Raw genomic sequence first — 205864 nt, forward strand, 5'->3', positions numbered from 1 at the left:
ACGCCCACCAGGGGGCGATGCTCTGCCCATGGGGGGGGGGGTCGCTCTGTCACAACCAGAGTCATTCTAGTGCCTGAGGTAAAGGCCACAGAGCCATCCTCAGCGCCCTGGCTAACTTTGCTCCAATGGAGCCTTGGCTGCGGGAGGGGAAGAGAGAGACAGAGAGGAAGGAGAGGGGGAGGGGTGGAGAAGCAGATGGGCGCGTGTAAAGCCAGGGCCACCATCACAGCAGCCCGGCCCATGCAGGTTCACATTGGATTCGGACAGTCGGTAAAGAAACAACGGAGCCACAAACTGGTGGGCCATAGTCTTTAATCCTAGCTTGCACCCGGCGGGCAAGTAAAAACACACACACTGGGCTCCAAAACCCACTCACATTCAGTGCTCACAAAGCTACTGACTTATCCGAGTTTCCTAGAATCAAAGGTTTCTAGCTCACCAGCCTTATTCTCCTCAGTTCCCCATCTCCTTCCTTATCCCAGATACAAACTCTGCACAAACTGGCATCTCACTCAGCACTCCGCCATCTTGGCTGCTTCTCCTGGCCACATGGCCTCTTTCTGCTCTCTGCTCTGCTCCCTCTGCTCTCTCATGCTAATCATCCCAGGTACGGTACCAAGAGAGTAAACTCTTGTTCTGCCCCCATTTTATAGTGTAGCTTCACAACCTTTAATCCAATATACAAAATAGGGAAGTCTCTAATACAAAGTCACTTCTCTGAGGCATGAATGGATTGTACCACCCCACATCAAAAAGGGTGGGAAAGGTTTAATCCCAAAACCAAGCCCCATACCCACAGAGACACACATTAATATCACCTGGGCAACGGCCTCCACGTGGGCAGTGCCACTTTAACAAAGTGAGCATAATACATTTTATCTGCCCAAAAGCACTCCTCCTGTGTGCCCTGACCGAGAATCGAACCCGGGACTCCTGCACGCCAGGCCGATGCTCTACCACTGAGCCAACCGGCCAGGGCTACGACAAAGAATTGATGCTTCTCATCATTCTCCCTATTTGTCCTCTGTCTCTATCCCCCCAAAAAAACCCATTAGTGAACCTGTAGGCCTTTTTGTATTTTTTTGTGTATGTAATCCCTCATGAAATTTTTTTTTTTTTTTTTTTTTGTATTTTTCTGAAGTTAGAAACGGGGAGGCAGTCAGACAGACTCCCACATGCACCTGACTGGCATCCACCCGGCATGCCCACCAGGGGGCGATGCTCTGCCCATCTGAGGCATTGCTCTGATGCAACCAGAGCCATTCTAGCACCTGGGGCAGAGGCCACAGAGCCATCCTCAGCACCCGGGCCAACCTTGCTCCAATGGAGCCTTGGCTGCGGGAGGGGAAGAGAGAGACAGAGAGAAAGGAGATGGGGAGGGATGGAGAAGCAGATGGGCGCTTCTCCTGTGTGCCCTGGCCGGGAATTGAACCCGGGACTCCTGCACGCCAGGCTGACATTCTACCACTGAGCCAACCGGCCAGGGCCAATTTTTTTATTTTTTATTAGTTTTTAACTTATTGTTTACATGGATTCAAGTGTCCCACTGAACATAACATTTTAACCCCACACCCCTGTATTCCTTTTTATACCTCCTTTGCTCCCTTCTCCCCCAACTCCCTCCCGCCTTTTATCTAGGACTTGCTGTCCTGCTACGTATATCTGTGTTATGTATATATAGTTTCACTAAGGCCTTTTTGTATTAATGGGGAGAAGAACTGCCATATTCTCAGTTGCCATGGAGCTGCTCAGCCCATCTCCAAGAAATCTGGCCATGGGGCACATTTCCTGCCCCATGGTGGAACTCTCCTCCACCTTCTGTCCCCATCTCATTAGTGACAGCAATCACAAAACTTTAAAAATATTCCCAGGGAGATGGGCAGGACAAGGAGACCCAGGGCAGAGCCAGGATGGAGACCGAGCTCCACCCCGTGTAGGGTCCTCAGTAGTGGGCCTGGAGCCGCAAGTACATTCCCATCTCTAAACTATAACTCTGTTGGTCAAATAGGTTTGTACATATGATATATATGTTTGCTCACTTATAGTTTGCATTGGGTGTGGGGGACAGGCTGTAAGCAGGCAGGGTCATTATAGCCTAACGCTTAGTTTTAAGACTAAGCTTTTCCCCACACCCTTGACTGATTGCATGATGTGGGTAGTGCACTCTCAGGAATCTCATCGTGCCTCAGATAAGTGACTTTGTACCAGAGACTTCCTTGTTTGTATATTGGATTAAAGGTTTTGATTTCTACACTATAAAGTGGGGCAGACCGGGAGCTTCCTCTCTCTCTCTCAATCTCTCTTCCTGAGGTTAGCATTAGAGGAGAGAGCAGAGAAAGGAGAGCAGATAAAGGCCACGTGGAGGAGAGGAGAAGCAGCCAAGATGACGGAGTATTGAAGGAGAAGCCAGTTTGTGCAGAGAGGAGAAGATGGGGAACAGAGGTGAATAAGGCTGGTGAGCTAGAAACCTTTGATCCTAGGAAACTCGGATAAGTCAGTAGCTTTGTGAGCACTGAAGGAGTGGGTTTTGGAGCCCAGTGTGTGTTTTTACTTGCCCACCAGGTGCAAGCTAGGATTAAAGGTAATGGCCCACCAGTTCTTGGCTCCACTGTTTCATTACTGTCTGTCCGAATCAAATGCGAACCTGCATGGGCCAGGCGGCTGTGATGTTGGCCGTGGCTACTGGCTTTACATTTGGCACAGTCTGTGGCAGGATTCAATACAGATAGGCAAGGAGCCACCACCACCTTTGAGTGGTGGAGTAGAGGACTGGCTGCTGTTATGGTTCTCCATGTCTGTCCTTTTGGGGGCTGTAGGCTGGCTGACTTTTACAGCCATGCGTGAGGAAACCGAGAGCTCTGTGGAAGAGGCTGCCTGGGACCTGAAAACCAAGCAGTGGGAGGAGCTGGAGCAAATGTGGGAGAAAGAGATGCCGACCCTGGAGCTGGAGCAAGCATCGAAGAAGGAGGCCGACCAGCTTCATGAGATTTGCTTAGAAATGGAGCAGCCGCTGGAGAAGGAATCACAGGTTTGTGAGTTACAGCTTGCCCTGGACATTGTGGAGAGCCAGCAGCGGCGAGAGGCTGGGGCTGAGGCTGGAGCTGGGCTGCAAGGCCCGCAGAGCAGAAGGTGGTGGCCCGGGGCTCAAGCCCGGCAGCGGGAGCTGGTGTTTTCAGTTCCTCTTTGGAGGATGAGGAGAATCAGTCTGGAGTTGCAATCTGCAGTCTCCAGAAGACGAGAGCCCAGCAGCAAGGAGTACCTACTACACCCCTGGTAGGTCTGCGATTTTTGAGACATAGGGGTGAATGCCATCATGCTCTCTGGAGTAGAGATGGAAATGCTGACTCTCATTGCCATGTGCTCCTCCTTGGGACAGTGTAAGACCTGCCAGGATTGCAGGAATGAGGGGGATGGCTGAGGCCCCACGTGCTTGGACTGATTCCTGGACTACAACCAGAGTGGGCTCCTTTGTTGGATAGACTTACGGATTTTGGACCATGTGAAATACTCTGATGGGGGTGGGGGGCGGCTTTGCTAGAGGCCCTTCCCCTGCCCTGGGAAGATTTTCAAACGGCTAGTGTAAAGCCAGTTGCCACGGCCACCATCACAGCTGCCTGGCCCGTGCAGGTTCGCATTGGATTCAGACAGTCGGTAAAGAAACAACGGAGCCAAAAACTGGTGGGCCATCATCTTTAATCCTAGCTTGCACCCGGCGGGCAAGTAAAACACACACTGGGCTCCAAAACCCACTCATTCAGTGCTCACAAAGCTACTGACTTATCCGAGTTTCCTAGAATCAAAGGTTTCTAGCTCACCAGACTTATTCACCTCTGTTCCCCATCTCCTTCCTTCTCCCTGCACAAACTCTGCACAAACTGGCTTCTCACTCAACACTCTGCCATCTTGGCTGCTTCTCCTGGCCTCCACGTGGCCTTTCTCTGCTCTCTCCTCTAATGATAATCTCAGGAACTAAGAGAGCAAGCTCTCGTTCTGCTCCCATTTTATAGTGTAGAAATCCAAACCTTTAATCCAATATACAAAATAGAGAAGTGTCTAATATCATACAAAGTCACTTATCTGGGGCATGATGGGATTGTACCACCCCACATCAAAAAGGGTGGGGAAGGCTTAGTCCTAAAACCAAGCCCCAGGCTACAAGGATCCTGCCTGCCTTCAGCCCACCCCCAACACACATTAATATCACCTGGGTGACAACTTCCATGTGGGCAGCGCCATCTTTAACAAAATATATTTTATCTGCCCAACAGCTAGAAAGAAGGCCAAGGACATTTTGTGCTTTTGGCAAAGTGCTCAGAGACTGGTGAAATGTACCTTTGTAATTGTTGAAACTGTATGATTTGTGCTGTTGTTGTAATTTGTGTAATGTGCCTAATTTCCTTGTGCAGGAATAAGGGGTGGAATGTTGGTCAAATAAGTTTGTACATATGATATATATGTTTGCTCACTTATAGTTTGCAGTGAGTGTGGGGGACAGGCTGTAAGCAGGCAGGGTCGTTATAGCCTAAGGCTTAGTTTTAAGATTAAGCTTTTCCCCACACCCTTGACTGATTGCATGATGTGGGGTGGTGCACTCTTATAAGGAATCCCATTATGCCTCAGATTAGTGACTTTGTACCAGAGACTTCCTTGTTTGTATATTGGATTAAAGGTTTTGATTTCTGCACTATAAAATGAGGCAGACCAGAAGCTTGCTCTCTCTTGGTTCCTGAGATTAGCATTAGAGGAGAGAGCAGAGAAAGGAGAGAAGATAAAGGCCACGTAGAGGAGAGGAGAAGCAGCCAAGATGGTGGAGTGTTGAAGGAGAAGCCAGTTTGTGCAGAGAGAAGGAGATGGGAAACAGAGGTGAATAAGGCTGGTGAGCTAGAAACCTTTGATCCTAAGAAACTTGGATGAGTCAGTAAACTGTGTGAGTACTGAAGAGTGGATTTTGGAGCCCAGTGTGTGTTTTTACTTGCCTGCCCTGTGCAAACTAGGATTAAAGGTAATGGCCCACCAGTTCTTGGCTCCATTGTTTCATTACGGTCTGTCCGAATTTAATGCGAACCTGCATGGGCCAGGAGGCTGTAACGGTGGCCATGGTTACTGGCTTTACAAACACCCATTGTAGAAAGCAAGAACCCATCCTGACTCCATTATCGAAGGGAGGGGAAGTAACTAACTTGGGGGAGTGGCCCTGGCCCATAGTAAGTCAGTGCAAAGTTAGAAGACACTTTGTGCTCCTGTCTACCTGTTAGGTTTAGGTTCAGGGCTCTTTTAAATCCAAAGCCTCTTTAAACTGAAATTTCCCTCACCCAACCTCCCCCTCCCCTTAAGCAACTTTCCCCATCATGGGAAGGTTCTGGGAAATGTCCTTGAGACAAGGCCATTGGAGGGACCTGAGGGTTTGGAAAGGGAGACAGTCTATGTCCAAAGGCAAAAAACCAAGATATGCTAATCTGGGCAAGTCCAGGTGCACCCAATCCCCTGCCAGCAAGTGCCTGCAGCGATCCCTATATCTAAGGCTCCCTCCCACAGCTTGGGCTGACACCCTCTGTTGATCTCAGTCTGCCTGCAACCAGGAACTTTTAAAATAAATTTTCCTTTCGGAACACTCTAGCCTTGTATTTTCGGTTTGGCTCACAGTTTCTAACTCTTACTACCCTATGCCTAAGGCATGTACCTCTATGCTGTGCCACCCCTGGCCCTCTGTCCTTGTCCCTCTAGCCACCAACTTTTATATTTGCTCCTCTCTCCCCTTGTGCACCACAGCCTGTGTCTTTACCCTCTCTGATAAGCCACCCAAAGCAATGCTCCTAAATTCTGCCCAACAGCACTGCCCCAGACTCCAGAGTCTTGGTCACCCATGGGCTCACTAGGGCTCACCCCCTCCACCCTCACTGCCACCAGCAGCAAGAAGGGTTTATGAACCTGGGTTTTATTCTAAAAATACATTTTCAATTAAAGCTGAGAGGTATGAAAGAATGCTGCCTCTGGCAAGCAGCCCCTCTGAAGCTTTCTTTCAAACAGATGGTTTGTAGCATTTTTTAATTAATGAGAGATGTGCAGATGGGGGCCCTTAATAGCTTGCAGCAAAATCTAGGGGCTGGGAAGGGTTGGAGCAGGCCGGGCCCTGTGCAGGCTCTGGGCCAGGAGAGGCTGCCTGAGCTGGAGAAGGGAGTCCTTGAACCCCGTCTCCTCCGTGGCCAGACTGACGGGCAGCACTTGGACCAGCCCTGAGGATGAGATAGCTTGTACCTGGATTCTGAACCCTGTGTCCCCATGCAGAAAGGAGTGTGGAAGAGCCAGCCACTCTGTGCAAATCTGATGGGCTGAAGAGCTTTTGTAGATCTTGCTTTCGGATATTTTCTGAGTCTCATCCAAATGTCCCTTTCCCCAGATGTCCACCTTGAGCAAGTCTTTCAATGTGTCTGAGCCTTAGTATTCTCGTGGGGAAGATAAGGATTGAAAAATCATAAACCTCTAGGCTTGAAAGGATCATAAAGTCCATGTAATTCAACCACCAGGGCTTGAAAACCTACCAACACTTTCCCACCAACAGGTGGCCTGGTCTCCTACCTTCTGGAACCACAAAGTGGCCAGTTTTAACTGCACTCAACTCTGCTAGAGTTAGAATAAAGTGAACTTTGCCTCCCTGAATTATGATCACTGAAAAATTAAGGAGACAAGTATATGAAGTTGCTTTGTAAACTGACTGTAACTATCTTTGATTACGTGAGCAGATGACCCAGGGCCAGGAGAGGAGAGAGTAGGGATCATTCAAGACAGGGTCCTAGAACAGCATCTCAAAGCCTTGCTGTTGAAGGCCACCAGGTGACAACCAGCCTCTCCTACCCCAACCCACCCAACCCCACCCCAGAAGTCACAAGAGAAAACAGTCAGAGAAAGTGTCCCAAGGTGGGCATTAACCAGCATTCACTCAATCAACAAAAGCTCTTATCATGAGCCAGGAACTGCTGTAGACATGGATGACTCAGCTGGGGACAGAAACCCACCATCCTCCATTTTAGTTCAGGGGAGATGAACGATGAACAAATCAGAATTTTACTTTTTAAATCTCAGGTGGTGATAAGCAGTCCAAAGTAAAAGAAAGCAGAGGATATAAAACAGGGTAATTTTTAAAAAGGAAAATGTAGGCCCTGGCCGGTTGGCTCAGCGGTAGAGAGTCGGCCTGGCGTGCGGGGGACCCGGGTTCGATTCCCGGCCAGGGCACATAGGAGAAGCGCCCATTTGCTTCTCCACCCCCCCCCCTTCCTCTCTGTCTCTCTCTTCCCCTCCTGCAGCCGAGGCTCCACTGGAGCAAAGATGGCCCGGGCGCTGGGGATGGCTCCTTGGCCTCTGCCCCAGGCGCTAGAGTGGCTCTGGTCACAGCAGAGCGACGCCCCGGAGGGGCAGAGCATCGCCCCCTGGTGGGCGTGCCGGGTGGATCCCGGTCGGGCGCATGCGGGAGTCTGTCTGACTGTCTCTCCCCGTTTCCAGCTTCAGAAAAATACAAAAATAAACCAATAAAAATAAAAAGGAAAATGTAAATTAAGTGAGCAAGTAAATCATGCAAGGATTTGGGGACAGTATTCCAGGCTGAGAGAAAAGCAAAGTCCCCACAACAGAACCAGCCGGACAAGAGGAACAGTAGGGAGGCCGATGTGGCTGGAGTGAAGAGGGCGGGCTGTAACGGAGAGCCTCTTAGGCCACTGCAGGGGGTGGGGCCAGACAGACAGGAGACCCCTCTGACAAGAGTATCCTCCTGTGCCCACCGCAGCAGCAGCCCCACTCCCAGGCCCATGCTCTGCTGCTGCTTAAGGGTCTATAAGGACAAGAAGGGGGTAGCAAACTATTTGTCATCCACGGGGACATCACCAAAGAGAAGTGGGATGGTGAGGGAGACTGACTAGAAGGCTGCAGGGACTGAGGAAGGGCTGCTGCATTGTTCATGAGAGACAAGAGGACTTGAATTTCAATGGGGAAGAAGACAAGAACAGAAAATGCAGACAAAGGAAGCAGCGAGGAGAATGCCATATAATAACAGCAGCAAACACCATGTTCCAGGCGCTGTTCTGAAAACTTTATGTTAAGTCTCTTCATCTTCCCAATAACCCTATGAGGTGGGTACTATTATGATCCCCATTTTATAGATGAAGAAACGGAAGCATAGGGCAGGTAGATAACTTACTCAAAGAGTCAGCCAGTTAAGTGACAGAGCTGAGACTCGACCCAGGCAGGCTGGCTTCAGAACCCATGCTCATAGCCACATGGGATGCTGGGGACAGGAACCTGGTCAAAGATGGCTTGAAGAGAAGCAGACTGAGCAAGGGGGTGGGAAGCTCAGGGGACAGTTTGCCTCCCATACTATTTTTCTCTCCATACAATTCAGTGGTGATGTTATCCATTCAGTACAAAGTGCTTTCCTATTTGATCCTCTTAATGACTATAAAGTAGGTACTATCATCATCCCTAATTTTTTTTTTTTTTTTTTTTTTGTATTTTTCCGAAGCTGGAAACGGGGAGAGACAGTCAGACAGACTCCCGCCTGCGCCCGACTGGGATCCACCCGGCACACCCACCAGGGGCGACGCTCTGCCCACCAGGGGATGATGCTCTGCCCCTCCTGGGTGTCGCTCTGCCGCGACCAGAGCCACTCTAGCGCCTGGGGCAGAGGCCAAGGAGCCATCCCCAGCGCCCGGGCCATCTTTGCTCCAATGGAGCCTTGGCTGCGGGAGGGGAAGAGAGAGACAGAGAGGAAGGAGGGGGGGTGGAGAACAAATGGGCGCTTCTCCTATGTGCCCCGTCCGGGAATCGAACCCGGGTCCCCCGCACGCCAGGCCAACGCTCTACAGCTGAGCCAACCAGCCAGGGCCTCATCATCCCTAATTTATTAACCACTGAGAATCAAGCAGTTAAGGGATTACTAGAATGAGACAAAGACAAGATTCAAATACAAGGTTTGCCTGACTCCAAATGCCATGATTTTTCATTCATCCAAAAACATTAATGGGCACCTATGAAGCTGCAAGCGCTGAACCAAGCATTCAGTCATGGGAAAGACACTAGCCTTGGAAGGGTCCCTTGGTTAGCACCCCCATCACATACACCCTGCACTCAGCCCCATAAGGGATATTCATCTTACTCCTGATTAAAGCACGTGAGAGAGCTTAAGAGAGGGGTGGGGAAGGACACTACTGAGATCCTGCTCCCTGCTTGGGGTTTTCATGCCTTGCATCACGGAGCCCTTCCATCGGCTCAGCGGGGGAATGTGGCTGAGAGTGCTTTGCCTATCCAGTGTCACAATTCCCTCCCTCCACAGCATGAGAAACTGGGTTTTATCTCAAGTGCCAATGTGTCTAACGAAAGACTACATTGAAAGCCTCTATTGCAATTAGGTATAGCCATCAGACTAAGCTGTGGCTAACAAAATGTAGAGGAAGTCATCGTGTGGGACTTCTGGAAAAGCTGCATCAAAGGAAAAGACTCCTGAGGTGGGCCCTTTGGCCCTTTCTTCCTTTGTTCTGCTCAGAACTCAGATATAATGGTTGAAGTTCCAGCAAACATCACCGATCATAAAGGGAATTCTGAGGATGAAAATCGTGTGCTAAAATAGTGGAACAAAAAAATTGGGGTCCTGGTTCCCAGATGATACGGAGGAAGCCTGGTCTCCCTGTCTCTGAACGTGAGGAAGAAATAAACTTCTATACTGCTTAACTTATCACTATTCCTGATCTTGGTCTCTAGCAGTAAAATGCACGTCGTAACAGAGATGGTAATTATTAACACCATCTCCATTGCACACTGAGGCTAACAGGATGCCCCAAACCCGAGAGCTAAGTAAGGGAAAGAAGCAGGATTCAAACTTGAATATAACTCCAATATTCCTGCTCCTCCCATCCCTTTGCCTTGTTTACTCTCAATAATTCATGAGAAGGCACAAGCATTAGGGTTCAAAACAGCCAACATCTACACCCCCTGTTCTTATCTTAGGGATGCACATCAGAGCTAATTGTCTTCCTCCTTACTTATGCACTCTAGTAGATAAATTAACCACATACCAGGCAGCAGACAAATTTTTATTTCCCATTTAATATCTCCACAGTCCAAGTCCCAAGGGGCCCGGCTTCCTCAGGGCTCCCAGAAAAAAGTCTCTGAAACTCATTCTCATGCAAACTTCACAATGTACTCTTCTCTAGGGAAAACTGTGTTTATTAATCCCTTAGAATTTTCTAGGTACTAGATAATGGTGTTTGTAAATAAAGACAGTTTTACTTCTTTCTTTCTAATATGGGTACTGTCTATCTCCTTCCTCGTCTGACAGCACTAGCTAACGCTTCTAGTAGTACTATGCTGATGAAAAAGCTAGCAGTGAACATCCTTCTTTGTTCCTGATTTACGTGGAAAACATTCAGGCTTTCACCATTAACTATGATACTTCCTGTGGGGTTTTTGTAGATGTCTTTTATCAGGTTAAGGAAGCTTCCTTCTAGTCTAAGTTTACTGAACTGTATCATGAATTTTGTAAGTGATTTTTGTGTTTTTATTGAGATGATTATGTGGGTTTTGTTCTTAATTATATTGATATAGTACATTATATTAATTGAATTTTGGATGTTAAAACAACCTTTCATTTCTAAAATAAATCCTCCTTGTTATAATGTATAATCTGTTTTCTATGATGTTGGATTCAGCTAGCTAGTATTTTATTGAAGATTTTTGCTTAGATATTGTTCTGTAGTTTTCTCAAGATGTCAAGAATATTATTGTAATCTGACCAGTGGTGGCACAGTGGATAGTCAACCTGGGACGCTGAGAAACCAGGTTTGAAACCCCGAAGTCACTGGCTTGAGCACAGGCTCATCTGGCTTGAGCATAGGCTTACCAGCTTGAGCAAGGAGTTGCCGATTTGAGTGTGGGATCATCGACATGATCCCATCGTTGCTGGTTTGAGCCCAAAGGTCACTGGCTTGAGCCCAAGATCATTAGCTTGAGCAAGGAGACACTGGCTTGGCTGGAGCCCCACAGTTAAGGCACATATGAGAAGCAATCAGTGAACAACTAAAGTGATGCAACTATGAGTTGATGCTTCTCCTCTCTCTCTCCCTTCCTCTCTCTTTCTCTTAAAAAAATGAAAAGAATATTATTGTGTTGGAGGTCCCCAAGACCATCCCCAAGTTCAATGATTCACTAAGAAGTCTCAAAGGACTCAGCATACAGTCATACTCATGGTAATAATTTACACAGAGAGAAGATACAAAGCAAAATCAGCAATGGGAAAGGTGCATGAGATTAAGTCCAGAAGAAACCAAGTGCAGGTTTTCAAGAGTCCTCTCTCAGTGGAGTCAGACAGGATGCTCTTAATTTCCTCAGCAACAAATTGTGACAACAGGTGTAAAATGTTACCAAACAGAGAAGTTCATTAGAACTCCAGTGCCCAGGGTTTTTTTGTTTGTTTTGTTTTTGTTTTGTTTTGTTTTGTTTTTTGGCAGAGACAGAGAGAGTCAGAGAGGGGACAGATAGGGACAGACAGACAGGAACGGAGAGAGATGAGAAACATCAATTCTTCGTTGCAGTTCCTTAGTTGTTCATTGATTGATTTCTCAGATGTGCCTTGGGGGGGGGGCAGGACTATAGCAGACTGAGTGACCCCTTGCTCGAGCCAGCAACCTTGGGCTCAAGCTGGTGAGCCTTGCTCAAACCAGTTGAGCCCGCACTCAAGCTGGTGACCTCGGGGTCTCGACCCTGGGTCCTCCACATCCCAGTCCGATGCTCTATTCACTGTGCCACCGCCTGGTCAGGCTGCCCAGGATTTTTTTTGAGAGGCAAGTCATGTAGGCACCTGATGCATGACATGTACCCAAATTCCATGTTCCCAAAATGAAAGCAAATATTTAGCATAAAGCTGTATTGTTAACAACTTAGCTCAGGCATGGTGAGCCACTTTTATCAGCTAGGGTAGTGGGAACACTCCAGAACTCCAAGTTACCAGATGCCACCAAGAACCAAGTTTGAAATTAGGCCTTTCAAAGGATAGGAGTCAGGCCTTCTATGTTGACATTTTTCTGCACACTTGCATTTAAAACAAAACCTCAGAAAGTAAATAATGCTTATTACCAAAAAAAAAAAAGTAAATGCTAATATTAGAATTTTAGCCACAGGAGGGAGGAAGGATCGAGTGTCAGGATAGTCTCAGTGCCCTGAAACCACACTCCTTTAGCTTACCTATGTGTATATGTAAGGCAAGCCTGCATCTCTAGAGGGTTTAATTTGGAGTGACAGCAAAGGCCTTTCAGTTCATGTCATTGCAGCGCTTAAGCAGAAGTATCTTCTCTGAACTGTGGGCAAAATGGCTTACAAGCCTTGCGGCTTTTCAGCAGCATTAGTCCCCTCACCCTATTAAAACTGCTCAAGTTTCATCAGTCACAGTCTTGAGTAAGGATTGAGAGTATATTACAGGGGTCCTCGGGTTACGACACAGTTCTGTTCCTACTACAGTGATGTGACCTGAATTTGGGTGTAAATCCAAACATACCCTAGCCTAGCCTAAGTCACTTACCTATCCTAACACAGTTGTAAAATGCTAATCTAGAACATAAAAACACGGCCCTGGCCGGTTGGCTCAGCGGTAGAGCGTCGGCCTGGCGTGCGGTGGACCCGGGTTCGATTCCCGGCCAGGGCACATAGGAGAAGCACCCATTTGCTTCTCCACCCCCACCCCCTCCTTCCTCTCTGTCTCTCTCTTCCCCTCCCGCAGCCAAGGCTCCATTGGAGCAAAGATGGCCCGGGCGCTGGGGATGGCTCCTTGGCCTCTGCCCCAGGCGCTAGAGTGGCTCTGGTCACGGCAGAGCGACGCCCCGGAGGGGCAGAGCATCGCCCCCTGGTGGGCAGAGCGTCACCCCTGGTGGGCGTTCCGGGTGGATCCCGGTCCGGCGCATGCGGCAATCTGTCTGACTGTCTCTCCCCGTTTCCAGCTTCAGAAAAAATACAAAAAAAAAAAAACACAACTAAGCCAAAAATGGCATAGGTAAGCGTATTGAGGGACGCCAACTCCCTCACTCATATACCACACGCAACCAAACTACTTTGCCCAAGTAGTTTGTAAGTACAATGCTAACGGCATAAGTCGAAATACTCACTTCTCAGTTTTTTTTAAGTTTTTATGGGAGTGAGTGTAGCAAATTCGAAACGTCATATGTCGTGACTGTCATAACCCAAGAACCCCCTGTATGTCAAAAGAGGGTACAGAAAATCACACAGTCATTGAGTACAGACTCAAGCACCAATCTGCCTCCAGGCAGCAAAATCCTGGTTTCACAATCAAAGCAATGATAACACTTCTTTAGCTCCCAGGGTAGACCCAGAAGCTGGCAGGGTTCTTGTCACTAGTTGATTTTACTCAACTTATGTCACAGACTGCACCACTAACCTCTCATGTGTACCATTGATGGTAATATAAATGCTTGTTAAGCACAAAGTATGGGCCCAAATGTGTGAAGCAATTTCACATACTAACTTATCCTCCCAACAGTCCTATCAGATAGGCTGGCCCCAGGTCACACAGCTAATAAATGGCAGAGATGGAATATGATCCCATGCACTATGGCTCCAGAGCCAGCACAATCCCACTTCACAAAGACAACTCCATAACAGAAGGGGTTTCCCTTCCCACAGGAGAGTCCATCAAATTCTCTGACCTGGACTAGGGGTAAGGTAGGGTAGAATACTTCTTGAGGCTGAAGTTTTGTAAAGACAAAGAGCCAGGTAATACAACAATAATATACAAATGGGTAGATTGCTGAACAAAGCTACCTTCAGTGGTACATCCAAAGGACATCTCAAAATGCAGCAGTATTCCTGGCTGTCACAAGGAATGAGGCTATACTGGCCTTTAGTACAGAACGCGAGGAATATTAAATATCCTACAATGGATGGAACAATCTACACCAATGGTTTTTAATCGCCAGTCCACAGAGCAGTACCAGTCCACTGGAAATTTCATGCTGGTCCTTGAAAGAATTAACCACCCTGATGTTGTATAATTATAAATTCTCTATAAAACTACCGGTCTACACAATGAATGATGCCTCGCTATGCCAACAGCACACCCAGGGACAAACACTACATAAAAACTGGCCCTTGTGTTTATTTTTTCTTTCCACCCCCAGTTCCCTCCTCCTTTTCCCCCTCCCATTAAGTTCTACCCCGCTTTCCCTCTGGCTATTGCTACCCTATTGTCTGTATATATGTGCTATGTATATATGATTTTACAAACTGGCCCTTGTGTATAGTTTCAGGGCTACAGGAGTAAGAGGCAGTAGGAAAGATCACTTTAATCACACTGCTTTCAAGCCTTATGCTATGAATCTTGAGCTATTGTGAAGCACCTGCCAGGCAAGCATATGGCCCAAACCTGTTCCTCAACCTCCACATCTAGATTAATCTACAAGGCATGGACGAGAGCCAGATTCAGGCCCACAGGCTATTTGTCCAACAAGACACTTGGCTCCATCCTGGCCCAGGCAATGAGCAGACATAGGGCTATGCCAGCTGATTCTTGGACTAAGCGATTGAGAAATGTTGTGAAAGTCTCAGAACAGAGAAGACTGTGGTCATCACTCATTGTAACTGTCATCAGCTCAGTCCTGTAGTGTCAAGGACTCTACTGAGCATGAAGACATGGCAAGTCAAGTCACAGAAAACCATTCATACCATCTGTGGGCTCTAGGGAAATACCGCGCTCTGATACTTCCCTTCTCTGTCCTCAAATATATGACCCCCAGTAAAGGCTCCAACTCAGGTGCCCAAGTCTCCTTTCTAAAAAAAAAGGCTAATATTTATGAAATAACTAAAGAGCAGTATTATCAAGAATCAACAATCAAGTCTATGTTGCATGGCAACCTTTACAAATTGCTTGGCAGCATATGTTTGCTTCTCACTAAAGCATTAATCTACTGTTTTGTTTTGTTTTTTTCTTTTGAGAGTGAGAGAATGAGAGGGGCAGATAAGGACAGGCAGGGACAGACGGACAGGAAGGGAGAGAGATAAGAAGCATCAATTCTTTGTTGTGGTCCTTTAGTTGTTCATTGATTGCTTTTTCATATGTCCCTTGACTGGGGGGTTCCAGCAGAACGAGTGCTCACACTAGCAACTCTGGACTCAAGGCAGCAACCTTGGGCTCAAACCAGCGCCCATGGGGTCATGTCTATGAACCCATGCTCAAGCTAGCAACCCACATTCAAACTGGTAACCTTGGGGTTTCGAACCTGGGTCCTCAGCATCCCAGGCCGATGCTATATCCACTGCGCCACCCAGTCAGGTACTAAACCACTGTTCTTTTAAACACTAAAACATTCATCTTTCAGTTTCCCCTCTCTGTCTCTTTCCTATATAGCTTAAACATCTGGTCAGGAAAGGCATGATTGAGGATAAAACCTAATTAATGAGGCACTTGATTTCCTCGTTGATAAACTTAAAGACCTCAATATAGAACAGGATAAAGAAAGCAAGACTATTTATAGAGTCAGTGGTAATGTCCTTAATGAGTGTATCCTTGTTCCCCTAGATCTCTTTGACAATTACATAGACAGCTGTAAAGGAAGAGTGAATGGATTGTTACAAGGCCTTAATACTTAGAGATATTAAACTGAATTATGTTAAAGAGCCAAAACCCTGGGACGGTAGTGGTGGTGTGGGAGGCTAGAAGGGTAGTAATGTATGACTATCAATCAGGATCAAAAGAAAATGATAGTAATGGCACCAATAAAGTGATCTCAAAAAAATAGTTATTGTTCTAAAAAGGGCTGTAAAAAAGACAAGTAAGAAACAAACTGTTAGGAAAATGACAGACAGGGGGATAACGATTCCTGGCCCACAATATTTTAACCGAAACTGAGGGATTTAGAAAACAAACTTAAGATAAAGTCTTTTTTCATTTCTAAGAGAGCTGTCATGAAGTTTTTACAAATGAGAAAATTAGTTAAACAATTTACATTAAAAATAGATAGGTCTGCCTGACCAGGCAGTGGCGCAGGGGATAGAGCGTTGGATTGGGATGCGGAAGGACCCAGGTTCGAGACCCCAAGGTCGCCAGCTTGAGTGCGGGCTCATCTGGTTTGGGCAAAGCTCACCAGCTTGAGCCCAAGGTTGCTGGCTCGAGCAAGGGGTTACTTGATCTGCTGAAGGCCCGCGGTCAAGGCACATATGAGAAAGCAATCAATGAACAACTAAGGTGTCGCAACGCGCAACAAAAAACTAATGATTGATGCTTCTCATCTTTCCGTTCCTGTCTGTCTGTCCCTATCTATCCCTCTCTCTGACTCTCTCTCTGTCTCTGTAAAAAAAAAAAAAAAAAGATATGTCTGACAGTTATAACACATGGCAGGTTTAGCTAATGCGGACAAACTTCCACCTCACACTCAATTCACAAACAGGAAAATACCAGATAAAATGCAGCATGTTTGAAACTACATGGCTCATTCTGAGATACTACTTCATACTCGTTTGGATAGCTATTATCAAAAACATAGAAAAGAAGTGTTGGTAAGGATGCAGAGAAATTAGAACCCTTCTGCACTGCCAGTAGATATGTAAAATGTATGGTGGTTCCTTAAAAATTTAAACACAGATTACCATATGATCCAACAATCCCAATTCTGGGTACATACTGAAAAATGTGAAAGCAGGGATGTAAATAGACATTTATACACACATACTGATAGCAGCATTACTCACTATTGCCAAACAGTAGAAGCCATCCAAATGCCCATCAACAGATGGATAGAGAGATAAAATGTGGTATAAACATACAATGGAATATATCCAGTCTTAAAGAGAAAATTCAAACACTTGCCACATGGATGAACATGGATGAACGTTGAAGGCATTATGCTAAGTCAAATAAGCCAGTGACAAACACTATGTGATTCTACTCAATAGTCAAACTCATAGAAACAGAAAGTGGAATGTCATTTGACAGAAGATGGGAGAGGAGAATGGGGCATTAAAGTTTAATGGGTAAAAAGTTTTAGTTTTGAAAGAAAAAAAGTTCTTGAGCCTTGGCCGGTTGGCTCAGTGATAGAGCGTCGGCCTGGCGTGCAGGAGTCCTGAGTTTGATTCCCAGCCAGGGCACATAGGAGAGGCGTCCTTCTGCTTCTCCACCCCTCCCCCTCTCCTTCCTCTCTGTCTCTCTCTTCCCCTCCCGCAGCCGAGGCTCCATTGGAGCAAAAAAGATGGCCCGGGCACTGGGGATGACTCCTTGGCCTCTGCCTCAGGCGCTAGAGTGGCTCTGGTCGTGACGGAGTGACACCCCAGATGGGCAGAGCATCGCCCCCTGGTGGGCTTGCCGGGTGGATCCCGGTCGGGCACATGCGGGAGTCTGTCTGACTGCCTCCCCGTTTCCAGCTTCAGAAAAATACAAAAAAAAAAAAAGTTCTCAAGATGAACAGTGGTAATGGTTGCACATCAACGTGCATATACCTAATTCTACTACACAGTACATACTTTCAATGGTTAAAAAGGTAAATTTTATGTTCTGTATATTTTATACAATTTTTAAAAATCAATAAATTGCCAAAAACAAAACAAAAAAAAACCAAATGGCTGAAGTTAAATTAGAGAAAGATTTTTCTCAAGAGGAAAAAAACAAAACGCAGTGGTAAACTCTACAGGTGAACTGTAGAAGACTGGAAAAATAAGAAAACTAGATATAAAATCTAGTCTAGGTGTTAAGCTTTTAATGCCCACACAGAAACAGCCACACTCGAGGGAAGGCCCTCACACAGGGGCCCTAGAAAAGCCACCTTTCCATGTGGCGAGACAAACTCGACCCACCTGCCAAGTGAAATATCGGTAGTAAGGAAACTTGCTCTTTCAGAGCTCCTACACGAAACCGAAGCCCCAGGCTGCATAGGGCTCAGATGCGGATCAATAATGTATACTACCTGAGTTTTTAAAAAGGTAAAAATGGGTCCCATGCTCTATAAATTGCTTATGAGAGTGCAAACTGGTATACCCTCCCCCATGGAGGGGAATTTGGCAATGCTACCGTATTATAAGTCATATACAACAGCAGAAAACAACGGAATAATATTTTCAAAGTACTGAGAGAAAATAACTGTTAACTCAGATTCACCACCTAGCTAAATGACCACCCAGGAGAGGGCAATTAAGACTTTCTGGGGGAAGCAAAATGAGAATAGCTACGCACCAGGACTACAGATATACTTGAGAAAGAAAGAACGTGAGCCCAGTGGAAAGAAGACAGTTAAAAGAAAGAATGGTGAACAAATGGATAAATATGTGAAAAATGTAAAAAAAAACAAACCTAGCTATATATAACAAAAAAAATTATTATAACTAATTTAGGGGATGTAAAAGATAAAATGAAAGTAATATATTGAAGGAAACGTGAAACAAAAGGGAATGATTATATTAAACTGTTTTGGTTTTTTTAAGCGAGAAAGGGGGAGGACAAACAGGAAGGGAGAGGGAGATGAGAAGCATCAACTCATAGTTGCGGCACCTTAGCTGTTCACTGATTGCTTTCTCATAAGTGCCTTGACAGGGGTGGAGAGGACTACAGCCAAGCCAGTGACTGGAGCTTCAAGCCAGCAGCCTTTGGGCTTAAATCAGCGACCATGGGGTCGTGTCTATAATCCCACACTCAAACCGGCGACCCCGAGCTCAAGCTGGTGAGCCCTCACTCAAACTAGATGAGTCAGGGCTCAAGCCAGCAACCTCAGGGTTTCGAACCTAGGTCCTCAGCGTCCCAGGCCAATGCTCCATTCACTGCACCATCACCTCACCCAGTCAGGGTATATTAAACTGTTTTTAAACTTTGTATTATTAGGTAGAAGCAGAGAATAATTACCATATTAACTATGTAAGTTAAAATTCTTGAAGTAGGCCTTGGCTAGTTGGCTCAGTGGACAGAGCTTCGGCCCAGTGTGTTGATGTCCTGGGTTTGACTTCCGGTGAGGGCATACAAGAGAAGTGACCATCTGCTTCTCTGCCCTTCTCACTTCCCATTTCTCTCACTCTTCCCCCCACATAGCCAGTGGCCTGATTGGTTCGAGCATTGGCCTCAGGAGCTGAGGATAGCTCAGTCGATTTGAGACTCGGCCCCAGATGGAGGTTTCTGGATGGATCCGGGTCAGGGTGCATGCAAGAGGCTATTTCTCCTCCTCTCATTTAAAAAAAAACACACAAAATTCTTGTTAAAGTGAAAATAAGAGATACTATTTCCAAACTAGGAGAGGAAAAAGAGAAGTAATGGATTAAATTTTAAAATTGGATCAATTCAATAAAAGATAGTAAAAGGAGAAAAAGCATAAAAAAGAGGAGTAAGCATTCCCTGACCAGTATATACAAAGGTTGCCCAGGGCACATTCAGAAACGAACCAATGTTTCCCTCTCTCTCTCCCCACTTCCTCACTCTCTAAAATCAATAAATAAAAAATTTAAAAAAAGAAGTACTATTGATAGATAGTCACAGGGATATAAAGTACAGTATAGGGAATATAATAAAAAAAGAGGGGTAAGCAGAAAGTATCAAAATTATACAGTAAAAATAAATTCAATATATCAAGAATCATTAAAAAATTAATTAAACTTGGAGGCCCTGGCTGGTTGGCTCAGCGGTAGAGCATGGTCCCCATCGTGTGGATGTCCTGGGTTTGATTCCCGTCGGGGCACACAGGAGAAGTGACCATTTGCTTCTCCACCCCTCCCCCTCCCCCTTCTCTCTTCTCTCTCTTTCTCTCTCCCTCTCTTCCCCTCATGCAGTCAGTCACTCAATTGGTTCCAGTGCATTGGACCCAGGCACTGAGGAGGGCTCCATGGAGCCTCTGCTTTAGGCACTAAAAATAGCTGGGTTGTAAGCATGGCCCCAGACAAGGGTTACCAGGTGGATCCCGGTCAGGATGCATGCAGGAGTCTGTATATCTCCCTTCTTCTCACTTGGAAAAGAAGAAGAAAAAATGTTTAACTGGATTTTTAAAACTAATAAATAAATATCTAGTATTGACTTTTTAGAGGCATACTTAAAACCTAAAAACAAACATAAGAGGATATGAAAAGATATACTAGAAAAATATTATCCTCTCTCAACTGCCAACCCTACAGCCCCCCATACCAAAAAGAGTGAGTACCACTAGAGCAGTGGTAGTCAACCTGGTCCCTACCACCCACTAGTGGGCGTTCCAGCTTTCATGGTGGGTGGTAGCAGAGCAACCAAAGTATAAATAAAAAGATAGATTTAAGCCCTGGTCGGTTGGCTCAGCGGTAGAGCGTCGGCTTAGCGTGCGGAGGACCCGGGTTCGATTCCCGGCCAGGGCACACAGAAGAAGCGCCCATTTGCTTCTCCACCCCTCCGCCGCGCCTTCCTCTCTGTCTCTCTCTTCCCCTCCCGCAGCCAAGGCTCCATTGGAGCAAAGATGGCCCGGGCGCTGGGGATGGCTCTGTGGCCTCTGCCTCAGGTGCTAGAGTGGCTCTGGTCACAACATGGCGACGCCCATGATGGGCAGAGCATCGCCCCCTGGTGGGCGTGCTGGGTGGATCCCGATCAGGTGCATGTGGGAGTCTGTCTGACTGTCTCTCCCTGTTTCCAGCTTCAGAAAAATGCAAAAAAAAAAAAAAAATAGATTTAACTACAATAAGTTGTTTTATAAAGATTTATTCTGCCAAACGTAGCAAAAATCCGACATAAAGTACTTGGTAAGTAATTATTATTATATGCTTTAACTTGCTGTAACTCTGCTCTGTAAATTTTAAAAAGTAAAGTTACTTCCCTACTTTATAAATTACCATTACTGGGGAACCAGTAGGCAGTTAGAAAATTTTACTACTAACAGCGATACAAAAGTGGGCAGTAGGTATAAAAAGGTTGACTACCCCTGCACTAGAGTAATACAAAACTTTGACTTTAAGAAAAAAAAAGCAGTATTTTGTAGAGGGCTTCTAGAAAAATATAAATGATCAAAACAGACCCAAAAGGGAATAAATAGAAAACTCAAGATCTAAGCAATAAGAAAACTGAATCAGTAGTCAAAAATCTAGCCCTCCCATTTAAAAACATTGCTAGACCAAGACATAGCTGTCAAGTAAAATTTAACACTCATCTTACACAAACTATTCCAAAGAAAAGAAAAAGAGGATGCCCTGGCAGGATAGCTCTGTTGGTTAGAACATCAGCCTGAAGCACTAAGGTTGCTGGTTCAATCCCCAATCAGCGCACATACAGGAACAGATGTTCCTCCCTCTCTCCTTCTCTTTCTCTCTCCCCCTTTCTCTCTGGCTAAAATCAATAAATACAAAATTTAAAGAAAAAAGAAAAGAAAAAGAGGATTAACTCCCCAATTCATTCTATAAGGCCAGAGCAGGGGTCAGGAACCTATGGCTCTCGAGCCAGATGTGGCTCTTTTGATGGCTGCATCTGGCTCACAGACAAATCTTTAATAAAAAAAATAATAACATTAAAAATATAAAACATTCTCATGTATTACAATCCATTCATTTCCTACTGCTCATATTCATGGTTGCGGGTGGCTGGAGCCAATCACAGTTGTCCTCTGTGACAACACCAAATTTTTATTGGCTAATGTGTAATGTACACAGGTCATTGTATGGCTCTCACAGAATTACATTTTAAAATATGTGGCGTTCATGGCTCTCTCAGCCAAAAAGGTTCCCGACCCCTGGGCTAGAGTATCACTGATAGAAAAATTACGTAAGGATAGAACAAGTAATATTGTAAGACCAATTCCATTTATGAACACATACAAAAAAAGAGAAATATTAGCATCCTCCAGCAAGTATAAAAATACACTACAGTTAGTGCTCAACTTACAACCACGATTGGTTCCGACAGGCCAGTCGTAACACGATTTGTTCGTAAGTTGAGTAGGCTATACATACACTATACATACAGTACTGTGAAATGATGTTATAAAAATCTTTAAGTCATATTTTATCATAATTTTCTTTCATTATTGTTATATATCATAATTTTCTTCGTTCATTTTATGCCATTTGTATCATCTCTACACCATTTTGTTTCTTATTTTTACATTCGTCAGGTTTAAGTAAAACACTGCATTACCAATACAACTGGTTTAATATTTGCAAAGACAATTTCCTCTTGGTAGACATCTTGGGAGGGGTTTGATGAAAAATATCCAAGACACAAAACACAAATTGCTGTACCGAGTCTGGGATAACAGTTGAAATGGTGCACGTGGAGATGGTAGTGCTGCCGGAAGCTGGTCCGCACTGTCGTATGCCCAGCTGGGCAACGCTTGCGCTGCCAGACACGGAGCAGTCGTGGCTAGTGCTTGTGGTCGTAAAGTTGAATGGTCGTAAGTTGCATAGGTCTTAAGATGATCAATATTTGTATTTCATCAAATTGAAAATGTCACTGATTATAAGACACTATTACTTTATATACTGAGAAAGAAAAATGCTATCACTTCAACCATAACATAATGCTTTTGTATCATTCATACATTTTTAAAAAAATTTTATTTCTTGTGAGAAAGAGAGAGAGAGACATCGATTTGTTGTTCCATTTATTTATACATTCATTGGTTGATTCTTGTCTGTGCTCTAACCTACGGGATCAAACCTGCAAACTTGGCATGTCAATTACATTCTAACCAAATGAGCTACCAGGCCAGGACCTTATCATTTATAGGTTTTGTGTTTTGTTTTGTTTTTCAAGTGAAAGGAGGGGAGAGAGTGAAATAAACTCCTGCATGCACCCCACCCACCAACCTCTGTCTGGGGCTGATGCTGAATCAACCAAGCTATCCTCAGCGCCCAAGGCCAACGCTTGAACCAATCAGGCCACTGGCTATAGGAGGGGAAGAGGGAGAGAAAGGGGAGATGGAGGGGAAGAGAAGCAGATGGTCGCTTCTCTTATGTGCCCTGATAGGGGGAATTGAACCCAGGATGTCGAAGTCCATATGCCAGGCTGATGTTCTATCCACTTAGCCAACTGGACAGGGCTCATACATTTTATTTTATTTTTTATTTTATTTTATAGTTACTGAAGAAGGTTTTTAGGCTTATTTATACAGGCTGTTATCAACTATCATTCTTTTTTTGTGTGTGTGTATGTGTATTTTTCTGAAGCTGGAAACGGGGAGGCAGTCAGACAGACTCCCACATGCGCCCAACTGGGATCCACCCATCACGCCCACCAGGGGGCAATGCTCTGCCCATCTGGGGCGTTGCTCTGCTGCAACCAGAGCCACTCTAGCGCCTGGGGTAGAGGCCATGGAGCCATCCCCAGCGCCCGGGCCATCCTTTGCTCCAACGGAGCTTGGCTGCGGGAGGGGAAGAGAGAGACAGAGAGGAAAGAGAGGGGGAGGGTGGAGAAGCAGATGGGCGCTTCTCCTGTATGCCATGGCCAGGAATCGAACCCGGGACTTCTGCACGCCAGGCCGACGCTCTACCACTGAGCCAACCGGCCAGGGCCTCAACTATCATTCTTATACATTCATAACAAGAAAAACATAAACATAATTAGGCATGATCTTCACATTTACAGTCTTAACTCTTCTGAATCACTTTACAACTCAGAGTTTTTGATATTCCTTCACACTATCAAGAGGTAATAGTATAACAGTTCATAATAGAGTTTCAACCATTCTCTCTGGCATTTTCCTCTAAGTCACTGAGGCACATTCTGAAAGTTTTGATGCTGAATTTTTCTTAAACTTACTAGAAGATAGCACCTAAACATTTTCAGGCACCAATCAAGATTTATAGCCCTTCTTTAAATGGTCCTCAAATGGTTGTAAACCAAAACACTAAGGAATTTCAGGTGACCAAATTAAAACAAGAGCAATTAGGAGATGTCACTGACTATAAAACATATTCCAATTCCACAAAGGAAAATTTGCATCTCAAAATCAAATATAGTATGTCACAATCAAATAGGGTTTAGCTCAGGAAGGCAAGAATGATTTAACATTAGAAAATCTATTAAAGTAGGTCACCGCATTAACAAACTAAAAAAAAAAAAAAAAAACCTCAATGTATGCAGAAAAGCATTTGAGAAAATTCAAGTCATAACTTTTTTTAAAACCTCTTAGCAAAACAGAAATAAAAAGGGACAACCTTATGTAGCTAACTGCTAACATTTCACAGTGAAAAACAAACAAACAGTAAAATACTAGAAACATTCTCTTTAAAGGAAAGAACAGAATAAAGATGACTGCCATGATTGCTTCTACTCAATATTATAAAAGTCTTAGCTAACTCAGTAAGACGGGAAAATGGTAGAGGTGGTACAAAACCTGGAAAGGAAAAAAGAACTAAACTATTATCAATACATAACACTCCACAGAGCATCTATAGTACAGCAAGCAATATTTTGAAAATTTAAGTTATGTTTTTAAAAATCCTATTCATAATAGCTTCTAAATCAGAATAAACATAACAAAAGATATAATGCATTCTTATAGGAAATGTTTAAAGCTTTATTGAAAACAAAACATGGACTAATAAAAAGAAACTGAGGTACTTAGTAAGATATAAATGAAGTGATATAAAATATTTATGAGTGGGAGGAATAAATATATATATAAATATGTATGTGTATACATAGTCATTTCTAGCTGAAATAATCGAAGAAATCACGGAACAGATTGGCCTGGAAGAGAGAGGCAGTGGGAGTACCAGTGACCTGGGAGAGGTCCCCATCCATGCCACCCCTAGGGAACCCTGCTCTGGATGGGGACCACTCAGCTCTGCACCGGAGATTGTACACAAGGCCTAGCAGACGGACTCTGATGGGGAAAGTGACCAGGTTTCAGCCACATCCTCAAATCAGGTGCAGTCACCAGTCAGGGCGCACATGCGCAACAATCCCCCATACAAGATCTCCACTTAGGAGAGCAACAAGCACCTGTCGCAACCAGCTGACATCCGGCTGCCGGAGGGCTACTTTGAGAATCTGACCTTCAATAGCCCCATCTTTGACAAGCCCCTCAGTCACCACTTCCACCATGTCAGCCTGTTCAAGATTGGCTTTGGGAAACTGGAGACCTACATCACACTGGACAAGCTGGGCAAGAGTACTTATGCCACCATTTACAAGGACAAAGGCAAGTTCAGAGACAACCTTGGGGCACTCCGGGAGAGCAGACTGGAACATGAAGAGTGGGCACCCTGCACCATCATTCAGGAAGTATTCCTGCTCAGGGACCTCAAACACGCCAATCAGGGCATGCACTATTCACACAGTCCTTTACACTTGTCTTTGAGTACTTGGACAAGAACCTGAAGTAATAAGAAAGATGACTATGGGGAACATCATTAACATGCACAATATGAAATTGTTCCTGCACAAGCTGGTCCATGGCCTGGCCTACTGCCACTGGCAGAAGATGCTGTGCCAGGACCTCCAGCCCCAGAACTTGCTCATCAACAAGAAAAGAGAGGCCTTGGCCAGACAGCTCAGTTGGTTAGAACATCATCCTGATATGCCAAGGTTGCAGGTTCAATGCCTAATCAGGACACATATAAGAATCAACCAATGAATGCATAAATAAGTAGAAAATAAGTCAAGGCCCTGGCCAGTTGGCTCAGTGGTAGAGCGTCGGCCTGGCGTGCAGGAGTCCCGGGTTTGATTCCTGACCAGGGCACACAGGAGAAGCGCCCTTCTGCTTCTCCACCTCCCCCCTCTCCTTTCTCTCTGTCTCTCTCTTCCCCTCCCACAGCCAAGGGTCCATTGGAGCAAAGTTTGCCCAGGCGCTGAGAATGGCTCTGTGGCCTCTGCCTCAGGCACTACTAGAATGGCTCTGATTGCGGCAGAGCGACGCCCCAAGATGGGCATGCCGGGTGGATCCCGGTCGGGTGCATGTGGGAGTCTGTCTGACTGCCTCCCCGTTTCCAACTTTGGAAAAATACAAAAAATACAAAAAAAAAAAAGAAAAGAAAAGAAGTCAATATTTCTCTCCCCCCCCCCTCCTCTCTCTCTCTCTCTCTCAAATCAATCAATAAATTTTTTTAAAAGAGAAACAGGGAGAGAGAGGAGAGCTCAAGCTGGCCAACTTTGGCCTGGCCCAGGCCAAGTCAATTCCAACAAAGACCCTACTCCAATGAGGTGGTGACACTGTTGTACCAGCCCCTCAACATCCTGCTCAGGTCAACAATCTACTCCACTCAGATTGACACGTGGGCTGTGGATTGCATTTTCTATGTGAGTCTCTTCCTGGGCTCCATATTGGAGGAACAGCTACACTTCATCTTCTGTATCTTAGGAATCCCAACAGAAAAAATGGCCAGGCATCCTGCTCAATGAAGAGTTCAAGACATACAACTACCCCAAGTACCATGCCAAGGCACTTTTGAGCCACGCATCCTAACTTGATAGCAATGGGACTGATCTCCTCACCAAACTGCTGCAGTCTAAAGGTCGCTATTGGGTCTGGGAAGAGAATGTTATGAAATACCCATTCTTCTACAGTCAGGGGGAGCAGACACACAAACTTCCTGCAATACTTCCCTATTTGCACTAAAGGAGATCCAGCTACAAGAGGAGGCCAGCCTTCACTCTTTGTCAATGCCTGACTCAGGCAAGACAGCTTTCCATGTGGTATACACCAAGTTCTAAGCCACAGAACAAGACCCCAGCAGGCAGTGGCTGGAGGGATGCCACACCCCTCAAAGGACAGCCCTCAACTGCATCCTCCCTGCTTCCTGCCTGCCTACCTGATTCATGCCCACATGCTCCCTGATGCCTGTCCAAAAATCTGACCATTGGCCTGTCTACTGGGTTCTAACAAAGCTCTCATCACACCTTCAAAAAACAAACAAAAAAGAAGCCACAGGTTAAAGACAAAGAGAGAATCTTAAAAACATCAAGAAAAAAGGAGTTAGTTGTTAACAAGGGAGCACCCAAAAGACTGTCGTCAACTGATTCCTTAACAGAAACTTCACAGGCCAAAAGGGATTGGCAAGTAATAGTCAAAAGTGACGAAAAGCAAGGACCTACAACCAAGATGACTCTACCCAGCAGAGCTATCATTTAGAACCTAAGGACAAATAAAGAGCTTCCCAGAAAGGAAAAAGCTAACGAAGTTCATTACCACCAAACCAGTATTAAAGAAATATGAAAGGGTCTTCTTTAAGAAGAAGAAAAAATAAAAAATAAAATAATAAGATGGCAATAAATACAAATCTATGAACAATTACTTTAAATGATAAAATCTTGTCATCTGCAACAACGTGGATGGACCTTGAAGGTACTGGGCTGAGTGAAATAAGTCAGACAGAGGAAGACAAATGCCCATGATTCACTTATATGTGGACTCTACAAAAACAAACAAGCACAACAGAACCAGATTCATAAATAAAGAGAACAGCCTGACCAGGCGGTGGTGCAGTGGATAGAGCGTCGGACTGGGATGCGGAGGACCCAGGTTCAAGACTCCAAGGTCGCCAGTTTAAGCGCAGGTTCATCTGGCTTGAGTAAAAAGTTCACCAGCTTGTACCCAAGGTCACAGGCTCAAGCAAAATGGGTTGCTTGGTCTGCTGAAGGCCCATGGTCAAGGCACATGAGAGAGCAATCAATGAACAACTAAGGTGTCGCAACGAAAAACTGATGATTGATGCTCTCATCTCTCATCTCTCTCTGTTCCTGTCTGTCTCTATCTATCCCTCTCTCTATGTCTCTGGAAAAAAAACACAATAACAACAACAAAAAAACAACAATAAATAAAGAGAACATTTTGACAGCTGCCAAATGGGAGGTTGCGTTGGGAAGATGGGTGAAAAAGATGAAGGGATTAAGTACAAATTGGTAGTTACAGAATGATCACGGGGATGAAAAGTACACATAGGTACAATAGTATGGTAATAACTATGTATGGTGTTAGATGGGTACTAGATTTATCAAAGTAATCAGTAAGTTATGTAATGTCTAATCATGGTTCGTACACCTGAAACTAATATATTGTATGTCAACTATAATTGAAAAATAGAAATTATTTGAAGCTAAAATAAATAAGTTAATTAATTAATGTAAAATGAATAACCAAAAGACCTATCAATGGATAAATATAGTACATATAGAAATATACTGGAGTACTTTAAAAACAGCTAAAATGAATGAATGGCAAGTCTCAAAACTGTATGTTAAAAGGAAAATAAAAGCAGTAAGGTTATGTACTTTTTTTACATTTTAAAAACCCAAAAAGAATAAATATTACAGTGTTATAGGAATATGCATATATACTAAAAGTTTTTTTAAGTGTAAGTGGATGATACATATCTGAGACCAAAGACTACTAGGGAGAAAGGTGAGAAAATACTATGATGGGGAAGGATGAGGGGGGTGGAAATTTAACATCTGTACTCTTGAATTTCTTTAGAGAAAATCTGAAACAAACATGACAAAATGTCACCATTCGTTTAAGCTAGGTGGAGGGTACAAAGGTGTTTCTGTCCTTTTGTTAGGTAGCTAGTTAGGCATGAGTTGGGATAGGCAAAGGGCAGGGAAGGGATGAACTGTCCCCATGCATTCCTGTCTGTCTGCAGGATCTAGGTGAATCTTTAAGTCGGAACAGGCCTCACCAACCCATGTTCCCTGAAATGGTATCAGCCAAACAGCAGTACGATGAAGATAGATAAACAAGATGGGGAAGCAGGAAAGGGAAAAAAGAAAATGAAAAAAGAAAAAAACAGGAATGGGAAAGTTCAAGAAGAAAAAGTCCGTTAAGTACCTAAATTCTGTAAATGATTAGGGTACTCATTCTTGCAAGTTAGTTGCTCACTCAGGCCTTTCTGAGTGTATTCCTGCACAGCCAACAAACCCTTGCTTTGCTTGCTATACTTTGTCTCTTGATCGAATTCTTTTCCTCAAGCAAGACAAGAATCGAGGTTTTGCTGTTTCACCAGTAACACTTTCAGTATATTGAAAATGTTTCAGCCCTAGCTGGTGGCTCAGGGGAAAAAGCATCAGCCCAGCATATGGACGTCTCATGTTCGATTCCTAGTCAGGGCACACAGGAGAAGTAACCATCTGCTTCCCCCCCCCCACCCTTTCCTTTTTTCTTCCTTTTCCCCTCTCACAGCCAGTGGCTAGATTGGTTCAAGCATGGCCCCAGTTGCTAATGATAGCTCCCTTGGAACACATCAGCCTGATGCACTAAAAATAGCTTGGTACTTGAGCATCAGCCCCTAGATGGGGTTGCTGGGTGGTTCCTGGTCAGGGAGCATTCAGGAGTCTGCCTCACTATCTCCCCTCCTCTCACCTAAAAAAAAATGTTCATAATTTAAACATTTCACATAGAAAAGGTCTGGCAATATGCATAATATGCCTGTTTTAAAAGGCTTATCCTATAAAATAATGATAGAGACTAAAAAAAGGAAATGTTTGTTTATAATGAAAAAAGTTGAAAATAGAATTAAATAAATAGCAAAATAGCCATATACTGTAATGAAGTGTCATGTAATCATTAAAAAATTATAGTTTAGAAGCATGATTATTAACTTGGAAAGATGATGACAACATATTATGTGGAGGAAAAAAGGCTATAAAATTATAGGCTTTCAACTAAGGCATTAAATGGTTAAATAAACCTCCTATCTGTACTAAACAGATAGGCTGAGGTTCCAATAATGCCCCTGCCATACTTTAATCTCTTATCAACCTGCATCCATGGAGAGAGGTTAACTACAAGCAGCCTAATAATAATAATAATAAGTACAAGATTAATTCTAGTGTTTCAAACAAAAAAAAATATCGTTAAAATTGTAAGAATGAGACAGCACTCGAACACCAGGTATGCAGGCTTTATTAGAGGAGAAAGGCCTACCAGGGTGTTAGATTCAGGGAGGTGTGCTGTGGCTGCCAGAATGTAACTATTGAAGGAGCAGGAACAGAGAGTGCTGATAGGGCCCCTGTGAGGCTGAGAACAAAGAAGGTCAGAGACCCTTATCAGAAGTTTATGTTTGAAATTCGCCAATGTTTAATTAAGCTAAACCTGGCCCCTGTTGCTATGCTGACCCCTGTTGCTATGCTGCGTGCAACCTCCCTAGCGAATAGCTAACTGCCACATCTGCTTCTGTAAAATGCTTGCTCACTTAGGATATATAAGGACCTAGCTGTAAGCACCAGGCGCGACTCTCATTTGCAGCTCCTTGTGGGTACGGTGTCTCCGGACACCTTGAGAGCTCGCCCCTGCGTAGGTTAAACTGGCCAATAAAGTAACATCTAAACTCCTGAAAGTCTCCGACGTTTGTTCTCGTACCCGGTGGATGCAACATTTTGGGGGCTCGCCCGGGATTCTCCTTTGGCGGAGTTTTGTGTCGGAGACCAGAGGGACAGCTCGAGCTGAGTAAGTATTCACTGAGGATCCTCATTTGGTTTGGCTTTTGGACTCCGGAGCACACAATCCTGAGGCAGTAGATGGGATGCTGCCGGTAACCTACCCAGGGTTTTCAGAAGCGGGACGCCGCTCTCTGAAATTTGGATATTTGGATTTGTTAACTTTAGGAGTGACCGGTCACATTAGGAATCCTTTTCACGCCGCGCTGCGCTGCGTTTTGTCTGAGCTCGAATGACTGAGTTGAGTGTGAGAGAGACAAGTGTGTTCCTTGTGTTAATAGTGTGTGTTGCCTGTAACCTACCCTTTCTCATTATTCCTGAGTCATCCAGGATGGGACAACAGGAGTCTGTGCCAGGATCCCCGCTCAAGTGCCTGTTGAAGAATTTTTCTGATTTCCAGAAGAGGGCTCAGGGGTATGGAGGTCCACAGCTGAGTCCAGGTTTCCTCCGAACCTTGAGCCAGCTGGAATGGCCTACATTAATGTGGGATGGCCCACAGAGGGCACTTTTGACCTTTTCCGGGAGGCGCAGCCATTTTGCCTCCTTCTCCGGGAGGCGCCACCGGCACCAGATGCTGGCCCACGGGCACCTCCTCACCTCATCTATGTGCCTTTTTCCACTAGTGATTTATACAATTGGAAACATTAGAATCCCCCATTTTCCAAGAAACCTCGGGGACTAATATCTCTCCTTGAGACCATTTTTAGGACCCATCAGCCCACATGGGATGATTGTCAGCAGATTTTACAAACCCTCTTCACTTCTGAAGAAAGGGATAGAATAATGAGAGAAGCTGATAAGGCAGTATTAGGAGAAGAAAGGGAAACTCGGGAAGGAGGAAGGGAAATAGAAGATGTTCTCCCATCTCAATCTCCTACCTGGGACCCTAATACCGCTGGGGGAAGGGACACGCTCCTCCAGTATCACTGGGCTCTGTTGAGGGGGCGCAAGGCAGCAGCTAGAAAGACAACCAACTTTAGCAAGGTAAGTGAAGTCATCCAGGGAAGAGAGAAATCCCCAGCAGCCTTTCTAGAAAGACTCATAGAGGCTTATAGAGTATATACCCCTCTAGACCCTGAGGCAGAAGAGAACAGGAGACTAGTAAATATAGCCTTTGTGACTCAGGCTGCTTCAGATATTAGGAAAAAGCTTCAGAAGATAGAGGGATTTAAAGGAGAAAATAGGAGTAAGCTATTAGAAATAGCCCAGAAAGTATTTATTAACAGGGATGATCCGGAGGTTGGCAGAGCAAAGGAGGTAGCCAAGATCCTGATTGCTGCTCAGAAACCTCCCCCCAAAGGAAAAGGGGGACAGAGGAAGGGCCAAGGATGGCGAATAGACAAAGATCAATGTGCCTATTGTATGGAGAAAGGGCACTGGAAAAGAGAGTGTCCAAGGTTGAAGGCCGATAGCCAAGGGCCAAGGCAGGGCCAAGAGGTCTTGCTCCAAACCTTAGACTGACGGGGCCAGGGCTCCATTCCTGTCAGCTCCCAGGAGCCCATGGTCACCTTAACAGTCGAAGGAAAGCCAATAGACTTCCTAGTCAACACGGGAGCCACTTAGTCCTAAAGAAACCACAGAGCCAGATGCAGAAGGCAACTACTAAGATAATAGGGGCAACGGGCAAAGCAGAAGCCTACCCATGGGCCACCGCAAGAATTACTGACTTAGGTCGAGGCACCATCACCCACTCGTTCCTAGTCATTCCAGACTGCCCTGACCCACTGCCTGGAAGGGACTTATTGTAGAAACTTCAGGCCACCATAACCTTCCGACGGGAGGAAAGCCCTATGGGGAACAAAGAGGCAGAGGTCAGCATGGAAGTAACTGTCCCACTGTCTGAAGAACACTTACTTGCCACCGTCCTAGAAGGTAAGGAGACCAAGGAAGGGGTTCCAGATGCCCTGCATGCCCGGGTACCTGAGGTTTGGGCGGAAACCAAGCCCCCAGGTTTGGCCGCTCACCAACCGCCTGTCCTGGTGCAACTGCTTAGCACTGCTAGACCAGTTAGGATCAGGCAATACCCGGTCCCAGCCCGAGCTAGACAGGGAATCGCCCGGCATTTGCAACGCCTGCTGGAGGCAAGCATCCTTCGAAGGTGCCAATCGGCCTGGAACACCCCACTGCTTCCCGTCCAGAAATCAGGGAGCCAAGACTATCATCCGGTCCAGGACTTGTGGGAGGTGAATGCGCAGGTAGAGACTATTCATCCCACAGTGCCCAACCTGTATACCTTACTGAGCTCATTGCCCCCAACCCATACCTATTATTCTGTCCTGGATTTGAAGGATGCCTTCTTTTGTATTCCCCTGGCGCCTCAGAGCCAAGAGATCTTTGCCTTTGAATGGAATGACCCAGATAATAGACTGGTGGGGCAGTTCACTTGGACCAGACTACCACAAGGGTTTAAGAGTTCCCCCACCATTTTTAATGAAGCCCTCCGCAAAGATCTGCAGGCTTTCGCTCCTCCCATTCATCGATCGTACTGCTCCAGTATGTGGATGACATCCTCATAGCTGCCAAGGACGAAGGAGAGTGTGAGGAAGCTACCTCGGACCTGCTTCAAGATCTTGGGCGAATGGGGTATCAAGTCTCCACCAAGAAGGCCCAGATTGTGACACAACCTGTAAGTTATTTGGGGTATAACTTACAGGGAGGGCAAAGGACATTGTCCAGCCAGCAAATTCAGACGGTCTTGCAGATCCCCGAGCCTACTAAGAGGCAGGTACGAGAATTCCTGGGTGCAGTAGGATACTGCCGACTGTAGATATTGGGCTTTGCAGAACTAGCTAAACCCCTACACGAACTAACCAGGGGTAAGGAAGAGCAATTCACATAGACGGATAGGGAGAAGCAAGCGTTCCAAGCGCTTAAAGAGGCCCTAGTGACTGCCCCAGCTTTGGCCCTGCCAGATCTGGCCAAACCCTTTCAGCTATTTATAGCAGAAAAGGGAGGGGTAGCTTTAGGAGTACTGAGCCAGGAACTTGGGCCGTAGAAGAGGCCTGTCACCTGTCTGTCCAAGAAACTTGATCCTGTAGCCTCGGGATGGCCAACATGTCTGAGGGCGCTTGCTGTCACCTCCATACTAGTCAAGGAGGCTAGTAAATTGACTTTAGGGCAGAACATCAAAGTCATTAGGGAACACTATGTAGAGCAAGTGCTGCGAGCATCTCCTGACAGGTGGCTATCTAATGTGTGGCTAACGCAGTATCAGGCTCAGATGCTGAACCCTCCATCTGTTCAGTTCCTCAAAACTGCTGCCCTGAACCCAGCAACCCTGTTGCCAATACCAGACTCCACTTTGGACCACAGTTGCAAACAAATCCTTGACACAGTAACTGGCTCCCGCCCGGACTTAAGGGATCAAGCATACGAGAAGGCAGACCTGACCCTCTTTACTGATGGGAGCAGTTTTATTAAGGATGGACAGCGACATGCAGGGGCAGCAGTGACCACGGAAAATAAGGTCCTGTGGCAGAAAGCACTGCCCACAGGAACATCTGCACAAAGGGCAGAGCTAATAGGACTAACCCGAGCCTTACAGATAGCAGAGGGAAAAGTTGCCAATATCTACACTGGCAGCCGGTATGCATTCGCCACTGCCCATGTCCACGAAGCCATATACAAGGAGAGAGGCTTACTGACAGCAGGGGGAAAAGACATTAAAAATCGCAATGAAATTCTTGCCCTCCTAAATGCCATTTGGCTACCTACCAAAGTTGCCATCATCCACTGCAAAGGACACCAGAGAGGGGACTCGCCTATTGTAAAGGGTAACAACCTAGCAGACTCAGCTGCAAGAGAGGCAGCCACTGGGCCACAGGAAAACTTTCTGCCATTACTGCCTAAGCCAACGGTACCTCCGGATCCTAGAAATTCCCCAGAAGAAGAGCAGGAAGGGATGTAGTTGAAAGGGAAGAAAAATCAGCAGGGATAGATAGAGCTTCCTGACTCCTGGCTCTATTTACCCCAGGGAATAGTAAAAGAAATAGTAGGAGATATTCATACTAGTACCCATCTAGGACAAAACAAGCTAGAACAACTTATCAGGAAGTATTATGTAGGGCCCAACATCAGGGATATTGTCCACTCCATTGTCTCAAGGTGCAGCATCTGTGCCAGAGTAAATGCACAGAATAAGAAGCTACCTCCCTTTGTGAGGTATCGGGGGAAAGCTCCGGGAGAACTATAGGAAATAGATTTCACAGAGATGACCCCTAGGAAGTCAGGTTATAAGTATCTATTAGTATTAATAGACACCTTCTCAGGATAGGTAGAAGCATTCCCCACGCGAGGAGAGGCTGCTTCCACAGTTTGCAAAATCTTATTAAGGGAAATCATACCTAGATATAGCATTCCCCTAGCCCTAGGATCAGACAATGGACCTGCATTTATATCCAGGATATCCCAAGAATTAGCCACTAAGTTAGGTATTAATTGGAAATTGCATTGCATTTATAGGCCCCAAAGTTCAGGACAGGTAGAAAGAATGAACAGGACTCTGAAGGAAACTATAATTAAGCTGAGAGGGGAGACCGGCGAAAACTAGGTTGAGCTCCTCCTTTTTGCCCTTTTTAGAACCAGATGTACCCCCTATCTCAATAAATGGACCCCTTATGAAATCTTATTTGGGCAACCTGTGTCCCTTGTACCTCAATTGACCAGAGGGGAACTAGAGATTTCTAATCATAATTTCCTCAAGTCCTTTCAGGCCCTGCAACACATCAGAAGTGAGGTGCAGGCCCCCCAGAGATCAGCCCAATCGAATGCGAAACACAGCTCCTGACTACCGGAGCCACCAGAGCCTGGACAGTAGGTGTGGATTCTCAACCACAGACGAGGCAACCTAGAGCCGCGGTGGAATAGACCGTTCCAGGTGATCCTGAATACACCCACAGCTATTAAGGTAGCTGAAAAGCCCTACTAGATCCACCTCTCCCACGTGAAGCCGGCCCAACCACCCGACGAAGGATCTCAGAGATAGCAAGTCAAGCGGACCCCTGGAGAGCCTCTAAAGTTCACCTTCTCCTCCACTTAGAACTAATGACTTTTTATTGTTTACCCAGTAAGGGACTAGAGTTGCAGGAATAGGTTTTAATCAGGACAGTAGATAGCACAGTTATAGCACAGAATAACACCTGGGAAAGGAACCTGCTACCTCCTGGCAAATTTCACCTTAGGTAATTCCAATTACAGTGACTATTGCCTTAACCAAGAAACCCTACCTGCCACCCTAGAGGGCCCAAAAGTAACGAAGGCACCTGAAGGACTATGGTTTGTGTGCACTCAAGGTATCTTCAAGTGTATAGTCCCCACTCATCCTGAACTTTGTATAAGTGCTTATATTATTCCACAGGTATATCTGTATAGGGGAAACCCTGAATTCCTTGTTGCTCCCCCGAGGCGGGCAAAACGAGCTCCACTCCTTATCCCTATCATAGCTACCATAGGAATTGTAGAGTCAGCAGTAGTAAGGACAGCATCCCTCATTCAAGGGGAACTTACCCTCAGACAGCTATCCAAGACATTCTCCAAAGATATTGCGCTTCTCCAAAACCAGGTAATATATCTCGAGAAGCAAATAAACTCCCTAGCCAAGGTAGCCCTTCAGAATAGGAGAGGGCTAGACCTCCTCCTCCTTGAGCAAGGACTGTGTGCTGCTTTAAGAGAAGAATGTTGTTTTCACGCTAACCACTCTGGAGTAATTAGAGAGAATATCAAGATACTTGCAAACAGATTAAAGAATAAGAACCTAGAAGAAGTCAGCCCTAGCTGGTATGCCTCTATGTTCAAGACTTCTCCTTAGTTAACTACCCTCATATCCGCAATTGCTAGACCCCTTCTATTATTATTATTGGCTCTTACCTTTGGACCAATAATCCTTAATAAGCTCCTTGCGTTCGTAAAGGAGAGGGTAAAGTTAATAGTTCTGTCCCAACCTTACACCAGTCTCCCCACTGATGAAGAATCAAGGGTTTGATTTATGCCCAAAAGAGATGGGGGAATGTTAGATTCAGGGAGGTGTGCTGTGGCTGCCAGAATGTAACTATTGAAGGAGCAGGAACAGAGAGTGCTGATGGGCCCCTGTGAGGCTGAGAACAAAGAAGGTCAGAGACTCAGAGACCCTTATCAGAAGTTTATGTTTGAAATTCGCCACTAAGCTAAACCTGGCCCCTGTTGCTATGCTGACCCCTGTTGCTATGCTGCGTGCGACCTCCCTAGCGAATAGCTAACTGCCACATCTGCTTCTGTAAAATGCTTGCTCACTTAGGATATATAAGGACCTAGCTGTAAGCGCCAGGCGCGACTCTTATTTGCAGCTCCTTGTGGGTACGGTGTCTCCAGACACCTTGAGAGCTCTCCCCTGCGCAGGTTAAACTGGCCAATAAATAAAGTAACATCTAAACTCCTGAAAGTCTCCGACGTTTGTTCTCGTACCCGATGGATGCAACAGGGGCACTCCTCCGGGAAAAGTGCACCGAAACAGACTCTGAGGCAAACATTTATTAAGGTGGGGAGAGCTTTGAGCAAGTGTGCATTGAGTCAGCAACTCTGTTATGCTCCCTTCTGCAGTCCTACAATTTCGGCTTCCTGGAACGCTTCTCCTCGGGGCAGCTGACCAGCTTCCTAGAACTTTTCTGCTTCAGGGCTTCAGGGGTGATAGTAAGTAAGCAAGGGTGGGGTCAGATAGACAAGTGGAACAGCAAAAGGGCAGTTTGGAAGTTTTGGTAAATTCATGTATCTATCAAAAATCTGATGCAGAACAGCTGCATGTGAAACCAAAAACACTTCCCAGTGTTGGTGTCAACAATCCCCACCTTTCCAGATCTGACCTGTTCTATCTAACCACCCAGTAAGAGAGCTACCAGAGCTAGCACAGTAGCAAAAGTTCAGTGGTGGGATTCAGTCGGTTTGCGCCGGTTCGCACTGGTTCGGCAGAACCAATACCTAATTTTTTGTTGAGTTCAGGGAACCGGTTGTTACAATGGCACTTGTCATCAGGGTCTAAGGTGGTTGCCTGAATAGTTGTCAATGTGGAAATCACAAGTTTACATTCCTTACTCCTTTTTAATGTTCATCTGTACAACAGCGTATTCTCAGTGCCCATAGTAATGTTCATTCCGTCCATAGGTGAAAAAAATTTCAAGTGAGGATGCCAATCAAGAAGCAATATAAAAATATCTTAAATAACAATTTTGTTTCTTGTCAGTTATTATTTATTATTTCTTCATTAATATTTTAAAACTTTCTTATAATCTAATTTTGTGTACCTCTTTTATTGTTCTTAAGTATTAAATGCATGAAGTAATAAGCTACCTTTCAGTATATATATATATATATATTTTTTTTTTTTTTTTTTTGTATTTTTCTGAAGCTAGAAACAGGGAGGCAGTCAGACAGACTCCCGCATGCACCCAACCGGGATCCACCCGGCACGCCCACCAGGGGGAAATGCTCTGCCCATCCGGGGCATCGCTCTGCTGCAACCAGAGCCACTCTAGCGCCTGGGGCAGAGGCCACGGAGCCATCCCCAGCGCCCGGGCCATCCTTTGCTCCAAGGGAGCCTCAGCTGCGGAAGGGGGAGAGACAGAGAGGAAGGAGAGGGGTAGGGGTGGAGAAGCAAATGGGCGCCTCTCCTGTGTGCCCTGGCCGGGAATCGAACCAGGGACTTCCGTATGTCAGGCCGACGCTCTACCACTGAGCCAACCGGCCAGGGCCAGTATATCATTTTTTTAATACTTAAAATGGTTATTAGGGTAGAGAACCAGTTGTTAAATTACTTGAATCCCACCACTGCATAAGTTGCTGATCATATAAAACCAAGAGCCAGGCCTGACCTGTGGTGGCACAGTGGATAAAGCGTCGACCTGGAATGCTGAGGTTGCCAGTTCAAAACCCTGGGCCTGCCCGGTCAAGGCACATATGGGAGTTGATGCTTCCTGCCCCTCCCCCCTTCTCTCTCTCTCTTCTCTAAAATGAATAAAAATTTAAAAAAATAAATTAAAAAAAGAAGAAATCTTACCATTAAAAAAAAAACAAGAGCCAGCTAAAATATAATAAACTATATATAAAATAGTCAGGTACCCATGGAACCCAAATATGTACTCACAAAGTGATGTCATATTTACAAAGAAAAAATGACAGCAGGAAGGTACTGAAGGAATTCTGAGAGAACAAGACATTTTGTCCTGTTACATTTATACCCTCTGATAAATGAGAAATTGACTTGGGTGCTCTAAAACCTGTGCTCCTAATGAACCTATTTTGTTCATTAAATTGTCCAAAACATCTAAGAATCATAACATTCTACTTAATGTAACCTTCAATAGCAGACTAAAGGAAGACTCTCTCCTACTCACACTTCTGACATTAAAGGTGTGGGGTTTCCCCATACCAACTCATCAAATACCAGCTGGCTGTCCCACAATTCAATTCTGATGCTAACTACCTGGAGTTAGTGCAGACCCCACAGATGAAGGGCTCAACCCACAGACTGGCATCCACTTCAGACAACAGTTGAAAGGCCCCATGTTACTCATACCTCTATCCAACTTGGCTACCAATCAGGTTCCCATGACCCCTTCCCTCAGGTTCGATAATTTGTTATAACATCACAGAATTCAGGGTAACACTTAACTTACACTTACCAGTTTATTATAATGGATATTATACAGAATGATGATGAAAAGACAGATGAAGAGGTCCACAGAAGGAAGTCCAGAAGGGCCGAGCACGCCCCACTGACACAGGGATTGCTCAGCAGCCTGGAAGCTCTCTGAACACTCCCATTTAGGAATTCTTTTGGAGGCTTCATCATGTAGGCGTGATTGATTATAACTAAATCTCCAGTCCCTCTCCCTTCCCTGGAGAAAGGCTGAAGAGTTCTCACCTTCTAATCCACCTTGGTTCCTCTGGCAACCAGCCCCCTCCCTGAAGCTATCTAGGGGTCCAGCAAAGTCACCTTATTATCATACAAAAAGACACTGTTATTAATTCCAGAGATTCCAGGGTCTTAGAAGCTCTTATGTCAGGAATTGAGAACTAAAGCTATTACAACAAAAAATGTTGTAATATCACCTCCTATCACCCCAATTGTAACAGAGTGAAAAGCTTCTTCTCTCTGATGGCCTCAGGCTAATATCCTGCTATAGATATGCTAACTAACTAGAGAAATTCTGCTTGAGAGTTGAGCAGCCCCCTTGTTGGCAAAGAAGCACGAAGTAATGACTGTATTTCAAAGGTTCACAGGAGTCTCCATAATGGACTCAGATCAGGGGGATTCAATGGACCAACAGAGAACAAAGAGACTAAGAAATTTCACACTCTTTCTGAGATCCCTTTAGCTGCCTACTTGTCTACAGCGTGCATCCACCCCCCTTGCCTCACCCCTTCTCCCTTCCCTTAACAATAAAAGATGCCTGAATCCACTCTCTTAAGATGGATTTGAGAACTGGTTCTCCTATATTTTTGAGCTAAGCCTTCTTGATCAATAAATATTTCCTTACTCCAAAACTCTTATCTATTGAATAATGATGGGCTTTCTTTTGAAGCATCGGGCACACAAACCTTGTACCTATAACACTACTGCTCAGAAAATTACAAAGATTTTAGAAGCTCTTGTGTCAGGAACTGGATGAAGACCAAATACGTATCTTATATTGTAGTGGTGTAAGGTACCAAAAAGCTGAAAACTGATATTGATATTCTGGGAGGAAAGGTCAGGCTTTCCTATCAGACAGACTTTCCTGTCCCGTTCCTCCTTTAGGGAGGGGAGGGAGAAGAATGTAGAAGTTTCTGGCTTGGAAGAACTATGGGTCATTCTGTTTTAAATCTAAAATAAAGTTTAACCTAGAAACTTCTTCTCTTTCAATAGGAAGCAGAATTTACATACCACCTTGCACTGATTGTAGTTCCTCCCCCTTCCTGGAATCTTGAGGGTAAAATACCTCTAGGCTAGTGAGGGAAGATGAACCCTGAAAGATTTGTAAATGTCTTTGATTGTGTTACCTTAAAAGTCTCAATGTTTCTGTGTATCCTCTAAACCAGGGGTCCCCAAACTACGGCCTGCGGGCCACATGCGGCCCCCTGAGGCCATTTATCTGCCCCGCCCCCCGCCGCACTTCCGGAAGGGGCACCTCTTTCATTGGTGGTCAGTGAGAGTAGCACATTGACCATCTCATTAGCCAAAAGCAGGCCCATAGTTCCCATTGAAATACTGGTCAGTTTGTTGATTTAAATTTACTTGTTCTTCATTTTAAATATTGTATTTGTTCCCGTTTTGTTTTTTTTACTTTAAAATAAGATATGTGCAGTGTGCATAGGGATTTGTTCATAGTTTTTTTTATAGTCCGGCCCTCCAACGGTCTGAGGGACAGTGAACTGGCCCCCTGTGTAAAAAGTTTGGGGACCCCTGTTCTAAACAAATGTTGCCAGTTCCTACCATGATGTCATGCTCTCCCCCGCCCATGTGTGATCAAGAGTATACAAGCAGCCCCAAACTATTTTTGGGACTGCATGATTTGGGTCTGATGCCCCTGTCAGCCATATGCGGCCTGCATATTTAATAAATCTCCTACTCTAATAAAACTCTTCCAAATTTATCTGGACTGGGTGTTTCTACATGAACTCAATGAAGTGAGGTACAGTGCCTTTCAGAATCTGGGGTGCGGTACTTTATAACAGTAGTATCACACAAACACAACAAAGAGTGGGGAGTTAGAACTCTCGGGGGAAAACATTTTCATTATTATTCCTTTACTGAAGAAATATTTCTTGTGTTCTTTAAACCTTTTTTTTTTTTTAAGCAAAAGACAGAGACAGAGAGAGGGACAGATAGGAACGGAAAGATAGGAAGGGAGAGAGATGAGAAGCATCAATTCTTTGTGGCAGTACCTAGTTGTTCATTGATTGCTTTCTCGTATGTGCCTTGATGGGGGGGCTTCAGCCAAGCCAGTGACCCCTTGCTCAAGCCAGTGACTTTGGAGTCACATCTATGATCCCACGCTCAAGCCAACGACCCATGCTCAAGCTGGCAAGCCAGCACTCAAGTCAGATGAGCCTGTGCTCAAGCCGGCAACCTCGTGGTTTCAAACCTGGGTCCTCTGCATCCCAGATGTTGGGCAGATAAAATATATTATGCTCACTTTGTTAAAGATGGCGCTGCCCACATGGAAGTCCGTCACCCAGGTGATATTAATGTGTGTTGGGGGTGGGCTGTGGGCTGGCAGGATCCTTGTAGCCTGGAGCTTGGTTTTAGGACTAAGCCTTTCCCACCCTTTTTGATGTGGGGTGGACTTTATATCAGAGACTTCCCTATTTTGTATATTGAATTAAAGGTTTTGATTTCTGCACTATAAAGTGGGGCAGACCGGGAGCTTGCTCTCTCGGTTCCTGAGATTAGAATTAGAGGAGAGAGCAGAGAGGAGAGCAGAGAGAGGCCACATAGAGGAGGCCAGGAGAAGCAGCCAAGATGGCGGAGTGTTGAAGGAGAAGCCAGTTAATACAGAGTTTGTGCAGAGAGAAGGAGATGGGGAACAGAGGTGAAGAAGTCTGGTGAGCTAGAAACCTTTGATTCTAGGAAACTCGGATAAGTCAGTAGCTTTGTGAGCACTGAATGAGTGGGTTTTGGAGCCCAGTGTGTGTTTTACTTGCCCGCCGGGTACAAGCTAGGATTAAAGATGATGACCCACCAGTTTTGGGCTCTGTTGTTTCTTTACCGACTGTCCGAATCCAATGAGAACCTGCATGGGCCAAGCGGCTATGATAGTGGCCATGGATACTGGCTTCACACCAGACCAACGCTTTATCCACTGCACCACCACCTGGTCAGTCTGTGTTCTTTAAACCTTGATGAAATATTTTTGAGACTGCTAAGACCAACAAATATAAATTGCATTTATTGTGTAAAAATTAAGAATGGCTTAGGCTATACAATAGTAATTGGATGTAAAGATGTGCTAATCTCAGCTTCTAGAAGAGTTGATTTTGAACTTAATCACCCTTTGAGAGAAGACATACCAGCTCGCATGATTTCATCAATCAGAAGAAGGTTTTGAGCAATCACTGTGCTGAAGAAAAAGATGACAAGGTAAGTAAAAGCTCCCAATTCACTCTTATCTTTTCCCATTAGCAATCTTCAGCTACTAAAGGTACTTTGTTTTTCAATGATGTTGGTGTGAGATTTTACAAGACAAAACTATTATAAATGCAAACTTCACCCTTGTGTTATCATCTCAATTCCTTTGCTGATCGAGTAGAAGCCTGATTATATTTTCCAGCAAAACTGACCTCACTTTTAGCACATCATTTGATTTTTCCCACTATGCATGTAGTACTACTTCAGCAAAGTCCTTTCTTCCCCTTCCCCCTCAGATAAACAGTGAGGTTAACATTTCCTCTAACAGTGCTAGAACTAAAATGTTAAAAGGACTGTAAAATGACAGACGCCAGTCTTAACCCTTTGAGTAGTACAAATGTTCATGTACATCCTCACTCAAAGGGTTAACAAAAAACTCACTACTCAAAGGGCATGGTACTTTCATACATTTAATCATTTTTCCACTGTAGGGTGCCAAAAAATAATAGAAAAATTTAACATCAATTACATTTCCCAAATCTTTCTTTTTATACAAACTTACCAAGAGTAAAGAAGTTGTTTTTTCACACAATAATTATCCCAAACTCCTGCATCTGCAGCTACCATTGGCTCACCTGCAAAGTAAACAAACTATTTTAATACTTCAATCATAATATATTGCTAATATTTGCTGTATATCCTAACAATATTTAATATATCACCAAAACTACTACTGTCACTGTCACCAGTGACCTCCATGGTGTCAAACCCAACAGGCAAGTGCCAGGTCTCATCTATCAGCATCATTTAACGTACGTGATCCCACCTTCCTGACTATTCTTCCTTCACTCGTCCTTCAGGACAGCACACTTGCCTGGTTCTTTCTTTTGTACTAGGGGCCCTTTCTGTCTGCTTTGCCGGTTCTTCCTCTTCCTCCCCGAGCTCTTACTGCTGGAGTACCTAAGCACTCCATCCTGGATTCTTCCCTTCTCTCCACACTCACTAGGCGATCTCAACTATTCTCCTGACAGAGGCGGATTTAACGGCAGGCGCACCGGGCGCACACCCTGGGCCCCGACTCCTGAAGGGTCCCTTAAAACCCTAACTTGACATTTTTTTCTAATGACACCAAGTTTGGTTTCATATATGCAATTTTAACATTAATAGTAATATTTTTTATTTAAAAATATGGTTAACATGTATTTTGATTTTCCCTCTCTCTTTTTTTTAAGGGGCCCAATATTTTCCTCTGCACCCAGGGCCTCAATCGACCTTAATCCGCCTCTTCTCCTGGACTTAACTCATATACACTTGAGATGACTCTCAAGTTTTCATCTCCACCCAGACCTCTTTCTGGAGCTCCAGACTCATATATCCAACTGTCTATTTTACTTGAAAGTCTACAGATACTTTACACTTAACTTTGCCAAAGTTCAGTGCTGATCATATCCCACACACACACTATAACCTGCTCTGCCCACTGTCTTCTCCAATGGCAATTCCAGCCTTCCAGTAAATGCCTCTGCCAGAGTAGCGAGTTATCCTCTAAACATAATTAGACCATGTCACACCTCTGCTCAGAATTACTCCCTATTCCACTACAGTAAAAGTTAAAGTCCCAAAACTGGCCCATAAGCCCCTACATAATCATACCTTCTACTACCTCCCTCACTGTCTTCCTTCCTCCTCAAAAGTAGCAGACAGTGACTTTTCCACTGGCCGGACATTCCGTCTGCCTAGGATACTCTGTTCCCAGTGCCCCACATGGCTAACTTCCTCACTTCTTTTTTTCAATAGACATAGTCTCAATGAGGCCTACCCTGACCATCCTTTTTAAATTGATACTAGCACTCAATCATCCTTATACTGTTTATTTTTTCATAGAATTTATAACTTTTAAAAATGCTAAAAATAATTATTTATTTAGAGAGAGAAGAAAGCATCAATTCATTGCTCCACTTAGTTGTACAATGGTTGCTTCTCAAACATTCCTTGACCAGGGATCAGACCAGCGACCTACAACTCAAGCTGGGCAGCAACCCCTTGCTCAAGCCAGCAACCTCGGGATCATGTAGATGACTCCTTGCTCAGGCTGGCAACCTTGGGCTCAAGTTGACAACATCAGGATCATGTAGACGAGCCCTTGCTCAAGCCAGCAACGTCAACATTGTGGGTCAATGCTCTAGCTACTGTGCCACCATAGGTTAGGCAAAATAACTTATTTATTAAGGTTATATTTTACTGTCTGCCCTTCCCCACTACAATATAAGCTCACAAGGCAGGAATTTTTGTCTTCTGTGTGAATCTCAAGAGTCAAATAAGAAGCACTCAATGACTATTACTTACATAAGTGAATACTTTAATAAGTTCAAAAGTAAACTAAAAGGAACCCAAAATTTAAATATTTATATCACCCAAACTTCTACCCCCTTACTATAAATTCTGGGTCACTATAGTATAACCTCTTTTTTTATTAAGCAACTTTTTTTTTTTCACTTTCTTACCTGTATTCAAATTGATGCCAACAGGTTGTTTTGATTCTAAATGCTCAGCCTGAACTTTTACTAGTGTTTCCTGCAGGTCATAACCAGAATTCTGAGCAAGAACCTTTATAAAGAAAAATAATAATAAATATATATAATGGAATACCTTCATATATACTGTATATCTGAATATCAAATATAAAAAAATAAGGCACTACTCTCTAGTTGTGTGTTAACATATTCATAATATAGAAATCATCTCCTGGCCTGACCTGTGGTGGCGCAGTGGATCAAGCGTCGACCTGGAAGGCTGAGGTCGCTGGTTTAAAACCCTGGGCTTGCCCCGTCAAGGCACATATGGATGTTGATGCTTCCTGCTCCTCCCCCCTTCTCTCTCTCTCTATCTCTCTATCTTTCTCTCTCTTCTCTAAAATGAATAAATAAATAAAAATAATTTTTTTTTAAAAAATCATCTTTCAAAGACTTTCATTCTTAATATAAATCAAATTATTATTTTGTATATCTAGCATTTTTCATATTTAGTCAAACATCTTTCTTATGTACGTCACACTAAATTCTGAAGAAGACATTAGTGTTCCACTATCCCCACCCCACTAAATTAATTTCCCTCCTTGCAAAAGATTTTAAAAGCAAAAAACATGAAAGGAAATAGAATAGTAGTATCCTTATTTCCTCTAGTGCCTCTAGTCACGTCTTCCGATCTTTCCTGGGCACTTGCAGAAGGAAACTTGCATATTTGTAGCATCAACATAAGAAGAAGAGTCATGACCTGCGGCAATAGGAACGGAAATACCTGCACTCCAAACCAGGTTGACCTGCAGTGGTCCCAAAGCAACAGCTGATGAGAACATATGACCAGTGTACACTAGGTTTACCAGTCTGTGTCAACAATAGCAGTGTTTTTTCAACAACAGGTCTGTGGACTGGTCCACTAGAAATTTCACGTATGCTCAGGGTGACTTCTACCTTAGCCATCCCCAAGATAATTCTACTTTCACTGGTCCCCAAGTATAAAAAGGTTGTAAACCACTGAACTATAAAATCATTATTTGCTGATTTTGCTGCTGTGGGGAAAAAAAGAAATAGATTTCTGATTCACAATGATTCCACAAATTATGAATAATTTAAAAGCAATTATCAAAGAGACTTTGCTAGCATTATTACTAAGGTTTTAATTCATGGTTATAGCATATCTAAAACTGTTTTTCTGTGCATCTAAGTGGTTTACAACCAGATAAGGCAAAGAAAAAAGAATAGTAGTTCTCTGTCCTTCTGCTGATATATGAAAAAATCTGGTTTAGCTCCTTTTCTAGGAATTATAATAACAATGGACTGCAGCCTGACCAGGCGGTGGCGCAGTGGATAGAGCATCAGACTGGGACACCGAGGATCCAGGTTCAAGACCCTGAGGTCACCAGCTTGAGCGCGGGTTCATCTGGTTTGAGTGAAAGCTCAGCAGCTTGGACCCAAGGTCGCTGGCTCGAGCAAGGGGTTACTTGGTCTGCTGAAGGCCCACGGTCAAGGCACATATGAGAAAGCAATCAATGAACAACTAAGGTGCTGCAACAAAAAACTGATGATTAATGCTTCTCATCTTTTTCCATTCCTGTCTGTCTGTCCCTATCTATCCGTCTCGCTGACTCTCTCTCTGTATCTGTTAAAAAAAATGATAAAACAACAACAACAACAATGAACTGCAAGCTAGTATTTGGAGTGCTAAACAGACTGAAGTTCTCACTTTGCACAATTTAAAGTGACACTTTGGACACCACCAACAAAACAAAGGTCTACTCTAAAATCTAATTAAGTCCTTACAGATGATGTGTTCTGAAATTGTGCACCTTAATCTATATAGTGTACTTTTGTTAACCAGTGTCACCCCAATAAATTCAATAAAAAGAAAATAAAACATTTAAAAAATTTTTAATCTAATTAAATCTTAAATTCTAAACTTCTTCATTATGGTTAGTTAATCAAGGAGCATTTTGAAGGGAATTTTTGGAGTTACTTCAACTTTTGGAATTCAAAGAATAGATCAAGGGGGTAATGTGGCTATTTTATTAAGCTCCTATAAGGATTCTGAGCTGTTATTCTAAAAGTTTCTTTGCTTTAACAGTAAAATATCTTAGAGAAAACTGTGTGAGGAAGTGCAAATAAATATGACTCCTACCCTGCTAATTATTGGACAATATGACAATTTATAATTAAACACCTTTTGTCTAACCAGTTGTTCTTTAGCCATTAGGATAGTTGTACCTTAGGAATAATGAGTACGGCATCAGCAAAAGCTTGGACTCCGAGACGGGCTCTTCCCTTTATACTGTGCTTGTATGTACTAAGAGCTTCAGCGATGGCCACTTCAACTGCACCTGCTCCTGGAACCAAACAACCTATTGGAGAGGGGGAAAAATGATTGACAAGACATGCCATCCAGAAAAACCAGAGAAAAAAGCAACTAACTATTCAAGTGTGTTCTATTATCTTGTCTACATCTAAAATATATTTAAATGAATACAGAAGTAAACTAAGTTGCACAGCTCAGTGATTACTCAGACGTCTTGTGAAGCATCCTGAAGTAATGCAGCATTAAATAATTAAGCACGGTCCAGACAACTGCCTACAAAGAGCTTATTTCATTGTTTATCCTCTGACAAATTTCTTCCACTTCCACCTTACTCCTTTATCACTACATTTAAAATGTAGTTACTGTACTTATAACTTATACTGGCAGGTAAGTAAATGTAATATCTGATTTGAAAATTTTTTAGGACAAGACCAGTTTCGGTAGGGATTTCTTGGGACTCAATGAAGTACAGTATTTATTTTCTATACTGGAGCAGAACTCAAACTGCTCCCTGAGAACTACCAGCTTTTAGGATACATCCTTAAAGGCTCCAACGCCCCAAAGGGGTCTCATAGGTTCAATAGTGGAAAGGAAGGTCATTGAGCTAAAGCCTGCCAGACTTACATGCCTCTGCTGTGAGGAAACAGGGACACTGGAAGGTAGGCTTCACCCTCACTCCCCTAAGGGAGGGTTCAGGCTCTTCCAGCCCTGCTCCAGCCACCTATGACCTAACCTTGCCCAGAAAGCTGGGGTTTGCCACTGAAAGCTGAAGGTGCCCAGGGCCGTCAGCCCCATCTACAACACTGTGGACGAGCCTAGGGTATTTCTTCCAAGAAGCAGGTAAACTGATCTCATTTGCACAAGGGCCACTTAACTATATTTTGCCTGAATAGTCAGGTTTTTTATTCTTCCCTCGAAGATCTCTGTTGTGGGTGTTGATAGTCCTATTTTCTGCTGCTTTGTTTAATATATAGTATTTCCTTTATTCCTCCTACCTTAATGCCCCACTCATATTTCAGGCTGGGACCTACTCCTAATTTAGAGCTCTCTTTCCCCCTTTTGCCAACTTCTATTATGAATCTACCTTTGCCACCCAGCTTAGTGTATCCCAAGGTTCTCTTTACCAAGCCACAGAGCTCCAGGGAAAAGCAACCTGGTCTCAACTCTCCAGGCAGAGGAGAACAGAAGCTTCATCTCCACACATGCTGCAGACGGCTTTTCCAGTCTACCTGAATCACTACCAGCTAGAAGCAGCAGTCACTGGGACTTGGACGTGAGCTGCAAAGTATAGAATTGTGACAACAATTCCAGTGCCAGGCGGCTTTTCCTGGATGTGGACTTTGCCTGGACTCCTGCTCCTTGTGACAGCTCCTAACAGACTGAACTGGGGTTGGGTTGCATTTTTCAGGGATTTGGCATGGTGTTGGTGCCAACTTGCACTTGGTGAACATGTTAAGGACACTACTCTTTTATGGATTCTTGCTGTATTGGCCAAGAGTTTGCTTAAAGGCTTTTTTTTTTTTTTCTGCATCTTTCCGAAGCCAGAAACGGGGAGAGACAGACAGACTCCCACATGCGCCCAACCGGGATCCAACCGGCACGCCCACCAGGGGGCGACGCTCTGCCCACCAGGGGGCGATGCTCTGCCCCTCCGGGGCATCGCTCTGTTGCGACCAGAGCCACTCTAGCACCTGGGGCAGAGGCCGAGGAGCCATCCCCAGCGCCCGGGCCATCCTTGCTCCAGCGGAGCCTCGGCTGCGGGAGGGGAAGAGAGAGACAGAGAGGAAGGAGAGGGGGAGGGGTGGAGAAGCAGATGGGCGCCTCCCCTGTGTGCCCTGGCTGGGAATTGAACCCGGGACTTCCGCACGCCAGGCCGACGCTCCACCACCGAGCCAACCGGCCAGGGCCTTAAAGGCTTTAATCACTGTAAAAAAAAATAGAAGACTGGATAAAGAAGATGTGGCACATATACACCATGGTATACTATTCAGCCATAAGAAATGATGACATTGGATCACTTACAACAAAATGGTGGGATCTTGATAACATTATACAGAGTGAAATAAGTAAATCAGAAAAAAAAACAAGAACTGCAGGATTCCATACATTGGTGGGACATAAAAACGAGACTAAGAGACATGGACAAGAGTGTGGTGGTTATGGGGGGCAGGGGGAGGGAAGGAGAGAGGGGGAGGGGGAGGGGCACAAAGAAAACTAGATAGAAGGTGATGGAGGACAATCTGACCTTGGGTGATGGGTATGCAACAGAATTGAATGACAAGATAACCTGGACATGTTTTCTTTGAATATATGTACCCTGATTTATTGATGTCACCCCATTAAAATTAATAAAAATTTATTTATTAAAAAAAACTGCTCCCTGAAGGGAAAAAAAAACTAGCTGTTCTCATTATTCTAAGGCAAAAGCTCTGGTTAAACACATTATTTTCATATCAGGATATGACATTTATATCTGTTTATATGGTTTTATAAAGTTCATAACTCTTCTTTTTTTAAAACTTGCTTTGGAATCATCCATCTTTAAAACACAAAAAGAATCTCTTCTTTTATCCCACATCGTTTTTTAGTTACTACCCCCTTCTCTGCTTCACTGTACAACATAACTGCTCAAAAGAGTTGTCTAACCACAGATGATTACATCCTCACCTTCCACTGACACTTTTTTAAAGTTCCTTGTTAAATAGTGAATACACACAAAATATTTATATGTGTAAGGTATAAAGAAGAAATGCACAAATAAATATACCTAGGTTAAAAAATAAGAAAACTTTGAAAATTTCCCTGACCCCATTCTCCTGTGAGAGCAACATTTGAAAATGTGTGAGATGCTACTAAAGCAGTACCTAAAGAGAACTTGGTACTAACAGTGGTAAATAAAAAGGGCCTCAAAGCAATGACCTCAGCTTCCACCTTACGAAACTAGAAAAAGAAGGGCAAATTAAACCTAGTGTAAGAAGAAAGAAAACAGTAAAGATCAGAGTGGAAATCAAAAAACTAAAAATGACCAATGTCAGAAATGAAAAAGGTAATATTACCACAGATTCTACAGATATTAAAGGAATAATAAGAGAATATTATGGGCAACTTTATAATATGAAATTTGAAAACTTAGATCAGGGATTGGCAAACTTTCTGAAAAAGGCTGGATAATATTTTAGGCTCTATGAGCCATGCCATCTCTTTTGTAACTATTCAACTCTACCATCACAGCACAAAAAAATAGCTGCTGACAAACATAAATAAATGGGGATAGCTGTGTTTCAATAAAACTCTAGTTACCAAAAATGTCAGTGTAAGGTCGGTGGATAATGGGGGATGGTCACTTGGGAAACTCAGACCCGTGAACTTTGGCTAGGACCGGCCACAACCAAGCATGCCAAAGGACGCTTCACAGGAACCGTTTGCAAAAATGCGACCGTCTACCAGCCAGTGGGATTTCACCACGTCATGTTAGCTCGACTTCCCTAGAGGGACCCTTTAAATATCTCCCATGCAGTTTAATCTTTGCAACTTCCCTGGCCTCCATCTGGCCTCCATCTTTCTTTCCTCGGGGAACCTTGCTGGGCGGGATGCGCGCTTTGTACTCAATAAAGCCGTTTACTATTCCACACTTTGTGGCTTCGAGCCCTCTTATTTCCTTCTCAGCGGGGAAAAATACCTTACAGTCAGCAAATCAGATATAGCTCAAATCAGTAGCTTAATGATCCTAACTTATATGAAGTGAACAAATTTCTAGAAGGACACAAACTATTAAAGCCCACTCAAAATAAAATTGATAACCTGGCTCTGGCTGGTTGGCTCAGTGGTAGTGTGTCAACCCAGAGTGTGGATGTCCTGGGTTCAATTCCCAGTCAGGTCACACAGGGGAAGCGACCATCTGCTTCTCTACCCCTCTGTTTCTTAACCTGGGTACATTTATTTGTGCATTTATTCTTTATACCTTCTCTCTCTCCTCTCTTTTCCTCCTGTAGCCATAGCTCAATTGGTTCGAGCGCATCAGTCTCAGGCACTGAGGATGGCTCTGTGGAGCCTCTGCCTCAGATGCTAAAAATAACTTGGTTGTGAGCATGGTCCCTGACGGGCAGAGCATCAGCCCCAGACAGGAGTTGCCAGGTGGATCCCGATCTGGGAACATATGAGAGTCTGTCACTCTATCTCCCCTTCCCTCACTTGGAAAAGAATAAAAAAGAATTGATGACCTGAATAGCCCTGTATCTATTAAAAAGATTGAATTTATGGTTTAAAATCTTACCATATAGAAAACCCCAGTCCCAGATGACTTTACAGATGAATTCTGCCAAATATTTAATTAAGGAAGAAATAATGCCAATTCTACATAAGAATTCAACACTCAAAAAACTGAGGAGAGAATACTTTTTAACTCATTTTGTAGATAACATTATTCTAACAACAAAAAGATAAAGCCATTATAAGAAAAAATATATAGAGACCAATACCCCTTATACTGTAGATGTAAAAATTCTTAACAGAATTTTAGCAAATCAAATCCAGCAACATATAAAAAGGATAATACACATAACAGCACTGTTCATAATAGCCAAAAGGTAAAGCAACCCTAGCTTCTATCAGCAAATGAATTGATAGATAAAATGTGGCATAGCCTGACCAGGCAGTGGTACAGCGAATAGAGCATTGGCCTGGGACACAGAGGACTCAGGTTCAAAACCCTGAGGTTGCTTGCTTGAGCACAGGCTCATTCAGCTTGAGCGTGGGGTCGCTGTCTTGTGTGTGGGATCATAGCCATGACTCCATGGTCACTGGCTTGTCCTCAAAGATTGCTGGCTTGAAGCCCAAGGTCGCTAGTTTGAGCCCAAGATCACTGGCTTGACCAAGGGGTTACTGGCTTGGCTGTAGTGCCCCAGTTAAGGCACATATGAGAAAGCAATCAATGAACAACTAAGCTGCCTCAATGAAGAACTGATGCTTCTCATCTCTCTCCTTTCCTGTCTGTCTGCCCCTGTCTGTCCTCTGTCCCTCTGTGTCTGTCTCTCTCTCTCAAACAATAAAATGGAGGTTCATATTCATCACAAAAAAGAACTCACCATCTTCAATAGCATTCTTGATAGCACGAAGTCCATCCCTTACAGCATCCTTGATTTGTATGAGAGTATGCTTATTTGGTCCCTTAATCAACAAAGTGACAGAGTGAGGGTTAACACATTCCTCAATAAAAGTGAACTTTTCTTCACCCTAAAGGATCACACAAGAAAATATAACTTTAATATGTAATATTATTATGCAGTCAAGACCTTTAGTTTATAATATACATTAGAATCCAATCTTCATGTGAATTTTTCTTGTCAAGCATAACTAAATATATGTTAACAGCAGTTTAGTTATATTTGAACTCCTTTTTTTTTTCTTTTTTTACAGAGACAGAGAGAGAGTCAGAGAGAGGGATAGATAGGGACAGACAGGAATGGAGAGAGATGAGAAGCATCAATCATTTGTTTTTCATTGTGACACCTTAGTTCAGCGGTTCTCAACCTGTGGGTCGCGACTCCAGCGGGGTCGCCTAAAGCCATCGGAAAATATATAATGCATATCAGGTATTTACATTCCAAATCATAACTGTAGCAAAATCACAGTTATGAAGTGGCCACCAAAATTATTTTTTGGTTTGGGGTCACCGCAACATGAGGAACTGTATTGCGGGGTCACGGCATTAGAAAGGTTGAGAACCACTGCCTTAGATGTTCATTGATTGCTTTCTCATATGTGCCTTGACCGGGGGGCTACAGCAGACCAAGAGACCCCTTGCTCAAGCCAGCAACCCTGGGTCCAAGCTGGTGAGCTTTGCTCAAACCAGATGAGCCCACGCTCAAGCTGGCGACCTCAGGGTCTTAAACCTGGGTCCTCTGCATCCCAGTCCGATGCTCTATCCACTGCGTCACCGTCTGGTCAGGCTATATTTGAACTCTTAACAAACATTTAGGTAAATAAATTGTACAATCTATCCTGTGGATTATTCAGACCTCAAAATGTAAAACCTGAATTAAAAGATTTAGTATTTTAAAAGAGGTTTGTTATTCACTTTATAACCCCTGCCCCCAGAAATACTCACTAATGTATGTTCATATACAAGACCAGCATATCCCAAGCAATCCATATTGAGGTCTTCAAGAGAATTCACAGCTATTCCACCACAAGCAAGAGAGAGTCTGAAATTACATATATATCAACATAGCTTTAGTTATGGGAAAACAGAAAGAATAATTTCTTAAAGGTGAAAAGATATCTAACACAGAAGACTCTACTGTCAATGCATTATATTGTTTTTAAAATCTGTTTTAAGAAGATGAAAACCATCCTTGCATTTCAACAAAATTCTAAGGTAGGTAAATCTTGATTTTTGACAGTTATGTTATTTACTGAAATTAAAAACAAAATTTGAAATATAGATGCTACTATTTTGCTCAACAATGTTTACATGTAAGCTAAAAGGAATACACATGGGGTAATTTCAACTTAATAAGTTAATAAACTTAGAACACATAATTATCTGGAAGCTTACCTTTCCATATTTCTTCTTTTTGCTCTGCGGAGAGCTACTATACCATGTTTTGCAAGTGCATCTAAGGAAAATGGATCAATTCCCTATTGTAAAATTGCACAGAAGTTACAATAAGCAAATATTTTAAAAAGAAACCATTTATGTTAACATAACATTTTAAATGAAAATTTACTATCGTTTCCTAAACAAACAAATACAGTGAGAGTAATGGCACTGTTTTACATTTCTGCAAATCACTTTAAAAATATCTGTCTTAATAGAAGACAGCTGGATTTTCATATCTGCTTCTGTATTCAATTTGGTGCAACATGTTTCGGCTAAAGTATAAGAAGAAAACCTGGCCTCACAGAGACATGTATCGAAAAAGGGGCCCTGGCAGGTTGACTCAGCAGTACAGCATCAGCCCTGCATGTGGAAACTGGGTTGACTCCCAGTCAGGGCACACAAAAGAAGCGACCATCTGCTTCTCCACCCCTCCCTCTTTTACTTCTCTCTCTCTTCTCCTCCTGCAGCCATGGCTGGAATGATTCGAGCCATTTTGCCCCAGGTGCTGACAATGGTTCCATGGCCTCGCCTCACGCACCGAAACGGCTCAGTAGAGAAATGGAATAGCAGCCCCAGACTGGCAGAGCATCACCCCCTAGTAGGCTTGCCAGGCGGATCTCAGGCAGGGCGCATGCGGGAGTCTGAGTCTCTCTGCCTCCCTGCCTCCCTGTCTCTCATTAATTAAAAAGAAAAAAGAATATTTTAATAGCCTTTTAGTGGAATTCTTCTTTGATGCTATACCAAAACTCAACAAGTGGTTAGTTTCAAGGTGGATCCATACTGTCTCACATTAAATTCTATTTGTCTGTCTCACAGTTTGAATTATTTATTTGTGCATCATTTTGTCAAATCATGCATATTTTTAAGCATTAAGAAAATAATCGTTCACTAAGTTAGGCAGAGCTTCCAAATGTTGACACATTTCATGGTTATACAACCAGAAAACTATCACCTTTGCTAATATCATCACTAATATTAGCAGACGTCTTTTAAATATTAGAAAGTGATCAAGTTCACAGTGGTAGATACAAGTTTTCCAAAATTTTAATTTTTGTTTGAAGGCTCAAATGTTATCATTGGCTACAAATACTGTCAGTTGTTTTTCCCTTAGTGACAGGATTGCTGCATTCAAATAAAAATGGCACTGCATGAAAAAAGTGGCTAGTTTAGCTTGAAACTCAATTACACAAGAGTTTTCTTTCAAGACAACCATATTTTGATATGCTACAAAAGCATTTTGTGCATACTTCATATTTTGTCAAACAGAATTATTTAAGGATCAACATTTAATAAAATCAATAAGTTTTACCATTTCATAAAGACATTCTTTTTTTTTCAGAGACAGAGAGAGTCAGAGAGAGGGATAGATAGGGACAGACAGACAGGAACGGAGAGAGATGAGAAACATCAATCATTTGTTTTTCGTGGCGACACCTTAGTTGTTCATTGATTGCTTTCTCGTATGTGCCTTGACCGCGGGCCTTCAGCAGACCGAGTAACCCCTTGCTCAAGCCAGCGACCTTGGGTCCAAGCTGGTAAGCTTTGCTCAAACCAGATGAACCCGTGCTCAAGCTGGCAACCTCAGGGTCTTGAACCTGGGTCCTCCGCATCCCAGTCTGATGCTCTATCCACTGCGCCACCGCCTGGTCAGGCTCATAAAGACATTCTTAAATGAAACTGCCTTTTCCCCTTAAACTGCCAAGGTGTGGCAGTGTGGAAATAAAGAGTATAATGACTATGACCTGACCTGTGGTGGCGCAGTGGAACCTGGAACGCTGAGGTCGCCAGTTCGAAACCCTGGGTGTGCCTGGTGAAGGCACATATGGGAGTTGATGCTTCCTGCTCCTCTCCCCCCTTTCTCTCTCCCTTTTCTTTCTCTCTCCTTTCTAAAATGAACAAATAAAATCTTAAAAAAAAAAAAGTATGATGACTACCAGTATAGTTCGGTGCTACTGCTTTGATTTGTGCTACCATTCCTTTTGCATCATCATTGAAAATGTCAACATAATATAAGAAGCATCGTTGCTAATATTAGGAAAATAGTTTGGCCACATGTACTGATATGGTCTTAGGAACTCATAGGGGTCCATAGACCACACTTTGAGAAACAATGAAAAACATTTACAAATAGTTAAAATCTAATTTTTTCTTACCTTTTGATTAATGACAACAAACCCTCTGTGGGACTGAGCACAGACTTTGTCTTTCAGGTCTATGATTTTCTGTACTCTATCATCAATAAATTTTCTTTCAGCTTTTACAAATTGCTCTTTTTCTTCTTCAGTCTTATAAAAGAAACCAGAGCTCACCTCTCTAAAAGATGAATAAAAACAAGCTAGTAAAGGCAGTGGGGGGAAGAAGAAATGGTAGGAGTTTACACTAAGCATTTGGAAGGGAAGAAAGAGATTATTTAAAACACTTTTAGAGCCCTGGCCGGTTGGCTCAGCGGTAGAGCGTCGGCCTAGCGTGCAGAGGACCCGGGTTCGATTCCCGGCCAGGGCACACAGGAGAAGCGCCCATTTGCTTCTCCACCCCTCCGCCGTGCTTTCCTCTCTCTCTCTTCCCCTCCTGCAGCCAAGGCTCCATTGGAGCAAAGATGGCCCAGGCGCTGGGGATGGCTCTGTGGCCTCTGCCTCAGGCGCTAGAGAGGCTCTGGTCGCAACATGGCGACGCCCAGGATGGGCAGAGCGTCGCCCCATGGTGGGCGTGCCGGGTGGATCCCGGTCGGGCGCGTGCGGGAGTCTGTCTGACTGTCTCTCCCTGTTTCCAGCTTCAGAAAAATGAAAAAAAAAAAACACTTTTAGAAAAAACTTTCAAAAGTTACAAAGAATGAATGACATACATACGTTCTTTGATATTCTAGTGATACATTGCAAATAAGGATAAATGCCTCTTCTACTTGTTTCTTCATTTCTGGATGACGGGCACCATGATCCAAAACTAACCCTCTGATCAACCTATTAAAAATATGTAATGTTTCTTTGAACATACACTCTAAAATTTGGTATAAAATTAGAATTATACTTTTAAAATTGTAATAGAACTGCCAAGGCACACAATGGTTCCTTGTGCCAAATTTAATCTTAACACATAAACAGTAAAATCAGAAAAGATCATCTACGTTAACACACTGTGACTTTTAAGTAACAATGAAATCAACCCAGAATTATCTTTTAAATTACATGGGTCAAATGACATAGCTGATGAAAGGTAGGCACACAATGAGTTTCTTAGGAACACTTACTGTAAATAATTACATGGAATAACTAAAAATTGTTAACCTAAATGTCCAACAATAGAGCAATGTTCAGCAAAAAATGGCCCAACTCCTTCACAGTTCATGAAAACTATGTAATAACAAAGTGGGATCTCTTATCATGAAGTCATTTGACTATTCAGGCAAATCTGAACTTTGGTTTCAGTGACTTCATAATGAGAAGGGGACAGAGTTAAAAGTTCAGAGTTCATACAAGGTACAGAAGGCCTTCTTTACATTAAGTGGAAACTCCAATGGGCTATATACGCAGGGTATAAACCAGAAGGATGAACTAGAAGCAAGCAGCCCTCACATAGACTTGTAGTTAGAATTCACAATTGGATATTCCCAAAAAGCCTCAGCTGTGATTTAATTTAAAATAGTCTCTAGGCTCCTTGCAGCAGCAAATTCAAATCCTCTGTGTAAAAAGAGCACCTCATCCCAAGTCACAAATTATTTGTACAAATATATTTTCAAACACAATGAATGGCACATATAGAAACAAAGTTTGATGAGAAACAAAAAAATACAATAAATACCTTAAATAAACAAGCCAGACTTTAAATATTATAATTATCAGACATGAACTAGATATTTAAAGGAATAAAATATAAGTTTGGGAAGATATGCAGAATAACAGGAAACCATAAATAGAGACATGGCAAATTTAAGAAAGAACCAAATAGAACTTCTATAAATTAGTAAAAGTATATACATACATAATAAAAATGCATTTACTGATGAAATATTGTTATCTGGATTGGCTTCAAAATACAGGGGGTCCTTGGGTTACGACAGTCTAGACATACAACCTTTTGAGTTTATAGCACTCACTCCCATTAAACCTTAAAAAATTGAGACAGGAGTGTTTCGGCTTACGCCATTAGCATGCTACTTAAAGATTACGAGAGCGAACTCCTTCGGTTGTGTGCAGCAGAACACGCAGAAACGCGGAATGTGAGGGAGGGAGTTGGTGTCCCCCAGCATGCATACCTACGCCATTCTGGACTGTTAAAAGCACAAGTGTTCCGTTTGTGTAAGGCTAGGGTGTGTTTCAACTTACACCAAAATTCGGGTTACGCCACTGTTGTCGGAACAGAACTGTGCCGTAACCCAAGGACACTCTGTAATCCAAGTTTGGAGTGGGGGAAAAGAAAATGGAGTATATAAGAGGAAATAAGATTAGCAATATAATGAAAATGGATAAAGATGAGAGACAGGTATGTAGGAGTTCACTATTCTATTCTCTTTACTTTAATATATGTTCAGAATTTTTTCATGATACAAAGTTTAAAGAGTTAATCCAAATCAACTGGATTCTACCTACTCTGAGTACATACATATTTAGGCAGTGTTGATTGCATGGCCCCTCTTACCTCTCTGACCCCACCAGTTCCTACGACCTGCTCTGGGCACAGTGAACACCCCAGCACATTTCTGCCTTATGGCCTTTTCAACTATTATTCCTTCTGCCTAGAACATTCTTCTTCTATATATTCTCATGGTTACCTCACTTATTTCTTCAGAGACCTCCTCAGTCCTCTAGTTTAGTTTTGTGTTGCTCTAAACTCATACACATGTTCACACACACTGTTACTTTATCTCTTCATAGCATTTATTAGCACTTATTTTTTTTACTATCTTTAACTAGAAATGTAAGCTTGTTGGAGAAGCACCTAAAACAGTGACTGGCTCTGGTTAGTACACAATTAACATATGTCTAATGAATAACCACTGAAATTCAGGAAAGAATGAAGATAATCAAATATTCTAAAACCCATGTACTGCCAAAGTCTATGTCATTTACTTTGTATCTGTTTCTGATTTGTGCTTCATCTCAATGATTTCTATCATGAAAAGATCAATAGGATAACCCGGTCGTCTAATAGCCAAAACAGAATCCACCACAGCCTGAAAGAGAAGTAAATGAAAACAGTAAATTATTTGGTCTAATAAAAAAAAAGCCACTGGCTCAAGTAATCTATCACCAGTCTAAGAAAATAAAGAGCGTCAGGCTCTAAAACATAGGGCAAGGCCAAAAAGTGCCATTTGGTCATGGACACTAATAATTAGTGCCTAAAGGACTTCAGAGATCCTCATGTTCAAACCATTTATTTTACAGATAAGAAAACTAAGACTTTAAGAAGTAATGGTAGCTCTGGAGGTTGGCTTAGTGGTAGAGGGTTGGGCCGGCTTGTGGAAGTCCCAGGTTCAATTTCTGGTCAGAGCACACAGGAGAAGCAATCATCTGCTTCTCCACCCTTCCCCACCCCTTCTCTCTCTCTCTCTCTCTCTCTCTCTCTCTCTCTCTCTTCCCTTCTGGCAGCCATGGCTCAAATGGTTTGATCAAGTTGGCCCCAGGTGCTGAGGGTGGCTCTATGGCCTGGCCTCAGGTGCCAAAATAGCTCAGTTGCTGAGCAATGGAGCAACAGCCCCAGATGGGCAGAGCTTGCCAGGTGGCTCCTGGTTGGGGCACATGTGGGAGTGTCTCTCTGCCTCGCCGCCTCTCAATAATAAAAAAAAAGTAATGGTGCCCTGGCAGATTTGTTCAGTGGATAGAGTGTTGGCCCAGTGTATGGACATTCCAGGTTTGATTCCCAGTCAGGGCACATAAGAGAAGTGACCATTTGCTTCTCTCCGCCCCCCTCTCCCTTTTCTCCTTCTCCTCCCATAGCCAGTGGCTCAACTGATTTGAGTGTTGGCCCTGGGCACTGAGGACAGCTCAGTTGGTCCCAGCGTCAGCTTGGTTGAACATCGGCCTCGGACAAGGGTCACTGGGTGTATCTTGGTCAGGGCACATGCGAGAGTCTGCCTCACTATCTCCCCTTCTCTCACTTAAAAAATAAAAAAGAAAAGGTAATGGTCTTAAAACAAGGTCTAAACAGTAGTAGCAGGGCCAGGACTAGAATTCAGGTCTCTGGAAGTGCCAAGCCACTGCTCTTCCAACTATCCCAACACTGCTCAAACCACAGGACACCTTAATATAAAAGAAGGAAATGTAATATAAGGTAGAGCTCAAATTTGCCAGTTACAACAATATGAAATTTTTAAGTCTTGTATTTTATCGTGAAAACTTTCCATGTCATGCCATTATATATACATGTTTGTTTTAACATGAAAATACTGCTTTTCCCCAAAATCATAAAGTAAAATTGACACTCCAGAAAGATGTGTCTCATTTATTCTACCAAATATTCCCAGGGATATGCAATTTAAGAAGCACAGCACAATACTATTGCTTAGCTCAGGAAGTAATAAAAAATGACTATAGAAATTAAGTACTACAGTATAACCATCTTAAAATATAAATAAAGCAAAAAATTTTTTTCTTAGAAAAGTTTACTTGATGTAACGTAACACGAAGAGTGAGAGTGAGAGTATCCACGTTACTATAACTCTGAAAGAGTTAACCTAACCAGAGAGCATGAAGATTCTGAGCCAGTTCATATATATATATTAACAGCAGAAAATACAGCAGTCTTTATTTGAACTCAGCTCAGTAAGAAATTGTCTGATTTTAGTCTGATTTCCAAACTAGGTTTTCCTACTGGTAAGGAGAATTGACCAGAAACAACTCAGGTGTTTCAGTCCCATTTGATATTATATTTCTCAAAGTAAATGAGTATGATAGCATTCTGATACATTAATATATTCGATTTTCAGAAACTGTAAAGCTAAAGAACAATGATCTCACCAAACTATAGCCCCCGATAAAAGGCTTCCCAAATACCTAATCTTGTCCTTATATTTTATACATTTTACCCTTAGAAGTAATCAAAACAAATTATGCATTTGCCAGATGTGAGCATTGTCAGGTCACTCATGCTTCATAAAAGCGGTAACCTTAACTACAAAGCACACTGCCAAAACGACTTCCCCATTTCTCACCTCACATAATAAACACAGACTTCTAGACTTAACAGACCACTACATCACCCCAATGGCTTCCACAGGGGATGAGCTATAGGCAGCCGAGGACCTCCTAACTTTCAAGTTAATTTAAAAGAAGGTTTAATATAATCTTTTGAAAAATATATACATACTGTTCTGATCAGTCAAATCTAGTCATTAAGCAAGCCTATCAATGTTTATCTTCCATATTTTATTTTACATTCGATAATGTAAAATATGCAATAGTTGATTACCTTATAGGGAAAAAAAGAGTATCACCCTGGCTATACTTTCTGAATGCAAAAACTTAATCACATACCTCTGTTAACACATAAGCCAGTTTATCATGAACTTTAGTTTGTAGAGATGTTCTAGCCACATCTAAGAGGATGTCTCTTTTCATTTCTTTTTTAACTTTAATTTCTTCCAAAACTTTAAGTGCTTTTTCCTTTGCAGCTTCAAAACCTTCAGCTATTATTCTAGGGTGCAGGCCCTATTAAAATAACATAAAAGTATAAATTATAAAGTAAATCATCCAAAGTAAAAGCAACCATTCTCCTACCAATAGGTATGTCTAAAAAAAGTAATATTACCTCAATGCCACTATATATAAATGTATGCATATAATTTATAAAAGTGATTCACATTTAAAACAATCTCAAACTTACAGAAAAATTCTAAGTCTGATACAAAAAACTACAAAAGTCTGTTTTATTTTTATTAATTAATTAATTTATTTTTAGTGAGAGAGAAACAGTGTCAGGCAGGCAGGGAGAGAAATGAGAAGCACCAACTCACAGTTGCGGCACCTTAGTTGTCCATCCACTGTTTTCTCATGTGTCCTGATGGTAGGGGGGGCAGAGGGGAGCGGGCGGGGGGCTACAGCCGAGCCAGTAACCCATTGCTCAAACCAGTGGCCTTGGGCTCAAGCCACCAACCATGGGGTCATGTTTATGATCTCACGCTCAAACTGGCGACCCTGTGCTCAAGCTGGTGAACCTGCACTCAAGCCAGAGGAGCCCGCACTCAAGCTGGCAACCTCGAGGTCTTGAACCTGGGTTCTCAACATCCCAGGCCAATGCTCTAGCCTCTGTGCCACTACTTGGTCAGGCAGTCCTTTTTATTCCTAAAAATTATGATACATTGTTACCATGTGATGCCCTTCTGAATGGGCACAAAAGCAAGCCTTTTAATGCAGAGGAAAAGAATCAGCACTGAGTTGGAGAAAGGTGGCACACAGACATCATCTTCATTAAATGTTCAAAGTTGTGCCCTGGCCCGTTGGCTCAGCGGTAGAGCGTCGGCCTGGCGTGCGGGGGACCCGGGTTCGATTCCCAGACAGGGCACATAGGAGAAGCGCCCATCTACTTCTCCACCGCCCCCCTCCTTCCTCTCTGTCTCTCTCTTCCCCTCCCTCAGCCAAGGCTCCATTGGAGCAAAGATGGCCCGGGCACTGGGGATGGCTCCTTGGCCTCTGCCCCAAGCGCTAGAGTGGCTCTGGTCTCGGCAGAGCGACCCCCCCCCCAGGGGCAGAGCATCGCCCCCTGGTGTGCAGAGCATAGCCCCTGGTGGGCGTGCCGGGTGGATCCCGGTCGGGCGCATGCAGGAGTCTGTCTGACTGTCTCTCCCCGTTTCCAGCTTCAGAAAAATACAAAAAAAAAAAATTTTTTAAAAATGTTCAAAGTTGCTCTGGCCAAATTGCTCATTTGGTTACAGCATCATCCTGATATGCAAAGGTTGTGGGTTTGATCCCAGGTGAGGGCACATACAGGAACAGATCAATGTTCCTGTACTTCTATCTCCCTCCCATCCTCTCTCTCTCTCAAATCAATAAATAATATTTATTTAAAAAAGAAACCTTAGATGTTCAAAGTTAACATCACAGTAACGGCACAAATAGACATCATGTGCCTCACATGATGTATTAAGAACCCTACAGAACTTCTATGGTATTCCTTCCAAAAGTTTATAGCCTGAGTCTAATCCAAGAAAACAGACAAATGCAAATTAAGAAACTTTCAACAAAACAATTGGCCTGTACTCTAAAAATAACACATGAACCACAAATGATGACTCAAGAACTATTCCATCTTAAAGGAGACTAAAGAGACTTGACATTGAGCTGAATGTAATGCATGAACATATACTTTCTTCAGCTGTAAAGGACACTAGACACTATTGGGACAAGTGATGAAATCTGAATAAAATCTGTATCAATGTGTCAGTGTTAACATTTCCTATTTTTGATTACTATACTGGATTATAAAAGAGAATTACCTGGTTTGACCTGTAGTGGTGCAGTGGATAAAGCATCGACCTGGAACGCTGAGATCACCGGTTTGAAACCCTGGGCTTGCCTGGTCAAGGCACATATGGGAGTTGATGTTTCCTGCTCCTCTCCCTCTTCTCTCTCTCTCTCTCTTTCATGTGCACTCCCTCTCTCCCCTCTCTAAAATGAATAAATAAAATCTTACAGGCCCTGGCCGGTTGGCTCAGTGGTAGAGCGTCAGCCTGGCGTACAGAGGTCCCCGGTTCAATTCCCGGCCAGGGCACACAGGAGAAGCACCCATCTGCTTCTCCACCCCTCCCCCTCTCTTTCCTCTCTGTCTCTCTCTTCCCCTCCAACAGCCAAGGCTCCATTGGAGCAAAGATGGCCCGGGCGCTGGGGATGGCTCCTTGGCCACTGCCCCAGGCGCTAGAATGGCTCTGGTCGCAACAGAGCGACGCCCTGGAGGGGCAGAGCATCGCCCCCTGGTGGGCAGAGCGTCGCCCCTGCTGGGCGTGCCGGGTGGATCCCGGTTGGGTGCATGCAGGAGTCTGTCTGACTGTCTCTCCCCATTTCCAGCTTCAGAAAAATACAAAAAAAAAAAAATCTTACAAAAAATTTAAAAAAGAGAATTCCGATTTTAAGAAATATACATTTACATATATAATTTTTAATTTTTTCCATTGATTTGAGACAGAGAGAGAGAGAGAAACAAAGGAAGAAAGGAAGAGAAAGAGAGAAGCATCAACTTGCCATTCCACTTAGTTGTTCCATTTAGTTTTGTACTCACTGATTGCTTCTCCTACGTGCCCTTACTGGGGATTGAACCCACAACCTCAGCATGCCAGTATGATACTTTATCCATTGAGCCACCCAGCTAGGGATACACTTCAATATTTAGATCATCATACCTGCAACATATTCTTACACCATTTAGAAAAAATATATGTACATTACTACATGCATACACACACATATATACATTTAGCTGAGAGAGAAAAATATTATTCTTTGTAATATTCTTGCAACTTTTCTATAGGTTTGACATTATAACAAAAAAACTTTTTTTTTAAAGCAGTTTACTCTGAAAATACACAAAACTTATTGAAGCTGGAACTAGGTCTAATTTATTCTCTTCCTCCATTCCTTTACATCAGTCCTTTAACAATTTCTAAAAGTTGACATTTATTGAACATTTGTGTCAGGCGCTATTCTAAAAAGTTTTATGTGTATTATTTAATTTAGTCCTCTCAACATTATGAACTGGGAGTTGTTATTCCTGTTTCACAAATGAGTAAATTAAGGTTTAAAGGGATAATGTAATTTGCCTTAGATCACTTAGCAAATCAGAGGTGAAACCAGGATTTAAACCCACAGGACTGATTCCAGAGCCTGCTATTAACCATTTTTAAAACATTTCCTCTGGCGGTGGCACAATGGATAGAGCATTGGCCTGGGATGCAGAGGACCCAGGTTCGAAACCCCAAGGTCACTGCCTTAAGTGTGGGCTCATCTGGCTTAAGCATGGGCTCACCAGCTTGAGTCTGTCTCTGGCTTGAGTATGGGATCATCAACATGACCCCATGGTCGCTGGCTGGAGCCCAAAGGTCGCTGGTTTGAGCCCAAGGTCACTGGCTTGAGCAAGTGGTTACTGGCTCAGCTGGAGCTCCACCCCACCCCAATCAAAGCACATATGAGAAAGCAGTCAATGAACAACTAAGGGGCCACAACAAAAAATTGATGCTTCTCATCTTTCTCCCTTCTTGCCTGTCTGTCCCTATCTGTTGTTAAAAAAAAAAAATTCCTGTTTAGGATCTCACAATTCTTCAGCTAGACTACTTTGAAAACTTACAGTCTTGAATCCCTTAAAACTGTCCCCCAAATATTTTATTTTTTTTTAATTTTTATTTATTTATTCATTTTAGAGAGGAGAGAGAGAGGGAGAGAGAGACAGAGAGAGAGAGAGAGAGGAGAGAGAGACAGGGGGGAGGAGCTAGAAGCATCAACTCCCGTATGTGCCTTGACCAGGTAAGCCCAGGGTTTCGAACCGGCGACCTCAGCATTTCCAGGTAGATGCTTTATCCACTGCGCCACCACAGGTCAGGCTCCCCCAAATATTTTAAATAGCCTCTCAGTATGTTATTATGAATAGTATTCTTTTCAGTAGATTATATGTCTTCCATGGTCTGGCTCCCACCTACTCCTCCAGCGTATTACTATTGTCCACATCTCTTTAAAGTTCACCAACAACAAACTTCTTGTAGCTCTACACACATATTGTGTTGCTTCCCTTCTCTGTGCCTTTGTTCTTGTTGTTCCTTCTGCCTAGAATGCCATTCTCCTTACCTCTCACTCTTTCATCTGACTTACTCTTTCTCATCCTAAAGATTTAGCCCAGGCCTTATTTCCTCCAGAAAGTACTGCCTGACTACCTCAGGCTAGTTTAGGGTATCTTTCCCTCAGTGTATGTATGTATGTGTGTGTGTATATATATATAAACACATACACACACTTTTTTTTAAATTAAGTGAAAGCAGGGGAGGCAGAGGGACAGACTCCCACATGTGCTCTGACCGGGATCCACCTGGCAAGGCCCCTATGGGGCAATGCTCTGCCTATCTGGGGCACTGCTCCAAAAGAGCTATTTTTAATGCCTCAGCTGGAGGCCACAGGAGCCATCCTCAGCGCCCATCCTCAGCGCCCATCCTCAGCACCTGGGGCCAACTCACTGGAACCAATCAAGTCATGGCTGCAGGACAGGGAGAAGGGGGGGGGGAGGTAGAGAAGCAGATGGTTGCTTCTCCTGTGTGTCCTGACCAGGAATGGACCCTGCACATCCACATGCCAGCTGACGCTCTGCCACTGAGCCAATGGGCCCGGACCTCAGTTGATATTACACCCTGTGCTTAGTTCTATCATTGTATTGCCACACAGTTTCATAATTGTGTCAATTCTATCAGTATCTCCCCCATCCCAAACTTATTTCTTCCTAAGCCAACACTAATCTTGTTTAGGTATCGCTCTTCCTCCAGTGCTTCAGAGGAATCTGGCCTGATCCCTAATTCAAGGGGTGGTTCATGATTAGATTAAGTCGATTCCCTTAAAAACTGTTACTGGTTTGTAATGACATAAGACCAAAGTTGGCCCAACCACAGAGAGGAAGGACTTATATTCTATAGTTGGGTGAGTGGTATTCTCTTGTCCTTTCCTGCTGAGTGTTACCAAGGGAAGCAGGTAGCCTGATTTCCTCTGACAGTTTTACAGTCAGGATGAAAACAGCCTTATGATGAACCAGCATTGTAAGCAGAAGAGCTAAGAGACAGAGAGGACTTGGGTACTTGATAACTGACTGAATTTTTTAATCAAGTACCCTGGAAGCCTGCCTTATCTATGTTCTGTTATGCGAGATAACTTCTTTATTGTTTGTGACTTTTAGTCAAGTGTCTACTGCTAACAGACAAGAGCATCCTTACTAAAATAAGTTGTAGCTACTGAGTTAATAAACAATTCCTCATACTAAACGAAACACAAAGAAGTAATCATTTTAGCACTGTGACCAGGTTATGCTTTGCTGAAATGGTCCTTGAAAGAGAGGAAATTCAAATACTTAATTACAGAAGACAGATAAGTAGTGGCAGGAAAGAATATCATTGAACAAAGGCACAGAGGGAGAAATGTCTGTAATGAATTCAGAGGCTAGTGAATGGAGGAGTCTGGCTAGAGTAGACAAGTTTATAAAGGGAAATAATACAAAAAAGGCAGGCAAATTAACAACGTGAAAAGCCTTCAATATTTCTCCAAAAGTAAAGCCTCTTCAATAAATGGTGCTGGGAAAACTGGAAAGAATGAAACTAGACTGCTATTTGACATCACACATAAAAATTAACTTGAAATGGATTAAACATTTAAATATAAGATCTAAAACAACAAAAAAAGAACACAGCGCTCTACCACTAACTGGTTGGCTCAGCAGTAGAGCGTCGGCCCGGAATGTGGAAGTTCCGGGTTTGATTCCCAGCCAGGGCACACAGGACAAGTGTTCATCTGCTTCTCCATCCTTCCCCCTCTCCTTCCTCTCTATCTCTCTCTTCCCCTCCCACAGCCAAGGCCCCACTGGAGCAAAGTTGTCCCCAGAGCTGAGGATGGCTCCATGGCCTCTGCCTCATGCACTAGAATGGCTCCCATTGCAACACCCCAGTTGGGCAAAGCATCGCCCCCTGGTGGGCATGCCTGGTGGATCCAGTCAGGTGCATGCAAGAGTCTGTCTGTTTGCCTCCCTGCTTCTCACTTCAGAAAAATACAAAAAATAAATAAATAAATAACACATGAAGAAAACAAAGGTATTAAACTTATAGATCTTGGGATCAGAGAGGCTTCTATGATCCTGACCCCAAAGGCAAGGGAAATAAAAACAAAAATAAATACATGGGACTACATCAAACTAACTGCACAGGAAAAGAAACCATCAACAAAACAGAAAGACAACCAGCCAAGTGGGAGAAGATATTTGTAAACAATACCTCCGATAACCTTTGGGCTAACATTCAAAATATACAAAGAACTCATATAACTCAACAACAACAAAAACCCACCATCCAATTAAAAAAGGGTAGAGGACCTGAACAGACACTTTCCCCAAGAAGATATACAAATGGCCAACAGATGTATGAAAAGATGCTCAACTACACTAGCTATAAGGGAAATGCAAATCAAAACCATAGTAAGAGCCTGACCAGGCGGTGGCACAGTGGATAGAGCGTCGGACTGGGATACAGAGGACCCAGGTTCGAGACCCCAATGGCTCCAGTTTGAGCGCGGCTCTCATCTGGTTTGAGCAAAATCCCACCAGCTTGAGCCCAAGGTCACTGACTCCAGCAAGGGGTTACTCGGTCTGCTGAAGGCCCGCGGTCAAGGCACATATGAGAAAGCAATCAATGAACAACTAAGGTGTTGCAACGTGCAATGAAAAACTAATGATTGATGCTTCTCATCTCTCTCTGTTCCTGTCTGTCTGTCCCTGTCTATCCCTCTCTCTGACTCACTGACTCTGTAAAAATAAATAAATAAAATAAATAAAAATAAACCCACAGTAAGATACTATCTCACAATTATTAGAATGGCTATTATCAATAGGACAAGAAATAACAAATGTTGGAAGAGATGTGGAGAAAAAGGAACTCTTATTTACTGGTGGTGAGAATGTCAAGTGGTATGGCCATTATGGAAAAACAATATGGATGTTCCTAAAAAAATTAGGAATAGATCTACCATATGACCAGCAATCCATCTTCTATGTATATACCCAAAACTTTGAAAATATTTATTCATAAAGCTATATGTACCCATATGTTCACTACAGCATTATTCACAGTAGCCAAGACATGAAAACAACCTAAAAGTGTCCTTCGATGAACGATTGGATAAAGAAGATGAGGTACATACATACAATGGAATACTACTTAGCCATAAGAAAGGATAAAATACTGCCATTTGCAACAACATGGATGGACTGTGAGAGTATCATGCTAAGCACAGTAAGTCAGACAGAAAAGGACAAGAACTATATGATTTCACTCCTAGGTGGGATACAAATCAGAAAGCAACAAACGAACTAACAAAACAAACAAACTCAGACCCAGACACAGTATGGCGGTTACCAGAGGGGAAGGCAGGTGGGGAGAGGATGAAGAGGGTAGAGGGGGCCAAATATATGGTGACAGAGACTAGATTTTGGGTAGACAATAAAACAGACAGATGGTGTATTAAAGACTTGTATACTTAACACATTTAATGTATTAACCAATATTACCTCAATAAATAAATTTAATTTTTAAAATAACAATTTTTCTTCAGTTATTTTATTTATTTATTTTAGAAAGGAGAGAAACATTGATTCATTGTTCCACTCATCTATGCATTCATTGGTTGTTTATTTTATGTGCCCTGACCCAGGATCAAACCCACAACCTTAGCATATCAGGACGACACTCTAACCAGCTGAACTGCCAGGCCAGGGTCTCCAGTTACTTTTTATCGATTTTAGATAGAGAGGAAGGGCAAGAGAGAGAGAAACATCAATCTGTTCCTGTACGTGCCCTGACCAGTGAACGAACCCAGCACCCCAGTGTACTGGGACAATGCTCTAACCAACTGAGCTATCTGGTCAGAGCTCTCCAGTTATTCTCTAAAACTGCAATTTGGCTTTTAACTTTATCAGTGATATTTTCTTTCTTAGGTCATTAAGAATGGGTACATGGTTTATTTTTTACCTTTTTAAATATCTTAAATTTTTTTATTTTAAAAAGAGGTATACAGCCCTGGCTGGCTGGCTCAGTGGTAGAGCACCAACCCAGCATGTGGAGGTCCTGGGTTCAATTTCCAGTCAGGACACACAGGAGAAGTGACCATTTGCTTCTATGTCCCCCCCCCACACACACACACATTTCTCTTTCTCTCTCTCCCCCACCCGCAGCCATGGCTCAAATGGTTCGAGCAAAGCTGGCCCCAAATGCTGAGGATGGCTCCATAGCCTACCCTCAGGAGCTAAAATAGCTCGGTTGCTGAGCAATGGAGCAGTGGCCCTAGAAAGCAGAGCATTGCCCAGTAGGGGGCTTGCTGGGTCAATCCCGTTTGTGGCCATGTGGAAGTCTGTCTCTGCCTCCCTTAATTTAAAAAAAAAAAAAAAAAAAAAAAAAAAAGGAGGTATACAATTCCAATAATACGCACCATTTTGGCAAGGAAATTCTTCATTATTATTTTCATTTATAATTGCCAAAAAGTACCTCTATAAATATTAACCTCTGTCCTCTAAAATTACGAATGTAAAAAAAAAAAACACTTTCCATCAAAATAAGTACACATAAATGTGAGTTCTATGAAATTCTAATACCTCAGAAATGTAAATATTAGCTTGTTTTAGTAACTCCCCAATAATCAGAACATTTGAAGTAGTACCATCTCCTGTAATATCATCCTGGGCTGCAGCTACTTTTGCTATCATGGAAGCTGTTGGGTGTTGAATTTGCTGGAAAAAGCAAGCAACAGATTTAAAATGAGAGAGAATGAAATAAACAGTCCACCAAAAAGAAGATAATTCTAAGGGTCAATAGTAAAATTAAGAAATGAAATAAACTTCATTCTATAAGTTCACAGGTTTTGTATTATCACCAAAAGTTAAAAGTTGAGAACTGAGATTTGAATATTTTATAAAAGAATCTTTGCTTCAGAATGCAATGACATTTCCAAAATTAGATTAAATCCTTCAATCTCAAAGATTGAATATATTTACTAAAATTGCAAAGGATTATTTTCCTTTTCCATGATTACAGAGGGAAAAAATGCAGTACCTTTAAAAGATGCAACTAATTTGAAAGTATCCTTAAGCTATTACTTGGACTACACAAAGATTTGAAAACAGCCAAAAAAAAATTTATTTACTGAGCTTTAATCCAACAATTCTTATTATTGCAATATTTAGCTGAAGGCCTTGGTTTAAAGATATGCAAATTCTATTATGCTCTCAATTAAAACTTATTTTTATCCAAGTCAGTAGTCTCAGCTCACCATCTCCTGAAGCAGCACATTGCCGTCTTTGGTGAGTTTGACATCACCTGAACCAGAAACAAGCCTGTTCAGAAGACAGTGATGTTACTAACTTCATATGGCAAGAGTCAAGACGCTCATGTTGCTTCCCACTCCACTATCCATAATACAGGGAACTGGTCTTGGAAAACTTCCATCATACCATGGGCGATACCCCAATACCACTATTTGCAGCCCACAGAATCCTTTTTCCCCAGATGGACTGCTATGGCAATTTCACGCCAAATGGAGCATTTACAAGTTTAAGGATAAGTGTAGTTGGTGATTTATGACAGTAGTTTGGCCAAGAGTACTTGGAAGTCTACAAGCCACAAATTTGTGAATTTCCTGCAAGTTTTTTATTTTGGTGAAATGTCACTATCCATTCATTCAATTTAGTTCCTTCTCTCAGCCCACACATTTATTAGATCATCAAATTCTGTCAATTCTACAACCCAAAAGCATCTTCATGCTACTCCTTCCTCTCCATTTCCACTGTCATCATCATCTGTAGTCTGAACTACTTAGCATCCAGGTATCTCTGACTTTGAATCTACCCTCCATTTATCTTCATAAAAGGCAGTATGGGTCAGTTCCCTGATCAAAAATCCTTCAATGGTCTCCATGTTCCCCATTACTTTCAAGGTAAAATCCAAACTATTTAGCGATGACATAGTTATTCTTTCCCAATCTGGCTTATATCTATTTTAAATGCATCATCTACCAAATGAAATCTTGTGGGTAAATCATGTGGTTCCCTTAATACATCACGTCTGTTGTTTCTGTTGGAATTACACCAAGTGGCTTTCTTCTTCTGAAGTAGCTTTCTAGAAGACCTCACTTCTCCAACTGATGAACTCTAACTCACCTTTCAAGACTCATCAAAATCATGTTATTTGAGGGTCTTTTCCTTCTCACTCTCCCATCAATAACTCATCCCTTCCCTAAGTATAATCATATTGTGATGAAAAACATGATGCAAGCCACACATTTTTATATAATATATATTATAAAGTGTATAGATCACATTTATTTCTACCAAATCTCCTTGAGGAACTGAAACTTTATCTTGGTCATCTGTGTGTTCTCAGCATCCCTCTTTTACTGTTCATTTATTTTGCTCATTCCTGAGACTGTAGCTCTCCTAATACCTTTGTGCCCTCACTAGTCTCTTTCCCTAACTCTGTCCTAAAGAAAATGGTGCTAAATAAATATACGCTGGCCTGACCTGTGGTGGCGCAGTGGATAATGCATCGACCTGGAAATGCTGAGGTCGCCGGTTCAAAACCCTGGGCTTGCCTGGTCAAGGCACATATGGGAGTTGATGCTTCCAGCTCCTCCCGCCTTCTCCCTCTCTCTCTCCCTCTCTCTCTCCTCTTTAAAAATGAATAAAGAAAAAAAGAAAAAATAAATAAATAAATATACGCTGAATAACAGGATGAACAGATACGAAGAACCTTAGGCACAGAGTCCAAGTAACTTGCCTAAGGACTCACAGCTAGAGGGGGAATCGGATTTGAACCCACGCCTGCCAGGCTCCAAAGCCCGTGCCCTCGCCACAACACACTGCCAAACAAAACCAAAACGAAAAGCAGACAGGAATACAGTCGTAAAAATCAGGTGAGTTAGTTGGCTTGTTTCATGTGAAACACTAAATTAACTTTCAAACTGCATATGACCCTTGACGAAAAGTTGGTGGGGCGGGATGGGACAGGAAAGGGAATCACAGCTTCACTCGCGGGGTCCTTTCCTCGGGGGATGTTCTCCTCCTCCCCCACCTGACTAGTTATGACCTCAGGAGAGAAATGAGAATGGGGGAACCCAGGCCCACAAGTGTATCCACATGGCTCCAATCTCCACGGAACGTTCGCCTTACAGCGCGTCCTGACACAAAACAAACCCCCGACAGCCTAACCGCCGCTCCAACCGCCGTCTCACATTTTCATGGTGCCCTTAGGACCCAAGTTGGTCCGCAGCAGATCCTGCAGCCCTCGGGCGGCACATACATTGACCGCCAAGGCAGCCTGGGCCCGCGCCACCTCAGCCTTGGAGTTCACAACCTTTATTGCAGCCATAACAGGAGGATAAAGAAAGCACCGCTCCGCAAAAACAGCCGAAGCCGCGATTCTGATGTAAAGCCCCGCGCCAATATTCGCATTCGGAGCCTCAGCCAATCCTCTCACCGAAGGGGAGTGACGTCATCAGGCATCGCCGAGACGGAAGCCAGAATCGCCTTGGGTCGAGTCGCAAAGATGGCGTCCTCCCCCTCGGCTCGGCCTTCGGCCGGGAAGCGAGTGGTGAGTCAAGATGAACTGCGGCGCTTGATGAAGGAGAAACAGCGTCAGAACACCAACAGGCGACGCATTGAATCTCCATTTGCGAAGTACAACCGGTTGGGGCATCTGAGTTGTGCCCTGTGTAACACCGCAGTTAAGAGCGAGCTCCTGTGGCAGACCCACGTCCTGGGAAAGCAGCACCGAGAGAAAGTGGCCGAGCTGAAAGGTGCGAAGGAAGCCACCCAGGGGCCGTCCGCCAGCGCAGTGCCTCCGGCCGTCAAGAGGAGGGCGCAGGACACAGACAGCCACGATGCCAAAAGAGCGAAGGCCTCCCAGGTGCCCCAGGTCCAGCCCTCCACGTCCGCTTTGTCCACCAGCGTTGACAAAGCAGGAAAGGAGTCCACGAGAGCTACCCTCGGTAAGGCATCGGGACTTGGTTTACTCCCTGATTACGAAGACGAGGAGGAGGAGGAAGGAGAGGAGGAGGGAGGAGAAAGACAAGAGGGGGCCTCCAGCAAACAGCCGCCCGACGCGCAGGGCAAGGAAAACTCCCTTTCGTCCTCACGGGAGGCAACAAGTAGTATGCTGCCAAGCGGTTTCTCGAATACAAACCCTCCGAAGGCCCCTTTAATTCCTCATTCAGGGTCAATTGAGAAAGCAGAAATACATGAAAAAGTAGTGGAAAGGCGAGAAAACACTGCAGAAGCATTACCGGAAGGTTTTTTTGACGACCCTGAGATAGATGCGAGGGTACGAAAGGTTGATGCGCCGAAGGATCAGATGGACAAGGAGTGGGACGAATTTCAGAAAGCCATGAGACAGGTCAACACTATATCCGAAGCCATAGTTGCTGAAGAGGATGAGGAGGGACGGCTGGACCGGCAGATTGGGGAAATCGATGAGCAGATAGAGTGTTACCGTCGGGTAGAAAAACTACGGAATCGCCAGGATGAAATAAAAAATAAGCTTAAAGAGGTCCTGACTATAAAAGAACTGCAGAAAAAGGAAGAGGAGAATGTTGACAGCGACGATGAGGGAGAACTACAGGATTTGTTGTCTCAGGATTGGAGGGTGAAGGGGGCTTTGTTGTAAGGTTTCAAGGACCCAGTATTTCTAACACTCTGCAATTGTATAAAAAGTTGTCTCTCCATATGATGTCGGTTACTCCATACCTGGGAGTTTGATAACCTGACTAGGCTACCTAGAGGTTTGATAGCCCGACTAGGTTGTTGCGGTACAATATGACCTTGTGAAAACAGCACTTTGGAAAATTGGTGTAAAGTATTTTTGAGGTCAAGTTGTTTTGAAATTTTTTAAGTATTATATGCTAAAATGCCAGCTTTTTCACATGTTTACGAATTCAAATGTATAATTTGCAGTTGGAAAGTCTGTAAGCTGTAAATATTGTACATAGTTAAATATATTTACTTAAGTAATTATGTTTTGAAATTTATTAATAGAAATAAGACTAACAGACAAGCTTTTAGATGAATACCATGTGTATTGGGATGTATATGCCTTTTTCTTTTTTGTATTATTTATTCATTTTGAGAGAGGAACATCAAGCTGCTCCTATATGTGCCCTGATGGGAGAATTGAATCAGCAGCCGCCGTGCTCTGAGATCACGCTCCAACCAACCGAGCTATCCCTCCAAGATTTAATTTTCTTAGAGGAAGGGAGGGGGGAGGGAAGCATTTATTGTTTCACTCAGCCATGCTCTCACTGGTTGCTGCCCATATGTGCCCTCACTGGAGATCAACCCACAAGCTTGCTGTTTCGGAGGACTTTTTTACCTAAGTGAGCTAACTGGCCAGGGCACCTTTTTCTTTTCTGACCCCATAGATCAAGCTCAAGAGGGAGGAGGAGTTTGGGTTTTTGTTTTTAAGAATACTACTCATTGCCTGACAAGGTGGTGGCGCAGTGGATAGAGCATGGGACGGGAATGTGGAGGACCCAGGTTCGAGACCCGAGGTCACCAGCTTGATTGCGGGCTCATCTGGTTTGAGCAAAGCTCATCAGCTTGGACCCAAGGTCGCTGGCTTGAGCAAGGGGTTACTCGGTCTGCTGAAGGCCCACGGTCAAGGTACATATGAGAAAGCAATCAATGAACAACTAAGGTGTCGCAATGGAAAACTAATGATTGATGCTTCTCATCTCTCTCTGTTCCTGTCTGACTCTCTCTGTCTCTAAAAAAAAAAAACAACACTACTTATAGATTAATAAGTCATTCAGAGCTTATCAGTTCTCTGTATTCTCTTTCTGTTTCAAAAACTTGGTATAGGAGAACGTGGTGGAAAATATATGCCAAACATGACCAGCCTCCCTAACCCAAACTTTCCCACGATTAAATCAAAGATTCTTAGACGTAAGTGCACATGAAATGTCAACAAAGCTTTTAAAATAGTGTCCATGAATCAACTAGGACGTTTTTTAAAAATTCGTGTGCCCTTACACTACTAGTAGAGAGAGTCAATAAATCTGGAGTGGGGCCCAAGCATCTGAATTCATTTTGAAAGCTTCCCAGTTTATTCTAACAACACCAAAGTTGGAGAGCTCCTGTAAATCCAGAACCCATTTATGTTTTTCAAGCTTTTTTTCTTAACATGTTCCATAAATTTACTATTATAAAAAATATTTTATTTATGTTCCCTCTGATCTGAAATTTTATTACATTTTGTGGCAAATTAGGATTCAGTTACTGGTTCTGTTTATTGTAGGAAGAATATTCAGGAAGTCCTCACTTAACATCATTGATAGGCTCTTAGAACAGCAAAATTACTGTAGTTGATATAAACGAGTTGTGTAAATACCTGTGCCATTTCATTAACATTATAATGAAAGGATGTTGAACAAAAAACGTTATTCGAGCACCTGCTGAATACTTTTTTTCCAGGACTAACAACAATTGGCTTGTGCTATTCATTGTTAGCTTAAATTATTCCTTCTCCCTTTGGAGATAGAGGTATTCAAATAGGGGAAAGGAATTAGCAGTGCTTTGGAGATAGAAATGCATACAGCATATTCAAATAAAAGTGAGTAGTGATAATAGCCAAGACTTACATATCAATAGTTCTTAAATATAGGTGAGGTAGGATACTAAGTGCTTTACATAAACTCTGTCTAGTTTCCCGAAAGCCCAGATTTTATGGAGGAGAGTACCAAGAGATAAAGGTGTGAAAGAGCATTGAATGCTAGATGCAAGGATTCTGTAGACGGTGTGAGAAAAGGGGAAGCTTTTGAGCAAAAAAATTTATCTGCTAAAAAAATATGGAAGATGACTTTAGTTGCAGTATATATCATACTATTCTATATAGTATGGAATATATATTCTATGTAAAATGTACTTCACATGGATTGGGGGAAAGGAAGTTCGTAGACTAGTTGGAAACTAGATTTTTAAAAGCAGGGTAACAGTCTACAGCAATATCACCCTGAAGGCGCAAGATCTCTTCTAAAAGAGTGACTGAGACTGATTAGATATGGATTGAGAGAAAAGGAATCGACCCACAGGAAGACCTAACATTTTTGTGACTAGAAGTGGAAGAAAAACAGATAAAGATGGAATTGGCCCTGGCCGGTTGGCTCAGCGGTAGAGCGTCGGCCTAGCGTGCGGAGGACCCGGGTTCGATTCCCGGCCAGGGCACACAGGAGAAGCGCCCATTTGCTTCTCCACCCCTCCGCTGCGCTTTCCTCTCTGTCTCTCTCTTCCCCTCCCACAGCCAAGGCTCCATTGGAGCAGAGATGGCCCGGGCGCTGGGGATGGCTCTGTGGCCTCTGCCTCAGGCGCTAGAGTGGCTCTGATCGCAATATGGCGACGCCCAGGATGGGCAGAGCATCGCCCCCTGGTGGGCAGAGCGTTGCCCCTGGTGGGCGTGCCGGGTGGATCCCGGTCGGGCGCATGCGGGAGTCTGTCTGTCTCTCCCCGTTTCCAGCTTCAGAAAAATGAAAAAATGAAAAAAAAAAAAAAAGATGGAATTGAAGGGTTTGGGATTTTTTTTTTTGGTGTGGATGCCTAAAAGAAGTTATCTAACACTTGAGAATTAAATTATCTGCTGCCTTTGGCAGAAAGTCTGCTTCCTTGAGCTGATTGGTGATTGCAACTTCAGTTTGATAACATAAAGAGGGCATGCCCACCTCAACTGTGTGGAAGAACCTCATTTACCCAGTTTTCTATCATTCATTGCTTTATTATTTCAGAGGATGAAAAGGTACAGTACAAAGATGGGCTTGAATGGTAGGTCCAGTTCTGTGTTGGCTTAAGCGTCTAGGCTTACGAGCAAGAGGAGCACTGTCCACTTAAAAATATAAGGCAAGCCTGACCTGTGGTGGCGCAGTGGATAAAGCGTCGACCTGGAATGCTGAGGTCGCTGGTTTGAAACCTGCACTTGTCTGGTCATGGCACATATGGGAGTTGATGCTTCCTGCTCCTCCCTTCTCTCTCTCTCTCTCTCTCTCTTCTCTAAAGTGAATCAATAAAAAAATAAAACAAATTTTTAAAAATATAAGGCAAGCCACATATAAATTTTAAATTTTCTGGCAGCCACGTGAAAAAGAAGAAATGTGAAATTATTTTTAATGAATTTAATCCAATATATCCATAATATTAATGTTTGAATATATAATCAATATTCAAATATTAGTGAAATATTTTATATTTGGGTGTTTCTATATTTTTGAAATCTGGGTGTACCTAACAGCACATCTCAGTTCAAGACTGGCCACATTTCAAGTGCCCTTAGCCATATGTGACTAATGGCTACCATAGGGACAGGGCAAATTTAAACAGAAAGGTATATAGGTGGAAAAATAAACACGCTCAGAAGGTAGTGGGCAGAACAATTTAAGTAGAGCAGTGTTCACTCCTGACAACGGGAGTTATTGGAAAAGTATCATAGATTATGAACCATTGTGGAGGGCCTTGACTGCCATGCTCTAGAGTTGGAACTTCCTCTGAGTTAACAATTGCATATCCTTGAGGTTGAGTCCTCAATTGTAAAACAAAGTATTTGCCAGGTATGTTACTACACACATAAACCCCATTGAGTTTTTAGAAGTCCAAAAAGCTCTGCTTGGAACCTGATTTCAAATAGCATGGCAGCCTTGTCATTCATTTCTTAGCCCTAATGTCCTTTTCTCAGGGGACATAAATGCCATCTTCCCATCTTCTGTCACTCTCACATTATTCTATCAATTCATTAAACTTATCACTATCTTAAATTAGCTTGTACGTTTTCCATAAATTATGTTTCTCCCCACCAGAATGTTAACTCCACAAGGGCAGGGAGCTTGTATGTCTTGTTCACAACTTAAAATAATGCCAGGCACATAACAGCTCAATATCTGCTGAATGAATAATATCCACATTGCAGAAAGTTGCTTGGAAAAGTGGTAAAAAGTCCAGTCTAACTCTTGGAAGTCAGAACCAACACAAAAGTTAGTTTGCCGGGGTCCAGCCCCGGGGGAAAGGATCCAGGGGTCCCACAGGAAGAGACGGCGTCGGCACGAATCGAGTGAGAGAGCCGAATTCTTTTCTTACTCTTTATTCTCCAATTAGCATTTACTGCCAGGCATCTCTCTCAAATGCTGGTCTAGCTTTCCTTTTATGCACACACACTAAGTTACAATCACATGGTATTCAGAATACATTGATTAATCATTGTTTTTGTTTCACTATGGTTACATTTCCTAGGTAACAGTTAATTCATTTCTATAAACTATAAATCATTCAAAGTACAATTATACAATAACTTGAACAGCAATAACAATGTTGGTACAAACTTCTAAAAGGTCAATACTGAATAACAACTCTACCTTACCTATGATGCTATTGTCTAATCAAATTTTATTTATTACTATATTCATACTCTAGTTAAGTTCTAACTCTATTTTTCTCAGAGTGTTCCACCACCTGCAGGTCAGGTATGCAAGAAGAAAGGAAAGTTTCTTTACTACATGAAAAGGCTCAGGGAGGTAAAGTGATGAATTAAGTGAAGGCTGAAAAGTACTCTGTGTATAGTTACTGTTTCCTACCTATTCATAAGTCACAATCTATTCTTTCTAACATGATTAATAAGAAGAAGTTCTCCTACCAACTTAACCCTTTATGAGAGATATCATAGCCAGCCTCTTATGTCTATGAGCCCAGTTCAAGGGGCTTACAGGCTTTTCTGTGGAACTCACACCCTCTGTCTCATTTCCAAAGATATTACTACGAATCTACAGGGAAAGTACGGTACTATTATCCCTGTGCCATAAATGATAGCACACACCCAGATAAGGGGGGATATAAGGCCAGATTAATTCAAAAAGGTCAAAAGGGGGAAGTATCGTTGTGCCTCTCCTCTGCGGTGACTTTGTCAACCCGCAGCTGTTAGTCTTCACTGCAGTGACTTTATTAACCAGCAGCCATTGGTCTTCTTCTGCTGTGACTTTGTCAACCAGCAGTTGTGGATCTTCTTCTGCTGTGACCTTGTTAGCCAGCACTAGTGGATCGGCTCCCGACATTAGTTGAATAGCTTAAAGGGTTAAGAAATAGTTTCCTGCCTGTTTCTCTTTTCTGGCACAGGAAGCCCTTACCTGTTCTGAGGGAAGTGGCCCAGGAGGCATACACAACAAGTATAATGGGCCGCCTCTGCATCTAGCAGCTAATAAGAATTCTTCATGACACCAAACAAAGAGGGATGTCCATATTGTCCATATGTCAGGAGATAGGGGCAGTCTTGATCGCCTAGAGGCCACATAAGTGGAGAAAGGGAGGACTAAATCAGCGGCAGGGTAAGATCAGAGAGCAAGTACATATTGCCTCCAAACTGTTCTGTCCTCTGGCCCCTCTTTGCCATCACCAGTTTTGTTTAGCTCAAACCTGTCACTTGGCAGTCAAAGCTCTTTCAGAGTGAGTCTTTGCACTCAGCCATCCTTCACTGAAAGCACACCCAGTCTCAGGAGGAAAGGAGTTCCATCTGGCTGCACCTGCACTGTACTAACAGCATTTGGCAGACGACAAGCACACTGGGAGCCTTCGGGAGAGTTCCGAGGACCACACTGATTGGGTGGTTGGTGGGGGTGGTGATTGTTTTCATTGAGTGTATTTTGTTGCTCTTCCAAGTGTGGTTATAAGAGAGCATCGACCAAATCAGGTTGTCACGTTATTAATGATAGTTACCATTTACTGGACTCCTACATGTGTCTGGCCATAAGCTAGGGCTTAACACACCATCTCTGATCCTCACAGCAACCTTGTAAGATATATAGCATCTTCATTTTACAGGTGAGGAAACATACTCAGAAGTGAAGAAACTTGTTCAAGGCAAAACTCCCAAAGCCCTATCACCCTACATCATTATTACTCAACATAACATATATTTTCAAGTCTCAACCTTATATTTTCAAGATAGGTAAACCAGTTCTCACCTCCATTTTAGACATCTTGTCCGAGATCATTCAGCAAGTTCATTGCTAAAGTAGGACTAAGATGTAACTTATTCCCAGTCCAATATTCTCTCTATTATTTAATAGTAAAATGTGGAAAATGGGAGAGATTCCCCAAAACAGGAAGAATTCAGATTACAGAAGTTGACTGTCAAGTTTAAGGGTACTCTTCAGGCTATGGTTGGGAAGCCATATTTTTTGAACTTTATCAGACTCTTTGCACTCTGCCCTGCCTTCCCCGCATTTCAACAGCAATAAATTTTACTCTCTGGCAGTCTCTGATGGAAGCAAGAATAATGACTTCAATTCCCAGACATTCCAACTAAGAAACAAATCTGAGTCTCTCACTCCATACCTGTGACCTCAACCCTGCCCTAGAAGCCCCTGACTGTGCCATAGATCAGCTATTCCCAAAAGCACACTTGACTCAACTCTTTGCCCTCTCCTACCTCAGCCTGGCAGCTGCAGCGCAAAGATATTAAGAGACTAAGAAACCCCTCTGGTTAAGAACCCGCCTCCACAGCCTTTATTAAGAATGCCATGGACTGATTTGAATTATTACTTCTTCCTACAGCTGTTCCCTTTTAAATATTTATCCTGGCAAACACCATTACGGTTTTTTACAACTTATTTTAATTGTGTGACTATTAAGCAAACCAAACCATAAAATCAGCTCTCAGGGCTGAGATTTACATGATTCATAGACAAGAGCTTATTAAAAAAAAGAATCCACAGAGTGTAAACTAGCATCACGAGTGCCCTACATCATCTCTCTGAAGGTGTAGAGCCTTTTCCCCATTCCTGCCTCTGGTTGCCGAGCTTCCATAAAAAATAAACTTAATCTATCCATTTTCCTGTGACTTTTTTTTCTTAACAATCCTGATGAGTCTAAACTGGCAGAAGCTCTGAGAGGCTCACAAACAGGATCAGCGCCCTGGAGGATTTGGGATTGAGGTCTGAGGAAAGGATGTAACCACCTGGGGACTTTGATTAAATAAGGTTTGGCAGGAGGTAGCTTGCTTATTTCCCACCAAGGGAGTGCCTGATTTGGATCATGAGGCTCTATCCAATAAAACTCTCCCTTCAAAAATGCACTCACACACAAATACTTATATAAAGATTCCAGAGGTTCAAGGACACCCCAGAGCCCATCTACAGATCCCTAGGGGGTCCACGAGCCTCAGGTAATTTCTTGCTACTTTGACTGTTAGCACCCAAGTGGCCCTTATTTCTCCCCTACATCTTTACACTAGCCAGTAACTCACTTCCAGTTTCTCTACACAGCAGCCAGAGTGATACCAATTCTGTTAAAACCTGTCAGCTCATGCTACTTCTCTGTTCAGTATAATCCAATAGCTTCCCATTTCACCTGCAATAAAAGCCAACATCTTTACAGTAGTTTACCGGACCCTACAGGATCTGTCTAGAGATACCCTGCTGACCTCATCTCCAGATCCTTTCACCCTTGACCCCTGCCGCTCTAGCCACACCATCTCCTTGCCCTTTCAACATGATTGACACATCTTGGCCTCTACTTGCTGCTCCCTCTACCCTGGAACACACACAGCTCTCTCCTTCATTTCTTCCAGTCTTTATTCAAGGTCACTTTGTGAGACCTTCCTGACCACTGTATTTAACACTGCAACCCCACTCTGACCTGCCTGGGACCTCCTACTTTCTTTTTCTTTTTTTCCAAAGCACCCATCAATCACCTTACATACTATACATTTTACATAGTTTATTAATTTATTTCCTATACTAACTTGTTAGCTCCACGAGGGTAGGGACTTTGGTGTTTTGTTTCATTGCTGTTCCTGTTATAGTGCCTCACACAGAGTAGGCATTCAATAAACACTTGACTGATTGATGACCAACTGAATGATTACACTCTGAAATGGTATGAATATATCCAGGCTGGGGAGTAAAAGAGAGTATACATTTACTGAAATATATCCAAGTGCCAGGAAGTTTGCAAGTTAATATGAGTTATCTCATTTAATTGTCACACACAATCCTAAGAGATTTTCATCCCCATTTCACCATGAAAATGGAAGCCCAGAGAAGTTAAAAACAACACAACAACAGATGAAGGTTACACAGCCAATGGGGGGTCATAATTCAAACCTAAGTCTGTGTGATTCCAAGTCTTGCTATTCCCACCACACATTAGCTCATCCTCCTTGGTAGCAGTTCCCAGTTCTCTAAGGAAATACAACTGCCAGCTAGTTATGTTTTGCAGCTGGGGCCTGAGTAAAAGATCATTCATTAGGGTTCCTTGGAGTTCTAATCAAGCAAAACAAACATTTAGAATCTGAGCCTTTTGTTTTTTTTTAAAGAACCTGAATCTTTTAGGACATTTATATCAAACAATCAAAGACACAACGTAATGGGCATCCTTCTAAGGGAGCTTAGCACTTTCAGAGCTTTATTTATTCATTCCATTCACTCATGGATTTCATTGATTTATTCATAGACATTTGCTAAGTGCTTACTATGGGCCCAGCTCTGTTCTAGACACTGAGAACGAAAAGATGCATAAGACACAGATGTCACTCTCCACGGCAGGTTTGAAGTCTAGGGCAGTGCTGTCCAACAGAAGTGTAATGTCAGCTAAGTATGCAGTTTTATATTTTCTAGTCATCACATTTTCAAAAAGGTAAAAATAAAGTTGAAATTAAATATAATATTTTTATTTAACCCAAATATACAAAATAATCACTTCAACATGTAATCAATATATATATATAAATACATTATTGAGCTATTTTGCAGTCTTTGGTACATCTTTGAAATCAGTGTGTACTTTACACTTATAGCACATCTCAACTCTGACTAGCCACATTTCAAGGGCTCAAGAGCCACATGTGGCTAGTGATGACAGCATTTGACAACACAGGGCTAGGGAAAAAGATACAGTCATGGGTATTTTCAAAACAACACAGTAAATGCAGTGATAGAGATATGTTCAGGTTCACTCAAGTGCCAGAGTTAGGACTTGAGTGTCCAGTGACCTTCCAGTCCCAAAGACCTTGCTCATTCTGTGACACATCAGAGACTCTATGCCACTTCCAATCAATGGGATTGTGGTTGACTTCAAGCAAGCAAGCTTAATACATCCTAAATAAAATTCATTCTTTCACCTGAAATGTCTCCTCCTCCCCCTCTCATTTCCTGTTTCAATTGATGGCACCATTATCTACCTGCTTACTCAAGTCATCCTCACTTGATCTTTAGGTAAGTGAGCACTTTGTCTAGAAGATACGTGATCTAAATGTTTATCAAAAAATGCACCTTTCTCTCCACCCCAACTAACTGAGCTTGTTCAGGCCACCTTCATCTGTCACAAGAACCTTTCCCCCCCCAGTTCTATTGAAATATAATTGATATACATCAGTGTATAAGTTTAAGGTGTACAGCATAATGGTTTCACTTACATAATTATGAAATGATTACCACAAGTTTACTTAGCATCCATCATCTCATATACAATAGATACAATAAAAGGATTTTTTTTCCTTAAAATTATGGACCACTTCATGAATTTGCAGGTCATCCTTGGACAGAAGCCTGTGTATCCTTCCAATTTTAGTGTAGGTATTGCCAAAGCCCACACGAAGAACTTGGTAATTAGTTCCCTGACCTCAGTCACTCGCCTACCCAGCTTCAACAGTAGTTACTACTTCATAAAGCCCTACATGGCTATCCATTCCCTACACCAGGGGTCCCCAAACTACTGCCCGCTAGCCGCATGCAGCCCCCTGAGGCCATTTATCCAGCTCCTGCCGCACCTCTTTCATTGGTGGTCAGTGAGAGGAGCACAGGATGCGGATCTGGAGTACTGTATGTGGCGGTGCCGCAAAGCACTGCGTGGCTCACGTACAGTACTACTTCCGGTGACACGGGACTCATGCTTCACGCTCGGGAAGCGCGTCATATCACTTGTGATGGCTAGCAGTGACAAATATGGAACCAGACACTGACCATCTCATTAGCCAAAAGCAGGCCCATCGTTCCCATTGAAATACTGGTCAGTTTGTTGATTTAAATTTACTTGTTCCTTATTTTAAATATTGTATTTGTCCCGTTTTGTTTTTTTACTTTATAAAATATGTATAGTGTGTATAGAGATTTTGGTCATAGTTTTTTTTATAGTCCGGCCCTCCAACGGTCTGAGGGACAGTGAACTGGCCCCCTGTGTAAAAAGTTTTGGGATCCCTGCCCTACACAATAAAGGCCAGGCTCTTTTTCACATAGCACGGAACTCTCTAGGATTTCACCTTGGCTTACTTCTCTAACAATGCCAGTAGTTTGCCATTTCTGGACCCTGAGCAAGTTCACTTAACCTCCTCTGAGCCTGCTTCTCTTCTGTAAAAACAGGCATCGTAATTTCTCAAAAAGTTGACTTGTCGGTCCTGGCCGGGTGGGTCAGTAGGTTGGAGCTTTGCCCAAGATGCGCGTGGGTTGCAGATTTGATCCCGGGTGGGGCCTCATGCAAGAGTCAACCAATGAGTGCCTCAGTAGGTAGAACAGACGGGTCGATGTTTCTCTCTCTCCGTCTTATATTAATGAATGAAAAACTTTTTAAAGGTGACCTGAGGTTTAAAAGAGATAATACACTTAAGCCATACACAATCGGGATTACTCTCCCTATCATTCCTTTACACGTTACATCTGTCTCTAGTCCATCTTTTCAGTTCAATAATATCTGTAGAATACTATGTGGTAGGCACTATGTGGAAACAAGACAGAAAAGTAGGTTGGATGACGCCATCGTTGCCTTCATCAATCTCATTACAAGATCGTTTCCCAACCAGTCTCTTTAAGGACTTGATCAGTTCTAAATTTATCAGCAAATCTGGAAGTCCTCCGAGGTTCAGACCCGGCAGCTCCCCGGGCGCCACCACGTCCCCGAACTCCGGTTTTCCCCAGCCCGCAATCACAAATTGGGAACCCCCAGCATAAAACCCAGGACCTAATTCTTCCGAACCTTACCATAACCCACGTGGCGGCCAGGGGGCGGGGACGCGTGGCGCAGCGTGGGCCAGGACCGTTGCGCCTGCGCACTGTGGCCGGCTCAAGGACCCGGATTTAAAGAGACAGGCGCTCCAAATGCTGTGGCTGAATTCGGCCTGTGGGCGCGGGATCCCAGGCCTGTGGTGTGCTCCGGAGCCGGGAAGGCAGGTGAGAAGCAGCGCGGCGGGTCCAGACAGTGGGGAGGAAGGCAACCCGGGGCCCGGGAGCCAGCCCCCTCGGCTCCTCCCCTGCCCTTCCGCGGAGCCCCAGGGCACACCCTCCGTGACGTGGCGGCCCCCCGGGAGTCCGTGGGGTTTGGTCGCGGCTCTCCCGGACCCCCACGGCTCCACACAGAGAAGGGTCCCCTCGCGGGGGCTGCTCTGACCCCGGTTGGGCCTGCCCACTGGACCCCTTCTCTTCCCACCGCGTCCCTTTGCCCAGCCCAGGCTGTGTCTTCACTCGGACGGCCTCGCTTCCCCGCCTCCCCGGGCGTCCGCACCCCGCTGGTGCCCCTGCCCACTGCCCCGAAAGCATCGCGGGAAGGTCCTCCAGGAAAAGCGGCTGCAGAGCTTTCCCTTCCCGGCCCGGTGCAGCTCACTGAGCCGAGGCGGCCCGGGCTGCTTTCAGGCCTCAACGGCTTCCTGCTCGCCTGCCGTTGATGGAGCGCAGAGCAACGGCCGTGAGGACGGGGGACCCACGCGGTTCCTCAAAGCAGCGTCGTGCTCCTCGGGGCCCAGCGGATTGCAGGCGCCGCGAGGTGCTCGCGGTCGGCTCCTTTCATTGTGGTTGTGGGGCTGCTTTATAGATCGTCCTTCCGAGGAAGGTGTTTGGAAACCCAACTTGTTCCGAGTCCCTCTTACCGGCCTGCCATATTTGCATACGCTTCACCTCTGTGATTCTTAAACTTCTGGGGATTTAGAGCCCTTTGAGGAATTTCTTGAAAATCACAGACCGCTCCCCCCCCCAAAAAAAAGGCACATTTATGAATATGCACATTTTGTATACATTTTCAGGAAGTTCAGAGGCACCTCCCGCACACGCGCGCGCACACACACTCATACACACACACACACACCAGCCCATGCATAAACTGATTTTCATTTCTCCAACCATTCCGTGAGGAATGTATTTTTTCCCTGTTTTAGAAATAAGAAAACTGAGACTCAGGGATTTCTCAAAGATAACACAGCCCCTAAACTGGAGGGTCACAGTTGCGCTGCCCTCCCTGATTCCCGTCCACCTGCTTTCCTCTGCATCATGCTGCCCTACATTGAGTGCAGTCTGCTCTTCATTATATGTAACCCAATAGCAGTTTCACACGAAGCGGTGTCGGTGTACAGGCTGAAGTAATTTCCAGTATTTTTAAAATCAAAACTATGAAGATACTTCAGAGAAGAGGAATCTAAGAAAGTGGTTGAGGGGGTGCCATGCACTGTTATCCCTGTTTCCATTTGGGATTGATTTATCCGTTCCTTCAATGCTTGCCATCCAGGTAGTTCCAGCATTTCCCTGATTCAAGTTGCTGAAATAGAAACAGGCTAATTGCATATAGGGAGCCTCTGCTTAAAGAGGAACTGCTCCGCTGATTGTAAGAGCTAACATATTTTGAGCATCTGCTGGGTACCCAGCTCTGTTCTAAAAGTTTTATTTACTTTTAGAATGACAGCCCCTTGAGTTCGATACAATTATTATTTTACAGTTGAGGAATGGAGAGAGTAAGGAACCTACCAAGCAAATGAGCTAGGCTTTGAACCCACGCCGTCTGGTTCTAGGCTCCGTTGAATTGCATCTCAAAATAGGGCTTCTGATTAAAGCACAGATCTATGGAGTGGCTTAGTTTCCAAGGATGACATATCTGTTTACTTCACATTAAAAACTTCATGGACATAATGTAATTTTTTCTGGGGATTAAAAAGAAACTTTAGGTCTTGTAATACTTAAGGGTCATCATTCATTTTGAGTATCAAGTATTGCTTATGGCTTCAGAAAAGCTCCCATGTTACAGGTATTTGGATTCTCTTGATTGTGACTTGCTAATTATATATGTGTACATTAGGTAATTGAACACCCTTTTGCAAACTGAATTTTCCTGTATTGGAACTCTTCTTCATCCTGTAGACATTAAATCTTGAATACTTTGAAAAGTGTTTGATTAGTCAGCACAGACTGTATAGTACCTTGGCCTTTGAGGAAATTGAAAGCCTAGCTCCTCATTTATATGTCACCTTTTCTGCCTCTCACCTTTTTGTGCAGCTGTATGACTTTGGCTCTCAAGATCCTCTTCCCACCAGCCCTTCGTGCACTGAGCCGAAAAGAACTGTGCCTATTCCGAGAACATCTCTGGTCAGACAGAAAACAATTCAGCCAGTGGTCAGAAACAGATTGGCTTCATGGGCGCTGCCTTCTCCAGAAAAGACAACCCATTCTGTCATTCCAAAAAGGCAATCTAACACCTCGTGCCACCTGCCTTGTCTTCTTGCCAGGATCGCATGTGGGACTCTGCAGTGGGCCCTGTGAGATGGCCGAGCAACGGTTCTGTGTGGACTATGCCAAGCGTAGCACAGCTGGCTGCAAAAAATGCAAGGAAAAGATTGTGAAGGGTGTATGCCGAATAGGCAAAGTGGTGCCCAATCCCTTCTCAGAGGCTGGGGGTGATATGAAAGAGTGGTACCACATAAAATGCATGTTTGAGAAACTGGAGCGGGCCCGGGCCACCACAAAAAAGATTGAGGACCTCACAGAGCTGGAAGGCTGGGAAGAACTGGAAGAGAATGAGAGGGAACAAATAAGCCAGCACATTTCAGGTGGAGTAAAGAATGCTGCTTTCTCATCTTACTGGTACTGAGGAAAAAAGTGATAAGGAGAATAGAATCCATTGTCTTTCTTTCTTTCTTTCTTTCTTTCTTTCTTTCTTTCTTTCTTTCTTTATTTTTCTTTCTTTCTATTTGGAAATAATTTTAAACTCACACAAGGATTGCAAGAATAAAAAGTGTACAAAGAACGCTTATAGTCCCTTTACCCAGATTTACCTTCTGTTAACATTTTGCTGTCCTTATCATTTGTGTTTATGTACGCTCTCTCTATTACTCTCTTTACACACATGCATTTTCCCCTGAACCATTTGTAAGTTGCCTACCTCACTGCCCTTTGCCTTATATGCTTCAACATGTATATATATATTTTAAGAATAGCACTATTCTCTTACTGACTACTACAACTAACAACTTTAGCTGTACATTTATTCTAATAAATGTACTTTAGTACATTTATTCTTGATATAGTATTAATTTACCATCTGTCTTCCAGTTTTGTTAGCTGATAAACTAATATCTTTTATAGCATTTCTCGTCCCCCTCCAGGATAGAATCCCTCTCTTAAGATCAGGTATTGTGACCCTGGCTGTTTGGCTCAGTGGTAGAGCATTGACCTGGCGTATGGAAGTCCTGGTTTGATTCCTGGTCAAGGCACACAGGAGAGGCAACCATCCACTTCTCCAGCCCTCCCCCTCCACCTTCTCTCTCTGTCTGTCTCTATCTATCTCTCCCTCTCTTCCCCTCCTGCAACCATGGCTCCATTGATTTTAGCACCTCAGCCCCAGGTGCTGAGGATGGCTCCATCGAGCCTCCACCTCAGGAACTAAAAATAGCTCGCTTGTGAGCATGGCCCGAGATGGGCAGAGCATCAGCCCCAGATGAGGTTGGTGGATCCTAGTCCAGGTGCATACAGAAGTCTCTCTGTATTTTCCCTACTCTTACTTGTAAAAAAAAAAAATCAGGTATTGTATTTAGTAATCATATCTCTTTGGCCTCATTTAATCTAGAATAGTTCCATAGTCTTTCTTTTATTACATTGACATTTTTTAACAGAATATTTATTGATATGTGTTGGATTCATAGATTACTTCTTTTTCCTGGCAGTTTATAATTTTACTGTACTTTATTAATTTGGTGCTTTAATATTCTATACTTGGCCAGTTGGGAGGCCCTTTGAGCTGGCTTCTATGTCCTGAATACCCTCATCTTGTTTAAAAAAAATTTTTTTTTTTAGTGAGAGAGAGGAACAGACAGACAGGAAGGGAGAAATGAGAAGTATCAACTCATGGTTGTGGCATTTTAGTTGTTCACTGATTGCTTTCTCATATTTGCCTTGACAGGTGGGGGGCGGCTCCAGCTGAACCTGTGATCCCTTGCTCGAGCCAGTGTCCTTTGGGCTCAAGCAGCGACTATGGGGTTATGTCAATGATCCCACACTTAAGCCAGAGACCCCACACTAAAGCTGGTGAGCTGCGCTCAAGCCGGCAAGGTTTCGAACCTGGGTCCTCAGTGTGCCAGACCCAGATCAATGCTTTATCCACTGTGCCACTGCCTGGTCAGGCTAAAAATGTTTTAAAGGACTCCATTACTCATTGGCATGACAGTATGCTCTTAGGCTTACCTTCTAGATATCCCTTCCCTGCTCTGGAATCAGCCATTTCTCTGAAAAGTCTAGGCTCCTGTTAGTGAGGAATAACATTAGATACCAAAATCTGAATGTCATGTGTCCTTGTTGCCATGAGATGTCTTCTTCCTTTCAGCAGACTGGAACTAGAAAAAATAAGTATGTATATACACAAAATACACGTATATGGATATATATAGTATATGCATACATACATGCATATTTACTTTTATGCCTATTTTAGAAATCTTATACTTCCAAATCCAATTAGTCCTTTATAACCATCGGTGTCCTCATATTTAAAGTAATTTCCATATCTTCAATTAAGTATAGTTTTTGTCACTATGGGAGAACTCTAACAGTGGCTCTAAAAATGGACATCTATCCTTGCTTTTCAAGAGGAAAAAAAGACATCCAGAGAGAAAACTGCTAATATGTTCCTTTCTCAAGCTGCTGGTCCTGCCCTCCCCTCCCTTAGCCATTGGCCTCGGCCTTTATTCTTGACCCATCTCATCAGAGGAAGGGAAGTACATGGTAGAGTGAAACTGTCACACAGCTCAGATAGCTCAGTAGCTGAAAGTGTTCTGGCTCTGCCAAACTGACATGCTCTCTTAGCATTTCCATTTTACTTTCTTGTGCATCTATGAATTGGGCCTAATTCCATGAGCTCAGTCTTATCTATTGAAATGTGATTTCTGATTTCCCCCGAATAACCAGGAGATTATTATATGCAGGAGAAGAAAAGGTAGAGAGTGTTGATGAAAATTTAAGTTACTAATAAAGTAAAGGGTAAGTGAATCTTTTGTTCCGAGAACACCCTCTCGCAATACCGTATTACTGATTACCGGGTACCTCCACCTAGCCGGCAGCCAGCCTCGGGTAACTTACCATGGCACTAACTTACCAAGCAAGGCTGTAAGAGCAGTTGATAGATCCTTTGGAAGCTTTCTCAGGGATCTTTCACTGAAGGGTAGTTTCATTTCTTTTGGGGGTCCTACAGATCTGTCTTCTAAGGCAGCAAGCACACCAAAGAAGAAAGCCGTTGTCCAGGCTAAGCTGACAGCCACCGGCCAGGTGACATCTCCAGTGAAAGGTGCTTCACTTGTTACCAATAACAATCCCCGCAAGTTTTCTGGCTTTTCAGGTAAGATAGGTTATAGCTACTTTAATTGTTATTACCCTCTTTTTCATTTGGTATCCTATTTGGGACTGTGGCGAAGAGTGAAAATTCCGTGCTATCTGGTCTCATTAATAATTTGCTTCCATCTGAGCAGAGACAGATAATGGCTAATTCTCAGCACTCCACCTGTATAACATTTCTTTGCATACTTTAATCTCTATTGCAGCAGAAAGATGTTTGCTTTGACAAGCCATTTCCCTTTGGTGTCATTACCTGGGTCAGACAGATTATTATAACCTGCCCTTTACTTCCTTGTTTTTTCATAAATGAAAGGATTTTGAGAAATTGCATCCCTAACTTTGCCAAACCGGAGACAAAAGTCTGGGAGAGACAGATGTCGCGCGTGCCTTATGTAACAGCACTGGGTGAGGAGGGGCTTTACACGTGCAGTTTTGTTTGTTCTTCAGTTAGCTTAGGAAAGTACTTTGATTAGGTCTGTTTTTGAATGAGAAAGTTGATATTCAGGTTCATTAGGGAATTAGTATTTATACTGAAGTCTGTTTAACTCCAACACCTGTGTTCTTTTACCTTACCTCCTGTTGTATATTTATTTGTCAACATTCTGTAACTAATTCAGGTAAAGAAAATGAAGCCAAAACAGATGGACTCAGAAGCTGTTGGGAGTGGCAGCTTTATGTGAGTGAAAGAAGCTCGACTTGGCCCTGGCCGGTTGGCTCAGTGGTAGAGCGTCGGCCTGGCGTGCAGGGGACCCGGGTTCGATTCCCGGCCAAGGCACATAGGAGAAGCGCCCATTTGCTTCTCTACCCCCCCTTCCTCTCTGTCTCTCTCTTCCCCTCCCGCAGCCAAGGCTCCATTGGAGCAAAGATGGCCCAGGCGCTGGGGATGGCTCCTTGGCCTCTGCCCCAGGCGCTAGAGTGGCTCTGGTCGCGGCAGAGAGACCCCCACCCCCCGGAGGGGCAGAGCATCGCCCCCTGGTGGGCAGAGCATCGCCCCTGGTGGGCGTGCCAGGTGGATCCAGGTGGGGTGCATGCGGGGGTCTGTCTGACTGTCTCTCCCCGTTTCCAGCTTCAGAAAAATACAAAAAAAAAAAAAGAAAGAAGCTAGACTTGAGGTCAGAAGACCAGGGTCCTGGTTCCAGCACTGTGACCTGAGAGCTAGCTTAGGGCAGGGAGCAAGTCACTTCACCGCTGAGCCTCTGTCACCTCCTCTGTGAAATGGGAATGGCAACACCTGCCTCCTTTATCCCACAGTGTTCTCTCAAGACGGAAGGAGATAAGGTTGTAAAAATGGTGCCTGACTGCCCTGGCCGCGTAGCTCGGTTAGAGCGTCATCCCAGTCTGTCAAGGTTCTGTCCCAGTCAGGGCACATACAGGAACCAACCAATGAATGCACAGATAGGTGGAACTTCAAATTGATGTTTTCTCTCTCTCCTTTACTCTCTCTTTCTCTAAAATCAATACTTTTTTTTTTTTTTTTTTGTATTTTTCTGAAGCTAGAAACGGGGAGAGACAGTCAGACAGACTCCCGCATGCGCCCTACCGGGATCCACCCGGCACGCCCACCAGGGGGCGACGCTCTGCCCCTCCGGGGCATCGCTCTGCGACCAGAGCCACTTTAGCGCCTGGGGCAGAGGCCAAGGAGCCATCCCCAGTGCCCGGGCCAACTTTGGTCCAATGGAGCCTCGGCTGCGGGAGGGTAAGAGAGAGACAGAGAGGAAGGAGAGGGGGAGGGGTGGAGAAGCAGATGGGCGCTTCTCCTGTGTGCCCTGGCCGGGAATTGAACCCGGGACTCCTACACGCCAGGCCGACGCTCTACCACTGAGCCAACCAGCCAGGGCCTAAAATCAATACATTTTTTTAAAGTTTTTAATTTAAAAAATGGTGCCTGGCTCTATGAGATTTTTATTAATTTAAAATTCTGAGATTTGTGTTTTTGTTTAATGTTATGCCAAAGATAGAAACAGAGAAGAGTCCAGGTGACAGTAAGAACAACATGTTTGTGGCAGGGCCCTGGTCCTGGGTTAGGGATCCAGGAGAAGGTGAGGGGAGCAGGGTGCCCCAGTTCTTGCAGCCTACTGAGCCTCGAAGCTTTGGAGAGTCTGCCGGCTAAAACCCTCTATAAACTCCAGGGCAGAGAGAACGGTGCGTTTATAATTTACAAAGCCAGACAGGCAGAGCTTACCTCAGCAGCCTGCTCGCTAATGGCCCTGCTGCAAGCCTGCAGAGTGAAATGTGCTTTGTAAACTCACAAGGACATAAGAGGGGATCGCCCCAGAGTGCTGCAATTATTTTGGGGTGTCTGGTAAAAAGGCTTGTTGACAACCATAAAGAAAGAAAAGAAGGTGGTCATGGGGCTGGTTGGGAGTGGCGGAGGGCTGGGAACGTTTCTTCTCACACTGAGTCTCCTCATCAGGAAGAAGAGATTGAACCAGATCATCTTTATGGCTTCTTCCAGCTCTGACAGTCTGAGATAACATTGTTTTTTCACACTGACTGACATGTCCTTTGATTTCTTACCCCTTCCTCATCCCAGCTTTTCTGGGGTCAGCTTCACAATTGCTCCGAGATCCTCCTGACTGCTCTTGGCATGAAGGTGGCCTTTGTTCTCCTGTGAAGCGCTCACATAAAGAGATGCTCATCACCTGGACCTCTGCTTGGTGTAAAGCCACCATTTCTTTACCATTAATAGCTGTGAGATTTGGGGAAATTACTTGACCTCCATTTCTTTACCTATAAGACATATGTGATATATCTACCCCAAAGGGCTATTTTGGGCGATTAAGTGAAGCTACATATAGAGCACCAGCAGAGTGCCTGTTAGTTTCCCTTTCTTCCTTGTCAGCAAGGCAAGATGAATCATCTCTGCTGTATCACTCTCCCCTATTCTCTCGCCAACAGCCAAGCCCAACAACTCTGGGGAAGCCTGCGCAAGCCCTACCCCTAAGACAAGTCTGTCCTCAAGCAAATGTGACCCCAAACACAAGGATTGTCTGCTCCGTGAGTTTCGGAAGTTGTGCGCCATGGTGGCTGAAAATCCTAGCTACAACACGAAGACCCAGATCATTCAGGACTTCCTTCGGAAAGGCTCAGCAGGAGGTGGGCCTAGCATCCTGGGTGGGCTTTTCCTCTAAAGAGCTCAGACCGTAGCCGGATACATGGAATGTGAGCTGTGCAGTTGCTCAGCGCCCTGTGCTTGGTTTAATGCTCTGCTGTTGCTAGCTTGAAATTCTTTTTTTTTTTTTTTTTTTTTTTTTTTTTGTATTTTTCTGAAGTTGGAAACGGGGAGTCAGTCAGACAGGTCAGACAGACTCCCACATGCACCCGACCGGGATCCACCTGGCATGCCCACCAGGGGACAATGCTCTGCCCATCTGGGGCGTTGCTCTGTTGCAACCAGAGCCATTCTAGCACCTGAGGCAGAGGCCACAGAGCCATCCTCAGCGCCCAAGCCAGCTTTGCTCCAATGGAGCCTTGGCTGCGGGAAGGGAAGAGAGAGACAGAGAGGAAGGAGAGGGGGAGGGTGGAGAAGCAGATGGGCGCTTCTCCTGTGTGCCCTGGCCGGGAATTGAACCCAGGACTCCTGCACACCAGGCCGATGCTCTACCACTGAGCCAACCAGCCAGGGCTGGCTTGAAATTCTTAATAGTTGAATGAAGACCCCACACTTTCATTTCGTGCTGGGCCCCGCAAAGTATGTAGCCAGTTCTCCTAGCACATTAGCACCTTTCTTCCTCTGCCCTTATTCTACACCCAGAAGGCCAGAAGAATCTATCCCATTTGACCAAGAGAGAGATTCACTGTCGTGTATGTTTGATTAGGTTTTTGTGAATCATATGCACAGCTTGGAATGGAATCTTCCAGCTCTGCTTCTTTTATTCATCTGACAAATCCTCACTGAGCACCTGTAATGTACTCATCACTGGGGACACTGAAGTGAAAGTCAGAGCTCTGCCCGGCGGAGTCCATCCAGGGGCTGAGTCCAGGGGGCAGACCTAAACCACCCACCACCAGCACTGCCCTCTCCTCCTCTCATGAAATGCATGGCTGCTGCGGCAGCACAGGCAGCGACATGCACATCTCTTTCAGTTCCTTGAGTTTATGTATTTATTTGTTTAAGCTCCATTTCTCAAGAAGGGTTCTTTTCTTCTGTCTCCAGATGGTTTCCACGGTGACGTGTACCTAACAGTGAAGCTGCTGCTGCCGGGTGTTATTAAAAGTGTTTACAACTTGAATGATAAGCAGATTGTGAAGCTTTTCAGCCGCATTTTTAACTGCAACCCGGATGATATGGCACGAGACCTAGAGCAGGTCAGAGGAAGGGGAGGGTGGATGGCATTCCCAGTGGGGTTCTGCCGAGCCCAGCACCTGCAGCCTCTTTTTCCTGGTCTGGGCACATGCTGTTTTAGGGAACTGAAACCCATCTGAGCAAGCTGCCTTTATCAAAGGAGCTGAAGCGGAGGCTACAGCTGTTAGTTTCATAAGGCTCTGAGGCCTGAGGTCGTATTACTGCCAAGCCATGAAAGCCTAGCTCTCGAGGATCAGAATTTGAGACTTCCTGCTGTCTCTCCTGGGGCTCTTTCTGGACCCCATTTTTTTTCTTGCTTTTCCCCCTCTATAACTTGGGCTTACCACTCAGTTTTGCTTTGTTACTGACTCTAGCCTTAGCACCGTGGAAAGTTTCTAGCTAAGCACCCCTATTATCTGATGACCATATTTGGTCTCTTAGCTCAGATTCTAACAGGAATCAAATTGGCCCAACCCTGACTTAGTCCTTGTATCCCTTTCAGCCAAGGCAGGTGGCCAGGTGCTTTGGTGTATGGAGACTCTTTGCAGAAACTGTTGGTGGGATAGAGTCTCTAAGAAGTGAGGTCATTATGTGTGAGCTGGGGCTGGGAGCAATGACTGAAATCTCTTACTCAAGTCCTGGGGGTTGGGGGATACACTTGGCTGCTGTGGGGTTGCAGCAGTGGCGTTTTGGTCTTTGGAGACAGGGTGACGTGTCCGAGACGATCCGAGTCTTCTTTGAGCAGAGCAAGTCTTTCCCCCCGGCTGCCAAGAGCCTTCTCACCATCCAGGAGGTGGACGAGTTCCTCCTGCGGCTCTCCAGGCTCACCAAGGAGGACGAACAGCAGCAGGCCCTGCAGGACATCGCCTCCAGGTTGGGGGCTGCCCAGTGGGGGGCCTGGGGAGGCGGGATCACTGGGGAAGGGAGGTCTGAGGTTTGGGAGCTCTTCAAAGACCAAGGTGAATGCCTCCTCCCCTAGGTGTACAGCCAATGACCTTAAGTGCATCATCAGGTTGATCAAACATGATCTGAAGATGAACTCGGGTGCAAAACACGTGTAAGTAGCAGCTCTGACAGCCAGAGCTGCCAGCCTCCTTTGTTGCCAGCTGGAGTCAGGACTTTGGAATCCTGGTCCGGATTTGAATCCTGATTCTACCTTCTTCCTTCTTGTGGGGCCCATCATCATCACTTGACCTAGCTCAGTCTACGTTCCCTTATGTGTAAAGGAGATAACAACACCCTTCTCACAAAGGACGGAATGTGTTCAGTGAGCATAATGAGTCACTTGCCCACTCCAGTCCCCTCTTTGCTATGGTGGCATCCAGCAAGCACAGTATCTCAGAACAGCTGCGCTGGCCAAGAGCTTTTCTACCTGTGAGTCTTCAGACACTAGAACATCAGCCCTTGCCCATGTATTGGGACCTCCCCTCTCTATGAGGACAGGTTGCTATTCAGAGCAATAAGGTCAAAAGCAGTGGTTTTTGTTTCATGTTCCTGTCACATTGGCAGGTTAGATGCCCTCGACCCCAATGCTTATGAAGCCTTCAAAGCCTCGCGCAACCTGCAGGACGTGGTGGAGCGGGTCCTCCACAATGAGCAGGAGGTGGAGAAGGAGCCGGGCCGGAGGCGAGCTCTGAGCGTTCAGGCCTCACTGATGACCCCAGTGCAGCCCATGCTGGTAAGGATGCCGCTCTGGCGCTGCCTCCTGCTCCTCTCCGTGTGCAATCTGGGAGGCTGTGGATGCCGATAGCCCTTGCATGTTGTTGCAGGAGTTTGGGGCAGTGAGAGTGGAGACATGAAAGGGTGTTTCTCAGTGGGGCAGTAAAGGCGAAGGAGAAGACGGCGTGATCCGGTGGAAATCAGTGAACTCGAGCGCAGCTCTGCCACAAACAAGCTTTAGAATCTTAGATGAGTTACTGAGCTTCTCTTGTTCTTTAGTTTTCTGTGTGTGAATGATCTATGAAACCCTCTGAAGCATCTACCTGGAATGGTTTTTCTATCATCTTTCCCAAAGACAGGTGCATGTGTGAGTAACTCCTGGCGTTCTGTGACCTGCCCCAAAGGAGCTCTGAGAGTTGGTGGCAGAGCCAGGCTTCCTGTGACAGGGTGACTTGGGCCTCCTTTTCTTCTGGAAGGAGGAAGCTTAGGGAATGAAGACATCTCTGACAGATTGTCTGGGGCCTCTCCTCATTTCATAAGAAACGGAGTCTCCTTTCTAGCGTTGGTTTTCCTGTGCACAGGCCCCTCCACATGTGCTGCATGCTGCTGTGAGATCCGTGGGTAGTTTGGTGCTGTGCAGTGCTGTCTGTTAAACTCTGTGTTATCCTGACATCTCGGTTCAGGGTTTCATGTATGGGGTAGGGAAGTGTTCTCTCTCTCCTAGGGATGTGGGACAGCCAGCACCAAAATAGTGAGATCTCCATCCCAGGGACGGCACCCTGGTCATCTGCAGTAGTGGCCTTTCTGACTTTTGTAAGAATTCTTTCTGGAGTCTGTTCTACAAACTGCCATTTAAAGAGTGGCATGGGTTATATAACTTAGTGGTTAACCACACAACCTTTAGAGTTGGGCCTAGATTCAAACCTCATTCCTGCCATTTACTAGCTTTGTAATCTTAAGTGAGTACTTACTGTAACTTCTTTGAATTTCAGTTTTCTCATCCATAAAATGAAAACAATTATCTAGCCCATAAGATACCACATCAAGGATGAAATGAAATTATGCCCAGAATCTGACACATATAAATGCCCACCAAATGGTAGCCATTGCTGCATGAGTCAGGATGGCACAGGTATGTGATAAGCACTCCTGTGTCTTGTCCTGTGGATCCCTGATTGCTGCCACCCTGCCAGCCTTACTGCCACCTGCACTCTTTAATCTTACTTCTGCGTACCTCCTGTGCTGAAATAACCAATATGTTAATAACAAACCAGAGGCCTTGCAAGATTCTAAATTACTGGGGGCGGAAATCAAGTACTGTTTCAGTGGCATTTTAGTAGCTCTTCAATGACTTGCATTCATATTCCTCAAAATGCAAACTTCTGTCATTCAGCCTTATTCCATTCCCATCACTCTGCAGTGGCCTGCCCCGCGGGCATGCTCTGGTAGTTGTCCCAGGGCCCTTGGGCTTCCCTGCTGGGCAGCCCCACACTGGAAGAGCACCCATCATCTCCAGGTTTTTCTTTCCCCACCCCAAGGCCGAGGCCTGCAAGTCCATTGAGTACGCGATGAAGAAGTGTCCTAACGGCATGTTCTCCGAGATCAAGTATGACGGGGAGCGAGTCCAGGTGCATAAAGAGGGAGACCACTTCAGCTACTTCAGCCGCAGTCTCAAGCCTGTCCTACCTCACAAGGTAAGGTCCCTTCCTTCTCCAGGACTGTCTTTCCCTTCTCCCTCTGTGAGTTTCAGGACCAGAGCTTCATAGCCACTCCAGCTCTGGTACATAATAGGTTTGTTTTGTATTTGTTGAATGAATGAATTCATTGTAGGACTCTTCTAATACTGAGGGGTTGCTCACTAGGCACAGCCAAAGAGCCCAGACTGGGGTTAATCAGCACAGAGCCCCGGCAGACAGTGAGACTTCCCCTGCTCTCAGTGATGTTGAGACCGTGAGCTTATCTGGCGAGTGACGTACAGTGCTTGTCTTGCGTTTCCATTTCCGGTGTGCTTGCCCCTGTGGTAAATTATGGCTCGTGTACAAAGGGGTTGTTGGGTGGTCGTTCATGAATTTCTTCAACAAATATTAAGTGTAGTCTGTGCTAGGTGGTAGACATAGCAGTTAAAAAAAAGAAAAGAAAGAACCAAACCTCTGGCCCTCCAGAAACAAAACCCTATGGGAGGCATCTGGGAGCCCAGCCTCCTGCCCTCAGTCGGGCACTGAGAACCTACTGCTCAGCCCTCGCAGCCTCCAGGGCCTGGGTGAGAGGTAGCTTCAAGGAAGAGCAACTGGAACGTCTGGCTCCAGTAGCTTGTGTGTATATGGACTTCCTGTCCTTACTACCTTCTCTCTCTACCTAGCTCCGAGCCCCGGGGGTGAGGAGGCCGTGGGATGCGGCTCATAGCCTTGCCTCAGCCTGGCCTTCCTGCTGGAACACGGGGCAGCCAGGCTGTTTGTGGCAGGTGTCCCAGAGCACAGCTGAGCAGCGGCTTCCCGTGGAGCATCGGTGCGGGCTCACTGGCTCTGGGGTGCACAGTACACCGCTGAGGAACTGCTCCTCGCGGTGGCTCAGAGGCACCTCCTGTTACCTGGGAGGGAGTTGGAGTACCGTGTCCCAGAATAGAGCCCTCTCCCTGCTCTCCCTCACCCAGGTTTCATTCACCCCTTGTTTCCCCTGTGCTTCTGGCTCATAAGGCGATTGAGACAGACTGGGGTGGACGTTTCCTGTCCCTGCTCTCAGAATCATATGTATTCATAGTCTGTGTGCCCTGCCCAGGGCAGAAAAGTCATGCTTTCTGGACCTCTTTGCTGGCATCACTTACTGGGGGCTGCCATGGATTACAGCGGGACTTCTCCGGCTGAAACTGTCAGAGACTAGGGCTCTGCCTTCATCAGGAAAATCCAGTTCCATCCAAACATCCTTTCTTCCTCATTTTGAAGATGGCTGTGGGTTCAGCACTGCCACTCAGAGAAGACTCTTCTCACATTTCCTCGCTGCTCCTAAGGGGCTTCATTTCTTCCTCTCCATCTGTTTTCCATCTAGTGTGTTTTTCCCCACAGGTCTCTGCCTGCCTTCCCCCCCCCCCCTTCCATGTTGGCCTGCCTCCACATACTCGGTTTCTTCCTTTTCCTCCAAACTCCTCTGCAGCCCATAGAAGGGGACTCAGACATAGGCCAGCCTCTTCCTGGGTCTGAAACCTAACCTGTTCCTCTTGTCCAGGTCTGACAAGGCCCAGGTCTGTTTTGCTCATCAGCTGGGCTTCCACACATTGCTGTTCTGCATCCTTCTGGGGCCTGGGTTTTGCTTTCTGTGGCTTGGTTTCAGGTCCCTGCTGCCTACGGCTCCTTCACCTAAGCAACTCGTCTACCTCCAGGTGGCCCACTTTAAGGACTATATCCCCCAGGCGTTCCCCGGGGGCCACAGCATGATCTTGGACTCTGAGGTGCTCCTGATCGACAACAAGACAGGCAAACCACTGCCCTTTGGGACTCTGGGTGTGCACAAGGTACTGGCTCAGGGCAGATGCACAAGAATGAGTGTACATGTAGCATGTGTGTGTGTGCACGCGCATGCGCTCGGCCTGAAAGGGGAGGAATTGATCACTCACTTAGGGTTGGGTATATCTTCATTTCTGAACTGTTTCTGAATTAATCCAGTTTAGATGTGGTGTTTTGTTGTGGGGGTTTTTGCATAAAAAGGAGCGAGTATTAGGAAAAAACTAATCGGGCTGGTTTCCATTCAGGACCCTCTGCTACGTGTCCTTATGGACAGGGGCTTCAGAGTATAAACAGGACCTTTCTGTCAGGTGCCCCAGAAGTCTCCAGAACTAGCCTGGTGTTCCCCATTATTCATGCCCTCTTACTGGCTCCTTCACATGCCGACTGCCTCCTTTTCCCTTACAGAAAGCTGCCTTCCAGGATGCTAATGTCTGCCTGTTTGTTTTTGATTGTATCTATTTTAATGATGTCAGCTTGATGGACAGGTGAGGAATCTATTTTAAGTCCCTGAGTGGGAAGGTGGGGAGTTCAGATTGGAAAGAAGGTGGGGGAGGGGCAGGATCATACACCTCTTTGTGTCTAGTAGGTGGGTAGGGCCTGGGGCAGCAGCAGGAAGGGGATGAGAGGTAGCACACTACACAGTCAACTCCCTGTGTAGTGTTGGGAAGAGAAGATGTGGTGACTAGATCTCATCTCTGAGAGCCTAAGTCACAGCCTCCCACCCCACCCCAACAGCAAAATGGACTGTGGACAAGAAAGACTGAGCACAGTGGGGTTTCAGTTTATTTCTCCAACAGCACCCATGAGGACATGAGGCAGATGGTTTTCAGCTCAGAGCTTTTGCTTTCGGAAGAGGCTAACAACAGGGTGCCCATGATTATAGGGCAACAGTGAGTGGGCCCGTCTTCAGGAGAAAGAGCTATCTTGACTTAGCTGCCTCCAAAATCTTAGGCCAGGGGTCCCCAAACTACAGCCCGCGGGCCGCATGCGGCCCCCTGAGGCCATTTATCCAGCCCCCGCCACACTTCCAGAAGGGGCACCTCTTTCATTGGTGGTCAGTGAGAGGAGCATAGTTCCCATTGAAATACTGGACAGTTTGTTGATTCAAATTTACCTGTTCTTGGCCCTGGATGGATGGCTCAGTGGTAGAGCGTCGGCCTGGCGTGCAGGAGTCCCAGGTTCGATTCCCGGCCAGGACACACAGGAGAAGCGCCCATCTGCTTCTCCACCCCTCCCCCTCTCCTTCCTCTCTGTCTCTCTCTTCCCCTCCCGCAACCAAGGCTCCATTGGAGCAAAGTTGGCCCGGGCACTGAGGATGGCTCTGTGGCCTCTGCCTCAGGCGCTAGAATGGCTCTGATTGCGGCAGAGCGACGGCCCAGATGGGCAGAGCATCGCCCCATGGTGGGCGTGCCAGGTGGACCCGGTCGGGCACATGCGGAGTCTGTCTGACTGCCTCCCTGTTTCCAACTTCAGAAAAATACAAAAAAAACCCAAACTTACTTGTTCTTTATTTTAAATATTGTATTTGTTTTTTTTTTTACTTTAAAATAAGATATGTGCAGTGTGCATAGGGACTTATTCATAGTTTTTTTATAGTCTAGCCCTCCAACGGTCTGAGGGACAGTGAACTGGCCCCCTGTGTAAAAAGTTTGAGGACCCCTGTCTTAGACCCAAGAAACCAGTACTGGGTTTTTTTGTTCTTTGGGGGGGGGGTTAATTTTGAGAGAGAGATAAGATGAGAAGCATCAACTTATAGTTGCAGCACCTTAGTTGTTCATTGATTACTTTCTGATACGTACCTTGACCCAGAGGGCTCCAGCCAAGCCAGTGACCCCTTGCTTAACCAGTGACCTTTGGGCTCAAGCCAGCAACCATGGGGTCATATCTATGATCCCACGCTCAACCTGGTGTCCCACAGTCAAGCTGGTGAGCCCACGCTCCAGCTGGTAACCTCGGGGTTTCGAACCTGGCTCCTCTGCATCTTAGTCTGACACTCTATCCACTGCACCACCGCCTGGTCAGGCTGGCCCCTTGCACATTTAAAAGTGTATCCTTGCCTCTACCCCTCCCACACTGGCCCACATCCTTGAATGTTGAAGGGAGAAAGAATTGTTGGGGGTAGGAGTTGGGGTTAGGGCTTCAGGTCCTGAGTCTACCAGCCTGCTGAGCCAAGAAACAGCCAGCCTTGGGCCAGGGATGAGACAGGGGGCCGGGGATAAACAGGAGGCAGAGTCATTTTTCAGGAGGGACCGGAATTGCTACAGCCTGTGTGGGCTGGAGGCCCGTTCTCCCATGACTCGATGCAGTAGAAACAGGGACCCTTGCCGGAGCTCGTTCTCGTAGTCCTGCACTCGGGGCTCTAAGCCATGGCAGACCCTCTCCTGAGGCAGCTTACCATTGTGTCCTTTCCCTCTTGAGAACTCCTGAGGGCGGGAGCATCCAGGCCTCACCTCAGCTCTTGCGTCCCCCTTAGGCCTCTGTGTGAGCGGCGCAAGTTCCTTCATGAAAACATGGTTGAAATTCCCAACCGGATCATGTTCTCAGAAATGAAGCAAGTTACGGTGAGCAAAGACCCCGCCCAAGGCAGTGAGTGTCCGGAGTTTGAAAGGGCAGAGGACCCTTTGGTCGCATGTGACTGAGGGGCTGCCGTAGTTTCCAGTGGGAGCAGCTGATACAGGCGTGTTGTCTCCTCTCCACCCAGGAGGGCAGGGCAGGAAACAGTTTAGGGGCTCCCTGTGCTGAAGCTGCAGCAGCTCTCTAGTTGGGAGGGTCCCTGCTCTCAAGCCCTTTGTTCTTTGTATTCAAGTCAGAGTGTTTCCAGTGGGCACTTTACTAGTGTGCGAGAAGTGACCAGCACCCTCTGAATTCTCACACCCCCTCCATTTTCAATATCTCCTGTTATCCCTCAGAAAGCTTCAGACTTGGTGGACATGATAAACCGGGTGATCCGGGAGGGGCTGGAAGGGCTGGTGCTGAAGGATGCAAAGGTAAGGTCACAGCCTTTGTTTTCTCCTGTAGACTGAGCCCTCCCGCTGAGCGTTTCCAGCCCTGGCCACGAGGTGGCAGTGGCGGTCTGAGGTGTTTGGGGCGGGTGCTGAGGGGCCATCTTCCCAGGGTTTGGGCAGCTAGCTGTGTTCTGGAGCTAGGAAGCGGGCTGGTGAGTGTCTCCTGCAATGCCTGGAGCCTCAAGGCGCGTCCCTTGGGTGGGGTGAGCACTGTGAAAGACATGACGTGTCACATGAAGGGCCAATCCCACCCTCCTGGAGCTTCCCTTCTAGTTTGTGGTCTCTCTTGCTCCCCCTCAGGGTACCTATGAACCTGGAAAGCGGCACTGGCTGAAAGTGAAGAAAGACTATTTGAATGAGGGCGCCATGGCGGACACAGCTGACCTGGTGGTCCTTGGGGCCTTCTATGGGCAAGGGAGCAAAGGTCAGAGCGGGCTCTGGCCCGTAGGATGATAATTCTTTGAAAGATATCACACAAAGTACAGGCTGGCCTTTTTACTGGCTTAATTTGCCAGCAAGGCCAGTCATGACTTACAAAGTCCTGGGACCAGGAGCCTCCCTGGCCCAGGTGACCTCAGGTAGTCAGTGACATCTGAGAGCCAAAGACTTGGGCACGGAGAGGTCAGACGAGACTACCCTGTGCTAGCCTGGCCCAAAGAAACTCGCCACTACCACCCAGGGCCTGGCACCTGCTCCTCGAGGGCAGTCTCAGTGTCCTGACCGGAGGGAAGGCTGGGCTGAGGAGCTAGGACTGGGAGCCAGTCACAGGCAGTTCCCCCACTCCTCACCAGAGCTCAATAAGTTGTGTGATTATCCCTCATTTACTGAAGAGGAAACTGGGGCTGGTAAAGGTTAAACTGGTCAGAGGGAGATCCAGGATGTGAGCCCTGGCTCTCTGAAGCCAGGCCCTGTGGGGCTGGCAGAGTTGGCTCCTTCCATCCACAGCTCAGCCCACCCCCCCTCCCAGGTGGCATGATGTCCATCTTCCTCATGGGCTGCTATGACCCGAGCAGCCAGAAGTGGTGCACCGTCACCAAGTGTTCAGGGGGCCACGATGATGCGACGCTTGCCCGCCTGCAGAAGGAGCTGGACATGGTGAAGATCAGCAAGGTGAGGAGCGGCCTGGCCGGCCCTGGCCTCAGCGCTGGCCAGCGCTCCTGAGACAGGCTGCACTGGGGGGACTGCAGGTATCCTTTCTGCTCCACAGAAAGGCGAGCTGCTGCTTGGCCTGGTGGCAGTGGAAGCTGAACTGCTTGTCCTTAGCCACACCCTGTGTGGGCTGGGAGGACCCATGGGGCGGGGATCAGCCTTCTGTGCTGTCATCTCTTCTCACAGTCCATGGACAGGAGAGGGTTCAAGTCTGGTTTGGGCTCAGGAATAGCCCGACAGCATCTTTTTTTCCTCCAGGATCCCAGCAAGATACCCAGCTGGCTGAAAATCAACAAGATCTACTACCCTGACTTCATTGTCCCAGACCCAAAGGTATCAACCCAGTGGTCTGCAGTCACTCAGCCCACAGAATGAGCTTGAAAATTCTCTTGGACCACAGACATGCTATCTTAACCTCATGACAGTCCACCCAGGGACAGGGATCTGGACTGGCCAGCCAAGTAAGAGGCATAGGGATGGTCAGTCATCACTAAGGAATCATCCTCAACAGAGAGGGAGCCTCCCCATCCCCTAGTCACAGAGGGTCTGCACTGGGAGTCACCTAGCCCAGTCCCTTGCAGTAACAGAAACTGAGGACCAAAGAAGACAGTGCCTCCCTAAGGTCATATAGCAGCAGCAGCAGTGAGACTTGAACCATCTCCTCCCCGGGAGCCAGTGCTTGTTGGCTCTAACTATTCTGTATTGCTTCTAGTTGGTTGGGAGAAGTTTGCTTCTTAACCAGTGAGTGACCTTACTCCTCACAGAAAGCTGCCGTGTGGGAGATCACAGGGGCTGAATTCTCCAAAGCTGAGGCTCACACGGCTGACGGGATCTCCATCCGGTTCCCTCGCTGCACCCGGATCCGGGATGATAAGGACTGGAAATCTGCCACTAACCTCCCCCAACTCAAGGTGCCAGCTGCATGTGTGTCCTCGAATCCACTGTCCCAGCCTTGAAACCTTGGGCATTTGGCCTTTTCACATGTCCTCCGTCTTCTCCTTTCCCCCTTCTTCTGAGAAGGAGCGAGGACAGCTGGACAGGGAGACCCAAGTGCTGCAGGGCCGGGAGTGGCAGATGTAGGCATCAGGCCCCTGGGTCCTGGGCGCTGGAGAGAGAGCACCCACTCAGACGTCCTGCTTAGGGCGTGGCCCCGGGCTACAGGCTATGTTGATGAGAACTGGAGAACAGGGAACAGTGATTTGTACCAATTACTCAAACAGCCCAAGTTTAGAAAAGCACCAAGGAAGCCAGCTTCTTTCCCCATTTCTTTTCCCTTTCTGCTCCCCAGCCACATGTGCCTAAAACAGACTGCACAGACCGCCTCTGAGGCCAGCGGCTAGGAAGGGTGTGCTACCACCTGCCCTTGTCCCCTCCGCAGGAGCTGTACCAGCTGTCCAAGGAGAGGGCGGACTTCACCATGGTCGCTGGAGATGAGGGGAGCTCCACTACAGGGGGCAGCAGCGGGGAGAATGAGGGCACCTCGGCGCCTGCCGTGTCTCAGGCCAGGACGTCCCCCAAGCAGCCCTCCCCCGGTGCCAAAAAGGCAGAAGGGAAGCGGAGTCACCCCAACAGCAAAGGTGGTAAGAAGGGAAGGGGCTGGGGTGATGAGTGCAGTGAGGGCAGAGATCAAAGGACAGGGACTCGGTCTCGCATTCCAGCTCTCAGATCACGTGATTCTGTCTGTGCGTTCCTGTTGTGTGCCCAGCCAGGGGCCAGAAGCCATTCTCCTGGGCACCCTCCATCTGCTCAGCAAACCTGATGACAGGACCCTGGGAGAGCCCATCTGATCTGGGCATTGGCTGCCTCTGAGCTCTCCCTGCTCACCGTGCTCACAGCAAGGCCTGACCCGGTCTTGGCTGCCCTGGCTTCAAAGCTGACAATCATCAGCTCCCCTTACCGTCTTTAGTTCTGACTGAGCTCTCCTCTGCAGGCCACAAGCTAACTGCAAAGCCCTCCCCTGTGAACGTGGGAGAGAAGCTGGTCACGAAGTCTTCTGTGAAAGTGGGGGAGAAGCGGAAGGCTTCGGATGAGACCCCGTGCCAGGCCAAGGTGAGGGTAGGAACAGGCGTACACCAGGGTGCTGGTTTGGCTCTGGTTCTCATGCTCCCAACACTCAGCACTTGAACTTTGAGCAGAGTATGGCCAGACCCCCACCCTCCTGCAGCTGCTCTATCCTGTGTCCTCTCATTGCCTTGCAGAGGCAGCTGGCCAGTGAACAGACAGGAAGGAGAGCTATGTCTGCAGGCAGGAGGTAGACAGCCCAGCCTGGCCAGGAGAGGCTGCAGGGACCCACCGGCTGCTGACCCCAAGTCACAATTTACATTAAAGGAGAGAAAGCCCGGTCTGGGCATGGGAGTGCAGCGTGTTTGTGCTCAGGGAGGGAACTGGGCCAGCCAGCAAGGACGGGGGTAGGGCGCGCACTGGCTTAGTGGCTGTCCTCTCACCTGAGAAGCCTCCTCCCTCTTGTACTCTCTGGTCAGTCTGTTTGACTACAGCTACCAAGCAACTATCGAAGCCGGAAACTAAGCGTACTCCTAGGGGAGTTGATGGCCCAAAGGGCAGATAGAAAAGTAAATACCTGGTCACTACAAAGTACAGTGTAGAGTTGTGCCACCCCACGACCCCACCAGCCATGAGTAAGCACAGAAAGCTCAGCAGCTAGGCCCTGAGCCCCGCCCTCAGCAGACCTGTAGAACCTTTGCCACCTTTTCCCTCCCTGAAGCCCTGTAGTCCATCCACGGTAATGAGCCGGGCTCCTGGCCCCCCAGTCTAGCTATTTGTGCACAGTGCACTGCTTGACTAACATCCCTGCCCACTAGCCACGGGATGGTTTCTGGAGACGTACTTTTCCCTTTCTGCGGGTCCCCAGTGCTGGGACCCATCCCCTCTCCCTTTCCTATAGGCCGGGATGGAAGGGAGTGCCAGTCCTGTGTAATCTGCAGTGGCTGGGGGGGGGGGGGGGGGGGCTTTACACCTGTGCCGCTTCTCCACTGAACTCTTGCCACCCATGTCCTGACCACTGGCGAGGATCAGTCTCTGGCTTCTGTTCTAACCCTACTCTCTGGTCTACTCTCCACCCGTGTGGAGACCCTTCTGCCCCCCAGCACAGGATCGGCCCCCACTTCTGACCCCACCCCGACCCCTGTGCCTTTGCAGGTGCTGCTGGACATCTTCACTGGGGTGCGGCTCTACCTTCCGCCCTCCACACCAGACTTCAGCCGTCTCAGGCGCTACTTTGTGGCATTTGATGGGGACCTGGTACAGGAATTTGACGTGGCCTCAGCCACACATGTGTTGGGTAGCAGGGACAAGAACCCTGAGGCCCAGCAGGTCTCCCCAGAGTGGATTTGGGCGTGCATCAGGAAACGGAGACTGGTAGCTCCCTGCTAGGACTGCTGCCTTCCTCCCCCTCCCTCCCACGGGCTCCAGCTGGGGCAGAGCCGTTGGAACGGACTTTCTCCTCCAAGCAGTGCGTCTTCCAGAACCCACCAACCATGCATGGTCTTGCCCCAACCGGAATCGGGTGCTCGGGTGCCACCAGTGAAGTCATGTTCTCCTGCTGATCTATACAGATCTTCAGATCTGGGTGCTGGTCTCGTCTTTTTTCTTTTAAAAGAAGCTTTACATCCTTTTTAAAAATAAAGTACCTTGCAGTTTTCTCTGTCCTTCCCCATTTCTGCCCCACCCCCTATCATCTTCCTAGTATCTAAGGAGTGAAGTGCAGGCTGGGCTACGGATGGTGTGCCCCCAGAGCCAGCCCCGCCCACGCCTCCCGCCCTCCCTGCCCACTCCTTCACTTCCTCACTTCCGCCTCCTTGTTAAGTTGTATTTCAGAGACTGCCCTCCCTCAGAATGCTGCTTGAATTCAGCCTGGCCCTTTTTGCCAGGAATGAAACCTCATTTGAAAGAAAACAAAATGAATTTTATGACTTAATTTTCTGTGTTCTCCTGTTACAGGGTGTGGTCTGCTTTGAAGGGAGGGAACCAGGATCAGGTAGGAAATGGGGCCTTTATGAAGAAAAGGGGCCCTGGCCGGTTGGCTCAGCGGTAGAGCGTCGGCCTAGCGTGCGGAGGACCCGGGTTCGATTCCCGGCCAGGGCACACAGGAGAAGCGCCCATTTGCTTCTCCACCCCTCCGCCGCGCTTTCCTCTCTGTCTCTCTCGTCCCCTCCCGCAGCCAAGGCTCCATTGGAGCAAAGATGGCCCGGGTGCTGGGGATGGCTCTGTGGCCTCTGCCCCAGGCGCTAGAGTGGCTCTGGTCGCAACATGGCGATGCCCAGGATGGGCAGAGCATCGCCCCCTGGTGGGCAGAGCGTCGCCCCTGGTGGGCGTGCCGGGTGGATCCCGGTCGGGCGCATGCGGGAGTCTGTCTGACTGTCTCTCCGTTTCCAGCTTCAGAAAAATGAAAAAAAAATAAAAGAAAAGAAAAGGGAGGTTGAGCTACTCCTCCGGGGGATACAAGGCTCCAGGAGGATCTGCCTCCCCAAAACCTGGAAATAAGACTAAGTTACCTCCCTGAGGACAAATCTACATGGCCTGCTCACAAAGGTTTCTGTGCCACCTGAGGCTGATTTATTTGAATAAAAGGAAAACAATTTAGTGCAGATCAGTGCTGTTCAATAGAACTTTTTGCAGCAATGGAAACGTTATAAATGTGAACTGGCCAATACAAGCTAGCCACATTTCGGTTGTTGAGCACTAGAAATGGGGTTAACACAACTGGAGAGCTGAAGTTTTCATTCGCTCAACTTTAAATGATCACTTGTGTCCAGGAACTACCACAGTGGATGGTGCAGGTATAGACAGACTTGGTTCAAATACACGTCCTAAAATTTAATAGCTATAACCTCATATAAGTTATTCAACATCTAAGCCTCTGTTCTACCAAAAGAAATGAGAATAGAAATAGCAGCTAAATCATAGGGTCACAGTAAAGAGTAAATGAACTCAATTTCTGTAAAGCACTTAGCACAGCTACCAGAGTAGGGGAAAATCAACAATGCTATGCACGTTCAGGCCCTACCCAGGAGAGACCTGGCTTCTAACTACTTCCACAGCCTTCCTTTTCTGCACCTGACAGTTCACTGGTCTGAATGCAGGCTCAGCGGGTGGCCATCTGGTTATATACTAGCTCCCATGTTCTCAGGCCTGCTGGCACCTGAGGGTCCGTTCTTTTTCTTATCATCAACAAATTGGCAGGCTTAAATGTCCTTCCCTGTGAGCTAGGTGACTGTGACTCAACCTCTGGAACATACTTGAGTGTCCGAGCCTGTAAGATTGAGGACCACTACCTCCCTCAGTCCTCTTGTGTGCTCAACAAGGTGATCTACTGTTCTCTGCTGGAAGGCTGCTCGCCAGTCAGCAGCTCGGGGCCAACTTGAACCTGACTGACCTGGGTTTCCACCTGCTGGCTAAAATGTGTAAAGAGGAAGGGGCAGGATGGAGCAGTACTCAGGACATTGGGTGATTTTGAATAGGCACCATTCAGTCTGGCTTCAGTATTGAGAATAAGACACCCTTTTTTCTATCCTTGGAGACAAAAGCTGCTCCTCCTTTGAACACTGACCTACATAAGCCTCCACCCCCTTCTCCAGCCTCCTCAGGCCAAGAAACTGGATCGGGCAGCACAACAAGGCTCTCCCCTGGAGAACCTGCCAAAGGACACGGACACTGCCCCTTGACCGAGCCCCACCTGTCCGTGTGCTCACATTCAAGGTGCACCCTCACAGCAAAGGAGTGTGCTTTGCGGGGTGTTATCTTCAATTCACCATTCAAGGTGTTTTGCCTATTTCTTCCAACCTTTCTGACACATTCTTGGCTGCTGAGATTATACCATATATACAATTTTGTATCGTTTCGTGTATTTCCACAGACCTTGAGCCTTTGTTTATAAGCTGCTGCTTGGCAGCAGACAGAGGTTATCATGGGTGTTCAACAGGTCAGTGACCCAGAACAATGAGGACAAAGGGCTGTGGCTCAGTCCTTTATGCTCTTTGAACCAGTGTTCTTGCCTCAGTCACAGGACAGATCTTCACATAATCTAGCTCTCCCAAAGGCTGCATTCTCAGGAGTCCCTTCCCCTGGACAGCTGGTCAAGGAGGTGTATATGGGCCTGTGCACACACAGCAGTCTGCCCACAAGGCTGGGCCAAACTCTGGGCCACACTCCCAACCACCACAACTACATCCAAAGGCTACTATGCATCTCTCAGGGCCACCTGAATGCTTAACTGGGCACTGGCTGTGGCCTCAGACTCCTTTCTGTGCGATCTTTAAGGCCCATCTCTTACCAAACCAGTGTCAATGTCGGAGCTCACTTAGTGCTGCTTCCTACTTGGACTTATGATTGGTCCTTTTTCTATGCAGCTCCTATCCTCATCTAGATTGTTTCATGGCCTCTCCCACATACCAGTTAGATCTTAAGTCACAACAACACTAAGCTTCAGTCTCCTCGTCTTTTGGACAAGGCTATCTTGACCAAAGCCAGAGAGCATGACCCAGGCATCTCTGAAAGAACGCAGTCTCTCAAGAGCATACCTGCATGTACACGCCTGGGATTAGCCTGTGGTTTATCAACTCATCAATCGACTATCAGACCTCTGGCAGCCTCACACCAGATTGGACAGGCATCTCTATTGAAACTTTATTAAAAAATTATAAAGCAGAGCTCTGTAATAAAAAATACACAGTTGGGTTTGTTTTTCACCCAAGTAAGTCTGAGAGAATCTTAATATAAGCACTTGAAGTAACACATTCACATCCAAAAATTTTCAATAAACTTATACAATATATATTTAGCACTAATTCCTGTACAGCTTATTCTTACTAGTTTGGATCTAGGTAGTCCAACATTATGAACCAGTCAGGCCTCCAATCACAGCAAAAACCAAGGAATAATTGGAAGAATTAGATGTTCCATGATAATTAAGACCAAGGATCCATGAGAGGCAGAAGCATTCAAGGACAAAATCAAGTTTTCTACCTAGGTTATATAGTAACTGAAACGGGATCTTGGAATTCCCCACTTTTATCTGGTGTAATCAAGAAGATACAAAAAGAAAAATAATCAGGGTTGCTTGACACCTCTTAAATGAAAACCTTTACCAAAAGAGGTTAAAAGATTCAAAAGGCAAGTTCTTTTTCCAAAATAAGGAAATGACATCAGCTCTAATTCTTACCAAGGTTACTAACCAACCATTAGGGTATTATTTTAACTCGTGTCTAAGAGGGAGACTGGGAGGTGGGGAGAGGTAAGGCCTCAGCAGAGAAAGCAAGTGTAAGTAGGTAGAGTGCCAGCTTCTACCTGAATTCAAAGTGGAACTGAGCAGTAGCTGAATCCTTTGCTAAGCTGGTAGGCATTGTAAACCGCAGTACTTACTGTCCAGCAGAAAGATGTCTTCACAGGGAAATCACAATTCCCCCAATTCCTACAAGGGCTGTGGCCCAGAATCAAATCATCCAGAACTTGTTATAACGTCGAGGTAAGTGGCCCAGTGTTTAGCTAACAACTACTCAATGAGATTCGATTTCCCCAAAGGGGATTAGTGGTTGATGAAGGGAAAACATAAGTATGTCTGTATGATAAATAGGTCCTCTTAGGGGTTCCCCACTGCTTTCCAGAGTCATGACTGGTTCTTATCTTGGCTGCAGGGGGAGGATGGGGGTGGGGGAGTCTACCAAGGCCCTCAAGTGTTTAGGGTTTGCATAGTTCATCCATTTGTGATGGCAGCACACACAGCTCCTCTGATAGCATGTATGCTTGTGCTTGGCCAAGCTGCTCCAGCAGACTTTTTTAGCCCTCTAGCTCCTCTGGTGCTGTAAAGACTCTAACAGGGCTGAAGGCCATGACCTACTCATTGCACAGTCCTTCCTAAAGAGCCTAGAGAATGCATCTTCCTCACCTACCCCCAACTCAGCAGGTAAAGGAAGAAAATAGTAGGGAGTCCCCACCAATCTGGAGAATGAAGTCTTCCAGCTGTCTGCTCAAAGGCTGAACCAGCCTCACTCAGGACCTGCTCATACCTCTTAGATATGCTCATACCTCATACCTCAGTGGCTCTGTTTTACATGTTTGGTCTCCAGGAACTTATGAGAAGTCTGGCGAGAGAAGAGCCAGGCTCTTTGCCTACATCCCTATGTCTTGAGTGAGACCATGTTTAAACCTCCATGGGAAAGAGAGGGACATCATTCTCTGGGAAAAGTGGTTCAAAACTGCTGTCTGTTGGAGAAGTTCAAGTTAGCAGAAAGCCAATGCTCTCCCTGTTCTGATAAACTAAAATGAAGGATGGCACTAAGTCAGGCCCGAAAAGAAGCAGAGATGATCCGTGCACCATCTCTCTCCCAGACATTGGACCTTCCCAGCAGTTCAGGAACCTGAAGCTCCCAAAGTCAGGTTGGGAAACTGACAGCGTCTAGTCCCAGCACTGAAGGAAGCAACTCTTAATGACTTTGAAGTTTTTCAATAGCATTTGTGTTTCATTTCTCACCAGAGGTAAGTTTACTGGTCCAAATTCTGTCCTAAGGAGGATCATTATTGGTCTGGTAAGATAACATCATTTTGGTCTGAAGAAACAAATGGATTTTAGGCAATGTAGCAAGGAACATTAGCAAAGGTAGGTTAAAGCACAAAAAGCCAGTGAAACCAGAAATAAACCCAAATGTGCTGGAGAGGAAAAGAGCCATTGCTACCAGGCCTTCTGATCGGTGAAACATAGGCAAGCAGCTCAGGGGTTGGGTGGGGTACAGGAGGAAGGGAGGATGATACAGTCCAAGTTCTGGAAGGTCCTCCCTCTTCATTAGTTACCGCCATCACCCAAGATCACTGAAATGGGGACTTGCCCAAGCAATCTATACCAGTTCTCACTCTCGCGCTCTGCCAGCCAAGAGGAGCACCTCGGTGGCAAGGCAGGCATGCCCAGAAGTGACTTGTTCTGGTCTTGGGAACACTGCAGATGTTCTTGTTAGCCTGCCCCTCTGCAAGCTGGCCAACCCTGAGCCCAGACACCTCGTACTGTGTCCCTGTAAGGCACTGAAGAAGCTGGAACCAAGCCCTTAGGATCGGAAGACGTGCACAGCTCGGATCACATACTGCCGGCAGATGGGACACTCATTCATGCGCTTGCCACACTTGGTACATGTTACCATGTGGCCACACTCTAGCAGAACACAGTCAATGGGTGAGTCCATGCAGATCCTACACAGGTTCTCCTCCAGGCTGGATGGCACTGCTCCCCCTGTATAAACACAAGGCAGAGAGGGGCGGGGTGAGTATATGGAGTTGGGAGAGAACAGGAACACTGTGAACAAACCCCCAATTCCACACGCTTCCCCTCAAATAGAACTCCAAGAAAACACTGCCCCACTAACCAATTCCAGTTGCTTCTTTAATCCACACCTCTACAGGTCAGGTTATATATTTGACAAATAAAGTACATGTAGATCAAATACATCCCATAACATTGAGAACTAAATAGAGCAGTCCTCACAGCTTAAAAGAAAGAATTGTCAGCCCTGGCCGGTTGGCTCAGCGGTAGAGCGTCGGCCTGGTGTGCAGGGGACCCGGGTTCGATTCCCGGCCAGGGCACATAGGAGAAGCGCCCATTTGCTTCTCCACCCCCACCCCCCTCCTTCCTCTCTGTCTCTCTCTTCCCCTCCCGCAGCCAAGGCTCCATTGGAGCAAAGATGGCCCGGGCGCTGGGGATGGCACCTTGGCCTCTGCCCCAGGCGCTAGAGTGGCTCTGGTCGCGGCAGAGCGACGCCCTGGAGGGCAGAGCATCGCCCCCTGGTGGGCAGAGCGTTGCCCCTGGTGGGCGTGCCAGGCGGATCCCGGTCGGGCGCATGCGGGAGTCTGTCTGACTGTCTCTCCCCGTTTCCAGCTTCAGAAAAAAAAAAAAAAAAAGAAAGAATTGTCAGACAGCTGATAATGTAATATAGTGGGTGAATGACACTTAGGGACTCATTATGCCCTGAGGAACATGCTGAAAAGATAAAAGTGGTTCAGAAAAGTTTAGATATAACCAGAACTGTAGTGAGTGATTAAGGATCGAAAGGCTTATCTGTAAAAACTATCCCCAATTTAATAAAGCCACAGATCAAGGGGCCTCCTGTGCTATCCACAAACTCCCTTGGACTTCCTCAGAAACTTCCTGGTAAAAGAGACTGGCCCCCTCTTCTCTGCTTCCCCCACATAACCACAGCCATACCCCCATGACTGCTTGCCTCACTGGATTAGGATTTTTAAGTCTGCCTACTTATCTCCCCCACTATACTATGTTCCTTAATTCAACAAGTTCATTGAATTTCTACTACATACTTAGCATCTGCTATGTGCTCTGAGGTCAGATACTCATCATTGAATCCCTACAACACCAGTCACGTGGTAGGTGTTCTCTAAATGTCTAATAAGTAAAGGCAATGACAACAGTTCACATTTACTAAATGCTTACAGGTAACCAGGCAGGGCCCTGAAAGCTTTGCATATTTTCCTCATTGAATCCTCACAAAAACTATGCAGTATGTACTCTTTTTTCTTTTTCTTTTTTTTTTTTTGTATTTTTTCCAAAGTTAGAAGCAGGGAGGCAGTCAGACTCCCGCATGTGCCCGACTGGGATCCACTCAGCATGCCCACCAGGAAGCGATGCTTGGCTCCTCTGGGGCGTCGCTCTGCTGCAATTGGAGCCACTCTAGCACCTGAGGTGGAATCCATGGAGCCGTCCCCAGCACCCAGGCCAACTTTGCTCCAATGGAGCCTTGGCTGCGGGAAGGGAAGAGAGAGACAGAGAGGAAGGAGAGGGGGAGGGGTGGAGAAGCAAATGGGCACGTCTCCTGTGTGCCCTGACCAGGAATTGAACCCAGGACTTCCACACACCAGGCCGACGCTCTACTGCTGAGCCAACCAGCCAGGGCTGAAGTAGGTACTCTTACTACTTATTTTATAGATGAGGATGAGGCAACAGAGGTCAAAGAATTAAGTGACTTGCCCAAGGCACACAGCTGTTAAGTAGAGTAGCCAGGATTCAAATCTAGGCAGGGGGCCTTCTGGGCAAAAGGCATGAGGGCAGGGACTATCAATATAGTTTTAAACGCTCAGTGCGCAAGAGTTCTTAACAGCTCACCATCTTGTTTGAGTGGTGAGATACAGTGGGCATGGCCAGTATCCTACTTTAGCTGCAGAAACAGAAAAACGTTCATGTCCAAAATCCTAGCCACCCAGCCAGCATGTTTTAAATCAGGGGTCGGGAACCTATGGCTCGTGAGCCAGATGTGGCTCTTTTCATGGCTGCATCTAGCTCGCAGATGAATCTTTAATAAAAAAAATAATAATGTTAAAAATATAAAACATTCTCATGTATTACAATCCACTCATTTCCTACTGCTCATGTTCATGGTTGCAGGTGGCTGGAGCCGATCACAGCTGTCCTCCGGGGCAACATCAAATTTTTATTGGATAATGCGTAATGTACATGGGTCGTTGTATGGCTCTCACAGAATTACATTTTAAAATATGTGGTGTTCAGGCCCTGGCCGGTTGGCTCAGCGGTAGAGCGTCGGCCTGGCGTGCGGGGGACCCGGGTTCGATTCCCGGCAAGGGCACATAGGAGAAGCGCCCATTTGCTTCTCCACCCCCCCCCCTCCTTCCTCTCAGTCTCTCTCAGCTCCCCCGCAGCCAAAGCTCCATTGGAGCAACAGAGCGACGCCCCAGAGGGGCAGAGCATCGCCCCCTGGTGGGCAGAGCGTCGTGCCGGGTGGATCCCGGTGGGGCGCATGCGGGGGTCTGTCTGTCTCTCCCCGTTTCCAGCGTCAGAAAAAAAAAAAAAAAAAAAGTGGCGTTCATGGCTCTCTCAACCAAAAAGGTTCCCGACCCTTTTTAAATGGTAGCCTGAACCAGATAGCCATCAATAGGAAGCTGGACGGTACCAGCAACCTCTACCATTCCCCAGTGGAATTCTCCTATACTCTGTTGCTTCTGCACTTTCTCTTCCTGTTTCCTGGACTACTCAAAAAGTCAGGAAACATTTGGGGTGGGCTGGCTCTGAAAGGTTGGGAAACCTATTTACCCCTTTGAAGAGTAGCCTTAACAGAAGATTTGGAAGGGACTTGACTATACAAATACCTAAAATGAGCAGGAATAATTTACAGAATTTCATTATTGATTACTTCTGTCAGGAATAACAATAAACTCATCAGTGCTGCTGCCAGAATTCTCCCAGGGAATCATCAAAAGAAAGGAGGACATCAAGTGGAATAGCATGATCGTATTATCAAGAAGAGAGAGTGGGCCTAAAACAGCAAATGGTTTGGGGGAACTGAGAAGAGCTCAACTCGATAATTTATCATCCAGAAGACTTTGTTCCATTCTGAGCAAAAGGCCATTTTACTAAATAACAAATCTGGAGTCTTCTGATAGTTTTAAAATGCTTTGCAGGCTCCTACTCTATTCTGAGAATGTTCTCTGTTGGGGAAGAGCTCACAACAATATAGCCCTGAGGCTTTCAAAAACGTAGAGACAGCATAGCATTTTAGAATGACGCTCAGACCCAATCAGACTCCTGCAGTGCTTTCTGGGAGTACCCAAAGGCTCAGACACAGGGGGGTGTATGGCAGCCGATGTGGGCTATGCATCTCGTGCCTAGAGAGCACCATGTGTGGCACCTCTCCTGACCTGTCCCAGAGCAGTTCCAGCCACTGCCCAGCCCGGTGCAAACAGGCTCTCTCAGGTCACCACCCTTTCTTTCTGGTTGGTACCAGAAGTTCTTAAACAAACCAAGTGACTCCCCTGAAGGTGCACACAGACCAGAACTGAGTGAAAACTACAGGGAAAGGAGTGCCTTCGCACCAGGAGTATGAAAAATGAACCAAATGTGACACGTGCCACCACATACTTCGTTAATATTTTACAAATGCTGGCTTCTGAGCTCGAGCACCCAGAGATGTGCAAATCAGTCCACCCCCAGATGTGCTGTGCCTCCTCTCCCTTCTGGGGGGGTGGGGGGAGAGTTCTAAGATGCCGAGAAGCCCTGCTTCTCGGTGAATTCCCTCCACACCCTCAGTCTGGACAATGATGTGCTCAGAATTCTTGGACTGGGAAGAGGAATCGGGGTTGAAGGAGGGGGAAGGACAGAGGAGTTAGGAGCATAGTCTGCTCCCAAACACAAATGACTACATACCATTTTGGTCTTCGGCACCACATACTGAAAAGGAAAGAGAAAAGATGTCTGAATATGTGTACAAGCAAAGTCTCCAACCACCCTGACTTCTGACCTCTGTTTCCCTGCTGGGAACCAGGATGGCCGAGAGCCCAGATAGACACTCTCCCTCCTCACTCACTCCACATGCTGAGAACTCACGGAAAGCTCCTGCTGCTGTGTCTGGTCTAGTATTAGAAAAGGGATCCCACTGGTTTGCATACAAAACTGCCAAGTAGGAAGGCTAGTACATAAGCGCGATATCCTTTTAAAGCTAGCATTAAAGTCAAGAAAGAAGGAACAGTCTGTTCCAGTCAGCCAGGGCATCTGAATGAAGTTCCCAGGTAGAGCCATCTCCTATTCTCTATGTCCTCACAACTCTAGGGAGATTCTGGGGACAATCCCAAAGGGGAGAGTGAGTCTCATCAGGTGACTGGTCAGATGTCCCCTAACTCTACTGAATTTGAGCTACTAGGAGAGGAGAGCCAGAAATCTAACTTCAACTACTGTTAGCATGCAAGGAATCAAAATATTGATCTGCGGGAAAGAAATCAGTTGGGGAGGGGAGGAGAGCAGAGTTCCAAGTAAAATCATTTTAGGAAATGCTGAGTTCAAAACAGCTAAACACGTCTCCTCTGCAGGACTTCCTCCTTTACTGGTATAGTATCTATCATGAATCAATAGCAGGGGGCATAATATAAAGTATTGTTCCCCAAACTCATTTGACCACAGACCTAGATATTTTAATGGGCACCACCTGAAAATTATACCATGTACACTGCTTTGGGAAATCATAAGGAAAAGCCCAAGTACTGGCAGAACAGATATTCTCCTCACACAATGTGTGCAAAGATTCACCTCCTAATCTCCCAACTGTTTAAGTATTGTTGGAGGCAGAAGTGAGTATGGTGGGAGTGACATACAATGGGAAAGACCATGAACTTTTAGAGCAGGAAATAAATTCAAATCTGGGCTCTATAATAGAAGGGGGATGAATAATGCCTATTTCATAGGTCACGCTGAGGATTAAATAAAGATATACAATGCCTAACCCAGTCCTGGCACTCAAGTGCAAATGACAGCTATTATTAGATGGTGCCAATGTGTACGATGAATCCTTCCTTAGAAGACGCTGCCATGCTTCAGAGAGACAGCAAGCTCTCCAGAGTCTGTGCAGCTGTCGCCCAGGTGCAGGAGGTGCCCCTCACCCAGGTGCTGGAGGCCCTTCTGGTCCTTGTACAGCCGCGTCACCCTCTCCATCAGCTCCCACTTCTCACAGCAGCCCTTGTAGTTGACGAAGTTACGGGCCAGGATCTCTTTCAGCTGCCGCACAGTCAGACCTTCAATGTCTTCCAGGTCGGTCAAGTCAGACAGAGAAGCCCTCCGGCCCGGGACGAAGCTGTCCTCTGAGTCAACAGACTAAAAGGCAAAGGTGAGATTGATGGGCTCAGTCAGCCCTTCACTCCCCGGGCTTTCTCTCCAAAGACCCGAAAGCACTTATCACACCACACTTTTGGTGACTGACCTCCAGAGGTAGGAACAGAGGCAGGAAGAGTACCCGGCATGCTGCTTTGCATTGCAAAACAGAGGACAGTCTCTTCCTGACACAGTTCTGTACTCAGGCACAACCAGCCACAAACAAAGCAGTGTATATAAGGAGCAACAATTTGAGTCAGATGACCCTAATTTTGAATCCTACTGCTCCACTGACTAATAGCGGGGGCAAGCTGCGCCCCTCTCTGAGCCTGTCTGCCCCTCCGTGAAGGAGAGACGGCAGCTCTGACACACAGGGTTCCTGCAAAGATTAAGTATGTCAGCACAAGAAACCACCAGCTCGGTGCTGGCCTCTCTCTCAGCACTGCAGAGTTCTGCTTCCCCACCGAAGCGGCAGACTCCTCTGGCAAGCACTCCGTAGACAACTCTGACCACAGCTGCGTGGCCTGATGGCTGCGTCCTCTGGACTGGCCCCACCACGGCTGAGCCTGAATGCCCTCTCATCTTCCCTCCTGATTCCCCAACCTCCCCCAACAATGGTGATTCTGTGCTAGAAGCAGAACAAGATCTGCACAGCAGCACCAGGAGCCTGCACCCTGGAATCTCTCAGAAAATCAAGAGACTGGAAAACAAATGGGCCACGAGGCTCCCCTGTCTCCACTGTGACCGCACAGCTCTGCACTAACACACTGATGGTTTTGACAGAACACTAACACTAAACTCCACCCCTGACAACAGGATTTCAGGACTATCATCACAGACTGAGTCTTCTCTCTCCACTTCAAGGTCCACTGAGAGGTTCCTAATAACAGCCCATGAACACCAGTGAAAGGGCAAAGGCACAGACCCGAGCAGAGGCCCACCTGGGTCTCATCCTCAGCAGGTGCTCTGGCTGTGCTCTCCGGGCAGACGGGTTCTTCTTGGTCCTGAGACACACGGCCATTGGCCTGTGGGAAGAGAAAGGTGCCATCACATCCACAGATGCCCAGGGATTTGCATAGCACTGGCCTCTTCTGAACTCATACCATGTCCCAAATGGACTCCCATCTCCCCCAGAAATCTGGAGTCTTGCACAACAGTGTTATAAAAGCTCTCAGATACTGACTTGTTAGAGAAACAATACAAACAGATCTGAACTCTAGAACAAGAGTGCATGAATAACAACAACAACAAAAAAGAGTGCATGAATTCTGCCCACCACCAGGATGGCATTAGCTCATTCACCACCAGTGCACTCTCACTTTGAACACTCCAAGTGAAATGAAATGCACCCGTACATGTCCACTGCAGGAGACTGTTCTCTAACTGCCACTGAATTTTCTTCTTGATAGTGACCCCAAACAGCCCTTCCTGTATCATCCACCCACCATCCTTGGTTCTGCCCCTCAGACCAATGTCTACTACTTTCTTCCAATCTGTTCACATCATGTATTGCCTTCCTCCATACTGAATCTCCCTGGCTTTCTCAACTGGCCCAGCTGAAACAAAGTTTCCAGCCCCTCACCAACCTATCTCTGTCTTCTGGCCAGTCACTGCTCTCACGTTCTGGAAAGGTGCTCCAACCAACCAACAGGTCATGCTATTGCTACTATGAGCTGTCTTGAAACCTGGTCAAAAATTTAAAGCATCTAGGAGTCTACTAGCCTAAGACTACACGAGACAGATGTCTATGCTTAAAAAGTCATTCTGGCCTGACCAGGCGGTGGCGCAGTGGGTAGACCGTCGGACTGGGATGCGGAGGACCCAGGTTTGAGACCCCAAGGTTGCCAGCTTGATCACGGGCTTATCTGGTTTGAGCAAAAGCAAGGGGTTACTCGGTCTGCTATGGCCCCACGGTCAAGGCACATGAGAAAGCAATCAATGAACAACTAAGGTGTCGCAACGAAAAACTAATGATTGATGCTTCTCATCTCTCTCCGTTCCTGTCTGTCCCTGTCTATCCCTCTCTCTGACTCTCTCTCTGTCTCTGTAAAAAAAAAAAAGTCATTCTGCTTAGAATTCTATCTTCTCAAAAGGTCCTCCTAAATACTCTTTCAGGTTTTACCAAAGAGTACTCAGAACGCTGAGCCTCCTAATCCCATCACCATTTATGACACAAATTTGTTAACTACAATAGATCTTCTTCACCCACTGTTTCCTTGAGGCAAAGGGCCTTCAGTGAGCCAACAGCAAAGGGATGTCTGAGCTCACAGGCTTCTTCCAGTAGTGCCTTAGAGCAGTGATCCCCAAGCCCCGGGCCGCAGACCGGTACCGCTCCGTGGGTCATTTGGTACCAGTCCGCAGAGAAAGAATAAATAACTTACATTATTTCCGTTTTATTTATATTTAAGTCTAAACGATGTTTTATTTTTAAAAAATGACCAGATTCCCTCTGTTACATCCGTCTAAGACTCACTCTTGACTCTTGTCTCGGTAACGTGATACATTTATCTGTCCCACTTAAAGGCCAGTCCGTAGCCCAAAAAAGGTTGGGGACCACTGTCTTAGAGCACCAGTAAAGGGACAACCTAGAAAACCAGTCCCCCACTGGCCCCAGCCACTCAGTCCCGAGTAAGACACAAATACGGAGCAAGGAAGAGGTAAGCAACTACAGTGGGAATGAAAAGTAGTTGCCACAGGCCTGACCTGTGGTGGCACAGTGGGATAAAGCGTCGACCTGGAACACTGAGGTCGCTGGTTCGAAACCTTGGGCTTGCCTGGTCAAGGCACATATGGGAGTTGATGCTTCCTGCTCCTCCCCCTTCTCTCTCTCTCTCTCTCTCACTCCTCTCTCTCTAAAAAAATCAATAAATAAAATATTTTTAAAATTTATTTAAAAAAAAAAAAAAGTAGTTGCCACCACCACCAAAAGTGCTAAGTGAGAATAAGATTACCTGTATAGCATAACAGGTCTAATGTCCTTATCAACACCTCTAATTTTCTCTTAGCTTTATGTAGATGTGGTATGAATAGGCCTCCTGGTGTCACCTTAAGAGTTACAAAAAAAAAAAAAATCTTCCAAGCCTAACCTGTCTCTAAGTAGACAACTTTTGTATGCCCTTCTCTTCAGAAAGAGACCGGTCTCATGCTGCAAGCACGTTGTCTTTTGCCTACTGGCTAAAATCAAAACTTATGACTAGTATTTGTCCACAGCTTTGCTTATTCCACACACTTCCTTTCCTAGTAACTACTGCCAGGGCATTGCCGGGAAAAGGAAGAACGCTGGTGGAGCAAGCGCTATGAGAACGTTTGTATTCCAGGTGCAGCTCACCTGTGGAACTGTCGGGGGCCTTGCACAAGTTACTGAACTCCCCGCATCTGTTTTTCTGGCTTGCAAACGTAGATCTCACCAGAAAGGGATGTGAGCTAACAAGAAGGCCCTCTGAAAACATCAGAGATCAGACAAGTACCCAATCAGATCTGGTACATACTGTAGGGTGCAGTCTGAAAATTTCTGGTTAACGACAGGAAGCTTAAAACCTACTCCTTTCATTGGAAAACCCACCAGAAGATTCTTTAGGGAAAAAAGTTTCCTCAGGTTACTCTCCTAGCTCCCCATAAACAGAGAGGAGTGCTCCACTAAACAAAGGGAGAAAGTCAGAGCAGGAGGTAAAACCTGCCCAGCAGACAGAGCCAGGGCTTAGGAGAGTTACACTCTAACTGGGGAGAAAGCATGCTCAAGCCAGCAAGGGAGTAAATGAGTTTACTGCAGGTGAAGTAGGCTTTCACACTGGCCTTTACGCCTCAGTGTCCATCAGCTAAATCAGGGGGCGAGTCCTGGCGAAGGAGGTGCCATCAACAAGAGGCAGCAGCCCCACCCCTACCCCATGTGGGAACTGACCACAGCAGTACTGTGCCAGCTCTATGTAGCTCAAAGCTCTCTGAACATGACATCACACTAGCCAGTCCTCCCAACATCCTGGCAGGAGCAAATGTGGCCTGGGACTACTAACCTCATTTCATTGCTGAAGGCTCAAAGTTCACCCGGGGTTGACCAAGGAGTCAGTGGCAAACTGGATGTGAAAACCGGGGGACCTTCTCGGTCCTACTCCCCCGACTAAGGCACGTAAGTGAATCTACAGGTCACCATCACTCCTTCCACAGTGGTAAGCCTCCAGCCTCACGCTTACCCAATAGTTGGTCTGTGTGTCTGTCTCTCCTCTTGGAGAGGCTTTCTGAGGGCAGAGGTAATGTCTGACTCCTTCCTGTACTTCCCATGCTGGCTCATAATTCAGTCCATGTGCTGCTCGTAGCTTGCACCCCCAGGCCCCACTGGGATGATGGTAGGGCAGCTTCTGTTCAATACTATGCCAACCACCCCCAGCCCAAACGGTGGCTGGCGAGAGAAGCAGAGTCTTAGTCTTGGTCACTGTGTTTCCCGATCTCCCTCCCCTCTACATGGTTCTCTTTCCCTACGTGCGCTGGGATGGTTACTAAGGAACCGACTCTCCATCCAGCTAAGAAAGACCACAGCAAGCTAAGTAAGTGGGTGGGAAATTTGGAGAGTTAACAGAGTTTTCTTGTAATAGTTATGGGACAATAAATCTTTTTTAAATGTATAACTGGGATATGTATATATTAAACAGAAAATCTCATACTGTGCATTATCATCTCTGAAGAAAGCCAAAACCTGAGTGCATCATAGGCAGGAAGGTTTCATATAATCAAGACCCTTAAGCTCGCAGCCCACACCCACAACACAGGCAGGAAGGGAAACGAGCCCTCGAGCTGGCAGAGCCTGCAAACGAGCCTTACCTGCTGATTTTCCTGAGCCTGGGCTGGGGAAACAGCAGAGGTCTGTGTGGATGAAGAAGGGAGGGTGGGTGAGGTAGGAGGCACTGTGCTGGTGTGAGGCTGGCTCAGGAAGGCCTGCTGCTCAGGGAAGTCCGGGGAAAAGGCAGGGGCACGAGTCCTGCCCTCCTGGGAGATCACAGGCTGCTGGCCAAGCACCAAGAGCACCAGCTCCTCTTTTTCCCGGCACATTTCGGTAGAGATGTCATGGAGGCTGAGATAGTCCCTCAGGTCCTTCACTTTCATCTTCATGAGCTCCTCCCGCTGAAAGGCTGTTGCTCGGAATCGTTGGCAGAGAAGGCAGAGGCGGGGCCCACTCCCCACTTGGCTCGAACAGGTCACACAGAAATTTTTCTTACAGTCCAGGCAGGTCTGCTGCTTAGAGCAAGAAACAGAGGAAACCAGGTTGTGAGAACAAGACAGAGTGGGGCGGGAGCTTAGGGCTGCCCAGCCTAGGAAGACTGCCAATCCCTCTTTACCTAAGCTATGTCCTATCCCTCATGATGCAAGCTAACTTGCAGATTTCAGGTCAAAAGCCACTCAGAGATGGCAGATCCTGTATATATCTGTGTATCTATGTATAGGACACTACATGTATTATCCCATATGAGGTCTTATTTATTTTACTGATAGAGAAATGGAGACTATTAATTCAATCTATCAGGTTTAGAATAAAAAAAATCCCTACATTTTAATTGTCTCCCTGTTCCATTTCTTGTGGTATCGCCTTGGGTGTGTAACTTAGCCTGTCTGGCCCTCAGTTTCCTCATCTGTAAAATGGCGGTGATAATAATATCTACCTCAGGGGTCGGGAACCTTTTTGGCTGAGAGAGCCATGAACGCCACATATCTTAAAATGTAATTCCGTGAGAGCCATACAACGACCCATGTACATTACGCATTATCCAATAAAAATTTGGTGTTGCCCCAGAGGACAGCTGTGATTGGCTCCAGCCACCAGCAACCATGAACATGAGCGGTAGGAAATGAATGGATTGTAATACATGAGTTTTGGGGTTTTTTTACATGAGATAGAGAGAGGGATAGATAGGGACAGACAGACAGAAACAAAGAGAGATGAGAAGCATCAATCATTAGTTTTTCGTTGCAACACCTCAGTTGTTCATTGATTGTTTTCTCATATGTGCCTTGACCATGGGGCTATAGCAGACGGAGAAACCCCTTGCTCAAGCCAGTGACCTTGGGTCCAAGCTGGTGAGCTTTTGCTCAAACCAGATGAGCCTGCGCTCAAGCTGGCGACCTCAGGGTCTCGAACCTGGGTCTTCTGCATCCCAATCCGACACTATCCACTGTGCCACCGCCTGGTCAGGTGAGAATGTTTTATATTTTTAATATTATTTTTTTTATTAAAGATTTGTCTGCTGGCTCGCGAGCCATAGGTTCCCAAACCCTGATCTACCTCATAGGATTGTTGTAAAGTTAAGATAATGCATTTAGCATGTCTGACAAAGGACTCCACAATAAGTCTGTTTCATAATTGCTAGGAAATATGAGCTAATGATTAGAGACAGGATTCAAATCCTGAACTATGAGTCTTTGTACTTTATTGCTGAGATAAAGCAAATGTATAAAGGTTGTGGTGGTAGTTGTTTTTACTATTATTAATTAAATTTATTGCTAGCTATACCTAGCTTGTCATTTAGTTTTCAAAGCAACTCACAAAGTAGGTATTCATATACCTGTTTCACAGACAAAGCAATTGAGGCATAGAGTTATAAGTATATTCAAGGGCAGGCAGTAAACAGCAGAGCTAGGATTCATACTTAGGGTCTGAGTTTAATGCCCACAATCATGTTTTTTCCACCAGGCCAAGCTGTCTAACACCATCCCATTCAAGTCAATAGCAGTACTGAGTCAAGGGCCTGACTCTCCATCTTCAAACTCCCAACTCACTGTTCCATCCAGAGGCTGGAACCCAGGCTCCCCAAACCCAGGAAGACCCACTCAGAATACTGGGAACTCAGTGGTGCAGAAGAGCACATCCAAGACTAATATTTAGACAGCTATAGGAGGCCCCCCTGGACATGATCTGGGGAGCTCTCGTTTGTGAAAGTACAGAATGTCTCAGAAGAGCAACAAGTGAGTGTGGCTGGCAAGCTGGTACCGCCTGGCAGAAGTGATCTCCACAATCACAGACAATATAACACATGATGGCTTGCTCAACTCACAGGAAGCAAATCCTCAGCCTCCTGCCCACAGGCTGAGCGAGCACAGAGACATCTGACTGAGCTCTGCTGCAGCCAAGAGCAGGTCACACTCCCACCGGAGAGGTAATTCCTGGGCACACTGGGGTGATCCTGGAGGGCACACTCACTAATCATTTAAAGAAATTAAAAACTTTCCGTCTTATGGCGATTTAAGTATTAACCTAAACATTTCTGCTCCCTCTTTTCTAAGTATAGAAAGCTATTCAAGCCAACAAGAATGCCCAAGAGACTTAAGATTCTTGCAGTCAGAAATCACAGACACTTCTGTGTGGCTGAAGTACAAGTCTGCATAGCTAAGATAGTTATATTTAGTTTTGTCTAAGTGTCATTCATGTAGTAAAGGGAAAGGGGGATAATGTTTACCACCCAGTTTTGTTGTGTTTTGAAATTTATTATTTATTTTTAGCAAGAAAGGAAGGGAAAGGGAAAGAGAAAAAGAGAGAGAGAGAGACAGACAGGAACATCAATTTGTTCCAGGGATCAAACCAGCAATCTCTGTACTTTGGACAGATGCTCTAACAGAGCTATCTGGCCGGGGCACCACCCAATTTTGACTATTAATACTTAGAAGGCATTGAGAAAGGACACACATCAAGCTCCCTTATTCTCTACACAGTTATAACCAGACAATAAAATGTTTGGAGACTGTCTGACTAGGTGGTGGCGCAGTGGATAGTGCGTCGGACTGGGATGCGAAAGACCCAGGTTCAAGACCCCGAGGTCGCCAGCTTGAGCGCGGGCTCATCTGGTTTGAGCAAAGCTCACCTTGGACCCAAGGTCGCTGGCTCGAGCAAGGGGTTACTCGGTCTGCTGAAGGCCCGTGGTCAAGGCACACATGAGAAAGCAATCAGTGAACAACTAAGGCATCACAACGAAAAAAACTGATGATTGATGCTTCTCATCTCTCTCTCTGTTCCTGTCTGTCTGTCCCTATCTATCCCTCTCTCTGACTCTCTGTCTCTGTAAAAAAAAAAAAAAAAAGTTCAGAGACTGACTTCAAAGGACTCACAACAGCACTAGCATTATAATAGTTCTGAAACCAATAGCCACTCAGGTGAAAAATGGATATTTTGGGGCTGGGGTATTCATTCATATCTGAAGCTTTCCTACTGGAAAATAAGATAAGTTTAGGATGACTGATTGTGAAATAAAGAGGCTTCAGTGGCATAATGCTGTAGGTCCTGACATGGAACATTACTTAAGTCAATGCAGTCTTACCAGAGCTAGCTTGACACAATTAGAAAGCCTTGAGTTGCTCCATTAGCTAGATATGAAAAACTCTCTATTCTTTCTTCAAATGTGTGTGGTTTATTGTGTGTAAGATCAGAATACAAAGATAACAACCCAGCTTCCATGCCCACTGCACGCCCCCCCAACAGGGACTCTGAAGTCAGCCTGCATCTGAACCACATCCTAAAGGGAAAAGACTGCTCAAAAGTAAAATCTCAGTTTGCAGAGGCAGGAGAGAACAAAGGGAAAGGAAAAACGGCCATCAACAAATGTGGACAGAATGAGCAAAGGAATCATGTGTGGATAAATTCTAGCAAATAGCTGAGTAACAAGGTAGCATGAAAGATGAATTAGAGAAGCCAGCGTGCCTACATAAATGCCAAGAGAGCACACAGACATCCAGCATCAATCAGCTGGCAGTGGCACCTCAGGCAGGCATGGCCCTTCAGGGATGCCAGACGGGTTACTCTTTCCTAATCTTTTCCTAATCTGCCCTTCACTTATTCCCACCATCACCCCACCCATATTCCCTGGCACAGGTGAGGCCCATCTTCTCACCCTACAGTCCCTCCCGCCTCCCTTCTTCACTATCCCTCCTATTGGCATTCCTTCCTGCAGCCCACTGAGAGGAAAAAGGGAAGCCAGAGGAATGACACAATCAGGATCAAGTCCTGGCTGGCCACTTCCTAGCTAAGGGAATTTATACAAAACAGATAATCTCCCAGAGCATCAGATTCCTCACCTGTAAAGGCAGGTCAGTTGGCCAGTCTAAGGACTATTGAAAGTATCACATGAGATAATGTACACCAAACCTTAGCATAAGGTGGCATACTCACAAATAGGTGACACAGTCATCTTTTATTCTCTTTCCCCTTTGCCTCCTCTCTGAACTCTTGCCAGTACCTAGGAGCCACGCCCTCCACTCTGAGATCTGAGTACCTCCTCCATGTTTGCAAACACAAACTTCTGACTTCTCCTCCTCCTCCTCAAACTGGCCCAACTGAAGAGGCTGAGTGCCAAACTCACTACAAAATGTCAGGGCTTCTTAAACCACAGGTAGGTATTACCAATACAGCTGGAATATTTGCCTTGTGGCAAAAACAGCCTTCCACTTCTCTGCAACACTGGAAACTCTGGGAAGGCAGGAGATGCATCCTACTTATGTCCTCTCTGTAAAGCCCTTCATGTTATCTGTACTTTGTACCAAATGAGCATTCAGAGAACACTGACCACAATGAAGAAAAGAAAAAATGAAGAAAAGAAAATCATAATCACTCAATTCAACCACTTCTATAAAAGACATTTTAAAAGCCTGTGGCTGTTAAATGCCAAACCCTTCTGATAAGAATGCTGATCCACTTAAGCATGAAATTACAAATGAAAAATTCTAATATAAGAAAACATTATTATTATTTTTTTTTTTTTTTACAGAGACAGAGAGAGAGTCAGAGAGAGGAATAGATAGGGACAGACAGGAACGGAGAGAGATGAGAAGCATCAATCATCAGTTTTTCGCTGCGACACCTTAGTTGTTCATTGATTGCTTTCTCATATGTGCCTTGACCGCGGGCCTTCAGCAGACCGAGTGACCCCTTGCTCAAGCCAGCGACCTTGGGTCCAAGCTGGTGAGCTTTGCTCAAACCAGATGAGCCCGCGCTCAAGCTGGCGACCTTGGGGTCTCGAACCTGGGTCCTCCATGTTCCAGTCTGACGCTCTATTCACTGCGCCACTGCCTCGTCAGGCCAGAGGAAACATTCTTAATATTCACAAAATTCATTGTGAATTATACAAAATTATTTCTTACTTTTGAAGCAAGAAATACGGTACCAGTCACCATCTTTTACCACCCAAACTGGAACTTGGCTTCCTCCACAAAAGTTCTTCTTTTTTTTTTTTTTCTTCATTTTTCTGAAGCTGGAAACAGGGAGAGACAGTCAGACAGACTCCCGCATGCGCCCGACCGGGATCCACCCGGCACGCCCACCAGGGGCTACGCTCTGCCCACCAGGAGGCGATGCTCTGCCCATCCTGGGTGTCGCCATATTGCGACCAGAGCCACTCTAGCGCCTGAGGCAGAGGCCACAGAGCCATCCCCAGCGCCTGGGCCATCTTTGCTCCAATGGAGCCTTGGCTGCGGTAGGGGAAGAGAGAGACAGAGAGGAAAGCGCGGCGGAGGGGTGGAGAAGCAAATGGACGCTTCTCCTGTGTGCCCTGGCCGGAAATCGAACCCGGGTCCTCCGCACGCTAGGCCGACGCTCTACCGCTGAGCCAACCGGCCAGGGCCCACAAAAGTTCTTCTTGCTACAGAAGCTTTCGCCTTATCTCTTGGTATGGCTATGTATTTGCCCCCTTCCTGCCATGCCTGACACACAGTAGATATCCAATAATTTATTTTCCAATAAGTAGGGGGAAATTCCTTATTTTAATCATTTGCCATGCTCCAGGGCATCCAGGCCAATATCCTGTCATTTTCATAGGCTCTACCCCCTACATTTCATCTGTCTTCATATGCAATGTGCACTCTATCCCAGTAGCCAAGTAACTTAGTGTCTGAGTCTCACGTTTATCATCTGCAAAATGGTTTAACAACTGCCATACTTCACAGAGTATGGCACGAAGAGCTGCTCCCTCAATGGCAGCTATCTCGCTCAGTCTCAGCCAGCACCCTACACCAGGCTCTGACAACTTCTCACCAGGTGTCAAGTGCACAAAAGCTTCCCAAATGCTACTCCTACCACTAATAAAGCCACACTGACTACCTGAAACAGGATTGATCAGGTCATGCCTTTGATAAAATCTTTCTGATGGTTCCTTACTATGGCAGTCATGGCCCTTCACCGCCTTATCCCAACTGTGTCCCACTCTAACTTCCCAAGTAGCCTGCACTCTGGCGAGAGGCCACTCACAATCCCTGAATACACCTTGCTTGCCCCATATCTGGTGGCTTCACTTCAGCCACTGATGTGCAAGTCAATAAACCTTCTTAGAATTATCAGCTAGAATGATTAATTTATCAACAGTGCCTGATTCCCTAGTACTTAAACTTACTAAGCTGACTGTTAGCAGTTCTTTGCAAATGTGGGCCTCCTTAGCCAGACAGTCAACACCCTACAGGGAAGGCCCATATCTTCCTCAGCTCTGTCTCCACACAGCTAGAGCCTCTAGCTGCTAGCTGGCTGCCTGTACAGGATTGGGCCCTCAACATAAATCTTCAGCATGAAGCTGTCAGCCACAAAGTAATGAAAATAGACACTCTCTGGCCTACTTCCTATTTTTTGCATTGTTTTCAACTCAACTGTCCATTCATTCAGTAATTTAATAAATTTTATTGCCTACCTACTATCAGTCAGTCACTGTTCTAAACACGACATAAAAAGCTATTAATACAACTGACAAAATCTCTGTTCCTATGTACCATCTGAGAAGACAGGCAATTCACAAACACATTTACATCAGGTGGTGATCACCGCTATTAAGAAAAAAAAAAGCATCTTGCCTTCCTCACCTAACCATCATTCTCCTTTCTCTGGGAGAGATTTCCTCACTCATTCGTGTTTTCTCCTCTGGCTGAGAAATGTCAAGAACTCACTAGATCCCGATTCTCCCAAGCTTCCAACTTGCTTGACATGCTGGTCCCTGAGCCTGGATCACCATCACTGTCCTCTTCGTTCTTTCTCCATTCCCACTCCACAGAATATAACTGACATTTTCTTAAAAAGGGGGTCACAATCCCCTGCAGATACTGAGAAACTGCAGTTAAGTTTTTGGGGAGTCAAAAGTGACACAGAGTTATGATTATGTGCATGAACGGGGGTGGGGAGTGTCAACTATGAGAGAGAGAGAGAGAGAGAGAGAAACGTAGAGGTAACTACCAAAAGAATCAGCCAAATGAATTGAAAATACTTGCCTCTGAGGAGAGCAAAATGGAAAGGGCGTGGGTTCTGTTGTTTGTAATAAACTTTGTCGGACAATCTGACTCTGTAACTTATATATTTATATGACTGGAAGAATTTTTTAAATTGAATAATAAAAAATTATACACCACCAAGTTAAAAAAAAGGTTCAGATAAGCCTATTGCAAATTCATGCTGCTCATTTATTTACTTATCTATCTATCTATAAGAGAGAGAAGCATCAATTCTCTGCTCCATTTAGTTGTGCTTATACATGCATCTTGGCCAGGTATTGAACCTGCAACCTTGGGTTTGAGCCAGCAACCTGAGGATCGAGCAGGTGGCCCCGGGATGGAGCCAGCAACCCTGGCTTTCAAACCGGTGACCTCAGTGCTCTGGTCGACACTGCATCCACTGCGCCACCACAAGTCAGGCAATGCTGCTCATTTAAACAAGGGCTTTCCATGCTCGCTTCAGCGACACATATACTAAAATTGGAACGATAAAGAGAAGATTAGCATGGCCCCTGCGCAAGGATGACACGCAAATTCATGAAGCGTTCCATATTTTGAGATGATGATACATTTAAGGGGCATATCATTATACCTTGGTGTATATAAAGCCTTTAAAAAATCTATTATTTTTATATGCTAAAAATTTGAAAACTGGAAAAATTGATTATTTAATAAATGATATTACAAGATAAAAAAAATAATAAACAAGGGCTTTCTCTATTCTTCTTGACAATTACTTTGCCACTTCTACCAGCAGTTGTTCCTAACATTTCTCACAGTGTAGCTATGAAAACAGCAAGATCTTTGGCTATCCCACATACTCGACATACCTAAGGAGTCCTTGAAACTACTGATTAAGAGAACAATTTCTTCATCTATAAAATGAGAACAAATAATAGTACAGATTTCACAGGTTGTTGTAAGGATTCAATGAAAGTAAGGCATCTGAAATGCCAAACTCAATACCAGGCATGTGACAAGTACCCAACAGCCCTCCTTCCATCTCATCTCAGGTCCTAACTCTACCCCACTGTCACCATCACTGAGAAGACTGAAACCACTGGCACCAAGTTCCTTCTATTCCCCACTGCAGCCTCACTCCATTGACTCAACCTTTCAGTCTAACAGGAGGGGCACCTGCCACCAAGTGACAACTCCCTGTACACCCGCAACAGCCTCTCTGGTTAAGTCCTCACAGTGCCTGGGGTAGCAAGGCAAATCATCACCACAAAGCTCTGCCATGTGCCCACCAGTGCTGTGCTAAAGCAACCTACAAGGTAAAATGCCTATCCTCCATCATTTTACAGATAAAAAGAGTAGGTGGGTCAACACTTCAAGCTGCAGAAATTCTGATATAATTAATGTCTCTTGGGTTTGAATCCTGACTCTGCCATTTAATAACTATGAGATCCTGAGGTACTACCTAGGGAGAAGGAAAATAATGACTATTTTTTAGGTAAGAGGAGGGAAGGTAGTGAGGTAGACTCCTGCATGCATCCCAACCAGGATACACCCGGCAACCCCATCTGGAGTTGATGCTCGAGTAGCAAGCTATTTTTAGTGCCTGAGGTTGATGCGTTGGACCAACCAAGCTATCCTCAAAGCCCAGGACCACATTCGAACCAATAAAGCCACTGGCTATGGGAGCAGAAGAGGGAGAGAAGGGGAGGGGGAAGGAGAGAGAAATAGATGGTGGCTTCTCTTGTGTGCCCTGACTGGTAATCAAATCTGAGATGTCCATATGCTGGGCTAACGGTCTATCTACTGAGTCACTGGCTAGGGCCAAGAATGAGTATTTTAATGTCTCTTACGCTACTTGTCAGGAACAGAACACATACAGTTTCCTTTTAACCATTAAACTCTAGGCCTCGGTTTCTCATAAAATGGGAGTTTAGAAACCCTAAAACCTACATCACAGAGTTATTGTGAGAATGAAATGAAAAAACCTAAATTGCTTAAAACAGTTCCTGGCATGTAGCACATGGCTTTAAAAGGGTTTTTTTCCTCTTAAATTTTCCATTATCATCATCTTAATACCGCATACTGGGCCTCAAACCCCTCGTTTTACAGAAGAATGCAGACTGAAGGAGTTATTTCTCCAGGTCAGGGTTCACCATAGGCCCTAGCGGTGCTTGACCAGAGAACACGCTCTCTGGGAGCTGATAAAGGGAGGGCCACACCCACACAGTACCCAACCAGATAAAGGGAAGGCCACACCCACACAGTACCCAACCAGGAAGTTTCCTTCTTGCTCGCTAATCTGGAAAAATGGCCACTGTGCATTTCAAATGAAATCGCCTTAGTATACAAGCTCCAGTCTGTGTTGTTAGAGTCTTGATGTATCTGAGACATCCTTGACATTGCTTTTGATAACACTGGGGAACAATTTTTTTTCCATTTTCTGTTGAATGAGGTTTTAGAACTGTTTCTATATATTTCTGCATCGCTGATTCCAAATCTGAAATCCGTTTTTTTGGTGCACGCTCTAGTTTTTATGCAATGTTAATTTCTTTTTGTTACAGTTAATGGCATGCATTGGTTTTTAAATTGGAGTTAAAGGGCAACGACTCTTGGATTGAACATAACCACAAGGCAATTAATGTTTTACAAACATCACATAATTGTAGTTGTTTTTAAATGTAAAGAATTATTATCTGATAAAAACATCCTCTTATTTTAAGATTGAATCATGGCTTCTTCCAGTAGGCATAAATGTAAGAATAGTCCTGATACCTTCTGTTATATATGTGGCTGTTACATACTTCAACGTCAAAGGCGCAATATTTCATCATTTGTCACACGTGCATATATTACCTATTTTCCAGTTCCCCTTGGCAATCAAGACAAGAATTGGGATCCTCATATTGTGTGTCATAATTGTGAGGAAATGCTTTGTGACTGGACAAAAGGAAAACGCAAAGGAATGCCTTTTGGTATTCCCATGGTTTGGCATGAACCTAAGGACCACAGCAGTGACTGTTATTTCTGTCTGATCCATACAAAGGGCATCGGCAAGAAAAAACAGCATATGATCTCATATCTTAATATTCCTTAAGCAATACGACCTATCCCACACTCTGAGACACTCCCGGTTCTAGTTTTCAATGGTTTTATTTCTTCTAAGATGAAGAAAGTGAACATGGTGATCAAGTGTATTTTGATAAGATGCATGAGGAAATGGTTGTAGAATCTAAAGGCTCTTCTTCTGATGCCAAGCAGTCATTAACCCTTCAGCAGTTTAGCCAACCCGAATTGAATGACTTAGTAAGAGAGTTGGGCCTATCAAAGAAAGCAGCTGAGTTATTAGCCTCCAGGCTTCAAGAAAAGAATGTACTTCACCGGTCAGCTAAAGTATCCCGTTTCAGGAAGCGTGAACAAATTTTTGTGGACTTTTTTTCTGAAGACAAACACTTTGTTTACTGTCATGATATCAGTATCTTCTCAGCCAGGTAGGTGTTACCACTTATAGTCCACCAGAACAGCGGCTATTTCTTGACAGCTCTAAACAGAGTCTGAAATGTTTTCTCCTACACAACGGTAATGTTTATGCAGCGGTTCCAATTGGTTATTCAACTCATCTGTGAGAAGATTATAATGACATAAAAATGGTCCTCAACTTTCTGAAGTGTGAGGAACATAAATGGATCATTTGTGTGGATCTTAAAATGGTAAATTTCCTGCTAGGACAACAGAGAGGTTTCACGAAGTATCCTTGCTTTCTGTGTTTGTGGGACAGTCAAGCTCAGGAGAAACACTGGACACAGAAGGAGTGGCCGAAACGTGAAGCTCTGGACGTAGGAATGCAAAATATTGTGAATGAACCTGTAGTTAATCGAGACAGGATCATTTTCCCCCCACTTCACATCAAACTTGGCTTAATGAAGCAGTTTGTTCAGGCTTTGAATAGAGAAAGTGAATGCTTTCAACATATTGTTTCTGCTTTTCCTGCCTTGTCTTTCGAGAAAATAAAAGCAGGTGTATTCAATGGACCTCAAATTCGAACCCTCGTACGTGATGAAGAATTTGCCAAGATGAATAAGGAAGAGAAAGCAGCATGGCAGTCCTTTGTAGCAGTTACAAAGAACTTTCTTGGCAACAAAAAGCAGAAAACTATGAACTTCTGGTTCAAAGGATGCTGTTGGCTTTCCGCGACATTGGATGTAACATGAGCATTAAGATTCACTTCCTGAACAGTCACCTTGATAAGTTTCCCGAAACTCTCAGAGCTGTTAGTGATGAGCAGACTAATGCTGGAGCATCAAACTAGATTGTCCTCAACCAGTACACAAACGCAAGAGCTACCAACGCAAATTTTTGCCTGAATAGAATTTAAATAAGTTTTGCGTAAATTTTATGATTAAAATAAGTGTTTTAACATATTCTATTTCAAAATTGTAGACAAATTCTGATGCAATCATATCTTTTAGTGTATTAGTGTATTTACTATATTATATAAATTATATTTTCACAAAGATGATGCCCAAGAAGACATTCTACTAAATGTTGAAAATTTTACAATAAGATAAAAACCTAAAATCTTGAATTGCAAAAAAACCTGTAGCTTACAGAGAAAAACTAATGTCAGATCCGAGATCAGCACACTCAAATTAGGTAGCAGGTGTTTTTGTGGATGCAACAAAAATTTTGTTCCCCAGTGTAATGAACCAGTTAATCTGCAGTCAGTTTCTTCACAATGGCAGCTAATAAATAAGTAACATGGAATGCCTGCTACATTCCAGGCATTGTACTGGGCACCCTTTGTAGCTTCCTCATTTTATTCTTACAACCCTGTGAGATGGGTTCAACTATTACATCCCCATTTTATAAATAGAGAAAATGAATCTCAAGAAAGGTTAAGTCATACAGCTACTAAGTGGCAAAGCTGAGATCTACATTCAGGTCTAGCTGGCCCCAAATCTATGCTGAGATGCTTTAATTTTGCTCCGTTAGGTTTTCCTTTATTACTTTTGTGAAAGAAATGGGTCTGGGTTAGGGGCACTGCATAAGCAAAGGCAAGGCAGGAGACGCGATAGAAGGTCAGTGAGCTGGCTCAAGGGCCTGAGGTTGTAGTAGGCCGATAAATCCACACTCACCGTCCTGGCCATGTTTGCGAAGTGGGCCCCGCAGGCCTTGCAGCTTGGCTCCAAGCCCGTTGGTGAAGGGAAGGAGCTGTACCCAGGGTTGGAGTAGGCCTGCGCCCTGGCTCCCTGGGGCGGTGGGGCCTCCTCAGGCTGTCCGTCCAGGCAGAACCAGTTGCAGCAAGTTGCCCACATGATAAAATCTGGTGAAAGGGAAGAAAGGAGAAAAAAGGGTCAGAATTCAGACACACCCTTACTGCGTTCCCATTCCTAAGGGCACAGCTGAGCTGGGACACTCAAACTCTCCTGCTCCCAAAGTCAAGGTGAGAATGTGCTGCGCCCCAGACTTCCTGCCGTCTCCTCCACCACCACAGTTGCCTTTGCACACAGAGGCGAGTATAGACACCTGATCTGCTAGGATAGCACGGGCTGCCAAGTTGGCATATTATCTTTAAAAGGTTGCAGACTTTGTTTGGGTTCAATCTGAGATCTAACTTCAAATAAAATCTTTTGCCATAGCAATTACAAGTGGCCTAACACCACTTTATTTTAGAACATGATCTTGCCCCTAGAGTGCAGAGAGACAGAACTTTATCATGTACACACATACTACATAACTTTACCCTCACACTGACCATGTGAAGAGATGTTATTATTCCTGTATATAGATGAGGCAACCCTGGCTAAAAAAAAGGTCAAGGTCACACACCTAGTATGTAGAAAACCAAAATTTAGGAAGCCCGGGTCTTCTGACTAGCCCAGTCAGTGTTCTTCTCCCTACACTTGCTGCTGTCCCCCTGGCTTCCCGCCACCAGCTAGCACTGCTCACACCTGTACCTGCAACCCTACACAGACTGCCTCCAGAGAACCGACAACAGTGGCTGCAGATTCTCTCACCCTCCGTGTTCTACCACTAAACTATCTATTCCTTAAGAGCAGCGACGGCCTCTTTTTCACATCTGTACCTTACCCTAGCAGTGTCGCGCATAGAGCAGATGCTCAACAAATAAAATTCAGCTTCCTTGCTGAATCAGTGCCTTTGTGAGTTCATTAAATTTTTTTTGATTATTTTTTATTTTTTTTAAGCGAGCGAGAAAGAGACAGAGAGAGACAGACAGGTACAGACAGACAAAAAGGGAGAGAGATGAGAAGCATCAACTCATAGTTGCGGCACCTTAGTTGTTCCTTGATTGCTTTCTCCTACGTGCCTTGACTGGGGGGGGGGGGGGGAGGACTCCAGCCAAGCCTGTGACCCCTTGCTCAAGCAAGAAACCTTGGGCTCAAGCCAGTGACCATGGGGCAATGTCTGTGATCCCACGTTCAAGCCGGCGATCTCGGGTTTCGAACCTGGGTCCTCAGCGTCCTACCTAGGCTGACACTATCAACTGTGCCATCACCTGGTCAGGCATTATTATTTCCATTTTACATACCAAATACAGGTACTAGGGACAAGGGGGCTGATGATTTTTAAGATCACAAAACAAAGAGGAGCTAATCTCCCAAATGTTGGAATAACCTAAAGATAGCAAGACAGTCCAATAAAATGCCCAGCACTGCTGTGATAAAGTAAAAGTGTGCTTTCCTCAGCAGACCAAGGCAGTCAATATGAACATTTTGAGCTTGAACTGTTTACAGAGATAATAAATGGAACATGTAGTGTTATTATTCAATAATCAACTCACACAAAATAATGGTACTGGCCCTGGCCGGTTGGCTCAGTGGTAGAGCGTCGGCCTGGCGTGCAGAAGTCCCGGGTTCGATTCCCGGCCAGGGCACACAAGAGAGGCGCCCATCTGCTTCTCCACCCCTCACTCTCTCCTTTCTCTCTCTCTCTTCCCCTCCCGCAGCCGAGGCTCCATTGGAGCAAAGATGGCCCGGGCACTGGGGATGGCTCCTTGGCCTCTGCCCCAGGCGCTAGAGTGGCTCTGGTCGCAACAGAGCGATGCCCCGGAGGGGCTGAACATCGCCCCCTGGTGGGCGTACCGGGTGGATCCCGGTCGGGCGCATGGGGGAGTCTGTCTGACTATCTCTCCCCGTTTCCAGCTTCAGAAAAATACAAAAAATAAAATAAAAATAAAAATAATGGTACTTTCTGCTCTGCCTCCTGACTTATTTTATTTTTTATTTTTGTATTTTTTCTGAAGTTGGAAACGGGGAGGCAGTCAGACAGACTCCCACATGCGCCCGACCGGGATCCACCCAGCACGCCCACCAGGGGGCGATGCTCTGCCCATCCGGGGCATGGCTCTGTTGCAACCAGAGCCATTCTAGCACCTGAGGCAGAGGCCACAGAGCCATCCCCAGAGCCCGGGCCAACTCTGCTCCAATGGAGCCTTGGCTGCGGGAGGGGAAGAGAGAGACAGAGAGAAAGGAGAGGGAGAGGGGTGGAGAAGCAGATGGGCGCCTCTCCTGTGTGCCCTGGCCGGGAATCAAACCCGGGACTCCTGCACGCCAGGCTGACGCTCTACCACTGAGCCAACTAGCCAGAGCGCCTCCTGACTTATTGAAAGTGCCTTCGTTAAATCATAGTTCAAAGATGTGATAAGCTGAAAGGAACTAAGAACCAAACAGCTTCAACCTTGGTCATTCTTTAGAGAAAAAGAAAGAGGTCCAGTAGGAGGGAGTAACTTCCTGGTTCACACAGCTATAACCTTAGGCCTCTGACTACTTTAGGGCTTTGTAGCTCTCCGACACTGCCTCCAACATACATGTGATATCATTCTTTCACTTTTGTAGGCTGATTCAATTGGCTCCTGTCCCCCACCTCCACCTGCCTGTGACTCCATGAGAACAGGGATCATGACAGTCATATAGTACTCAGCAGACAGGTGGCTCAACAAGGACTGCTGAATGAACGAATCACATATAATAGTTAAATCTTAACTAAGCACATATTTGTTCCATTGCCTACATATCAAAAACATTTCTCTCCGACTCACTATTACTTGCCTGAAGTCTCTTAAGTTTCCAGAAGACAGGAAACTGCCTTACTTGCATTTAATAGTTCACATGGAATAATGAAGTAAAGAGTAGTTAATTAAATGAGTTCTTTGTTAGCAAGAGAAGAATCCAGGTCACTAAAATAAGAGAAATGTAGGCATATTTTAAGAGGAAACCCCAAAAAACTAAGAGAGGCAGGAAGCTAGCAATAAATGATGGGGGTAAGGGCCAGGAGCAGAAAGAAAAGTGATTGGATTTGGGGCAGACTACTTTTGGGCAGGAGAAAGATCACCCCTTCATCAGTGGATTGGTAGTCCTCTGAAGAAGGGATTCTGTAATTCTTCAAGTCATATGCTGACAGAAGCATCTAAGACAGTGTGTAATAATAAAAAGAACATAGGATCTAGGTAAAGCAGGGGTCTCAAACTCAACGCAGCATGTGGGCCGCAGAGCAAGATCACAGCCGTTAGGCGGGCCGCACTAGGTCTACAAAAGGCAACTGTTACGCAACACTTTTCTCACTGCAGTTGAAAACAAAAAAAAATCAGTACAACAAGCACAATCGTACATGCAGTTTACTCAGTGTCACAAAACGACCAGAAACTGTAGTTCGCATCACAACTGCTGTTAACTAAGCTAATATCTAGCTAGGATGCTAGAGAAATGAAAAATACAAGTAGGCCCCTAGGCTTACTTAATTTTATCCAAAATATTTTGAACTTTGTGGATTAGTCTGCGGGCCGCGAGTTTGAGACCCCTGAGGTAAAGCATAGGGCCCAAGCCCCATTTTACTATACTTATGTGCTATGTTTCTTACCTCTAACAAGTCATAACTTTTCTGTACTTCATTTTTCTCATCTCGATATTCTCTGGCTATAAAGCATCAGCTGTTGCTATTAGCATAATAACAATACTTTAACTACAATGCCTCTGGGAACACAACGGCAAAAAGCAAACCTAGAGATTTCACAATTACCATTTGTCTCTGGATTTGCCCCAAGATCTTTGTCAGAATTAGCAGTCTGTGTCAATGAATTGAAGAGGTAGGGGACAGGAGAAACAGTCTTGGATGAATCCCAGGGTCTCTGATGTACATAACAGGATAGACAGTGGAATCATTAACCATAGGATAAAGCCCCCAGGCGGGGCATGTACCTGTGTGAGAAGGAGGGGCAGGTTTAGAGGATGATTGAGTTTTATACCTGTGGGACATTCTGATATATACAGAGCATACAGGGTCTCAGTTAAAGGTGAAGCTTTGGGAATCCTCAGCCTTCTACAAACATGTAAACCCAGAGTGGGCAGAAGTCTGGTGGACAATCTATGTCAAGAGAGAGGCGGGGCTGGGAGACCCCTTGGGAAGACGTGATCTAACAGGCAAGCCGGAAACCGCGAAAGGAGGAATGCTCAGAGGTGGAAAAACTGAGTGTTGTGAGTTTCAAGAAGAAATTATCCACACTATCAAATGACCCATAGAGGAGAATACAATAATAAATGCAAAATGCCCAGTGGGTCAAGTTTTAGGAAAATGTGGGTAGGCTCTTTGCCTGACCAGTTTAGGTAGACAACCATAGGTTGGAAAGTGAATGAAAAGTGGGGATTTGCCAGGCTCTAAAGACAAATTATTCTTCAAGAAACTTGACTGTGAATAGGAGATAGAAGACAGTACCTGAAAAGAATCCAGGTCACTAAAATAAGAGAAATGTAGGCATATTTTAAGAGGAACCCCAAAAAAACTAAGAGAAGCAGGAAGCTAGCAATAAATGATGGGGGTAAGGGCCAGGAGCAGAAAGAAAAGTGATTGGATTTGGGGCAGACTACTTTTGGGCAGGAGAAAGGTCACCCCTTCATCAGACAGTGGAACAGAAGTGAAGACAGATATAACCAAAGATAAGCTTATGTCCCTGGCCGGAAGGCTCAGTTGTTTAGAGCATTGCCCTAAGCGCAGAGATAAGCTCAGAGCATTAGCAGAGGAAAGTGAAAGAATGAAATAAAAAGGAAAAGGGCGGGGGGATATGTCTAACCACAAGAAGAGAACAAGGCCCTGAATGGTTGGCTCAGTGGTAGATCATCAGCCTGGAGTGCAGGAGTCCCGAGTTCGATTCCCGGCCAGGGCACACAGGAGAAGCGCCCATCTGCTTCTCCACCCCTCCCCCTCTCCTTCCTCTCTGTCTCTCTCTTCCCCTCCTGCAGCCGAGGCTCCATTGGAGCAAAGTTGGCCTGGGCGCTGAGGATGGCTCTGTGGCCTCTGCCTCAGGCGCTAGAATGGCTCTGGATGCAACAGAGCAACGCCCCAGAGGGGCAGAGCATCGCCCCCGGGTGGGCATGCCGGGTGGATCCCGGTCAGGCGCATGTGGGAGTCTGTCTGACTGCCTCCCCGTTTCCAGCTTCGGAAAAATGAAAAAAAAAAACAAAAAAAAAACCAAGTTTTTCTTCCACACTAGGAATATACACATTGCACCTGAGTGGAGAAAGGGTAGGCCTGGAAAGCTGAGGTCGCCAGTTTGAAACACTAGGCTTACCTGGTCAAGGCACTTATGGGAGTTGATGCTTCCTACTCCTCCCTCCTCTCTCTCTCTCTCTCTCATCTTTAAAATGAATAGTCTTTTTTAAAAAAAGTTTAAAAAGCCTGACCAGGCGGTGGCGCAGTGGATAGAGAGTCGGACTGGGATGTGGAAGTACCCAGGTTCGAGACCTTGAGGTCGCCAGCTTGAGCGCGGGCTCATCTGGTTTGAGCAAAGCTCACCAGCTTGGACCCAAGGTCGCTGGCTTGAGCAAGGAGTTACTCGGTCTGCTGTAGCCCCACAGTCAAGGCACATATGAGAAAGCAATCAATGAACAACTAAGGTGTCAAAACGAAAAACTGATGATTGATGCTTCTCATCTCTCTCTGTTCCTGTCTGTCCCTATCTATCTGTCCCTATCTATCCCTCTCTCTTTGTCTCTGTATAAAAAAATAAAAAAAATAAAAAAAAAAAGGAATATACACGTATCAATTTTTTCCTGAGGTATGGCCTTTGCCACAATGGGTAGACCCACTTGGTACAGCACCATCAGTAGGAAAATACTGGAAAGCAGGCCAGTTGTATATTGTTTCAACTCTGTGCTTTGGAAGCACCAGCTATGTGCTGCTGGACATGGGAGATACTTGACAAGATCCCAGGGGACTTCAGCCCAGTAGGGCATTATAACCCACTCTGATAAGGTTTCTCAGCAACATTTTTACCCTTAACTTTTGTTTCTAATCCTAACTGCTGTCTCTGAAGAGCTCTGAAAGAAAAGCTTTATTATTTGGCTACTCTTACAAGCACTTGGCTCTGGGAGAAGACTTGAAATTTGCTACTTTTATTCCACAGGCCCGGCGTTTAAGTGAAGAACAGTCTTATTCTGGGGATACGTGTATGCATGCGGGGAAGGGGTTATTAAGGACAGGACTCAGTGGAAAGACTCTCGAGTGTAAACTGTCTCACACCTGCTCCCTCTAACAGAACAGGTTTACCAGTCAACAGACTAGGCTTTTATTCTTTGACATTTATTTAAAAACAAAAAAATACATTTCCTAATGTGGTCAGTTAAAAGTCTTCTCTTGCCAAACTGGAAAGCCCTAAGCCCAAATAATAACTATACGCAGGGTTATTTCAGGAAATGACGGGAAAGAGTTTGTAATTTTAACATTGCCATACAAACTAAACACTGTTTACTTGGGAATTTTTTTCTCATCCCTCAGCCCTACCAGATTCACATACATGGCATCTGATTATGTTAAATGACTGAAAGTGGGATGAATTGTGAGATGTATAAAGAATTCTCCCCATGTTGATAACTTTGAAAGACTTCCCTCTCTGATCTGCAAACCTCCTTCTGATCTTGAAATAACATTATCAAATCTTCACTGAGGGCTTGAAAATTCCTTCTCCAGTTCCCCTCACCCTCTTCAGGAAGGAGGGACTTGGGAGAGTTTGCCCTCAGATACAGTCGCTGACTGCTCTCCCACTGAGTTTGTTTAAAACTGCCAGGCTCTCCTCTTCCACTGTGCCTACCAGGAAGATGACAGATGTAGGGCTGGGGTGAACAGGAAAATTTACTATTCCCTGTGGAAGAACACTGTGGTATGAGGCAACAATGGACAGCCAGCACATGGGATTTTGTCAGCTTGATAAGTATGCTGATATTTCTTGGGAGATTGAGCCCTGCTGAACAGGAAAATTACAGTGTTAACCTCAGCGTAAGATAAATGACCTGCCCCAGGTAGGGTGAGTACAGTCAGAGTTAGAGGCAAAAGAGGAGGTAATGTGATTTCTTCCTACAATCACTTCACTTGTTCACTTGACCAAGTCAAATAATTTTAAGTGGGTCGGTGGCTTTCCCATGGAATGGAGAAGGGTCAGAATTGACCCATGGTGTAGAGGGGTCAGAATGTCAGTATCCTAATGAAATCAGTGCTAGAGTACAGTGCAACTCCAAAACCACCTTGCTAACCACCAAAATCTACAGCAGTAAAGTCAAGTCCCTGAGGTTCTCATCCAATCTGTCGCAATTTTAATTAACTGGTCTGTGTGCCAAGGTATCTGCAACAGGCTTCACACAAATGCAGAAATAGAAACATTTTGGAATGAACACACTTATGGTGAATCCACTCTATAAAAATCCTTTAAGAATACCTAATAAGGCCTGACCTGTGGTGGCGCAGTGGATAAAGCTTCGACCTGGAAATGCTGAGGTTGCCAGTTCGAAACCCTGGGCTTGCCTGGTCAAGGCACATATGGGAGTTGATGCTTCCTGCTCCCTCCCCCATCTCTCTCTCTCTCTCTCTCTCTCTCTCTCTCTCTCTCTCCCTCCCTCTCTCCCTCCCTCCCTCTCTCCTAAAATGAATAAATAAAATTAAAAAGATGAGCATCTTTTCATATATTTGTTTAAAAAAAGAATACCTAATAAAATGCCCCAAATCCTTAAAGAAGTACCTTTTCTGACATGGCAAATCAGAAAATGGCTAGATGGTAAGCCTTACAGAATCATCTCCTGTTTATTGAGAGTTGATTGCCTACCATCACTACCATATTCCTGGAATTATTAAAAGCATCTATGCTCTAAGTGCATAAAGAAAAGTATCCCACATTATAGGTCATTAATACAGAATAGGATTGCTTCATCTTGTATATTATCCTTAAAAAGCAATTACAGTACAATTGCAATGGCTTTAAAAGGAAATACTATTAAAAGCCTAACAATATGGCTTAGCTATGCCTCTTTGAAATAACTGATAAGTAATTACATATATATTTTAACAAGTAAAGAAGAAAGTAGCCATTCACTGGAAGACTGCTTCTTATCTGCCAGCCATTGAGCTAAGGACTCCCTGGTGTTACTTCATGTGACCCTCACAACAATTCTGGCAAGGCAGACTACTTCCCACCATCAGGCAAGAGAACCTAAGTTAAGAGAAGTGACTTGTGAAAGGTCATAGCTAAAGGGTAGCTAGCCAGGATTTGAACATCAAGTCACTTAGACTCTGAAGCCTATTAATTCATCAAACCCTAATTTATAATTTGTGAACTTCTCTAATTATATTTCAATTAAAAGTTTACATAAGAGAGTGTTTTAAAGGACCTAGGATGATATTTGTAATTTGTAAAAAAAAAAAACAGTTAAGAAGAAAACCCCATGTCTTCTACTCCTCAGATAAGGCATTTTTCTCTGCTCTCCTCTACATCAACATTTCTTGAAATATTTGACACCACTTCCTCAACCTTTAATTCACTCTTCAGCCTTCTCTAGCCTAGCCTGACCTAACCATTCCAATTAATCTTTGTAAGATCACCAAGAAATTCCAAGTGGCCAGGTCCAAGTGACACTTCTCTATCTTCATCTTACTCAACCTCCCAGCCGTGCTGGACCAAGTGACCCTTCTTCCCTCCTCCTTGACACATTCTCCCCTCTAATCAGTTCTCAGCTTCCAGAACTCTGCACCCTTGGTTTCCCTCCTACCCTAAAGCTTTGTTGATTCTTCCCCCTCCCTCTGTTCTTAAATGTTGGGAGTGTCTCCGCTTCTTTGGTGTCCTCTCCATCCCAAGGAGACCTCAATCAGTGGCTTTAAATGCCACTCTTAAGCTAAAGATTCATAAATTCCCATCGCCGTCTCCCCTGCCCTGGCAGTGGTCTAAATTACCATCTCTCACTTATTATACTTCCTTCTTCAGGCCTTTTGGATTTTCTGTCTGTTCCTTCTGCCTGGACTCATCTCTCCAGAACATCACATGCTTGCCCCTTTCTTGTCATTCACCTCTCTAGTTTAAATGGCACTTTCTAATCTCATTCATGACACTTAGTCCTAGCTAATATTATTTGCCTATTTGTTAACTGTGTCACCTAACTAAAATTAAAAAATCCGTAAGGGCAGGGACTTTATGCTCCACTGTATTTCCAGTTGAGAACAGCTCCCTATCTAGATTCCCAGCTTCAGTTCTTGCCCTTCTCCCACTCTTTCTCCACAAGACCTCATCCACTTCCTTCCTCCCCCAAAACACAACACTTACAGCTCTTGAATGGATTCTCATTGCATTTTACACTTGATCTTAGCCAAAAGGCCGAGAAGCGATCCCATTGCATTTTAGAATAAAAATTCCATCCCTTTACATGAGTCAAAGACCCTGAATGTGTCATCAGCCCTGCCTACCTCTCCCATTCATGTCATGCTACTTCTCCTCACCACTCACAAAGCTTCAAGCCTAGGTATCCTTTCAGTTCTTCAAGCAAACATTCTCCTTCCGCCTGACCAGGTGGTGGCGCAGTGAATAGAGTGTCAGACTGGGATGCAGAGGACCCAGGTTCGAGACCCCGAGGTTGCCAGTTTGAGCACAGGCTCATCTGGTTTGAGCAAAGCTCACCAGCTTGAGCCCAAGGTCGCTGGCTCGAGCAAGGGGTTACTCGGTCTGCTGTAGCCCCCCGGTCAAGGCACATATGAGAAAACAATCAATGAACAACTAAGGAACGGCAACGAAAAATTGATGTTTCTCATCTCCTTCCCTTCCTGTCTGTTCCTCTCTCCTACTCTCTTCTCTGTCTCTGCCACACAAAAAAAATAGAAATAAAAAAAAAATGCTCCGCCTGATCTGTGGTGGCGCAGTGGATAAAGCGTCGACCTGGAAATGCTAAGGTCACCGGTTCGAAACCCTGGGCTTGCCTGGTCAAGGCACATACGGGAGTTGATGCTTCCAGCTCCTCCCCCCGTCTCTGTCTCTCTCTCCCTCTCTCTCTCCTCTCTAAAATGAATAAATAAAATAAATAAAAATTAAAAAAAAAAAGGCTACAAAACAGTTTAAAAAAAAAAAAAATGCTCCTTCCTGTCTGTGGTCTCTGCACTGTTCTCCCTCCTCCTTGTCTTCCTTCAGGTCTCAGCTCAAATATTACCTATTAGAGGAGTCCTCCTGGGTCACAGACACTCTCGCTGCTCTTTTAGTTCCCTTCCTGATAACTATCGTAATCTGTAATTTTATTCATTTGTTTACAGTCTAAGGGCAGGCATCACATGAGTCTGCACTTTTTTGCCTGCTCATCACCCAGCACTCTGCCACTTCACAGTATACACCCAAGTATCTGGAATGAACAAACTGAGGCCAAAGGAACATTCAGTATTTTAGCAATACAGCCGATGAAGCAAGTACTAGTTATTTCTCCTTAGGGCCCAAAGCATTATCAGTATTTATAGTGACATAAAGTAACTATGAAAAAGAAAAAATCCCTTACCAAAAACAAAGGGTAAAATAAAACAAAAAATAATGGGGGGAAAAAGGGGTGGTAGTTAACCTTAGGCAGGTTAAGGTATTTAAGTCTGTTTCCTCAACTGTATAAGAGACATAATATCTCTCCTGATGGAAGGTTAATTTATAGGGATTAAAAGTAACAAACATAAAGTGCCTAACCTATAGTAAGTGCTCCATAAATAGCACATTAAAATAAATTACCATTAAATTATAAGTTACAATTCTAGAACAGCAATAGCCTAGATGTTCAATAGTGATGATTGGCTGGAAAGCCCAATGTTTGTTTCTCTCTGTTCACCCAAAGCTTGAGTTTCCTACCACACAAGGGACTGGGTTGGGTAGAGGCTCTGGCACAGCTGATCACATCACCCCCAATAAAGAATCAATCAAACCTCTCTAAAATCAATAAATAAAAATCCCCTGGCCAGTTGGCTCAGTGGTAGAGCACCAACCAGGTGTGTGGAAGTCCCAGGTTTGATTCTCAGTCACAGCACACAGAAGAAGCAACCATTTGCTTCTCCTCCCCTCCCCCCTCTCCTGCAGCCATGGCTCAATTGGTTTCAGTGCATTGGCGCAAGGCACTGAGGATGCCTCAGCCTCAAGTGCTAAAAATAGCTGGGTTGTGAGCATGACCTCAGATGAGCAGAGCCAGATGGGGGTTGCCAGGTGGATCCTGGTCAGAGTGCATGCAGGAGTGTCTATCTCCTCTCCTCTCACTTAAAATAAATAAACAAACAAATAAATAAATAAATATCTTTACAGAAAGAAAAGCCTGACTTGTGGTGGTACAATGGCTGAAGCCTCAACCTGTAATGCTAAGGTAACCAGTTCAAAACCCCAGGCTAACCTGGTCAAGGCACATACAAGAAGCAACTACTATGAGTTGATGATTCCCGCTCCTCCCTCCCTTTTTTTTCCTCTCTCTCTAAAATCAATAAATAAAAATCGTTTTTAAAAAAATCGATCACTGGCCCTGGCTGGGTAGCTCGGATGATTACAGTGTTGTCCAAATACAGCAAGGTTGCAAGTTCAATTCCTTGTCAGGGCACATAAAAGAATCAACCAATGAATGCATAAATAAGTGAAAAACAAATCAATGTTCCCTCTCTCTCTTTCTCCCCCTCCTCTCTCTCTATAATCAATCAATGATTTTTAAAAAAAGATAAAAAGGAATCAATTATTATCCAGAGAACTCACCTGAAATTTAAAATCATCTTGGAAGGCTGCTTTCTTTTAAAAATAAGTTAGTCTGAAAAGAAACTTGAATTCCCTCGAAGTATTTAATTAGAAATAGACTCTCAGAATCGCAATTGGAATTTTCCAGTACACCTGCCTAAGGAGTCCCCCTCTGAAGGGGAAGATTTACAATGCTGATGACAACATAATGAGCATCAAACAGGGCACCTGTTGTGTTTGCAAGCAAGCAGCCCAGAGAGTAAACCATATTCCAGACTGGTCTCTTTTGCTGGGTGTGAGACAATGAAGCATGTCTCTGTGACACTGAGATTATTTCCAAGCTATTTATTTGAGAATCAAGAATTCAGAATACCTAAGTCACAGAGAAGACAGGTATATTGTGGAACTTTAGAACCTTAGGCTTAAATGAGATCAACAGCCCTGAAGAAGTGGTATATAGGCTGGACATAAACAAGAGGCATTTTACAAGGCAGGAACCAAGCAGAGGAAAACATTCTCAAAGGCTCTCAACCTAATGGACATTTTCCACTCTCCAAGGCAGTCCTTTGGATGTGGATAATGTGTATTTCCTAGATGAGAATTTCATTTTAGGCCTAATTTTTAGTAGACAGAACAGGGGGAAAAAAATGTTCCCAAATAAAATGTTTTACTCTGGTTTTAGACTCAATCAAACCAGACATTAAATCTTGGTTCTAACACAGTAACTGAATGAGCTTAAGAAGTTGGCTCTCTGAGCTTCAGTATTAGCCAGAATGGTCATTACCTACATTTCACAGGTGTAGACAGAGTAGGTGCTTAGTATAAAGCAGGGGTCTCAAACTCAACTCAGCATGTGGACCGCAGAGCAAGATCACAGCCGTTAGGCAGGCCGCACTAGGTCTACAAAAGGCAACTGTTACGCAACACTTTTCTCACTGCAGTTGAAAACAAAAAAAAAATCAGTACAAGCACAATCATACATGCAGTTTACTCAGTGTCACAAAACGACCAGAAACTGTAGTTCGCATCACAACTGCTGTTAACTAAGCTAATATCTAGCTAGGATGCTAGAGAAATGAAAAATACAAGTAGGCCCCTAGGCTTACTTAATTTTATCCAAAATATTTTGAACTTCGTGGATTAGTCTGCGGGCTGCACAATATTGTTCAGCGGGCCGCATGCGGCCCGCGGGAACGCGAGTTTGAGACCCCCTGGTATAAAGAAAGAGTATACCTTTACCAGTCAGGGTATGAGGCAAGTACTAAGCAAGTTACCACACTTTCAATCTTAGAGAAAGAGCAGAAGGTAGTATTATACCTTCAGTAAATGACAGGTATATCATAAGGCATGAGACTAATGTTAAACATTTGCCTCTCTCCAAACCAGCTTCAGGAACCTCTATGCACACTGATATGTTCAAGATTTCAAAGACAACAGGCCTCAGGCTCAGCCTTCTCTCTCCATGTCCCAAGTAATACTTTAGTAAAAATGATCAGCCCTGGCCAGAGAGCTCAGTTAGACTGTCATCTAGAAACACCCAGGTTGTGAATTTGATCCCGTCAGGGCACATAGAGTCAACCAATGAATGCATAGATAGGTAGAAAAGCAGATCAATGCTTCTCTCTCTCTCTCTTCTCCTTTCTCTACAATAAGTAAAAAAAAAATTTTTAGCTCTGGCCGGTTGGCTCAGTGGTAGAGCGTCGGCCTGGCGTGCAGGAGTCCGGGGTGTGATTCCCAGCCAAGGCACACAGGAGAAGCGCCCATCTGCTTCTACACCCCTCCCCCTCTCCTTCTTCTGTCTCTCTCTTCCCCTCCCACAGCCAAGGCTCCATTGGAGCAAAGTTGGCCCGGGCGCTGAGGATGGCTCCGTGGCCTCTGCCTCAGGCGCAAGAATGGCTCTGGTTGCAACAGAGCTACGCCCAGATGGGCAGAGCATTGCCCCTTGGTGGGCGTGCCGGGTGGATCCCGGTCGGGCACATGCGGGAGTCTGTCTGCCTCCCCGTTTCCAACTTCAGAAAAATACAAAAAAAAAAAATTTTTTTTAAATAAAATAAAAAGGATAAAAGCTCTAGACACTTTAGGTGAGAAAGAATCTGTGCTTTTTAATTCAGGTGGCAGACAAGATGAAAATTGGGGGAATTATTCAGACTAAAGGGTCCTGAAGTCCCTTCTCAGAATATCCTAGAAAATGTTATTTATTATTTATTTATGTGTGTATTTATTTTGAGAGAGAGGGAGAAACATCAACTCATTGCTCCACTTAGTTGTGCACTGATTGCTTCTCATATGTGCCTCGACCAGGGATCAAACTGACAACCGTCAGGGTCTAGCCTATGACCCCAGGCTCACACCAGCGACCCCATGCTCACGCCAGCAACCTCAGAGTTCAAACCAGCAACCTTGGTGTTCCAGGTCAACACTCTATCCACTGCACTACCACCAGTCAGGCTAAAACATTTTATTTTTAAGGAAAAAGTAAGAACACTACAGAACACCTAACGTCTGCCAAGTGTTGCTATGTTTGTATATACTGTCTCATTTAATACAATAATCCTGCAAAAATCAGAATTAAAATGTTCATTTTATAAATGAAGAGGGTTGGGTAACTGGACCAGGGTCCCAGAGCTAGAGTGATGGGATATAAGTTCAAGTTCTTTAATTATTGTATAGTCCTATAGAAAGAGGGGGGTCCTTTTCCACCATCCATACTCTCAACCCTTAGCACTAGGAATTCAAGGGTCCATGTGCTGGGAGAGCAAGGTTAATGGACTGACTGTGGGGGGAAACAACAGAAATCACCTAAAGTGGCTAGCAGGGAGGAAATATTTAACTAGTCTCTACTCCCTTCTAGGGACATCAAAAAGGGGTACCTACCCACCAAGCCAACCTTTGAACACTTGAGGGTCTTGTAAAAGGTACAGTAGACAGAAATACCATCCCCGGGAATCCAGCATTTTAACTTATACATCCAGTAAGTCATCTGCATTTCCTACTTACTACAACTTCAAGGTACTAGTGCTATAGATAGACCCCAACGTTCTAAAGATAAAGCCCTTACTTGATTTGTAAAATGTTTCAGTTTCTATTCTGGCCTAGATTTGTTCCAGCTGAGTAGGGGTTTTTTACTTAATTGTGTCAACTACAACTAATGCTCTATGACCCTCCTTTTAATAAATATTTTGCTGGTAACCATTAAATAACAATTAAAATAAATTCATATAGCTCAGGACTTCCCTCTCCCTGCTTTTAGCTCCAACTACCATGCCATTCTTTCAGTCCCTCAAATGCCACTTTTATTTCGGCTTTCGCAACCTCCCTCAAGCTATTTTCTCTGCCTTCATCACTGCTCCCCACCCCCACCCCCACCCCCACCCCCAGCTTCTGCATGTGGTATTCATTTCCTCAGGGGAACCTCTGACCCTATCTGTGCTCTCATGGCATCTTGTACATCATAACTTTAATTCATTCAGCTGATTACCTACTTAGCAATACTGTCTGCCAAACCCTCTCCTAGTTGCTGGGGATTCCAAGAGGCACAAAAATAGGCAAGGTCTCTGCAATGCATGGTAACTGAGGGGATGAGCATTCAAGTAGTACTGTATTTAACAATTGGTATAATTCTTTATAAAGTGCTCATCTCCCGTGGTTAGGACGTGCAAAGTGAGAGAAAACAAGAGTGAGTCTACTTAACAGCATCAGTCTCAGCCCTGATGCTGAGTGCCCAGTGAATGTGATCACCAGGCATTTGTTGAAATATTACTAATGGTAACAGCATTAGAACTTTAGCAGGGGGTGAGGTAGGCAGAAATTCATGCTTCAAAACCCCACGATCAGGATTCCAGAGTGATCAGCCAATTACGGGGTTTAAACCCTTACAACCACATAAATACCTGTAAGGAAAAGCCTAGGAGTAACGCCTACCTCACCTGCACTGAAGGTAATTTTTAAATGTCTGCTAAGATTACTTGAGAAATAAAAATGGTAACAGACTACCTTCTAAAAGTGAAAGAAAAATATTAAAATTGACAGGTAATACAGCATTGGAAACCGGAAAGGGAGAGCCTCAAAGGTGAACAAGACCATCACTGCCACCTGACCAGGCAGTGGTGCAGTAGATAGAGCGTCAGCCTGGGATGCTGAGGACGTAGGTTCAAAACTCCGAGGACACTGGCTAGGGCGTGGGTTCATCCGGCTTGAGCAAGGGCTCACCAGCTTGAGCATGGGATCACAGACATGACCCCACTCTCACCAAAAAGAAAAAAAAAGAAAAAAATCACTTCCACTTGTTCCTCACATCAAAAAGCACAGAAGGCTTCTGCTGTGATAAGAACTGCAAAGAATACAAATAAAAATTGTGAAGAACACAGATAAAATGCACAAAAAGTAGAGAAATAAGAGAGAAAAGAAATGCTAAAAATCAAAGAGACGGACCTCTACCAGATACACCCGTGTCTAAGCAGAGCTTTGCCTGTTGCTGCTGACCCACACAGCGAGAGCAAAGTGAAAAGAGAAACACAGCAAAGGATGTATAACACAGAACAGCAGAGGGGCCTGGAGCATAAAGCGTTAAAATGACAATATGAATAAGGGAAATAAAAGGAGACAGATTTCACTTGCCACTAGTAATAAATGAGCTCTTTTTCTGAAGTGATAACTGTTGTAAACAACTGAAAAACATACATAATAATCACAAGTTATAGCCTGACCTGTGGTGGTGCAGTGGATAAAGCGTCGACCTGGAAATGCTGAGGTCGCCGGTTCGAAACCCTGGGCTTGCCTGGTCAAGGCACATATGGGAGTTGATGCTTCCAGCTCCTCCCCCTTCTCTCTCTCTCTGTCTCTCTCTCCTCTCTCTCTCTCTCTGTCTCTCACCCTCTCTCTCTCTCCTCTCTAAAAATGAATAAATAAAAAAAATGGAAAAAAAAAATTTAAAAAGAAAAATAATCACAAGTTATAAATGTTCTTGGAAACTCCATGGTTTCAACTAGTCTATGACAAATATCAGCAGAGGGACCTCAGCATCTGCTGTGAGGTTCAGGAAAAAGTAATTCTAACCAATGGAGTTGTGCCAAAATATCGCCCTCAGGGTCTGACCAATTAAATGGCTGCTTCTTAGTGTGAAGTTTAGGAGAGATGACAGATTGAACACTGCAGCAGAGAAACCTACACATTTAATTTCAGCCCAGGCATTCTGCTCTGAGGGGTGAGTCAATCAAGGAAAGAAAGCATTCAGAGTAAAATCTCCTAACAGTGCTGAAAACAGAATAACTGGACCTGCAGTTTAATTGCCACAGGATCCTACTTCCATCAAAACTGATGACAAAGCTTATCAAGAGACTCTGGTCCCCCTCCTATTCTCCTGTATAGGACACAGGACTTACCAGATAAGCTTTTCTGGACCTTCTAACTAAAGAAGCCGCTTTCACAGATATTATCACAGTGACTGACTAATGAGTAACCAGGGTAAAACATGTTCACGAAGCCAGGAACTAGGTGAGAGGATTTCTGGCACTTCTATGCTCTAGGAAAAGGCAGCACTTCAAGTAACTGTAGCCAAATGCACTGTGGTATAAAGAATGAACAAAGACTCTAAATTCTGGTGGTATTTAAAGCCTAGCACATAACAGATGCTCAATAAAAGTTGGCTATATAGGCAGTCCTTGGGTTATGACAGTCTCAACTTACGTTTTGAGTTTACAATGCTCACTTCCATAAAAACTTTAAAAAACTGAAACATGAGTGTTTTGGCTTATACCCTTAGCGTCATACTTACATACTCAGGCTGAGGACCCCAGGGATGACAGCTTCAGTAAGGTCTACAGAGGTATTATGGATGCCTTGCAATACTATAGGCAGATTTTGGAAGAGAAGAAGCCATCAACCTTCCAAACTAGCCTGGAACAATTCTTTAAGAAGAAAGAGAGGCCTGCAACAGATGCTGTGCCCTCTACATCAGCTGCTTCTCGAGATGAAACACCTGTAGTACAGGTAGAATCATCTCTAGCATCTCTTGCATGTTCCTTAGGTAATCCTGATTCACCTGACCCCATATCTCCAGCACCTTCTGCAGGTTCTCCTGCCTCCCCAGCTTCCTCCTCCCAGTAGGTCACTCTCTCCCACCTTGTAATGCCCCTTCCAGTGTACAAGCCAACCACAGGAATGAAGGTAAGGAATTTTTTTTACACTCATTTTTTGTGATTTTTTTCTATTACAGTACAGTGTACAGTACAGTACAGTATACATGTCTTTTTCCTATTTCTGTGGCTTAGTTATGTTTTTATGTTCTAGATTATTATTTTAGGCCAAGGTGTATTTCGACTTACACCAAAATTTGGGTTAAATACCTGTCATAGAAATGGAACTATGTCATAATCTGAGGACCTCCCTGTATATTATTTCATGAAAAATCTTTTTCTTTTTCTTTTTCTTTTTTTTAGTTCAGTGAGAGGAGGGGAAGTAGAAACAGACTCCCACGTGTGCCCCGACAGGAATCCACCACCAGGGGGTAATGCTCTGCCCATCTGAGGCATTACTCTGTTGCTCAGCAACCAAGCTCTTCTCAGTACCTGAGGTGGAGGCCATGGAGCCATCCTCAGTGCCTGGGGCCTACTCGCTCCAATGGAGCCATGGCTGCAGGAGAGAGAGAGAGAGAGAGAGAGAGAGAGAGAAGAGGGGAAGGAGTAAAGAAGCAGATGGGCACTTCTCCTATGTGCCCTGACCGGGACTCAAACCCAGGACGGACATCCACACAGCAGACTGATGCTCCACCACTGAGCCAACCAGCCAGGGCCGAATAATCTTTTTTAAAAGGTTTAAAGTGCCTGACCTGTGGTGGCGCAGTAGATAGAAGCATTGACCTGGAATGCTGAGGTCGCCAGTTCAAAACCCTGGGATTGCCTGGTCAAGGCACATATGGGAGTTGAAGCTTCCTGCTCCTCCCCCCTTCTCTCTCTCTTTACCTCTTTCTCTCTCCTCTAAAATGAATAAATAAAAATTAAAAGGTTTAAAGTGACATTTATCTGCTCTATCCCCTATCTACCTTTTTGTTAGACAAGCTGATACTTTTAATCAGACTCAATCTAGTTTTGTTTTGTTTTTTAGTTTGAGAGAGAGAGAGAAGAGGGGAGAGGGAGATAAGCATCAACTCATTATTCCACTTTAGTTGTTCCCATTTTAGAGATGTACTCTTTGATTGTTTCTCCTACATGCCTGACTAGGGATCAAACCCACGAGCTCAGAATGCCAGGAGGACGCTTTATCCACTGAGCCACCGACCAAGGTTCAATCTATCTAGTTTTCCAATGATGTTTCAAGAACTAAAAGACTTCAGGCCCCTCCCACCAGCTCTTAATTTTCTAATCCCCGAAGATCAGAGGCGGTCAGAAGTGATTTATCCACAATGCAGCCAAAGGCCGTTACATTCCTTCCTAATTCTACCCCACTGCTAAGGAGTTTGTCACTTTTCCCAGAGTCTAGCCAGTTTAAACAGTTTCTTTTAGCTCCTCAACCCCTCTTGTCCACCAAATTAAAAGAACTGAACACATACATCTCTGCCACCCAGTTGGTGCTCCACAACTGCTTGTACTGCATGGAGGTCATAATGGGATTTTGTGATAAATCCAGGGTGAATTCAGACTACCTGTCCCCTCCTCCCACAGACCTTTGGCTTGGTTTGACGTCTGATCTCAATCTGAAAATTATGCTGACTTTCTGAAATGTTTTCTGCTCCTGTCAGGATATATGATGTCTCTAGTACCTACCCCAAGAAGCAGAAATGAAGATTTCTAGTTTGCCTCGTATCACAAAGAAAACCTCTGTATTCTCACAATATTTTCCTTGTGAACAGTGCTTAACCTGGTCTTCAGGTTTTACTCTTTGTCTATATACCCCACAACAAAGTGCAAACTAGCTCATCTTTTCCACTCCTTTTTTTCCTGAGAAAAAAGACACCTGTTTTTTTTTTAAAAAAAAAAAAAAAAAAGAAGACACCTGTGCTGGTATCAGAAAGTATTGCTATTCTCACCAATGTTTAGGTGTGCTACTAACTGATCCTGGAATGATATAGTGAAAGGATGCCCTCTTTGCAATGTGGCAAGGATACAGACTGCACAAACAACAGGACCCAGACCTTTACCTGCCCCATGCTCATTAGCTTATTGTTTGAGACCATCAGAATGGATCTGTTCTGAAATAACTCAAGCAGTTATAATAACCCACAAAGACCCCAAGATTACTCCCACAGGTAATCATTCTGTAGCCAATCCAGCCCCCGATGAACACAATAAAGCAGATTTCACAGTGGGAAACAATGAGGAATGGGAGGGGGGTTCAGAAAATAGGAATTCCTAAAACTGTTTACCAGCTGAATGACCCCCAAGCAAATTACCTATTTAATCTCTTCTCCGGAAACTTGCCTAGGTATAAAACAGTTCAGCAGTTGGCATTAGATCCAGCCTTCAACCCTCAAGGAAAATTTCAATTCAAAGACTAAAATCGGGATAATTTATAAACTACCTAGCTCAGGAACCAAGAAACACTCAAAAGATGAGCTAGAAATCCTGAAATCCAACAAAAGGAACCATAATTTAAAAGGCCGGTGAATTCTATCTATTGTTATTTTTTAAAAATAGCCAAGCACAGCTTGAACCCCACAATTACTAAAAGTAACCAGATCAACAGTCTATTCAGTGGTTTCATTTTATGAAACATATGAACGTAATAATTGTGTAAGCTAGGAAAAATCACCATGTATCAGGAAGAAAGACCTGACCCCTGGAAGAAAGATGTACACCTGTATATATATAAGCAAGGGCAGGAAAGGACTAGTTGCCTTAGCTGCTTTTCAAACCAGAAACTGAGGTGTCTCAGCCATGCTCAAATATTTGAAGTCTTTTTAACCACAGCAGGTTTCAAAACACAGGCACACAGGTTACAGTCAAGACAAGCACATCCTGTTTGCATTTGACTTCCTGTTCTGGGATGTGTCTTTACACTGCTGCTCCCTAGCCACAAATAGGTAGGTAAACTTTTTCTTTTTTTCTTTTTAATGATTATTTTATTGATTTTAGAGAGAGGAAGGGGGCAGAGGAGATCAAACTGGCTACCTCTGAGCTATGAGATGATGCTCTAACTAACCAACCGAACTATCTGGCCAGGGCAGTAGGTAAACTTCCATATCTGCTAACAAGTGGTTCACTGGACAGTATTTCAACAACAATGAAATACATTATCCTATGAGTCAGGTAAAAGAGTCACCTAAAGACAGTTTCTGGAGTTCCCATCTTCATACTAACATCTGACCTAGAGTAAACAATAAAAATATAAAAAGAGATAAGAAAATTAATCCTGAAACAAAACTTAGAATATGAGGACTGGGGGGGAAAAGAGCAAAATAAATTGGATATGTTTTTATTATTAAATGTTGGCTTCTTTACAAACGTAGAAGGAACACATTTCTGTCAGCCAGTCTCCACTGACTGAGCAGATGGCCGAAGCAAACCACCCCAAGTGATCCCACCAGTTCAAAGGGTTCTTCTGCTAAACACAGTCCCCCACTCCAACCTGCTACCAACCGGTCTACTTTTCAGCACTGCAAAAGCCTTTTCAGTTTGAGACCTGAAGCCTCCATTTTAAGTAAAACTTCAATTGTTTTCAAAGTGCTAGTTGTTTCCCCAGTCACATTCAGCATTGGGAGTAAATGCTAGGCAACAAATATCCCAGTTTTTATGGTCACTTAGCTCCCTGGGTCTGTTTTCTCATCTGAAAAATAGGAGGGTTGGACTACACTAATCGCTAATGTTTCTTCCAGCTGTAGCAAAAAATTTGGGGATTTAGCACTGTCAACAGGAGCTTCTGAGACTTCCTGGATTACTTCTATGGTCCAACAGGATGACTCTAACATCCCACATCCCAATGTGAATATATGCATTGATCTACCTCCCAAGTACCCAAGGCTCTTTTCCCCTTTCCCTTGAAATGTGGATCAGAAAGCTTCCCACTTGAAAGCAACAGACTAGCAAACCTTAAGGACTGCTCTTTACACATGGCCTTTCTATTAAGATCTTACGGCAATCACACTGGTCATATGATTCTGGGAGAGAACAGAGCCACAAAAGGATGGAGAAAATCTGACCAGAAGCATGTGGCACTCCCACTCAGTGACTGCTAATAGGAAAAGAATGAGGCAAAATTTGGGTAAGGAAGGGAGTGTGTAGACAAATTCTGTGAGTCGGTACAAGAAAAAGCACAACAAATTTAAAACAAAGGGAAATGGAAAAGAAAGAAGAAAAGCAAAAAGGAGACAGAAATTGAAACCAATGAACAGAAACTTAAATCTGAAATTCTATTTATTAATTCCTTCATCCAACAGATATCAGACGCCCACTATGTGCATAGAACTGAACTAGACACAAGGAGATGCTAAGGTCAGCCAGATAGATCCGCACAACAAGGTTATGGTCTAGAAAGAAAGATAAAGACATGCACACAATGGAAATATATGGCAGAAAGTGTACTGTGCCGTAAGGGAGATGTAAAAGAATCCTTTACTATAAGATCCAGAGGAGGAAGTGAGTGCTCCCAATGAGGGGTCAGAAAAGGAGGCTTCACTGAATGAATGACATTCGAAGCCAAAACAAAAAAAACAACAACAGAACCAAGGACAACCAATAGAAAATGAAGGACATATAGGTACAGTGAATTACTGGATTTGATTTGAGAAATAAGTGGGCACAAATAGGAGGGATGGTGATGATAACAACTAGTGATCCAGAGAGCTATAGTTAAATTGGATAGCTGGATTGGAGCCAGACTGATATTTTTTTAAATTGAGAGGTGGGGAGGCAGAGAGACAGACTCCATCCAGCATGTGCCCTGACCCGATCTACCCAGCAAGCCCCCATCCGGCAATTCTCTGCCCATCTGAGGCCGCTGCTCCATTGCTTGGCAACTAAGCTATTTTTATAGCACCTGAGGTGAGAACCATCCTCAGCACCAGGGGCCAACTTGCTCAGACCACTCAAGCCATGGCTGCAGAAGGGGAAGAAAGAGAGAAACAGAGAAAGAGAGAAAAGGGAAAGGGGAAGGGGTGGAGAAGCAGATGGTAACTTCTGTGTGCCCTGACTGAAAATCAAACCAGTACTTCCACATGCCACACTGATGCTCTACCACGAGCCAACCGGCCAGGGCCAGACTGAATATTTCAAAAATCAGATTCAGAATATGAATTTAAATCCAGTGGAAAAGGAGGCTGGAAACAGGAGGGAGGGAGGGAGGTTAACAAGTTAGGAGCTGGAAGAATCTCATAACTTAACCTGTAAAATTAAGATAATAAAATCAACACAAAACTAATGTGTGCAGGTATGTAAAGTCCCTCTAAGGAGATACAATGTGTTCCAAACCAAAAATGAGAGGACAAAATGGCTTGGATGATGGTATTAATATATTTAAACAAAGAATGTGACCATATCGAAGTGTGGTCAACAATACTTAGAAAAATCTAAAAAAAAAAGAAGAAGAGGAGGTCATGTTGACTTGAGAATCACTGGAGGCAGAGACATACTGGAGCTAGGTGACACACCATCTTCTCTGAGTGCAGTAAGGTTCTTTCACAGAGCTTAAATGGGAGCAGGGTACAGTGGCAGGAGTATGAACTCAGAGCCAGAGGGACCTGGTTCCCATCGCAGGTCAGCCTCTTTCCCGCTTGGAGACAGCGTTGGTTTCCTCATTTGTAAACTGAGGACAATTGTGCCTACTTTGCAAGAGGAGCACTGGGAGAAGTAAATGTTCTACTATATGCAAAGCACTTTGGTACAATACCTGGAATAGCATAAGCAATCAATAATCTTAGCTTTTTTGTAACTGTATCCTTCCCCACAAACTATTCTATCATATTATTCCAAGCTTGCCAAGCAAGCTTGATATCATTAAATTTCATTTCTCAGATCTCTTGATATTGAAAAGCAATACCCTAGCAAAATCCAGAGTCCTGTTACCAGGAAAGGAATCCTTCACTCTAAAATAATAAATTGGCATTCCTTTCTGAGCACACTCAAGTCTAAATACAATCCTGTTTCCAAAAGACTGATCATTTTCAGTGCAAAACAAAATTCATTTTGTGACCTGAAAACAAGACCTAAAGCATAGTGACCAAAACCCCCAACCCCCAGGGGTCTTCCTGAGAAGCCAGATGGCACCCACCAGGCCAGCCATACATAATGCCACCCTCAGCCGATATGGATAATACTTCTCTACCCTCCACCTCTCTCAGACCCTTCCATCATGTGCTATGGTGACGCACTTTATCTCCCTCTCTAACCTTTCTAGAGGTCAAAGATCACGTTTTATCCATCTCTGAATTCCTTCTCCATATTCCAATATACCTTGCATCAAACAGAGCCACAATAAAATTATCTTAAGAATGAATTTAAAACACAAATTTTCTTAACAACACAAGTCCATCGCAATCTGCCATTCCTGTATCCTGGGTCCCTCTTTGATTTATTGGAACTCTTATTCCGTTTTTCTTCCCCTTCTCTTTTCTTTCCCGCCCCAACCTCTTCAAACTGGAGCTACCAAATAGTACAAAAAAGTCAGAGACTTTATTTACTGGGTTCCCAACAAATTTATACAGTGAGACCAAGTCCTCACTGGGCTTAGAGATCTTTTATTCACCTCTAGTTGATGTCTTCCCATCAACTTTCCAAAGAGCACTGCTGTCATGCAGGGTTTAGGACTTGGGGCCTGGAGTCAGAACTCTGTCTCACTGTGTGACCTTAGACATGATGGTGAACTTACCTGAACTTCATTTTCTGCATCTGTAAAATAAAGTACCTAAATAAGGTAATTAATGCAAACCCTTACTACACAAAGAACTCCAAAAATGGGAACTCTTAGAGTTTTCTCTTTTGTCTAAGTATTCTTCCAACCCCTATCCTTTCTTCCACTTCTTTGTCAGATAACTAGAAACCTCCTCACCCACTTTACCGAAACAACCAAGTTCCACCCACTTGAGGCAAGAGTGGTCCAGTGGAAAGAACACTGGAACAGGGGTCCAGGGGTTGCCTTGCACGAACTGTTTCATCTGTGCCTCGGATTCCTCAACTGCAAAATGGAGATTTTAATATGCTCCTTATAGAATCTCTGTGAGAATTAGATGAAAAAAATTTGAAGCCTGACCAGGCGGTGACGCAGTGGATAGAGCATCGGACTGGGATGCAGAGGACCCAGGTTCGAGATCCCGAGGTCGCCAGCTTGAGCGGGGGCTCATCTGGTTGGAGCAAAAGCCCACCAGCTTGAACCCAAGGTCCAGCAAGCGGTTACTTGGTCTGCTGAAGGCCCACGGTCAGGACACTTATGAGAAAGCAATCAATGAACAACTAAGGTGTTACAATGAAAAACTGATGATTGATGCTTCTCATCTCCCTCCGTTCCTGTCTGTCTGTCCCTGTCTATCCCTCTCTCTGACTCACTCTCTGTCTCTGTAAAAAAATAAACAAAAAGCCCTGGCCGGTTGGCTCAGTGGTAGAGCGTCAGCCTGGCGTGCAGAAGTCCCGGGTTCGATTCCCAGCCAGGGCACACAGGAGAAGCACCCATCTGCTTATCCACTCCTCCCCCTCTCCTTCCTCTCTGTCTCTCTCTTCCCCTCCCACAGCCAAGGCTCCATTGGAGCAAAGATGGCCCAGGCACTGGGGATGGCTCCTTGGCCTCTGCCCCAGGCACTAGAGTGGCTCTGGTCACAACAGAGCGACGCCCCAGAGGGGCAGAGCATCACCCCCTGGTGGGCAGAGCATCGCCCCCTGGTGGGCGTGCCGGGTGGATCCCGGTCGGGCGCATGCGGGAGTCTGTCTGACTGCCTCTCCCCGTTTCCAGCTTCAGAAAAATACAAAAAAAAATAAAATAAAATAAAAATAAATAAATAAACAAAAAAATCTGAAAAAGCAGTAAGCAGATAAATAGGGAAAAGAATAAGTGAGGCAATAAAGCTTTCAAAGGTGACTGGGTTTCAAATTCCAGTTCTACCACTTAATAGCTTGTGTGACCTTGGGCCAAGTTATATTCTCCAGTCCTCAGTTTCTTGTCGGTAAAATGGGGAAAACAACTTCACAGGGTTCTGAAGAGGTTTAAAACAATGTGCAGACTACTTTGCATGTTGATTTCCCATCCTCTCTCTGCCTCTTCTTTTCTCTCCATCTCAAAAACCCTCCTTTATTCACTAGAGCAGTAGAATCCATCATTTTTGACCATCAGTTTAATTTTTTAAAAATTAGCACACTTTTAATATATCTACATATAATAGCAAATTAGACAAGCACTACTATATAAATATACTGTGTTCTATCTAAAATATAACACTAAAAAGAAATTTCAAAGAGTAAGAGAAAAATATATTAAAAATTACTTCTAATATTTCCTTCCTATACCCCAAAGTAAGTTCTTAACTAGCCCCAGATTTTAGAAATTCATTTGGGAGTCACTACACTATTAGGCAAACTGTTCAAAGACAAAGATAAATAAAAATAGACTTGGCATAGCTCCTAGTAGAGTGACTGGAACACTATATTGTAAATATTGGTCCATCACAGTTTTGAAAAACCTGAGTTCAAACACACCTCTCTGTGCAAGTCTGCACAAAGTGAACTCTCTGCTCTGCCTCCCTTTCTCTCTAATTCCTAACTTCCCCAAGAGAGTAAGCGGTACTCTGCTTCACTTTCACAACACACCCTTGTTCATTAACTCTATTACACTCTCCTGAAAGCTCTTTCTCCAAAGTCACCTATAATATTCTGACAGCTAAATGCGCGGCTTATTCCTAAGTCCTCAACCTTCCTGACCACCCCACATCCCAATGACCTATCTGTGTCCTTCCTTCAGTCATTCTCACAGACTCCTTTCTTCCCCTTCAGTTGCCACTGAGAGTGTAGTAGCTTGACCTCCTTTGACTTCAAAAACTAATTCTCCTCCCCTGTCCTTCCCTGGTTCCTCCCTGTCTCTTAAATATCTCCCAGGGCTAGTAAGGAACCTTTATTCCTTCCCTTCTTTAGTGAATTCTACTGGTTCTACACTTTAACTATATCTTGTAAATATCCCATTCTCATTATATCCACTACCACACCCTGACTTACATGCCACCTTCTTTCCCAAGAACTACAGCAGACACCTCCCTCGTGGTCCCCTCTTTGCCACTCCATTCTCTACACAGTAGCCAGGGTAACCTTTTATCTAAAAAACTATACTTTGCTTGTTAATCTGGCTCTTTAAAGCCTTCAATGGTTTCTCACCAAGCTTTACTGTAAAAGCCTAGACTCCCGAAGTGGCCCTGCCTACCTTCCTCCTCTCACCTCCTGCTGCTCTCCCTCTATCTTCACCTCACTCTAAGCCCTTGGTGGTCTTCTTTCAGTTCTTCAAAAATAATAAATTACTTATTTCCTCCTACCCCAGCCTACACACTTGTGGTTCCTTCCCTTCTTGGAACATTCTCCACAGCTCTTTTCACAAAGCTTGTTCCTTATCTGTCAGATTCAGCTCACCCTGCCTTCAATGCAGTTGTCTGTCACATAATAGAAGCCCAAATAAGTATTTGCTGAATGAATCAATTCCTAGTCTTCATTCAAATAACTCCAAATCTAGTATGTGGAATCAATCAATCTCACCTTTCAATTTCAGTACCTCATTTCTAAATACCTGCTAGATAACCTGACCCCAATGAAACATACCAAGTATACTCAGAACCAAACTATTCATCTCTTCCCAAACCAATTTCTCAAATATTCTGAAATTATCTGAGCAATATAATCCACACATTCTGTTTCAGAACCATGATTTTCCCACTCATTTGCTCCATCTGTCCAAAATTCTTTTTTCTTTTTTCAGAGACAGAGAGAGAGAGTCAGAGAGAGGGATAGACAGGGACAGACAGACGGGAACGGAGAGAGATAAGAAGCATCAATCATCAGTTTTTCATTGCGACACCTTAGTTGTTCATTGATTGCTTTTTCATATGTGCCTTGACGCAGGCCTTCAGCAGATCGAGTAACCCCTTGCTCAAGCCAGCAACCTTGGGTCCAAGCTGGTGAGCTTTTGCTCAAACCACATGAGCCCATGCTCAAGCTGGCAACCTCGGGGTCTCAAACCTGGGTCTTCCGAATCCCAGTCTGACGCTCTATCCACTGTGCCTTGCCTGGTCAGGCCTTTCCAAAATTCTAATCATCCTTTAAAACTAAATTAACTAGCTCGTCATTCATTTATGTATTCAATCAACCACTTAGTTTATTCAACAAATACTGAGTACCTTTTACAAGGCAAGCACTATGTTAGATACCAGAAAGGCAAGCACTATGTTAGATATCGAAAAGCAAAGCAGACATATTTTGTCTATATCACAATAGTCAAATATTCATATAAACATTTAATTGTAAACTAAAAATGCTCTGAAGGAAAAAGTGCTAGAAACTATGACAAAAAAATAAGTGAAGCATCAAGAAACACCCCTGGGATGATGTGCTATCTGAAGGTTGATGTAACTTATACTAGGCCAACCAGAAGGGAAAACATGCCAAGCAGAGGGTTCAGTCAAGCCCTGGAAGCAGGAGTCCAGCAGGCTTATCTTAAAGCATCTACCATTCTGCCAATATTACACCTATCTGTCTTGTTCCCTACCCCCAAGCCCATTGTCATTTTACTGACAGTTACCAAAGAGAAAGGACACACAGTGTCTCTTATGTACCAACACCGTCAGGAGACATCGATTCAGTTATCGTACCTAAGGAGTACATAGCTGTGAAAAGCTTCCAGATGACTCTGATATGCAGTCACATTCATAAATCATATGCCCAAACTACCTATTCAATAAACATATATCAATCATTCTCTCATTAGAAATCTCTAAGGCCAGTGTGGTAAATTGTTTCCAAAATTGGCAACAACAATCCCAACCATACTGCGTGCCCTTCTGCAGTGTGACTTTGACACTCTACTCTCCTCTGTGCCCCCTCCCCTTGGGTGTGAGCTACACTTGTACCAAAAGCATGGGGCAAAAGTGATGATGTACAACTCTCAGGTCTAGGCCTTAAGAGGCACTACAGCTTCCATTATGGTACCTTGGAAGCCAACCATCATGTAAAAGAAGCCCAATCTAGATTAATGAATGATGAGAGGCCAAGAGAGAAATGGGCCACATGGAGAAGAACCAAGCTGTCCCAGCCAACAGCCAGCACTGAGGCCGCAGATATTTGGGTGAAGCCATGATAAATCCTCCAGTCTAATCAACATCACACAGAGCACAGCAGTATGTCCCCCTTTCCTGAATTACTAACGTACAGAATTATGACCAATAAAATGGTTGTCATTTGAAGCCACAAAAAGTTTTAGGGTATTTGTTGCACAGGAATAGATAACTGAAATGGCCAGAAATTCAACACTCTCTTTTAGCAGTCATTCAAATGTTTTTCAACTTTAAAGATCAATAAACTCTTCCTCATGTTCATTAAAAGTACGCCTCCTTCAATTTAAGCCCATTTCCTTTTAAGTCTTTGAAGTACATGAAGAACAATTAATCGAAATCCCCCTGGCAGAAACTATTCTTATACTTGAAGATAGTAATCAAGCCATCCCTTAGCTTCTCCTTCTCTAGGCTAAAATCGTTCCTTTAAAAAAAAAAAAAAAACACTTATAATGATGACTTATTATTTTTAATTTTTTAATCATCTTTATCTTCTCAAGTATGGAGGGACCAAAACTGAATGTCACATACCCATTTGTGTGTGTGTGTGTGTGTGTGTGAGAGAGAGAGAGAGAGAGAGAGAGAGAGAGAGAGAGACAGAGAGACAGAGAGAGAGGGACAGACAGACAGGAAGGGAGAGAGATGAGAAGCATCAATTCTTCACTGTGGCACCTTAGTTATTCATTGATTGCTTTTTCATATGTGCCTTGACCGGGCTGGAGGGTGGGGGGTGAGGATACAGCAGATCTAGTGACCCCTTGCTCAAGCCAGTGACCTTAGGCTTCAAGCCAGTAACCTTTGGGTTCAAGCCAGCGACCATAGGATCATGTCTATGATCCCACACTCAAGCCAGCAACCCCATGCTCAAGCTGGTGAGCCCATGCTTAAGCCAGATGAATCTGCGCTTGAGGCGCAACCTTGGGGCTTCGAACCTGGGTCCTCTGTGTCCCAGTCCAATGCTCTATCCACTGTGCCACTGACTGGTCAGGCAACACATACCCTTATCTAACAGAGATCATTTCCCAACTCATATGGTTCATCTTTCTATAATCAAATTCCACATAGTCCCAAACACAGCATACTAGCACCCCAAAAGTTGTGAATTACCCTACAATCACTTACTAGAATTACTCCGAAAACTTTTCTACTTTTTTTTTTTTTTTTTTTTTTTTACAGAGACAGAGAGAGTCAGAGTGAGGGATAGACAGGGACAGACAGACAGGAACGGAGAGAGATGAGAAGCATCAATCATTAGATTTTCGTTGCGCATTGCGACACCTTAGTTGTTCATTGATTGCTTTCTCATATGTGCCTTGACCGCGGGCCTTCAGCAGACCGAGTAACCCCTTGCTTGAGCCAGCGACCTTGGGTCAAAGCTGGTGAATTTTTGCTCAAATCAGATGAGCCCACACTCAAGCTGGCGACCTCGGGGTCTTAAACCTGGTTCTTCCACATCCCAGTCCGATGCTCTATTCACTGCGCCACCGCCTGGTCAGGCAACTTTTCTACTCTTAACACTCAGCTTACTCCATTTTGTGATGACCTCCGTTCAACTCATCAGCTTAGTTTGACACTCTACTTTTGTAGTGGGTTTTAACAAATTCTAGACATTTGAAACACAATAGAAAAGCTATATTTGGCCCTGGCCGGTTGGCTCAGTGGTAGAGCGTCGACCTGGTGTGTAGAGGTCCCGGGTTCGATTCCCGGCCAGGGCACACAGGAGAAGCGCCCATCTGCTTCTCCACCTTCCCCCTCTCCTTCCTCTCTCTCTTCCCCTTCCACAGCCAAGGCTCCATTGGAGCAAAGATGGCCCGGGTGCTGGGGATGGCTCCTTGGCCTCTGCCCCAGGTGCTGGAGTGGCTCTGGTCGCGACAGAGCAATGCCCCCTGGTGGGCAGAGCGTTGCCCCCCCGGTGGGCGTGCTGGGTGGATCCCAGTCGGGCGCATGCGGGAGTCTGTCTGACTGTCTCTCCCTGTTTCCAGCTTCAGAAAAATACAAAAAAAAAAAAAAAGAAAAGAAAGAAAAACTATATTTAACTACAAAAAGACAAACAAGTTAGTTAATGCAATGTAAAACACATTTTCTTTCTGAGTCTTAACCAGAATGTATGCTTCAGCATCAGAAGCAGCTTTACAATCACCAGCAGAGTAAGGATAAATAAAGCCTACCCAACACAGGGTATTATAGGTATCAAATAAAGTGATACAAAGGAATAATTTTGTAAAGTACTATAAAAATGTTAGGTGACACTATGGAACTCAGTTTGAGCAAGCCCTGTAAATCTTCAAACTAACTGTGAATGGTTACCTGACGATTTCAGGTGACACATACCAAATAGGCACCAGAGGTCCAAGGTCAACAAACAGGAACTAAAAACATGTCATCTTACAAGAGAACTTATAAACTTTCTAATACTGCCAAGAGTAATAGACATTTAGACTAGCGGTTTGACCCTGGAGAGCCATTTCAGCCACTGGCTGAGGGAGCTAGGTCAGGGACCAGATTCGGATTCAGTCAGGGAACTCAACAGACAAGTGGAAGCGACACACAGTGCTGCGGAAGTCTAAATAAGAAAGAATAACTCTACATGAGAAAGGCAGAAAAAGTGTAACCTATGAACTAAGTCTGTTGGAGTAGATACTTAGCCAGTCAGAGAAGGGGAGGCCACTAGGAAAAGGCACAGAGTCCTAAAAGAACACTGTATAAGCAGGAACTGGAAAACTGAGAAGTTCAATGAGGTTAGAGTTAGAAGAGAAATGGCTGGGAAAGGGAAAAAGAGGTAAGATAGGTAATGTAATATTAACAGGTAGGATAGGGTGAAATTGTGAAGGACTTTACTTATCAAAGCTAAGCAGGAAATAAGGAACCAATGCCACTCTGAAAACCTGAGAATGAAAAGATTAGATTGGGCCTTTAGGAAGATAACTTTGGCAACAACATGAAGATGGCGCAGAGAAAGACCTTTGGAGTGGCAAAAGCCCTGTCAAGGCTTGATAAGGTCGAGGCAAAGTGGGAAAACTCTTTAGTTTGTAAGACCTGGGGAAGTGGTATTATTTATAACCTCAGAACTGTCTCTTCCTTCCTCTCTCTCTAAAATCAATTAAAAAAAAAAAAAACTTAAAAAAAAAAGAGCTCTGGCCGGATGACTCAGTTGGTGAGAGCACTGTCCTGATGCACAGAGGTTGCCCGTCTGATCCCCAGTCAGGGCGCACCCCTCCCTCCCTCCCTCCCTCTCTCTCTAAAATCAATTTTTAAAAACCAAAAGAACTTATAACTTCTGAAAAGCTGAGGTCCTGCCTAAAAGAATACACACACAGAATTTTATGCCATTGGGCTCGTTAAACAAAATGTCCAGTTTTTGAGGCAATACAGTGAGAATGAAGAAACACATTAGAGAGTACTCCAATATATTGAGTAGTAGTAACCAAAAGGGTTTAGTAACCATAGATTTAGCATGTTTAGAGGATGTGAGGCATAAAAAGAGTAAACAGGAAGACTGGTGGATATAATTAACAGAGTTCAAACATACAGCAATATAAGCAGATAACAAATACTGAGTAGAGGAGATAATGAGCTGTTATGCATGTGTTGAATTAAAGATGCCTTTTGAACGTCTTGGTAGGTTTATAGTTAGACAACGTTTGTCAAATTTGTGAAACTGGAAACGGATCTTAAGTTTGAGAGAAACAGCTGGGCTGGTAAGAAATACTGAGTTATAGCTGAATTTATGGGTATATTAGAGATCCTTAGAGGAAGTGTGCGGGGGAAGAATGAAAACATACCCAAGGCAAAGCCGTGAATCATCACAATAATTATAGGATAATCAAAGAGAATGAGCCCTGGCCAGGTATCTCAATTCATTAGAGCATCATGCTAATATGCCAAGGTTGTGGGTTCCACCCCCAGTCAGGACACATGCAAGAATCAACCAACCAATGAATGAATAAATAAGTGGAACAACAAATTGATGTGTCTGTCAGTCTCTTTCTCTCTTTCTCTCTCTCTCTCCTCTCTCTCTCTCTCTTTCTCCCCCTTCCTCTCTCTCTGGGATCAATAAATAATAATAATAATAAATTTAATTTAAAAAGAGAGAATGAGAATAAATAATAGGATGGCCTCAAAGTCAAATGAAGGGGCTTGCTGGGAAAAAAGAACAGTTCAATAGTGCCAAGTGCAAGGCAGAATAAGTCAACTGAAGGTTAAAACCAGGACACTGGGTTTGGTAATTAGGAGTTTACTGGTGATCTTCAGGAAAACATGAGAAGGATGAAAATGGGGGCGGAAGCCAAAGCAAAGGGTTGCTTATCAGAGCTGTGGAAGTAGAATATGGGCTCTTCCTCATCCTATCCTTATTGAGAACCTTCTATGTACCAACCTCCATGGATATAATCCTAACTAAAACCCTGATTCTCAATATACAATATGACTGGAGTAAACAAAGGCTTCTGCTGAGGACCCACCCAGTCCTGGTGAATAAGAAGAGACTTCAGAGAAGAAGTAAATTCTAGACTGAAGCCAAGTCACTAGGGTTAAGTTGGGGCAGCATGTTTCATAGAAGGCTTATTTGTACAAAGACTTTAGGTAAAAGAGAACACGGATATTTGGATTTGTAAAGAACAGAAGCAAACTTTGAAGGGGACAATCACCTAGTGTTGAGGCTAAAGATTAAAAAAGTTGACAGGTGAAGAGGAAGGAGTTAGGGCAGTAGTAGCCTCAACAGAATTAGGCATTAAGAGAGGTTCTTCATAATAGCTCAGAAAGCAATATGAAAACTCACTGGTAGACAGTGAGCGGTCTCTAAAATTTAACATTCGTGATTGCTAGATAGATAAGTAAATACGTTTGTCTTTCTTACTTTAACAATAGTCTAGTTTGACTATACTATTTTTCACAAGACAAAAAACGAGCAAAGATGAGTAAGCTATAAATTGGACTTCTCTATGGTTTATATAATAAATGGCCTAATTAGGTCTAAAACCACACATCCAGATGCCAAATGAAATGAAACCTTCCCCCTTAAGTACCAAAGAATTGAAGGATTAGCTTTAAGATACCCAAAGATAAGGCAGTGACTCACTTCTGAAGACTAAGGATTTTCCCCTGCAGCTCAGTCTAGCTAATGACACTAAGAGAAACAGTCTGAGGTTACCTGATTTTGCCTGTTTCAAAACATTGCCAGGGCAGAAAGCAAGCAGCCTCCAGTTCCTGCCGCTGAGGTCCTTGGAGCCATATTCAGATGAGATCATCTCAGGAACCAACAGCAGTGGCTTTCAGGCAAAGTGAATGGTGCCGCCTGGGGACATATCTTTGGTAAGCAAGATTGCAACAGAGCAGGCAGTTTACCCAGGGCACTGCTGACTCATGCTAGGCAAACTCACATTTCCCAAACAACGCAGCCTGAGCCAACTGTGATCAACTGCAACCTAGAAAAGAAGAGGTGACCACTGATTTTTCTTTAATCGAGTGCTGATTACTGGGGACAGGTAAACCTTAATTATTCCCCCTAATGCTGGTCACTCAGGGGTCTCTGGAGTCTACCCAGAAAGCTCCAGCGGTCAAGTTCTGAAATTTCATCTGGGAACAGCTGGGGCTCAGGACAGCAAGATTACCGAAGATAACAGGTTCACAGCACTAAAGATTTCCCCCCCAGCCCGACCTATGGTGGCGCAGTGGATAAAGTGTCAACCTGGAAACGCTAAGGTTGCCGGTTCAAAACCCTGGGCTTGCCTGGTCAGGGCACATATGGGAGTTAATGCTTTCTGCTCCTCCCCTTCTCTTTCTCTCTCTTTCTCTCTCTCTCTCTCTCTCTCTCCCTCCCTCCCTCCCCCTCTCTATAATGAATAAATAAAATCTTAAAAAAAAAAAAGATTCCCCCCCCCCAGAGGCTGAAAAAGAAATCACTTTGCATTTACAAATTAGAACACCTGGCTCAGAGGACAAGGGGAACTTGCTCAGTCATTGAAGGCTGTTTAAATCACTTGGGTGAATTTTTTTCAGCTCTAACCAGAGTCACTGTTCCTTCTCTAACCTCTCTATCTCCTTAGACAACTCAAGTTCTCTAATTAAGACAGAAATACTAGAGGTTTTTGTTTCATCAGCTGTCTCATTCTCTCTTACTAAAGCTAAATTATCCACTATTATCCCTACTAGATGCTTAAAGAATATACAGTAGGAGTGTGTGAAAACTGCATTAACACTTGCTTTTAAAAAGAAAAATCCCTACATTTCTTTTTTCTTTTGTATTTTTCTGAAGCTGGAAATGGGGAGACAGTCAGACAGACTCCCGCATGCGCCCGACCAGGATCCACCCAGCACGCCCACCAGGGGGCGATGCTCTGCCCCTCCGGGGCGACCAGAGCCACTCTAGCACCTGGGGCAGAGGCCAAGGAGCCATCCCCAGCGCCCGGGCCATCTTTGCTCCAATGGAGCCTCGCTGCGGGCGGGGAAGAGAGAGACAGAGAGGAAGGAGAGGGGGAGGGGTGGATAAGCAGATGGGCGCTTCTCCTGTGTGCCCTGGCCGGGAATCAAACCCGGGACTTCTGCACGCCAGGCCGACGCTCCACCACTGAGCCAACCGGCCAGGGCAAAAATCCCTACATTTCTATCGCTTCTCATTTATTGGCCAGCTTATTAAAAATATCCATTTTAGAATGCCTGGCTCATCAGCAGTAACTAATTATTACTGAATTTGCCCTAACAGACTAGAATTGGCATTGCAGCTATACAAAGAAAATAAAAGATTAAGCCTTTGCTTACTATGTGTTTTCACTTGACAAAAAAAAAAGAAACTAGGCCCTGGCCGGTTGGCTCAGCAGTATAGCATCAGCCCAGCGTGTGGAAGTCACAGGTTTGATTTCCGGCCAGGGCACACAGGAGAAATAACCACCTACTTCTCCATCCTTCCCCCTCTCTTTCCTCTCTGTCTCTCTCCTCCCCTCCCACAGCCAAAGCTCCATTGGAACAAAGTTGGCCCAGGCACTGAGGACTGCTCCATGGCCTCCACCTCAGGCGCTAGAATGGCCCTGGTTGCAATGGAGCAACACCTCAGATGGGCAGAGCATCACCCCCTAGCGGGCTTGCCAAGTGGATCCAAGTCGGGCGCATGAGGGAGTCTGTCTCTCTGCCTCTCCACTTCTCACTTCAGAAAAATTAAAAAAAAAAAAAAAAGAAAGAAAAGAAACTAAAGTTCACATCAGATCCTACTGTTCCCTGCTCAAAATTTCCCATGGCCATTAGTTAAATCTCAGCCTAGTCATTTGAGGCCACTACACCTAGACTCATTCATCCTTCAACATAGGTCTCATATGGTACAAACTGGATGTAACTACTAACCTGATGGGCACTTAATGTTATTAGGTCAATTAAAAGATATAGACCATCATTAATTTGGGTTTAAAAAACTATGCTGCTTAATTCTATTCCTTTTCAAAGGGCTAGTTTAAAAAAAAAGTTACTTATTCAACTCAATTCCCCTTAATTATATTATTCCAATAGGATAGCCACACTGAGCTTGTATAAGGTTTTATGTTCCCTGTTTTATTTCCTCCCTCTTCAAAATTTTCCTTTCCAGAAAATGGCTGTTTAAAGTTTTCCTACAGTGTAGGTTGGGTTAGTCTTTTTCAAATGATAAAAGCACAGCAGTTAACAACCATTATCTCATGGACCACACTTTAAAAAATATTGCTGTAATGGCTGATAAGTCATAAACACTCTAACATGGAGCAACTCTCAAGGCACATACAGTACAGACAAATATGGAACCTCTAAAAGGATAAAGCTGTCCTGGCCTGTTGGCTCAGTGGTAGAGCGTCGGCCTGGCGTGCAAGGGGTCCCGGGTTCGATTCCCGGCCAGGGCACACAGGAGAAGCGCCCATCTGCTTCTCCACCCCTCCCCCTCTCCTTCCTCTCTGTCTCTCTCTTCCCCTCCCGCAGCAAGGCTCCATTGGAGCAAAGATGGCCTGGGCGCTGGGGATGGCTCCTTGGCCTCTGCCCCAGGCACTAGAGTGGCTCTGGTCACGACAGAGCGACGCCCCAGAGGGGCAGAGCATCACCCCCTGGTGGGCAGAGTGTCGCCCCCTGGTGGGCGTGCCGGGTGGATCCCGGTCGGGTGCATGCGGGAGTCTGTCTGGCTGTCTCTCCCCGTTTCAAGCTTCGGAAAAATACAAAAATAAATAAATAAATAAATAAAAGGATAAAGCTCAGTATTGCTAGAAGCTTCTGACTCATTCTGTATTAGTAAATACGGAAAAAAACATCTGGAAGGTCCTGTGCTCAGGAAATAAATGTAAATTATATGAACAGCAACAGGAGGATCAGAAATGTAAGAACCTCCTAATTCTAAGATAAATACCATGTAGTAGGTGAGGTGAGCTAATGCAAATTATCATTTCTTTGCTTGAGATTCTAAGCAATTCCAATCAGTTTCCCCAAAATATAACCATAATCCACCCTAGTTTCTTCTTTTAAACTGGAAAGGCTGAGGATTACACATTTAGCGCGTTAAAAAGATACTAGGCCCTCGCCAGTTGGCTCAGTGGTAGAGCGTCAGCCTGGCATGTGGAAGTCCCGGGTTCGATTCCTGGCCAGGGTACACAGGAGAAGTGGCCATCTGCTTCTCCACCCCTCCCCCTCTCCTTCCTCTCTGTCTCTCTCTTCCCCTCCTGCAGCCAAGGCTCCATTGGAACAAAGTTGGCCCGGGCGCTGAGGATGGCTCTGTGGCCTCTGCCTCAGGGGCTAGAATGGCTCTGGTTGCAACAGAGAGACACCCCAGATGGGCAGAGCATCGTCCCCTGGTGGGCATGCCGGGTGAATCCCGGTCAGGCACATGCGGGAGTCTGTCTGCTTCCCCGTTTCCAATTTCAGAAAAATACAAAAAATAATAATAATAAATTTTAAAAAAAGATACTAAATATGAATTAATAATTTCAGGCCTGACCTGTGGTGGCGCAATGGATAAAGGTTCAAATTTTTTTTTTTTTTTTTTTTTAAAGAAATGACTATCTTTTTTTTTTTTTTTTTAATTTTATTTATTCATTTTAGAGAGGAGAGAGAGAGAGGGAAACAGAGAGAGAGAGAGAAGAGAGAGACGGGGGAGGAGCAGGAAGCATCAACTCCCATATGTGCCTTGACCAGGCAAGCCCAGGGTTTTGAACCGGCGACCTGAGCATTTCCAGGTCGACGCTTTATCCACTGCGCCACCACAGGTCAGGCAAGGTTCAAATTTGAAAGCTGAGGTCGCCAGTTCAAAACCCTGGGCTTGCCAGGTCAATGAACATGTGGGAGTTGATGCTTCCTGATCCTCCCCCCCTTCTCTATCTCTCTTTCTCCTCTCTAAAATGAATAAATAGAAGTTTTTTAAAAAATATCAGCCATTGAGGTTTTATGAGGTTACATGAAAACTATGAGAATAAAAACCTGTATGAGAAATTTTAAAACTAATTGTGGCTTTGCTTAAGTTCTTTCAATGTATTGTCTTAAAACTCAGACAAGTAATTCACCACCCAAAGCTATATATATAGGTCTACTTTTTATGGGTGGTCACAACAGATATGTTAGAGGTCTGTTTGTGTATATAGGTATATATATATACCTATATGCACACATCTATATATCCATTGATTTTCTTGAACAGGGATATATATTATATGTAATGCTACAACTCACGTTTATTTTTTTTTCTGCAATATATATCAACATTATAAATAGTAAGCAGGTGTCAAAATAAAAATAAAAACATTCATTTCTCAGGATTCTGTAGTCTTCCAAATTCACAGAAAATTACCAAATACATACATCCAAAAAAAATGGAAGGATACACATCAGAGAGGGAACTGCAATGCGAGCAGACAAAAGAAGTATTTTTAGCCTTATCAGTATTCAAATTTTTTTTTTTTTTTTTAGTGTGAGAGACAGGAAGAGAGATGAGAAGCATTAACATATAGTTGCAGTACTTTAGTTGTTCATTGATTGCTTCTCATATGTGCCTTGACTGGAGGGGGGGGGGGCTCTAGCTGAGCCAGTGATTCCTCGCTCAAGCCGCAACCTTGGGCTTCAAGCCAGCAACCACGGGGTCATGTCTATGATCCCACTCTCAAGCTGGCGATCCTGCGCTCAAGTTGGTGAGCCCGCACTCAAGCCGGCAACCTTGGGGTTTCAAACCTGGGTCCTCAGCGTCCCAAGCTGACACTCTATCCATTGTGCCATTGCCTCGTCAGGCACATTTCTTCTTTTTAATAAAATTAATCTTAACTACGTTCACATACTTTTTCTTATTCACATATGGCGAATTGATAAACCCAAAAAACCAAAGGCTGTCTCACCATGTTGAGAATTAGGGACATTGCTGAATTCTAATCTTTGATGTTCTGGGATCTTATAAACTTTTTATTTTTATTTTATTTTTTATTAAGTGAGAGGTGGGGAGGCAGACAGACTCCCCACATACACCCCAACCAAGATCCACTTGGCAAGCCCCTATGGGGCAATGCTCTGCCCATCTGGGGCTGTTGGTCCATTGCTCAGCAACCAAGATATTTTAATGCCTGAGGCAAGGCCATGGTGCCATCCTCAGTGCCCGGGGCCAACTTACTTAAATGAGCCACGGTTGTGAGAGAGGTTGGGAAGGAAGGGGTAAAGAAGCAGATGGTCACTTCTTACAGGAATCAAACCCGGGACTTGCACATGTTGAGCCAACACTCTACTGCTGAGCCACCTGGCCAGGGCCCATTATAAACTTTTTTAAAATTTTTATTTATTGATTTTAAAGAACAAGGAAGGGAGAGCAAAACATCAATTTGTTCCATTTATTTATGCATTCACTGACTGATCGATCCTTGTATGTGCCCTGACTAGGGATTAAACCCACAACCTCGGCATATCGGGACAACACTCTAACCAACTGAGCAACCCAGCAAGGGCCCTATAACCTTTAAAAAAAAAAAAATGTACCTCCTCTTCAAAAAGGACAATAATATATATGTCAACCAAACATTTATCATCTAATAAATCACGAAAATTAAATATGAAAAATGAAGTACATTTTAGGATACTTGAGAATCAACTCTAAAGATACTTAAAAATCAACAGGGGTGCCTGACTAGGCAGTGGCGCAGTGGATAGAGTGTCGGACTGGGATGCGGAAGGACCCAGGTTCGAGACCCCGAGGTCACCAGCTTGAGCGCGGGCTCATCTGGCTTGAGGAAAAAAAACAAACAGAAAAAAAAAAAACTCACCAGCTTGGACCCAGGGTCGCTGGCTCGAGCAAGGGGTTACTCGGTCTGCTGAAGGCCCGCAGTCAAGGCACATATGAGAAAGCAATCAATGAACAACTAAGGTCTCGCAACGAAAAACTGATGATTGATGCTTATCATCTCTCTCTATTCCTGTCTGTCTGTCCCTATCTATCCCTCTCTTTGACTCTCTCTGTCCCTGTAAAAAAAAAAAAAAGAAAAATCAACAGGAGTGCTTATTGAAAATGATCATTGCTCATCCCACTCCCAGACACTGAATTCACAGGAGTGGAAGGAGGCCCCAGAGTCAGAATTTTTAATGCGTCTTCCTCTCCCAAGTGATTCTGATGCAGGCAGGCCTTGGATCACGTTTTGAGAGAGGTCACTGCTATGTCCTGTTAGCACTGTTCCAAGTAAAAGGAAGATTTTTTTGTTCAAACACCACCATACTGAACAGTAACAAGTCTTAGACATCAGTCCCCTCACCTACAAGAGCCGACAAGAACATAACAACTAAACTGAATTTATTTTGCCCATCAGACCATTATTTTCTTCAAGCCTCCAGAGACAATTATCCTAACTACTTTTAAGGATTTTAGCTGTCATCCAGTCATGTTATACTGAGACATTTTCACACCTGGGATGCTGTACATGGGCTTAATGGAATTTTTATGACTTTGAGAGTTCAAGTTCACTTGACTCAATAAAATAGTCAAATAAAACAAAGGAGAAACCTCCCCCAAAGACAGGGGTCGAAAGCAGGGGCTTTGCCTTCCTGATGAGGCAGTTTTGTCCAGAAATTCAAACCATGGGATGCTATATAGATCATATATCTGGAGACTACCCAAATGCCAACTTATCACCACGGCATCAGCCAACGCAGGGTTACTGTAACATTTGGAAGCACAAACCTGCTGTATAAAATGGCCTCTCCTGGGACACAAAGACTGTTGCCACAGCAGGAATCATTCCATCTTGGGGCCAGAAGGACCAGGCCGTCCCTTTAATCTTTAACAAGCCACTTTTATGTTTAGATGTGGGAACCGGCACTGTGTGAGGCACAACCTGCTTCCCAGCACTTTCCTGCAAAACAACCCTGAGCTGCAGGAGGGCATGCAACCCGAGTCTGTACCCGCTGGTGCAGTTTCCAGAATCTGTTCTGCAATGTAACTGTGGGCACTGTATTATCCACGCTGGTATAATACTTCAGAATTCAGAAAGATATCCAATATCAAGGGTATAGCAACTGTCTACCTCAGGAGCAATGAAATACTAGGCTTCTAAATGTCAGGAACTGAAAATATAGCAAGCCTGCAGGAAAAGGAAAAGTCCAGAGCTGTCAGGACACAGCCTGAGGACCTGATGACAAGATTGGACAGCTCCGTTTAGACACATGGCAACAGAAATCTTGGAACCATTTGATGGGTATAATTTTCTATACAGAGATATTCATTCTTTTTCCTGAGTTGCTAATATAGAAAAAGCGTGGGGAAAAGGCCCTTGTCATCAAACTCCATCACCTAAACAACCCCAACAGCTTCATAAGGAAGGGACTCATAAGCTCCTCCTGTTCTATTCCCCAGTAACCACGCTCTCAGAACAAAGACTCAGTAATCCCACCTAGATTTCCTGAATTCATACTTCTTCCTTACTGGATACTTCTGGATTCCTCTCCTCTCCCCCAAACACACACACACACACACACACACACACACACACACACTGGGCTAACCAGCCAGGGCCTATTACACACACACACACACACACACACACACACACACACTGGGCTAACCAGCCAGGGCCTATTACACACACACACACACACACACACACATGAACACACACACAGTCTACTCCTTCGCTCCTTCCCCTCCCATCCCTCAACCCCATACACATGTTTTGCCTCCAATAAGTCAAACTTCCTAAATTTTCACCCTGGTTTCCATTAAAAATGCCACAAGATTAAGTTACCTTCTTTCAGGTCCTCAAGTCTAGGAGGCCTTTGTTGACATGTGTTTCATCTTGACGGGTGATGCCTCGCCAAGTAGATAAGATTACATGTTCACCTACAGTTAATCTTCAAACTGGCTTCTGCAGGCTAAGGAAATAAAAGGATAAAACTGCACAGCTTGAATGTCCCATCAAGGTAATCAAAGTAATGGAAGAGGGAGAGAAGACAGAGAGATTTCAAAATACAGACTGAACTGTGTATTACAGCAGCACTTAAGAAAACACTCTATCTGACTAAGGAGCTGATGAGGAGACAAATACCCAAAGGGCTCTACATTCTCTAAAGATTATTGTTCTCACAGCTCTTGCTTCCCTCAGGTTCTGCAAGAGATCATATCATAAAATCAGACACATTATTTATTTTTAAAATGAATAAATATATACTAATATCCAGAATTCTGATTTAGTTGCAAATAAAGCTACAATCTTATTTCAATACAAACCCTATAACAGGAATAAAATATATTTTGTTTAGGTCTTTCAAAGGTAACTCCCTCATCTCTTTTATAAGAAAAGAAAACAAAACAAAAAACTTTAGAAAAAAGAAATCTAAAGCCCTGCCCCAGACATTAAGTGCTTAAAAAAAGAAAATCACAGAGGCCTGACCAGGCAGGGGCGCAGTGGATAGAGTATCGGTCTAGAATGCAGAGGACCCAGGTTTGAAATCCCGCGGTCACCAGCTTGAGCACAGGCTCACTAGATTGAGTGAAGGGTCACTGGCTTGAGCGTGGGATCAAGACATGACCCCATGGTCGCTGGCTTGAAGCCCAAGGTCGCTGGCAAGGGGTCACTGACTCAGCTGGAGCCCTCGCCCCATGTCAAGGCACAATGAGAAAGCAGTCAACAGCTTCTCATCTCTCTCCCTTCCTGTCTGTCCTTGTCTGTCTGTCTGTGTCTGTCTCACAAAAAATAAGTAAATAAAATCACAGAGAATAATGCCTATAATACATTATCAATTGGGGAAAAAAAGCACTACAGAACAGCATGTAGGGAATACACATACACAAATATATACACAGAATATATATATAAACATACATTGGGGCTGGGCAAAAGAAGGTTTACAGTTGTGACTGAATGAAAGTTTATTCTTATATTATTATTTATTAATTATTGTATTATTCTCCATACAAGTAACTGCCCACCCCATATATACATAGAAAAGAAGATGTAAGACACCTATAGTTAAAATGTCTAAAACTATTGCCCTGGCCGGTTGGCTCAGCGGTAGAGCGTTGGCCTGGCGTGCGGGGGATCTGGGTTCGATTCCCGGCCAGGGCACATAGGAGAGGCGCCCATTTGCTTCCCCACCCCCACCCCCTCCTTCCTGTCTTTCTCTTCCCCTCCCGCAGCCAAGGCTCCATTGGAGCAAAGATGGCCCGGGCGCTGGGGATGGCTCCTTGGCCTCTGCCCCAGGCGCTAGAGTGGCTCTGGTCGCTGCAGAGCGACGCCCCGGAGGGGCAGAGCATCGCCCCCTGGTGGGCAGAGCGTTGCCCCTGGTGGGTATGCCAGGTGGATCCCGGTCGGGCGCATGCGGGAGTCTGTCTGACTGTCTCTCCCCGTTTCCAGCTTCAGAAAAATACAAAAAAAAAAAAAACTGTCTAAAACTATTTAAGAGTACTTACTTCTGGTAGGCATGGGGGTTTACCTTCTGCTCTCTATATATATACGTTTGTGCTATTTTAGTATTTCAAAATGAGTAATGTAAGCTAATTAGTATTACCAGAAAGAAAGTACCTAAGATCACTTCACAAATAAAATGAAACAGAACAATTAAACAGATTGTGAAGGCTACTCTGAACCAAAGTTGCAGTACATTTTAGGCTATATTCATTGAGGCACATTTATAAAGAACTGACCAAAAGTTCAGTTTGGCAATAGCACTATTTGTTCATTTACCATGGCTGGCAGTACTGTGCTGAAGCAGGGCTGTGCTAGCTACTGCCAGATAAAGGGCGAGTCTCACACTCACAGTTCTTGCTTTCTTCTAAATCTAATCTAGTCTTGCTTAGTCTTCCTTCCCTCGAGGAAACCAGAGCACGGAAATGAAAACGCAAGTCATTAGACCACTAACACTACTGTATGGAGGTAGAGCCAGACGGAGGGCAACAACATAAAACTAAAATATCTTTGCTCTGACCGGCCTGTGGTGGTGCAGTGGATAAAGTGTGGACCTGGAACGCTGATGTCACCCGTTCAAAACCCTGGGCTTGACCCTGGTCAAGGCACATATGGGAGTTGATGCTTCCTGCTCCTCCCCCCTTCTCTTCCTGTTTCTCTCAAACAAAATAAAAATAAATAAATAAAATTAAAAATATATATACTTTAATCTTTGCTCTTTGTCAGTCGTATCAGTTTTATGAGGTAACCTGATGAACTTAAAAACCAGATATGCTACCTGTTAAAAAAGCTAAAATCAAAGATGGTGACAATATAGCCTGACCTGTAGTGGCAAAGTGGATGGAGCATCCACCTGGAACACTGAGATCTTCGGTTCTAAACCCCAGGCTTGCCTGGTCAAGGCACAAAGGAGAAGCAGCTACTACAAGGTGATGCTTCCCACTCTAGCCCCCGCCTTTCTCTCACTAGAATAAAAAAAAAAAATCTTAAAAAAAAAAATGGTGAGCCTGACCAGGCGGTGGTGCAGTGGATAGAGCGTTGGACTGGGATGCAGAGAACCCAGGTTCAAAACCCTGATGTCACCAGCTTGAGCACAGGCTCACCAGCTTGAGCACAGGGTCGCTGGCTTCAGCAAGGGGTCACTCACTCTGCTATAGCCCCCCACCCTGGTCAAGGCACATATGAGAAAGCAATCACTAAACAACTAAGGTGTCACAATGAAGAATTAAAGATTCTCATCTCTCTCCTTTCCTGTTTGTCTGTCCCTATCTGTCCCTGTCTGTCATAAAAAATAAAAATAAAAATAAAAAAAAAAAGGAGACACTATCAAATGCTGACAAGGATACAGAGAAACTGGATCTCATACATTGCTGGTAGGACTATAAAATGGTACAGCCACTCTAGAAAATACTTTGCTAGTTTCTTTGTTTTCTTTTTAACTTTTGTTTATTGATTAGAGAGAAAGAGGATGGGAGAGAGAGAGAGAGACATCAATTTGTTGTTCTACTTTTTTAATGCAATTTTTAGTTGATTACTTTATGTGCTCTGACCAGGGAACTGAACCCAAAACCTTGGTGTATGGGGATGATGCTCTAACCAACTGAGTGACCCAGCCAGGACAGTTTGGCAGTTTCTTTAAAAAAACTAAAACTAAATAAAGTGTGACCTGTGGTGGCGCAGTGGATTAAAACATTGACCTGGAACACTGAGACTGCTGGTTCAAAACCCAGGGCTTGCCTGGTCAAGGCACATGGCGAGAAGCAACTACAGTATAAGTTGATGCTTCCTGCACCCTCCTTCCTTTCTTCCTTCTTTCCTTTCTTCTTCCCTCCCTCCCTCCTTCCTTCCTCTCGTTAAAAATCAGTAAAATCTTTAAAAACAAACATGCAAAAAAAACCTAAACACACCTACCATAAGATGCAGAAATTGCATTCCTCAACATTTAACCTAGAGATTTAAACTTGTATCTACACAAGTGTTCATAACAGCTTTATCTATAATAGCCAAAAACTGGAAACAAGCAGAATGCCCTTCAGTAGGTGAATGATTAAATAGTACATCCATACCATGGAATACTACTTACCAAATAAAGAGGACTGGATTATTGCTACACTCAACTACTTGGGTGGAGGCACCATGCTAACTGAAAAAAAATGCCCAAAGGTCACACATACTGTTATGGGTCCATTTCGATTAACATTTCAGGAATAACAAAATTATAGAGATATGGGAACAGATTAGTGGTTGCCAAGGATTAGAGATGATGGAGGAAAGAGAATGTATGTGACTATAAAAATGCAATTATTCATCCAACTGTCTAACCACTATGGAGAACTAAGGAAGGTGAAAATTGTATAAAGCAAAGCACATTTCAAATTATTTTTGTAGTCCCTATGGGAAAAAAAAAGACTTTTTTTTTTTAAGCAAGAGAGACAGAAAGACAGGAAGGGAAAGAGATGAGAAGCAGCAACTCGTAGTTGCCTCAATTTAGTTGTTAATTGATTGCTTCTCATATGTGCCTTGATCAGGGGGCTCAGGCTGAGCCAGTGACTCCTTGCTCAAGCTAGCGACCTTGGGCTCAAGCCAACGACCCCACAGTCAAGCTAGCAAGTCTGCACTTAAGCCAGATGAGACTGCACACAAGCCGGCAACCTCAGGGCTTTCGAACCTGAGACCTCAGTTTCCTAGGTCTATGCTCTATCCACTGCACCACCACTGGTAAGGCAAAAAAAAAAAAAAATCTTTAAGCAAGGATCAGTTGCTGGCCCAACCACATGAAATCATTTCAGGCATTACCTGCGCCCTATCCCTCCGGGTATTTTTACCAATAGCTATGAACAATGAGCCAGGAGGCAGCATAAGTGACTCTCACTGCAATTTCAGCTCAGCATTCAGCCAAAAGTGTCCGTTGATATTAAAACATCTAAAAATGGCACTAATTAGATAAATAAATTGTGAAAGACAGGGTTACCAGGTAGGGCACCTCACATGTGACAGGCTTAACTGCAAAAAGTTTTTCTTACAAAAGCCTCAGTAGCTGTCTTCAGATGTGAAGGAGAAGTTAGTGGAAAATATTTAAATGATACTTCCTAAGTGAGTCTACCACCCAGACCTCACAGGGCCTCACACACACTGAAAGCAGGACATGTGTCTCAAGCCCAGATAACAAAGTTTTACTTTCTATACTTAGTGATCAGGGCTTTTTACTAAAAGCAGTCTATCACTATTTATTTCACTACTACTTAAACATGAGGCCTCATGGGGCACCAACATCTGTATATCTTCTGTAAAAGTCAATCTATTGAAAAATTCTATTGACAAACAGCAAGAAACTAAAAAAAAAAAACAACCCACCAATAAGCTCTCCTCTAACGCAGTGCTTTAGCTGTTTAGCCAAATGTGCTTTTAAGGGTGACTACCTTACGTAACAAATACAATGATAATTTTAGAATTAGGCATAAACTATAAAACAATCCTTCAGTTCTAAAAGAACTAAAACTAGTAAAACAAGTAATAAGTATTACTAATATCATTTTTAAATCACATTCCACACAAGAAGGGCCATGTATAAAAGGATAATTTTAAGTCCACTTTATTTAAAATGGAACTTATTTCTAAAGACCTACCCTGAAAAGTAATTATAACAGATGAGCTGATGGAATGTGAAGCAGGTGTAGCCTGGTGGCTAAGAGCTTGGCCTTTATAGCCAGTCAACTCGGGTTCAAGCACAGTGTGGCCTTGGGCCCACTGTTTGGCTTCTCTGTGCAGCATTTCCCATCTGCAGGACAGAGACCATGGTACCTATACCTCACTGGAGTTGGTTGGATGAAATGAGTTCACATAGTCCCTGGCACATGGTAAGCACACATTAACTGCTGGTAATTTTTGCACAGGTAAAGCACAAAGACAAGTATCACATAGCAAAATAAATGTCAGTCTTTTGATCAGTCTTATACAAAATTCTCTCATACATTTTTTCTTTTAGAGAGAGAGGAAGGGAAAAAAAAACAAGAGAAACATTGATGTATTTATGCATTCACTGGTTGGTTCTTATATGTGCCCTGACTGGGGATCAAACCCACAACTCTGGTGTATCCAGAAGACCCTCTAACCAACAGAGCCACCTAGCCAGGGCCCTCTCATACTTTCAGACACAAATAAGCCTTCCCCTACCTCGCATCAAAAAATGCATACAATTTCATTCAGGAAAAAACCTGTCATTTTACACAACACAATGAGCAAAATCAATCCTGCTGAGCACACTTAACGAGTCCCAAGCTCTGCTGGCAATATATGATTTCAATAGGAAAGGGGACTGTTTTGTAAAGACGGTTTTATAACATCTTTCATCAAATGTAATGTTCAAAATGAAAATTCAAGACTTCACCTGGCAGGCATGGAGATTTTAGAAACACCTGTGCCCTCACTCATGTTTGCCACCCTTCTTTCCTAATCACGGTTATAAAAACCAAAGTCCTCTGTAGGCTGGCGCACAGCTTGACAACACGCTATCCACCTGGTCACTATCTAGGGAAGAAAGGCTCTGCAGTCAACAGTTCCCTAACAGTCCCCACCTCAACCCTGCCCCAGTTAGAAAGATAGCATTTGTTCCAGAGGTGTTTAAAGAAAAAAAAAACTGACTTGAATAACCTAGACACATATAATACCTTTCTCCCTTTCTATATTTCTCAACTATTCAGAAAACAACCATAGACATTTTTTTAGTATTTTTAACATTTCCACTGAGGGTGGGGGAGAGAAGCATCAACTTGTTCCACTTAGTTGTCCTATTTGGTTGTGCACTCACTGGTTGCTTCTCGTATGTGTCCTGGCTGGGGATAGAACCTGCAACCTCTGCTCACCAAGACAACATTCCATCTGCTGAACCACCCCCACCAGGCCAACCACAGACATTTTGGAATCAGAAACATAAATTGTTTCCAAAAGTGTTAAACAATGCTTGTCTAAAGACCCCAATATAGCTACTAATTTAGACAGCTGTGCTAGGAGCCACAGAGCTGCACTTTCTAACTATTACTGCTTCTGAACAATCAAAACTTTCTCCAGTGCAAAGTCCAGACACAGGGAGCAGTGTTCCTTGCAAACATCCAAACAGTTTCATTATTGTTTAACAACCAAAATAATAGCTCCAAAAATCTATCAAGTTTGACATTTCATCCAACTAAGCAATTAAACCAGGACACAAAGCATGCATGAAGAGATATTTTTTTTTAATTTATTTATTTATTCATTTTAGAGAGGAGAGAGGAGGGAGAGAGAGAAAGAAAGAGAGAGAAGGGGGAGGAGCAGGAAGCATCAACTCCCATATGTGCCTTGACCAGGCAAGCCAGGGTTTTGAACCGGCGACCTCAGCATTTCCAGGTCGATGCTTTATCCACTGCGCCACCACAGGTCAGGCCATGAAGAGATTTTATCCCTGCTCCAAATTAACACTCATTTGACATCATAGCCACACAATAAATGCTTCTTCCTATACTACTTATAAAAGGATTCTAAAAAGCACATACGTACTGAAGTGCCTCAAAGAAACCGAGTATCCCTATATTTTATTTTACTTTTTTACTGATTTGGAGGGAGGGAGGAAAGAGAATGAGAAGCATCAACTCACTGTTGCTTCATTTAGTTGTTCACTGATTGCTTCTCACACATGCCCTGAGAGGGGTGGAGGGTGCTCAAGCCAAGCCAGCAACCTTGGTCTCAAACCAGCAACTTCACACTCAAGCTGGTGAGCCCCGACTCAAGGGGAGCCCATGCTCAAGCTGGCAACCTCAAGGATTCGAACATGGGCCCTCAGCGTTTCATGTCAATGCTCTATCCACTGCACCACACCAGTCAGGGCCCATCTTTTACTTTCTGTTTCCCACCTTTAAGTATCTTTATGAACTATAAGTCCAATTACAGGACAAGTTCAGTTAAAGAGGTAAATACCTCTTCTGACTCAGGCATCAAATACAAGTTCTATCAATTAATTCTTAAGTATATTAAAGGTAAGTGTCCTGCACCTAATCCTCAAATATTAAAATTGTGGTTCTGACCTAGCAAATCATCAAGTGATGGTACTTCTCTACCCAAAGAGTGGGAATCCTTAGTTGGCTGCTTTAGTTGCATGTAGCACAAGGAAGAAAATAATCAAAGACTTCTGATATCAAGCTCCTAAGATATTCTCAGAACCACACAGAACAATGCTATTCAAAATGTGCAGTCACAGACCCGTCAGGGAGGTCCATGGCAAGATACACACACACACAAAACAGTAAGGATGTAGGAACTTTTACAGCATTTTGATATTGATTGTAAGCTCCAAGAGCATGATTTTTCTGGGAATTTATTTTTCTTATACAATATTAGTTGGCAACAAATTGGAAAAAAACTTTACAAAGCTGATCTCTCCCTGGAGAGTTTGAGAAGCACTATTAAGTGCCAATTCGGTCACTTATTGCACTGAGGTTATCAAAGCACCCTAACCCTTACTATTCTATAGCTCCTAATTTAAAGGTCATTACAGAAGCCAATATGGAGATACCATGGCATAATAGAAAGAGTACTAAAGTAGGAGCCAGAAGACCTCACTGGAGACCCTGGGTGAATCTGAGACCCTGCTTTTCTCTGTAAAATAAAGGCAGCCCACTAACATCCATGTTTCTCAACCTTATTACATTTTTTTTAAATGTGTGGTTCCTTCTTACAGTATTACTTTCTCCAAGTATGGTCCGAATCCCAGCTTCATTCCCAAACACTGATTCTATAGGTCTGGGCAAGGAACCAGGAATCTGTCTTTTTTATAAGCACCCAGAAGATTCCTACACATAATAAAATTTGACATCTATGACAGTATTATGTAACCTTACTATGCCTTTAAGAATAAAGAAAAGGTCATGGTTTGTATGTAATTCCTGATTAAAGAAATTATTTTAGGTAAAAATTATTTTAAAATAAGTGTATTAAAACAGAACATGTATTTTCATATGCTTACATAATATTTGTACTACATAAGAACAAATTTCAACTTTTCACCATTTAAAAAATAGTTTGGTTGGGAAGATCAAATGTATATAAAATACACATAAACATTTCACTATATGCTATGACATCAAAAACTGCTTCCCTGACATAATATTCAGAATTCTTAAATTTTGTACCAATCCGTCCTAAACAAAACTCATGGCTTATTTTTAGGTTTGTTGTTTCTAAAAAGATGAGATAAAGACACAAGGCTGCCATGTGCAAGTGTTTCCTCAAATAACAGTGCAGGTGTGGCTCGCCTGTATTTCAAATAAAACCAACTTAGATATAACTGTCAATGTATTTTCATTTTTAATATTAGTTCTGGCTGTACACGAGACATGTTGATGTGCTGTTTAAAATGTTTTTAAATAAATGGAATTTAGGAATCTAATTAAGATCATCTAGAGGTGAAGCTGCAGGACTATGGTCTTAGTGTCCCTCCGTTAATCAGCTGACTCACTGTTACTCCTCAGGTGGCTGGTCTACAACCGTGTCAACAGTCAAAGTTGGGAAACACAGAGCTAGAGCAATGGGCGTTGGTGTGATGACTCAGCCACCTGGAGTGCTGGATCAAACCATGGAGTGAGGGTAGTAGGGAGAAGGTGGAGCCTGTTTGACAACTTAGTTCTCCTGGAATATTCTGGCATGCCCCCCACACACACACACACACGTGCTCTGTAGCAAACACTGGCTCAGGTAAACTTCAGCTCTGACACAGAAAGATTTATGCAAACTCTTCCAGCAGTCTATGGTAAAATGACCACGAATGGTACCTGAATCTAATCATGCCCAAAAGGTAGAAAATGGAGGCAAACAAATGTGAGAGAACCTGAAGGACTAAGAATTTCCACTGTGGACTAAACAAGTCCTAGTCCCAGCGTCTGGTTATTCCTTCCACCCTGAGCCCCTTGACAAAATCCTAGCCCGTTTCTCTTCATCTCCTTTATAAAATTCAAATTGCCCAATGATTGCTAATCTGCAAAAAATTCTCAAACAATTCCTTCCTCTTCCAGAACCATCCTTAACTAAGGATTCCTCAAACTAGCTGAACTTCAGATGACCCAGTCCTGCTAAAGCTCAACATTCTGCCCTCTTTCCCCAAATTCCAATGCTCCTTTTGTCCAGCATTTTCAAATAAAGGCATGTGTTCTTGTGAATCTTCTTTGCACCATGTAAAATAATAATTTGGCCTGGTCACAAAGGGTATAATTAATTGGCTATAGGCCTACTCATTCCAGATCTAGGAAAGGGTTGGGAGTCGATAGAGGAGACCTGGTTATTTCTCAAGCAGACATCTTAATCATTGTGAAAGTTAAAAAAAAAATACGGTTAGCCCAACCTGCAGTGGCGCAGTGGATAAAAGCATTGACTTGGAACACTGAAGTTGCCAGTTTGAAACCCTGGGTTTGCCTGGTCAAGGCACACAGATACAACTACTACTGAGTTGATGCTTGCTGCTGCTCCTCCCCTTTTCTCTCTCCTCTCTCTAAAATTTGTAAATAAAATCTTTAAAAAAGAATACAGTTAGATTAGAAGAAAATGCTGGAAAAACAAAGTGCTTCCCTGTACAATTTAGGATAAAATTTATTGATTTATGTGCCGTAAGTCTGTGTGTGTGATCAGGACTAAGACTGCAAAGATTTTCCAAAGCAAATGAAAAGAGCGAAACAATTTCCAAAGTAAATGAAACGAGTGAAACAAGCAGAGGCTGGGATGGGAAAGGATAATCTATTTACTTAAGAAAAGCGTTCTTTTTCTTTTTTCCTTCTATTTTTTTTTTAAATTCTTAACATAATCCAGCACTTACAAATAAACAATAATTCTGATTACTAACGAATTACATTTAACCACTCAGAGGTCAGAGGAGCCTCCACTTAGCCAAACTTCCTGTAAGTTTCAGGATGAGGAGGCAGCATTTCTTTAAAGAGGATGGAGACAATTAAAAAAGTTTCAGCAATTCACTCAGGCTCCAAATATGTAGTTCAAATCGGGATGGGCTTCCCCTACTCTTAAAAACTTGCCTGGTGGAAACAAAGGGCTTTCCTAGGAAGCCCTGACCACTCCACAACCCAGAGATAATGAAACCACATTTTTATAGGGGACTCTAAAAAAGGCATATGTATGTAAACTAGGAGATACAGGCTAATCTGCAGCATTGAAAAGGAGCAGGCTTAAAAGGTCAAGTGAACAAAAAAAAAATTTTTAATTAAATTAAAAGTCAAGTAACACTTGTTCAAGGAAATTCTCTTAAAAGTTCAAATTCAGCACGAGTGGCAGCCACTGAAAAAGGCTGCTGAGAAAGCAGAAGCAACTGTTCTGCTGTATCTTTTTGGAGGCCAGGACAATGGAGAAATTACCAACCAAGGTCACTTTCCATTAGAAAACAAAAAACAAAATAAGGTTAGCAATCTGACCAGATAAAAACCTGTGGTCATAACCTCACGAAATTAGCAGCCTGGTGAGAATCTCTCCAAAATCCTATAGAAAATTAAGTGTGGATTAGAGTAATTAAATGTAAAGTCTCCTTGATAGCAACTTCTGTTCCTGGAGACTAGAGCCCTTTCTATGAAACGTAGCACAGAAAGATCGTGAAGTGGGTTTGCCAGGCATCACAGCCTTCCTACTTTCCTATTAGGTCAAATGCAATGATCTAAAACAGGGCCCCCAAACTTTTTACACAGGGGGCCAGTTCACTGTCCCTCAGACCGCTGGAGGGCCGGACTACAAAAAAACTATGAACAAATCCCTATGCACACTGCACATATCTTATTTTAAAGTAAAAAAACAAAACGGGAACAAATACAATATTTAAAATAAAGAACAAGTAAATTTAAATCAACAAACTGACCAGTATTTCAATGGGAACTATGGGCCTGCTTTTGGCTAATGAGATGGTCAATGTCCGGTTCCATATTTGTCACTGCTAGCCGTAACAAGTGATATAACGCGCTTCCGGAGCCGTGACACGTGCGTCCCGTGTCACCGGAAGTAGTACTGTATGTGAGCAACACCCCGCTTTGTGGCGCAGCCACATACAGTGCTCCTCTCACTGACCACCAATGAAAGAGGGGACCCTTCCAGAAGTGCGGTGGGGGCCGGATTAATGGCCTTAGGGGGCCGCACTTTGGGGACCCCTGATCTAAAAAGAACAGTGCAGCCTGACCAGGCGGTGGTGCAGTGGATAGTGTCAGACTGGGATGCAGAGGACCCAGGTTCGAGACCCCGAGGGTCGCTAGCTTGAGCGCGGGCTCATCTGGTTTGAGCAAAGCTCACCAGCTTGGACCCAAGGTCGCTGGCTCGAGCAAAGGGTTACTCGGTCTGCTGTAGGCCGACGGTCAAGGCACATATGGGAAAGCAATCAATGAACAACTAAGGTGTCGCAACGAAAAACTGATGATTGATGCTTCTCATCTCTCTCCGTTCCTGTCTGTCCCTGTCTATCCCTCTCTCTGACTCTCTGTCTCTGTTAAAAAAAAGAAAAGAAAAAGAAATAAATAAAAAGAAAAGTGCGCGATTTGGGGGAGGGTATTAAATAGTAGAGCTTATCTGAGAAAACCACTCCCTTCTTTAGTCTTTGCAAAAGTTCACATGCTCATGTAACAAATATACGTAGTGGTTCCCAAAAATTACTTTTCCTCAAGAGCTGTAGGAAAAATGTAATCACAGGGTAAAGGCCAAACACTGTCTCTTCTGAACACTTAAATAGCCAATTATGTGTTGTAATACATTAATTCTATATAGAGAAAGAGATTATTACAGGAAAATTGAATAAGACAGTTTAAAAAATGTACCCTGGGGCCTACGTCCATTCAACTGACAGTAAAATCACCCTCAAAAAAAGGCAGCTTTATGCAACATCTAGCATTTTAATTTCCCAGCTGCCAACAAAAATATATAAGAAGCAGAAATTTAATTATGTCTGCAGCACATTGATCTAAACTTTAATTGTATTACACAGTAGTTAGACATTTGCGGAACAAAACTAAGGCCCTTAAGGGTAGAACTTCTTTAGAATATAAATGATTCCCAATCAATACGACAGAAATTAGTCTATTTGGTCAATAAACAGATTTATGGTTTGAATGTAAAAATTCAAACATCATAATTCAATATAAAATATATATATATACAGTATAAGAAACAAATTTCTAAAATGGCTTTAAGACACTCCACGATTTACATATGCTGTATCAATAGGTCCTTTAAGCCAGTATTATACTAATCAGTTTTTTTAACATCCTGCCCACAAAAGAGCCTATTCATTTAGCTGGGAGACAGGTGTTAGCAACCAGCAACTCTTACTTAGCCTGGAGTTCCAGGGGCCTGGCCTTTGACAATTGTGGAATGACTGGCAAGTCAAAAGGAAGGACAATTTGAAAGAGGGAAAAGAAACAAGAGACCAGAAAGGAGAAAGGAAGATGAGGAAAGTAATGGATGTCAGGTGCTACCTAATGGGGCCACCCTCAAAGCCTCCTGGCCTAAACTGAGTTCCGGGGCTACCACCCAGACACATAAAGCAGAATGTGGATAGTGTCATTAATTTATTCCTCCAGACAATAACTCTGGATATAAGCCTACACTCCACACCTTCTAAAAAAAATTTTTAAACCCTGGCTGGGTAGTTCAGTTGGTTACAGCATCATCCTCATGCACCAAGATTGTGGGTTTGATCCCTGGTCTGGGCACATATAAGAACCAACCAATGAATGCATAAATCAGAACAACAACAAATGGATGTTTCTTTCTCTCTCATGTATATATACATATATATCCTTCTCTCTCTAAAATCAAAAACAAAATTTAATAAGAAATAATTTTAAGTGTCCTATGACTCATTCTTCTTACCCATATTCTCTAATTCTTAACTTTAGCCCTCACTCTTTCATACATCTAAAAGAGCTGATTTAAAGACAAATACCATATAAGCCCTGGCCGGTTGGCTCAGCGGTAGAGTGTCGGCCTGGCGTGCAGAGGACCCAGGTTCAATTTCCGGCCAGGGCACACAGGAGAAGCGCCCATTTGCTTCTCCACCCCTCCGCCGCACCTTCCTCTCTGTCTCTCTCTTCCCCTCCCGCAGCCAAGGCTCCATTGGAGCAAAGATGGCCCGGGCACTGAGGATGGCTCTGTGGCCGGCTCTGTGGCCTCTGCCTCAGGCGCTAGAGTGGCTCTGGTCGCAACATGGCGACGCCCAGGATGGGCAGAGCATCGCCCCCTGGTGGGCGTGCCGGGTGGATCCCGATCGGGCGCATGCGGGAGTCTGTCTGTCTCTCCCTGTTTCCAGCTTCAGAAAATAAAATAAAATAAAAATAAAAAAATAAAGACAAATACCATATGATGTAAGTGGATTCTAAAGAACAAAATAAACAATACTGAAACAGACTCAGATACAAAGAACAGATTGACGGTTGCAGGGAGCAGGTGCTATTGGAAGACTGGGTAAAAAAAGTGAAGGGATTAAGAAATACAAATTGGTAGTTTCAAAACAGTTACAGGGATGTCAAGTACAATATAGAGAATATAGCTGATAATACTGTAATTGTTAATCTTAATCCGGAGGGACCCAAACATTGAAGACACGAACAAGGTCCGTCGATTACACACCAAAACTTTATTGTCTAGCCAAGCTAGACAATAGTTGGAGTTTCCTGGCGGGAACTCCAACAGGAATCTGAGGGAGAGCGCGCCGGCCCTTTGTTCTACTTAGTTTTTATAGTTTTGTTAAGTGGGAAATACAGAAGCAAAAATTGTAATTAGGAGCCCCTTACCACTATCGGTTATAGTCATATGTTCTTTAACATGATAGGACCATGTTCAATTTGCAAGCCATACATCCTTTTGGAGAAAACAAAATTTACAAGTCAACACAATGGCAGAAAGATATCTTTTACATATTAAAAGGCATTCCCATATTATCTAGTATTCATCTGCTATCTCTCTGTCCAGAGTCAAAGTGTTAACTACACGCACTTACATAGGAGAGGTAGTTCCCGTGGGGACAAATGCCCGCAAATGGCTCATAGTTATAAGAAAAGGTTTATTTTTGGCTTTTTTTCTCCCTGCACCTGGCTAGCCATTCACCCCTTTCCCCACAGGTGTGGTGGAATGTCTGGGGATCCATGTTTTCCTCCCCTTTGCATTTACAATACAATGCCAAGGGCCATCCTGACTATGCCAATCACACAGTACAGAGACTATTCTCACAATTTCTCTGCACACCTTAACCCAAATTAATAAAATGTTCTCCAAGCCTCTTAAAATACTAATATTAATTCTGTAGTTTTTGGTACCTTACAACACCTGCGGGTGAAGTGGCTCAGTGGCTCCTCAGTAATAACTATGTATGGTGCCAGGTGGGTACTGGGAATAGCAGGGGGAACACCTTGTAAAGTAAATGATTGTCTAACCGCTATGCTGCACACCTGGAACTAATACAAAATAACATTGAATGTAAATTGTAATTGAGAAAGTTTTTTTCACCTGACCTGTGGTGGCACAGTGAATAAAGCATTGACCTGGAATGCTGAGGTCGCCGGTTCGAAACCTTGGGCTTGCCTGGTCAAGGCACATATGGGAGTTGATGCTTCCTGCTCCTCTCCCTTTCTCGCTCTCTCTCTCTCTAAAAATAAGTAAATAAAATTTTTAAAAAGAGGAAGTTTTTTCAATGAAAAGAGAGAGCTAAGTGGATATTCCTATAGAGACAGAGAAGGCTGGTATTAGAAAGACATCTTGCCTGATCGTGGTGGCGCAGTGGATAAAGCGTCGACCTGGAAATGCTGAGGTTGCCAGTTTGAAACCCTGGGCTTGCCTGGTCAAGGCACATATGGGAGTTGATGCTTCCAGCTCCTCCCCCCCTTTCTCTCTCTCTGTCTCTCCTCTCTCTCTGTCTCTCCCTCTCCTCTCTAAAATGAATAAATAAAAAATAAAAAGACATCTTAAGCCTACAAAATAAAAATCTTACACGAGAAAGTGGGAGAAAAACATTCACTGAGTTGCATACAATCCAAATACAATCCTACCAGGCATTATTTTCACCTTGCAGAGAAAGAATATGAAACTCACAGAGGTTAATTAACATGTCTAAAGGAACTTGGCCAGAAGATAGAGGAGCTGAGATTCAAAAGCAGGGCTATTTCCTAAATTGTTAGGCTTTTCCCAAGTTTAATTCCCTGACAAATTCGGTTCCCCAATTCTGTTTTAACTCAGATGGTTCAGTATTTCAGCAATTATTCTTCTTTCCATAAACTCAGCAAAGAACCTGCGACTAAATTTTATTGACTATTAAACATCTTATTATTTTCAATAAGCACTTATGCCATGTCAAAATGAAACATCTAGCAGGTTGGCTTTGTTTATCAGTTCTACATACAGAAAATTCCCAAGCATCTCTCCTATCCAACAGTGACCACAGCTAGGACTGACTACCTTTCAGACTTCCAGTTCTTTCCACATTATGATTCATTTGTCCACTCAGTAAATAAAGGAAGCTACTTTCACCAATCCTCCCTCATGACTCCCCATAGATAATACAGCAGAGGGGGCCTCTCTGTAATGGCAATTTACATAAAAGTTACAAAAGCTCCTTGTTATCCGTCATGACTCAGAAATGGGCTATTCTAGCAAATCAAACACCCTGAATAACAGGATGCTTTTAAAAGGACTATCAGTTATAATGAATTTCAAAGCAATACAACAGTTGCCCCCAAACCCGCTACAAATCAAAATCACCTGGGGAGCATTTGGGAAAGATGCCAGAGGTTTTTTAAATGTAGATTATGGTCATTACTTACCCACTCAATCAAAATCTCCAGGAAGTGGGACTAGAAAATCTTTATTTTTACAGAACCCCCTCAGTGACTCAGTTGCAAACTGCTAGGTACAGAATCTTTCAAGGAGCACCAACTTTTGGGAATTCCTTGCAATAAAACACACTAAAAAAGCTAAAGCTGCACTGAATATAATGACACCTTTTGATGATTCAGGAGACTTCAGGCTTTCCCAATGCCTCCAGTTCACTACACTGGCAAAATCAGAAAGGAAAAGTTCAGGTTTTATATTGGTAGAAAACTAGAAAAACCAGGTTTTATATTTCTATGAGATTCAAAGAGCTAGTTTTCCCCCAAAGAAAATGTAGATATTATGGTTGTTTTGAAAAAGGAAAATGTTTAAAAACATGCAGTAGGACTCTCCTAATCAACTGCTTTAGCTCCAAATCAGAATGTTAGCAGGCCCAAGGCATAAAAAATGTGGAATAGTCAACCTGAATAAGAGAAAGCAGAGAAACTTCGAAGCAGTCTTAATTATGAGAAAGGAGGACAATGAGTTTAAACTAAGAATGGCATACATGATTGGCTAAAACCACTGTTCTGACCATGATAACTGAATAAAACCTGGAAATGGGGAGAGGAAGTCTTTGAACACAAGGCTGATGATTCCTACCTACCTGGGACCACTTTCATGTGAGATACAATGAAATATCCTATTAAAAGCCCAAATGGTTTTTAAGATTTTAAAACTCCATGGCCCTGGCCGGTTGGCTCAGCGGTAGAGCATCGGCCTAGCGTGCGGAGGACCCGGGTTCGATTCCCGGCCAGGGCACACAGGAGAAGTGCCCATTTGCTTCTCCACCCCTCCGCCGCGCTTTCCTCTCTCTCTCTTCCCCTCCCGCAGCCAAGGCTCCATTGGAGCAAAGATGGCCCGGGCGCTGGGGATGGCTCTGTGGCCTCTGCCTCAGGCGCTAGAGTGGCTCTGGTGGCAACATGGCGACACCCAGGACGGGCAGAGCATCGCCCCCTGGTGGGCAGAGCGTCGCCCCTGGTGGGCGTGCCGGGTGGATCCCGGTCGGGCGCATGCAGGAGTCTGTCTGACTGTCTCTCCGTTTCCAGCTTCAGAAAAATGAAAAAGAAAAAAAAAAGAAAACTCCATGAATAACGAAGTAAAAAAAAAAAGAAACTGACCAGACCATTTTCTTATTGAATGGGAGTATGTGTGTTTGGATATAAAAATAAGGTCCTTACAATTGTCAAAATCTTTCTTACATAAATACAAATAATTACTGTAAGGTCGGTGGATAATGGGAAAGGTCAGACCCTCGAACTTTGGCTAAAACTGCCCACAACCAAGCGCGCCAAAAGAAACTTCCCTGGAACCCTTTGGAAAAAAGCGACCGTCTGCCAGCCAGTGAGATTTCACCACGTCATATTAGCTCGACCACCCTAAGGGCCCTTTAAATATCTCCCACGCGGTTTAATTCTTGCAACTTCCCTGGCCTCCATCTTTCCTCGGGGCCAGGGAACCTTGCCGGGCGGGATACGTGCTCTGTACTCAATAAAGCCTTTTACTATTCCACACTTTGTGGCTCCGGCCCCTTCCTTCCTTCTTGGCGGGGAAAAATACCTTACAATTACTACCAATAACAAGTCACCAAACAAAAATAATAATCAGTAACCATTACCAAACAATAATAAGGATGGACAAGCTCATCAGTTGAGACTTCAAAAGCAATTTAAACAATGTATTTTCATTAAACTCTAAATTATATCTTAGCTCTGTATAGCAGGGGTTTTGAGATTCCAAGGTACAAAGGTTAAATCTTCCCTCCCAAACTTATACCCTATGGCTAGGACAAATTTGATGTCTCTAATCTACCATTAAATTAATAGCAGTATTATTAAAGCTTCTATTACAAGGATAAAAAATCAAGTTGGAATTAGTCCCTCTAACACACCTCAGGTTTATGTAGGTGCTTTCACAAAGTCCTAGGCACAACTCTTTTACAGATGGATGTGTCCGTGTTAAATATCACAATGGGCCCTGGCCAGTTGGCTAGGCGGTAAAGCATCAGCCCAGCACATAGAAGTCCCAGGTTGATTCCCAGTCAGGGTACACAGAAGAGACCACCTGCTTCTCCACCCCTCCCCTCCCCTCCCCTCCCCTCTCCCTCTCTCTCTTCCTCTCCTGCACCGCTAAAATAGCTCAGGTGCTCAGCAATGGAGCACCCCTCCTTAGGGGGCCTGCCAAGTGGATCCCGGTAGGGGCGCATGTGGGAGTCTCTCTGCCTCCCCACCTCTCACTTAATAAAAAACTTTTTAAATCACAACAAACATGTAATTTGGGAAAAAATTGTCCTTTTTCGTTATTGTTGCTGTTTTGTCTTCTTAAATGACGGTAACTGAAAATGCCTTTTCCATTGATCTTTTAAAAGCTCTTAGATATTCTAGCCCTAACCGGCTAGCTTGGTTGGTTTGAGCATCCTCCCGAAGCACAGAGGCTACCAGTTCAATCCCCGATCAGGGCACATACAGGAACAGATTGATGTTCTTGTCTCTCTCTCTCTAAAATCAATAAAATAAACATTTAAAGAGAGAGAGATTCTTATTAGATAGTGCCAAGCAGAGTTATGTTAACTGGCTTAGGCTATGAGAAAGTTGGAGAACAAATTAATTTCTAAACATTCTGAGAAGGGCTCTCTTTTTGTGTGTATTATTTTAGCAACTGGTTAAGTAAGTCAACTTAAAGCATTTACAACCCTTGATCCTAGAGTAAACAGGATAACAGCTGTCTACCTGTTATTTTTAGTAACTATGAAATATGAAGGTTTCATATGTAAATATGAAAGTTTTTAGGGAGTTGGTCTTCATAATTAGATATAGACATTTAAAAACAGGGTGTCTGAGATTTACACGGGAATTTTCTTCAAGCACAATCAAGTTATTAGTTAACCCTGCCACATCAATCTGTAATTGTCATACACAATTTTCACTTGCAAACTTAACAGCTTTAAATACACTGTAATTTCTGAATTGTACTCTGAAATCCAGAATTATTAGGAAATCTGACGAAGTTTCAGAAAGGTATGGCATTATCAAGTTCCTTGAATGTGAAAGACAATGTAGTGGGGGGGGGGGGCATAAATAAGTTGTCCAACTTGAAATCTCCAAGAACTCTGTATAGAAACTCAGTCCAGCACCACATGCCCTGCCTACTCCTAGTACTAGAAAAATAACTCAATATATGGACAAGCCTTTACCACATTTTAGTAACTTGAACTGTCCCTGGGAAAACCACAAGGTCCAAAGAGTTGTAGCAACAGGGGTGACCGGAAGTCTTCTGGGTCCTCCAAACCACCTGTAAAATGGATGTATTCCGGTACTTAGCGCTTTCTTAGAAGGCCACATGCACCCCGGATGTTTGTTCAACACATCAGTGGCCTTCAGCCAGGGTACAAAGTGACAGTTGTGGGTAAAGCCCCATTTCCAAGCTCACCCTATTCCTTCCCTGGGGTAGCCTGGGAGGAGCGCGGTACGTTCTGCATTGATTACACAAGCAGTTTCTTTCCCCAGAACGAACGACAGACCAATAAACCAGGGGAAAGGGGCTGTTTTCCTCTTCGGCCAGCCTGAACCCGAGCTCTGCGCAGACGGGTGCCCGCGCGGGCTGGCTCCCCGGTCCAGCCCTGCCTGCCCATGCCTGGTCAAATGTCTCCTGGGCAGCCAGCTGAGGAGAGGCCCCACTTCCCTCTCCGTCCTGGCCACCGGCGCCCTCACCACATCCTCTCAAGCGAACACAGAACTGCACCCGAAAGAGGGCACAGTGGACCCTGGGGGGTCCCCATTCCCAACCCAACTTCTCCATCAAGCCCCCATACTCCGGCCGCCTTCCTCTTCCAAGGAGCCCGCAGGCGGTGGAGACGGGAAATTTCTTTCAACCGGGAAGCAGGCCGCCGCGAACCTCAGTTTACTTTGCCGTAAAGCAGAACCTTCCCCCCGAACTAACTGGACCTGCCGGTCTGCACGGCGTCTGGAGATGTTTGAGGTTTACCCGGCCCCGTTCCCGCCCCCGCAGGGGAAATGCTTCCTTTGCGGGGACTTGTAATGGGACAGGTGCGGGCTGCCCTGAATGAGCGCTCCAGCGATGCAGGGGCTTCTCCCACCCCGCGCAGGGCACGGAGAGTCCCAGGCCGCGCCCGGCACACGGGAGGCGCCCCCAGACCACACAGCCTGGTGAGACCCGAGGCCGAGCAGCGCCCCCACCCCGGGCTATCCCTGGACCCCCACCGCAGGCCGGGCGCCCGGCGGGTCAGCGCCGCCGCCGCCTCCTCACCTGCCGCGGCCGCCGGCCCGGCCCGCACGCACCTGGGAGGGGAGGGGAGGGGCCGGATTCGGGCCGCGGACGCCTCAGGCAGGGGGGCTCCAGGCTCCGCCGCGGCGGCGTCTCTGGGGCTGAGGGGCACCGGGGGGCGGTCGCGACATCCTTACCGGCTGCCCCAGGAAGTTGGCCCCCCCCATCCATCCCCAGCCAGCCGGCCGGGCCTCTCCCGCCCCCCGCGTGGCCCCGCCCCTGGCGGGACCCGCCCCCTCTCGGGAGCACGCCTCCGCTCCCGCCGCGCCCGAGCCACCATAGAGAGGGGCGAGGCGCGCGGCGGGCTACAGCGCGGCCGCCGCGCGCGCCCCCTGGCGGAGCTGGGGGCCGGGGGTGCCGAGCCCGGGCAAGGCGTGGGTTACCGCCTGTCCCGGCGTCCGCACTGCTGGTTGTGTCGGTTGCGCGTCGCGAACTCTGCGCGAAGAGATGAAGGATCCAGGTCTGAGTTCCAGCTGGGCCATGCTCCAACTTGGTGACCTTGAGCGAGTCTCTTTACATCTCTGAACTCGTTTCATAATCAAAGTTTGAAAGTTGCCTCACCTTCCTATCTCCTTGTTCCTCACAATGCTGTAAGCAGGTGATGGTTCCCGAATTACAGTGGAGGAAACCCAGCCCATCAAGGCTCACTAGCCTATTTAAAGTCCCGTAGCCAGGAGGTTATTAGAAGCCAGACCTGTAGGAGTACGTTGTTAGACGAAAAACTTCACTTCCATGGCTGAAAGCCTTTTTAAAAGAAAGGGTTTATTGAGCCATAACGGACCAGGTCCTGGGGCATGCAGTTTAAACCATCAGCAGTAGCGGCTAGGTAGAAAAGGCAGCATGTCCCACTGTCCTGGAGTTGACAGGACCCTTTTAATACATCATGTAGGGGGATGAAAAATGTAAGGGAAACAATTTACATTGACTACAGATAAGGGGGGATAAGGTTAAGCGAGGGGGCAGTTCTATGATAGGAGCACTGTCTGTAAGAAAGATATATTTACTACTTTTGACTGGTTACAGACAGTAGATCTCAAAGTTCATGCACGTTCAAGATCCGATGGCCCATGTAGTAGGGCTAGCACCGCCTGGATGTGGATTGAGAGCTCCACCATACGTTCAGGAATGTGAGCCGTCTGTCACCCGGCCTCAGGCCATTAACAGGCCAACCGACATGTCTCTTTCTCCTCCTCTCCAGCCTGTTGAAATTTAATTTAAAACATCCCAGGATTTTTGTACTTGTCAATATCAAAACCCACGCTTGTTCACTCTATAGCACGGCCCTCATCTAGCATTTTCGCGGTTGAAACCCCCAGGACTGGCTAGTTTTACCTAAGGAAGGTGAAGAAACTGTTCAGAGGAAGGCTCTGGGTAGAAGGAAAATGGCTGGTTGCTGAGAGGCCCATCTTGGCCATTCATCAGCTGTGTACCTTCCAGTGGATTACTTAACCTTTCTGAACTCATTTCCTCATCCTTGAAATACAGGTGGTGTGAGGATTTAAATGAGCTAATGCACGTAGAAGGTTTAGTAAACTGTAAAGCACCAGGGTTGCATGAGGAATCATTAGCCAGTGTGGGCTAAGAAAATGCTTAGTCATGAAGGTAATATAAATTCTAATCCTTCTGACTGGTGTCTTTTGACACTTAATATTCTTATGCTTTAGGTTCCTATGGAGACCTCACAGAGTTCTGAGCAATTTGTTCTGTTTTGTCCTTTGCATTTTAAAATAAGGACTATCACAGGGAAAGTGAAGTAAAAATATTTTTATGTACAGACTGCCACTTTACAAGTATTATTTCCAATCTTCCCAACGACCCAGAAACTGAGGGGTATTATACCCATGTTATTAATGCAGATCTGTAGATTAAGTATTTACCTAAAGCCTGACCTGTGGTGGCGCAGTGGATAAAGCGTCAACCTGGAAATGCTGAGGTCGCCAGTTCGAAATCCTGGGCTTGCCTGGTCAAGGCGCATATGGGAGTTGATGCTTCCAGCTCCTCCCCCCCCCCCTTCTCTCTCTCTGTCTCTCCCTCTCCTCTCTAAAATGAATAAAAATTAAAAAAAAGTATTTACCTAAAGCCACACAGAAGAAGGACAAACTTGGAATTTGAAACTGGGTCTTTCCACCACCAGGAACGCATGGAATGACTGGCCTTCTAAAGGCCTCCTGCACCTGAGATAATATGCTTGTCTTTTTCCTACCTGGCTATTTTGGTAACTTTCCTTGATGCAATTCTCTGTCCTCTCTGCTTCTCTCCAAGGCATCCACATGAAGGCATTTATTGTCTCCTCTTTTCTCTTCTCTGGTTCCTTGTCTCTTGAGATGCCAGGACCTTGTGCATTCTTCTTTTTTTTTTTTTGTATTTTTCTGAACCGGAAACGGGGAGAGACAGTCAGACAGACTCCCGCATGCGCCCCACCGGGATCCACCCGCCACGCCCACCAGGGGGCGATGCTCTGCCCACCAGGGGGCGATGCTCTGCCCCTCAGGGCGTAGCTCTGCCGCGACCAGAGCCACTCTAGCGCCTGGGGCAGAGGCCAAGGAGCCATCCCCAGCACCCGGGCCATCTTTGCTCCAATGGAGCCTTGGCTGCGGGAGGGGAAGAGAGAGACAGAGAGGAAGGAGGGGGGGGGGGGGAGAAGCAAATGGGCGCTTCTCCTATGTGCCCTGGCCAGGAATCAAACCCGGGTCCCCCGCACGCCAGGCCAATGCTCTACCGCTGAGCCAACCGGCCAGGACCTGTGCATTCTTATTTCTGAAATGAATTTGTGGTCTGTGATTAAGACAAAGCAATCTCCACCCAATTTTTCCATCCCTCCGTGTTAATTGTAATCATAAAAAGTTTATAGGTCCAACCTTGGTTGGCCAGCACTGTTGATTCGAGTGTTGTACTGATATGCCAAGGTTGCAGGTTTGATCCCTGGTCAGAGCATGTACAAAAATCAACCAATGAATGCATAAATAAGTGGAACAAGTCTGACCAGTTAGTGGTGCAGTGGATAGAGCATTGACCTGGGTTGCTGAGGACCCAGGTTCAAAACCCCAAGGTCACCGGCTTGAGTGCGGGCTCACCAGTTTGAGCATGGAATCATAGACATGATCCCACGGTCACTGGCTTGAGCCCAAGGTCACTGGCTTGAGCAAGGGGTCACTGGCTCAGTTGGAGCCCTCTCCCCCCTCCCCCCCAAACGCATGTATGAGAAAGCAATCAATGAACAACTAAAATGATGCAACTATGAGTTGATGCTTCTCCCTTCCTGTTTTTCTGTTCCTGTCTGTCCCTTTCTCTGTGTCTCTTGCTAAAAAAAAAAAAATTATTTAAAAAAATAAATGGAACAAATTCATGTCTCTCTCCTTTCTCTCTTCCTCTCTCTAAAATAAATTTTTTTAAAAAAATTTTTTTAGCCTAACCTATGGTGGCGCAGTGGATAAAACATTGACCTGGAATGCTGAGGTCGACAGTTTGAAACCCCAGGCTTGCCTGACCAGTCAAGACACATATGGGAAGCGACTGCTATGGATTGATCCTTCCCACTTCTCTCTCTCTCTCTCTCTCTCTCTCTCTCCTCTCCGTAAACTTAAATTTATAAACTGAGTGCTTAGTTCCTAAAGGGAGTGTGGCTAATATTCTATTGAACCCAATAATTGGCATCTGCACTCATGACATCCTGTGGAAGTCATCTTTTCTGGGCCCTCTGGCCCATATTACAGCTAACACACTGGGATGCTGCTGAATAATGTGCGTATCACTGAAGTGAGTAGGTCTTGGAGCAGCATTTACCCACACTCCTCTGTCCTCCACCTTTAGCATTATCGCCATCACCATTTTTTTTTTTTTTTTTGTATTTTTTCTGAAGCTGGAAACAGGGAGAGGCAGTCAGACAGACTCCCGCATGCGCCCGACCGGGATCCACCCGGCACGCCCACCAGGGGCAGGGGCGACGCTCTGCCCACCAGGGGGCAATGTTCTGCCCCTCCGGGGCGTCGCTCTGCCGCGACCAGAGCCACTCTAGCGCCTGGGGCAGAGGCCAAGGAGCCATCCCCAGAGCCTGGGCCAACTTTTGCTCCAATGGAGCCTCAGCTGCGGGAGGGGAAGAGAGAGACAGAGAGGAAGGAGAGGGGGAGGGGTGGAGAAGCAGATGGGCACTTCTCCTGTGTGCCCTGGCCGGGAATCGAACCGGGACTTCTGCACACCAGGCCGACGCTCTACCACTGAGCCAGCCGGCCAGGGCCGCCATCACTATTTTTCATCTTTATCGTGCCCTTCCACAGAGGCACTCAATAATATACCCATTGTGCAAGTAATCTGAAATCCTTTTCAGTAAGCAATAGTATTTAGTATTAATAAAACACTAATTTGTCTACCGAGTGACATATTTATTGGAACTGTTTACTTTGACATACTTTTATTATTTCTACTCATTTGCTAAGTACTTTCCAATACATATTTATGAAGCACGTGCCTTTCCCCAAACAGCAGTGATAAAATAAATCATATTATTTCTTTTATTAGCAGCAGCATGGCTTGTAAGTCTTACTGCCCTGATTTTTGTTTGTTCTGCCAAGAGCTGGAAGAATTAATGGTGACTGAGCACCTACTATGTCATCATCACTTTACACCAATTATCTGTGTAATTTCCCTTAGACATATATTTTACCAATAAGGAAAATGTAATTCCCCTGCAACATAGATTTTACTGCTAAGACAGAAAAATTACCTCGTTTAAGTAACTCTGCCATAAAAGGTCCAGCAGGGCTTTGAACCTAGATTGGGGTGTGTGTGTGTATGTGTGTGTGTATGTGCGCACACATGTGAGAGAGAGAGAGAGACAGAGACAGAGAGAAGGACGGAGAGAGGGACAGACAGAAACAGAGAGATAAGAAGCATCAAGTCTTCACTGTAGCATCTTAGTTGTTCATTGATTGCTTTCTCATATGTGCCTTGACTGGGGGGCTCCAGCCAAGCCAGGGACCCCTTGCTCAAGCCAGCAACCTTGGGCTTCAAGCCAGTGACCTTTTGGTTCAAGCCAGGGACCATGGGATTGTGTCTATAATCCCAAGCTCAAACAGGTGACCCCGCGCTCAAGCTGGATGAGCTCACACTCAAGCCTAAAACCTAAGGGTTTCAAACTTGGGTCCTCTGCATCCCAGGTGGATGCTCTATCCACTGTGCCAGCACCTGGTCAGGCTGATCTTGATTCCAAAATTCTGAATCATCATTCCATTAGCCCCATCTTGACTTTTTTGGACCTAATAATTTCTGTATAATACATGTAAATATTCCTTTCTGAGAAAGACTGCTTAGGTTACCTCAGAATGGAACAGTTAGAAATAGATACAGGATGCTAACCCAGTTTTTCTAAGGGAGATAACTTTCCAGAGGGAGTTATTCCCTAAGAAATCAGTGGTGAGGTATTTCCCCAAAAAAGGACCAATACAAGAATTCTATTAATTCTTGGAGACAGGACTGGCTACATAGTTTGTGGAGCACAGTGCAAAATGTTGGACTCTTGTTCAAAAAGAGTGAAGAATTTCAGGATGGCAAAAGCAAAGCATTAAACCACGTATAGGATTTTATGCAACTGCTCTGGTCACATCACCATGAAGCTGGCCTTGCCTGGATGGAAGGTAGCTATCGCCAGTACCTCCCAGGCATCGTGTAAGCCTCAAAGTGATATGAGACTGAGTGCCTATTATATGCTGGAAAAACACTTGGTGCTTTATCTAAGCTACGTGACCCTAAAGCAAGTCTATGTAGCAGGTTTTATTTTTCCCACTTCACAGAAGATGAAACTAAGGCTTAAAGAGGCTGAGTCATCCAATGACATATAGTATGTGAGTGTCAGAGCTAAGACCAAGTTAGCTGACATGTAAAAAAATAATGTTCCTTAACTTTGTAGCCTTTCAGTACAGGCCCATTGTCTTTTTTTTTTTTAATATTTTATTTATTGATTTTTTTTGTGAGAGAGAGGAGTGAGAGAGAGAGACAGAGAGAGAGAGAGAAGAGGGAGGAGCAGGAAGCATCAACTCCCATATGTGCCTTGACCAGGCAAGCCCAAGGTTTCGAACCGGCAACCTCAGTGTTCCAGGTCGACGCTTTATCCCACTGCGCCACCACAGGTCAGGCCAGGCCC

At 44.6% G+C, this 205864-nt stretch overlaps 4 protein-coding genes, 1 non-coding gene and 1 pseudogene across 16 annotated transcripts; 4 read left to right on the plus strand and 2 right to left on the minus strand.

Annotated features, from left to right (window-relative positions):
• Nucleotides 1-2836: 2836 nt before the first annotated feature.
• LOC136322663 (cyclin-dependent kinase 16 pseudogene) lies at nucleotides 2837-26617 on the plus strand (annotated as a pseudogene).
• A 15641-nt stretch (nucleotides 26618-42258) lies between these two features.
• On the minus strand, nucleotides 42259-72931 carry CCT6B (chaperonin containing TCP1 subunit 6B). Of its 2 annotated transcripts, XM_066263338.1 has the most exons (14): nucleotides 72792-72931; nucleotides 70836-70899; nucleotides 70162-70296; nucleotides 61326-61499; nucleotides 58923-59026; nucleotides 56706-56816; nucleotides 56013-56172; nucleotides 53815-53897; nucleotides 53365-53461; nucleotides 52343-52490; nucleotides 47171-47304; nucleotides 44915-45017; nucleotides 42973-43045; nucleotides 42259-42402 (listed from the first exon to the last, which is right to left on the minus strand). In XM_066263338.1, the coding sequence occupies exons 1-14, from the start codon at nucleotides 72926-72928 to the stop codon at nucleotides 42330-42332; spliced, it is 1596 nt and encodes a 531-aa protein (XP_066119435.1). In that variant the 5' UTR covers nucleotides 72929-72931; the 3' UTR covers nucleotides 42259-42329. The 2 variants fall into 2 exon arrangements, with proteins under 2 accessions (XP_066119435.1, XP_066119436.1); XM_066263339.1 differs by lacking the exon at nucleotides 70162-70296.
• A 153-nt stretch (nucleotides 72932-73084) lies between these two features.
• On the plus strand, nucleotides 73085-74621 carry ZNF830 (zinc finger protein 830). The gene has a single exon (XM_066263340.1). The coding sequence runs from the start codon at nucleotides 73106-73108 to the stop codon at nucleotides 74219-74221; it is 1116 nt and encodes a 371-aa protein (XP_066119437.1). The 5' UTR covers nucleotides 73085-73105; the 3' UTR covers nucleotides 74222-74621.
• A 10979-nt stretch (nucleotides 74622-85600) lies between these two features.
• Nucleotides 85601-108401, plus strand: LIG3 (DNA ligase 3). Its single transcript, XM_066263337.1, has 20 exons — nucleotides 85601-85739; nucleotides 87825-88375; nucleotides 91009-91152; nucleotides 94047-94244; nucleotides 95305-95456; nucleotides 96140-96306; nucleotides 96413-96490; nucleotides 96943-97111; nucleotides 98631-98786; nucleotides 100466-100597; nucleotides 100995-101074; nucleotides 103063-103150; nucleotides 103499-103576; nucleotides 103895-104018; nucleotides 104562-104704; nucleotides 105002-105076; nucleotides 105508-105654; nucleotides 106122-106323; nucleotides 106674-106792; nucleotides 107900-108401. The coding sequence occupies exons 2-20, from the start codon at nucleotides 87829-87831 to the stop codon at nucleotides 108131-108133; spliced, it is 3033 nt and encodes a 1010-aa protein (XP_066119434.1). The 5' UTR covers nucleotides 85601-85739; nucleotides 87825-87828; the 3' UTR covers nucleotides 108134-108401.
• An 891-nt stretch (nucleotides 108402-109292) lies between these two features.
• On the minus strand, nucleotides 109293-199921 carry RFFL (ring finger and FYVE like domain containing E3 ubiquitin protein ligase). Of its 11 annotated transcripts, XM_066263342.1 has the most exons (11): nucleotides 194094-194207; nucleotides 193377-193443; nucleotides 178927-179053; nucleotides 176959-177154; nucleotides 170877-171020; nucleotides 136649-136836; nucleotides 124155-124565; nucleotides 120284-120367; nucleotides 119135-119345; nucleotides 117909-117932; nucleotides 109293-113975 (listed from the first exon to the last, which is right to left on the minus strand). In XM_066263342.1, exons 5-11 carry the CDS (start codon nucleotides 170971-170973, stop codon nucleotides 113794-113796), a joined length of 1197 nt encoding a protein of 398 aa, XP_066119439.1. In that variant the 5' UTR covers nucleotides 170974-171020; nucleotides 176959-177154; nucleotides 178927-179053; nucleotides 193377-193443; nucleotides 194094-194207; the 3' UTR covers nucleotides 109293-113793. The 11 variants fall into 11 exon arrangements, with proteins under 11 accessions (XP_066119439.1, XP_066119440.1, XP_066119441.1 ...); XM_066263343.1 differs by lacking the exons at nucleotides 193377-193443; nucleotides 194094-194207 and adding an exon at nucleotides 198638-198715; XM_066263344.1 differs by lacking the exon at nucleotides 176959-177154.
• LOC136327893 (U6 spliceosomal RNA) lies at nucleotides 132008-132112 on the plus strand. Its single transcript, XR_010729952.1, has one exon. It is a non-coding gene; the product is annotated as a U6 spliceosomal RNA (small nuclear RNA).
• Nucleotides 199922-205864: the final 5943 nt, after the last annotated feature.

Source organism: Saccopteryx bilineata, chromosome 2 (assembly GCF_036850765.1).
Source record: "Saccopteryx bilineata isolate mSacBil1 chromosome 2, mSacBil1_pri_phased_curated, whole genome shotgun sequence".
NCBI lineage: Eukaryota > Metazoa > Chordata > Mammalia > Chiroptera > Emballonuridae > Saccopteryx > Saccopteryx bilineata.

What these genes read in the sequence shown, in the direction of transcription:
- CCT6B (XM_066263338.1), bottom strand. Translation starts at nt 72,928, where the DNA reads ATGGCTGCAATAAAGGTTGTGAACTCCAAGGCTGAGGTGGCGCGGGCC. An exon ending in TGGCTTATGTGTTAACAGAG is followed by an intron (nt 59,027 to 61,325) that starts GTATGTGATTAA and finishes CTTCTCTTTCAG; the next exon opens with GCTGTGGTGGATTCTGTTTT. An exon ending in AAAAGAAGAAATATGGAAAG is followed by an intron (nt 53,462 to 53,814) that starts GTAAGCTTCCAG and finishes ATGTAATTTCAG; the next exon opens with ACTCTCTCTTGCTTGTGGTG.
- ZNF830 (XM_066263340.1), top strand. Translation starts at nt 73,106, where the DNA reads ATGGCGTCCTCCCCCTCGGCTCGGCCTTCGGCCGGGAAGCGAGTGGTG.
- LIG3 (XM_066263337.1), top strand. Translation starts at nt 87,829, where the DNA reads ATGACTTTGGCTCTCAAGATCCTCTTCCCACCAGCCCTTCGTGCACTG. An exon ending in TCGGAAAGGCTCAGCAGGAG is followed by an intron (nt 94,245 to 95,304) that starts GTGGGCCTAGCA and finishes TTCTGTCTCCAG; the next exon opens with ATGGTTTCCACGGTGACGTG. An exon ending in AACTCGGGTGCAAAACACGT is followed by an intron (nt 96,491 to 96,942) that starts GTAAGTAGCAGC and finishes TCACATTGGCAG; the next exon opens with GTTAGATGCCCTCGACCCCA.
- RFFL (XM_066263346.1), bottom strand. Translation starts at nt 170,973, where the DNA reads ATGATCTCATCTGAATATGGCTCCAAGGACCTCAGCGGCAGGAACTGG. An exon ending in CTGCTGAGGATGAGACCCAG is followed by an intron (nt 119,346 to 120,283) that starts GTGGGCCTCTGC and finishes TTTGCCTTTTAG; the next exon opens with TCTGTTGACTCAGAGGACAG. An exon ending in TGGTGCCGAAGACCAAAATG is followed by an intron (nt 113,976 to 117,908) that starts GTATGTAGTCAT and finishes GTGTTTATACAG; the next exon opens with GGGGAGCAGTGCCATCCAGC.